General features: G+C 38.7%; 17 protein-coding genes and 1 pseudogene across 44 annotated transcripts in view; 11 read left to right on the top strand and 7 right to left on the bottom strand.

Moving 5' to 3' along the window:
• The window catches only part of zbtb9.L (zinc finger and BTB domain containing 9 L homeolog), a 5,315-nt gene extending 876 nt beyond the window's left edge, over nt 1-4,439 (top strand). For 4 of the 6 annotated variants that reach the window (XM_018229142.2, XM_018229143.2, XM_041572119.1 and 1 more), the window contains exon 2: nt 492-4,439. In XM_018229142.2, coding sequence (XP_018084631.1) covers nt 501-1,730 — 1,230 coding nt within the window. In that variant the 5' untranslated portion in view covers nt 492-500 and the 3' untranslated portion in view covers nt 1,731-4,439. Of the gene's footprint in view, nt 212-491 lie in introns of all 6 variants that reach the window. The other 2 variants (XM_018229141.2, NM_001095313.1) reach the window with 2 other exon arrangements.
• Nucleotides 4,440-20,058: 15,619 nt separating this feature from the next.
• On the bottom strand, nt 20,059-21,015 carry LOC108698932 (olfactory receptor 1L4). Its single transcript, XM_018230796.2, has one exon. It carries the CDS (start codon nt 21,013-21,015, stop codon nt 20,059-20,061), a length of 957 nt encoding a protein of 318 aa, XP_018086285.2.
• A 4,422-nt stretch (nt 21,016-25,437) lies between these two features.
• On the bottom strand, nt 25,438-26,364 carry LOC108698931 (olfactory receptor 1361). Its single transcript, XM_018230795.1, has one exon. The coding sequence runs from the start codon at nt 26,362-26,364 to the stop codon at nt 25,438-25,440; it is 927 nt and encodes a 308-aa protein (XP_018086284.1).
• Nucleotides 26,365-31,903: 5,539 nt separating this feature from the next.
• LOC121397299 lies at nt 31,904-45,590 on the top strand (annotated as a pseudogene).
• Nucleotides 45,591-48,667: 3,077 nt separating this feature from the next.
• On the top strand, nt 48,668-52,869 carry rps5.L (ribosomal protein S5 L homeolog). Its single transcript, XM_018230114.2, has 6 exons — nt 48,668-48,823; nt 50,854-50,959; nt 51,286-51,495; nt 52,281-52,409; nt 52,544-52,642; nt 52,747-52,869. Exons 2-6 carry the CDS (start codon nt 50,855-50,857, stop codon nt 52,813-52,815), a joined length of 612 nt encoding a protein of 203 aa, XP_018085603.1. The 5' UTR covers nt 48,668-48,823; nt 50,854; the 3' UTR covers nt 52,816-52,869.
• A 2,188-nt stretch (nt 52,870-55,057) lies between these two features.
• sh3bp5l.L (SH3-binding domain protein 5 like homeolog) lies at nt 55,058-64,203 on the top strand. 6 transcript variants are annotated; one of them, XM_018229118.2, is made up of 7 exons: nt 55,058-55,922; nt 57,812-58,033; nt 59,704-59,766; nt 59,847-59,975; nt 60,060-60,221; nt 60,547-60,720; nt 63,190-64,203. In XM_018229118.2, the coding sequence occupies exons 2-7, from the start codon at nt 57,848-57,850 to the stop codon at nt 63,595-63,597; spliced, it is 1,122 nt and encodes a 373-aa protein (XP_018084607.1). In that variant the 5' UTR covers nt 55,058-55,922; nt 57,812-57,847; the 3' UTR covers nt 63,598-64,203.
• Nucleotides 64,204-78,352: 14,149 nt separating this feature from the next.
• Nucleotides 78,353-147,122, top strand: gabbr1.L (gamma-aminobutyric acid (GABA) B receptor, 1 L homeolog). Of its 4 annotated transcripts, XM_041572832.1 has the most exons (25): nt 78,355-78,708; nt 90,190-90,305; nt 90,595-90,670; nt 91,509-91,712; nt 102,833-103,021; nt 113,547-113,567; nt 115,946-115,966; nt 118,564-118,724; nt 120,148-120,282; nt 121,093-121,263; nt 124,725-124,826; nt 125,839-125,904; nt 126,246-126,437; nt 126,560-126,802; nt 128,204-128,267; nt 129,876-129,953; nt 130,668-130,818; nt 131,164-131,296; nt 131,461-131,577; nt 140,344-140,460; nt 141,127-141,220; nt 141,471-141,598; nt 142,218-142,346; nt 145,998-146,141; nt 146,299-147,122. In XM_041572832.1, the coding sequence occupies exons 3-25, from the start codon at nt 90,595-90,597 to the stop codon at nt 146,524-146,526; spliced, it is 2,964 nt and encodes a 987-aa protein (XP_041428766.1). In that variant the 5' UTR covers nt 78,355-78,708; nt 90,190-90,305; the 3' UTR covers nt 146,527-147,122. The 4 variants fall into 4 exon arrangements, 3 of the variants coding, with proteins under 3 accessions (XP_041428766.1, XP_018085600.1, XP_018085601.1); XM_018230111.2 differs by lacking the exon at nt 113,547-113,567; XR_005963382.1 differs by lacking the exons at nt 141,471-141,598; nt 146,299-147,122 and having other exon boundaries at nt 78,353-78,708.
• Nucleotides 147,123-151,425: 4,303 nt separating this feature from the next.
• LOC108698541 (RING finger protein 225) lies at nt 151,426-161,225 on the bottom strand. Its single transcript, XM_018230110.2, has 2 exons — nt 160,891-161,225; nt 151,426-153,419 (listed from the first exon to the last, which is right to left on the bottom strand). Exon 2 carries the CDS (start codon nt 153,393-153,395, stop codon nt 152,748-152,750), a length of 648 nt encoding a protein of 215 aa, XP_018085599.1. The 5' UTR covers nt 153,396-153,419; nt 160,891-161,225; the 3' UTR covers nt 151,426-152,747.
• Nucleotides 161,226-163,600: 2,375 nt separating this feature from the next.
• LOC108698538 (butyrophilin subfamily 1 member A1) lies at nt 163,601-174,572 on the bottom strand. Its single transcript, XM_018230106.2, has 8 exons — nt 174,437-174,572; nt 168,771-169,121; nt 167,619-167,897; nt 167,114-167,230; nt 166,992-167,012; nt 166,881-166,901; nt 166,765-166,791; nt 163,601-165,290 (listed from the first exon to the last, which is right to left on the bottom strand). The coding sequence occupies exons 1-8, from the start codon at nt 174,489-174,491 to the stop codon at nt 164,695-164,697; spliced, it is 1,467 nt and encodes a 488-aa protein (XP_018085595.1). The 5' UTR covers nt 174,492-174,572; the 3' UTR covers nt 163,601-164,694.
• Nucleotides 174,573-174,779: 207 nt separating this feature from the next.
• XB5949738.L (uncharacterized XB5949738 L homeolog) lies at nt 174,780-187,822 on the top strand. 2 transcript variants are annotated; one of them, XM_018230108.2, is made up of 8 exons: nt 174,780-174,904; nt 180,525-180,878; nt 183,065-183,343; nt 184,377-184,493; nt 185,524-185,556; nt 186,401-186,421; nt 187,092-187,118; nt 187,232-187,822. In XM_018230108.2, the coding sequence occupies exons 1-8, from the start codon at nt 174,853-174,855 to the stop codon at nt 187,750-187,752; spliced, it is 1,404 nt and encodes a 467-aa protein (XP_018085597.1). In that variant the 5' UTR covers nt 174,780-174,852; the 3' UTR covers nt 187,753-187,822. The 2 variants fall into 2 exon arrangements, with proteins under 2 accessions (XP_018085597.1, XP_041428767.1); XM_041572833.1 differs by lacking the exon at nt 185,524-185,556.
• Nucleotides 187,823-191,026: 3,204 nt separating this feature from the next.
• On the top strand, nt 191,027-206,674 carry LOC108698539 (butyrophilin subfamily 1 member A1). Its single transcript, XM_018230109.2, has 7 exons — nt 191,027-191,354; nt 192,760-193,110; nt 195,236-195,514; nt 199,041-199,157; nt 202,296-202,316; nt 205,245-205,271; nt 205,395-206,674. Exons 1-7 carry the CDS (start codon nt 191,303-191,305, stop codon nt 205,877-205,879), a joined length of 1,332 nt encoding a protein of 443 aa, XP_018085598.1. The 5' UTR covers nt 191,027-191,302; the 3' UTR covers nt 205,880-206,674.
• Nucleotides 206,675-211,781: 5,107 nt separating this feature from the next.
• Nucleotides 211,782-216,202, top strand: rack1.L (receptor for activated C kinase 1 L homeolog). The gene is given in 8 exon segments (NM_001086664.1): nt 211,782-211,959; nt 212,629-212,800; nt 213,123-213,270; nt 213,459-213,554; nt 214,221-214,331; nt 214,700-214,840; nt 215,027-215,137; nt 216,036-216,202. Coding segments are annotated over 8 exon segments (954 nt in total). The 5' UTR covers nt 211,782-211,850; the 3' UTR covers nt 216,102-216,202.
• A 5,975-nt stretch (nt 216,203-222,177) lies between these two features.
• On the bottom strand, nt 222,178-234,829 carry mgat1.L (mannosyl (alpha-1,3-)-glycoprotein beta-1,2-N-acetylglucosaminyltransferase L homeolog). Of its 4 annotated transcripts, none has more exons than XM_018228586.2 (5): nt 234,519-234,829; nt 234,146-234,203; nt 233,538-233,737; nt 227,026-227,826; nt 222,178-223,878 (listed from the first exon to the last, which is right to left on the bottom strand). In XM_018228586.2, exons 4-5 carry the CDS (start codon nt 227,605-227,607, stop codon nt 223,126-223,128), a joined length of 1,335 nt encoding a protein of 444 aa, XP_018084075.1. In that variant the 5' UTR covers nt 227,608-227,826; nt 233,538-233,737; nt 234,146-234,203; nt 234,519-234,829; the 3' UTR covers nt 222,178-223,125.
• A 290-nt stretch (nt 234,830-235,119) lies between these two features.
• Nucleotides 235,120-239,775, top strand: ppp1r11.L (protein phosphatase 1 regulatory inhibitor subunit 11 L homeolog). Its single transcript, NM_001093409.1, is given in 3 exon segments — nt 235,120-235,264; nt 238,559-238,667; nt 238,911-239,775. Coding segments are annotated over 3 exon segments (360 nt in total). The 5' UTR covers nt 235,120-235,186; the 3' UTR covers nt 239,084-239,775.
• A 2,285-nt stretch (nt 239,776-242,060) lies between these two features.
• On the bottom strand, nt 242,061-249,630 carry trappc6a.L (trafficking protein particle complex subunit 6A L homeolog). The gene is given in 6 exon segments (NM_001086072.1): nt 242,061-243,749; nt 244,484-244,577; nt 244,664-244,747; nt 247,019-247,136; nt 247,868-247,935; nt 249,470-249,630. Coding segments are annotated over 6 exon segments (477 nt in total). The 5' UTR covers nt 249,551-249,630; the 3' UTR covers nt 242,061-243,717.
• Nucleotides 249,631-249,711: 81 nt separating this feature from the next.
• On the top strand, nt 249,712-263,277 carry LOC108698534 (zinc finger protein 578). Of its 5 annotated transcripts, XM_041572831.1 has the most exons (10): nt 249,897-250,041; nt 252,253-252,360; nt 252,450-252,489; nt 253,401-253,517; nt 254,644-254,703; nt 255,086-255,230; nt 257,186-257,305; nt 259,546-259,644; nt 261,068-261,175; nt 262,024-263,277. In XM_041572831.1, the coding sequence occupies exons 4-10, from the start codon at nt 253,446-253,448 to the stop codon at nt 262,791-262,793; spliced, it is 1,374 nt and encodes a 457-aa protein (XP_041428765.1). In that variant the 5' UTR covers nt 249,897-250,041; nt 252,253-252,360; nt 252,450-252,489; nt 253,401-253,445; the 3' UTR covers nt 262,794-263,277. The 5 variants fall into 5 exon arrangements, with proteins under 5 accessions (XP_018085581.1, XP_018085580.1, XP_018085578.1 ...); XM_018230092.2 differs by lacking the exons at nt 249,897-250,041; nt 252,450-252,489 and adding an exon at nt 249,712-249,848; XM_018230091.2 differs by lacking the exons at nt 249,897-250,041; nt 252,450-252,489 and adding an exon at nt 249,725-249,880 and having other exon boundaries at nt 257,189-257,305.
• Nucleotides 263,278-266,457: 3,180 nt separating this feature from the next.
• Nucleotides 266,458-273,535, top strand: LOC108698535 (zinc finger protein 84). 5 transcript variants are annotated; one of them, XM_018230095.2, is made up of 6 exons: nt 266,462-266,623; nt 267,633-267,674; nt 268,795-268,954; nt 270,745-270,865; nt 272,044-272,154; nt 272,290-273,535. In XM_018230095.2, the coding sequence occupies exons 3-6, from the start codon at nt 268,895-268,897 to the stop codon at nt 273,342-273,344; spliced, it is 1,347 nt and encodes a 448-aa protein (XP_018085584.1). In that variant the 5' UTR covers nt 266,462-266,623; nt 267,633-267,674; nt 268,795-268,894; the 3' UTR covers nt 273,345-273,535. The 5 variants fall into 5 exon arrangements, with proteins under 5 accessions (XP_018085588.1, XP_018085584.1, XP_018085583.1 ...); XM_018230099.2 differs by lacking the exon at nt 267,633-267,674 and having other exon boundaries at nt 266,458-266,623; nt 272,293-273,535; XM_018230094.2 differs by lacking the exon at nt 267,633-267,674 and having other exon boundaries at nt 266,463-266,623.
• Nucleotides 273,536-279,003: 5,468 nt separating this feature from the next.
• On the bottom strand, nt 279,004-284,407 carry LOC108698533. 3 transcript variants are annotated; one of them, XM_018230087.2, is made up of 3 exons: nt 284,253-284,346; nt 282,191-282,322; nt 279,004-281,845 (listed from the first exon to the last, which is right to left on the bottom strand). In XM_018230087.2, the coding sequence occupies exons 2-3, from the start codon at nt 282,260-282,262 to the stop codon at nt 279,545-279,547; spliced, it is 2,373 nt and encodes a 790-aa protein (XP_018085576.1). In that variant the 5' UTR covers nt 282,263-282,322; nt 284,253-284,346; the 3' UTR covers nt 279,004-279,544. The 3 variants fall into 3 exon arrangements, with proteins under 3 accessions (XP_018085576.1, XP_041428764.1, XP_018085577.1); XM_041572830.1 differs by having other exon boundaries at nt 282,221-282,322; XM_018230088.2 differs by lacking the exon at nt 282,191-282,322 and having other exon boundaries at nt 284,253-284,407.
• Nucleotides 284,408-288,358: the final 3,951 nt, after the last annotated feature.

Raw genomic sequence — 288,358 nt, 5'->3', positions numbered from 1 at the left:
TTATCTTTTTTCCCTATTAATAACATTGGAATCAACCATCATATTTACTGGCCAGATGGCAACCCTATCTGTGGGCAAATAATTCCTACCATAGGATATTGTGTTCAGTGGAGGTCCAGACGATGTATAGCCATGATATATAGTACTTAAACCAGTGATTTTAGGCCCTTCTTTTATTGGATAATGAGAAACAACTGATAAAAATATTATGGTGAGCAAAGTTGCTTATGAGAGCCTGAGAATTTGCCAGCAGTCACATTATTGGAGTAGCCAGCCTTATGTAGTGACGTTATACACATTACGAGAGTGCTGATGGCAAAGTAAAAATGGCTTGCCCGTGCCAACACAGGAGAATGTAGTGTGTTTCAACGCTCCTTGCACAGGAAATATAATTTCCATCCTCTGAATTGAGAGTATTTGATTTTAGCCATTATGAAGTAGATGTGCTTGTAATTTTCACTGTCTTCATTTAATTTTCTCTGTCTCACTAGGTATCCACAATGCCTGGAAGTGAGAGCGTCCAGCTAGATTTTCCCCATTACAGCTCTATACTATTAGATACCTTGAACAAGCAGCGTTTGGAGGGAAAGTTCTGTGATTTGTCGGTTCAGGTTCAAAGTCAAGTTTTTCGAGCTCATAAAACAGTTTTAGCAGCTTCATCTCCATATTTTCATGACAAGCTACTTCTAAATGACACCAGCTGCTTAGTGCTTCCAAATGTCATCCAACCAAGTGCCTTTGAGAACCTTTTGCAGCTTATTTACTCTGGCCGGCTGTGCTTGGAAATGGAGGCTTTGCCTTCCCATCTTCTGGTGGCCAGTGGCTTGCAAATGTGGCAGGTTGTAGATCGATGCTCTGAGCTTCTAAAAGAGAGAGAAATGCATCATCCACAGGCTTGGTCTAGCTGTGCAAGTGAAAGTCAGTCACCCAGTAGCAGTTTCCAGCCCCCACGTGATGATCCCCTACCTCCATCAGTCTCTTTACCAGTATCTCTCGGCTGCTCTGATGATGAAGAGGTGATAAAGGTTCGTGTGTCAGAAGAAGAAGAGGAGGAGGAAGAAGAAGATGACATTCAGAATGGAGCAAATATTCTAGAAGAGTCTACTTCAGGTAACTGCTCTTATGCCCTTCCTTCCTCCTCATCCCCAGCAAGTCCAAAAGTATATTACATTAAACAAGAGCGACCAGAGCAAGATAGTGGTTACTTAAAGACATTTGGCATGACAGAGATGCAGGCTGATTATTCCTCGGAACTGAGCTTTGTTCTTCCTCCTACGTCATCATCTTCTGATGTTTCTCTCTGCTTGCCTCGTAAAATACATGGTGTGTCCGATTCCGAGTCCTTTACTCTTTCAAAACCTGTGGACCTTCATGGTAATGAGATCATTTCCCATGCCCTTCAGGCCCAAACTGTTCATGCTCCACTTAAACTTGTTGCAGCCCCTGATGGAAAGAAATTTGGCTGCTTGTGTGGCAAACGCTTTGCGGTAAAGCCCAAACGGGACCGGCACATCATGCTGACCTTTAGTCTTAGGCCATTTGGTTGTTCTGTCTGCAATAAGAAGTTCAAACTCAAGCATCATCTTACTGAGCACATGAAGACTCATGGAGGAAACCTGTATTCATGTGAAGACTGTGGGCGTAAATTTAGGGTACAGAGCTGTTTCCAAAAACACAAGGAGGTGTGTAAAGGACAGAGGTGGGCAGGGGCATGTTGGACCTATAAATAAAATTGATTTCTAATGGACCCTTCTGAATTGTAGTCTGAGTCATCCAAAGCAGACAGTATGCTGGGTTTCACTGCATTGAAATGTATATCCAGGAGCATGCACTAGCTAGTCACTTGGCCACAAAAACGTAAACATTTTAACATTTACAACAAGGAAACTCTGACTCAACAACTTTTCTCCTTTTGCAACATTTTGAGCTGCTTCTTAAAACTCAATGGCTGTTGCATGAGAAGTGTTTAGTAGAGTCCGAGCAGTTCAGATCCAGCCAGAATTGGGTGATACATTCACCACTGCAAATATAAGATAGAAAAGTTTCTGTTATGTGTTGAAAAAGGAATCTTTTGGCAATCAGTGTCTGAAGCTGCATTTCAACTGACTTTGACTGTACTGTTGCATTGTTGCCTATGACTGGACTCCAGATCTGACCTGCAACATTCTCTATATTTTTTAAAGTACATGGACAATGCTAGAACCTCCTTGTAAAGGTTATTGCAGTTGCCGCAGGCATAGATTGGTTATATTTGCACGAAACATGTAGGCAGGAAAGCATGACCAGCTGAAGTTAGAATGTAAACAACTTTTACATATCTACAATCATGTATATTTGTGAGTATATATCTGTACATGTGTAAAGGCTTGTCATACAAAACATAGATAGCTAGAACCACTGAATGCCTACAACAGTACTAATGTTTGTTCCTGTGGGGGAGTAGTCATTTTTTGCTATAGGTACGGGAAAAGGCTTCTTGTTACTAGAGAGGTAGACCAATAACTGTGATGAGCAGTGTCTTTATGGGGACTTAATCCTGATACTTAGGAAATATTATTTACTTTAAGCTATCATAGTTTGTGTCAGGAACCTGAAGAGCTCCTTCAGCATATATGTCTGTAGTGCTAGTTATTGTCAGGTGAGGCCAACCCCCAATTGGGATGAATAGTAATACTGATTGCTATTGATGGGAAGATCAGTAGTTCCTTTTTTTTATTTGAAATGCAACATTTTACTGCTGGTAACCATAATGTTGGTACAGTAAATCGGTAAGACTGAATATTGCATACATAAATGATTAGGCATAACATTTTCTGTATTGGCAAATACGCTAGACTTTAGCAGCACCAGGAGGGATTTTTATTAATAGGGCACAATCATAATTTAGGATATTGTATGATACAGTTACTTGTAGCACTACATTAACCAGTGCAGTTCTGCATGCAGATTGCTGAGAGTGTGTCACAGGGAAATAAGTGCAGTATACCAGTATGTCAGTGCCTTCCGAATAGGCATAAGGAAGGTGCTCTTTATGTTGGCATGAACAGCACCACTGCTTGTACGACATTTAAAAAAGTATTCAACTGATTTTTAGCATAGAGCAAAGTCACAGAAAAATGCCAAGTCCCATTTTCCCAAAGGACTAACCAAAGTAAATAAATCTACAGTAGTTATTAAAAAATATATCTTTGCATTTAGCCAATTGAAATATTAATATATGAATGTAAATGTACATTTCTATTGAAGACTTCCTTAGCATGCATAGAAATGTTAATGACCCTATTGATAGAATATTGGCTATAACCACACAAGTGGTAAAATTGTAAGCTTAACATTCTATTACTTTCAAAATATGAGCAGCCGTAACCAACAGTCTTGGATGATTGCTTTCTGTGAGTATTTGGCCAAAAAGAAAAGCAAGTTTATGAAGTCTAGGTGCTCATCCACTTGTGTGTCCAGGCCTTCAGACATGTTTGCCTGGTGCGCTGGTTGATCTGTTTGTTTTCGTCAGGGCCGTCCCTATAACAAAACAGACATTTTTATCACTTCTACACTATGTCTGTCATTGCCCTTAATTCTAGGATATCATTCTGGACTTAGTTTCTTGTTGTAGCATCTGACTTTCAATCCGGTAACACCCAAGGCAGAAACTGTTGAGAAACATAGTTAGATGTTGTTTTGCACAATGTTGCATCAGTGGTAGAATCAGAGCACACAGCAACAGCTATGACATATTTTACTGGTGATGTGTAGCTGCTCTATAATGAATATAGAAATGTTGATGTGTTGGGAAAGTCTCCTTTTATCAGCTTGCCATATGAGATAAGGGTGTGGGGCTGCACTTGAGACCAGAAAGATTCACTGGCACACAAAGGCTGGTGCAAGCAGGGACAGGCCCGTGCTTGTTTATTTGCAGATAAACACTTAATACCCAGCTTCCATGGCTATATGTAGAAGGCACTATCCATATCATACTGAGAGCCATAATCCAGCCAGGAATCCAGGTAAGGGTAGGTATTCGTAGAAACCCACAACTAGGCAAATAAAGGAAAAAGCAGATATCACGGGAAGATAAAACAAGCTAAAGCTTTATGCATTCTGTGCGTTAGGGCACTAAATTATTCATATGCTTCTGCATGTGTTGCTCACTTAGTATTAGGACAAATTTGGGTTTTGAGAAGCTTGTCATTGTTTTACTTTCCCTTTAACCTCTATTGCAAGACCATCCGTCTGAAGGCCCATTGGCTGGATGTTCATGTAAGAGAGAAAAGCACTGGTCATACAATGATGATAATAAATTGTCAGCAATTGTCAAATGTCCTCCTGAGTGGTTAATAGCAGTATCAGTCAAAATGATGCCAATCATCCTGTTTTTCTTGTCTGATTTTGAGACATATACATCATCTAAAACTCTCTCTGGAATAAACAATAAAAAACTACTAATCATTGGTTGATGTTTTTTCAGCAGAGAGTGCATGCTCTGTATTAGAATGGACATCTTTTGCTTAAAGGAAAACTATACACCCCTGAACAATGTAGGTCTCAATGTTTTATGCAATATATTGCATAAAACAGCTCATGTGTAAAAGCCTGCTTCATGTAAATAAACCATTTTCATAATAATATATTTTTAGTAGTATATGCCATTGGGTAATTCTAATAGAAAATTGTCACTTTAAAAAATAAGGGCTGCCCCCTGGGATCCTAGAATTAATGGTGCACACATACAAACCATATATGTAAGGTCACATGAGCCAATTTACAGACAGAGTTCTGTCATTTGCTCCCACATTCTTCCTGTTACAGTTAAAGTTGTATTTCTGGTCAGGTGATCTCTGAGGCAGCACACAGATCATTAAAAAATGGTGGTTCAAGGACAATATGTACTTTAATACACAGTATATACCACTTTAAGCGTCTTTAATATGCCACTTAATTTGCTTATTTGCTATATTCATTTGGGCTTATAGTTTTCCTTTAAATTAAATAGATTTGTGTGTGGGTGGTTGTTAGGTCTGAATATTAAATGGCTGTCTTGTATATATGTATATTTTTTTAGGAAAGGTATGACTGTAGCTGGAATGGGGAATCCCTTTCTCTCTGTTCAGTTGTGGGATACATTGAATGTGTTGCTATACTTATGCTTAATAGTAATGTCAGGAAACGAAAGCTCAAAGTCTAGGTTGTAGGTTTGTGCTTATAAATGACTGCACTGAAATCATTTCTTACTTATGCAGAAACGGAAACTTTAAGTAAACTATATGCATGTTGATTCTACTGAAAATGTACAACATAGGTGCTTAGAGGACCAGTAACACCATTATTTTAAATACTTATTTCCCTCCAAAATAGCTATAATGATAGGTAAGGTTTACTTCCCCTTGGCTTGACTGAAATCTTCAGCTTGAATTTGACATGCAAAGTGCCCCATATGAGAAAGGTGAAAAGGTGAGGGCAGCTTGAATTCCTCTGTGTGTTGAACCAAAAGCCAGCTTTTGGAAGTAAAAAGAGGGACAAAAAATTTTTTCCCGCACGTAGCGCAGCAATTTTTTGACCACACCGCTTTCTGTGGCCACACCTCCTAATTACCATGTTTGTTTTACAAAATCTGGCAGGTTATGAAAGTTTGAAAATATTTCTCCTTATCTAAACTGTGTTTTTGTTCCTCAAAATTGTTACAAAGTATCTTATTTGCACCTGTTAGCTGTTCTGGGCTCTCTGCTAAAAGCCAATTAAGTGAGAAACTTTGTTTCTTTTTCTGGCTGTTCAGTGCAGAGAAAAGAGGGACTTTCCAGTACAAATGAGGGACTGCGGGTTGAGCTGTCAAAAGAGGGACTGTCCCTCCGAAAAAGGGACAGTTGGGAGGTATGGCTTTGTACCGATAACCTAAAGCACCTAAACTTTTTTTCAGTGTCTGCAATTTAAACTGCCTGTCCGCTGCACCTCCATTAGCATGTGGCTCCTGACTCCCAAAGCCTGCTAATAGTTTAAAAGAGCAGATGGCTACAAAACCATTGTCCCATCACCAAACTCTAATTACCCCCATCTATGCTCATTACAAGATTTTCACTATTGGCCAAAACTTAGGGCTGGATACCTATCAAACCTACTTATAGATGATAACTTTCCCTCCATGGCTCAACTCAGAGCAACTATAAATTAGGAAAATACTGAGTGTTCCGCTACTTCCAACTTGGTCATGCATTTGTGGCCCAATTTGGCTCAACAAGGGTCCAAACAAAAATTCTACCTTATGAATCTAGGCTATGGGGCCCAAATCCAAAGAAATGTGTCTCTGACATCTATAAAAGGCTGGTAACCACCCTAGGTAATCCCCCTTAAAAAAGCCAAAATTGGTGCAATTTCGGATAATTCACAGAATTGATATCATACCACTAAGACTGAGTCATGGGAAGGAACCCTACAGTGAACTGCACAAAGTGCCAAGCTCCAGACTCAAACTTTTTTCACATGCTGTGGGTGTGTCCAGCAATCCACAAATACCGGTCCACTCTAATTATATATATATATATATATATATATATATATATATATATATATATATATATATATATATATATATAACTAATCAGGCCCTGCTTCCAGGCAACTTAACCCCAGAGTTCTGTTTGCTGGGTCTAGTAGACAAACTTTTCCCCGCATCAAAACCAGAACACTGTTACAAACTATACTTTTCTGTGGGAAAAAGCTAATTGCAATCTAATGGATGAACCCTGCCCCCCCCCCTACAGCGAAGGAATTGATTACTTTAATAAACAACAGATGCCAGTGGTGAAAATGACATATGACATATGGCTAGACAATGCCCCCAAAAGTTTGGTGCAGTCTGGGTCCCCTGGCTGGAAATTAGCCCAGAGGCTGATCCCAATGTGAGAGCCCCGAATGAAGCCAAGATTTGCCTAGGAATCTGAAAAGGCATGCCCCTTTTACACCTGGTAGCCCACTCAAGAATCTGGTGTGCCTTAAACATGTGTATTTACCACAATGTGTTCTGCATAATCTTGTATCCTTAAAGCCTGTATATTACCTGCCACAAATATTGATATGTCCTATTATTTTTTTTTCCTTATTATTGTTTGTTTTGTGTTACAAAAATGGCAAAATAAAAAACTTATAGAAAAAAAAAAATAGAAAATTTCGATGTGCTCAGAGAAGCAAGGGTAAGTTTACATCAATAAAAGTTTTGGGTTTCAAGTGATAGCACTTTTTAACAGCTTTTTTTTCTGTCCATTCGTGATGTTTCTGTGTATTTGAGAACTGCCACTAGAGATCACAATACTTGTGTATGTTAGTATTTTGCAGTATAGTTTAGCTTAAAGGGATATTGTCACGCAAAAACATGTTTTTTTTTAACCACATCAGTTAATAGTGCTACCCCTGCAGTATTCTACACTGAAATCTGTTTATATTTAATTTTGAAATCTGACATGGGGCTAGACAGTTTCCCAGGTGCCCCCAGTCTTGTGATTTGTGCTCTGATAAACTTCAGTCACTCTTTAGGGCAGAGACACACAGTCAGATTCAGGGAGATTAGTCGCTTGGCCAAAAATCTCCTCTTCTTCTGGGCGACTAATCTCCCAAACTGCCTTCCCACCAGCTAGAATGTAAATCGTCGGCAGGATGGCAGTCGGAGTGCTTTGTTTTCCGAAGTTGCCTTATAAGGAAACTTCGGGCGACTTCGGAAAATGAAAACTGCAAGTTGGAGTGATATCCGCCTACCTTTACCCCCAGCAGCCCATCAGCAGAACAATGGGAAGGTAACCAGAAAACAGCTCCCTGACACAAGATAACAGCTGCCTGGTAGATCTAAGAATAGCACATAGTAAAAATCCAAGTCCCACTGCGAATCCTTCAATTACATTGAGTAGTAGAAACAACAGCTTAATCTGAATGCAGTTCCATCTTAAAGTGCTGGCTCTTTCTGAAAGCACAGGAACAGACAAAATGACCTAAAATGGCTGCCTACACACCAATATTACAACTAAAAAATACACTTGGTTCAGGAATAAAATGTTATATAGTAGAGGGATTATTTGTAATATAAACCGTGTAATTAAGAAATAAATTACAACATAAAAATCGTGACAGAATCTCTTTTTAAAAAAAAAAAAAAAGAGCCACACAAAGCTTGAAATGTTCCTGGCTCTGTGTTCCAATACGGCTTTCTCTGGCATTTATAATAGAAATGTTTTAGAAGTCTGTTAAAGAAACTCAAACTCTGCCCATGAAAATTTACCAGGCTTTCCTGAAGAACAGGGGCATTATTTATTAAACATGTTTAGAGTAATGGTGTCCCTTTAGCAGGTAGGGTGGAAGCTACACTAAGGGGCAGATTTATCAAAGGTCGAGGTGAATTTTCAAATTAAAAAAATGCGAATTTCGAGCTATTTTTGTGTACCATGACTAGGGAATCGTCCAAATTCTATTCGAATTTGAAAAAAATTCAAATATCAATGTACTGTCTTTTTAAAAATTTGACTTTGACAATTTGCCATCTAAAACCTGCCGAATTGCTGTTTTAGCTTATGAGGGACCTCCTAGAACCTAATTGGAGTCAATAAGTGGACAAATCAATGTTTTTTTTTTGGGAAAAACTTTGATTCGATCGAATGCGCTATTACTTCGATTCATACGGACCTATTCAATCGAAAACTGACCTATTCGGCCAAAAAAAAAACCTTTGACTTAATTTCAGTTGGTCTTTCTGAATTGGAACTTCGAAGTTTTTCAAATTCGAAATTTGACCCTTGATAAATATGCCCCTAACTGATGCCATTTTATAGGTATTACGCGTGAAGAACTCTAGTGAATGCCTTGAATGGTGAAATGCCCTGTAACCCATGTTTCCACATTCCTTGAAGCAGCTGTTATATGAATACCTTACCTTTGTTAGCTTTGCCATCTTGTGGCAACATTATACATTGCACTGGATCAATGGGGTACATTTATTAAAACAGAGTAAATGACTGTATATTCTAATGTGGAAGTAAAGACTTCCACTGAATATTTCACCCTTTGAAACATATGCCCAATATTTATATATATCAAGAAGAATTGCTACACAAATAATCCCTTAAATAGTGGAAAATTGCTTTAAGTTTTAAAAATATTTTAAATGTCTGAATTATTTATGCCCATTGCTGTGTTATTGATTTGGATTACTGAGTAAAAGGTGTGTGTATTGCTGAGACGTGTGTATCTGCATGTTCCATAATGAAGATTGCAGTGAATGTAAATGATAAAAAAAATAAACATGCTTAGAGTTCTCTACTGAACACATCTTAAAGGAGAACTAAATCCTTAAAACAATGGCTGGAAATGCTACATTTTATGCACTGAATATACAGTAGCAGCCTAAAGGGTGAGCATCTCTGTAACAGTGACTATCAAGGCATTCAATGTCGTGTACAGGAGCTCACCATCTTGGATTTTGTATGGAGTGTCAGTAACACTGCATATGCTCAGTGTGCTTTTGCTGTTATAAAGCTAAGCTTAGGGACCATCACAAATTATCAAGCAGAAAATGAGGTTTGATAAGCTGATGCTTTAGGGCTACTTATTCCATTTTCTACCATTAGTATTAGGTTTTTGGCTTATCCTTGCTTCTATGTTGGCAGCTCAAGGGTGACGCCGCTTTGCATATTTCTCTCTGTGCCCCTTCAAATTTTACCCCTGCACTAACAGCTGAGGCTTCATCCCACCATTCACTTGGGCCTATCAGCAATCCAATGCTCGATGTTCTCATTCATTTATCACAGCAATATGTACATATCATGGCATTACATATGCCATAGCAACAGTACAATATATCTGGTATCTATAAAATGGCTTAAAAAATACATTGCAGAAGTGCTGAGCAAGGTTTTTTTTTTTTAGCATGCAACGCCCTTTTTGTTTAGATTCGTATATGGTTATTAGGTGACCCACAATGAGATCAAACAAAGGCTTCAAAAGACAACAATTAGAACATGTTTAAAAAGTGCTATGGAAAATATACAACCTACTGATGCATCAGCCTAAAAACAAGTGGCATAGGTGGGTTCGGGCTGACATCTACACATACGCAAACAAAATGAGCAGGCACTTCCAAATATCACTCCTCCAGGCAAACTTGTCAAATAATGGGTAACTTTATTCCGGTATACAAGGTTTCAGCCTTACGCGTTTCATATCACACTGATACTTAAAACTTAAAACATGTAGATCATAGGACATCTACACATACTTTTGGGTCATTGGCAGGTTTGGGCCAAACATTTCCTTATGCAACCTTATCATGCCCCACTACCACCTTCAGGAGGCTTTAATTATAGGTGCGCGTCTGCTCCACAAGGGTTGGGATCAGATGGGTTAGGGTTGGGTGCGGGTCACCTACTTGAAGACCACTGCAGAATAATGTGATCCCTTTGTAACAAGCCTGACATGCAATCAAAAGTGCTCTTCAGATCTTGCTAAGATTTTATAAGAACTGGTGCTTGAAAGTTAATGAACCCTTTTGAATTTTCAATATTCCTGTACAAATATTGCCTAAAACATGATCTGTTTTTCATGCAGTGTCCTAAAACTACATAATGAGGACAAGATTAAACAAATAGGTCAAAAACAGTTCATTTATTCATTGAAGAAAATAACTGTTGATTATTTTATTTTAAGGGGAAAGTAAGTCAGGTGTTTCAGTCTATGGGATGAGAATCCATTGTGAGTGAGGGTGGCCCACTTTTAAAGAACAGAATAACATAGGTTTATGGAAATGTGCTTTAATAAAGGAGACTGAGAACCTCCAAAATACTCACCAGGCTGAAAAGATTCTATAAGATTCTAGACTATTTCTAAAGAGTCTGAACTCCACCAGTTCACTCTTAGGCAGACTGAGCACAAATGGAGGCAATAAAACACTATTGTTATCCTCCTCAGAAGCGGTCAACCAATAGTCCAGCAGATTTTAAAGAACCCCCTACCTTATGGCTAAAGAAGTAATGTCCTTTCTTGCATTAGTGAATGTCAAGGTTCATGAGTCCACCATTAGGAGAAAATAGAACAACAATGGTGTGTATAGTAGGGTTGCAAAGAGAAAGCTACTATCCAAAAAAACATTGCTGCCTGTCTACAGATTGCCAAAGACCATGTGGATAAGTCAGAATTCTATTGGAAGAATATTGTGTGGACAGATGAGTCTTTTTAGCTTGAATGAAAGGAATTATGTTTGGCAAAAGGCAAACACTGCGTTCCAGCAACTCCAGGAACTTTATTCCATCTGTGTTGTGCTTGCTTTCCTGCCTCTGCACCACGATTATTAATATTCTTATATTTTCTATTCATTTATTTAATTGAGTCATCATTATCTAGTTTTATAACCTAAGATCTAGGATCATATTTTAGGTTATATGTAGTGATGGACGAATCTGACCCATTTTGCTTCAAAAATTTGTGCAACGGTGAAAATTTGACAAAACGCATGGAAATCTATGGGCGACAAATTATTTTTGTCTTGCGAGGCGTGGCGACAAATGTTTGTCACAACAATTTTTTTACCCATTGAAGTCTATGTGGGGGCCCAACCTTATTTTTGCTGTGAAACTTGTCGAAAAATTTCGCTCATCGCTATTGTATACAAAAATATCAAAAATTGGTTCAGACACTTTTAAGTACCTCTTTATTTGCATCACAGCTCACAAAAGGACTGTGTTTGTCTCCTATAAAAGATTTTGCACCTGAAGGTCTGGGACAACTTAGATGCTCCCAGTCTGATTAAGACTAAATAAATTAACGTATTTATTACTTTGTCATAAAGTTGGTGTAACAAGACACCATACAATCAACTAATCAGGTCCAGACTGGCAACCTGTGGGTTCTGACAAATGCCCAGAAGGTCTGCTGTAAGTTTCCATAGACAGTCACTATTTAGTGGGGCTGTTTGGGACTCTGTGTACCTGAAATATCAGAGTCTATTTTGATTCTCAGTCCACACTTTCAACTAATACATTGTTGGACAGTTCAATTTTAATCAATTATTTTCCTGAACATGTCTAGGCTTTCTCCAAACTAGCTTTCTGACAGCAGTTTTTATTGCCTTATTTCTTAGGCCATAAATGAATGGGTTTAACATTGGGGTCAGCAGAGTGTGGCCTATAGTTGCCAACCTCCCGTTCATCAGTGAAGCACCTGTCGAAGGTAAGAAATACACAGAAGCAATGGTCCCATAGAAGAGGCAAACAGTAATTAGATGAGAAGAACAAGTTGAGAAGGCTTTGCTCCTTCCATCTGCAGAATGTATCTGGACTATGGCCCGAATTATCCAGAAATAGGACATAATAATGCAAATAAAAGGGGCACCCACAGACATAGCTCCTTCAGTGACAATAAGCAAGAAGTTAACAGATGTGTCTGAATCAGAGATTGCCAGCACTTGGGATATTTCACAGAAAAAGTGATTTACCTGCTTTACCCCTGTGTATTTCAGAGTGGCTACCATGAGGGTGTGCAGCAAGGAGTGTAAGCAGGCTGCCGCCCATGCAAGGAATACCAGGGCTATGCACAAACTGTATTTCATCTTCACATGGTACTGCAATGGGCTGCAGATTGCTGCATAACGGTCATATGCCATGACAGCCAAGAGGTTGTTTTCCAGGTTTCCAAAGGAGACAAAGCAAAACATTTGTGCTATGCAAGAGGGAAAGCTCACCGATAAATGGTCAAAGAACAGAGAAGACAGAAGAGTGGAAATGGTGCTGGAAGTAAAGCAGATGTCCACCAGTGACAGGTTACTTAGGAAGAAGTACATAGGCAAGTGGAGGTGTTGGTCATACACAAGACAGAATAAGATGGCCACATTGCCCAGAATGGTTATTAGGTACATGGTAAAGAAAATCATGATGAGGTATATGCGTAGGGACGGGACATCTGAGAATCCCAACAGAGAGAAATGGAGTATAGAGGTGTTTGTGATATACATCATGGAGACACTAGAGGAAATACAAACAGGTTGACCAAGAAAGAAAGTAACTTATCTTTTCTGCCACTCAGGCTTCTTTTCTTGTGAAGTATCCCCCACACCCCCAGCTAGTGCAAGCACCAGTAACCATGTCTTTTTCCATGTCTGGTACACAAAATGATACGATTTATTAAAAACAACAACACCCACTTTGACACAATTTGCAGCTATCAGTAGTAATAGATTAAAAAGAAATACTCTAGAGCCAATGACTTGTCCTACCTTTTTTAGGCCTGATAGAAACAGAATAGGAAATAAGAATAAGTAGTGTCTATTTTATAGTATGGACTTCACCCAGATTGCATTTAAGAAGGGAACACGTATTGTGTAGTATTTAATGTGCCCTCTCCCGGGCTGGTAGGGTTATTGAGCAAACACAAACTAAGTAGAAAAATGAACAGAACCAAAATGAGACAACATTGTATTCACAGACTAGAAATATTTTTTCTGTAGCTTTTGAAGGCAAACAGACCCTAAATGCATATACTTAATGTAAATTTTGCATGTTGTCCCAACACCTTTAGGGTAAGGTCACACTGAGCGTTTCGGGGAGATTTAGTTGCCTGGTGACTAATCGTCTCGTCTTTGCGGCGACCAATCTCCCCGAACGCCTTCCCTCACTCTGCGCTGGCTAAAATGAAAAATCGCCAGCGCTAATCACACGCAGTGATTTGTTTTCCGAAGTTGCCTCACGAGGAAACTTTGGGCGACTTCAGAAAACTATTGGTCGCCGCAAAGAAGAGGCAATTAGTCGCCAGGTGACTAAATCTCCGCGAAACGCTCAGTGTGACCTTACCCTTATAGTAAAGGGTTAGCACTGGATATCATGCAACAAAGCACTGCTAAAAACACTGTGTTCACAGTACTCACAGCCACTGAAAATACATTGCAGCTGAACGTGAATTATACAATCAATGTTGGTCTGATATACTGCCTTGCCTATTGTAATAAGATAACTTTTCTTTTAATTTAATTAAGGGGGAATGTTATTTTGGTCTTTACTGCAAAAATCGTTCTCCATTTGTAATGTGAATAAATATTTGCAAAGTGAGCAATTTTGACGTGTGCTCTAAAGGTTTACACCATCCTCAAGTAAATGTTAAAGGTTTGCAATGCGCAATTAAGATTCTCAATGCAATAAAAGCCTAATGAAGAATATTACATTTCGACATGCACATTTTTATTTGCTGTGTGTTCTCTTTCTGAATGTTATTACATTTTCCCCTTATAGTTTAAAATATTAGTGTCGTAACCATGTAGCTGTATTAATTTAATTTACTGCATGGAAGACATATTTTCCCTATGACAGATTTTGAATAATCCTCTTACCTAATGTAATTACTGGTTTCTTTGCAGAAAAGAATGAGAATCTGCTATGCAAATAATCCTGAAGCTGGAATATGAGAATGAGAGAGAGTAAACCTGCTGGTTCATCTATGGGTATAACCTAGGAGATACTACATGAAGTGGCAGGGAAGTGTTGGAGAAAAAAAAAAAGATACAAATGACTAAACTACTGAACATTTTAAGAAAATGTCTTTGAGCAGTCTGTGAGAATATTTATAGACAATGTTGTCCCTTGGGAGACTTTATCCCTTCAGAATAACATGAGATGATGAACAGGAAACATTGTCTTATAACCACTGATTTATGGTTGATAATCTCATGTGTGCCAATTACTGTAAATAATAGTGCTACTAATTATACACAACAGTTTACAAAAATACATCAGACACAAATGCCAGTATTATCAATTTTATGATCTAAATTCTAAATGGCATTTGGATGTTGAGTTTGAAGTCTTAAAGTACACACTTCTTCCTGGGACAGCATTTCTATAGGAATAAGAAAACAAATATAAAAGCTTTAGATTGTTCCCCAGAAATAAAGACTTTTTTCAATTACTTTCCATTATTTATTTTTTTTACTCTTTTTCCAAAATCTAAGTTTAAAGTTGAATGTTCGTGTCTCTGGTGTTTGAGTCTGGCAGCTCAGTAATTCAGGTGCAGACTTTTTGCAACATTTAGTTGATACATTTCTCAGGAGCATCTCTGGAGTATTAGCAACTATTGTATCAATTTTAACAACTGCCTGTAATGAAACCCAGAGATTCTGCTCAGCCAGGAAAAAGATAAGAAATGTATCAACTAAATGTATCCGTTTAGAACAGTTTACAGGGTCGGCGACCCCCCCTCCCAGGGCTGCTTCAGAAGGTGAAAAATGACACTTTACACTTCAATATTAGAAAAACGATCACACATAGAAAATAGAAAGTCATTGGAAAATGTCGTTATTTCTGGTGATCTATCTGAAAACAACTAGTTGTTTGAAGGTGAACCTCCCTTTTAAAGCACTGTTAAGGCCACCTAGATGTAGGGGCAGATTTATCAAGGGTTGAATTAAAATACTTTGAATTCGAATATCGAAGTTGAAGTAATTTTCACCAAATTTGGCCATTGAACGATCAAAGTAAAATCGTTCGATCGAACGATTAAATTAAACTATTTTACTTTGATGTGTAAAGACTTAGAAAATGGTTGTAGAAGGTCCCTATAGCCTAACATAGCACTTCGGCAGGTTTAATTTGGCAAAGTATTGAAGTCGAAGTTTTTTTAAAGAGACAGTACTTCGATTATCGAATAATCGAATATTCGAACTATTTTACTTCGAATCGAATTCGAAGTAACTTCAAAGTCGTAGTATCCTATTCGATGGTCGAAGTATCCAAAAATTTACTATGAATTTCGAATTGTTTTTATTTCTGGCAGGCAGGATATTTTTCCTATACAGGTATGGGATCTGTTATACGGAAACCTGCAGTCCACAGAGCTCAGAATCACGGAAAGGCTGTCTCTCATAGGGGCAAATTCACTAAGATTCGTAGTTGTGCCAGCGTCCGCTTCGCCGCACTTCGCCAGGTGAATTTTCGCCAGCGCTACGCAAATTCACTAAAATCTGAAGTTGCGCTCAGGGGAAATGAAAGGTTGCGAAGTTGCACTAGCGTTAATTCGCCAGGCAAATCGAAGTAACGCTAGCGATGCTTAATTTGCATACGGCGCAAAATTGAATTTACAATGGAAGTATACGTAGCAGCACTACACAAGCCTGGGAAACCTTCAAAACATCAAATAAATTTTTTATTTTGCCCTACACATGTGCCCACTGTATAGTTAAGGTGCCATGAGTTAGGAAATGTAGGGGGGAAGGAGGGTAGCCCCAAAAAAAATTTCGATCTTTTTCAGCCTATCACCCATAAAAAAAGAAAAAACTCCAGTGGTTTTTGGGACTTTGAAAAAATTTCAACTTTTTTTGAAGCAATCCCTATCTACTCTATTGCACTTCGCCTGGTCTGAGGTGGCGAAGGAAGTCTGGCGTAAAAGGTAGCGTTCAGAAAAATGTGCGCGTTAGTGAATTTGCGTAGTTATGTCCATTGCGCAAATTCGCCAGGCGTAAGGGTGCGAAGTAACACTAGCGAATTTACACCAGTGTCCGTTAGTGAATCGGCGAATTAACGAAAATGCGCTATGCTAGCAAATTAACGCTAGGCGCTTCGTCCTTTTCCACAAATCGCTTAAAATTCATGTTTTTCCTATTTTTTTTTTTTAAAAAAAAGCTCTAAAAATTCAAGATTTATTAATTGTTAAAACCATGAAAACCACTAATACAAAACGGTGAGAGCTGCGCTGATCCTATTGGACCATTTTAAATCAATTCAGATTTTTACAGATTTTTTTCTCTCTCTAGGAATTGTCCAAAAAGCTTGAATTTTTTGAGGTTTTAGAGGGATATGTAATTTTTAGTGCATTGTACAGCGTTATTTTCAGTTCATACTTTTTTTTATTGTGAACTTTTAATAAATGTCATGACATTAGTGGTTTTAGAGAAAGTGAGTTTAGTGGTGGTTTCAAAACCTCTAAAACCACTAAAATCTGACCATCGATAAATAGGCCTCCACATTGGGTATTCTTAAACAGCCATTGGCTCTATGGATCATCATTATCCTTTGATTAATTTGCAAAGGTTTGTCAAAGACTGAGCTAAATTTGTTTTGTACCCTGGGATGAATACCATCCGGTCCTGGACCTTTATTTATCTTTACAGTATTAGTCTCTTTTGAATTTCCCCTTGCCCGAACCATGCATCCTTTGTTGTGTTTATAGAACTGGGATTATTTAGAAGGACACCTTCATTACTTCCTCATTTTTGTAAACAGTTAAAAAAAATAACAGTTCAGAATTGCTGATTTATCTCTGTTCTCATCAATCAACTGACCCCCCACCCCGAAAACACGGGTCCCACACATTCTGTTTAATTTTTTAACAATTTACATATTTAAAAAATGGTTTTGGTGCATTTTACTCCTTGCTGCAATACCCTTTTCCACATCGATTTTAGCTTCTATTTAAAATATTTTATTTGAGTTTTCACGATAAACCATAAAGACAATATAACAACAAGTAGAATGCAGAAAAAGAAAATGTGCTGCAATTAGTATAATGACACAATATTCAAATTGATTTTAGCTTCAACACCAACAATTCTGTCAAACCACAAAGGTTTTGCTTTGCGACAATGTTCCTTGCTTACAAGGGGAATATACATGTATATTTATTAAGCAGCATTTTAAAGACATCCAATTTTTCTTCTGTGTTTAACCCTGTGAAAAGCATTTCCCACTTAATATGTTGCAGAGATGCCCTTATACTGTCAAAGTTTGCACGTCTGAAATTTAGTGTTTTAGTTACTCCCTTATAGAATTGCTTCTGTAACATATCCTTAAAGGAGACCATGTTATGATCACTTTTGCCCAAATGCTCACCCACACAAATGTTAGAGATGAGTTCAATATTATTAGTTATTACAAGATCCAAAAGAGAGTTATTCCTAGTAGGTTCTTGAATGAATTCAAAAAAAAACTTGTCATTCAGCATAATTACAAACCCCTTTGCTTTTTCCGACTTGCCAACCCCATTACCCCAGTCAATGTCTGGATAATTGAAATCACCCATAATAACAACATGACCTAGTTGTCAAGCAGCCTCCATTTGTAATAGTAGTTGGGCCTCAATCCCCTCACTTATTCAAAGTGGTTTGTAGCATACACAGATGATAATTATATTTGTAGCTTTTTGCCCAGTCAAAATCTCAACCCAAAAAGATTCCACTCCCTCCACAGTGCCAGCAATGGGTATTTCTTTAGCGCACGCCTTTAATTCAGGTTTTACATAAAGACAAACAGAGTCAGTGACACTGCACATGCTTAGTGTGCTGTGGACAACTGTTGAGAAGCTAACCTTCTCAACAAATCATCAAGCAGAAAATGAGTTTTGAATGTCATAGAAGCTGATGCTGCAGAGCTGATTATTCATTCTGATACAAAGTGCACTGGAATTAGAGTTGCCATGTAATGCAAATCTGAATTAATTACTAATCAACGTTGCATGTCTTTTACAGTCTATATTTAGAGTTTATTTTGCACATACTGTGCAGAGCATGTGCAGTGAATCGGCAGAAAAAAATATGAAGCTAATGGGTCATCTTTAGACAAGGGCACACGGAGTGTTGGCTCTGCTGCTCTCAGTCTGCAAGTTTTTTTTGCAGGCTGAGAGAAGCAGATCTGCTCTCTTCCATATCTACATGTATCTGCACCAAAAAGTACAACTTCCACTTGAGTGCAGGCACATAGAGATCAACCTGAAAATATAGTACTTCAAAATATATTTTTCCAATGCAAGCAAAAGTTAAAGTAAAACAACTTTTTGTAAAATGTATTTTCATAATACAACACATTGTTTTCACATACACGTAAATGCAATTGTTGTGAAGTCAGTATCATGAATGAATATCTTGTTCAGTTTTTGCCAGGTGAGAAAATGGATCCATACTCTGTAGACTTGTAGAACAGCTTCCAGTGAAGATTCATAACCCAGCACTGACTCTTAGAAGATACTTCCGAAGAGGATGCATTCCTTTTCTATTATAAAAGCTAGTATAATAGGAAAGGGCAATAAAGTACAGTATACATAGAAATGCTTGAATACTAAAACTTTTATTACTATATTTATGTTAACCACATATGCGCTTTATTTCAGGGGCATTGTACTTTGTGTTTTGAAAACTTTACTAAATTCACATATTAAGAACTAGAGACTCAGCATTTAATGATTCATTGAACTGAATCAGTTGTTTGTGTTTGTTAATTTAGACATGGCTTCTGCATGGGTCTTCCCTCTCGATCTTGAGCTCAATCTCATCATACTGTAAAGTTTATATTTTCATTTGAGCTCAGATTTCTGCAGATTGCTTTCCATTTTTGGGTTGGGATCTGTTCCTCAAATATACAGAAATGCCCTCCTCTTGTTTTATTTCTGTATGCGGGCTAAGCCAAAATCCCGGTTCTTCTCTGTCACTGGTACAACAAAAGAATGATTTAGATGCCTTGTACTTTTCAAAATATGGTGCCAGTAATGTAGACGAGTAGGGGCTACTCACATAGAATGGCTTCCACCATATACAATAAACATATAAATAATATAAGAACATTTAAAAAGCAATTTGCTATTCCAAGAACACGGATGCATGGAATATATTGTGTGAATCAAATACTCAACCGCTTTTTATAAACACTGACGGTCACCATCTTGGCTCAGTGTTGATGTAGTTAATGGGGCGTATTTATGAAAGAATAAAGAGTAATTTCACCTCCTTTCTCCAAAGAAGAATTCCTCAGCTCTCTATTCAACTTTATAGGAGTTTTAGATATTACTTTTTTTTCACTGTTTTATAAATATGCCCCCATGATCAAACCAAGAATGACACATGGTGAGCCTCATGAAAATATTGGTTTCCGAGCAATTGCACAGCTGACAGACAGATTAAACTATGGTATGGAATATTTTCTAGCCAGCCTACAGTGGCTCTTTTGGACGTACACTTACAGATGTTTCATGTTGATAACAAGCATAGAACATAGTTTTTTTCAATTATTTATGTAGCCATAAAGTATGATAAAATTTTTGAGTGAATGAAAGTGCTATTTTGCAATATTAGCTAAAGATGTCACTTACCCCGCTGCTCTTTATTAACTTGATCCCCCTTTTCTTTTCTCCACATTGTACAATCCCCTTTACAGCTGCTTTGACTTCTTTGTTTCTTAGGCTATATATGATAGGATTAAGCATTGGTGTAAGGACACTGTACACCACACTGACTCCTCTGTCGTACAGTGGTGAGTAAAGGCAACTGGGTCGAAAGTACATGAAAATGATAGAGCTATAGAAGATTACTACAACAGTAAGGTGAGAGGAACATGTGGAAAAGGTCCTTTTTCTTCCAGAAGAGGTTTGCAGCCTTAACACAGTTCTAATGATTAAAATGTAGGAGCCTAGAATAAACAACATGGGGCCCATAACAATAACTGAACCTTCAATAAAGACAACCATTTGTTGAGCAGATGTATCTCTGCAGGAAAGCATTAGAATGGCCGGCATATCACAAAAGAAGTGATGTACAACCCAAGCACATAACGAAAGACAAAATGTCATTAATGTGAACAAGGTAGAGTGGAGGCAGACAACAACCCAGGACAAGGTGATCAGGCAGACACATGTCCTTCTACTCATAATAGAGTAGTAATGAAGAGGTTGACATATTGCTGCATATCGGTCCAGGGCCATAATAGCTAGAAGAAAGCTATCCATGTTGCCTACTGCATGAAAAAGGAAGAGCTGCAGAAAGCAACCACTAAATGATATGGAGGTCTTACCAAAGAGTAGGCCACACATAGCCCTGGGGACTGTGACCGATGCCAAGCAAACATCAACCACTGATAGATTTCCAAGCAGAATGTACATAGGGGTGTGGAGCTTAGGCTTTGTTACAATAATCAATGAAATCAGACAGTTTCCAGCTATGCAAAGACAGTAGGAGCACAAAAAGAAAGAAAAGAGAGGAAGCCGGTGATAAGGGTTCTCAGAAAGCCCCAGAAGTGTAAAACTACCCATTGTCCAATTACTTAACTCCATATTGCTAAAATAAACTTTGTCTGACAAAACACATATTGTTCATTTATTAGTATTTTTATTAAATCCATGACTCATTCCTGATGCCCTTGGTTAAGTCCATCAGCAGAAAAGATAAAAGTTGAGTCTGTATCACCTTATCACACAACACAGAGATGAACCTCTTCATTGCATAAACCTTGGTCATTAGCTAAGGAGAACTCCACACAGTGCTATTTTAGCCATTGTGCCTCTAGTTAGGTAAATAGTTGAAGTTCAGGCAGTTACTGCAATGACATTCATTTTGTTACCTTAATTAGAAGTTCCAATTTTGATTTCAATGCAGTAAACACTCCTCTAAACGCACACTGTCAAAGACAGCTATTTGCATCTCACTATCTGTCATCATATTGGATTTATGCGGTGTTGAATGTAAAAATATGACAGAGTTATTTAGCAATAAAAGAGAGAACATTTACTTGATGACATGTTGCTTAGTTAATCAGTTAACAGAATCAAAACAAATGTATGAGACTTTAGAATTATTTGAGAGCACATAAAGTACATTGGAGAGGCACAAGTAAAGCACAGCTCAACTTCATTCTCTTGAATCTATCAGCCGGGGTAGAATTTATAAGCGATGAAGGACACAGGAGACTAGTCCAATTAAAATAAATGACAGTGATGTGTGTGATTAATAGGAAGTGCAATGATAATTCACAAAATCTTCAACTGTTCAACTGTTTCCTGATCAAAATTATGATCCTATTTATTCCCAGTATAGTGGGGGCCCTGAATAAGCTCAGTCTCAGTGGATTTATTGTGAATATATTTCTATACAAGGCAGTGGCAACAGCGCCACTTTGTTCTCTCTTCCTTTCTGCTGTCCAAGATAAAATCCATGCTAAACTGTCATGGGGTTATGGTAAGGTGGCAGCAGAAGAAGAGGCAGCAGTATAATTGAGCAGTAGCAGAGAAAATACCAATACCTTTTGTGTTTGCTGTAAATGACTTAAATGACATGTCACAGTTGTGTCACTTTTCATATGGGGTGGAGTTAGCAAGAAAACAACAGGAATTTCACTATTTCCTTCTTACGTTCAATGTCTTTTTAGCTCTTTATATAGTTTATTATATATGCTTAACACCATAAAGGTTGCCTCAAACATGAACTGAATTTTAAAGCAGTAATTAAACACGGATCAAATAAATATGCACTACCTTCTGTTCAATAAACCGGTAGTTAAAATTTACTTTTACACCACATGCAGGAAAAAAGGATGTATACATACATGTATAAGTTAAATTGTAGTTTGGTAGATTATATTGGAGATTCCTTTAAATTAACTAATTGTTTGACCTCTCTGGTTTCCAATGATAACTGTATTAAAGGAACAATAACACCCCAAAAATCGAAGTGTTTTAAAGTAATAAAAATATAATGCAGTGTTGCCCTGCACTGGTAAAACTGTTTGCTTCAGAAACACTACTATTGTTTATTTAAATTAGCTGAGGTGTAGCCATGAGGGCAACCATTCAAATGAGAAAAGGCTCAGTTTGAATAGCAGATAAGTTTTGTAGAATGTAGTGTATCTGTGCCATTTAGCCCTATATCGATTGCTACACCACAGCTTGTTTATATACACAGTAGTGGTATTGCTGAAGAAAACAGATCTGCTTTACCAGAGCAGGACAAAACTACATTACATTTTAATTAATTAATAAAATTAATTACTAATAATACATTAATAAAACACTTTCTTTTTTGGTGTTTGCAATGTATATAGGTAATTCTGTAAACTGGAGCTTGCACATGGGTATAACCCAATAACTTCCGCTGAATGCAGATAAGTAAGGTTAATATGCAAGATATAACATATGTAAAGGTATGAATGCATAAGGAAGGTGTTAAGTAAAGGGCTGTGTTCTGAATCTTGATGGTCTAAAACCCCCACAGTGTAGTGACAGATTGGGCCGTAACCTTCAGGGGTTACTTATTAAAGCTCAAATTTCTATGGGCAGGCTTTTAAAAGAGAAAGCTCAAATTTTTTGAGGAAAAAAAACCTACATTTTTTTATTATTTATTATACCCTGAAACTGCTAAAAGTCTAGTTTTTTCACTATTTTATAGAGACTTTTCCAGAACCAAATTTTTCGAGTTATTGTATTAATAAATAAGGTAAAATAGGGAATGGGTGTTTGGTCAAGTTTGTTTTATTGAAATTATGGAAAAAAATAAAGTTTTATAGTATATTTAATAAATAACCCTCTTAAAGTGCCGCTTCTTTGGTGAGGTCCTTAAATTTTATTAGATTGAGCCATAAATGTGCTGATCATACTGCAAGCCCACAGAGACCTGTTGGAAGAAGAACACATCACATGACAGGATTTTCATATTGGCAGCCTTTCAGGAAGGTCCTATACACACCTTCTCCAAATCATTTACCTTGTTTTGTTACTAGAATAAAAATTATTAAGATAGGGAGACTTCCATAACATACTAACACAAGATTGGAAATTAATGCTTCTTTTTGGCACCATAAATACAAATCTCCCATCTCCCAATAGCAGCATGTCCCCTGTAGGCCAGTCATTCATAACTTCTGGTTTGAGACCCAAAATTGGGTTTCCATCCAACTTGTTTACCCTGTTTCTCATATTGGGAACCTCTGCCTAAAGTACTGTAACAAAAACACTACTTTGTGCCTTACATAAGACCTTTGTTATTCCTTAATAAAACACAAAACAGTATTCAAGAAAAATCAGACCCTAGAAAATATCTAGAAAATATATTTTAAAAAATTACAAATCTTTAAAATATATTACAGTTGGTGAAACTTATAAATACAACATCTCCACTAAAAAAAACAGAAATTGTACCAAATTAAATTAGTTTTAAATAGGCAATTTAGCTGAAGTTCATGTATAATACAATTTATATTTTCACAAGAACCAGTTCATTTAATTTGCTATATTTTTAAACTATGTGAGCATGTGTATACTACATTCATAGCAAGTAATGATGGGCGAATTTATTTGTCAGGGGCGAATTTGCTTGAATTTCCGCTTTTCGCTGCTGGCGAATAAATTTGCAAATTTGCAATTGCAGACTGGGATTCAAAATAGGCCCTGGAATTTTAAGTACACAGAGACCCAAACAGCCCCCACCGGCCCAATAAATAGTGACTGTCTATGGCATCTTACAGTAACCCTCTGTCATTTGCCAGTATCCACAGATTGCCAGTCCAGCCTGGTTAGTCCTTTTCTATTCAAGACGAAAGCTCTATAGATTTCTGTTCTCTTTGATCTTTGCTCATTTACTTTGGCAGGTGAAGTGAGCAAAGTTCAATTTTGAGTGCAATCACCTATTTCCCCCAGAATTCCAGCATCATTGTGGTTGCAAGGTGGCAATGGGGAATTGTATTAAAAAGCAAATAATTAGTTGAATTTTAATACAACTATATTTAATAAGTTCAAATAACAGCAGTACTAAGCAGTGGATGGAACACAGATGGAAGCAATGTGGAAGGCCAGTGCCATTGAGAGACTCATGTGGAGCAAAGCTGAGAGAAGTGTATTAAGTAAAGACCGCTGGATAGTAAAAATTAAAACTACAAGAAGGTGCATCCCAACCTAACGTAAGAATAGTTTGCAAAAGGACACAGAAAAGACACTATATACATCTATAAAAGTACCACTAACTTTTTAACTGAATTGGTAACCCTAAAAGAGTTTTGAGAAATATAATAAGCTGGTTCTTGTAAAAGTATATATTGTATACTACAGGTATGGAACCTATTATCCAGAATGCTTGGGACCTGGGTCTTTCCAGATAACAGGTCTTTCCGTAATTTTGATCTTCACACCTTAAGACTACTAGAAAATCACATAAACACTAAATAAACCCAATAGGCTGGTTTTGCTTCCAATAAAAACTAATTATATCTTGGTTTGGTTTAAGTATAAGGTACTGTTTTATTACTATAGAGAAAAAGGAAATCATTTTTAAACATTTGGATTATTTGATTATAATGGGGTCTATGGGAGACGGCCTTTCAGTAATTCGGAACTTTCTGGATAACGGGTTTCCGGATAACGGATCCCATACCTGTATATAAACTGGTGTTATATGGACTGTTTCTCATTAATATACATTTAAAGATTTTTGTCACCACTATAAATTTGGTTTTATGTGGGTTTTAGTAGAGATGTTATTTTAGTTATCTGTTAAATTGCCTGGTTAGATTTAGGTATATATACATGTATGAACAGTTGTTTGTCAGTAGAATATACAAATTGTAGTAATGTAGCCATGAGAGTTATGCTTATTTTTAAACATGTGGGCATAGGAATATATATATATATACAGTATATATATGTATAGTATGAAGGTTTTTTTCCCTTCTGATGTCAGTTTGGCACATGTTACCATAGCTCTTTTTTGGCAAATACTTTTTGGAGAGCAGCTTTCACATCACTGTTCCTTAAACAGTATATGTATGGATTAAACATTGGTGTAATAGCAGTGTACATAAGGGTGACAGCTCTACCCCTATAGAGAGATGAGACAGATGAGGGATTGAAGTACATAGAAACAGCTGAGGCTGAGAAAAGTAGGAACACTGTAAGATGGGAAGCACAAGTGGAAAATGCCCTTTGCCTGCCGGTGTAAGAGTGGATTTGAAGAATGCACAACCCAATGCGCATGTAGGAAATGAGGACAAGCAAAGTAGGAATAAGTGCCACAAATGAACCTTCAGTGTAAATGAGCAACTGGTTAATGGATGTGTCAGAGGTGGAGATCTCTAGGAGAGGAGGGATGTCACAGAAATAGTGATGGAGATATGCAGGTCTGTGGAAATGTAAGAATGAGGTCATCACCTCATGGAGCAGAGCATGGAGTGAGGCACCGATACAACATCCACTGCACAAGGTTAGGCAAGTGCGACCTCCCATAAGTACTGGGTATCTTAAGGGATGGCAGATAGCAACATAACGATCATAAGCCATAGCAGAAAGCAACAAGTTCTCACCGTTCCCAAAGGCATGGAAGAAGAACACTTGAGTCATGCAAGAAGAGAATGAAATCCTGTTATTCTGGAATAAAATGGCTTTCAACATCCCAGGTACAGTGTTGGAAGAAAAGGAGAGGTCCATAAGGGAGAAGCTCCAAAGAAGGTTGTACATTGGGTAATGAAGCATTGGGTTGTGCATGATAATACTTAGTATCATTAGGTTGCCAAACACTGTGATCAGGTAAATGACCAGAAAGAGGAGGAAAAGGGGAATTCTCATGGCTGGAGATTCTGAGAGTCTTAAAAGTAGAAATTCGGATGCTGGAGTGGAATTCATAACGAACTACAGAGTTTGTCTGCAAAGTGAGACAGAATGAAGTGCTATTATTGTGTTCATATTTACTCTAGTCTGCCAGTCTTACAAACTATGGCAGGAATTCTCCTACATATAATAAAAGCCATGAATGCAAAACTAGGAGTTTAACCTTAAGAAAACTATGAAAGCACAAACTAGAAAACACAAACATATGCAAATACATAAAAAATTACATTACTTTAGTTTTACATATATTTGTCCACTGAGGTAACTGCATTGTCAGTGGTTCTGGATTTTGTGACGTATTTTTGCTTTAAATCAGGTACTTATTTTAATAATAAATGTGTCTGGGAATTCAATAGATGTGCATCTCAAAAAGAATGTATTTTTTTATCACCAGAACTGAATATAGAAAAACATTGTATAAAACAATGAGTTTCAGTTAGGGATCCATCTGAATCATAAAATATATGTCTGTGAAAGGAAATATATTACTAAACTACTTTTTATATACATTCATTACACATTTTGGGGGTTATTTATTAAAGGTCGGGTTTGTCAGATTGAGTTTTTTAGTGACAAAAACTTGAATTTTTAGAGGAAAAGAAATTGAGATTTATTAAGCAGCAAAAATTCCAAATCCGAAAATACTCCATCTCAAACCTGTTGAGGTTGTGTAGAAGTCAATGGTATATGTCCCTTTTCCAATTTGAAGATATTGTGGTATGTGCTGGGTTTCATACATTAACCAAAAAAAATTGGGGTTTTCAGGCGATAACGCAAAAAAAAACGAGTGATTCTGGAGTCAAATCAAAAGTTTCTAGTTATTTTATTAATAAAATTGTGATCTTTCCACCCTAGTTGTACATGTGCATATTCTGATTTTGTTGTGCAGTAGGTATTGCTCAGTAGGTGTTCCTGCTCCGTAGTAGAGATTTCTGGCAAAGGGAATAATGAATAGTCTGAGACAGTCCTGGACAAATCACCTGATCTTCCTGAAAAAAACCGTATAAATCCATTTGTTGTGCAGTGTTAGAAATATATTAATATAAATACTAGTACTATGTATACTTGCCTTTTATGAGAACTAGTGACCTTGTCCCTGCTACTCTGAAAATACTGTATGTGTGTGCCAGTAAGTTAAATATACTGTATTTATAAGAAGTGATTATGATCAGGGAGCCTTATGCAAATCTCTTTAGCATTAATGAACTCCCTATGAGGGACTTCATTTAGACTAAAACTTTAACCCAAAAACAAGTGTTTTCTTTATATATCAGAGCTGCGTATCTAAATCATTATACATTGCCTTCAGCAGTTGTGTTAAAAAGAATTTATTTCTCTTGGCAAACATATTAAAGGGTTGTTAACCTTTCAAACAAGTTTTCAGTTAGGATCAGATAGTACACCACAAATAAAGACTTTTTTCAATTGTTTTCTGCTTTGTTTTTATTTTTTGCCAATTTTTCTAAAATTGAAGTACAAGTTTATTGTTTCCCTTTCTGGTGTTTGTCTGGCAGCTCAGTAATCCAAGTGCAGTGTCTGAATTAGTGATGTGTGGGTCGAGAACATCTGTCTTCCCTAACCCCTTCCATAACTGCTGCCCCTCTATTTATAGAGCAAGTCTATAAATTTCGGAGCCAGAAGTGCTAGGTCATGGGCGGGGAGAGCAGGAGACCCAGACCCGCCCGCGACCCAAAGATTTTTTGCAGGAGTCGTCCCAAATTAAATATAAAGAGCTCAAATAAAGTGCTTTTTAATTTTTCATTATGTTGAAGCAAACATTTTATTTTTAGTAATACATAACTCTTTATGTATTTGCTTTTGTGAATAGGAGTATGAAACCAATACTGCCCAGCTGATAACTATTCATGTACTGCACTGTCAGTTTGCAGACTGTTATAATATCAGTTTAATGTAATTATTGGTTATATATTGGAAGGAATATAGCCGTGTGTGTAGTTGATTAACCAAGAGCCCCTGAAAGTAGCAGATGCCCTTGAAAGAAGTAGATCATTGAATGGATTCAAATAAGAGGCTTATGGGAAGTGTCCTAGAACCCCTAAATGGAGCAAAGCAGCAAACTGATACCAAAAAAGAGGCTGATAGATGCAGGAATATCTAGTTTGAAAGTTACATAGTTACATAGTTAAATTGGGTTGAAAAAAGACAAAGTCCATCAAGTTCAACCCCTCCAAATGAAAACCCAGCATCCATACACACACCCTCCCTACTTTTACTTAAATTCTATATACCCATACCTATACTAACTATAGAGCTTAGTATCACAATAGCCTTTGATATTTTGTCTGTCCAAAAAATCATCCAAGCCATTCTTAAAGGCATTAACTGAATCAGCCATCACAACATCACCCGGCAGTGCATTCCTCAACCTCACTGTCCTGACTGTGAAGAACCACCTACGTTGCTTCAAATGAAAGTTCTTTTCTTCTAGTCTAAAGGGGTGGCCTCTGGTACGGTGATCCACTTTATGGGTAAAAAGGTCCCCTGCTATTTGTCTATAATGTCCTCTAATGTACTTGTAAAGTGTAATCATGTCCCCTCGCAAGCGCCTTTTTTCCAGAGAAAACAACCCCAACCATGACAGTCTACCCTCATTATTTAAGTCTTCCATCCCCCTAACCAGTTTAGTTGCACGTCTCTGCACTCTCTCCAGCTCATTTATATCCCTCTTAAGGACTGGAGTCCAAAACTGAACTGCATACTCCAGATGAGGCCTTACCAGGGACATATAAAGAGGCATAATTATGTTTTCATCCCTTGAGTTAATGCCCTTTTTTATGCAAGACAGAACTTTATTTGCTTTAGTAGCCACAGAATGACACTGCCCAGAATTAGACAACGTGTTATCTACAAAAACCTCTAGATCCTTCTCATTTAAGGAAACTCCCAACACACTGCCATTTAGTGTATAACTTGCATTTATATTATTTTTGCCAAAGTGCATAACCTTGCATTTATCAACATTGAACCTCATTTTCCAGTTTGCTGCCCAGTTTTCCAACTTAGACAAATCATTCTGCAAAGTGGCAGCATCCTGCATGGAACCTATAGTTCTGCACAATTTAGTATCATCTGCAAAAATAGAAACAGTACTTTCAATGCCCACCTCCAGGTCATTAATAAACAAGTTGAAAAGCAAGGGACCGAGTACAGAGCCCTGCAGTACTCCACTAACAACACTGGTCCAATTTGAACATGTTCCATTTACCACCACTCTTTGTAGTCTATCTTTTAACCAGTTCTCTATCCAGGTACAAATAAAATGTTCCAGGCCAACATTCCTTAATTTAACCAGTAACCTTTTGTACCTTATAAATGATTCGGCTGTCCCAGTTAACTTGAAAGCTTTAAAAGCAGGTCTTTTCTTACCCACCTCAACACCAACGCTTCTATTGAACCAAAAAGGTTTTGCTTTGCAACGACGTTCCTTGCTTACAAGTGGAATATACTGACAAGTATATTTATTAAGCAGCATTTTAAAGACTTCCCATTTTTGTTCTGTGTTTAACCCTGTGAAAAGCATTTCCCACTTAATATGTGGCAGAGATCCCCTTATACTGTCAAAGTTTGCACGTCTGAAATTTAGTGTTTTAGTTACTCCCTTATAGAATTTCTTCTGCAACAGAATCTCAAAGGAGACCATGTTATGATCACTATTCCCTAAATGCTCACCCACACAAATGCTAGAGATGAGTTCAGTATTATTAGTTATTACAAGGTCCAAAAGAGAGTTATTCCTAGTAGGTTCTTGAACGAGCTGGAATAAAAAGTTGTCATTCAGCATATTTACAAACCTACTAGCTTTTTCTGTCTTAGCAACCCCATTACCCCAGTCAATGTCTGGATAATTGAATTCACCCATAGCAACAACTTGACCCAGCTGTGAAGCCGCTTGTATCTGCAAGAGTAGCTGGGCTTCATACTCGACACTTATACAAGGTGGTTTATAGCATACACCAATGATAATTCTTTTTGTTACCTTTTGCCCAGTCAAAATCTCTACCCAGAGGTATTCTACACCCTCACCAGTGCCAGCTATGGTTATTTCTTTAGTGCATGGCTTTACATGCACACTCCTCCACCCAAGTGTCCACATAAAACTGAAGGAATGGGGGTGGGAAGAGGAGATCTGTCATTAAGCAGCTTGAGCAGAGCATTGAGTGTGCATAAACAAGAGGTAGGGGCCCAGAAAGGAACAGACACATTAAAATGAGTAGAGCATCAAGAAAGGGGGGCTGCAGTGAAAGGAAGCCTTGAAAGATGCATGGGTATTTGGTTAACTCCAGAACAAGCCTGGGTGAATTTCCAAGTAGGTCTAGGGGTAGGGGTAAGAAAAGAATCAGAACTCGTGGGGGGGGTCAATTCAGAGAGAAGTTGGATGTTGAGTATTAGGTATTTGAATGCCATCATATTTTTTTGAACAGGCTTTAATATTTCTCTCTAACCATCCCACCTTTCCAAGTCGCTACCTCATTTCTAGCATCAATTTAGGATCCTCCCATTTCCCTAGTATCTTTCTATAACCCACCCCCAACTTCCTGGCACCACTTCAAGCTTATCTGCCTCTTTGCATTCACTTCACCTACCATAGTCCTGCAAGGACCTGGCACTTATTCCAGCCACACCTCTCATTCTTAGAATCTGTTTAGGCCCCTCCCATCACCCTAGTACTTCCAATCCTCTTTCTTCATTCTCTTAGTTTTGCTCTAACTTCAGTTGCCTCTTCCAGCCCCTCTCATTAGCTCTTCAATCCTCTCCCCAATTTTTCATCTCATACTTACCTCTCAAGATTCTGTACTATTGTACCTTGACAGGCTTCTAGTTACTGAAATATTTTTCAGTATGAGTTTTTAGCACACTCCAGTTAAAAAGAGAGGTAGGTATTAAACTACAGCCCTGTCTCATTATAGCTGAATTCCTAACTGTTCCATTTCTTTGGTACACCAACCGTCCAGTCCATGACAGTCAATAAGTACCAGAAGAAATCAGGTTTAATAAATGCTATAAAAATAGAACTCTATATAATGCTAAAACCTAGATCTGGTGGATTGACTTATACTTTCAAGAGGGACCATGGCTATTCATTGGTTTAATATACGACCCTACAGAGCTGGAAATGAGCTCCCATAAACAATACACTATTAAACACTATTCTTTGGTCACCAAATTACAGCCTAGAAGGTTCTTCATGATGGACCTAGGGCACTCTAATCAAACCATCCAATTGGATTGTCAAGCAAAGTGCCAGTTTGAACAACATGGGCACACTAGTAATATGCAAGTTAACTAAACCAAAAAGACAGAGAGGTTAAAATGGAATCCAGAACATTTGTTTTTAGAAATAAGCTCACATCAAATCAAACTTGTGCATGAAGTGGAGGAAGAGATAAGGGTCTGGTGAAATAAGCATGTAATAAAAGAGTACAGTAACTCTTATGAAAAGAGTACACTGCCAAGGCACTTCAAAAGTATCAAAGCAAGTTGGTACAAAGGACACAAGAGGGGCTGTTTACGGTTACATCATTTTTAATCCGGCATGAGGTACAAAGCACAGCAAAGTGACAAGTATGTTATCTGGTAGAAAAGGGGTTAAAGTTTTCTCCTAGTCTGATAATTAAATAGCAGATGTGTAAAGGTGTGTGTTAGCAGTTAAACCTACAAACAATTAGGCAGTCTGAGTGAAGAGTGTGAAGCTCTCTTGTCTCCCTATGTTTGGAGGAGAAATGTTGTGCCTGGAGAAAGAAACATTGTTGTGAAAAATTGCTGACTGTGAATATTATCTGGAACTTGGCTGTGTAGACTGTAAATCTGACTGGCTGACTAAGAAAGAAGAGAAGTTGATCTCTGTGATGTTGAACTGTGAGTAACAAGGTGCTAACCTTGAAGCGATTCAGTCTCTACGAGAGGTCCCTGGGGTAGTCAGGAGGACTATGATCTCAGATAAGAGTGTCGTGTTATATACGTGTGTGTGTGTGTATATATATATATATATATATATATATATATATATATATATATATATATATATATAAAATGTAGTGGATCAAGCACTCCCACACTTCAGTTTTTTTTTAACATTTAACTTGTAAGGTTAAGTCTGATAGAATGTTTAACAATTGTTATGTGTGAAATAATATAGTGAATAAAGTACCCCCTCTTGTAAAATATAAGGATATTATAAGTTACCGAGGAGTTTTATGACCATATAAAAGTACGAGGCCGAAGGCCGAGTGTTTTTATACAGGTCATGGAACTCCGAGGTAACTTCTAATATCCTCATATTTTACAACTGGGGGTACTTTATTTATTATAATACACAATTTTGTGTATTATAAGGTAATAATTACACTGAATCCTGTAAATAATAATCCAAATATAATCCAACTGGATGTAATAAACCCTCCCTAGAGGAAATTTTCAGATTTAACCTTACCAGAGGGACCAATTATTTTGGCAAGTATAAATTTTTGCAGTTTGTATACTATTATTCCTCATTATGAATGGAGTTTAACCGGTACTCTAGGCAGTACAAAATTCTGGGAAATATGATGGTCCACCTACCACTAAAGAGTAACAATTTTTGTTTTGAGAAACAATATTATTAACAAAGAGAAGGTATGTCAAATGGAGCTCTAATGGCTCCAGCATATGCAAACTGCTTTATGGCTCATTATGAACAGCATAACATTGTACCAATATTTAAAGACTCTCTCTTTTTATATTTACGTTATATTGATGATGTGCTCATTGTTTGGTGTGGCAATGAGGCAGATTTTTTAAAGGGATACTGTCATGGGAAAAACATTTTTTTTCAAAACGCATCAGTTAATAGTGCTGCTCCAGCAGAATTCTGCACTGAAATTAGCTTCTCAAAAGAACAAACAGATTTTTTAATATTTAACTTTGAAATCTGACATGGGGCTAGACATATTGTCAGTTTCCTAGCTGTCCCCAGTCATGTGACTTGTGCTCTGATAAACGTCAGTCATAGTTTACTGCTGTACTGCAAGTTGGAGTGATATCACCCACCTCCCTCCCCCCAGCAGCTTAACAACAGAACAATGGGAAGCAACCAGATATCAGCTCCCTTATACAAGATAAAAGCTACCTGGTAGATCTAAGAATAACAATCAATGGTAAAATCCAGGTCCCACTGCGACTCCTTCAGTTACATTGAGTAGGAGAAACAACAGCCTGCCAGAAAGCATTTCCACCATAAAGTGCTGGCTCTTTCTGAAAGCACATGACCAGGCAAATTGACCTGAGATGGCTGCCTACACACCAAAATTACAACTAAAAAAAAATACACTTGCTGGTTCAGGAATGAAATGTTATATTGTATAGTGAATTATTTGCAGTGTAAACAGTGTAATTTAGAAATAAAAACTACATCATCAAAATCAAAAAAGCCTACGACAGCTCTAGCTAAGATGTATGAGAACATATCTGACAAATGTTGGAGATGCAACCAGGAGAAGGGGAATTTAACGCATATACTCTGGCGCTGCCCCCAAATTACTGGCAAGAGATTCAACAAATTCTTTCTAAATTTACGGATATAGAGATAGAAGACTCAGCATCCTTCTTTTTGTTAAATAAAAATAAAATACCCATGTCCCAATATAAAAAGTCAGTGATCTCTAATATGATCAATGCAGCCAAGCTATTAATTCCAAAATATTGGAAATCCTCGGAAACACCAACAATTAAAGAATGGATATATAAAGTGCAAGAGATTTATACGTTCGAAAGGTTCAAGTGTAATAAGGAGGAACAGGACAACAACTTCAATTCTCTCAAAAATGGCAATTGTGGCTTCTTTTTGTAAAGTCTGATGATTATCAAAAATTAGTCTCCACTGATTAGAAGGGGCATGAGAGCCCAGGGAAAAATGGTCAGAAGGATACAGAGTTAGAAGAATAAGAGCATTGAGAGAGAACCAGAGAAGTCAACCCATGGTCTTATAAGGTACCCTTTCCCTTTTTTTTTTTCTCCTCTTCCTTTCGGTCCTTTACCTCTTTTTATAGGCATTTTTTGTATGATATAAACATGTTTTATAATACAAATGTAATCTTTAATCAAGCAACATTTAGGACATCTCTTTTTGTATACGTCCTACTTTCATGTGTTTTGTTACCTCACTAAAAAAAAAACATAAATAATTAAAAAAAAAAAAATCAAAAAAGCCAATGGTTTGGACTATAAGTTATACAGAAAATCCACAGATAGGAACACCTTGCTTTATTCTACTAGTTTTTATCCACCTAGCTCTAAGAAAGCAGTCCCTTTCTCACAGTTTTTACGCACTATACGTAACAACTCTGACAAATATATTTGTGAAACACAGATACAGGAAACATTTAACTGCTTTGTGCAAAGGGGTTACAATCAGTTAGTAAATTGTAGTTAAATTATTGTTTGTTTAGCAATTGTGATGTTTTTTTTTTAAACCCAATACAATTATTTTGCCTCCAGTATTAATAAAGATTAATTATATCTTAGTTTGGATCAAGTAGAAGGTACTGTATTCTTATTAAAGTGGTTGTTCACCTTTGAGATAACTTTTAGTATGATGTAGGGAGTGATATTCTGAGACAATTTGCAATTGGTTTTCTTTTTTTATTTGAGTTTTTTGAGTTAATTAGCTTTTTATTCAGCGGCTCTTCAGTTTGCATTTTAAGCAGTTTGGTAACTAAGGTCCAAATTACCTTAGCAACCATGCATTGATTTGAATAAGAGACTGAAATATGAATAGGAGAGGCCTGAATAGAAAGACGAGTAATAAAAATTAGCAATAACAATACATTTGTAGCCTTACAGAGCATTTGCTTTTTAGAGGGGTTCAGCAATGCCCTTTTCAAAGCTGCAAAGAGTCAGAAGAAAAAGGCAAATAAAACTATAAAAAATAAATAATGAAAACCAATTGAAAAGTTACTTAGAATTACCCATTCTATAACATACTGAAGGTTATGTTAAAGGTGAACCACCCCTTTAAAGGGAAAAGGAAATCATTTTTAAAATGTTTAATTAATTGATTAAAATGGAGTCTATGGGAGAAGGCCTTCCCATTATTCAGAGCTTTCTGAATAAGGGGTTTCCAGATAACAAATCTGATACCTGTATTACATTAACAGCCCTCACAGCAAAATCAATAGAATAGCTGTACACTGTGGTTTAAGTTTCTAGCTCTAAATCAGAAATAGTCTGTTCCTACAAGGAATACCCATCTGCTAGTTTGGAAGCCTCCAGGTAATTAATTAGTAGTATGAAAGTCATTTAGGGATAAATTTCACGGCATTAATTGCATCCCAATTAATGACATTGGTGTCAAGCTAATTAATGACTTGTTTACTGAACACATACTCCTGGGTTTTCAACTTTTTTATTTCTCACGTAGCAAAATACTGCTAATTATTCACACACTAAATTAAATCTCAACAACTTGTGATTGCTAATTATGTTACTTGAAATATTACCCATTTATGATATACATCCTTATAGTTTATACCTTAAAAGCATAAACCAGAGAAAAGGTTATGGGAAATGTATTAAATAGCCCAATTAGAGGACTGCTATAGCAAAATGGTGTTTTTCCATTTGTATTTGTAAAAATATATAATATTTACTGTAGGTTTTTTTCCCAACATACTGATTCGCAGTCTTTACAAACGAAGGTCACTATACCCTGGGCCGGAACTAGAGGTAGGCAGAGAAGGCACGTGCCTAGGGCGCAATAGCTGGGGGGGCGCCAGGCACGTACCTCTGTCACCTACACCATGTCCAGTCCCCTCTCTCTGACTGTTGGTTCTAGTTGGCTGTGAATTTCCACTACCGCACGTCAATTCGCGTATGCGTGCTGCGAGCGGCATTTAGTGAATGCTTGCCACAACTGCCCTCCCGTGTGTTGCCCACCCTCCCTCCTCCCCCCTGGCCTACCCGTCCCACTGGGCAAATGCCCCTAACTTGTTACTTACACAGTTAAGTTCACAGACGACATCTTCTTCCACGCGATCTTCTTCCTGCTTTGAACGGCGTTTTGGCGCATGCGCAGTAGGAGCATTTAGCTGGTACGGATCTACTGCGCATGCGCCAAAAGTCACGAAGTACTTTTGGTGCATGCGTAGTAGATCGTACCGGCGAAATGCTTCTACTGTGCATGCGCCGTTCAAAACAGGAAGAAGATCGCGTGGAAGAAGATGGCGTCGGTGAACTCCCTGGACTGGACCTGCGCAGAAGGGTAAGTAACAAGTTAGGGGCATTTGCCCAGTGGGACGGGTAGGCCAGGGGGGAGGAGGGAGGGTGGGCAACACACAGGAGGGGGGGGAGGGTTTTTGCGCCAATTAGGTTTCCTTCCCCTTTAACAGAGTTATACATTTTGGGCTAGCACCTTTACAGATAAAATCAGACATAAATTATTTTAAAAGTTTCAAGCAGTAATGTCCCAAGAATGTTCTCCTCATTTACAATTGTGTGGTTGTACACTCACTATTACATTTTGAGTGCACTTCCATGCCACTTTCAGTCTAAGGCAGGCAGTTTGGAGGTTCTCTTCCAGTGAACTATCTGCAACATGTGACATTAGCCTTAGGCATTATGATAGGCCAAATGCTTACAGAGGATTTAAAGGCAAAAAAATAAAATCCCATTTTTACTTTCTTAAATGAAAAACAAATCTATTTCCAATATACTTTAATTAAAAAATGTGTACCATTTTTATAATAAACCTGACTGTATGCAGTGAGGCTTCATTTTACTTGCTGTGACAGCTGCAGATAGGAATCTTCAGAGGGTCTCTAACTTCTCTGCAGGGAAACAACCATACTTTCAAAAGGCACCTTTCTTCCCAGAACTTGAGCAGCTTTGTTTGTTTCCCTGAAGAGCAGCCGGCGACTGTGTAGGGATTTGTATCCGCTGACCCAGTGCAGTCTGCATATTCTGATTATCGCAAACTCAGTGAAATAGGGATCTATGATAGGACACCGACAAACACTACAGATAGAAAAACATATGAATGCCTGATTGAAGTTTTCCTTCAAAGTTCACCCAAAGTCCTGTGGACAGATGAGATAAAAGTTTCCAATTTCAGCAGCTATTGGGTTGCCAGTCCAATTTACCGTAGAAACCAGGAAGTGGTTTAAATGGGAAATTAGTACATGAATGGGAGATGAAAATATAATAAGTAATAAACAGCAATATAGAAAGCTCATTCATTAAATATTTCAATGTAATATTAACTATTCAACTGGCAACTGAGAGAAACCCCCTCTATGCAAAATGAAGCTGGTAAATCCAGGCCATGGAGTGATGTGTACTTGGTGATGGATAAGGGCCTCAAGTCTAAGGACAAAACCCTGCAGGTATGTTTTCTTGATAATAAGGTTAAAAGGTGCTTCTTGGGAACTTCTGTCCAGGGAGACGCTTAATTATTACAGTTAAAACCAATACAACAGTATTGCTAGGCAAGGTCAGGAAATCCAGTTTATCATGTAGGTATATCAATTAAATCAGTAAAGGTATTTGTGTTGTCAGCCCAGATGATGTCCCAATGTTTATTAAATTTCTATGAAACCAAATAATTGTAGAAACAGAATTTTCACTTTGGTTCTTGCCCACATATAACGCAGGGCAGCCATCAGGGGGGGGACAGGGGGGACAGTTGTAGGGAGCCTGAGGGTAAGGGGGGCCTGGCCACGACGGACTTTCTTGATGAGCCGGGCCCCCCTGCTTTCTGAGAGCTGCTGACTTCGGGAAGGCAGGGCGGGAGCACAAGGGGAGGTATCTTCTGTCCATTCCTTTCCCTTATTGGTCACAGAGTTTAAATCCCGGTTGAGCTGCTCAGGGATTGGATAGCTGAGGTTTGAACTTCTCCTCCAGCTCATCCAATCACCATGCAGCTTTACCAGAACTTGAAATTCTGTGACCAATAAGTGAAAAAAATGCTGTCACTGGAAGAAGATTTTTTATTAACATGTGGGAACCATAGCCACCAATGTTTTGTTTTTTTTAGTGTGTGGTGGGGGGGTGGACCTGTGGGGTGGGGAGGGCGGACCTGTAGGTGGGGCTTGTGGTGGGCATAGCCCAGGGGGCCCAGGAATTTTTTTTGTATGGGGCCCTGCGATTTCTGATGGCGGCCCTGGACACACGCTTCAACATTTCATTGCTTTGAGTCAGTTATTTTAACCTTCCATCCATGGAATTATGGTGTAAAGGGGTTGCTGGGAGTTTTGTTAGAGATCCTTACCCTATAAAACATGCAGTGTGACAGAATGGCACACACAAAAGGTCACTGTCAAAGCAAGGTGCTACCATAGCAACAGTATCCCGAGAGACACAATCACAGGCCAGACAGTCTGGGAGAAAGAACTTGACTTGGTTTTCTTCAAATATTTTGCCCCTTTTATCCAAGTGAGCTCTTTCAGGGGTGATATGATAACTATGTAGAAATATATAAGGGAATCATATAATAATCTATCTAATGCTTTATTTACCAGTAGGTCCTTCCATTTCAATAAGAAGAAAGGAGGTTCCATTTAAATATTGGAGAGGCTTCAGAAGGGGGTTTTGTGCCTTTCTCTGGATCAACTGGCAGTTAGGTTTTATGTAGACATAAACGATTGACTCAATGGATATGTGTCTTTGACTAAGTGCTAGGTAAGCATGAAATGCGTTAGGCTCCATGTGGTTTTTTTTTGTAATTTTAATGTGATGTAATAATAAAAAAAATTTTTTACTCAAAAGCATGGATGTAGAGAAATTCTTTTGAATTTGTAGTCTTACACCATGTTACCATAACATTAGCATTAAGCATAATTTTTACAGGCCAAGCTGGCAAAATATTGGTCAGGTGGTAACCCTAAGCACAAGGAAACCTGACTTAATTGTGAATTGTGGGGCTAACGGACCACCTCCCTGGGAAAAAAACCTAGCAACTTAATATGTTTCGGAACATATTGGTACCCCCCTTCCATGCATTCAGTATACTTTTGCAAAATGTACAAATTGTTTTTTTTTTACTATTCACAGTCAGCCATGGTTCATGTACAGACGAAATTATATTGTGACCATCAGTAGGCCTTTAAAGCTTACTGCAAAGTTAACTCTATATGGAAATGCTATTGTTCTCTAATAAAAATTACTGCAGCATGCACAAACTACTTTGCCTTCTTATATCTATACAAGTGACATGTTTATTGCTCATCCCTGTTAAAATAAATATTCCGAAAAAGTGCAGTTAATCCCACTGCCAGTCAAATTTAGCATTTTCTAAGGAATCATTTCATGCTATCTGCCTTTTTTCATATTTTTTTTACAGTGTTTTCCCATGGCTGTTCCTAGGGTTGGTTCTGCCTCCTGGTAAGATGCCTCATATTGCACAATAAACTGGGCATATAACCTCAGACAATGGCCTTTAACTACTACATATTTAGTATAAAAAAGGGCATTAACTCAAGGGATGAAAACATAATTATGCCTCTTTATAGGTCCCTGGTAAGGCCTCATCTGGAGTATGCAGTTCAGTTTTGGACTCCAGTCCTTAAGAGGGATATAAATGAGCTGGAGAGAGTGCAGAGACTAAGTGCAACTAAATTGGTTAGAGGGACGGAAGACTTAAATTATGAGGGTAGACTGTCAAGGTTGGGGTTGTTTTCTCTGGAAAAAAGGCGCTTGCGTGGGGACATGATTACACTTTACAAGTACATTAGAGGACATTATAGACAAATGGCAGGGGACCTTTTTACCCATAAAGTGGATCACTGTACCAGAGGCCACCCCTTTAGACTAGAAGAAAAGAACTTTCATTTGAAGCAACGTAGAGGGTTCTTCACAGTCAGGACAGTGAGGTTGTGGAATGCACTGCCGGGTGATGTTGTGATGGCTGATTCAGTTAATGCCTTTAAGAATGGCTTGGATGATTTTTTGGACAGACATAATATCAAAGGCTATTGTGATACTAAACTCTATAGTTAATATAGGTATGGGTATATAGAATTTAATTAAAAGTAGAGAGGGGTGTTTATGGATGCTGGGTTTTCATTTGGAGGGGTTGAACTTGATGGACTTTGTCTTTTTTCAACCCAATTTAACTATGTAACTAACTATGTAACTATATTTAACAAGAAAGGGTCAGAATCCAAAGCCCCTAAAGAGACAATATGTACAAACACCCCCTTTCCATCGTGATCTTGACGCTGAGACAAGCAATATTCTTGCATGTGGATATATGAGCGACACAAAACACTTTATGATGCATCTAAGGCAAGTCTTGGGTGAGATTGGCCATAATATCCAGAGACTTCAGAGAACGAAACAGGTTGGAACATACTCATGCTACTATCAGAAAATATATCCTCACAAACAGGGAAACTATTCAGTTACGGACAATAAGACCTAAAAAGGAGCTGGTAAGATTGTAATGATTGAATTGCTCAATGTATCTAGGTATATGCAGCCTTGTAATGGATGGGGTTAGAAACAGATGATTAGTGTATTAGAATATGCACAGGGTAAACTAACAATCAGAGAAATAGAACATTAGCAATTCAGATCAAACAACATATATGTGTAACTTTAAATGTTTATAGGGTTCAGTATGGTGTTATAGTTACATTTAAAATGTTCTCCGTGTTCTCCCTTGTATTAATTTACACAATCTGCGTATTTCATCATACTGTGGGAGTCAATTGGTCTATGCACTACCCTCACTATGGCTTAATTGTGGTGTATCATGTGTCCTTCAACTTTTACACTGCACTGTAGAAACACACACACACACAGATATATACACTGTATAAGATTCATAGAACATAAAGGTAAAAAAAGTGTATTGCTTTTAAAAGCATTTATAATTAAAATTATTGAAATTTTTATCAGTATATACTGGAAAGTTGCTTAGAATTACATCTTGCAAACAACATAATTTGGATGAAGGATGCCTTCATTTACCATTACTGTCAATATCATGCATGTGATTTAGACCAAATTCAACATAATAAACCAAAAGGAATCCATATAGTTAAACACCCTTTGCTTTCTACCAGCAACCTGACAAGGTCGACACACTTCTGCAATTAGAATAAAATGGTCTCATGGATGTGAAGAAGGGTTCAGAGCAGCAGCTGCAGGAAATCTCAAGTCAATTACAGGTGTGAATTTTTTTCTTTAAATTGATGTGCTAAAACAGAACAAGTTGGTGTGTTCTGCCTTAATTATAATGATACATACAATGCCCTGCTTTTTTAAGTAACCCAAAAACACAGTGCTAAGGTTCCTGAAAATGCCTCCAATTATTTGCAAAGGAACTGGCACTTTGACTCTGCATTTTAGAGCCACTTATAAACATGGAGCACAAAGCACCCTAAGTGCCCTGTACAGGTCCAGGCTGAGAATAAAAATAGGCCCTGGCATTTCAGGTACACAGAGGCCCAATCAGTCCCCACAGCCCTCTAAATACTGACTTTCTATGGCACCCACAGATTGCCAGTCCGGACCAGACCTGTTTGCCATTACTTACTGGCTTTTCTTGGCTTCAGCTGCCCCAATCACACTCTTCACTTCTATTGTTTTACAGCTCTGGACATTGTTGTGTGTTACTTTGCTGCGTCTTGAGTGTATTCTACTATTTACCATTATCTGTGATCTTGCAGGTTCTATACCATCATCGCCAGATACGGTCAGAAAGAGCAGAATATTAGAAATTGTAAATGAGACTGTTAGTCCCTGCCCTTTAGGACAAGAGATCACTGGATTCAACAAGCTTCTAAGACAGCAGAATGCAGGAAACAGCAATTTATAAATAAAGTTCAGAATAATGTGAATTCCTATCCTCCTTTATTTCATATTGTTGCTCATCCTATTTTTTTCTGTCTAGATTGCCTCACTGAGATCAACAATGCCATGGCGATGTGTAAACTGCTACAGAAAACACTACCCCTAAAATGGAGTAAAGTCATTGAAATCCAGGATGTGAAAGAAAGCGTGACCAGAAGACTTCACATTAAGGCAGATGAAAGCCTCCAGATAAGGGTAATGCATAAGATTTTTAAGAAATATTTGTAGCAGTAACACATTTAGGCAAAATTAAAATACAAGTCTCAAAAGATTAATACAACAAACACAAATGAGAAATAAATATATAAAAATGAAGGCTCTCATAAACACAAATGTCTTCATCTTAATCTAAAGAAAGCATTTCTCCTACAGATCATGATAATGCCAGAGTATTCTTGTCTAAATATCCTGGGGCTCTGAAGTGCTGTGAACCATTCTATCCAGTGGCGATTATGACAGAATGAAATAATTTTAATGAGACCAATGCCAAAAAAATATTACTCTGGATTTTTTTTTACACAGGATTAATAAAGAAGAAAAGGGACATTTCTTGGATAAATCATATGCTGTGTCTCATGCTATTTAGGCATTAGACACAGTGGGGCACTATTTTTAGATAAATCGCCCCAACCCATTCTGTTTTTTTTCCAATGCTGTGATACATTGTTTCCAAGTCACTTAACTCCAATACTCCTTGTCCCAGTACCTCATGGTCCTCTGTAATGAAGTACAAAGCCCACTTCGCCACTCTAACTGCAGAATTAAAGAATGGTTAGCTTTATTTACTGGTTCTCTGGTTTTATATTTTAGTAACCTATACAACTATTTCAAAACAGAAAAAGTGACACCCATACATACACTACACTTTCCTTTTCCCTTATCCTTTCCTCATTTCAGTTATATGCTATTTACATTTTCTCATCTTTGCCATAGCAGTTATTCATAACCTTGATCTTCTCCATTAGTTTCTCCGGTTTATTCTGGCTATAGATTTGTTGTGTTATGTTGATAACCACACCCTATTCTACACATACAGAATAATAATTTTGCACCAGATTGATTACAACCCTGCTTTCTTTGTAAATTAGTGACGTAAACAGATATCTGTTTCAGCCTGGCTTGTACATGATAAAACTGTATTTTGCTTATCTGTATTCAATATGAAATCTGGCCTTCTTATGCCCACCATGGCCACTTTATAAATGTATTGTGTAGATTGTACAGAAAAGTGAACACTTACTAAGCTTTATCACATACCTTAGTCATTAAGGCACAGTGATGGATGTATTGTTCCTTTTGCCCAAGGCTTTCCCACCCCCACCCACTACAATCTGACTCTTTCCCAGCTCAGCCTCTGCTCTGCTCCGGCATTATCCCCCCAGATCTTCAACAATTTGTGATGATTTTTTCTACCTATACTTTTACTTGTTGACATGAGCAAATCAGGATATTTTCAAAAAATCTTTAAAAATCTGTAAAAACAAAACTCTGTAAATTTGCATACCTGTGATGTAGGGACATAGCAATGGCATCAATGGTGGATCAATGATATAAAGGGGCAGGGAAAAGGGTAAGATTGGGCCAAATGTGGGGCAGATCAGGGCTTAAGTTGGCTGGCCAGGGGCTGAATAAGATTGTATAGCAAATTTACTTTCAAGTACTTTGCAGGTACTCTTGTAGCGGGTGGTGTATTTTTGGCGAGGCTGGTGAAAGCACACAAAAACCCCCCCATAAAATCTAAAGTCGCACTGAATTGAAAATGTAATTTTAAGTTAAACATCTTTAAAATTTTCCAATAATATTTTTCATAGTTTATCCAAATAATGTTTCTCTGTCATTTTGGGAAGTTTTATTTCTCAGAGAGTAACAAGCATATTTATCAAACATGGATGATTTTCAATAGGTCACTACACTGGTATTTTTATCTTTGTTTGCGCATGACCTTTAAACAAACTTTTACTATCTTATAGTTAAAATCAACAATCAATGGTTTTGTGTATGTTTTTGGTCTATTACCCTTCCTTATACTTCTTTTCAGACTGTGTGTGAAAATGCTATATGGTTGTCAGACATTACCAAAACACATATTTACTGCAAAACTATTTAATTTTAATATTATATAATTGTTTATATTTTATTTTGTGCCCCATTCTGAATTCCACCATTGATATAAACATTAAGCACAGTTTTTTTTATACATTTGAACGCATACTTGCATTTGCATGTGAGTTCTGTAGAATTGTATAGAAACAAATATGAAAATGTGTTTCACACATTTCCACTTCGCCATGCCTCTCACAGACAACCAATAAGATGTTTAAACAGGTGACTAGAAAATTCTACCTGCTGATTGGTTGCTATGGGTTACTGTTCCTGAGCAAACTTAGTGTCATGTATTACATAACCCCCTAAGGCTTTCGTCCTTTTCTTTTTGAGACGTTTCCTGGAGGATAGAATGGGGTAAAATGAATGCAAGTGTAGTTTATAAGGGAAGGCATGTTTGGAGATGACAATTAGATAACCCCATCCTAAAGTTTGCACTGGAGTCCACTGGTCACATGCACCAGTTCAGTAAAACTTTTACCAAGCTTAATAATGAGAATAACAAATGGTGATAATGAAAAAGGCTAAAGATGAGAACAAGCAGTGGAAAAGTAGAAATGAGTGATATAGAGATACTTCCTCACACGAATGCCAATTCCAATATTCTCCCATAGGCTTGATTGAGATACAGTACACAGCAATATCAGCTTCATACTCATTAGGTAGGAAATAAAAGCCTTACTGTTGTTGCTGTATTTAGACACATATGTCCTATAATGTATTATTCTGTGTTCTACGTCCAAAGGCCCAGTGTCCACACTGGATCTTTCAGTATGAGAGGGCCTAGATCGTCCATTGATAAAAGTTCTACAAAGACATCCAGGAACCCAAGTCCCTGAGAGCACCCTCATCTTAAAGGTATAAGAAAGAATATTGGTCTGCAACAATTAATATGAGTATTTTAAAAATGGTACAGACTTCTTAATTCTTGATTTTACATAAGAGTATTGCTTAATTATATGAGATGAAGCGTATACTCATTTTAGGTGTAAATATAGCATGCATTGTGGGTAACTAAGAATTTGTTATTCTTATGCTTTGTGTGCTTACACATTCCATAGATATTACTTTCCTCTGTAGTATTACCAGGGATGTTTATCAATGATCAGTATCCTTGTTTTCCCTTCTTCTCATTTTCTGCCCATCATTAGGGAACTGCTCTCCTGGAGCAGGCTGTTGATAAATCCTGCAGAAAAATAGATTTTCAGGAACTTACCCGCTCAAAACTAGAGGAAGATGCTAAGAGCAAGCTGTGTCGAGAACAAATTTACAGAACGGCTGTAAAAATGTGAAAGAGAACGACCAGTGGAAAAAGAGAAAGTCTGTGCCTCTGAGTTAAAATGAATTGAGCAAGTGCTATTAAAAAATAGAGTGAGTGACATTTGCTTTTTTTTTGAGTTCAGGAAATTTTATGCTGCATTCATTTAGTGCCGAAGATGACTGTTTTCAGAATAAAAAGTGTTTACAATTGCCTCTAAAAAAAAATATTGATTGAATATAGTTGTGGAAAACGTTTTACCCTTCCCTTCACTTTGCCTTCCTTAGTAAGAAAAAAAGTTGCCCTGCTAATGTGGGGAGATGGCTAATAACTAACGCTGCACTATGGGGCTAATTTATTGATCATTGTAACTTGGCTTTTGGCAACATGTAGAAAGAAAATATGAGAGAGATTTTAACAGTTTCTTTTATCGATTCCACATTTTTTTTAAAACACAACAGGTTTTAGGTGGAGAGCTTTTATTAAAAAAAAAAAAACCACACACACTAGTGATGTAAAAAATTAAGCTCTTTCTCGCTTTATATAAAACCTCAGGATGGAGACAGACCTTGGAGTCCTTGTAGATATTGAACTTGGCTGTTGCAAGCAATGCCAGTCAGCAGCTTCAAGGGCAAACAAGGTATTGCACTGTATTAAAAGGGGCATAGATTCACGGGAGGAATGGGTTATTCTTCCACTCTACAAGGTGCTGGTAAGGCTCCATCTAGATCTAGAATATACAATGTAGTTTTGGTCTCCAGTGCTCAAATGGGACATTATTGAATTAGAGAGGGTCCTCCCTGCTTCCTCCCCGCATAGTGCATTAGTGCAAAAAGTGTCCCTGAATATCTATCTTACGTCTCCATGCAGAGTAGTGCAGCAGAGCTAAATGGTGCCATTTTTTGCATCTTTGGAAAGGGACCGCCAACACTAAGCTATTTTACGCATGCGCAGTTGGAGCCAGTCCAGTATTCGTGCCAACTGCGCATGCGCTGTAAATTGCCGAAGGGAAGGAAGAGGATCCAAAGAAAACTAAAGATGCGGAAAGGTGGCGCCCTTGAGCTCCTCTGGGCTTCTCTGCATGGAAATTGACATTCAGGGACACTTTATGCTCTAATGAACTATGCAGAGAGGAAGCAGCGAGGGGGCACTGTTGAGGCTATGGATGAGACTTTTCTCATGGGGGGGGTTTAATTCTCCTTTAAAAGGTTGAACTTGATGAACCAAACTTACTAAGTTAATTTTCTAGTAGAATGTGCCATTGGATGATCCAAAGTGAAAGTGAAGTTTATTGACACAAGCTGCAAGAGGCAGAATACAGAACAAAGAACAGGGTGGGAGGTTTATACCCTTTCACATAATACATTATTACAAAGATATGGAAAGACAGAATGGTGTGGGAGCCATACATAAGCATGGAAAAATCTTGTAGGGAGTCACACCTCCCACTAACTCCCTGCAACCATAAAACAATAAAACCAGGGACATACCTCCCAACTGCCTTGTTTTTCATGGGACAGTCATGATTTTGACAGCTCAACCAGCAGTCCCGGATTGTTTGACCTCCTGCACTGAACAGCCAGAAAAAAAATACAAAGTTTCTAAAACTTACTAAAATAAGATTAAGATAAGCAAAGATACAATAGGAACTATTTAATATAAGCAGGTCTCTTGGGGGGACTTTGACTGTAAGGGCAGATTTGGGGAGATTAGTCACCTGCCGACAAATCTCCTCATAATCGGGGCGACTAATCTCCCTGAATCTCTCCTCACGAACTTCGGGCGACTTCGGAAAACAAATCGCTGCGAGTGCCATTCTGCCGTCCTTCTAGGGGAAGGCAGTTTGGGAAGATTAGTCGCCCTGAAGAAGAGGAGATTTGTCGCCGAGAGGCTAATCTCCGCCAATTTGACCGTGTGTCTCTGCCCTAACTGTGACTGTGATATTTTGGGGGTGTGGAGATGTTACACCAATGGTACAGCAATGAAGAGGTAATCTGATACCGCTTCTCTCTGTCCTTGATGGCCAAAACAGCGCTGACCACTAAAGGGGAGCATGAATCTTTGGGTGGAATCTGTCTATAGCCAGTCAAGCCTGCTATACAAATGTAACCATTACTAGTACAAGTGGGGTATCATACTTGAAAACAAAATTATGGAGGATGTGAAGTGATGGGGGGATCAGGGGTAGAGTTGCCACTTGGCCGGTAAAAATGAGGAGTGATCCCAATGTTTTTAATAGGGAAAAAAGATAAATATATAGGAAGGGCAGAAATTTTTTTCAGAAAAGGTGGCAACCCTGATCAGGGGTGAATCCAGGGAGCCAAAGTTGTGTTGGGAGTGAGGATTGTGGTAGTCCAGGATAAGGTCAAGTTGGGGCAAAACTAAACAGGGAGGCCAGAAAGTTAGGGGAATTACAAGTTTACAGGTGACAACATTATCTTGGAATTTGTAATAACTGCAGAGGCCTTAGCTGTTCACTTACTGGCTGCCAGCAAGTTTCAACACTAAGTAGCACTTAGCACCCACCCAATGGCAGTAACCATGAACATGCAGCGCACAGCACCTGCAGGTTATATAAAGTAACATTTTAGCCCTAGAAAACACATGTAACTAACTGTATAAACAGATTGATAATTTATTTTTAATATTCTTTATGATTTACTTAGCACAAAAGGTAACCAGGTGTACCCTTTGATTTACAGTGTTTGTCAAAAATGTACAGGCTGTTTGCCAAAAATGTACCAATAAAGGCATTTTAAATGGATGGGTGCTGTACGGAAAATCTTCTTTCTTACCCTTTGATTTACTACCAATCACTGGAGCATGCCATTGCCGTTTAACAATTCTAAAAGCAAGCACTCGATGCAAACTTCATGAAGAGGTGCAAATTATGACATTTTATTAATAAAAGAAGGAAGATTTGTTTATAAAGTTTCTACCAGCAATAAATTAAGCGGTTTTACTCTTTATACTCCACGCCACTTTGCCAGGAACCAAAATGACAACCCGCGTTTATCTACGTTTCCAATGAGAGGGGGATGCCCACTTTTACAATGGCTTCACAGACGTGACGCTCACAGCGTACCATGATAAAAATGGCGCTTTTCACTTCAGTTCTATAACGGGCAATTATAAGACAGTAAGGGCAGAAGTTGGTTGTTGAAGGCTTAGCGGAAGTGTGGGCCCCTGTATAATTGGGTAGGAAACCCCGCCCCGGCCTCTTTCCGCTCCGAGCTCCGACCGGTCAAGACACAGCCGAGGAGACACGTGAGTGGAAAACATATATTTCTATAGAATTTCAGGGTAAATTGATAAGAGTGTCGATATCTATACGTTCCGTACAACTTATACAGACATAGGGAATTGAAGGTCTGAAAGGATATTTAATTTAGAGCGCTTGGCGTGCTTTATGATTAAAGCACGCCAAGAAGTTTTACCCACACGCAGCCCGCACGGATTCAAACTATTTGGAACCTGTAAAAAGATCGTATTTTAATGCTTCGTAACCTGTAGCCGTGTTTAAATCTGAATCCCGCGTGGCTGTCGTGAGATGTGGCATTAGTGAGTTGACTCCAGTGTATAAGGACTGCCTTCCCTGCACATGAGCGCACTTCACGTGGAATTCTACTCAAATGGATGTGTTCCTGCATGTAACTAACACTTGTGGATTTGCTGGTTTCTTTATGGCTCGTAAACACCGGGCTACTCCTCTAGGCTTGCGTTAGGTGATAACAATTTAACCTAAAAACCACAGTTCATCTGGTTTCACAGTTCACCAGAAATAAAGATTTTTTCCATGTACTTTCTATTTTCTATGTGTGATGATCTTTCTAATATTTAAGTGTAAAGTTTAATTTTTCACCTTTTAAAGTAGCTCTAGGAAGGGGGGGGGTTGCCAACCCTTTAAACTGTTCTGACCTGATACATTTAGTTGATGCATCTCTTATCTCTAAGTTTCATTAAAAGTTGTTGCATCTCTTATCTCTAAGTTTCATTAAAAGTTGTTAGAATTGATACAATTATTGCTAATACTCCAGAGATACTGCTGAAAAATGTATTGACTAAATGTTGCAAAATTGTAACCGTTTAGAGTCTGCACCTGAATTACTGAGCTGCCAGACTCATTCAACTTTAAACTTAGATTTTGGAAAAACTATAAAAAAAAGGCAATTAATTGTAAAGTCTTTCTGGTGAACTATCAGAAACTAACTGAACTGGAAAAAGTGTTGGAAGGTGAACAATCCCTTTAAGTAGTTTAAATTGAAAAAAATATTCAATGATAGCTGCTCCCTGCTTGTTTTTGGTGGTAAATGCTGGTGCTAGGTTGGCTCACTCCCTGGTGTTGGTGTTACATTGTAGAAGTGATCACACAGTGTTCTTGTGGGTTTGTAACATAGATAGCAGATGTTGGTAAAAGTGTTTATAAAAAATACTATTATGAATCTTTGGGCCATGGGAGCAGTGCAGCTACAGCATAACCTGTACTTCCACGCCTGCCTTCCCTTTATTTGGAAGGGAAATGCACTTGAAAAATGGGCACATTAGCTTCCCTAAACAATCACCACTGGTGAGCAGTATTGGTCTTTGGTATCACTTTCCCTTTGAAATGAATGGAAGGTAGAAATGGCCATTAAAGAATGACAGCAGACATTTTGTGGTTCAGTGTTCTCCTTGGGCCATTATTGCATGGTTTCTTTTTTTTTTTTTTAATCACTGCCTAGCTCAGTTCTGCCCCCCATGCATGCTGTTGTAGTACTGATCTGCTAAGTTTATGTATGAAGCACATGTTGGCTTTTGTAAAAACTGTTCTTTTAAGGTGGTAGAGGCACTTTATTTTATTCTTCCCCACCAGCTGATTTTTTTTTTCCTCCCACTACTTTTTCTGAGGAGAATTTTGCTTGTTTTGAAATTCTCTGACAGGCCTACTACACTGGAAATGCCTTCAATGTATTTGTACCTTGTGTCACAAGGTCATGCCCTGCTGGCTCCATGTAGCAGAAAAGTGAGGCAGTAGGGGGGCCATAAATATGATATGGAAGGTTGTGGGCAGCCTAAACAAGTGGACTCAGGCAAGGCTATATCTGCAAGCTGAGCCAATCACAATTTGCTAAACGTTTGGTAATTGGAATAACCACTAAGCATATCACATGTGCTCAATTGCTTTAGAATACAGTACAATATTCCCAGATAATTGCATGACTCCCTTAACACTTATGGGAACTAACTAAAATATGTTATCATTATGGAAGAGATTTATGTATTTTTATTCTAATACTTATTTATTGGTTTTCTTGCAGGATGTCAGATTGGGAGACCGTTCCTGTTGGGGCTGAGACCCCTGAAATTAAACTGTTTGGCAAATGGAGCACAGATGATGTACAAATAAATGATATTTCTCTACAGGTAAGCAGATTTCTACATACACGTTTGCTTTCATTTTAAAATTGACAAGCTCTGTTACATATACTTCTCATTTTCAATTATCTTTCTTTTTCAAATTTTTCCTAGTTCCACCTGTATAGTTTCTGTTTGCAATTTCCTGCTGGTACTTTCAAACCATTAAATAATCCATGAAGACTATATCGTATAAACAACTGAGAAGGGTTCATTTTAACAACGTTTAGATTTTAGTGATTTCCTAATTTCCAGATTGTAGATTCTCTTGAGTAGAGCTCCTCTCATATTTCTGTATAATAATAATAATGTACCATTTAAATTCCATCTTGCAGGATTACATTGCAGTGAAGGAAAAGTATGCTAAGTTCCTGCCACACAGTGGAGGACGTTATGCTGCTAAACGCTTCCGTAAAGCTCAGTGCCCCATTGTGGAACGTCTCACCAACTCCCTTATGATGCATGGAAGGAACAATGGCAAAAAACTCATGACAGTCAGAATCGTAAAGCATGCCTTTGAAATCATCCACCTGCTAACCGGAGAGGTAATAATTTATAACATGTCTGTTTGTAAAACGACTGCATTTGAACATTAGGAAAATGATTCACGTGCCTGTTTCATCGAGCCTGTAACACAAAAACCAATAGACATCTACTGGCTATATACAATGTGGGCAATTGTAGGGCAATCTGGTGTGGAGCCCATTAAAGTAAGACTACCTGATCAACTGAAATTTGAAGAACACGTTTAATAAATGCACTGATTTCATAGTGATTGTACTTTAAATAAAATTGCCAGACCATACTATTAGCTGTGCTTTTAGTGGCCTTGCTTTGTGTTAAATGATCTGGCAAGCTTACCCAAAAGTGCATTTAGAAATGAGAGTTGATTGTATTTTTCTTATTTGGGCTTCTATTGGCATAATCCATGGCTTTTAGTTGGAAAAAATGTGGAATGTGTGACAGCTGTAAGTGGTCATAGTGCTAATTATACCAGAGCACCAGAAAGGCTTATTAGTTAGGAAGTTGTCAGTTCACTGATACAGCATCCCTTCAGGAGAACAATGATAACATTGGAACGGGAACTCAGCTCAGTTTTCAATGACATTATTCTGTCATGATTGCAAGTTTACTGGTCTGAACAGGGTAGTGATTTTTTACATTTCACTTAGAAGTTTTCGTTGTGCCCTAGCTTATTTTTAAGCTGGACTAAACTGAAAAAGGGAATGCAGTAAAAACAATTTTACCCAGTATACATGCAGTAGACCTTACATTTAATTTTTAGTGCTGGGTCGATTTTGTTCCTTAAATACTTTGCCTTTTTTTCTAGAACCCCCTTCAAGTCTTGGTAAATGCCATCATCAACAGTGGCCCTAGAGAAGACTCTACACGTATTGGTAGAGCTGGAACTGTGAGGAGACAAGCTGTTGATGTTTCACCTCTCAGGAGAGTAAACCAGGTATGGGCATAAATAAGTCATGTGTAACAGTAGTGATGATGTATGAAAACATTTGTTGTGAGTACATTCATTTTATAAAATGGAAATTCCACTATGGTTAACCTAATATTTCTTATTTTCACTTCCCCTTATAGGCTATATGGCTGCTTTGCACTGGGGCCCGTGAAGCTGCTTTTAGGAACATTAAGACAATTGCAGAGTGCGTGGCTGATGAACTTATTAATGCAGCCAAGGTAAGGACAAACATTATAGCATCCTACTTTGTTGCTAGCTGTAGCCAAATGTGCCATGGTGATATGTGTAGCTCGTTCTCATATTCAAATTTTTTTTTCTTCAGGGTTCCTCTAACTCATATGCCATCAAGAAAAAGGATGAACTGGAGAGAGTTGCCAAATCCAACCGTTAAAGCATCAGCAGCTTAATGAGTATCCATTCTCATAATAAAGAAATCTGTTCTATACCTCTGTGTACTTGAGTATTGAAGTGTTGAGACTGTGTACGTTTCATGAGGTTGTTGGGTCGGGATATGCGAGTGCTTCAATTCTAGAGAATGAAAGTTCCTTTTTTTGTTTTAATGCAGACTTTATTAATGAATGATTATATGTAGGGATGCACCGAATCCAGGATTCGGCCTTTTTTAGCAGGATTCAGATTCGGCCGAATCCTTCTGCCCTGCCGAACCGAATCCTAATTTGCAAATGCAAATTAGGGGAGGGAAGGGAAATTGTGAGTTTTATGTCACAAAACAAGGAAGTAAAAAATGTTTTCCCCCTTCCCACTCCTAATTTGAATATGCAAATTAGGGTTTGGTAGTCGGCCAAATCTTTCGCGACGGATTCGGGGGTTCGGCTGAATCCAAAATAGTGGATTCGGTGCATCCCTAATTATATGTGATTGTGTGCCTTAATGTGTAAATTGGTGCTTTATATTTTGGGGAGGGGGGTCATAACCAAGAGCAGAGGAGATTCCCTCTCAAGGAGGTGGATTGGTGGAAATGTAAAGTAGTACTGAATCTAACTAAACATGCTACTGTAATCATACTCAACTAGATTTTCAGTTTGACTTCTAAAGTGGCTGATGGAAAGCTTGCCCTCCTTTCAGCACTTGTAACTGGTTGAAAAATCACACAATGGATAAATATTACACTGCTGAGGTAGAAAAAGTGAGAATTGGGGGGGGGGACGCAAGTGCTAAAGGAAACAATGGTGAAAGAGCTGAAGAAAGATGCACCGAAGAGAAACCTGCAGGTTTTTTTTTTTTTTTATTATATAAACCGACACGCTCTTATAAAAATCATAGGAACGTGTCAATATCAAGTAAGGTGCTGTACACCAAATATTTCTTAAAGTCCTCCAAAGCTGCTCCCAGCCCAGTGAACCTTCATTAAGCTGACACTGCTAATGGATCTTCTGCATTGTTTCAGTGACGCTGGGCTGGAGGCAGCACAATCCTTCCATAGGCTAATTACAAATGTAAACAGGACTTCAGCCTATGGAAGGATCGCTCCAGCCCAGCATTACGGAGCAATCATCTTCCTACTTCACTCTGCAAATTTCCCGGGACATGCGCAGTAGAATGAAATAAGACTACTTTTTTTGTTAAAAGATTGGATTTTCGCTCTACTGCGCATGCGCAGCCGTGAGAAGAGGATCCCTCTGTGGTGCTTGCTGGGAGAACACCCTGGGCCGGTGCTCCTATTAGCAGAAAACAGCACTGGGATATACCGATGAGCACCACGGAGCGTTTCTCTTCAGTCTTCTGCTTTTTTTGTGTGGCTGTGCATATGCAGTAGAATGACAACCTAAACTTTAACCAAAAAGTTGTCTATTTCGATCAACTGCACATGCGTTTGTCCTGAAAATTTGTAGCAAGAAGAAGCCGAAGGAGGATCGCTACATGGTGCTCACTGGTATAACCCCGGGCCAGTGCAGTTTTCTGCTAAGAGCACCGACCCAGGGTTTCAGGTAAGTTAATACAATCACTTGGTGCCTAACATTTACTGTTCAGCTGGAGAAATAACACATTTGTCTGGAGACAAGCAGGCGACTAAAGGCTGAATGAGGATTAAAATGAACGGATTCTAGGAGAAACAATGTAGAGAATAATAGTTATGAAGAAAATACATATGTACTGTATTTACCTAATGAGGGAAATGCAAGACAGGTAAGAATAAAAACATACCTTTGTAGACAACCACTTTTCTAGAAAAAACTATGGGTTGGAAAGGCGATGGATACAATTAAAACATGTGTTTGTATTGCATGCAAATAGAACCAAGTCAAAGAATGTCAGGAGTATGCCAAGAAGCCTGAGGCTGACCTACCTGCAATGTGAAAACATGGACTTGTGCTCTGAAAAGACCAAAACAATGGTTTCTGGCCAAAGTTCAAAGGAACATGGTGCAAATCTGCACCAAAGAAAACTTAGGAAAAACAAAGTATGATTTCCCACCTGCAAGTTGCATTATTGCTGTTGGGATAGCATCTTCTGGAGATTAGTTGCCTAATCTCATGGTGTACCAATGCCCTTAGGCACATGGCAGAGTGGGAAAACTCCCAAACCCTAATGTGACTAATATTAAAATCTAGATTTGCCTGGGAAATTTTTTTTTTTTGGCCCAAAATTCAGCCTGTACCAGAGGTTCACCATGTGTTTCACTATGTTCCCACCAGGGATCGGATGAGCTTGATTCAAGACAACATTCTGAAATAAGATTATCATATGTTTATTATAAATAAAAAATGTTGCCCCTCCATTTCATTACCTGGTGGCCACATTATCTAATGCAGTGGCCCCAGCCATCTCAGTCATTTAATGACCCAGTGGCCAAGCATTTCATGACCTAGAGGCCCCAGCAATTTGACAGTGTCTGAATTTTTCATGATGTGTTGGCCCCAACCATTCTCATCATTTCATCACATTTGGCCACCAGCCATCCTTGCATTTAATGACCCATTCACCCGAGAATTTCTTTAAACAATTGCCCATCCACCCCGGCATTTTATGAATATGGCACAATTAACCCAAGTGCTGTAGCATTTGATGACACTGTTGCCCCAGCAAAAAGACTCCCACTGCTTCTGCCATTGGAGAGAGCAGAGCATGTGATCAAAACTTGAATTTAGCACTCTGGTTGAAATGCATCAACGTTTTGGTATGTTCCAAATCAATAAACGCAAACAAAACATTTTACCATTTAAGCTCAGCTTTGTTGCTAGAGGACACACAGCAACCAGTATGTCAGCGCCTCAACATAGCTGGAAGGCAAAATCCTAGAGACCAGTTTTTTTTTGCCAAGTGGTGTATCCTGATACAATCAAGTTTGCCTGACCTACAGCTAAAGGGGTAAAGCTTAGAGTGCCACTGCTGATTATGCTGACAAGAGTAAGCTTATCGTGAGGAAGCTGGAAAAAGAATCAAGTACAATTTGAATATTGGAGCAAAAGGAACCATGCCTCGTCTGATGATTCTACCACCACAGCTCCTACTTTAATTAATGAATGGATATAAACGGTAGGAACCCTAATGGGTTAAATGCTGATTATCTTATTTATCGGGATTATACACACACCAGTTGTTTGTGGATAAAGGTAATCACTCCGCATACCACATAGTTACGCCACAGACAGCGCACCGCCATGTTGCTGTACAAAAAAAATATCAGGTCACTTCCTCGCCTTTTCACCTCTATGTGACTTCCGGTTCCGGTGCCGCCGGGCGCTGGCTAGTCCCAGGCAACGGGGCTCAAAACATTAGCAAGGTGGTATGCCGTAGTTTCTGCGTGGTACGTGTTAATTCGCTGTGACGTCACGCCTAATCCTACACAAATGACGCAATATCGCTGGTAGGGTTCTGTGATTGATTGGACAAGAATGTGCTTTTCTCCGTTGCGTGAAGTTGGATTTGTCATTTACTTTACATGGCGTGGCAGAAGATCGCGTTTATTTATCCACAGATTTGATGATCTATATACGCTGTGTGTTTGGATGCGGGCTGTAGTGCAGCGACAGTGACCGGCCCAGCCCTTGTTGCCTCACACTCCTAACTCCGAGTCTTTGTAAGGGAATTAGGGATGCACCAAGTCCAAACACATTTGAATGGAAGGTGAACCGAAATGAATTGTTACCTAAGGCTTTTAAACGCACATGAGTTTGGATTCATTTGGGCGAGAGCTGAATCAAAATCTGGCAAAAAGTGGTAAAATGCATGGATTTGGTACATTCTTATATCCACATGTAATAAAAGACACAAAGTTTGCCCAGCTGTAGTAACTCATAGTAACAAATGAGATGTAAGTGCTACCTGTTGAGTGGCGCTTGTAGGTGACTGAGCCTGCAGCCGACTTGCCTTATGCACATATTAGTCACCAGTAAATACAATACTCCTTTCCTATAAAGATGTTGGCTCCTGGAATTGTTTTGCCTTTAAAATGAATGGCACATGAGGAGATCTTGCGTTTAGTGGGAAGGGGGAAAGAAGAGACCTTACCTTGTTCGTTATTGCAATTAGGGTTGCCAACTGGCCGGTATTTTACCAGCCTGGCCTGTAAAAATTATGCTTGATGCCAATATTATTAATAGGAAAAAATGGCAAGAATATAGGAAGGCCGGTATTTTTTTCCAGAAAAGGTGGCAACCCTAACTGCAATGTAGTCCTGCGTTTTAGATAAGGTGTAGAACTGTAACTAGGGATGCACCGAAACCAGGTTTTGGTTCGAGATTCGGCCAGGATTCAGCCTTTTTCAGCAGGATTTGTATTTGGCCGAATCCTACTGCCCGGCCTGAACCGAATCCTAATTTGCATATGCAAATTAAGGACAGGGAAAGGAAATTGCGTGACTTTTTGTCACAAAACAAGGAAGTAAAAATGTTTTCCCCTTCCCACCCCTAATTTGCATATGCAAATTAGGGTTCGGTTCAGTATTCGGCTGAATATTTTGCGAAGGATTAGGGGGTTCGCCGAATCCAAAATAGTGGATTTGGTGCATCTCTACCCGTGACTCCTCTTCATTTGGAAAGGGTAGAAATCTGTAGTTTTGTCCCCATCCCGTGACGTGACTTAATGCTAGAAACCTCCACACATGTTGTTACCCTTACAGTCTAGATTAGATACCACTGAGAAAAAGTGGCCTCTAGCAATGATTTTTGTCTATCTTCACCTTTAACAAAGGCATAGGTATACGTTTTAAATTTCGCAATTGTATGCTATTTATCAGTATCATTTTATACCACACAAGTCTGCAAAGTTTTTTGTTTATTCATGTGTACTGCTGGGATTTGTACAGCACAAGCAATTTTAAGACAGATTGTGTTATATAACTAGTTGAACTTGTGCCTTTTCAAATTTGCAGTTACTAATAGCAGAGAAAGATTTGTGATTTATTTAATTCATATATATTACAGATATTTTAATACAATGCCCAACTGAGGTTTCTAGCTATGGAGGGGAAAGAGGGCCCCCCTTGTGAGGTGAGATTACCAACTCCTGGTGCCGAGAGAGAGGGGCCTGTCCACCCAGAACTGGGAGCTTTTGGGGAGTCCGCTTCAGATGCAATTAAACTGAGTGAGACCAGCAATGATGCAAAAAAGGAGGAGATCGAGGAAGAATTAGATCCTAGAATACAGGTATGAATTTCTTCCTGTCCTTGCTCAGACTATGTCTGTAGTTGGTCTCTTGATTTTGGACAAGCTCGTAAAATATAATATCCTTTATCTTATTCTAAGCTCAACAGTATCCTCTTATGCCTTTTAAACTCCTCAGCATTTCTTTACTCTGTATTTCTTACCTCTTCTTTTCCTCAGACTATATTTTTTACCTTTTTCTAAGCCCAACAGTATGCTCTTACACATTTTTAACTCCCATCTCATCTCATCTGCCTGCTACTTACTTCCTATGTTTTCTCCCTGTTCTCAGCCTCAATTTCTCTTTATACACTTCTATTTCGGCTTTATACACTTCTATTCCATTTAGTATTACCACTTTTCTCCATTTGATGGTGTTTTGCCTGTACTCGCTTTATTTTTTTTTCACCCCTTTCATATTTTTTTTCCTTTTCTCTAGGCAGCAAAGTATTTAGTGGAATATAGGTCCGGCCTAATTAAATAGGGCCAGTCAATAAGTCCTATTTCCTATGTTTTTTTACTTGATTTCGGTCTCAGATTTGTTCACTGTCAGTCGTTACCTAAATTGGTTGTAGTCCTCTTTACCTGTTGGCTAAAATTGCATAGCTTTTGATGCACTTTAAGCTTTGGTGCCTCTCTTGTGGTACTAACCTTGGCTGCTGCTCGCAGTTTCTGCCCCGTGTCAATCCTGGATGTGGTGTTTAGCTTCTTTCTCTTTATAATCTATGAAGTTACTCCAGTAGCATAACCAAACATTACTAAGAAACATCTGTTTAAGCCTCTCATCCACTTTTTTAACCACTATTGTATTAAATTAATTATCTGTCATGTTCCTATACTGAGGAATGTGCCTTCTTGCCCACCCTCACCAACATTTACTGTGATTTTGCAATAGACAAATATTTAAATAACTGATTTTTAGCCAATATACCCTACAGAGTTTATTTAAATGAAAACAATCCCTTTCTTTAAGTTTTCTAACATTCCTTTTTTTATATAAACAAAAAGTGCATGTATTTAAAAAATACTTTTTATTCTTGTTAATAGGCTGGATTTTTAGACAACCAAGTTGTCTATAAATTTAGAGGTACTCTACTTTTTTTTCTGCACTTGGTGGAGGTCTGCGGTGGTAATCTGGTTTAAAGTATGTTAGTTTATCTAGAGGTGGCTGAAGAAAATACTGAGAAGTGTGTTTTCATTTATATCTGGAGCATTAGCTGTAGTGTTGTTTATGAGGATGTAGCAGAACTTTTGCTTTGTTTAATGCAGGCTCCCCTTAGTTTCAGAAATAAGAATCCATTAATAAATGATAGTGCAGGTGTGGGATCTAGTATCCGGAACACTTGGAAATCCTTAGAAATTTGATTTTTTTTCTTTCTGTAATTTGAACCACCATAGTTTAAATCTAGTAACATTTAAACCATGAAATGCAACTACCCTCCAACAATGACCTAGGCTGTCATTAGACATTTGCTGAAAATGGACTCTCTAGAAAGTTCCCCTTCCATAGCTTTCTGGATATTGGGTTTTTAAGATAAGAGTTTCCATACCTTTATAAGTTGTAGGTTGATAACAAATATGTGAAGAAATGATTAAAAAGCACAAAAAAACCTTAAGTTTTAGTGTAACTTTTTTTTGTGTGGATTTTGACTTCTGATTATTTTATTACCCAGGAAGAGTTAGAACGCTTGAACCAGGCAAGTGAAGAGATCAACCTACTAGAATTACAGCTTGATGTAAGTTCTTGTCACAATGTGTCTGTATCCTATTCCTCCCAAAGCTTCCCACTAACTGCAAATCATTTCTCCATGTATAGGAAGCAAGAACTGCATACCGCCGTATACTCACAGAGTCTGCAAGACGCCTAAATGGACTTGCAACTCAACTGGGAGCTTGCATAGATAAGGCTAGACCATATTATGAAGCAAGAAGACTGGCAAAAGAGGTATAAAAATGCCATTCTTATCTTGCAGTTAGTCTACATTTTACATTTTTTTTCTAAGTGGATCATATAATGTTGTGTGTACAGGCACAGCAGGATACGCACAGTGCAGCACTTCGGTACGAACGGGCAGTCAGTATGCATGCAGCAGCCCGAGAAATGGTCTTTGTTGCTGAGCAGGGAGTTACCGCTGATAAGAACCGACTAGATCCAACATGGCAGGAGATGCTGAACCATGCTACATGCAAAGTAAGAAATGGGCATGGGAATGAACTAGCAAATCATGATCAGAATTTGCATAAAACATTACAAATGTAAATATTATTTCTGAAGTAATACATGTAATTATTGGTTAAGATAACTTAAGTCTAAGAAGTAGGACACAAAGTAGTTACAGATGAGTCGCAAGACTCAATCTCTCAATGCACAGAAAAATATATCATAATAACTTTCTCACCATGCCTCATGGCAGAAATTATCTTCTCCAATTTAAATATTTTGCTTTCCCTGTTTTAAATCCTTAAGTCTGTCTTTTTTGTACTGGTCTTCTCTTTATATCATTTTGCCTTGCCAGGTGAATGAAGCAGAAGAAGAGCGTCTGCGCAGTGAGTTTGAGCATCAACGTGTGACCCGTCTGTGCCATGAAGCGGAAGCCAAAGTGCAAACTTTACAGAAAAGCCTGAAACGATTAATAATCAAAAGTCGCCCTTATTTTGAACTAAAGGCTCAACTGAACACCATTTTAGAGGTGATAGCTTCAGTTTCTCGTTGTTGTTGAGTGGGAACTAGTCCTATTAATATTACATATCTTAGCTTCAATAAAAAATTCAAGTTATATACATAAATACTGTATCTGTAAGTGTTAAATCTGTTTTTTTTTCATGTACTACAAATATTTAATTGTGGCCAACTGAGCTAATTCATGAACACAATATTTGAAGGGGTTGTTCACCTTCCAAACACTTTTTTCAGTTCTGTTGTTTTCAGATTGTTCGCCAGAAATAAAGATTTTATTCAATTACTTTCCATTATTTATTTTTTACAGATTTCCAAAATCTAAGTTTAAAGTTGAATGTTTGTGTCTCTGGTGTTTGAGTCTGGCAGCTCAGTAATTCTGGTGCAGACTCTAAACTGTTACAATTTTGCAACATTTAGTTGATACATTTCTGAACAGCATTTCTGTAGTATTAATAACTATTGTATCAATTCTAACTGCTTCTTATAATGAAATTCAGGGATTCTGCTTAGCAGGGACAAGGATACGAAATGTATCAATTTAGAACAGTTTGCAGGGTTGACGACCCCCCCTCCCAGAGCTGCTTTAGAAGGTGAAAATGACACCTTACACTTCAATATTAGAAAAACGGTGTCACATAGAAAATAGAAAGTAATTGGGAAAAGTCATTATTTCTGGTGATCTATCTGAAAACAACTAGATGTTTGAAGGTGAACCACCCCTTTAAATGAATTTTAGCTTTTTTATGCTTTTTTACCTCTTAAAGGAACAGTTAGTGTAAAAATAAAAACTGGGTAAATAGACTGTGCAAAATGTTTATAATATAGTAAGTTAGCCAAAAATGTAATGTATAAGGCATGAGTGATCAGATATCTAACATAATGCAGACCCCAACTTCCTGCTTTTCAGCTCTCTAACTGAGTTAGTCTATGACTTGAAGGGGGGCCACATGGGACAAAACTGTTCAGTGAGTATGCAATTCATCCTCCGCATTTAGCTCAGATTCAAAAGTAACAGTTATGACCCATGTGCCCCTCCCTCAAGTCACTGATTGGTTACTGCCTGATAATCAATCCAGTCACTCCAGCCTCTATAGATTACATTTTTGGCTAACTTACTATATTAGAAACATGTCTTATTTTGCATAGCCTATTTATCTACCCAGTTTTTATTTTTATACTGAACAATTCCTTTAATGTTGTCTATGAATTATTCTGCATGACTAAGCTAGCTGCAAAGGGTAATTTGTGTACTGAAATACAATATGATATATATATATATGATATATTGTTTTAAAGGCTATGCACAAACTCAGGGCATCACTGCTGCTGTATTGGTGCCTCTCCTGCAAGGCCATACCATGTTTTAGTTACATGTAATAATACAAAAGGTGGGCTGTGGGTGTAGATAAGGAAGAGTGTGGTTAGACTGTGTAGACAGTGGAGACTTAGCTACTTCTAAAGCATTCAGAGTAAAAACAACAAAGCAATTTTGCAGTTCTCCAAAAGGGTTACATTAAAATACCACTGGATTTGTCCTGAGGATGATGGCCTCTGTGGTTACAATGGTTTACAGTTCTAGGAAACATCAGTTCCTTTTTGAATGTTCCAGTAAATCGTAACATTATATGGTATACTGAATTGCTCAAGCTAATAAATAATATAAATATATCATTCTATTTAATGTTGCCCAAATGAAAAATCATCAAAACATTTATATTTCAATATTTTTTATTGAAGGCGTTTTGTATTACAACATTGCATTTGTTTTCCGCCTTATTGCTGTTACATATTTAGTTATGACATCTTATTTTCAAATTTGACATTAGTTAATGAACACACAATGTATAATTTTATATCATTTTTCAATTCAATAATGCTTATATGATATCACTATGATTGGAGTGGTTGTATGGTGTACATATTTAAAAAATAGCAAATACAACTGGGGTATGGAAAATTAAAAGGGGAGGTAAATAACAAAGAAATAACCACTGATGCTTGCTCTGGGGAAAGTTACATTTGCTAAACATCATCTTAGCTGGTAATGTAGACCGGTCAAATTCGCTTGGGTAGCGATACTGGATCCACGGGTCCCAAACCTTTGTGAATTGTTTCTGTCTGTCCAATGTTATACTTGTTAACTTCTCGATAATGAATACCCTATTCATTCTAGAGAAACTACAATATTCTTAAGGAAGGACCAAGCCTAAGCAGCAATTTATTGCAAAGAGCTTTTATTCACATCCATTCTAGCTCATCAGATCTACATCACTTTTTATCAATAACCTTTTATCCTTTTTATGTGTGTCCATTGAGTCTATTGTAGTCTGTCTGTAATAAGACATGGTATGAGCATATGGTTAGCTTCATGTTGTTTATTAAGTATCAGTTTCCTCTCTTTGGAACTGAGGAAAATTATGGTAAAAGATTTTTTTTACTAGTTTGGATTTGTTTAACACCTTGCTCCTACTTTCTGCAGGAGCACAAGTCCCGTGTGACTTTGTTGGAAAACTCTGTGGCTCAGGCAAAGCTTCGATACTCTGGAACACTTCACAATTTGGAGAAGATCAGTGAAGAGATTCATGCTCGCCGAACTCAAAGCTCAGTGTTATCCCAACGGGCCCCTCCTCTTGGGGCTGAAGCCCCTCCTTCAGTAAAGGATGGAGAAACTGGGCCCCCTGCAGACACAGTATCACTCCTCAGTTTGCAGACCATTGCTTCTGACCTACAAAAGAGTGATTCTGTGGAACACTTGAGAGATTTAACTGATGTAACCAGTTTGGATGGGAGAGAAACTGGAGCTGTTGAGTCTGGGGGAAGTAGAGAGAGGGGGGAAGATAGAGGGACAGGAGGAGCATTTCGGCACCATAGGAGTGTGAGCCTATGAGTGGAAGGATGATGGGTAACTTTTAGGCATCTTACATGTGTGAATCTGTTTTGGAGGAATGGACAATTTGCAGTATTAAAACAAGAGCTTCTTGCATGCAGAAGAGGTGAATACGTGTGAAAAAATGGATAATAGTGGGCTGCATGAGGAGAACCTTAAAATGGATAAAATGAGCTCTAAACTGAAAGTAAACTGTAGCTGAGCATATGTCTGACTTTTTTTTTTTTTTAGTCTGTCAGTGTTACTTTAACCATATGATGCGTGTGTAGCAGATAGTTGCAACTGACCGCACACAATCATAACTGTACAATAGGTAAGGAAATACTTTATCTGTAAAAAGGGATAGATGACAGGCAGCAACTGACCTGCTGCTATGAGAACTGCTTCTGTTTGATGCAGCATGCAACTGTCTTTTCTTTTAAACAAATGATTCTTGATGTCGCTGTTTGAACGGTACTTAACTGTCTGTATGATTATTTACAGCAGTGTATGTGCATATATGAAGCAGCAAAGTAATCTGTATATAAAAGCAAAACAGTGTAAAGCAACAGGGGTATGTAAAATATATACTGACTATAACTGTAATTAAAGCGTGTTATAACATAACAATTTAGTATATTGAGTCTATTTGACTTTTGCAAAGGCTTCTGATAATGAAAGTTAAAACCCTAGCTACATATTTTGTTGCATTTATTGATAAGGAATGACAAAATCAGATTGGTCAAATCAATAGGTAAGTTACGCAGAAGACCAATGCTTTGTTAACAAAAATGAGTTGCTCACCTCCTCCTGGGATAGAGGATGATCCCTTTTATCTTTATGCATAGCGTAATGCATATATAAATAATATGACCACCTGTCTGAAGACTTTTTAAACATTGTGGATCTTTTGGGGGCCACACGTATTTATATCCCCCATGGGGTAGGGCAGTGTTCATGATTGGGGGATTACAGGGCACAGCAAGGTGCAATTGGATGTACCATGACAGAAAAAATCAATGCAATTTGCTCCTTATGCAAGTAAATTCAGTTACTTCCTTGACCTATTCTGTGTAGTAGAGGTGAGCAATGGAAGTGCAGGTAGCAGACACAGATGTGAGATAAACGACCACTCCAAAACTTACCCTAAATGGTCTGGCACAGAGGTCCAACACCATCATTTGGAAGACACTACTGACAGATTCAGAGTCTTGAGGAACCCCAGTGTGTTTTAAACAAAACTAATCATATACAATAGACATAGTTATGAAAAAGATATATTGTAATTGCCCTGCATGTTTTAGTATCATTTTATTCAGTCAAATACAATAGAAATAAACAGTGGAAATAAAAACTCTTCATGAAACTAAATCAGATTGTGTTCTGTATTAGTTACAGCTATAAATACTGTTACTGGCAAAAAAAAGATATTCAACCCATTTTAAAAACCAAAAATGAATCACTCTTTAAATCTTTGAGTGCCATACCTTTTGTTATCAGGAAACATACAATGTTTCGAAGACCAAAATGCAACAAATATGTAGAATATATTGTGCTGACATATTTGTACTTGTATGTTGGTGCCAAAGATTCTTATTGTCATTGAAAGGGTCATAACATTGCTCAGGGCAATATCAGGCATAGTGATTCTGGAGGATTTATTTCCAAAGTGTTAAGTAATCCTCTGGCAGGTGACAAAATTCCCATTTATTGGTAATTGCCTGGAACAGCACAATTTACTTGTGGGCCAAGGCAATGTTGCTCAACAATACTGACCACAGCAGTTACAAAAACAGTATTCATCAGAACATATACCATATCCTCATTCCTAAAAATATAATCCCCTGCTACCATTACCTGTTGTGGCACAGTGGCTTGGAAAACAAGTTATCACTTGGGAAGAGGGGCTTTCTGCCAAGGAAGCAGGAAGTCTATGATTGGCTATCTGAGGAAGTTTTGGAGTGTGTGTGTGTGTGGGGGAACCCCTAAGAAGAACCAAGGCAGAGCTGTGAACCCAGGTCTTTGCTGGGGAGGAGACCTGTTTTAAGTGCGCCTTTGTTTTTATATGGTGCTTTTACCAGAAGCTGCGGCACTGCAGTCGCTCGCGCCCGGAAGTTACATCAATGCACATTTGTTCACCTGAAGCCATTAATTATTCTCTACGCATACACTCTAATGACATCACTGAATGTATGCTGCACATGTGCACACTGTAATTCACAGAGAAACACCAAAATCCCAGGAGAATGCCACAGGGTTACAGGAGGCTGGGGGAGGCAGACGAAATCGGGGGGAGGGGATGACAGCTTTGTCAAGGCTGGTTGTAAAACATATACAGTATATGGGATAACTGCCCTAAGTGGGCTAGGTCACCGTCTTTGCTTCAGGAAGTAAGACCTGTGTGGTTAATCTGCCAGTGAACCGGCCTGTTTTGTTTAATGGACAAAAAAAGTTAGTTGCTGATACTTTTGTTATGTATTGTTACTATCTATTTCTCTCCTGAAAACAGGCGGATTTCTGTTTAAAGTTGCTCTGGATGTCACTGCCTTTTACTTTTAAAACTTATTATTAAGTCTGCCATTTGAGTGCATTCCCACATGGTCTATAGTGTTGCCACCCTTTCTGGAAAAGAATAACAGCCTTAGCATAGTTATACAGTATATGTATATCCTGTTCTATTCTATTAATAACATGGCAGCATATTTTTACTAGCTGCGCCAGTAAAACATAAGCCAGGTTGAAATAGCCTGTCTCTGTACACACAGGGCCAAATATTCATGTCAAGTTACACGTGGAAATAGGCAGCAGAGGGCCGAATTAGCAATTTTTTCACTGACTGAAAAATACCATGTCTGTATCATTAGTCTTAGGGGTCATTTACAAACGAAGGGGGCAAAGTGAAAAGAGTTGCACCAATGTATGTATGCAACACCTGTTATCTCTGTATACTACAGAGGTGGGATGCAGGCTTCTCTTCTTATGCTTTTAACTTGCATTCAACTTCATTCAGTAGTGTCTGAGGATGCCAGGTGTGTAATTGCCCTGTAATTAACAACTGATAAGGCATAGCTTGCACCTACTGCTGATGCAAGTTCTCTGCATATGAACCTAAAGGAAAGCACTTTTGCTGCTGATACCAGCATTTCCACCTGCATCTATTATAAATAAGCCCTCATGTCTCAATGCGGAAGACAAAAGATTTGACAACTCTCCCTTGTAACATCCCCCCTCCCCAAAAAAATTCACTGCAAAGCCATAGGGAATATAACCAAAGAATGCAGTCTTAGAGAATAAAACCTACACAGCTAGATAGATACGATACAAAGCATTAAATCGCTGTGATAAGCCTTTGTTGTAGCAGAAAGCAATATGCTGTCACTAAAAGCCACACTTTTTTGAGCATCCATATCACTTTTAAATCATTAAAGATTACTGTATATATTTAGAAACTATTCCTAGACAGATGGACTGGCTTTCTAAATGCAATTTCCTGTACCTTGTTCCATAAACAATATGAAGAGATCTAAAAATAATTTGCCAGAAAAGATAATGGACAACCATGTCTTGAAAGTCATGAATGTTCTAGATGGTTTAAAATAAGTTTTACATATAGTAATACTTTTATTAATAGTAAGCCATTTCCACAACTCGAGACATATTTATCAAAAGCTTGTTAGACATTCTGCCACTATTGAATTGGGATAAGGGGCTAGTCTATTCCATCAGCAGTGCATGCTATAAATCACTATAAAACATACAGTATTTGTTTTCTGAAAAAAGCTACACATGTGGATGGACACATTGTACACGGATTCTGGTTGCCATTAAAGTCCCATTTTCATGTATTTATAGAGGTAGATGGCCTTCAATGTTTGTTTAAAATGGCAGAAAGATATTTAGTAGTGGGAACAAAGAATAGTCTGGGGAGTTCAGGTGTATATTCAAAATCTCTTTATTTTTGGGAACATTGGCAGGTATAGGTATTGCTATATAAAACTTACATCACACGTGCAGTTTTATGCAATGTAATTATAAATTTCCAATGTGGTGTAAAACACCAAATAAGCATTACTATAGAAAACACTGATACACTTGTATAACAAAGAAACTAGCAAAAAAAAAAGCTAGAATGTGCATTTTTATGCACAGGAGTATAAAAGCAACATATTTGCAGAAGGTTGCTGCAATTAATTCTTCAGTTTTATGTTACACCATTGGCATAGCCTTACGTGACAGCATTTTGGAAATGACTGCAATACCAATATGCCATGTGTGACATAGCCCTAAACATTTTGCCTTCAGATCACCAATATTTTAGTGGACAGAAAATGAAACAAGAAGGGAACAGAAATCAAACAAGGCAAACGGATCGAATAACCCTGTCTATAGTCAAAAACGAATGAGGACTTTTTTTTATTAGATATCAAACTAGGGAATTCAGAGGGACTCCCTGCAGGTCAGTACTGAAGTTATTAACACTTTCTTGTCAAAGCTGTCAAATTCCATTCTGTACTTTGAAGGGGAAGAATGCTGCTAACCAAAGCATAAGCAATAATAGAAAGCATATTGCTTCCTTTTTCTGTGAGTTTGACCTTTCTTGTAAGGGGTTGGCATGGTCCTCTAGCCTGTCACGCGTCCCACATGCTAGCTGCATGCCATACCCACCCCAGCATTTAAATTCTCCAAACCAAACAAATCAAGTCGTACTCCAACCGACCAACCTTGCACTATATTTGCTTTGATCCATCTGCTGATGACCGCACAAGGGCCAATTACAAAACTGTGTAATTACATCTTAAGCCTGTTTTTGTGATAATTCCCATTTACATGCACTAAATATTTTTCTACATGGGGCAAATCTCCCCATTTTATATGTAGTGGTTTGGACTTGGTTAAAAGTGAAGGTATCTTTCTTTTGTTACATATCAATTGGAATTGATCCAGCAAGTGACATGTAGACTAGAGTGCAGTTACATAAGATTATGGGGGTTATTTGCTAAAATTAAATTTTATCTCATATTTTAAATGAAACAAACTCCCATCCATGAGTTTGTCATATTTACTAATAAAATAACTCAAATTAATCAGATCAGGAAAAACAGAAAATCTGGATATTTTTCAGACTTTTTTCCCAAATTGTACATTTTTTGGAACTTTTTTCCCAAAATGCTCAATTTTTTTGAGTTCTTGCCTGAAAACCCCGAATATATCAAAAGAAGAAGATTGCAAGAAAAACTTATCACAGCGCCCAGTGAAATAATTAAACTGAAGGAACAGGTGACCACAAGCAGAGGAGCTGTGTATGTGAAATTGATCAGCGAACAGAAGGAACCTTACAACGCTACTGAGAGAGTGTGACGGCCAGGAAGGCTGTAGAGATTGAAAGAGAGATGCAAGATTTCCAGCTGGAAAGAGTGTATAGCTGGCTCGAGTAAAGGAGACTGGCATGAGTAAAGAAGACTGGCGTGGACAGAAAGAATGCGGTCCAGTTACACAGTGTCGTCCAGAGCATTCCATTCAGTGGGAAGGCTGAACTGAGTGAGCTCCTCTGGCAGTTACTCACTAGACAAAATCTAGTAACAGAAGGGATGGGACAAGCAGCAGTTTTTAGAGTGTTTCTTCCTCTGCAAGCCAGCACCAGCCTCCTGCCTCAAGTCAGCATCAGGTGTCTACTTTTTTGATCAAAGCTAGCCAACACCAAGAAATTTTTTAGGACTTTTGATTTTCAAGCCTGCAGAAAATAAGACTGCAAAAAAGCGTATTCAAGAAAAAGAGTTTATTTTCCCCAGTAGTGCAAAATAATGCCCTTACAGCATTTGATAAAGTTGTTTCTACTGAGGTTAAAAGATTATATGCTAAATCCAGAAATTGTAGCAATGCATGTAATCTGACATGTAAAGAAAGAGAAGGTCTGTGAACTTCAAAATAATAAATCCATAAGCATAAGAAAAAACAGATACAGGCAGGAATATATTTAGGAAGCTATTTGTCAGCTCACAACCCTGGGTCATTACAAGCCTATTACACATGACCCTGTGTTTTAAATACAAAAGGAGAGCAGGGGGTTGGTAACAGAAGCATATAATAATATAATAATGGATTAATTACACAAGGTATTCAAATGCAAGGAGTCTGACTGGTAAAATGGGAGAGCTGGAGGTGCTGGTGCTGGAGGGAAATTATGAAGTGATTGGTGTTGCTGAAACATGGCTGAATGAGTCGCATGACTGGGCAGTTAATATCAGAGGCAATAGAAAAGAAAAGGGTTATGTCTGTTTATTAGACAGGATTTAAAAGCTAATATAAAGGAAGATGTGATGTTAGAAAATGAGGGGGCTGAAGCCTTATGAGTAGAGATTTTCACTGATTATAAAAAATTTAGCAAAATAATTGTAGGAGTATGTTATAGACCCCCTAATGTAAGTGAAGAGAAGGATGCTAAGTTCATGATGTAAAGGCTGCTAGTTTGGGGAAAGATAATGGGGGATAATACACAAAAGTTATGAATAAACTGTGAGTTCTGAAGTCATTTCGCTCACATGACTCACTGAAATTTGTGTATTATAATAAATAAAGTAACCCCAGTTGCAAAATATGAGGAGTTCCATGACCTTTATAAAAACACTCGGCCTTTGGCCTCGTGTTTTTATATGGTCATGAAACTCCTCGGTAACTTATAATATCCTTATATTTTCCCAGAGGGGTACTTTATTCACTATATCATTTACTGTCTGGTGCAAAAAACAAATATACACTGTGGCAACAAAAACCCAGGGCTGCCATTCAGAGCATAGATTGGGGCATTATATGTTCTGCTAAAAACACAGAACAGCATTGGTTGTCATTTAAAATGATATTAAATTGTTACATTTCTCAATTTATTTCCTTAACAAGTAAATGTAGAAGCATCCAGAAACACCTTAAGTGGCTTAAAGTAGAAGTATAGAGGTTAAATGGAAAGACGAGGAAGGCATTCAAAAACTACAAGTCTGTGGGGACAGAAGCTGCATTTAACGAAGATAAATGCTATAATAAAAGTTGTAAAACAGCAATCCAGAAGGCAAAGATTGAAAATAAAGAGCGCATTGTGGCAGAGGCGATAGCTGAACTGTTGGCTCATCTCAGTCTAGTCAGTGGCTGACTCAGGATATGGTTCATGAAGCTTTACTAAAAATTAATGTGAAGAAAGCACCAGGGCCAGATGGAATACACCCTCAGGTTCTTATAGAGCTTAGTTCAGTTTTAGACCAGCCTCTATTTCTGTTTTTTTTTTCAGATTCGCTTTTATCTGGTATGGTACCTATGGATTGGAGGAAAGCTGATGTCATTCCTATATTTTAAAAGGAATTTTGATCTCAGCCTGACATCCGTGGTGGGCAAATTATTTGAAGGCTTGTTAAGGGATCACATTCAAAATTTTATCCTTGTGAATGGCATTATCGCCTGTAATCAGCATGGCTTTATGAAGGATAGGTTATGTCAGACAAATTTTATTGCTTTTTATGATGAGTTAAGATGCTAGACAGTTGGGGAGCGGTAGACTTGATCTATTTGGATTTTGCTGTTTAATACAGTGCCCCACAAAAGACTGCTTTCTAAACTAAGATCTGTTAGGCAATGAAGTAGTTTGCACATGGATAGGAAATTGGCTACAGGATCGGCTACAGAGGGTGGTTGTTAATGGTACATTCTCTGCTTGGAGTAAGGTTCTTAGTGGTGTCCCTCAGGGCTCTGTATTGGACCCACTTTTATTAACTTGTTCATTAATGACTTATGGGAAGGTATTGTAAATAATGTATCAGTGTTTGCAGATGACACAAACTATGCAGCCCAATTAATACCATCCAGCATGTGGCATACTTGCAGCAGGATCTTGACAAACTGGCAATCTGGGCTGCTAAGTGGCAGATAAGATTGAATGGTGATAAATATAAAGTCATGCTCCTAGGATGTAAAAATATGCAAGCCACTCATACCTTCGATGGGATACACTAGGCAAATCCATAATGGAAAATGACCTTGGAGTCCTTGTAGATAATAAACTTGGCTATAGCAAGTAATGCCAGTCAGCAGCTTCAAGGGCAAATAAGGTATTGAACTGTATTAAAAGGGCATAGATTTGCAGGAGGAGTCAGTTATTCTTCCACTGTACAGAGCACTGGTAAGGACCCATCAAGAATATGCTGTACAGTTTTGGTCTCAAAAACGAGAAGGGCAACTAAGTTGGTAAAAGGTATGGAAAATCTCAGCTATGAGGAAAGATTGGCCAAGTTGGGGTTGTTCACGCTGGAGAAGAGAATTTTAAATGGGGATATGGTAACTATGTATAAATATATAGGGGATCCTGTTGACAAGAGGGCTCCCATTCCAATTAGAAGAAAGGAGGTTCTGGTTAATATTTGGAAGGGAATTTTTACAGTGAGAGCTGTGAAGATGTGGAATTCCCTCCTGGAATTAGTTGTACTGGGTGATACATTAGATAGTTTTAAGAAGTGGTTTGATTACTTTTTAGAAAATGAAAGAATACATGGTAATGAAAGATAGCTTGTAGTACAAGTTGATCCAGGGACTGGTCTGACTGTGATCTTAGAGTAAGGAAGGATTTTTTTCCCCCCTCTAAGCAAATGGAGAGGCTTCAGATTTTTTTTCAGGTTTTTTAGCCTGGATCAACTAGCAGTTAGGCAGGTTATATACAGACTTAAAAGTTTGAACTTTATGAACATGTGTATCTTTTCAACCTAACTTACATCACTATGTTAGATACAATGGAATATTTGTTGGTTGACCACCCCCCAGGTACCAATTTTTACTTGCTCCCAAATATCCACAAGTAATTGACCTACCCACCAGTTCACCCTATAGTCTCTGGGGTAGGCTCAGTACTTGAACCCCTGTCTAAAACTTTTTAAAGCCTTCAAGCAAACAAATTCTCTGTTGCCTAAAAGACACAAATTACCCTCTAAATAAGTTGTCTATGTTAAAAACGGAGGGCTCTGATTGTCATTTTTGCAGTATCGACTGCCTGTACACTTCTATACCTCAAGATGAAGGCATCAGATGAACTGAGTAATGTTTGCTTGAGACAGATCTCACACATAATATGGTCTATTTCTTGATTGATCTTCTAACATTGGTCTTGAAAATAAATTATTTTAGATTTGAAGGTAACTACTACTGGCAGTACCAAGGCACCTCAATGGGGACAGCTGTTGCCCCCTCTTTCACTAATTTGTTCATCCACAAACTTTTTCCTGAATGGTTTATGCAAAAGGGCATATTTTATTATATGGATGTGGATGACATCTTAGTAATTTGAATGGGGATGTGTCTTTATTCCATACCATGGTAAAAGAGGCACAGATATGTTTTGTAACTGTAAACAGACCATAACAGTCTATTACACCCTTCCAGTTTTCATAACCCAAAATGCATTTCGGCAATACCGAGAGGACAGTACTTAAGAGCAAGAAGAATTGCCTCCGACCTCTGATGACAGGTACTGGGAAGCAGTAAGTTTCCTTTCCACAAGGTTCAAAGAGAAGAGGTACAAAAACAAAGCTACTTTAAAGCCAAAAGTAAGTTAAAAAGAATTATAGCATATCCTTTGTTAGCAGGTATAATCACCTTAGCAGCCAACCAGTGAAAGTAGTAAAAAGGTTTTGGCCAATCCTACAACAGGACAAAACTTAAATATCATTGCACTGATGTCCCCTTATTCTGCTATACAAGAATGCAGACTCCGGCAGAAACCCCGAAAGAGAGGAGGGTACGAACACTGTTCCAAGGACCACCTAAAAATGGTACACTTCTCTCCCTTAATTGTATTTGTTGAACCTCTGTCATTAAAGTTTATGTGATATATCATGCCACAAATGCTAAAAAATTTTTGATTTATGATTTATGTTGGGCAAACAGTGCGCCCAGTGAAAGAACAAAGGAACATAAGTCTGATATTTCGTAATTTGAAATCAAATACACAGACAGATACATTTATTTTACGCATAGCAGGATTTATGAAGCGGGCACCGATAGGCCTGCTGCCGTTTGTTGCCCCTGTCCCCTCCCCTTTATTCATACTAATTTTCATCATTGGGACCGGAGCAATGGAGATTGTTGCCCAGAAAATTTAAAAAAACTATTGTATCTCCTGTGCATCTCCAGTGTTTCTGAACCAATGTGGGTGTTATTGGGCAGTTTGCTGCCCCCTCAAATCCTGCTGCCCTAGGCCTGGGCCTTGGTGGCCTTTCCACAAATGCCGGGCTGATTTCATGTCAACTTTCATAAGTTTAAAATAACCAGTCACAATTAAACTGGCAAGTACCAAATCCATACAGGTGCTGCCAACTTAATTAATTATTTTTTCAGCGTCTCTCTGAATCATTTGTATTTTGCAATTAAATGTTTGCAGTTCAGACACTCACCAGATTTTAGATGTGGTTCGGGAGCAACTGTCCCAAACCTGATGCTTGCTTCATCTTATAATTTTAAAAGCCAGGGTCACTCACTTCTCTCCGTTGTGGCCCAGGAATCATCATTCCATTTGGGACTTGCAGTCTGAAGAGCCTGAATACAAAGATGAGTAATAAAATGTAGCAATAACAATAAATTAGTTAGAAGAAGAAGGCAAATAATTTAAACTATAAAAAAAATAATGAAGACCAATTGAAAAGTTGCATAGAATTAGGCATTGTATAACATACTAAAAGTTAACTTAAAGGTGAACCACCCCTTTAAAGTAAGATAAGTTCAAAGAAAATAGTGCTGTGAAACCTAGAATAATGTAACTAGAGGAGCATTTTTGTGCATGCCTCCAGAAATAATTAGGTTTAACAGATGATCATAACAGATATGGCATTAAATTAGTATTGGGGATCAAGAAAGCAAGTGTCATCCTAAGTGCCGATGCTCTGATTAATTAGTTCAAAATATCACTGGCTCAATACTTTGGCTAGGATGGATATTAGTGATTAATAGCATTCAAGTGCTTAAAATATTTTTATTTCCCCCCTGTATGTTGCACGATCTGCTGTAAATTGTGCAAAAAGTTGTCTACCTCAGCCACCTCAAAGTGGAAATGTGGAGTATTAAAGCAGAATGACATATTAAATCACTCAAGGGGTGCCAATTTAAGCATTACCCAATACTGTAATCACTGACCTGTTACCTAGGGCAGGTGTGCCTGGGATTTTTTGCTGCAGAGTCCACTACTGCCATTCTTCTCCCTGCTCCCAGATATCCTCAATGCCGCCCTGTGAGTGCACATTTGCAGTACAGAACTTCTTCTGGAAATAACTGTATGGTGCACACAGACAGCCACCTTGAAGTGTTGCATGAAATAACAGGGAGCAGGCAATAATGTGGCGGCAGCAAACTCAATGGGAAATTTCCCCATCTGGTTAGTTTTTTAAAATGGGGCAAGGCAGCCTGGCTTAAGTCATCAATCATAGTCTCTGGGGAACAGTCTAACAAAATTGCCACCCCCAGTGATTCTACCTTTTATTCTCCTTTAAGCAGAAAAACAAGAGGGGTCATAGTTACTGCACCACAGTTTGCAAAGTGCTATATATTCTCCCCATAATTCCATTGTCATTGGAGTCACCAGGGGGAGTTGTGCCAGACGGGATGTTTCAAAATTGATGCAATTGCACTTGCATTTCTATTGGTTATGCATGGACATTTTTAAAGTCCAGTTTAGCATAATTTCCAGCATTCAGCATGAGAGTGACGTTTGTGTCCAATTTATTTGATGTGACTGCATTGTGACTATTGACTCAGGCTGCTGCAGGAGCCCAGGAGCTATAAGGCTGGCTCGTAGGTGGTGGTATTTCAAGGTCCCCACAGCAGCCTGCAATAATAGGCTTAACAGGGCTCAATACTGAACAAAAGATAGGCAATGGTACAAAGCACACATATGCCAGCATGTTGACACAAGTATCTTTAATTAATGGGATTTTCATGGAACTGACTGAAACCACTTTAATTATGACAGAAGTACTTAATGATATGCTTTATATGTTGGTCCCTGTAAAGGTTTTTTTCACTTATAATGTGATTTTTTTAAATTATTTGGGGCAATGGTACTCTTCAAGTCCTGGCCCCTGTGCAGTCAAATCGGATATACATCTCATCTCATACATTGGCGGCAATACCACCTGGCCCAGCTCTGATCCAGTCTGGGACTTGTTAAAAAAAAAAAAAAAAAAGTGTAGGGCCTGAATAGCATGGCAGTACTAGGCTATAGAATGCCTGATTCTCTTGATATTAATTGCTATAAACACCTATGTTTATTTGCAACTGAAATAGCTAGAGTTGAGGGCAGGGTATGTAAAGGGCAGCATATAATACACTGAGGAAGAGATGAGGAGATTGCAGGCAGGTTGTGTGTAGGAGATCAGACAGGCCCAGCTGGGGACAAGGTGACATGCTGTGCTGCCTCCTGTGTTCCTGCTGTGTTCATTCTTCATCTCAGCGAACCTCTTCCCTCCACTCTCTCGTTGACTTCTGTCATTATGTCTTAGCATTACCTCCCTTATACTGATATATCTCTGCATGTCCAACGTAAAAAAAATAAAAATAAATATATATATATATATATATATATATATTCATGTGTATTTGTGTAAAAATTAAAACATAATGGTAAATGATTTTCTTCTTCCTGGAAGTCCTACTTGTATCCTTCCAGGTGTCGAACTACAATTCCCAGAATCCCATCAACAGCATCCCCATACAACCTATATTAGTGGAGAATGTATTAAATCAGCAGTGTACTGTCTTTTTAGGGCTGTGACCCAGTTTTTCTCCACACTCCTTTCATTTCACTTGATCTCCATAGCATGATTCTAGCAGAGACATCAGCACCAGAGTATTATGTTAAGGCAAATACTAGGATGACAATTGCATCATTAAGGGCATATAGCTATGGAAAATCGAAAACACAAACCAGTTTTATAAAGGAAATCAAATTTTTGAAATGTGATATGTGGCCCTAGAAATTATGATTCCCTAAAGAAGGTAAGCAATGTTTAGGAAAAATATAATTGTTCATGGTTATGAAGCCAATGTTACTGTATCTTTCACTTACCCCCCCAAATCCCCAGGGTTTCTGTACATATAATGGGAACATATGGCTCACCCAGTGCCTCTGCATATTATGAAGATTTATACTAATCTCTCTAAATGCAACCCCCATTGAACGGCCTGGATGGGCTTTGCATCTAATGACATGTTTAGCCCCTCATTAAAAGATTCCCATGCATCTTTCAATTTTTTCTAAAAGATGGAGGGGGGGCGGTATAGAGTGCCTAACCCCATTGTATAGTTCCAGCAGTTTATGCTGATACGGAATGTATATCACCTTGGTTACTAAATTATGTACCTATTCACCTAAACTGCATGTGCAAACATTGGCGTTACTAGATATTACTGGGCCTCACAGAAAATTACTTTTCAGGCCCCCAAATTGAGGTTGACCTGTTTTACCAATATTTATTGAATCTGTATATGAATTAGCGCCTCATGGACCCCCTGCAGTCTGCTTCCTCTGTAGTTACGCCTCTGTGTGCAGATTAGATGCTTGCATTGGATCATGTGACCTAAAAAAGTGGGTATTATGTGGGTAGCATTTGCGGATGTTGTTTGACAGATTGGGGTGCAGGTCTCAGTCTAGACAGACTTTACTCCCTTGCTCCATTTTTTTTACTTTTTCACCTTCCCTGCCTTCGGATGATGTCATAAACTCAGTGATGCACTTTTTGGGGCAAGCAATAGATTTACCTGCCACCTGCCCTGTAATGCAAAAGTGACATCATCCAGGGATTGTGAGAAGCAGAGATGCTGATAAATAGAACATAAATCTGGCCATAGATGCAAAGATCTGATTGTACGAATCGAGGATTCGTACTATTTTTGGACCATGTGTGGAGAATTCCGAAATTTTTCGTCCCATGGAGATCGGTCGTTTGGTCAATCGGCCAAGTTAAAAGATTTCTTTCAGCTGCCGATAATATCTCTGCATGTATTGCCGATCGTACGATTTTCAGAGGGAGACTGTCACTAGCTTATGTCGGACATAACTTTTGTACTATTGCTGTCAGGGCCAGAACTTTGGCTGTTCCTTTACTACTTTATTTGATCGTAATGGTTAGTGGCAGGACGGGAGATGGGTGATCCTTGAATGATCGGATCTTTGCATCTATGGTCAGCTTGCTCTGCCAGCCATAGGCAACTATACGTCTCATTTGCGCCCCTCACTGCACTGGGTTTGCACAATGTGAATAAATGGTAAAAGGTAACCATTACTATTTTTTATTTGAAATTGGTCCAGGGATCTGCAAGAAGTGGCCCTTTCATATGAAGAGGTATCACTAACAGTGGGTCGCTGGGAGTTGTAGTCCAACAGCATTTGTGAGGCCACAAATTGAACAATAGATCACATTTCAGACTCATATCAATTTACAAGCTACAGCCTTGTTGACACTAATCTCATTCTTAATGATTTCTTTTCTAATATGTGTATTTTAGACCCACACACACACACCCTGGATTCATTTTCCCCCCTGTCACCTATAGCAACGCCCTTTCCTCTGTCCTGTGCACGTTGCACATCTGTCTCTCCCCATCTAGGGCTGTCTCTTTGCCCATCTCCTCTGCCCCTTTCTGTGCTCCCTCTCTCCATCCGGCCAGTGCCTTGGTCCCCGCCTGTCTCTCAGTGGGAGGCTGATGAAAAGAGACAGAGGGGGAGGGCGAGAGGGAGGAGACAAAGGAGGAGAGAGACAGATACTAGAGAGAAAGGGAGGGCGAGCGAGCTAAGGATGAGACAGCTTGAGACAACCTGTCTGCCTTGCTGTTGTATGGAGGCCCGAGGAGACTGAGTGCCAGGCAATGAGAGTGTGCTGAGGGCAGAGAAGGGCAAAGGGGAGAGACTGTCGCTGAGAGACTGACGACGCAAACCTTCACCTGCCATGAGAGAGACCGGCTGGATATTCGGATAAAGGCAAGAGAGAGACTGCGAGAGATGCAGGGAGTCGGGAACATCCTTAAGCGAACGTGAGAGCGTAACTTTCAGAGGCCATAGTGTCGGTGAGAGAGCATATACTTCATCCACACCCGGACGTGCGAAAGAAGAGGCAGGTATATACACATAATATGTATAATTATAGAGCTCAAGCCTTCTGTCCTCACGCCTCATGCACCCCGGGGTCACACGCAGCAGCGCCAGTAGCTGCGGGGCTGAATGAGAGTGAATTGAAATACTATCGCATTTCTCCTATAAGTGTCAGCCAATCATGAGAGGATGTGATACCCAGCGCTCACGTACACGGTGTGAGGTACATCTAACATTCTGTGTGGCTAGGCTGGTGTGTGCATGTTCTACTCATTATGTACCACTCGCCTGTCCTACCCGCCTCTGTTCTACCTCAGCGGCTGTTTCTAGCAACATTAAAAGCTGCTTCTGGATCTTGTAGCTCAGGGACAGCTAGTGGGCCCTATCGTCAACATTTCTGAGGTACACATTGGCTGCTTGGGCTTATCATAGTATTATGCACCTGCAGTGGTTATTATGCACCCACACAAGTCATGCACCCATCCTCCTGTCACTGGATACTGGCCTGTGGGGCAACTTGGGAATATAAAGAAACATTGGTTATTTAATATGGCTAGGCCCAAATCCTGATTAATACTTTCATACTGCTGCATAAATACATATTGAGCTGCACTTAATGTACATCCTTCTTCGTTTAGTCCATAAAAGCTCATGGAAGCTCTTTAGCCTGTGCGACCTGTGTGAGCTGATACATTACCACACCCAAATGGGATCCAGTAGGTGAATATTCACTAATACACCACATGCACTGCAAAATGTACATTATTCCCAATCTGAAACATCAATACACACACACCTAGCTATGTAATATGTATACCTTAATTAAGAAAAAAAAGAGAATCAGCCCAAATTACATTCAAACCAGCCCATTGCTAACTTTGGTATGCCCTGACAGCTAGGCTATGCACACATGGGTGTTATAACATTGCCTGTTTATTCTATATCGGGTAGCCCCGGGGCACATCTCAGACAGTGTGTGTGTAATAATGAATATTTTATAATTATGTTTAAAATCACATTTTTATAATTATTATACCCCATGTAGCCTATGGCTAGGTGGAGAAAAGCAATTTTTGTCTCTGTGAAAACAAATTACAAGTTCTAATGACATTGCAGAGGGATATTTTGAACAACTATTTGTTTTTATCTTGTGTCTTTTGCCATGATATTTGTACTAGGATACTGTGGCTAAATATCAAATAGTTTGGTAAAATTAGAGTTAGCCTGTTGAACACCAGCATGAAACTGTGCAGCAAATTGCACGGTAACAGAATGCTATATATACTCCTCGGCGCATTCGCAGTTGACGCGAAACAGAACATTGCTCCAACTGCGCATGCGCTGCTACGCCAGTCTCATTCCAAAGATAACTGAAGAGAAGAAGATGGCTGCCGTGAACTCCGCTGGACCAGTAGCGTCACTTGAGGGGGGCAGGCCCTGGTGCGTGACGCGCAGCCGGGCCCCGCCCTCCTCCGTTCGGCCGCATTTGGCCGTTTTTGTCAGTGGAGCGTGAGCTGCCAGGGGGCCCTAGCCCGCTCGCACCCCCTGCTCCCCCGGTAGTTCCGCCACTGCGCTGGACAGAATCGGCACAGAGTTGTGGGCATTTGCCCGGGGTAGCGGCTAGACTGGGGGGGGGAGGAGGGTAGGGGGTCTATGTAGGGTAGGGTTTTTTTAAATTTACAGTTAAATTCTCCTTTAACAATTAGAGAATACATTTATTTTCCCTTCTTTATGGTCATGTTTACTAAAGTAAGACGACACCTCAGTGTTCTCCCACAAATAATTTTTGGTAGCCAGGTGTGGAAAAAAGTCCTCAAAGCCTGCCCCTATCCCACCCGCTGTTCTAGAAAATGTCTTTATAGAATCCAATAGTACTGTGCACTTATCTTATTTGAGTACAATACACAGTTCTCCTTGTTTCTGTAAAAAATGCTGTACTACAGTGAGTAAAGTGGGGGTGAGAGCAGGGCCAGACAGCTTCCAAAAAATACCAGGATGTATGAACTGTAGTGATGTGTGGATTTGCCCAAAACCTGTGTGTCTGGTGTGTTGAGGCCAGTGAACACACATTGCGGGTGTGTGGCAGCTCGTGAGCAGGTGGACTGAACCCTGCCCTCATCACACCCCGTCCAGGAAGTCATTATGCCCCGTTTATGCCTCCAGTAGTTGGTATTTATATTGTTGTTCCTGCTTCATCCCTGCCCCTTCAGTGATGTCACAGATGGTGGGTTAAGGTTCAGGTATATGAATACTGATGGATCGCTGGGTGTTCATTGGGAGTTTGCAGGCTAGGGTTGGATAAAGGGTTAATTTTTTGTCTACCCGCACGTAACTATAACACATATCGTAGTATCCTTTATTCAAGGCTCACCATTCATAGTAGGTTTACGTAAGCACACAAAATCAGGTAAATATTCAAATGTTAATACCTATAGGAGTGTTTCCTTTTTGTGTAGCTTTTTCTGAATATGAACAGTGTAAGCTGCTATTTTAAGGAGCTACAAAGATGCCAAATAAGTGGTTTTGTATTTAACCAACTACACCCTTTTCAGTACCTGGTCACATCTCCAGTCATGCTCTGAGGTATACTGGAATATATTTTGGGGTGATTCAGAGCTTTTCAGTGGAGTGTGTGCACATATCTGTGGCTGGGTGAATGTAGAAATGTCAGCTCGTCTGCTTTTTTTGGGAATCACACTAATTTAATCCCCTCATACCTGGCCACCTACAGCTACAGGCCTATCACATGCTATCAGTAATTTTCACCCATAACCTTACTTACACATTCTAATGAAATTTATAGAGATGTCACCAGAATTCCCCAAATGCAGCCTAGCAGGGAAAACAATCAGGGAGCGGTGCTGAGGTGACCTGAGGGCATAGAAGGGGGAAAGCTAGGGTCTCCCATGCAGAGCCAAGATGTACCCAGATCAGTTTTGGTCCAAGTAGGCATCTCTGTAACTAGGCTTTTACTGCAGCGTCTGCATGTGATGTGGATATTTGGGTGACTCTTAATGAATCCATGTTGACATGTCTGCAGCTGGGGCATTGTTAATGTATATTGGTGTTCATAAATACCATATATACATATATGTATCAGTGGCCAGCACATCTGCCCTGCAGATCTGGAGTCCTGAGTTTATTTCTGACATGGGCAGTATCTGCTAAGAATTTGTATTTTCTTCAAGTGGATTCCTCCTATAAGTCAAAAACATGAAGCGAGGATTATTGGCTCCTGTCATCCTACTGTGTGTGACTGTGGTTAAGACCTTATATGTAAGTTACACTGGGGCAGGGACTGATGTAGATTATGTGAATTATTTTCATAACCAATTGTGTAGAGTATAAAATCAGGCAGATTTTGTTTTCAGTATTCATTGCATTTGCAAGTAACTTTAACCTTGTTTAACAATGTTTAAATATTGCAAGTTGTTAAATTGCGTAGAATTACTTTTTCTTTTATTAAGCTAGAAGTTATATTTTGGGTAGATTTCCCTTTTACCGCAGTATGCTGGGTTTGTCATATATTCACCTAGGGGCAGATTTGTCAAGGGTCGAAGTGATTTAGAGGGAATTTTCGAAGTAAAAAAATTTCTATTTGAAAAAATTTGAAATTCAAAGTAATTTTTTGGATACTTCGACCATCGAATAGGATACTACGACTATGACTTTGAAATCGTTCGAATATTCGGCTATTCGATAATCGAAGTACTGTCTCTTTAAAAAAAAACTTCGACTTCAATACTTCACCAAATTAAACCTGCCGAAGTGCTATGTTAGCCTATGGGGACCTTCTACAACCATTTTCTAAGTCTTTACACATCGAAGTAAAATCGTTCGAACTGATCGACTTGAACGATTTAATCGTTCTATCGAATGATTTTACTTCGATCGTTCAAGGCCAAATTCGGTGAAAAATACTTTGACTTCGATATTCGAATTTGAAGTATTTTAATTTCGAATTTCAAAGTATTTTACACTTCGAAATTCGACCCTTGATAAATCTGCCCCTTAGTGTATGTGTTCCACCATGTCGTTATATTCACACTCTTAAAGGAGCACTCCTATAACTGTGTGGAATATAGTGTCTAGGTAAAAAAGTTTTTAATGAGTTTAAAATGGTACTGCACAGCACAGAACTTTATGAAAAAGAAACAAAATATCATAAGGGCTTTATAGTAACTAATAATTTATTAAAACATTTTAGGAATATAAAGATACAAAGTAGGTTCTTAGGAAATCACACATGTGGGTACCAGGTAGTCTCTTCAAAAGATCTTTCTTTTTTATTTTATTTCCTAGTGTTCACCTCTCAGAGCAATATATTCATATTGACATATACCCATATTAACCTTATCGAACATAAGGCTTAGGTGCAGGTAATGAATTGAAATAGTTAGTGATGCTCTGAATCCATAGTTTTTGGAATTAATCAAATTCTGAATACTACACAAAACATTTGACCAAACTGTATCTGAACCATTATATTTATGTTTAAATTTGAGAAAATAGAATGCATTAAATGTGAACAAAACTTTGTTGAAAGCTTTTATCAACATGGCATGTTTGACTGAACACGTAGGGGGTGATTTACTTCGCTGGGATTCATGGATTAAAAAATTAATGTGGTTTGCAGAGGTCATAGCTTAACTTTGGATTTTTTTAAAGAAATTCGCCAAGTTTTAGGGGCAAAGAAACCCCCACAATAATGGCAAAAAAGAGAGTATGCAAATTTGGCAAAACTGTGTCAAAAGTTAATAAATCAGTCAAGTCACATGATTTTAAGGATTTGGATTTGGTTCCGGTGAATCCTGGCGAATTACCAAACGAATCCTGGATTCGGTGCATCCCTAGTTCTGACACGTACTAACACTTGCCATGTTCAGGTGTCCTCATCCAATGAAAGACCAGAACTTAAGGAGCACAGCGGTGCTGATTCTTCTGTTAAGAAGTGACTTTTGCTTTCACCGTTTAAAACATCCATATCATGGAGACCTTTTCTCACACCATATGCTTTACATAGTTAGTTAGTTAGTTAGTTACATAGCTAGTTAAATTGGGTTGAAAAAAGACAAAGTCCATCAAGTTCAACCCCTCCAAATGAAAACCCAGCATCCATACATACACCCCTCCCTACTTTTAATTAAATTCTATATACCCATACCTATACTAACTATAGAGCTTAGTATCACAATAGCCGTTTCATATCTTCAAGCCACTTCCCCAGAATCTAGTAACAGCTTCTGATATTATGTTTTTAATGGTGAAAAAAAAATTACTTTTAAACTGAAGAAGCAGTGCCTCCTGTTTCTCCGTAAATTCTGTGCTGGATATAAAGGTGACTTTGGGGTGTTTCTCTGTTAGCAGGAATATGCTATAGCAGATGAACAAACACAGGACATTGATTTGTGCACACACTGTGAATGTATATGCTGAATCATGATGTAATGAAATCTTATCAGGACATTCCTGTATCTGGTTAGATTTCTTCTCAGAAAAGTAATTGGAAGTCAGATGCCAGTGTTTCTGATCCTGCTGTTTCATTCTGTAACCCTTGTTTAATTGTCCCCATTTGATAGGATATTAAAATGTACAGAGTAACTTGATAATGTTGTATAAGTCATGACGATGAGGGTGATGATTGGCCATGAATGCTAAAGGAAAATAGTCCTAACAATATTCCCAAACAATGTTTAATATGTTTTAATGGGGTTAATTCACCTTCACTTTTTTCAGTTCAGTTGTTTTCAGATTATTTACCGGAAATATAGACTTTATGTCCGTTTATTTGACCATTTTTCCAAAATTTAAGTTTACAGTTTACAGGGGGGGGGGGGGTTCATCTTTACTTTAACTTTTATTATGGTATTCTATTTTAAGCACATTTTTAATTGGTCTTAATTTTTTTTTATAGTTTTTGAATTTTTTTGCCTATTGCTTCTGACTCTTTCCAGCTTTCAAATGGCGGTCACTGATCTCATCTATAAAACAGATGCTATGTAAGGCTATAAATGAATTGTTTCCGCTACTTTTTATTACTCATCTTTCTATTCAGACCCTCTTCTATTCCAGTTTCCTTTTCGAATCAAAGCATGTTTGCTACGTTAATTTGGACCCAGCAACCACATTACTCTAAACTGCAAACTGGAGAGCTTCTGAATAATTGGCCAAATAACTAAAAAAAAACAAGTAGTAAAAAATTAAATCCAATTGCAAAATGTCACAAAATATCACTCTCTACATCATACGAAAAGTTAAACTTGAAAGTGAACATCTTCTTTAATATTTCTCTTTTGTGTTTCAGTCTGGCAGCTCAATCATCCAGGTGCAGATTTTGATCTGTTACAATTTGCTATATTAGCTGATACATCTGAAAAATATTAGCAATTATTGTATCAATTTAGCTGTCTTTACTGAAACACGGATTCTGTTCAGCAGGGCCAAAGATAAGAAATGTATGAACTAATGTATCAATTTAGAATCGTTTATAGCAGGGGCCCCCAACCGCCAGGCCGTGCCCCAGAACCAGACACTCCTGAACTGGGTAACCGAGCCCAGCTAGGGTTGCCACCTTTTCTGAAAACTTTAGGCTGAAAACTTGACCATTAGGCTGAAAAAAAAGGTAAGTTCTGAGTGAAATGGGGGCAGGCCGAGGGCTTTTTTTAAGGGTATTACAAATTTACATTACAAACTACATTAAATTTGTAATACCGGCCCCAGCCTTGGCAGGTGTTTTACCGGCTAGGCTGGTAAAATACCGGGCAGGTGGCAACCCTAAGCCCAGCCCACAATAAACTAGGTGCGCCGAATTGGACGCGGCGCGTGCAAACTTACCACTGGACCCCCCCGACCCCACCTCCGACCCCACCCCTGGTCCTTGCAAAAAATGTTGCTTTTGCACCGGTTCCCCGTCCAAAAAAGGTTGGGGACCGCTTGTTTACAGAGTCAGTGACTCCGCCCCGAGCTGCTTTAGAAAGACATATGAAGGGAAAAAATAAACTTTAACTTTAAACTCCAATATTAGAAAAATGGTCACAAATAGAAAATAGAAAGTAATTTAATTGAAAAGTTTTTATTTCTGGTGAACTATCTGAAAAAAACTGAACTGAAAAAAAGTTCATAGATCTATGCATAGATCCTTATATAGCTATGTAGCATTACTGGCTATTTTAATGGGTCCAGGTTGTAACAAAAGTATCTGAATCTGAAGGGAGTTTGGTGAGTATGTGAGAGTGAGGAAGGGGTGGATTGGAGGAGGGATGGGGTGGTTTGGAGGAGGGATGGGGTGGTTTGGAGGCGGGCTGGGGTGGATTAACTGCTTATTCAAATTTACCAATAAATACATTTATTGTAAATTTGTAAAACTGGCCCCAGCCTTAGTTATTACAGTATGTTAGCAAAGAGGCCAGTAAAATACTGCATTCTAGATCATAGATCATATACTTGTATATATTATTTTTACACTTTTACATTGAATCTAGCTTTTTTTGTATTAAAATTTATTGTCTAATGTTTTTATTGCATATGTTGTTGTATTTTAGCTATTCTTATTGCATTTTCAGTTTCATATTGCTTTTGATTGCTTGGTTGTGCCCATAAATTATTCATCGCATAGCAAGAATTATTGATCTGGGTTTGAATTCATTGCATTCTGCTTGTTCTTGATTACTAGTTTTTTCCCAGTAACATGTTGTGTAATATTTTTTTTTTTTTGGGGCCTCTACATGCTGCATACTTTTGCATATTGGGTATCAAAATGTCTTTGCAAGTAAGGTTGTCTGGGAGATAAGATGCCGTAAAGTTATATAAGGTTCTTGGTTGAAAAATCAATAAATGTTCATCAAGTTTAAGGCTAATGTCAGAAGGGATGGAAATGTTTCCTGTTGAAAAACACAGGCAAAGACCTATCACAACCGGCCATACTTACCTATTTACGTCAGCCTCACCCTCCTAAAATGATCTCATATGTATACACTAACCTCCTGCTTATAATACCTCCCCCATTTGGGAGAGCATATGACACGTGGAAAATAGATTTGCCATCCCTTACTATCGACCAATGGGAGGAAGGGACAGGGCACTTATATATCTTTTTGATCTCAGCCAGAGATAGGTTAATCCAGCACAAGTTTCTATTACTTACCTACCTTACTCCTAACAGACTAGCTCGAATGGGTAGGTTGGCGGAGCCACGATGCCCAAGATGTCGTATAATGGATGGTTCTTTCTGGCACATGGTATGGACCTGTCCGACAATAGTAGCCTACTGGAAGGAAGTGTGTGTATATATTTCAGAAGTCCTAGAGGTGCCTAACGTATATAGCCCTGAAAGCTGCCTGTTAGGGATAGTAGAGGATCTACTGATAGCTGCCCATGTTAGACTAACTGTGAGGACATTACTATTCTATGCAAAAAAATGCTGGTGATGCACTGGGTCTCCCCAGACCCTCCTGTCAAGAAAGAGTGGATAAAATATGTTAATAACATGCTTCCGTTAATAAAACTCACTTATGAAGCTCGGGGGTGTCCGTGTAAATTTCAGAAGATGTGGGACTTGTGGTGTGATCTTCACTTAGGTGCTAAATGCATTGATGTACTGAAATTTACTGTACATTTGATTGTATGCTATTTATGATATGATGTTATTGTACCTTCTTTTCTTTGGCCTTCCCCTCCCTCCTTTTTGCTTTCTGTATCCCTAATTTTTTGAAATACAATAAAAAGGAAACCTGTTAAAAAAAACACAGGCTAAGAATCAGCCCCTTATCTTTTCTGCACCTGGATCCATTGCATCAGTCCATATGCAGGCACATTTGACAGATTTCTGCGCTGTAATGTAAACTCTATCATTTCAACACTGAAATCTGCTCTGTGTATGCCTGCACCAGGGCCAGCACAATAAAACCAGGTGCAGGCAAGGTAAGGGGCTGATTCTCAGCCTGTGTTTTTCAGCAGGCTATGTTTCAGCCCAGTGTGACATAAGCCTTACCCCTCAAAATAAACCCAAGTGCACATATGCAACACACATAAACAGAACTATATATAAACATATATATACTGTATATAGCGATACCTATACTAATCTAACTTTAGACCTATTTCTAAAATAAAATTTTTATATAATTTAATATAAGCTTTCATGCTGAAAGACAACATTTTCTAAAAATAATCAATTTTCCCCCTCTCATCCGTCTCTCCTCATTCACTCTTCATGTAAGAGTTTGGAGTCTGATTTTGAGGTAGGACTAATATATATTTTCAAGGTGGTGTCCCTAGCAGATGGGTTGGAGCTCTCTTACTGATTCCAGCACAAACACAATCTAACAAAATAACTGACTTTGGCACAAATCCTGCTTGCAGTATTTCTGGTGATTTTAAAAGTGAGCTCTAATACATCTTCTAGAAAAAAGGATGAAGTGTACATTTAATTTTCATCAGACTCCTAGGGGCAGATTTATCAAAGGTCGAGGTGAAGTTTCGAAGTGAAAAACGTCGAATTCCGAGCTATTTTTTGTGTACTTCGACTAGGGAATAGTCATACTTCGATTCGAATTTGAAAAAACCGAATTTTTTTTAAGTACTGTCTCTTTAAAACTTCAACTTCGACCATTCGCCACCTAAAAACTGCCGAAGTGCGATGTACGATCGTACGATTCGAAGAAGGCCGAATTTGGCCCACTTCGACCCCAAAAAACCTTTGACCTTCATTGGATTGGTCTTTTTGAATTCGAAGTTCGACGTTTTTTAACTTCGACCTTTGATAAATATGTCCCCTAGTGTCACAGATCCTTATATAGAAGTAGTATTTCGAAAAAACTAAAGGCATATTTAGAATGAAAGGAAAACTGTATATGGTGTTCCTAGGTGAACTAAAAAAGTTCCCCTTAGGAAATGCTCATTGAGCTGGCAAGAATTTATAATTGCACTTTTTTTATCCTTTATATTCAAAAATCTTTCCCTCCTTTTTTTTATTTTTTTTAAAAAAATACTGTTTTGTTCATAAAAGCAGGAAAAACAAACCGCTTGGTAATTTCTCCTCCACACCAGCATCTCGACCCCACGTCCCCTCAAGAGGCCAGACATCTAATTAAGAGATACAATACATCTAATAAAAATTAATGAATCTGGAGCACTAATATATACAGCTATGGGGTCAGTTATCTGGAAACCCATTATCCAGAAATACCCAAATTACGAAAAGGTCATCTTCCATAGACTCCATTTTATCCAAATAATCAATTTTTAAAATTGATTTCCTTTTTCCCTGTAATAACAAAACAGTACCTTGTACTTGATCTCAACTTAGATATGATTATTGTGTTTATTTAATGTTTACATGTAGTGGTGTAACAAGATGTGTTACTGGTCCCCACAGCAAATTATTTTTCAGACCCCCAAAATCTCTAGAGATTGATCTGTTTTACTAATATTTATTCAAATTGTTTATAAATTAGGGCCTCATGGGGCACCTTTATCTCCTGTGCCCCCCAGCAGCCACAGCTGCTTCCTCTGTAGCTACACCCATTTACATGATTTTCTACTAGACTTAAGGTATGAAAATCCAAACTACGGAAAGATCTGTTATCCGGAAAACCCTAGGCCTCGAGCATTCTGTTCCCATACCTGTAATTCTATTTATTACCAAGGCAACATCATACCTAGTCAGGCTACCATGAATATATAATTAAATAACATACAAATACTTCTCTCATTAAATAATAATTTTGTTCTATATTAGTCCATAAAAGAAACAATGGATGAATAAGTTCATGCATAGATTGTGAGTGAAGTTAAAATGGTTAAAAAATGCTAAGATGTTATGTAGTGCTGAGTCTACCATCCATTAGCAATTTCTGCACATCATATAAATTAATTATCTCTAACTATATACATATTCTTGTTGAAGCAGTAGACCATGAAATTCAGTCTTAAGTGGATAATTGATTATTTATTTGAGGTCTCCACATTTGTCAAGCACAGACTCCAAAGATATATGGTACTGAAGGGATTGTAAATCTATTAGAAGTGTCTCTAAAATGTTCCTGGTTAAAGCCACTAAAAAAAAATCTAAATGATCTTTGCTGCCGCCACTGTAACTCTGGCACACAAGGCAGCAATGGCAAAATATCTGTAGTTTTTTTTTTTATAAAGCCCACCATAGAGCAGGTTTCAGTTGAGCATATTTAAATGAAATGAAACAGGCATGCTATGAATACTTTGAACCACTTTACTTTCTAGGGGTGACTGAATCTTGCAAGGGTTCACTGGGAATTAGAAGTTGTGATGCTTCCAATAAATCAAAAAGCACAGGCCCCTGGAAAAAAACATTTTATTTATACATTTTATTTACTGGGGATGTCATTTGCCACCCCAATGAATGTGTGTATATTACAATATATATATATATATATATATATATATATATATATATATATATATATATATATTTATTCCAATTTGAGATTTTTATATGCAGATTCCTAATTCTGATATATTTTTAATAATAGGTAATGTGACCCTCCTTCATCCATACTTACTTTGGATACAGGACATCATGGGACATAAAGCACTGTAGAAAGTGAACAGGATTTGAAGTGTGGAAAATAAAGACAAAAAGTCAAAAGTGAGTTTATTTATAATTATTTATATTTATGGATGTTATAATTTGTACCCACATTAATCCTTGCATGCTAAGAGATCAATCAGATATGCAGTGGTTAGTACAGCCTTCTAGTAGTCAAAACTATCACTTGACAGAGCCTAGGTTTAAATTGTGCTGTATGCTTCTTTCTTTACAATATTGGTTTGTTCTGATCATTTCTCCATTCTTTCATTCTTCTTATGTGTTGTGAGTCCCCATTATCAAATATTTTTTATATTCCTTACATTTTTGCTCATGTTTGCATTTCCAGATGTGCAGCAGTATCACTCTTCTCTTTGCTTTATGGCTTACTCCAGTGTTTGGATCTAGCCAAAGTAACACAACAGGTATGTAAATAAAAGGGACAATGAAACACAGAGTTAACTTGCTGGAGAAAACAACACTGTAGCTTCAAGTATGGAGGTTAATGCTGTTCATATCATACTGTAGCTTCAGCCAACTAATGTCACTGAGAGCAAGTGATAACTTCCATCCATGGGTAGTTAAATATGATCGGCTCTTTGCAAACCAAGGATACAAAAATAACATTTGAGAGTGTGGCTGAGACGAACATAATGAATTGGATGAGAAATTAGCAAGAATGAAATTAAAAAAGTAAGGAGTATTAAGGGCCCATCCAAAAGGAAGTATAAGAGAAAACTTGTTAGCTAGTGGAAAGTAGAGTACAAGGAAAGAAGAGGGACAAAGTGAGAATAACAGGAGACTGGGGATGGTAGAGATGGCAGGGAATTTGAGAGGAGGCAAAAGTATGGAAATCTGAGAATAAGAATATGGAAGTAATAAAACAAAAATAGACATGAGGAAAAATAAGAACATGATACAGTAGGATGTAGGGTTAGAAGATAGCTGAGGCATTAGGATTGTAGGTCAAAAAAGAGGAGTCATTGAAAAAGATGTACTACATTTTTATATCTCTATAAGAGATAGTAAATGATTGAAGGCAGCTGAAGAGCAAGAAGCATGTGAGTAGCCTGCAATAAGGCAGAGAGGCCTAGGTTCGGGCAGATTTATTATTTATCAGCATTCATATTCTTTTTAATCAATGGAAGTGAGCATGAGAGAAGCTAATCCTGCCTGCTCATGAGTTGATCAGGATGCTTAAACAAACTGTGTTCCTTCTTTCGGGTAGCATCTAACTTTTTTTTTTTACTGTGACTGTTATAGGCTGCCATATCATACACCCACCTCGTGATGGAGGGATACGTTACCGAGGCCTGACTCTCTCTCAGGTTAAAGCAGTTGAGGTGCTTCCTGTGGATTATGAAATTGAATTTGTTTGCCGTGGGGAACTTGAGATTTCTGGTCCTAAAGTGAGAAAGTGTCAGCGGAATGGAACATGGACAGATATGGACAAGCCCAGTCGGTGTTGTAAGTATTTGACTTATAGTTATTTAAAGGAAAACTTTACCCCCAAAATGAATATTTGAGCAACAGATAGTTTTTATCATATTAAGTGGCATATTAAAGAATCTTACCAAACTGGTATATATATTTAAGTAAATATTGCCCTTTTACATCTCTTGCCTTGAACCACTATTTCGTGATGGTATGTGTGCTGCCTCAGAGATCACCTGACCAGAAATAATGCAATTCCAACTGTAACAGGAAGAAGTGTGGAAGCAAAAGACAGAATTCTGTCTGTTAATTGGCTCATGTGACCTAACGTTTGGTTTGTTTGTGTGCACCGTGAATCATACAATCCCAGGGGGCGGCCCTTATTTTTTAAAATGGCAATTGTCTATTAGGATTATCCAATGGCACATACTACTAATAAAGGATATTATTATGAAAATGTTTTATTTACACTGTCAGCTGTTTTATGCTCTATATATACATTTTATAGGGTCCTGCATTGTTTTGGGGATATAGTTTTTCTTTAAAGGTCATATACATCACTACAGTACATTCTACTTACTGTTCATATAATCACAGTCAAAACAGGCTATATCCAAGGGAAGGGAGGGCTTTATCATACTGAGGACTTCTTAATAAATGCTGGATGCTGGCTTTTAAACTGTGCACTAATAAGCCAGATGGCCCTTCTCCTCTTTAGCCCAGAGGACTTGGTGTCTGTGATTTCCAAAAAAAAATTACATTTTCATTCACGAGACCACAGGGAAGTTTCCCGCTTCATCTTAGTCCATTTTATTCTCTTGGGCCTAGAGAAGTGGCAGTGTTTCTTAATCATATTTATATGATTTCTTCTTTGCATGGTACAGCATGCACATTTGTGGATGCAGAGACAAACTGTATTCACAGAATCCATGCAGTGATTTCCACTACAGAATTTTTAATACAACGCCACCTGAGGGTCCAAAGATCATGGCCATCCAATACATAGTACTGTTTTCTGGTGCCACTCTAGGCATGCCCATCAGTACATGCGCAGGCCTGGATTTCCTGCAAGTGTGCCCCCTAGGCTGCTCAGTCCTAGTGCCGCCCACCTCACACACGCAAGCTGCATGCGCACATGTGCCAGAGCTCCTTAGAATGTGGCTGGGCAGAATGCCACCCTAAAATTTTGCCACCCTAGGCACAGGCCTTTGTGACCTCGCCAAAAATCTAGGCCTGCACATGCGTATGACATAAATGAAAGTAACATCACATTGTAACGCTTTTGTAACTTTTAGGATGTAGAGAGTTATATTCTGAGACAATTTGCAATTGGTTTTCATTTTTTATTATTTGTGGTTTTTGAGTTATTTAGCTCTTTATTCAGCAGTTCTCCAGTTTCTCCAATTTCCCTTTTAGAAAACGGAAATTCGGCTCCGCTAGTGCAGAGAGCCTCATTGCACTAGCGATGTGGCCCACTTTGACCCACTCTGACGCTGAAGTTTTAAGAGTGGAGAGGGAGGTGGCAATGGGGCTGCTGCCTAAGGTTGCAGTAGCCCCAGGTTCACTCCTCTAAATAGGCCCCTTCCCACACAGTGTGTCACTGAGTGGTGTAACCCTTTACACAACTTTTACAGTCTTTTGTTGCCCCTGACAATTTTTTGGAAACATGTTACTGGCATCACATTCAAATCAAGCATACAATATTTAGAATTAAATATAGGGTTTAAATGTTATGCAGATCATCTCATTCTCTTTTTATTTACATTTTATACAGTGTACCAAGTCTTTTTTGCCCAAAATGACATACTTCACTCTCAGCATTCAGCATCGCCGGGCCTGAACCCCCAGTAGTTCTGCTTTTGCACAACATTTTATGTGAATCAGCAACAAAGAAGATGGGATTTACTGTAGGCAAAGAGGCTGAATATATAGCTTTGCTAGCATACTTCTGTTAAGCTTTAGTTGTCCATTAAGAGATGAAGGAATAATGATATCCCTGTTTCAGGGCTTTCTACAGTATCTAGTAGAATTAAGTCAAAGGCAACTGGACATTTAGGGGCAGACTTATCAAGGGTCAAATTGAAAATTTGAATTCTATTTTTTTTCACTTTTTTTATGGTCAAAACTGTCTAATTCGACTAGGGAATTATTCGAATTTGATTCGAGTTTTCTTTAAAAATTCAAATGAGATTTTCCGAGATTTATCATACTCTGGCCCTTTAGGAATTCAAAATCGATTATTCGCCACCTAAAACCTGCTGAATTGCTGTTTAAGTCAATGAGAGAGGTTTGCAGCCTTCCTGACATTCAAGTTTTTTTCAGAGAAATAGCTTGAATCGAGTTTGGTCGAATTTGATTTAAATTCAATTCGAATTTTCGTGTTGTTTCAATGCATCCGAGTTTTATAAATTTGATTTTAATAACACATTTCAATTGGTCGAATTTCAAATTTATTGGAGTATAGGGGAGTTTTAAAAAACTCACATGAATCTGAAATTCGACCTTTGATAAATATGCCTCTTAAAGTTTTTTTAAGGTTTATTTTTTGTCCAGTTGCCTTTGACTTAATTCTACTAGATACTGTATATCATGACATGGATAAATGAGCAACTTCATAGACTTCAAGGCTTTCTATTTCTTCAACAAAATCATTTTTAACTTCCGATATTAGCTTGCTATGGAAAAAGCCATTTTTAACAATGCCAATATAGTATTCAATGTAGTATGCAATGTTGGTAGATGAAATCCCTTATCCACCAGCTCTGCTCTCCTCTTAATCCTGTTTTGACTATGCTTTTCTTGTGTTTGCACACAGTACCTTCCCTGCTGTCAGTGTGTTCATGTGTGAAAGTGATGCAGTACATAAACGTGACATCCCACACAGGGGCCTTGCACTGTACTTTCAGAAATGTTCATTTTTCTGCACTACATTTTTTCACGTGTGTCAGTTTTTGGTACATCTTTTAACTTGTGTCAGTTTCTGGTCATCTCCTCTGTTCCTCTTAGCGCTACTGCATTTCATCAAATGCTGTCTCTCATATTATACATTTCTCTTGCTGCTTCATACCTCTCACATTTAATCCCCGATTTCCTCTTTAACCACAGCATCTGAAATAATCTACTCACTTATGGACCAGTACCCTAACCATTATGAAACTGCATTTAATACTCTTGAGTCTGTGGCAGGGATCCCTTGCAGTTAAGCTTAATGTTTTATTGCTGGGTTTGTTTTAGCCTGTCTTTACTATAAAAAATGTACAGTCCTGTTTACAGGGGAGGAGGGTTAGATTTTTGTTTGGGTTGGCTACCACCAGATAGCTTTGCATTGGAGTAATTATAATTATATATAAACATATAGCAGTTTATGGACAGTCTAATCCTCCTTATCTTCTTATTCTCCACATATGACTACATATACAATTAGCACTATATTAAAGTACATACAGTACATATATAAACAGTTATACAGTTAAATGAGAAATAAGTCCACAAAACTAAGGGTCCAGTTTTAAGATGGCCATAAACATGCGGATACAGCCTTATATTGGACGAACGATCGTGCAGTGTAATCTCCTGACCTACCACTAACCATTCAGATAAAATAAAGTAGTAAAAAGAAACAATCGGACGACGTTCTGGCCATTAATTCACTGACAACAATCATACGAAAGTTATGTCCAACAAATAGAATTGACAATCACCCATTGATATAGTCAGATATTGTTAGCTGACAGAAATCTTCTAATCTGTCGACTAAACAGCCGATCACTATGGCACGAAATTTGACGGTCCAAAAATCTTACAAAATGAATATTATATATGCATCTATGACCAGCTTAAGACTGATCAAGCCTTTCAGGTGGAATATGCAAGCAGTTTATTATTTACCTGTATTTGTAAGGTAAGCACAGAAAAAATACAGGGAGTCTATTTGCTCTCTGTACTTCAATGGAACTTATCTTCGCAGCTAGAGCTGAGAGCTAGCAAGTTACCAGTGTTTCAAAAAGGGCCGGAACTGGGGGTATGGAAGAAGAGGCACCTGCCTAGGGGGGCCTCTTCTGCCAGGCACGTACCTGTAAAACCATCTTCTGTCTACCTCTAGTCCCTGTTCGCTGCCCTGTGTCCTGCTCTCCTCCCTCCCCTCTGTGGTTCTCTCCTCCTAGCAGATGCTCTTCCCTCCCGACACTCTCCTCTCTGTCCCCTTCCCTCCGACGCTCTCCCCTCCCATCCTACACTCTTACACCCCCTCCCCTGACTTCCCCTATGCTAATGAGTGTGCAGGTTGTGATCTGGCTCGCTTGTGATCTGACGCACTCACGTGAGATAAGACCGCAACTGAAAGTGAAACTAACTTGTTTAACCCCGTATAAGTCATTCTTTCAAGCAGAATTGTCTTCTTAGACAGTGTATATAATTGTATGGCAAATCTATTGGAGCAAAGTTGAAATATGGCTATAGGCAGAGGAGTCGAGAGTCAGTGGTGTATAACAGTGCTTTATTAGCAGAGTCATGCAGGCATTACACAACAGTAACTTTCACTTTTAAGCTATCAGAAAGTATGCACAGTATAAGTATGAGCACAGTGACATCTGCAGTCCATTTGCATAAACAACACAAGTGGTATCATAAATTTAGGAGTCAGATTTGAAGGCATTATGTATTGACTCCACAGACCTGCCGCTTGGGGAAAAATACCTCAACTAACAAGTTATTTTCCCCTGACTTCCTGAACTCATGCAGGTTTTACTTAATGGCTGTTCCAGCTAAAAAAGACAAATATAAGAAGTCCTCTGCACTCAACCCATTATCAATATATTTAAGACATTGAGACATATTGGGGGTAATGTAATAAAAGGTGCTAAGTTTGCCCAGGAGCAATCACTCATAGCAACCAATCAGCATGTAGAATTTACTGGTCACCTGTTTAAAAGCAAACATCTTATTGGTTGCTATGGGTTATTGCTCCTGGGCAAACTTAGTGCTTTTTATTTCATATGGAGGATAGTGCTTACAGCTACTAAAAATGCCTTATCCTTTAAACAAAACAAGGATTGTTTGTCCATATATTGTGTAAGCTGCAGGATTCACAACAGAAACTTTTCTTCTTTTTAAGGCAGTTTATTTACACACAGGGGTGACCATTTCAGGATACAAAACAAATCATAAAAATAAATCCTGCCCACTGAGCGCTACCTTCACACATGAAGAGTTCCCTTACTACACTGGGCCCCTTGTGGACTACCAGTAAGCAAACACACAAGTAGGGGTCAACCCTGTACTCACATTTCTTCTGGGGGATTGCTCAGCCTCCTGGCTTTTCTCAGTCAGACAGACTTGCTGTCACCTCTCTCTGCACCTTGCAGTGGCAAGTGGAACCCCAGCCCCTCTGGGAGTTCCTCACACATGCAGTATCCTTCCTGCTCTGTGCCCTCCTCTGAGAGAGACTCCCAACAGCCTCACTAGAACTAAATACCTTTCCACAGGACAGCCTTCTTGTGGAAGGTGAGCTCTAATTTGTGAGCTGGACTACTGGATCGGAGTACTTGGCTTGCCTGTTCTTTCCAGAATACTCCAGTCTCTGGCCACCAAAGCCTTTAAACAGAGAACCTATTCTCTGTTTATTAACACCATTCCTGGTGCCTACCTCTCCCACTATGGAGAACTTAAAGGGAAAACACATATTTTCCCACATTGTTTTGGTCACTCTACCACAATTGCAATATATTTAAGCTGTATCAGAGAAGGTGGGAAAACATACAGCAGGCAGAATAACTGCTAATAAGTTTTTATTTTATGTCCACACGACATGTTTCGGGCTGCAAAGGCCCTTTCTCAAGTGTGTACAGGTGAGTGAAAACAGAACATTTAACGGTCAACACCAGAATGCCACACCCCCCAATTCAAAAGTGAAAACATTTAACCCTTGCTGGTACTGTCTCTGCATGTCCATATGTGCAGTATATATGGAACCATATTGTGAGTCCAAAATAGAAATCCAAATTCCAAACAGGGCCCTCCGTGACAAGTGATCTAAAAAGAAATTCATATAATTGTACAAAACACAAAACAGAATCTGCTGAGGAACTGCTCCATTTTTGAGTCTACCTAAGCATTCAAATGTTGCACTTGATGCTATGCTGCCTATTCATATGAGATTAATATGTATATAATACACAAAAGCTATGAATATCTTGTAAATTATATCCTTATAAACGGTGAGTTCTGATGTCATCAGTTATAAACGGTGAGTTCTGATGTCATTTCTGTCACATGACTCACTGAAATTTGTGTATTATAATAAATAAAGTACCCCCAGTTGCAAAATATGAGGATATTAGAAGTAACCTCGGAGTTCCATGACCTGTATAAAAACACTCGGCCTTCGGCCTCGTGTTTTTATATGGTCATGAAGCCTTCGGCCTCGTGTTTTTATATGGTCATGCCTATAGGGGTCATAGTATTCATTCGTTTAATCCAATATGCTTCTCTCTGGGACAATATCGTTTTGGTATTTCCCCCTCTCCTAAGTTTATGTACCTTCTCCAGAACACACCATTTTAGTTGGTTCAGATTATGACATGAGTTAGAAAAATGTCTGGATACTGATGTATCCGTGGCCATACCTGGTTTAAAGTTTCTAATATTACCCCTGTGTTCCTTTATACGCTCTTTGACCGCTCTAGTGGTCTGTCCAATATACGCTTGTCCGCAAGGGCATTTCAACATTTATATTACGTAATTTGATTCACACGTGGCATAATCATTCAATTTGATTGGTGTTCCTTTTGTAGGATGTCCAACTGTATTCCCCTTAATAATGGAGGTGCAGCAAATACAATTTAGACACGGGAAGGTCCCTTTTTTTGGGTTACTTAGAAATAGACTTTGCTTTTTTTCAACTAAGCTGTCTGAGGGACATAGCTTATGCTTCAGGGACCGACCTCGAGTAGGGGGAATTGCAAATAAGTGTCCAAATTTTTTATCATGCTGTAGAATGGGCCAATATTGTTTAATGATGTGCGCTATGTTTCTGCTTTGTTTGCCAAATTTTGATACAAATGGAATTCTATTTGGCTTATCCTTACTGCAGTTTTTATTTTTTAGTAATTTAGTTCTGTCTAATCTGCTTACTTCCTGGATAATAAGTGTTAACTCACTCTTTTTGTACCCCCTATTTAGGAATTTCTTGGTTAAAGAGGCTTCGGCTGACTGGAACTGTTCTATGTTGGATGATATGCGTTTTGCCCTAATGTACTGACCCTTTGGTATGGCTTTTATAGTCCTTGGGTTATTGAAACTATCAGGCTTGAGTAGCGTGTTACGGTCTGTGGGCTTTGAAAACATTGTAGTCGTTATTGTTGTTAATACTTATTTTTACGTCCAGGAAATTAATCGATGTAGCAGAAATTTCACTGGTGAATTTGATGGTATGGTGTTTTTCATTTGCCATCTCCATCATTTTTGGAATTCGGATACTGATCCCTTCCATATGACGAGTATATCATCCACATATCTCCAATATCTCCAATAAATGGAGCAGTTCCTCAGCAGATTCTGTTTTGTGTTTTGTACAATTATATGAATTTCTTTTTAGATCATTTGTCACGGAGGGGCCCGTTTGGAATTTGGATTTCTATTTTGGACTCACAATATGGTTCCATATATACTGCACATATGGACATGCAGAGACAGTACCAGCAAGGGTTAAATGTTTTCACTTTTGAATTGGGGTGTGTGGCATCTGGTGTTGACCTTTAAATGTTCTGTTTTCACTCACCTGTACACACTTGAGAAAGGGCCTTTGCAGCCTGAAACATGTCGTGTGGACATAAAATAAAAACTTATTAGCAGTTATTCTGCCTGCTGTATGTTTTCCTACCTTCTCTGATATCAGGACGGAGTATGCAGGGGAATTACATACTAAGAGCCTTCTAATCAAAGATTAACAACTGACGGTGTGCACCTTCCATTGAATATATTTAAGATGGCCAACTACGTCAAAGTCATCCCATATCTGGCCAGTCCTACTCTCAATTTTCATCTGATTCATTAGGAATTCTATTGCTTCATTATACATTTTACGAAGGGACTAAGGTTTACCTGCAACTTACTTGCTGCTTTCAAAGTAAAACTCCCAAACTTGGTTGCCCTGTTATTAGCCACCAGTGGGACCTGACTATAGCTGGGAAGGGTGGGGCTACAACATGGAGCTGGCCACTGCTCCTGTATAAACTAAACCAAACAAAGGAAAGCTGTGCTCACCACTAATTTTTAATATTCCAGCCAAAAGACTTTAGCAGTCTTAAATAGGCCCCCCGGTCTAAAATATGAGTGTTTCTCTCCATATATGTGTAGTCCGTATAAAGTTACCAGTAGAGACGTTGGGTTTGGATGCCAGGCTCCAAATCTACAGCCAGAGGTAGTGGATTAAACTATAACAGCAAAATACAAAAAAAGAGAGGTCACTTAAATTCCAACGTAATGGTTCAATAAAGTAAAATCAAATATTACATGTCCATAAAACGCCTAATGCGTTTCGTTCTATAAGGCACTTAGTCATAAACTGTCTGTTTTTGCTGTTATGGGTTAATCCACAAAACTAAGTCCACAAAAAGTATAAGCTTTGTTTGTCCAATAATCTCCTTATATACTTCTAAAATCATTTTGTTATTGTTGAGCCAAAGGGTGTTGTTTCAAAGTGCTACATTAGCAGTCCTGCTGTGTCTAAGGCCAAATGCACATGGAGTGTTGGCTCCACTGCTCTCAGCCTGCATATTTTTTTCAGGCAGAGAGAAGTGGATCTGCTCTGTGGATCTGCTCTGTGTCCCAGCTTCATACAAATGAAGTGCTTCCACTTGCATGCAGTCTCATGCAGGGCCGCCATTAGAAATCACGGGGCCCCGTACCACAAAATGTTCAGGGCCCCCTGGGCCCCTCCCCCCAAGCCCCATCCCAGACCCCACTCCACACTACAGTTCAAAGACCATTTAGACATCAGTGCTAAAAAAGGTAACCCCCCCCACACACGTTATAAAATGCTATTGATGGTCAGGCCCCCTTATAAGTTAAAAAAAACTGTAGTGTCAGGGCCCCCATAAATTTTTTGATTGATCAGGGCCCCCCCTGCAAGTAAACAAAAATTGATGGCCTGCCCCCCCCCCACAAGTTATAAAAAGCCATTGATTGATCAGGGGCCCCCTGCAAATAAAAAAAAATTGGCCAGATCCCCCCAAATTTTAAAAAAAATTGCTTGCCAGGGTTTAGTGTCTAAGGGGGGGACCATCCCTTCCCGCCATGCTTCACTTACTTGATTAGCCGGGCCCCCCTGCTTTCAACGATTCGGCCGGGCAGAAGGATTCGGCCGAATCGAATCCTGCTGAAAAAGGCCGAATCCTGGATTCGGTGCATCCCTAATGGCCAGGTCCCCCTTAGACAAAAAATCCTGCGGGCCCGGGACAACTGTCCCCCCTGTGACCCCCTGATGGCGGCCCTGGTCTCACGCAACGGAGCGGAGCAGAGGTTGGCTTGAAAACACCTGCTTTTGTGTATTTGGACCGACCTCCGCTCTGCCTCATGTGACGAATCCACTGCTCTCAGCTTGAAAAAAGTATGCAGACTGAGAGGAGCGTGTGCCCTTTACCTAATACAAATCTGGAGGATGCTTGATCTTCACTGTGGCAGTGTAAAGCAACCCAACTGAATAATGCCCTCATTAGACAATTGAAGAATAAAATGTTGGGCTTTCTGAAGACCTTAAAGGAAACAATTACTACACTATTATTCGTTTGTGTATTATCTTTTTCCACTAGTAATTTCTTCTCTGCAATTGTTAATGTTTCTAAAATCTGAAAGGTGAAAAATAGTGTATGCCTCTCCATTACTTTGTTTATTTTTACAGAAACTGCAGATGTCCCTGTTCTTCTACCATGTATTCATACATTGCTAATTGTGGTGTTCATGCAAATGGCCTGTAGATGTCACTGTGCTCATACTTATACTGTGCATACTTCCTGGTAGCTTGAAAGTGAAATTGAAAGTTACTGTTGTATAATGTCTGCCTGAGTCTCTGCTAATAAAGCACTGTTATGAGTTTGAATCCTTTCTGAAAGAGAGGAATATTGTGCATAGGAAATCTTCAGTGTATTACCCACAAGCAAATGCAGAAATCGAGCGATTCAACAGAAGTCTGAAAGAAGCACTACAGACAGCAAATCTTACTGGGAAATCTTGGAAAGTATTTACAACTGAGTTCCTACATAACTACAGAGCAACGTGTCAAGCAACATCTCAAGCATCTCCAGCTGAATTACTACATGGCAGACAGATGTGCACTAAGTTACATGTTGCAGACATCAAACTTCCACAAAATACCGTGCCTACAAAATCATCATCTACTGCTGACATTGTGAAATGGCAACAAGCGAAATGCAAAGCTTATACTGATTGAAAACGTGGTGCAAGAGAAGTGCACTTTCAGCCTGGATCTTTAGTCAGAATTAAGAAACCAGGAATACTGAAACAAGGACAATCTAAATTTACTACACCACTTGAAGTGAGACGCCAGCGAGGACCATACACATATGAACTGTCTGATGGACGCAAATGGAATGCAAGTCATCTTGCTCCTGTTAGATATGACTTTGGAGAAGCTCCATTTGATGAAGGACATTTTCCTACTGATGTCAACTGCAATAGGCCTGAAGAATGCGAACCTATAAGGTGTACTGAGAGAATCAGAAAACTGCCTGCATGGACCAAGGACTATGTTATGTGAATAATGTATATTATTGCTTTAAGATGCATTGTTGTTGTGTATTACATTTGCCCAAATGCTTTCCTATTATAGGGGGAATATGTGGTGTTCATGCAAATGGCCTGTAGATGTCACTGTGCTCAGTGCTGTAGATGCTACTGTGCATACTGTCTGATAGCTTAAAAGTGAAAGTTACTGTTGTATAATGGCTGCAAGAGTCTGCTAATAAAGCACTGTTATACTCTACTCATCCTCGGCTACCTAAAACATAACACTAATACTAATTCGGTTTGTATTTTCTTAGTGGAAAAAGAATCAATGGATAGTGGCAAACTCTAATTATTACTTGCAGCTTGCTTCCCGTAATCCAGTTTTCTTATAATTTTCTCTCTTGTTTTAGTACATACTTGTTCTCGTATGCACTTGAAGCTGGAGAATGGGCGAGCCGATGTGAGAGAGATGGGCCGTGTGCCAATGGAGGGAACAAGTGTTCAGTTTGCGTGTGATCCAGGTTTCCTACTTGTTGGTTCCAGTCACAGTTTGTGCACCAAGTCTGGGAAATGGGACCATCCAAAACCAATATGCCAAGGTGAGAACTGGGTATAAGAAATAAAAATTAGATGGCATAGAACAGAGTGATATGTTTCTTTTTTTGTATTTGTGAGAAATAAATGCTAAGTTATTTAAACTGTGGGAAAGAGCAACCCATCAGAAGAGAAGCACTGTCCAAAACAATGGAGGGGTGGGACATCACACTAGAACAAGAAGCAGCAGATTTGTACTGCAGCTTCTGTGTGAGGGAGATAAGAAGGATGACATTGAAACAGGTATGGATTTTATGAAAAGGTTTAATTTTTTTTAAAATGGTTACTGAATGGGAGAGGGACAAAACAAGAGAAAAGCCAAAACATGAATTGATGTAAACCTAATTAGAGTGGTCCTCTAAAGACTTTTGCAGTTTACATGAATATTCTGTTTTGGCGGTTTCTAAAATATGAGCAGTTTTAGACAAATACCAGCTCAACAGCTCCTTGAAGGTCACAATGTCAGTGACCCTAGCTGTGCATTCACTTTCACGTAAGCATAATTTTACCTCCTTATAGTCCCCTGCTAAGGCCTCACCTTTAGTATGCAGTGCAATGTTGGGCTGGAAAAGTGCAGGGACTTGCAACTAAAGTAGTAAGTGGAATGGAAAAACTAAAGATGGTTAAGGTTGGGGTTGTTTTCACTGGCAAAAGGGTGCCTGCAAGGACCAAGATTCTTCTTTACAAGTTTTGTTAGCATAGCTGGTTCTTCACGGTAAGGACAGTGAAGTTGTGGAATACCCTGCCAAGCTTCAAACTATAGCAAATATTCCCTTCAGAATCTGTTTTGATTCACATAAGGTAATCGTGATCAGGACAAAGCAATAAATGTGACGGCAAAGTATCCTTCACCCTTTATCTCTACAAAATGACTCTGATATAAATATGCAATAAATTCCAACCAACACCCTAGAAGTGACATACATTTGCATCAGTGTAGAGAAATTAGTAATTTATTATTTTTTTACCAGTGGAGGGCACTCTTGTATATCTGTATAAATGAATAGATAGAACACAAGTAAATATCTCTGTATCACAGTTCTGTGTTCTTACCACCAGAGGTCAGAATTTTGTTTTAATAGCTACATTTGCTTTTATTTACCAGCAAATTTACTGCAATACCTAAGAATCATGGAAATTGGATTGTGACAACATATAAGAAAGGTGCAAATTACTTTTAAAAGGACTGTTCATCTTTAAATATAAATTAATTTAATTCCTCTTGGAACATACACAAATGCCAATAATTACATAGTTAAATCGTGTTGAAAAAAACACCAAAGTCCATAAAGTTCAACCTCTCCAAATGAAACCCAGCTTCCACACACACACACTCGCACTGACCTCCTCCACACACAAACACACACACACACACACACTGACATAAACTATAAACCATCCAAGCCATTAGCAGAATCAGCTATCACAACCTCACTGTCCTCATTGTGAAGAAAAACCTACGCTGCTTCAAATGAAAGTTATTTTCTTCTAGTCTGAAGGGGTGGCATCTGGTGTGGTGATCCTCTTTATGGGTAAAAAGGTCCCCTGCTATTTGTCTATAATGTCCTCTAATGTACTTAGAGTTGTCATGTCCCCTCGCAAGCATCTTTTTTTTCCATGTATGAGATACTTACACAATTACACCACACTTGATGATGGTGACATAGTTTGGATCCTAAGGGCCATTTGGGGCTGACTGTAACACAGAGACCATTGGCCCAGTCATTTTTAGTTGCCAATACACTCATTATGTTGGATCACTGTTTGGCAGCCTTATTTATATGCAGACCAGAAACTGACCAAATTGTGCATGAGGTAGATTAGTAATACTGTTCATACAAAGGCCAAAGAAGCCTGAAAGGGACACTTTAATGCTCCAGAATATATATTAACTTGCCTAGTCAATTAGGTTGTAATAAGAGAGTCATTGTAATGTAGGTAGAGATAAATCCTTTCACTGCCTCAGCCCTATAACCTATACATTATGACCTATACATTATTAATAAAGTGACACTGACACATATGCTTGTCATACATTATGGTTCTTTAGGACAAAGAAACAATAGATTATGGTTTTGTGTTATCTTTCAACTACTGCGAGTATTATCTGAACTGCTCATTAGTGCTACTTGTGTGTTCTAAACTATAAACTTGTGTTTACTACTCGACTGACTGAACAGAACAGAGTGTGAGTATTGTCAGAATGTGTGTTGATGAAGTATTTGAAGCTAAATTTTTATTTGAAGCTGCCTTTTTCTTAAGGGGATACTGATACAAAAACATTTTTGTACATCTATTATAAAATTCTCTTTCACTGCTATTTATAACATTGCCATAAAAGTATTTGTCTGGTGCTTTTACATTACCTATCTGACCCCATGTTGCTTTATGAGGGGCTGCCGTATTTGTGCAGCAGTAGTCCGTTAGCATTAGAAACTGTTACTGACAGGTTGAGAAGGGACAGTCAGGTTGGCAAAACAGTCAGTTACAAAAGCAGCCCAATCAGCAAAAAATTATAAACATGACTAATAGTTAACTTTTAGGGTGTTAATTATTAAACCTCAAATTTTTCTGGTCAGGCTTTTTGGGGCAAAATGCAAATTTTTCAAAGAAAAAACTAAATTTTTTTAGATTTATTATACCCCAATACTGCGAAACATCCACATCTGAAAATCCGCCATCTCAGACCTGTCAAGGTCCTGTATAAGTCAATGGGAGAGGCAACTATCCCAATTTGAAGTTATCATGGTCTACGCTGGGTTTAGCTCAAAAATCCAACCTTTTCAGGGTTTTTGGGCAAAAACTCGAAAAAATCAAGTGATTCGTTTTTTTTTCTTTACATTAACTTTTAGTATGTTATAGAATTACCAATTCTAAGCAGCTTTTCAATTGGTCTTCATTATTTATTTTTTATTCTTTCCAGCTTTAAAACGGGGGTCACAGACCCCACCTAAAACACAAATGCTCTGTAAGGCTACAAATGTCTTGTTATTGCTACTTTTTATTGCTCATCTTTCTATTTAGGCCCTCTCCTATTCATATTCCAGTCTTATTCAAATGCATCCATGGTTGCTATGGTAATTCGCACCCTAGCAACCAGATTGCTGAAATTGCAAACTGGAGAGCTGCTGAATAAAAAGCAAAATAACTCAAAAAACTGCAAATAATAAAAAATTCTTTAACAACCTGTGTAGCTGTATTGCCAAAGCATTTAACCCGCTGCAAAATTGAGGAGGAAACTGTAAGTTTCTTCAGGACCCGTAGTCTAAGTCTTGTTGGACCTCACTGTTCTTTTGATCATTTAAGAACAGTATCTTTTTCCCTGCTACTATCTTTCATTTGAGAAGAGATTCCCTACATAAGGCACTGGCACAAAAAGGAACTAAAAGGAATAGGAACTAAAGTATCTGTCCCTTGAGTCAGATTTCACAGTAGCTTGCAGCTGGCGAGTAATCACAACCTAATGAGATGACAGCCTGAATTCTCTCTGTACTGAAGTCTTTGTGTTAAAAAGCGTATCAAAATCACAAAGGCTTGAAACAATGAAGCTGATCCCCTGAAAAGAAAGGGCAACTAAGAGTTTTTGGCATGGTTACAGTTCTTGTTCCACAAAAGAGTTGGGTACCATCTGATAGGGTGCTGATGCCTAGTTCTGCAGCTATTTTAGTTTTCTTGGTCCTTAAAAGACAATTATACTCTCTGTTCTTTGTAGTTTTTTTTTAAGGAAGTGGGAAAATGTGCCCTTGTCCATGTGATTTTTTCCCTGCGTCATTTTGGGATTAAGATGATAGATACCGATTCTTTAATATTCCTTTATGTGCCTCAATTTGATGATTAATGTCCGATATATATACATATGTACATAATATCATCACTAAATCTTCTAAAATAAGAAATTAATGAATCACATTGGGACTGGGAATCACATTGGGACTGCTGAATTAAATTCCAATGATTTTTTTTTTAATATTAGTGTGAAGGATGAAAACCTCTTTCATATGAAATAAGATTGATGGAAATATATGTTTTATAAATATGGGTGTGCTGTAGATTATAAAATGGTATTCAAATCTCCGTAACGACCACTTTACAATGAAAAAAAGGTGACAGAGTGGCTGAATAACTCTGTAAGCCTGCATGGGGTTGGTAAAGGGTTCCTACAAGTCAAAGATAAACTATTATTCAAGTATCAAGTATATCTTTGTAAAACAAACAAAGTACATTTATATTTATTTTTGGAAGTTAGATTGTGTTGTATATCAGATCTCTGCCTGGTTTGGCTATCCACAAGCTAATGCAGTCCTTACCCAAATGCCCTATAAGCTCGGAATTCAGTCTTGAGGGGCTAAGTCAACAGGTTTTATTAGTCCTTGAATGGCTGCCTATAATGCCATTTTCTCCTCCACCCATATGTGTAAGCACTGCAGTGACAGAAATTGAATCCACCTGCCACACGGTGGATTGTAGCTAGAAAGCTCATTTCCTAAAAGATGAACATTTCTCTCATATGAAATGAAAATCTTGCTGCAAAATATATATTTTATTTGCAGTTACCAACAGATATAGCTTTGGGTAGTGACTATAACTCACAGAGATGCCTTACACAGAGTAATGTTCAGGCTATGCTAGCATTGTGGTACTGTTTTATTTTGCCATCCACATAAATAGGCAAATTTTGTTTATGTCAAAATAAAGTGACTGGGGCCATATTGTATGTATGTATGTATTATTTATTTATAGAGCATTAAAAATGTACACAGTTCTTTATACAGCATAAATACAAAACGGGTATAGTCATTATAAGTTATACAGTAAAAATACATACAGTATTCTTAAACTTGTCACAGGGGGTCATCATCATGGAAAGTGTCTGCAACACTCACATGCTCAGTGGGCTCTGAGCAGCTGTTGAGAAGATAAGCTTAGGGGTCATTGCAAATTATCAAGCAGAAAATGAGGTTGGCCTGTAATATAAGCAGATGCTACGGGGCTGATTATTAAATTCTGATGCTAGTTGCACTGGTTTCTGTGCTGCCATGTAGTAATTATCCATATTAATTACTAATTAGCCTTATACTGTGACTGTGATTTATTTTCTATGTGCACTGTATATTTTGATTCAGTCCCTAAGCTCAGTAACTGATAGCAGCACAGAGCATGTGCAGTGAATCAGCAGAAAAGAAGATGGGGAGCTACTGGGGCATCTTTGGAGACAAAGATCTTCACTGCTAAAGGACTGTGGTAACATGGGGTTGATAAAGAAGCCCAAAACATAACATACAACATTTCTGGCCTACTTCTTTAGTATAAAGGGCAACAATCATAACTAAAAGCATTCGCTAAGTAAATACACTATGTGAAAGTTCAAGAAATCCGATTTTTAAAACAATTAGAATTGTAAATAATCAGCATCCTATACCTTCTGCAAAATCTCCCATATCTCCACTGCAGTTCTCGCTGAGGCATACATCTTGGATTTCACTGGCTCCTCTTACCTATATCTTCACAGCCAACAACAGCTCTGAAATCTCCTTGGTTGCTTAGAAACCCTTCTAAGCTGTTTTAAAATCAGCCAAACCTCTGTGTTAGGTGCTATTCAGTAGTGCTGCCACCTTCTGGAAGTTAGTGTGTGCCCTTCATTTGCATAATAACATCACCAGCAGGGGACAAGATAGGGAAATCTCCTGATACTTCTAGTGGAGGAGTTTACTAAAACAAGGCATTCTGGGTAGAATACTCATGGCAGTGATACAATCTGAGCATGCTCCTGAAATTTGCATGTTATGGTCACCGTTATAGTCAATGTATGGACTCCCTCAGTGAAAGAACCAATTTGACAACGTAAGCGATTTTTTAAAACTTGCAGTTTTTTCAAAAAAACTATATATGTAGTTTGATTTCATCTGTTTAGGTTGTACTGGTCAGATTGTTAATATTTGTTTGTTTTTGGCTGTGATAGGTGCCCTTTAACTTTCGTTGTCCTTCAAAGCTGCCTCAATGGGAAGTGGGGGCATTTTGCAATGATATCATGCAGTATCAAACATTCTTTTGGCATATATTTATACATATGAGGGAGAACCATTATTTGTTGTTTCAAAGGAAGCATTCTAAATTGGCAGCCACAGCAGAAGAATAATCTATTTATAATCAGTAGGGGTGCTGATGGTTCTGCTGCTGCTGTATTGTCAATGAAGACTGCTGTTATCCTTATTTATACTTACAGATATACAAAGAAGACACCCTCTACTGATAAATAAGACTTTAATTCCTTGATTTTAAGTCCATGTCCCTTCTAACTGAATCATTTCGAAAATCTAATGTAGCAAATGTGCACCTAAATGAATCATGCCTTTTATATCTGTGCCTGTATGTTTTCTTCATTATTTATCAGTTTGAGCATGTGTTTAATTTCTCGTCATCTCATTTCCTGCTTTCTTTAAAAGGCATATATTAACAAACCATGCGTTTTCTGTCGGCTTCCTGCTGCTAATTTATGCCAGAATGCTCACCCAAAGGATCTCGCTGTCAGAGAAGTTCATTCCAAATGTTTTCTATAGCCAGATGAAAGCCTTTGGGGATTCATTTAGAAGGGGACGAAGAGATATGAGTAGCTTCCCTAGCTGTTGTCATGCACTGTGACCTTATCAGATGAAACTTACAGTAGGGCACACTGCATCTGTGTCACCGACTAGTTAGCGGTTAAAAGGAGACAAAATGGGGAAATGCATGTGGCTAAAGCAAAGCAAGTAAGGATACAAAGGATTACAGCTGTAATAAATACATTTTCTATATTAAAAAAAATGAGAAACAGCATTTCAGTATAGTTATCATGCCTTAAGCACTTTCATTCAAACATGCACAGGTGTATAACTACAGGAATCAGACCCTGAAACCGCTCGGTTCTATAATAATATATAATAAATGCAGAACTTAATGTACTTGCAGGGCTTTTATTAACCTTTTAATCACGTACTTGGTGCCGCCGTCACAGAAGGGTATGTGTGTAATGTATATAAATATATATATATATATATATATATATATATATATATATATATATATATATATATATATATATATATATGGGGGATATTGTTAATAATATACACATTTATGACTACATTCATAAACAAAATTTCATGCATGCACATAATCTTTCAAAGAGAGACAGATACCATAGAAAATATGTTATGATAATGTACTCATACAGGGCCAGTGTCACTTTTTTACAACCCAACACTGTAAGAATATAGTATTTTTTCAAAACAGACTTCGAGATTCCAGATATGATTGTGTACTAAGCATTTCCCTATGCAGGAATACAGGCTCTGTGTGAACCTGAGTCAACCTGAGTATAAATTTTCTAAAAATCACAGCTAATGCATTATGTGTGCTCCACATCTCTGTGATATGATTCTCATCCCTCATAGAATTGTATCTGCAGTGTCACACATTAACCAGTAACATAATAAAAGCACTTTTACAGTAGTAACCAAGGAGAAAGAATAAAACAGTGGTTGCAGTGGTAAACATTGCTGGAAAAACATAAAGGCTATTGCTTGTTTTGTTAACTTCTGTTTGTAGTAGCCCTACTAACCAATAAGATGTTTGCTTTTAAACAGATGGAGAGTAAATTATACCTGCTAATAGATTGCTATAGGTAACTAAATCTGTAGCAAAGCAGGCAACTTTTTTAAGTAACACCTTATTATCTACTGTTTTACTGTTATTGGCCATTTGCAGTTATTACCTTTAACATGCACCATTCTAGCTGCATTTGTGTGTCTATAAAACTTATAGGGGCAGATTTACTAAAGGGTGAAGTGGGTGTCACTAGCGAAAATTCACCAGAAATCCCATTTGCAGGGACATTGCCAATTTAGTAATAGGTCTAGAGAATAATTCACTATCGCAGTTTCGCGCCCTACCGCCAGGCAAATTTTACAGAACGTTACCTCTTTCGCCAGAGTTTCCTTCTCCACCTTAGACCTGGTGAACTGATAAAATGAAGCTTTATCCTCCTCAATCTTATGTCAGTGACATCATATCCTGTATGCTGAAAAGTCATAAAAGTTCTAAAAAAACGCTGGTGGTTCTTCATATTTTAAAGCGGGATTGCCTTCAAAAGTTGTAACTATTGAAAATTTTTGTTTTAACATTTTTTGCCAACCATTTGGGGGACATGCCACATTTGTTTTAGGATGGGCTTGTGTCTAGGGCATTGGAGGATCTCTTTACTCTTATTTTGCTTCCTTTGACATTACACCAACATCTCTAATTAAGACGTCCATACGAATTATATGTACCTGCCCTATTCAAATGAACCTAAGCGTAAGTACTAACAAAGTTTCGCTAGGCAGAAATGAACACTAGCGAAAGTTCACTATGAAACGCTCGAGCTGAGGAACTAACACTAGTGAAACTTCGCCCAGTGTTTGGCTGCTGAGAGGCAACTTCTCATTTTAGTGAATTAGCGTAGTGGTAACGAAATTGCGCCTGGCGCAGTGGCATTGAGTGTGGAGAACAAACAAGGGAAAGTTGCGCTCACCACTAATTTTTAAAACCAATTGAGTGTGGAGAAGCCTTCACAGGCGACAATTTGCCCCTTGGCCCAATTTGGCCCACAGTATCAATCTAGCACTATAGGAAAACAGTGGGCTGTGTTAACTCAGGCATTAACTTGTGGTAGAACGCATAAAAAAACACCACAAAGAAACAGCTGCTGATATATGAACGTGTTATACAAGAATAATATAAGTATAATGCAAATAGATTTATTTTATACAAAAATAAGTGCACTTTGCTTGTGATTTTAAACCCACTTAAACTTTCTCCACCAACTTTTTTTGATCTTGTTGGAGTGTGTGTTGCCAACAACATATGGTTTAGCATAAGGTTGGTAGCAAGGTCCTTCATAGCCAGTCATGTCTGACAGGATAATGAAATAAAAGGTGTAAAGTTTAACCAGGTCTGCTCACCCACAGCAACCAAGCTGTTTGTTTTTTTAACCTGCTAATGAATTGTTTGCCATGCCTGAAGCAAACGTCACACTTTTTATTACATTTCCCCATTTAGATTTTACAATATGTGGCAGGTAGGGGTTTCTACTGCCTTTTTTATTAACATATTGTCTATTTTTAAAAGGAACCATTTCATCTTTATGAATCTGAGTGAAAGTCAATTTGTCTGCATGCTTATTCACAAGTTATTGCAGGTAAAAGAATGTCATCTTCAGAACACATCAGCTTTTGGCTCTGTTCTGTAGCAGCTCTATTAAAAACAGCAGTCGTTGCTTGAACTCACACTAATGGCAGACATTCAATTCCATCATCTGAAAGAGGTCTACAGCATATCCACCAGGAGGAGGAGAACTAGGGATGCACTGAATAAACTATTTAAGGATTCGGGCAAATTCCAAATCCTTTGTGAAAGATTCAGCTGAATTCAAACCATTTGCATATGCAAATTAGGGAAAGAATGAGGAAAGTGAACTTTGTGTGTGGTTAAAAAATTTTTGGACTTCCATGCTTGTGTGACGAATAGTCATGTGATTTTTTGGATTCTGATTCAGTTCTGCCAGGCACTTGGATTTGGCCGAAGCTTGCTAAAAAAGGCAGAATCTTGGCCGAATCACAAACTGAATACTGGATTAAGTGCATCCCTAAGGAAAACAAAATAGGGAGAGAAAATCCCTGAATATTTTGAACTGAAAAAGTACAGGATTTTTTTTTAGCTGGCCCACTTTACCTCAGAAAGGTATTGTCTGCAATGGGACCCATTGCTGCATCAACATTTTATTTTATTATTATTACTAACAGAAATCATGCACTCCTGATTTCTGTTAGTAATATATATAATAAAATGTTGATGCAGCAATGGGTCCCATTGCAGACAATACCTTTCTGAGGTAAAGTGGGCCAGCTAAAAAAAAATCTTAAAGGGGTGGTTCACCTTTAAGTTAACTTTTATTGTGTTATAGAATGAATTTTAAGCAACTTTTTGACTGGCCATTGTTTTTTCTTTTTTATAATTTTTATAATTATTTGTATTATTCTTCTGACTCTTTCCAGCTTTGAAATGGGGGTCACTGACCCCATCTACAAATAAATGCTCTGTAAGGCTACACATTTATAGTTGTTGCTACTTTTTATTGCCAATCTTTCTATTCAGGCCTTCTCCTGTTCATATTGCATTCTCTCATTCAAATCAGTGCATGGTTGCTAGGGTAATTTGGACCCTAGCGACTACATTGCTGAAACTGCAAACTGGAGAGCTGCTAAATAACAAGCTACAAAAACCACAAATAATAAAAAATAAAAACCCAATTACATATTGTCTCTGTATATCAATCTCTGCATCATACTAAAAAGTTCATTTAAGGTGAACAACCCCTTTAATAAAAATATCTTTGAAAAGGAATGATAGAAAGGAATAGAAATTTGATGAGCTAAGAATAGAACTTGATGGGCATGAGACATATAGCCAACCCCAATAAATAAGTTGCAATGTTGTTTTGCACTCTCTATGCAGTCAGACGCCCAGATACTTCAAGTAAGTTTAACTTCGCTGTGCATGAGTTCTGTGTTGTCTCCACGCATGGCTGTCTGTGCAGGGCTGTGGAGTAGATACATAAATCCTTCAACTCGACTTTCTCTGACTCTACCTCTGTTTTTAAAGGAAGGGTAACACCAAAAATTTAAAGTGAATCAAAGTAATTCAAATATAATGTACTGTTGCTCTGCAGTGGTAAAACTGGTGTGTTTGCTTACTACTATAGTTAATATAAATAAGCTGCTGGGTAGCCATGGTGGCAGCTATTGAAAAAAAGGCACAGGTTACATTGCAGATAACAGAGAAAACACTATTGTATTGGGCAGGGCTCATCTGCTATGTGCTATGTAACCTGTGCCTTTTCTCCTTTTTTCAAGCTTGAAGTTTGCTTGTGAGGCAACTTCGGGCACTTTTGGAAAACCGAAGCAATGCTTATGCCATCCCTCTGGCGATTCACATTCTTGCCGGTGGGAAGGCATTTTGGGGAGATTAGTCACCCGCAGAAGCGAAAATTTATCACAGGCAACTAAATATGTTAGTTACTTTAAATCCTTTTTAATTTTTGTGTCATTGTTCGTTTAATGTATTTTCCATGTTGATTGAAAGAAATTAAAGGGGTTGTTCACCGTAAAACGCTTTTTTCAGTTCAGTTTGCTTCAGACTGTTAACCAGAAATAAAGACTTTTTCCAATTCCTTTCTGTTTTCTATTTGTGATCGTTTTTCTAATACTATAAGTATAAATTTTCATTTTTTACCTTCTAAAGCAGCTCAGGGGGGGGGGGGTTCCAACTCTTTAACTGTTCTAAACTGATACATCAATTGATACATTTTTATCTTTGTCTCTTCTGAGCAGAATCCCTGAGTTACATTTAGGGCTATTCCACACGGGGAGATAGCGACGCGTTTGCGGTCGCGGCGACAAAGCGCCGCGACAGTCGCCGCGACCGGCGCAGGCGACAGTTTTGTATGGGCGCCTATGTAAAAACGCCTGTGCTAACCACACGAGGCGATGCGCTTTTCAACAGTCGCCTGAAAATGCCTCGCCAGGCTTTTTCAGGCGACTGTTGAAAAGCGCATCGCCTCGTGTGGTTAGCACAGGCGTTTTTACATAGGCGCCCATACAAAACTGTCGCCTGCGCCGGTCGCGGCGACTGTCGCGGCGCTTTGTCGCCGCGACCGCAAACGCGTCGCTATCTCCCCGTGTGGACTAGCCCTTAAGGTAGTTTTTATAATTGATAATATAGTTGTTAATATTCCAAAGATACTGCTGATAAATATATCAACATATGTAGCCACTTAATGTATCCAATTATAACAGTACAGAATGCTCCAGGATCACTTAGCTGCCAGGCTGAAACACCAGAAACATGAACATTAATCTTTAAACTTCAGTTTTGGAAAAACAATAAGAAATGGAAAGCAACTGAAAAAAGTCTTCATTTCTGGTTAACAATCTGAAAACAATTAAACTGAAAAAAGTGTTCTTAGAAACAGAACTGCTTCTGCGATATCCTTTTTTCATAGAAGTTCTTAAATCTGATTTGACCATTTTCAGTGCTTGTATTTAAAGTTATTAGGATTCGGAGTCTGTACTTTTCTGGCAACTCAGACTCCAGATATCCAAAATTGCTTCCAACTCCACATCTCTGTGTCTGAATCTACCTTTCTCACACTAATGCAAATATACAGTCTCATAGTTATTCTTTGCTTACAATGATGATGTGATCATTTATTAGAGGTGCTTCATTTTAATCATTGTGATTTGTTAACTTTACCCAGCATGCATAATTAGTCTGAAATCAGAGCTACCATCAGTAATCACAGGGCTCCAAATTATTACGGGGCCCCAAATTATTACTGGTCCACTTGTCAATTGGGCTCCCTTGTGTAGCCAGTCCATGTAGCTCAAACACTGAACCTTCTAAGATTTCTTACAGATTGCTGGACCCCAGACAAGTTGCTAATTTTAAATACTTTCCCAGTGTGTTAAGCAGTTGATAAAAAATGCACTGGGTGCCATTTATATCTTAGTGTCGCAGTATATACGTGTGTGCATTAGTACAAGGACCAGAACTATATGCTGTCAGTTCACTCCTTATAGTGTGTGCACTGACAGTGTGCAACTTGGAGATAACAAATAGATTTTGCATCCCTGTGGACTTTGGCTATTGACAAATAGTGCATTTTCAGTGCTTTCGCCATTGTCAACGCTGATGGGCTGATCCGTACAAAAAAAAAACAGATAGCGTTTTCTTAGCTGCTATAAAAATGTGCCAGTATCCTAAATGCCATTTCAGAATTAATTGGAATAAATGGCTTAATGTAATATATAAAAGTATTTTTAGTGCATGTTTTTATGGTCTTACACTCTTTGCAGTCAGGCACCCTGAATCTTCACGTAAGTCTTTCTCTGTATATTCTGCATGGTATTGCTGGCATGCGTATCGTTTCTGTGTCTGCTTTGTATGTGCAAAAGTTGATAGTACCATTTCCTTCAATATATATAGAGCTGCATCAAATCCATAATTTTTGGATTTAACCTAAAAGGTTATATAAATTCCAATAAAATGTAAGCAAAAGAATCGGCTATGAATCCCAACAAAATTATGGATTCCATTCATATTATATCCTATGATTTTTTCGAACGCTAACATTTCTTTTTAGTGTTTCCCATGGTTTTCACTTTGTTTCTCTTATTTTATCTGTTTGCCCTCACACTTATTACTTCTATTCTATTTTCACCTTAAACCTTTCCTCTTTTCTCTCAGAATGATTTTTGTGCCAGATTTCGAGCCAGCTGTGACCGCCAGTGGTCATGGTCACCTAATGGTGTTGTCACTGACAGGCTGACTCATATCACTGCAAGATCACTGCACCAACAGTGGGCTCTTTTTCACAAATTACTTGCAGCATTTAAGTGCTAAATCTTGCAGTAAATTGCTCTTCTCGCTGGCAATAATGCTCCCCAAAATATTCTCCCATCTACATGAATTGAAATTACTGCTTGTTTTTTTTTTTTTAAACCGTGGTTTATCTTCAGGCACAATTCCTATTGACATCTATAGACACTTGACAGTTTTCACTTGCCAAGTTTTTTCATGCAACTTTTTGGGTGCTTTTTTTTTCTAAAATACAATCATTTGAGCAATCAAAACATACATTTGTGTTTGCATTTTCTCAACATATTTTATTGAATTGAACAATAACTTTAGAATTTTGCTAAATCTGCCTCTATGACAAAAAAATCCTAATCCTGATATAATTTTAGGATTTTTTAAAATGGAGAGCCAGGGGAAATATTTTTGTTTTCCTTTTTAAATTCTGTTTGTTTGGACAAAATCAGAACCCTAATCAGGAAGAAGGGAAAAGCAGCAAAAGAAGTTTATTATATCTGAGGGATTTATATTGCTATTGTTATCAATAGTGCTTGTAGTTTTCTCATTATCCCCCATCTCAGTGTGCATTTGCCTATTACTATTTACCTCCTATTGCTTGTTCCTTGTACCTACTCTTCACCCTCTCTCTGTAGTGCTTCCTCTTACTTCCTCTCATTACCTCTCAAATGATGGAGGTTTTTGAAGGGTCTGTAAAAAAATCTCTTTGACCTAAATACAGATTGAATGAAGGGGAAGTAAGGGAGAGAGTGCAGGGTAGGGTAAGGTAACAGGGAGGGTAGGTACAATCCTTCCCAAACTTTCCCAACATAGCTACACCATTTTTCTTCATTTTGCACATGCATTTGGGACATTCATCTACTTTCCACCCAAATTCTTTTCTTTTTTCTCAGTCCTGTTTTCTCCCAATTTACTTTCCTCCTGTTTCACCTAAATGCACCCTCTCCCTTCCTCTGTGTTCTATCTTTTCTTACTGTCCACCTCCATTTATTCGCTATACCTGTCTAGCCCAATTCATCCCCTTCCCTAACCTGATTACTCATGTTCTTCTCTGCCACTTGTTGTTTACCAAATTTCTTTCATGCTGTCCGTCTGTTTACACAGTCAATTTTTATATGTCCATGATCATTTCACACCTCTCCTTTTAATGTGTCTATGTCGCCTTCACTTTATTCTCTTTATCATTTTTACTCAACCCATTCCCCTTATTTTCTTAGTTATCACCTGCTTCCTCTTTCTCTACCTGGAGCATTGTTTGCATTACCCCATCCTTTCTTCCCTTTCTCTGTCTCTCATTTATGCCCCCTTCAATCTATCCCCCTCCTCTCTTCCTCTCTCATTTTTCATTCTCTTTGTAATCCCTCTCTCCCTTCGGCGTGGGTGACATCAATGTGTCTCCTCCCCCCTGCTCTCTTTCTCGCACATACTCTCTCTCTCCATCTCTCTGTTGCTCTGTAGACTGCAGAATCAAATCAAGAATCATGCAGATGCTGCGGCTCTCTTGCACCTCATCCTGGGGCTGTCACGCTCAGTTATCCCTTCTTGTCTGACTGCATCCTTTTCTATCTTTCTGGGGCTGCTTTCCTCCCATTTTCCAATTAAGATTGTTTCTTTCTTTTCTGCAGTGCAGCTATTCTATCCTCTTTCCTCATTTTGCTCCTCATCTCTATTCCTTGTCTTTCCTGCAGTTTTCCTTTTTTTTTCTCATTTAACCCATTTAACCCTTTTACTTGCATTCTCCTGTTGATCTCTGCTGCTGCCTTTTTGTGTCTATCCTTTTACCTATCATCTGCCATTATCTCATATTTTTCTTTCCTTCTGCACTTGGTGATACTCCTCAAACCCCCATTTTCTGTTCTCTGCACTCTCTCTGGCTTATTAATGCCCCATTTTCTATTTTCCACCACTTTCGCTGCCTTCTGAAAACCTTATGTTCTGTTCCCTTCACTTTTGCTGGCTTATCATGTCTCTCCCAGCTTCCAGTCTTCCAGGCCGCTTTCTACTCTTTAGTTCTACCACCCAGTGATGCATCCTCATTTGGTCATGTCTGTCTCTCTGTGTGTGCCTCTACTGATGCTCTTGCTGTGTGCTGCTGTCTCAGGTAAGAGAGCACTACACGTGGGTGCTCTATTCCCAATGAGTGGGGGATGGCCCGGTGGACAGGCCTGCCAGCCTGCTGCACAGATGGCTCTGGAGGATGTCAATAATAGACGGGACATCTTGCCGGAGTATGAACTGAGGCTTATTCACCATGACAGCCAGGTGAGGATGTGATCTTGGGCAGATAACAACTGCTATCTGAATTTAAAGATTGTCACTATGATGGGTACATGTAACTATAGCTATAGCTACATATAAGGGAATGATTTAGGCTTGTTAGGAAAGGAATGGCGAGTGGGTGGGGTGTAACACTTATGAGAGACTGGTTTGTGTAGCACCACTTGAGAGTGGTTTAATATTAAATGCGGTATAGATTGACTTGTAGTGAACTTGAGACAATAATATGTTTGATGTAAAAGAAAAAAATATTAGCAGCAAGATGAGGCTCACTGGGAGTATGGAACATAGATGGATTAGAAAGTGACGAAAACTGTTGTGACTTGTGAGTGCAATGAAAATGTCTCTCACTGCTGTCACATCTTACTGTGGTACTATTGACAGTGGAATTTTGGTTCCAAAAGAGATGTGGCATTAGTTACACAAACAGATGATAATTTAGGGTTGATTTCAGATGAAAGGAACAGTGGCAGAAAGTGGCAGGAGTGAACATAGGGAAAGGATGTCAGGTCAGACTGCTGAGGACATGGAGGTGTGAGCAGTCATGCATAATGTGTTCAAACAATATAGAACATAAAAAGAACTGAAAACCAAGACTTGAAAGCTAGCACTAGGGACATAAAAGACTAGGCAGGTCTTGTCCAAATAAGCCAGGCTGAAGGGAGTGGATCAGATGGATAAATATTTGTTGCTAATTTGTTACAGGGAGTTATAGCATCAAGTAAAGAGTGTCATTGCAGATGGGATTGTAAAAGAGTAGGCTGATTTATAAAAAAGCAAGCATTGAATAATCAAGGTAAAACTGAGAAGTGGACAAAGATTAATAAAAAAAGAAGGTAACTGAAACTGAGGGGGAGGTAATGTAAGATGATGTGAAAGTGACAGACTGAGAGACAGCAGGGGAGTAGTGAGAGAGTCAGTTGTTGCAGGTAGGGGGAATAGACACTGCAGGGGGCAGAGATGCAGTGAAAGTGACCTTTAGTAAGAGTGGCTCCAAGGAGGAAGAGAGCAGAGGGGGTGCAGTCAGGCCTTCTCACAGGATTACCCCCTGCGCTCTCATTATTCCTCTCAGCTCTCTCACTGTTACCACGGCAACGGAGGAAAGGGTAAAATATTCCAGAGAAGTGCGGGGGGCGAGAGAGGGAGATGGGCAGTGGGGGGGGGGGAGAGAATGAAAGAGACAGATGGGAAAAGACAAACAGGAAAGACAAAGAAATAGGAAGTAAAAATTACAGTGCGCTCTAATATATAACCTGTTTCAAAACAATTTGCTATTTGGAGAAAATAAATATACCTGCTTGATTTCATCTTTTCCAACTTATTCTGCTCTTATTCCCACACCTTATGTTTGTATCCTGTCTCTAACCCCATCTAACTACCTTCTTGACACTTCTATTTTTATTTATAGTGTGACCCTGGCCAGGCAACACGATACCTATATGAGTTACTGTATAATGACCCCATAAAGATCATGCTAATGCCAGGATGCAGCAGTGTCTCTACCCTAGTGGCAGAAGCAGCAAGAATGTGGCATCTTATTGTGGTGAGCACGTCTCTTCTTACCTTCGCTGTCTCCAAATCCTTTCTTCTTTCCCCTCAGACTTTTCTATCACTCTCTCTTTACTTTCTGCCCCCACCAATGGCTTTCCTTCCCAAGCCTTATGGATATCACTGCAACATTTGAATGTGTGTCATTTACCACTTTCATGGACTAATAAAACATTTTCACGATGCCCTTTACACCAGTAGTAATGCATGTTTGCCCCTCTCCCATGCTATTCTCAGTCTCCGTCCACTTCCCTGTTTATAACTGCACACATGCTTATGCATGTCAGGTGAAGCTGTCTAGCTAACTTCCATTAAATAGAAATCCCTCTACTGCGCACCTTCTCATCTCTCTGTTTTCACGCCTGCTTCCACCCCATCTGAATTTGCTGATCCGTGAAAAGAATGAAATTATTCAATTTCATTTCTAAATAGAATGTCTAATTAATGTATCCTCTCTGTGAGATGCCTATGAACAAGTCTGAATATCCATTTGTATAAAAAACACTGGTACAAACATAACATAAAATGTCGAAAGAATGTTCTTGTCTGTCTTCTTTTCCTCTGTCTTATATGTTATTCTCATTTGATTTGCTGCATGTGCCATTCTTCCACCCACATTTCTGTTTTCGTCTTGTTTTCTTTCTCTTCTTGTTTTTCTTATTCTGTTTCTTTCCCTCGTTAATCTGTGTGGACCCTTTTCCCCTCCATCTTGTTAACATCAGTCATTCATTTCATTTGTACCTCAATATATACATTTACTTCTCCAGTGTTTACAATCCTTTACTACACTCTATATCCTCTGTAGCTCTCTTATGGGTCCAGCTCTCCAGCACTTTCAAACCGACAGAGATTCCCCACTTTCTTCCGCACTCATCCGTCAGCCACCTTACACAATCCTACCAGAGTACAGCTCTTCAAAAAGTGGGGATGGACTAAAATTGCCACCATACAGCAGACCACTGAGGTCTTCACTTCCGTGAGTGTGTTTAATGATATTTGTTCTTATACTGCACTGCACAGAGTTGTTGTGGCATAGTGAGAAAAGCTTGAAAACCTAGGTGAAAGAATATTACACCAACTTTCTCAAAGTCACACACACCTGATAGAGGAGTTATCACTAGAAAATGAACACAATTACCACTGAGTCCAGTAAATTTCAGTGAGATGGCCCAATCATATGACTGGCCAAAAGGTCTGTCACTGCAGCATGGCTAAACATGATTGTGAATGACTAAACTACCCTACTTGAGCAAATGTGCTAATCTCTGTGCAAATGTAGTCTGGACACTAAAACCTACAAAATAGTGTATGCGGTTGCGGTTGCAGGAATGAATGAGGTTTCCTTTGCTTTGGTTGAACAAAGCCAGATAAGAGGAATCTGTTTAAAAAATGAACATTCACTTAAATAACATAGAGTTCTACCTCTAATAACAACTGCACAGTCTATTAGAGCTTTTTTTTTTTTGGAGCAAATAGAAATGAAGGACTAGGCAACACTCAAGAAGACTTTCCATTACCCTTATTTCTTGGATATGAGAAATTATCTGGTGTTGGATACAGAGATATGTATTATCATCTGTTCTGTTGTTGATTTGGTTTCTTTTTTTTTTTTTTGCTTCCACTGCTTAATGTGTAAATGTCAAAAATTGCAGAATAAGTCAATTTTTATTATGTTGGGGGGAAAACAGATTAGCTGTGTCTACCTGCAATTGGTCCATGTGAAAATGCAGCTGTCAGCAACTTACCCTTTTTTGCATTGCCAACTGTTTAAACTGCTATACGTTTACTTTGTTAAAACTACATGAAGAAAAATGCACAGATTTAACCAGGGTTTCACAAAGGTTTCTGGAGGGAGATAACACCCTACATACAAAGCAGGAGGGGTGGGCTACTGCAGGCCATCCAGATATTGTTGCAATATAACATTGGCGGGATGCTGGAAGTTAAACAACACTTGGATGCTATCACTGATATTAAATCATGGATGACTTGCTGTAAAATCTGATAGTGGGAGCCAGATCAGAGTTATTTCATGCAGTTGTGCCTGGACACATATTTTTACAAGGCTATCCATATAACCTTTCTTAAATGCTGTATATATACTGTATAAATATATATATATATATATATATATATATATATATATATATATATAGATAGATAGATAGATAGATAGATAGATAGATAGATAGATAGATAGATAGATAGATAGATATAGATATAGTATAAAACAATGCTTACAGAGATTATACTAATCCCTCCTTACCTCAGGTTTTAGAATCTGAGGTCAGTTTTACTAGGAACCAGTTAACCTACCAGTAAATTTTTCTACAGTTAAAGAAAACCAAATGGTTCTAAGCACCGTGCTACTATGCTGCCTAATGACCTGGGTAGTTGTAATAAAAAACTGTCCCTGTATATGAGTGTGACAGTGGTACTTCAAGTAATATTTAATGAAAGGGTTGTTGTGGGATTTTACACATATGGAAATGTTCAACAAAAATGTTGTTCATTCATTTTGAAGCATTTTGAAATTAAGTTGTAATATAATACACAAACTATTTAAATTTTCATTGTCATGTATGCATCGTATAGACACAGAGGCGTTAAATGACCATATAAAGGCATGAGGTCTTAGATCATTAAAATAAAAGCTGACTTCTGATATCCTCACATTTTATAATAAGGGGTAAATTGTTCTTTTTTTTCTCAATACATTTTTGACTCAACATTAATGACTCAACATCACTAAGTTTCAGAAAATTCAAAGCTCTTGTATGTTATAATGGTATTAGAAATAACAGAAGAGTAAGTGCTTTTATACAGGTCAGTACATTATTTTCCATACAAAACATACATTTTCCTGACACTTATGACCCCACTAAACATGTAATTCATGTTTCATGTGTATTTCTATAGGCATTTGAATATTTGTATCAGAAGTATATTTATAATTTGAACACTGAGTGCCTTCATATAAAATAATGATATAAAATAATAAATCATATAATTTAAGACTTCTTTCCTCAGCTGTACTGTGGAATTTGTAGATCAGCATCTGCTAATTGTAGCTGGCTAAAATAGCATTTTTTTGTTTTCTTGTTGAAAGGAGTGACATAAAATACAGCCACTAAATTGTCTATTATTGTTAAGTACTGGCATATTTCTCAGTCCTATACAAGAAGATTAGGGTGTATACACACATTAGATGAGTGATATAAAATCTGTAGAGGGCTCTGTCATTTAGAAAATTGTTTTCAGAATACTATAAACAAAAGTGTGGCTTTGTGAATTCTCTCTGAAATGGAATTTGTATTCTGGCTATGTTTTTAAGCTTATCATATTGTCAATATGGTTTTAGCAGCTATGAATGGCTGTGTGATCAGAGAGTGCTGTAAACATGCTGTCGCAACCCAAAGAGCTATTGGAAGTGTTAGTGCAGGTGAAGAATGATGGAAAGCAATGATCATCATGTAAAAGATGTGACATGTTTTCACAGTAATGTTTATAAAAGGTTTTTTTTTTGCTACTAGCTTCAAATTTTACTTGGTGAGGGGAAGTGGAGGTCCATTTAATACAAATGTTTGTAAACTAAAAACATGTAAGCGCCCAGGAAATCTCACAATGCCTGTCTGTTAGAGTCAGTTAGCTGCACATCATTCTTGTCTTCATGGTTTCAGTTAAAGAGGTGGCTCACCTTTCAGTTAAATTTAAGTATGTTATAGAATAGCTAATTCTAAACAACTTTACAACTCTACAATTTTATTTTTTATAATATTTTAATTATTTGCCTTTTCCTTCTGATTATTTTCATATTTCAAGTGGGAGTCACTGACCCAGTCTAAAAACAAATGCTTTGTAAGGCTACAGATGTGTTGTTATTTCTACTCATCTTTCTATTTAGTCCTCTCCTATTCATATTCCAGTCTCTTTTTCAAATCAATGCATGGTTGCTAGGGTAATTTGGACCCTAGCAACCAGATGGCTAAAATTGCAAAATGAGGAGCTGCTGAATAAAAAGCTAAGTAACCCAATTAAGCATTTTAAGCAATCTGGTAGCTAGGGTCCAACCCTAGCAACCATACACTGATTTGAATAAGAGACTGGCATATGAATACGAGAGGCCTGAATAGAAAGATGAGTAATAAAAAGTAGCAATAACAATACATGTGTAGCCTTACAGAGCATTTGTTTTTTAGAAGTGGTCAGTGACGCAAATTTGAAACCTGCAAAAAGTCTGAAGAAAAAGGCAAATAACTATAACTATAAAAAATAAATAATGAAAACTAATTGAAAAGTTGCTTAGAATTAGCCATTTTATAACATAATAAAAGTTACCTTAAAGGTGAACCACCCTTTTAAACGTGAACCACCCATTTAAGTTAAGGGGCCTGTGTATCCAATGATGTAATTTATTAATCTCTCTCATTTTCACAGACCCTGGATGATTTGGAAGAGCGAGTGAAGGAAGCTGGCATTGAGATAACTTTTCGACAGAGCTTTTTCTCTGACCCAGTTATCCCAGTGAAAAACCTGAAGGTATTAATTCAACTCTTTACCGGAGCTCTCTTCTAGATAGGAGATTAGCATTAGTGCTATCTAATAGATGGGAACTCCATGGCTGTAATTTTTTAGCTGTTGTTGAACTACAGCTCCATCAATACCTGACACCTCACCTGCAATGTAAACATTTTGACAGAATTTGGGATTTGCTAATAACAGCCCGCTAGCTGATTCTAGGAGATAAAGGAGTTAACACACGAATAGTCGGCCTCTCCAGCTGTACGGTGGACTGACTAAACCTGATGAAGCTTTTTAGGACATAGTTTCTAACATTCCCCCCCTCCAAATCAATCCATTTCTACTTCAGATGTTTCTTGTGGGAGATCACGGAAGATGTTGAATTGGGTAGGAAATTGATCATTATATGCAGTATGCCTAATTGGTAGGGCTTCTTTTTTGTTTCATTTCCAATGTGGCTAAAGACAAGGACAAATAGAAAATAGTCATTGGAAGGGTACTAAAATTATGTTTCTATGGCTTCAAGACTTGTTGGCAGACATTGAGAAAAATATAGAAACAGTCGCATTTATCGCGGCAATAAACAGATTTTAGGAGCCAGCACTTTTCAGAAAAGCAAGATGGCTAGAGGAAGGAACATGATATTAAAGGTAGTCAACTGAATGGGATGGATTCTGATTTAAAGTTCATGGGATATAATGGAGACTTATCCAAACTACAGATGCAATTTCCTTGATATCCTTCAAAAGTTCATTAGATGGTTGCAGATGGTACATTCTTAAATTAAATATAAATAGTTGGGCAGACTGGACTTTTGTCAGTTGTTTTATTTTTAAGTCCTGTTTTTTTATTTTTGATGTTGATTCTGCATTAATCTACTTGTTATCACTTCACCTAACTTACTGTGATTATGTCTTCTTTCTGTTACGCTCTCTCTCTCTCTGTTTGTGCTCTTTACCTCTTTGCTGGATAAATTGTTCTCTCTCTCTCTCTCTCTCTCTCTCTCTCTCTCTCTCTCTTTCTCACATAGAGGCAAGATGCAAGAATAATAGTTGGACTATTCTATGAAACTGAAGCACGAAAAGTCTTCTGTGAGGTAAGGGTTATAGCTCACCTAAAACTTGTTGCATACCATATTTAGAATTAAGATTTCTTTTTTTTATCATTAAAAATACATGTAGAAATTAAATCATCATAAATGTAATTGGATAAAAGAACATTTTTAAAGTTGGGAGCCACCATAGACAGCAATAATAATAATCTATTTATGACCGCTGCAGCAGCTCCTGTTCACATGCTTAAATGAAAGTCTCATAGCCCCCTGTGATTTGTACCATTATGTTTTTTAAAAATTCTTTTTACAGTAGCTAACCTATACAAAATATTATTTGCATTGTTTCATTAATCCATTAAACTTTTTTCAACCCTACTGCTTAGGTTTATAAAGAACGTTTATTTGGTAAGAAATATGTGTGGTTTTTGATTGGCTGGTATGCAGACAACTGGTTTAAGATCCCTGACCCAGCCATTAACTGCACCGTGGAGGAAATGACACAGGCGGTGGAAGGTCATGTGACCACAGAAATTGTCATGCTTAACCCCGAAAACACACGAGGAATCTCAAACATGGTATATGCTTACATTTTTGTATTCGCCTCTCTTACATTCTTTCTTCAACTTTGCGTCTTCCCTTTTCGTGACTCTTCTTTTACAAGAATAGAAATTATTTGTGACACCTCTTTTCATTCCAGACATCTCAGGAGTTCATGGAAAAGTTGGAAAAACGTCTTGGAGAAAACCCAGAAATGACAGGGGGGTTACAAGAAGCTCCCCTCGCATATGATGCTATTTGGGCCCTTGCTCTTGCACTTAATAAAACTGCCTATGAATTATCAAAGAAGGGTAAACGGTTGGAAGATTTCAATTATAACAATAAAATGATTAGTGAAGAAATCTACAGGGCAATGAACTCCTCTTCATTTGATGGTGTTTCAGTAAGCATAATCTTTTTTTTTGTCCTGACTTGTTCTTATGATGTTCTATACTATCAGCTTCCATCTTTCTTTATCACTGACCCACATGTTTCATCATCCCTTTCATTGCAGCATCTCCGAGCTCCATTATTTCATAACCATATATCTGTCACTGGGTCTACAGAGTCATAATTCTTTTATGTTTTTCATTGTCCTGCTTGTCACACAATGCCTCCAAAACCAAATTTCTGTGTGATAGCATCACTGTTTCCTTTCATGATAGCGTGCTTCTTCTGCTAACATTTTGCTACCTCATTACTCTTACTTTAGTATCATTGTTTTCAAGTCTCATAGATCATCGTTTTGACTTTACCCATCCATCTGCCTATGGGACTCATTTCGGTTCTGTGTTCTTATTGTGATATATATATATATACACTTTAAATCAACTGTCCAATCTATGCAAGTTAGACGACAAAAATTCCCAACAGTCTGAAGAACAGTAGGGTGTGGAACTGAAACAATCGTGCTCAACTAAAGGTGGCCATACACCAGCCGATAAAAGCAGCCGACAGACCGAGTCGGCGGCTTATTGGCCCATGTATGGGGCCCTCCCCGATCGATATCTGGCCGAAAGTCGGGCAGATGTCGATCGGACGGGACTAAAAATCCTGTCGGATCGCGGCCGCATCTGTTCGTTGATGCGGTCCCGAGATTCCGCGAACCCTAGGGCCCACGATTGGATCAGCCCGATATTGCCCACCTCAAGGTGGGCATGTCGGGGAGAGATCCGCTCGTTTGGCGACATTGCCAAATGAGCAGATCTCTCCGTGGATGGCCACCTTAACTTCAGGTGTCAGGAAAGCTTTACATAGAAAGATCAAGATAACAAGTCCTGAAAATGCATCACACAATCATTCCAAAGATTATAGAAAGTCTTGTATACATTTAAAAAAGACAAAGGAGTTCTTTCATTAAATAAATACATACATACAGTACATACATGCATATATAAATAATAAATGGTCTGAATGGAGTCCCTGTGACTGGTTAATTCTGGGGGGTCAGCCATTTTTGCCAACTAGGACAGCTCTATTTTTGGGGAAAAAATATGTTTGCATAAGAGGAAATACATCCACATTTTATCCTGCATTGTGTTCTCTTAGAAACATTCCCAAGAAACAAATACCTAAAGAGCCCCACACAATATAAAGCGCCGTATAAGGTCCATGGCAGCTCACAGCAACCCCTCTAAAATTTGTCAGGGTCTGCTCAAAGGCAACCATCATCCAGTAATTTCTGCCTTATGCAGTTATTGATTTTTCAATTGGGCACATGCCCACTTAAGTCTTCAAATTCTGATTTTCTTGTGGAATTTTCTGTGCGGGCAAATTCCTCACAGTCGCTTTTTATTTTCTCCAGGGTCATGTGGTCTTTGATGCCAGTGGTTCCAGAATGGCCTGGACTCTTATTGAACAGCTACAAGGTTTGTGATTCTACATTACATTCTACATGAAAACAAAAGAAAATGAAAAATGCTTGCTTATTATTTAAATTTATTTGATTCAAACGGGCTAATGAAATCAAATTGTTTATTAAAAATTTGTGATTCAGTGGTTTTCACAAATGAGAAATTATAAGCCATTTAACCAAGAGTTCGAAGAATATCTAGGATAGAAAATATGTTACCTGTGCCTCAACTTTCACCACAACTTACCTCCAGACAAGGCTTTTAAGAAGCATTTAAAGTGCATAGGTATTTTCTGCAAATCTTAACTTAATCAACTTTTAGGCTGGACACCCCAGCCTCCATGCCTTGTTTGACTTATTTTTAATCAGGGTTCTGCAAATAATGGAGTCCACTTTGTAGGTTCTGTATATACACAGTGTATTGTAAAAATGTTCAGATTCTATAAAATTTCTACATTTTGATGGCTTAGAAATCTCATTATGTATTCAATATTTCATTGCAGACTCACAGTCTAAACCAGAAACTATTTAAAAGTAAAATAAGTTTCCTACCAAAACTATGCAGCTTGTCCACTGAGGAGAAGCTAAACGGTTGTACTATTAGCCACTTCCTGAGCACCATTCATGTGAACATCACATATACTGAATTAACATTGTTACAGCACGGCTGAAGCATATATATAAAAATAATGATTTGACAAATAACAATAATACAATAGGAATAGAGTGCAAACATCACTGTGAGCACTACTGGCTCACTTATTAAGTGGAAGCTTCTGCCAGATATCTGCCTAGAATGTATTGTTCCAGCATTTGAATGAAGAGACTTGCAAAGTTTATAGAGTTCAATGGCAAGGAGTTGTGTAAGGGTGCACCAGTCAGCTCTCTATAATAGTGGCCTGTATGGGTTGCTGGCAAAAAGAAGCCAAAAGGTATGTCAAACCCCTGTGGGTGTCTTAGACCTATACTGCCTATGCCCAAGAATCCTAATCTCTGCATGTCAGTCTGATGCATTAGTATCATAACCTGGCCAGTCCTGGACTGGGAGTCAAAATAGGCCCTGCCATTCCAAGTACACAGAGGTCCAAACAGCCCCCTTCCAGCCCAAACAGTCCCCTACCAGCCCATGATATGGTAACTTTCTATGGAACCCCCTGGCATTTGCCAGAACCCACAGATTGCCAGTCCGGGCCTGAACCTGGCTATAGACCACATCAAAACTGAAGGAATAAGTCAGTGGGTTAAAGTACAAGGATATGCCAAGAGGAAATTAATTTGTGTCTTTCTGATTAGAGTTATATAATACATATATTATTATAATTACAATTCAGTGGATAGTATAAAGAGAGATTCCTGTTCTATAAATCCTACATTAAATTAGGTAAGAAAGGCAGCAGCAGGGAGTTTAGTGTTGTGCTCAGTAAGCAGTACAGTTGCTGATGATCTATCTGCTCTAATTCAAAATGTTTGGGTAAGCAGAGATGGAATTCAATGGCCTTGATTATGTTGAAGTTCTAGTCTCCTCATGCAGATATTTATACCAATAATTTTTTGGTATTACATTCTCTGTAAATTTTCCTATGCGTCCTCTTTTTGTTGCTGTACACTTGTACTTTGCTTTCAGGTGGTGTTTACAAGAAAATTGGGTATTATGACAGCACCAAGGACAACCTCTCGTGGTATAACAATGACAAGTGGATTGGTAAGTATGAGAGGTGTCAGCAATTGATTCATGAACAGTGCAAATGTGCTTAGTGAAGTAAAATCAGAAAATCAGCATTTTCCTAGGGAAATTATATAGCAGCACCCATTTCTATTTATATATACAAATCTGTGGAGAAGGAGGATGCTTCTTTTAACCAATTAAACTCTTTTTCATACAGTTTAAGTTTTTTTGGGGAAATCTAGAACCTGAGATTTCCTCCTTATAATATGGGTTTGGAGGAAAAAGCAAGTAGTAAAACAATCCATATGTTAACTGAATGTAGCTGTTAAGCAGATGATTGTTACTTTTAATAGATGCATAAAAACAACTCCAGCTGATAAAATGATAGCTCTATGCTATGTTATTGGTTAACAGTTAGATAGTTACAAGTTAGACATCACTATCATAAAAGGGTGGAAATAGTTGAAAGGGTATGTAGTGAATTTTTTATCCGTATGAGATTAATAATATTGTCATTTTATCCCATACTGTCTCTTACTAATGAGCCTTTTATCTTTATCCTGGATAATAGCATAGCTTTTATTTAAAACCCACTCCCCTTCCCCTTCAGTTATGTTCCCTTTTTTATACCACAGTATTTGCTTTTCCTATTCTCTTTCCTTCCACGTTGTGGTGTTCTGTCATTCACTTTTCTATAGCCCTTGATTCATCTTTGCTTCTCTGACTTTACACAATACTTTCTCACCCCAGGAGGATCCCCTCCAGCTGACCACACCAAAGTGATCATTACATTCCGCTATGTCTCTCAGAAGCTTTTCATCTCTATCTCTGTGCTTGCTGGTCTTGGAATACTTCTGGGATTTGTGTGTCTGTCATTTAACATCTACAACAGTCATGTGAGGTAAGTGTGATCACAACTTCTTTTCAGAACATGTCTCACTCTAGGAAGGTGAAAGTCAGATGCTGCTGAATCATCGTGCTGGGACATCATCAGTTAAGAGACTGCCACTGTTTGCTGAGTGACTGTAGAGAATTTTCTGAGCTTTGGAGACTATCAACATTCTGTCTTAGAATCTCACATTGACCCCATTTAATTTGAATGTGCGGTGGCACTTATTTCTTTCCAAGGTCCCAAGAATAGCGGGGCTCATTGCCCCTCTATTTACCACAGCGAGAGGGAAGTAGATGGTGTTTTTCCATATCACTGTATGCAGTTTTACAGAGCTGGATTTTGTCATTTCTGAAGGTATATCCAGAACTCTCAGCCCCATCTGAATGATATGACTGCAGCAGGATGTATTTTGTCTCTCGCTGCTGTGTTTCCACTTGGTCTTGACGGACGCCACATTGAGACATGGCACTTTCCACTTGTGTGTCAGGTATGGTATTGAGAGATAGAGATTGGAAAAGAGGTGATAACATGAAGCTATGTGAAGAAAAAAAAAATAACAGAGGCTATGTTGTATTTTATCTGCATTGTCTATTGTCGCTGTTTTATTCATTCTTGAGCACATCTGATGCACACGCTTTCAATTCTATTTAGGCACGTCTTTGGCTTCTAGGTCTGGGATTCAGTCTGGCATATGGCAGCATGTTTACCAAAATCTGGTGGATACATACAGCATTTACCAAGAAGGAAGATAAGAAGGAAAGGAGAAAGGTTAGTAAATTACAGTAAAGGGGAGCTATGTTTAAAAGTGTTTTGCTCCCCAGATTATATATAAGCAGCCTAAAACAATTTGCCTGTGGTGCTGCGTTTGAAAGCCCCCAGAATTGCTTTATCATATGTTGTGCCAATGAATATGTGACTATGGTATAAATACTGATAAAGATGTATACATTTATACTTTTCTTAATGGAATTAAGGATATAAATAATAAATATGTGAGAAGCAAGATGATTTTTGCTTATACTGATATAAATAAAGATCAGATTAGTGAGGTTCAGGCCCGGACTGGCAATCTGTGGGTTCTGGCAAATGCCAGAGGGGCTGCTGTATGGTTCCATAGAAAGTTACCATAGAGTGGGCTGGTTGGGGGCTGTTTGGGCTGGTAGGGGGCTGTTTGGGCCTCTGCGTACTTGGAATGGGAGGGCCTATTTTGACTCCCAGTCCAGGCCTGGTGAGGTTGTACTTACCATGGCTGGAGTATATCTCTCAAGCTTGAGGAAAGGCTGTAGCTGACCTGAAACGTCACAGTTGTTAAAGTTCAAGGTTTTTTGTCTAATAAAGGCTTTTTAATGCTGCATATTAAATAGTGCTGTTTGCTTCAATACTTCTGTTAGCCCTGGCAGAGAGTGACCAACATGTAACATGGACATGTAACATGTAAAATAATTATTGGTGAATGCTGACTTTAATCTTTATCACCTACATGCCCATATATTGCAAGGAAAAAAATGAGTGCAAGAGAGTGTATATCTAGAGTGGTCAAAGATGCAAAGAACTTCAGAGCCCTGTTTATAGCAGGCATTTAGTACCAAGCTCCCTTGTGCTTGTCAACTCTGCACAATATATCAGAATTTTAATTTGGTGCATTTTTTTGTCCTGCAGTGCTTTTCCCTAGCCCTTATTTTATGTTATTATTATTTTTGGCAATGTCACTTAATGTTGCTAAACCACAAAAAATAATAGATTGCATCATTGTTGGTCAGTGTACCACACTGCTTGCAATTAGCAATGTGATACAACAATAAGCATATATTCAGGGTAAAACAACAATAAACATATCCTCAGGATAACTTAGTATACTGTCTAAAGCTTTACAGAGCAAGAGAAGCACATTATTTGCTTTCCTTTTAGGAATGAGTCACCATTGCAGGGAAGCAGATGAGTAAATGCAGTAGTGTTGCACACCCTCCTTATAGTAATCATAGCACTGCAATATTATTTGAATTACATAAGGCCACAAGGCATCAACATAGGTGTGGCCTTGAGTAACTGAATCAAGGGGTTGTATGGGTCACTAGATCTAGAGCAGTGATCCCCAACCAGTAGCTCGCGAGCAACATGTTGCTATCCAACCCCTTGGATGTTGCTCCCAGTGGCCTCAAAGCAGGTGCTTATTTTTGAATACCTGGTTTTTAGGTGAGTTTTGGTTGCAAAAAGACCAGGTGTACTGCCAAACAGAACCTCTTGTAGGCTGCCAGTCCACATAGGCATACCAAATAGCCAATCACAGCCCTTTCTGTCATCTACGGGAACTTTTTCATGCTTGTGTTGCTCCCCAACTTTTTTTGCATTTGAATGTGGCTGACAGGTAAAAAAGGTTGGGGACCCCTGATCTAGAGTAAGGAAGGGAGATCAAGGGAAAGAGGGGAAAAGGACAATAGTTTAAAAATACTTAGTAGGAAGAGAAGTGAAATGATATAAAAAAAAAGCAACCAAGCAGGAAATTGTAATGTAGGTGAAAATGATGTGTGAAAAGATGGAAAGATTATTCTAATTAACAGGTTTATATTGCACAAAACACATTAAGGCCAATTTTTAACCTAAGCACAATGTCACATTTATGTGCCAAATATACTCCCTTTCAAGCGCTAGGAACATTGGAGGCATATACCTTCCTCCACAACCTTTTCTGCTGTTACATTCCATATGATATTCAGGAAAAATCTTTATACTGATCAGTCACAGTTAATATATGAACTCCACTCCACACATTTTTTGGCGTGTCACAGCCAGCTGCATTGTTAGCTCTTTACTTCTGCCAAACAAATGTGGCACTTCGGGTTGTGCAATTAAATTTTCATTTTGTTCTTAAAGGGAAAATAGTCATTTCCCAAATGGGTTTCTGCTGTATTTTGATGCTTGTTTTCATGCTGAAACATTCTTGCCGTTTCCAAAACTATGAATCTATCAGTGTAGTATGCATGATTAAATGTGATCTGATAGCAGATTCACTGTTAATGAGGGACACAGAGAGCTTTTCTGCAAATGCTGCCATACTACTTCAATAGACTATTTTTTGGCATATTAACCACTGTGTATTTGTAAGCACAGTAAAATGTATGAAATCACCCCTGCTGTCTCCTATAGCGTCATTGCCCTTAAAGGATATGTAAACCTGAATATAATATAAAAATGTAATGAATTAATGTAAAATTGCTCAGGGTGCTCTTCTAAGCACATTTAACATTTGCAATAAATATTTTTGTTCCATTTCAAAGCTATTAAGTTAATTAATTGCTAATACAATGAATTTAGTGACCGCAGCACCATCTGTGGTCAGTTCCTCTGTAGGGTCAAAGAGATATACTGTATGTTCAGAAGGAAAACTGAGAGCTGTTTTGATGTTGCTCTGCTCAGGAAATGAAATAGTTCATCTGAGGTTTCTGATCATTTGAAGTATAATTTTACTATTTAGAAGACTAGTGTTGTGGACTGGAAGAGACTTTCATTTTGTACTGTACATTGGTATGTTGTGCAATTTTTCAACATTTCAAAGAAAAGGCCAAGCATACATTTTGAATCTCAGAAATCTTTTTTTATAATAGCTAAACAGGAAAACAGGTAAATCTAATACTCCATGTTTGGTGTTGCAAGGTAGATAATTAGATTACTTCTGTACAGCTCAATCCACTTTGTAAATTACAACAAAGGGAGAAGGAAGGGGGTTGTACACTAGTAATCTTATTGTCTACCCAAACATGAAGTTCGCCTCAATCACCCTGTTTAGCTCAAGAAATAACATAGATTTTTCATTATTAAAACAATAGGCAAAAAGTGTGCTAAGCAGAAGCCCTATTTAAAGGACAATGAACATTAAAATCACTTGGGGGGGGAGGTGCCAAAAGCTTACCTGACAACCCTGGGTTGCTTCTGCTGTTTGCTGAAAACAGCATTACATTGCAAATCTTCATTCTTTAGCAGCCCTGGTCCAATGCATGCACAGGAGAATGAAAAGCCCAGCTTTTTGCTTTAAGTTCTTCTTGCTCTACTGAGCATGCACATTTCAAGCAAATAAGGAAAAAGCTGAAATTTTGTCGATGCATTGCTCTACAGAAGTACTCTGGGCTTTTGCAATTTTCAGCTAACAGTACTGGCCTGCGGTATCAGGTAAGCAATTATTACCACAGGGGGTGCCTAACATTTTGTCCCTTTAATCAGTCATTATTCACTGCATGAAATAGGCACAGTCATTTTTAAATTTTCAGTTAGGTTCTGCACATTTTACAATTCTGTTCACATTTTCAAATACTATATACTTGGATCCTTCGTAAACAAAAATGTGTGTATATCTATCGTCTGTCTGTCTGTGTGTGTCACACACATGTTTCAAGCCTCATCGTATGTGCTCAGTGGAATCAGCTTTCCGGAAAAGCCTTTGGTTTATTTATATCAAGTAAGTACATCATGGTGACTAGTCTAGGATTTGAATAATAGCAATATGTTGTTTGCTAAGAGACAAAAAAGCACATTTTTAACTGAAGCTTATTACTGTTTGGCACTTAAAACAGCTAGGTGGCAAATGTAGGCATTTGCTTCCTTTGCTGCAAAGGCATTTCCTCTGTTTAATTTCTAGTTAATTAAAATCACCCAAGATTAGGGCTTGACCAAGTTGTTTACATCTACAAAGCCATCGTTTAGCAACTGAGATTTCTCACTGCGGAGGGTAATGTTCATGACATTGCAGCTGTGTGAGAGATACATGCCACTAGGTGTGTCTGATGAGCATCTCTGGGAAGCACATTTCTAGTACATTTCTAGGCTCATTTGCTGCTAACAAGGATGTAAATGCCACCGCTACAAGGGTTTGTGCCCTAAGTGCAGCACTTACAGGCACGGGAGATTCCTGTACTTAATGTCTGACCTGAACACTTCTAATCAATTTCTGAATAATGTCATTTCTAAAGCTATGTGTTACTGTAAATAAAATCCCAGCTCCTGATGTATTGCATGATAGTTTACACTGATGGGAGGTGTTAGTAACATTTCACTTCATTTCTCGAAATCCAAATGTAACTAAAGGGCTGATACTTGGTAGAATCATACTCCTCATCCCTAATATGACCAGAGGCAAGATGCCTATAAAAAATTCATTGAGCAGAACTGGGAAAGGCTTAGTGCATTAACACATCATTCCACTGATCGGCTTATTTTGCATATGTTCCTTGAACCCAGAACAGGGAACCTTACCTGCACTTTGTGTTATTTTAAGGGAGTGTGGCTCATTTTGTTTTGGTTTTGTACCACATTAATAACAGATGAATAATTAACATGCTACCAAATTCTGTGGTTGGGTGTTAGCTTTAGTAACACTGCTGTAGCACAGGACAGAGACAGCTGGGTGTATGCGTTACAGACCTGATGCTTTTGCATCATGTTACCATGGCAACACTGGAATTGCAGAAGACGAGCCTGCTTCATTTTCTCTTCTGTTCTCTCAGTTCCCTGTTGTGTATTGAGCAGTATAGATTTTCAGCCTTGTATTATTTGGGCTCTTTTCATTTGAACCCAATAGCTCTGCCTGAGATATTACAGAGGAGAAAATGGGATTTAATTTTTACAAGTGCCGTTTTCTGTGGCATAAAGGCACCTTCACCAATTTTAACTAGCCCACCTTAGATCTATGAATGTTTCAAAACAAAATAGCATGACAGCACTTGAATTGCAGACGATAAGCCTGCTTCATGTTCAAATCTATATTCTCAATTCTCTGTTTTATATTGGACAGTACAGGCTTGTATCATTATTATTAGGGCTCTTTTAATTTAAATAGGCATCTATGCAATATCAAAAGCCAGGTTTTCTTTTGTTATAATGCATAGAATACACAAGAGCCATGAATAACCTGAAGATATAAACTTATATATGGTGCTTAGTCATGTCTGGTATAATTACTGTTTAAAGATGTCCCTTGTGCAAAGTAAACATGTATTATAAAAATGAAGCTCCATGATACGTATAAAAGCACTCAGCCTGCGGCTTTTGCTTTACATGGTCACCGAAAGCCTTAGCTACCTAAATATTGGTGGCTTCATTTCAGTACAATATACATTTCACTCCAAATCACTTCCTCTAGTCATGGCAGTCAAATTTATTGGGCAGCTGGGCCCACTGAACATTTTTATAAATGATAATGAAAGTAAATTGAATCATGCCCCTCCATTATCATCAATGACTCCCATGCCAAATAATACAATGGGACTATGGGAGCCCCCCAGCAATTACAAACCAGTAAATATAATGTGTGAGGTATAAAGCTGTGGGACGATTAGCTTTTTAAATGGTAGGCAAGTGGTTTCTTATTCAGAGAAGACACGAAATTCAGAAAAATAGGACTATATCACCTAAACTTTATTTAGTCATATAAAAAAAACACATGGACAGGGTACTTGTCTTCACACAGCATCCAAATTATATAGTAGTTGCCACAGTTGAATGTAGTCTTCCTGACTACCCAAGGGCCTCTCCCAGACTTTGGTCCACCACAAGGTTAGCACCCTGTTACTCACAGTTCGGAGATCTATTTTAATCAGCCAGTCCACACAGCCTACTTTCAAGCCATCTTCACTGCTACATTTTCCAAAAAGACTGCCTCTCTCCAGACACAGGCCCCTTGGCATTCTCTCTCTAGCTGTCTCAAACGTAGGCATCACAGGCCCCTGGTTCTCTGTCAGGCTTCCATTCTTATACTGGGAACAGCCAAAACACCAGGTATTGCAGCACAAACCTCTACAGGCAAGTCCTTATCAGCTGACACCTAATTACCTGAGTGAGAGAGAATATTAACCCTTCCTCCACTAGGCACATCCCTGCAGCCCATATTATGCACTTTAAATACACACTTCCCTGCACATTTTTAATTTATGCCATGGCAGATGTGTATCCTAAACACACTGTCACAATGCATACTTAAAAAAAGGGGGGATATGTCCCAGAACTGAACATGTAGGTGCAACATAAATATAGTCAATACCAGTATATTAGGGGAAATGCACCCCGGAGCTCACCCCAAGTAAAGTTAGAACACTGTGAGAGAGAAAAATCCATATAGCCGGGAAATACTTATATCCATATCGTAAAAAAAACATAATCATTCTAGCAACAACCTCTATGTAAGTATCAGGTCAAACCTGAACCTTTCTTTTGGCACTGATCATTATCACCTTAGCTGTAAAACATTTCTTTGGGCACTGGTTATTATCGCCCTAGCTGTACAACTTCCCTTTGGCACTTGTCATTATCGCCTTTGGTGTAGAACTTGGGACTGGTCCTTATTACCTTATCCGTAGGCAATTATTTGTCAGCGTAACTGCCTGTGTTGTCTGTTGATTAATAGACCTGTGAAGAAGAATGCAATGCAACATGGTAATTGGAAGAGAGCTGACTTCTGTTACATTGCTTTAATAGTTAGAATTAGAAAATGCACATTTACACAAATTGCTCAGAAATACATATTCTTTTGTTACGCTAAAAACTAAAAACAAAATTTGATTGCTGTTCCCATTTAAGCATTAAAGCTAGCTTTTCAGAACACTATTTGTGGTAGAATGGTTGATTTTCATTATTTTTTATTTGCTTTCTTGATTATTCATTGTAGAATCCAAAAAGAGTATAAGTCTTAATTTTAAAGATGTGCCCAGCAGCATATGCGACTGGTGGCTGCATTAGGTTAAAAGGGATTTAGCTTTATTCTGGCAATAAGACAATATATTAAAAGTATGTTTGGTAAAGGGGGGATTAGATTCCTTTTATATATATTGTAATACTATTCCTGCTGATTAAAATGTTACTTCATCTGAAACAAGTTATTTTCTAAAAATGCGATGAAAGCTTTTTTATCTGCATATAATGTTATATACAACAGTACAAAGCCAGCACTCTCAGGTCTTGATAAAAATAAGGATTTATTGTTCAGAGTTTCAGCTCACATTAGAGCCTTCTTCCTGAAGAGGTTTTTGCAGGTTTTTTTTGTTTGTTTTTTTAACTTCGGGTAGCCCTTTTATTTGTTTCAGTTAACGTTTAGATGAAAAATGTTTTGTAATGAGAACATTTGTGGAGCACTTGGGAAATTGGCTTTTCAACAAGCAGTATATCCATTGTTGCAAGAATTAATTTACATATGGGAAGAATATTGATCTGTGAAGAAATCCAAATGCCATGTTCGAGTCCGGAACAAAACTTCCTCTCTTGAGGGAACAGTGTTAAGAGCGTTGACTATTTCATGTTTTTTTTTTTTTCATTGTAGATCAATAGCAACAAAAAAGCAATCTGTGAAAGGTTGAACTTGATGGGGTTTTGTCCTTTTTCAACATCAATAACTATTGTACTGTGTTATATGTGTACAATAAAGCAAAGATCGCTTTATACTGAAACCAAACCCCAATCAATGTTTGGAGGGGAGTTGGCTCAATTAATGTTCTTCTAAAAAGCCATAAGCTACACAACATTGAACAGAAGCCGCAGGTCTCTCTAGTAATCTATAAAGTGTATTAATAGCTTTTTTCTTTGTGCTAATCATCCAAGTGTGCTTCTAATATGATTAAAGAATGGGCAGAGCTGTCTTATGCAGTGGAACTTACGGCATAGCAGTTAAAGTTGGTGATATGGTACCTTTACCAGTAAGGACAATATCTGAGACTTTACAAGTATACTAGAGAGATGGTGTCTATCAGGCCTGGATTGGAATGAAAAATGCCCTGGCACTTCGACTATACAGAGGCCCAAACAGTTCCCTCCAGCCCACTAAAAAGGAATGGTCTTTGCCATCTTACAGCAACCCCTCTGGAATTTGCTAAAATTCACATATTGCCAGTCCAGGACTAGTGGCTATAGTAGCAGTAGAAATAATATCCTTTGGAAAGGGACTATAACTGTGGTATACTAAGTATGGTAGGGCAAGAAGGTGCCTATAGTAGCAGTGGTTGTAGTGATGAGTGGATTTTCATTTAAGGCTTGGGGAGGCCAAACCTCTCCAAACCACCTTGTTATAGTAAAAAAAAACAATTATAAATAATAAGTTGATTTGTATTGCCTTTATGACCGTAACCCACAGTTTACATCTTAATTAGCTGCAAGTCATGTAACCCTACAGTTTTGAACCTGTGTTCTAGTGTAATATTAGAATAGCAGGTAGTGAAGCAAACTTCTAGAAGTGGTCATAAAATAAAAGGTTGTAAACAAGCTTAGCAAGAACCTGTTCAATATCAGGTAGGAACTGGAGACAGCAATAAACTAGATGGTCTTGTTTGATTATAACCATACATTTCTGTGTTTGTATACCTACCTAAAATATGTCATATATCCCGTATATCCTTACATTGTCCTGAGCCATCTTTGAAAACCTGTCCTTAATTGTGTTTCTCCAGTTGTTCTAATTTAGAAATGGCCTTCACAGTTGTTTTGTCTCTACTACTTGTAAAGTAGTCTATAGTATATTTGGGGTTTGAAGATATTAACAGTATGATGTGCTTTGCCCTGCAGCTGTCCCAAACTCTAGAGCCATGGAAGCTCTACACTACAGTCTCACTTTTGCTGGGCCTGGATGTCATAACACTAGGGATCTGGCAGATAGTGGACCCCCTACAGCGTTCTATTGAGGTAAGCTATGGGAATAGATAGCAGTTAATGGTCATTGAAAAAAGTCCAGCACATGCTAATCTACTGTCTATATATTCTTATATTATGTGATATTGACATTGAAATTGGAGTAATACCTTAATAGAATTAAAAATATGGTTTCAGCAAATAACTGGAATAAGCAATATACAACTGCACCCCCAAAATAATATGTTACGTCATAAACTTAAGTATGATTAGTTCAGAAGACTTCTGAAAAGCAGATTTTTTTTGTGTCAATACATTATTGATCAGCATTTTCTCACAAACACTTTAATATGTAACCGTTTATTTTCAAATTGTCCAGAACAGAAACAAATTGTCCAAAGCTGCCTTCCTATATTATATATAGGTTTGCCAGCAATGGGGGGGGGGTGTTACTTGATAGAAAGAATGTTTTTTTTTAACTACTTAAATGCAAGATGCCAGCATCATGAAACAATTATTCCCCTCTTCTAATACAACCTAGGCTCTTGACACTTTTCATCGATAGGCCTGTGGTCCTTCAAGTATGCACATCACTATTCTTTCTCTCACACACCTAAAATTATTTTCTTCTTGGTTTTTGATATAAAACTTTGTCACTTCCCGTTTATATCCCTTATATATAATTATAATTGCTCATACTCCTATTTCTGTGCTCTGTAGGAATTCACCAAAGAAGAACCTCGTGGTGACCTGGATGTTCTCATACTCCCACAGCTGGAACACTGCAGTTCTCTCAAGATGAACACATGGCTTGGTGTGTTGATAAGTTTTTTCCCATCTGTCAAACACATAGCTAAAAGTGACTGTCCTATTGCCTCATGTCTGTATCTCCTTTCATTTTATATCCTCTTTCTTGCTGAATGCAGTGAAGTAAAGTAATATCTGACATAATCTCTTAGTGATTCCATCTATTTCTACTAATTACACTTTTTTTACTTACTATGCCCTTTTCTAATTTGTTTCTTCTTGCACCTCCTCCTCTATTTCTGTCTCTCAATATTTAGGTATAGTATATGGCTCTAAAGGGCTACTCCTTTTGCTTGGTATATTCTTGGCCTATGAGACCAAGAGTGTTTCAACTGAGAAGATCAATGACCACCGTGCTGTGGGGATGGCTATATACAATGTGGCTGTGAGTACTGAGAAGATATTTGCCTAAGTAGCAAGTAGTGTCTTAGGGCAATGGCGACTTATCTCCTCAAAATGCATCCCCAGCTGTGATTATGTAAACCACCAGTGGCAAACCATATGCAGCACTTGTTGCAACAAAGCTCTGCATATCCTCTGCCACCAGAGATTTAAACTATCTCTAGTGGGGAAGCATTTGGAGATTAGTCAGCAGCAGAAAAGATTTAGCACGGGTGACTAATCTCCTCATGTGCCATTGCCCTTATAAAGACAATTCTTTAGACTTCATTCTATTTGTTAGAAACTACTTTGGAACAGTAAAATCCAGATATATTTCCTCCTCTACTGAAAGGAGGCCAACTAAAGCTCATTATTTTCAACACTAAAAAAAAGTCGAGTAGCAAAAACTCAGGAGGGTAAATGATAAGAGACAATATGAAATTTGAAATGGCTCATTGAGAAGATTACCCTTAATTAGCCACAGGGCATTAATTAGGTGCAGTGTTTTTATCAACTACAAAAATAATTATGCAGAGAGTCCAGTTGCTTTATTGTCAGCTAAATGTCTCACTGTATGCGGTCTTCCATACAGTTTGTATTTACCTTCTTTTCTCTATTTCCAGGTCCTTTGCCTCATCACCGCTCCAGTGACAATGATCCTCAGTAGCCAGCAGGACGCTTCCTTTGCATTCTCCTCTCTTGCCATTGTATTCTCAGCCTACATCACTCTTGTTGTGCTCTTTGTGCCCAAGGTGAGCAGACTGTCTTAAAAGAGGAGTACCTGACTTAGTATGTAATTATGTTTAGAGTGCTGCTGGGTATTATAAAGCATTTCAAAGGGTGTGTTAGGAGCAGGGATGGAGTGGGGGTCCAGCCCCCCTCCCCCAAAGCAAACCTTTAGCTTCTGTCTGTAGCAGCCACGATCGAGGGACCATGGCGTGCACACACAGTCTTCAGGTGGAGTGTGGGTCTGGGTCAGCGGAGTCCACCTGTTTTTTTTACTGGTGTCCCACTGGCCCAGTGTGATCCCTGTTTAGGAGAATTTCTTCACAGTAGTGCATTACGTGCCATGCCTATTTGTGCTCACCAAGTATTTAGAAGAATAAAGGGCAAATGACTTAAAATAGATTATATTTCATATATTTTCAACAAATAAGAACTTGTAAGGAATAATTTATTGTGCAAGTATAAATTAGAGTTTTACTGCATTTTTGCTATGACAATATAAATTGGAGCTGAAATATTGCTTGACATGGCAGGTGCCTTTTATCTTTGGAAATTACTGCTCAACAGTGTATATAGAGAAACTTTTATTCACTGTAAGCACGTATGAGCAAGCCTCACATTCTGGTCGGTTTATTTGTGTGATCCGTATGTATGTTTTTTTGTTTTTTTTTAAATGTTTTTATTCAATTTTTTATAACAAACCAAAAAACAAAACAAAAGAAAATACAAAGGAATTTGGAAGTACAAAAGAGAGTGACAATCAAGTCCAATAATAGCAGTGACAAGTATATACCTTCAACAGCTGGATTACAGGGCTCCTTGCAATGAATTGGTACAAGACAAAGTAGATTATTAAGAAAAACACAACATCAATTCCCTCTTCTAGAACTTAAGCAGATGAACAGAATTATTATATTAGTAAGAGCTGGTTTATGCAGTGACTCCTGGGGGCATTCGTGAATCCTGTTCCCCTGAACGTGGGATACTTTGAATATAACGGTCGGTGTCATGTATGTTTTTTTTTAATATTTGTTTTAAAGATTTTATTTTTGAGTTTTCATGATAAACACAACCCAACAGTTACAGGTTATACAAACTTAGAGAGGAAAAAAAAAGAGAGATAAAGGAAGGGAGAGAGAGAGAGAGAGAGAGAGAGGTTTTTAAGGGCCATAAGAGGTGGGGTCGAGTGGCTTACTCATCTACTGTATATGTTTGAGTTTCTATATACCACATTGTTATCTTTGCGCTGCTACCCAGGTACCCCACACTGCATAAAACTTTTTAGGGCAGCCTCTGGCTACATATGTTAGTTTCTGTTTAGGAAGAGAATCATTGCTTTTTTCCAAAAATTGAGGGAGGGGGCTGTCATAGATTTCCAGTGGAGTAATATTGATTTTTTTTGGCATAATACAACAATTGCACATAGCATAGTCTTGTGTACGAGTCCATGGTGGAGTCTTTCAGGACACCCAGAAGGCAGATCAGGGGGGAGTATATACCATGCAAGTAAAGTTCTGCTGCCATGTGCTGTATAACCTCATTCCAGAACTGCTGTATTGTTGTGCATTCCCAGAACAAGTGAAAGAATGTCCCTACTGAGGTTTTGCATTTTGGGCAGACATCAGATGGTGTGGAGTACAGTTTGGCCAGCCTGTATGGAGTATAGTATACTCCATACAGGCTGTAACTTGTATATACCGGTCTTGCATAGACATAGTCAGTTCAGTTACTTTCCACATATCCTCTATTTCGGGGATGTCCATTAACCATTTTTGTTTGGGCTTGTCCAGTGGATCGGGGGCCTGCCTGCAAAAGAATTGTATAATAGAATGATAGTGTTTTCCTCAGGCCTGGTTTGAGTAGATATTTTGCTAACGTTGTTTCTTTGGTTAGTATTGGACAGGAAATTGTGATTGGAAAGCTTGTTTAAGTTGGAGGTAGCGAAATAACATACTAGAAGGGAGGTTATACTCTTTCTGTAGGATTGGAAACTTTTTAATATAACCTGTAATATCTATTATGGTTTTGATGCCATAATTGGCCCAGCAGCTAACTTCCGATATGAGTTGAAAGTGGGGTAAGTGGCTGTTGCCCCACAAAGGGGTCCAAATGGACCATCACTGGGAGGTACCCATAGCCATTTTTAGGGCTTTTTGATATGCTTGAACCACTGTGAGCATAGGTATTGTAGTGTATAGTATTGGAATGGACCTCTATACAATGATCTGGCTAGAGCTTAAAAGGATCCCACTGCTGCTGCTTCAAGGATGACAGCTTGGTTGTCCAGTGTTGAATTAATCCACCGGTGCGCAAATACAAACTGACTAGCCAGATAGTATAGTTTAAGATCAGGGAGGGCTTATCCTCCTCCCGTTGTGGCGCACACTGTCTTAAATGCTAACCGAGGGTGTCCACCTGCCCACAGTAAATTTCTTATCAAACTTTCGACACGCTTTGAACCAGCAGGCTGATAGAGTAATGGGACAGTTATGGAGGGCGTATAGAAATTTTGGTAGAAATACCATCTTAAAGATGTTCACCTTGCTTGCCAAGTCTCTAGCTTTGCATCGAAGGACCTAACTATGGGATCTAGGTTAAGGTTAGAATATTGCTGTAAATCCCGCTGTATTACTATTGCCAGATACTTGAAGTTATCTACTACCAGTAGATTACCTATTTTAAGAGGCCCGTTCTCTGGAAGGGTGTCAATGTGAAAAAATTACGATTTATTTTCATTGACTTTAAGACCTGAAAATTCCCCAAATCTGGCTACTGTACGCAGAAGTGCTGATAATGAACTTTTGGGATTTGCCAGGTGACAATTTTTTGGTGATAGTTCCTAACAGGAGCCATTCAACTTGTGGGTTTGCTCTGATCAATTTTGCTTATGTTTCAATTGCCAAAGCAAATAATATGGCTGAGAGGGGACAGCCCTGCCGTGTTCCCTTTCCAGCAAGAAGGTGTTAGAAAATACTCACTATGACTTTTGCCTGCAGGTGCGCATATAGTGCCCTGATCCAGGTTCTGAATCTGGGTCCTATGTTATATCGGGATAATACCTCCCATAAATATGGCCAGCTAACCGTGTCAAATGTCTTGGCAGTATCTAGAGATACTGCTACTCTCTGACCTGTATTATCATGCTTGAGTTCCGTATGTATGTTTAATATGGACACCTTTGTAAATAGAGTGAGAGTCCCATAAATTACTGTCACACACAGAGAAGTGTCTGTTTTATCAGAGGCAAATCAACCTAATATTTTTGAAATGTGTGAGAAAACTATAGATACATTTAAAAAAAAACAATGTGGTAACACATATAAACTGCAGATTGTGCCCTATTTAGAACTGAATCCCATACCCCAGTGCAAAGCTCACAGTTGTTTTATTCTTGTTATATTGCAGTTTTAGAGGAATCACTCAGTAGTAGTGTGCAATACAGCAGCTTTAACTTAAATATAAAAGCAAATTACAGTATAACCTTATATTTAGTGAAAACAAATATATTGTCACCCATTATTTCCTGAGTCTAATGTTACCATACAGTGTTATAGTGGCAACTGGTTACACTTAGTTCGATCAGATATTTCTGAACAGTGTAACAAACGTGTTACTGTATTTGCAATGGAATTCAATTCTCACAGCTGTCTGAAATGTTGTGTTTTGGCTTTTTGCAGATGAGGCGCCTTATTACAAGAGGAGAGTGGCAGTCTGAACAACAGGACACCCTTAAGACTGGATCATCTACAAATAACAATGAGGAGGAGAAGTCTCGTCTATTGGAGAGAGAGAATCAGGAATTAGGAAGGATCATTGCTGAGGTGAGACCTAACTGCTTTTATACCTATTTAGGATTATTTTTCTGTCATGGTCTTTATTAGGAATCAGACTCTGGTATATCTGTCATTCTTTGTTCTTGTATCATCTTGAATTTGCATCTCTCTTTTTTTTTTTTTTCCTCTATTTATTTCTCTACAGAAAGAAGAAAGGGTCATGGAGCTTCGTCAGCAGCTGCGCTCCCGTAGGAGACCTTCTGTACCGGCCCGGGAAAACTGTTCTGACAATCACTTCCCTAACTCTTCAGGGGCAGTTTCTTCTCTCTACCAGCCTGGCCTACCTCTTGCCAGGTGTCTTGTAGCAGAGGGAGGAGACAAACTGGGTAGGAATAGTTGTGATGGGAGCAGAGTGCACCTTTTGTACAAGTAGACCCTGAGAGTAGTGAGGCAATATAGTCATGTACATAACTGTAAAAATACTGAGTCTCCTCTCTGTGTCTCTCTGCTGGCCAGTCTTTTCTTTCCTCTTGTTTGGCTTTTCCATTGCTGACAAGTCCCCCTTGCAGGTATAATTATTTTTCTGCCATTTAGCTTTAATTTCTATCCATTGATAGATGCCTTATTATTGCTTCCTATCAATGCCATCCCTACCTTCTGGCTCTGCTGTTATAGTTCATGTATTCTTTCTTTATGTGCATCCAACTTTCTTGGCTTTTTGTTTTCCAATCCTGGATATCTTTATCAGTAAGGCACCTTATATTTCATTCAAGCCAATTGCAAAAGCACCCACATAATACACTGACTCCCCACACACACAGTCATATGATGCACTATTATTCTCCCCTTCTGCTGGAAGAAGTCACTTCACCTCATCATTGATATCCCTTTTATAAGGAAAGCCAAACATCAACTTCTTAGTACAAAGGGACATCACTACATTAGCACTTGTCACCCTCACAATGTTTTCTAAACTGTGATTGGCTGTTGCAATAAATACATTTTAAAAAAACTTACATTGTTACTTAACATGCTGCTGAAATGTTTCTTTTGATTGGTGCTATTTATTAAGTGATGGATGCTGATTGCAATGATGGATGAGTGTAGAGCACAATCATTCTCAGATGACAGTGTGTTTAGGGGAACTGTTGCCCCCTGCTGTTAGCTTGCAGCCATTACTATCTTGATGTGCTTTCCATTATGAAACACCCCTATGTGTGATAGATACATAAACGTTGATGTCAGCAGAGGTCCAGTCGAACATTTAAGTTCTCTAGTATATGTAATTCTAGTTTTATTTATATATATATATATATATATATATATATATATATATATATATTTAAAAACTGCTTTATATATATTTTATTCACCATGTCACCTTCCCTCTTATCTTCTGAAGTTACAAAACATCACAGTAAATAGCCACAATTACACAAATGACAGATGTATCTCCATCATTGTATGAAACCATATAAGCATATGTTAAATTTTGTAGCTTCAGGTGGACACTGCTTTCAATGCTGTACTAAGTAAATAATATACCAGTATGTTGACACCTAGTGGTCATTCACACTGGAGATATATATATAATGCAAGCTTTCTGGACAACCTAGGTCCCTACTTCAGGCAATGGCTGTAACAAACCCTCCGCACTGAACTCTCAAATCCCGGATCCCAAGCTACGTCGCTCATACGTGACCGAAACTTCAGTCTACTTCTTCAAACAAGGAAATCTTTCAAACCAATGACCACTTGTTCAAAGTGCAAATATAATAAGAATCACTTTACTTGCAGCTAAAAGGACATTGCCTCTCCTGCAGGAGCCCAAAAATAAATTTTCCTTGGTATGAATTAAAATTGGCAGTTTGGCAAATGTATCAAACTTAACATGTGGAGATTTGAATTCATACTGAGTAGAAGATGTGTTTGGATGCTTTGTCACTCACAGGGTGTATTATTGGTTTAACAGTTATAAGTAGGGAAATATTGTGTATATAGTAGCACTAAGGACAGATTCTGGGAAGGTACTGTGGCTATGGGACAGCTGGTATAGTAGGGAAGATGGTGCCAATAGTAGCTTTAGGGGTAAAAAACTTCTGGAATGGAACTGTGGCTGTGGGATAGCAGGTATAATAATGTTAGATGGTGCCTATAGTCGCATAGGGGATAATAGCTTCTGGAAATGGACTGTGGCTCTGGGATAACATGAAGAGTAGTAGCAAATGAGTTAATAGTGTCTTGGAAGGGACTATATCAATAGGATTCAGACAATCCAGTGATTAACAGTAATACTGTAGAACCAATTGACAAACCACTTTATTGTAAGAGGTGTAGTGTAGCCCACAGCCTGCTAAAACAATATACCATATACTGTATGGTATATTGGAGTCGTTTACAGGTCTTAGGTAGAAGCCTCCACTGTTAGCACTATGCTTAATTTAATAAAATGTTTACAGGCTGATAAAAACATGAGACAAGGTGAGAATCTTGCCTCAGGCAGCGCGGATCGGGCAGTTACCAGGGGCAGCAAAAAGGCGATTTCCATTTTTTAAAACAGAAATTTGGCTCTTCTTGTGCAGCAAGCGCAAATAGCAATGCGGACCTTCCTCGACCTCCTCGGATGATACAAGTTAGGGTGTTGGCAGCTTATTGGCCCGTGTATGGGGCCCTCCGACAGGCTTCCCCGATCGATATCTGTCCGAAAGTCAGCCAGATATCGATCGGACGGGACTAAAAATTCCGTTGGATCGCCACCGTATCTGTTTGTTGATGGGCCTATGGCCCACGATCGGATCAGCCCAAATCTCAAAGTGGGCATATCGAGGAGAGATCTGCTCGTTTGGTGACATCGCCAAATGAGCGGATCTCTCCGTGTATGGCCACCTTTAGAAGCGTGGCCCCTGAAATGCGCCTGGGTGCCCAAAAGGTAGATTGGTATCTACCAGTAGACCTTTAGCATGTAAACAGTACATCTCAAGACACTGTTTACAAACAGCTTGTCTAAATTAAAGTGGACCTGTCACACAGGCACAAAAATATGTATAATAAAAGTCCTTTTCAAATTAAACATGAAATCAAATTTATGTTTTTTATGAAATCATTCATAGCTGTTGTAAGCTCATTTAAAAATCTCAGCTGTCAATCAAATATTGTCTGCATAGAGGCGGGCAGACAATTACTTTCACTTTCCATTCAGCACTTCCTAGATGTCACTGCTCTCCCCACATTCCCCCTGTTCTCTTCACCATTTAATTGTGTAACCAGGGCTTTGGGATGGACATTGGGTCCCCCATTCTGTTGCCCAAACAAGATTGTGAGATGATGCAAGGCTTGTCTTAATAACAGTGTCCACAAAATGGCTCCTGCCTGCTTGCTATAATTATGAATTCCCAGACTGAAGGAAACAATATTAAAATAATTAATATTGTGTAATCAAAGTTCATTTTGCTTGACTAATGTGATAAAATAGGATTTTGAATAATTTTTTTGGGTGACAGGTCCCCTTTAACCTCCTATTTCAAACTTATTCATATATTGATGTTAATGTTACATAAGAAATTGTTTGTTAAATATAGCAATATGCATTTTCTCATAAATCAATATAATATTTATGTAATATTTTCCATGGAATAGAGTGCTAAATATGATTTTATGGATGTAGATCATAATGGGACAACATCACTAAAAGCTGACCTCGCATTAGTAGAGTATGGGCACTCCTGGTGTAAGCAGTAGTAATATGTACAGTATTTAATTCGTATTATTATTATGGACATGTCACGATTATGAGTAGCCAGCATATCCCACAGTGATGTAAAAGAGCAGAAATGTTTGTGTGCACAAGGGCAAAGCTCACAGGGAACACTTCACAAATCTTATTTCTAGCCAGTGCCAGTTAGTAGCTACCAATCTAACTGTGTATTAATAGTCCACATGAAGATATTTTATAAATGGCATGTATACCTGCCTAACCAGATTAAAATTACTACAAGCTGAAACTTGCAGTGTGTGTAGTGTTTAGCTGTATGTACTATTGTTATCACCCTGGCCACACCCAGCATTTACCCGCTCTCTGCTTTGTTTCATAACAGTTGTACAATTTAATAATGAAAAAGCTGAATCATTTTGCAGTGTTTAGACACTGCCCCATGTGTCCAGGTTCCAGGAAAGCCACATTCTGGCATTCCCCAAATCCATTAGTGCTCAACCTGATGTCACACCTCTTACGGTTCTGACTGCCATTTTTCATGTGTACAAACACCAGCTGACAGCGTAAGTGCTAACAATAGGCCTGGACAGCCTTAATAAGGCCATTGTCTAAAAATACATTCAGCTCAGTTAGACCAGATTTTCTACATTTCTTTGGTGATAGATCAGAATGCAACCCCACCTTTGCTAATTCGAAGAGATTCGATTTAGAGGAACAAGTGCACAATTATATAAGTGGCATTTCCTTATCATTGCAGTGTGTTACAGTTTCTGTGAGACTGGTTAAAAGCACTTTTTGCAGGGTTTGAATTTGTGCCCTTCTCTGTATCCATGAACCATAGTTCAGATACCTGACCTGTACATAGTACTCTCGGACTTAAGGCAAAATATATGATTTGTAGGTGTTAATATGAGTGTCTCCGTTACTAATCCAGGTCAAGTTATTACTGTTGTCTTTGCAATGCTAAAGAATGCATGCCAAACCTTAAGCTTTGCCCAAATACCAGAAAGATTACGCCCTATCCTATATTTGGTTGTAGCTCATGTGCACGCAGAGCAATCATACCCTTGTTCCTTGCTGTAATAAAACTCTGTTTTAATGCTTGTTTTAATATTTTATGGTTGCATTTTCCTAAGCATTGCATAGCATTCTTGTACATAAGTGCTTCCCTTGGTTCCCTAATGCAGATGGGCAGATCTGTCCCTGAAGTAGGTGGAGGAGGGGAATGGATGAAGATACTCTTAGGAGAGTATAAGCAAAGAAATACCTTCTTGCTGAATGTGAGTTCAGTGAATAGGGCTTTTGCTGGACATACGTTTTGCTTGTTGTTTTAATCATAAAAAAAGATATGGTATTTGTTATTGCTTGAACTAAACAGGGCAAACAGGAAACTGAAGCTGCTCCATGCTTGATCCTTTAGAGGCAGACAATTATATATTACCATTATACAATCCCCTCCTCACAAAGACCAAATATGGACTAGCATCAATTTACCCTGTTTAGTTCAAGAAATAACATAACCATCGAGTTTTCATGGCAAAAAGTATGTTCAGCACAAGCCCTGTTCATAAGGAGGCATACTGTTTCTTTGTAGACTTGTAAGAACAAAACACTGTTAAAAAAAATTAAAACATTGTTTTATTTATCATTTCAAATCAAGAGGTATACAGCAATACTGTGGACAAACAATGACCTTCCTTTATTAATTGAAATAAATGTCCCATCATGATTAGATAGTTAGAAGCCAGCTTCTTCCAAAATGTTTGTGCAGTGCATTTGGATTGTCATAGTTTTCCCCTTCATGATCAGCCATACTACAGGTTCATGTGTGGTTGTCCTGGGCTGTACCTTCTCTGTGAGATTTCTGATTTGTACAATTAGACAGTTCTTTTATGCACAAGTTGTCCTGAAGGTCTGTTGGGCAAATAGTAAGTAGAAACATAGTGGACCAGCTGCTTATGATTAACCAGATTAATGACCAAACAGCAATTCAGGTTCAGGGATGCTGGAAACAATAATTCATTGTCAGACAAAAAATATTAACCTAGACACATTAAGGCCCTATTTAAAAAATAATTTACTGCTCAAAGGGCAAGCATTTATTACAGTTCAATCTCCAAAAATAGGATGTTAGGCCTAATAATGTAAAATCTAGATATTCTTTCTCTCTCTCTCCTCAGCAATAAACTGTAGTTATGAGCAAGGAAGCATCAAGCTATTTCACTGCTGCATAGTACTGGACTGATCAGTTAAAAATGTGCAAATGCCAAAACAAATGATATCTCTAGTACAACACTTAAATAACGAATGAATGTTAGCTTCTCCAGGTCGGATACTTTGTAGTGCAGTAGTCTGATATATGCATGAACCTTTAAATCATTCTACACTACAAAGTATCAGGCAGGACCTGCAGAAGCCCAGGGTTCTTTTCTGTGAGTGGAGAAATTCTCTGCCATATCAGACTGGCATTGTATGGTTCCTTAATACTTTACTTATCTTTTGTTAGCAAGTACTTGTAGTTACACCAAGTTACATTAGACAGTATCCTGATTCATGGAAGATTTGTGAATTCCGGTTCATTCATGTTTTTCCTTCCTCTGTAAAATTCATTCAGTGCAACAATAGAATGCAAGAGAAGTCACAGGAATATCAATTTCAATTGCAAATTTTGCTTGATTTGAAATAAATCATAAAACATAAATCTGTGACTTATTTAACGAACTGGTGTTTGCTGCCACAGAGCAAAGTGCTAGGCTTAAAGAAATAATTTCCATTAGAATGATTGATTTAAACCCCACTTGGGTGATGAATCCTATCCAAAAGAAACAGAAGCTAAGAAGAAACACCTGGTCTGCTTAAACATTAGTTTGTTTCCTTAGGTTTCCATATTGCACACAGTACACCCATTAAAAGAATTCATGTCAGGGGATAGGTTATCCAGTTCACTTATCTCCCTCGTTGTGTATAGGAATTGTGGCAATAGTTGTAATGTTGCTTGCTCCTGTTGTCATATTGTTATTTCCGGGCCCTGTAATACCACCATTTGCAATTTTCCAGGGAATCAGATAAAATATATAAACCCCAGCCAAAACTAAAGCAACTGTCAGTAAAATGGCAGCACCAATGGAACTATAAAAAATGCAGCCACCATTACTTAAGATGGCCCGTACATTTCGAACTGAGCTGGGGCGAGGAGGTGGTTGCCCAAGATCTACACTGAGGCTGACTGTGCTGAGGTGGAGAGGATTTGAGTTCTGTACATATAAAAGACCGCGTTTACGGCTGAATCTTACACTTGGGGTAGGACTACTTGGTGGCTTGCTAATTTTGTTCAACAAATTCTGGTCAGTAGAGAGTGCTGGAGGGCCCTTCTTTGATGGTAGAGTTGTGGGAAGGCGGCAGATAGGGCAGGGCAGGGTCTCTGGTTCGGTTGAACACACAGTAATGCGGGACAGACACTCCAGGCAGAATACATGCTTGCATGAGAGTATCTTTGGAAGGTGGAAGAGAGAGTCAAATGGAGTAAAACAAATGATGCACTCGGAAGAAACATCTTCTTCAAGCTGCTGAGTGGAAGTATTGTCCGACATCGCAGAAAATGGCGCATGAGAAATCTGTGAGTAAAGAATTAGAATGTCATAACAAAGGAATTCAATAAACTAAAATTTAATTGATGTTACTAGACAGCAAGTTCTCACGCAGGGTACTATTAATGCCAAACGAACACAGAATGCAGGCCAACTGCCAACAGGTTTTGTGAAGTTCATGTTGGGGATCTATTAGCTTGGTGCTCTTGACTATTCCTGTGCTACCATTGCCATTATTAAAGGCATAACTGTTACTTAGTCAAGAACAAACAAGCAATTTCCCAACAGATTCTAATAAGGAGTTTGTAATTAAACATCTCTGTTAAGTTTTGGTATGTTATAGAGTGCCCTAGCAACTTTTTTTTAGTTGGTCTGCATTCCTTATTATAGTTTTGGAATTAGTCTGCCTCTTTCCTGCTTTCAGAAGGCTCATTGACCCTGGCAAAAAAAAACATAAAACAACAACTGCTCTTTGGGACTACAATTTAAATACAAACAGGTGGACTGCTAAATAATCTAAATAATTCAAAAAATACAGAACAATTGTTTAAGAATATCACTGGCTACAGCATACCAAAAGTTAATATAAATAGAAAAAGTTAATAGAAAATTGATATATATATAAAATAGTCCAAAGGGTGCACACCATATATAGCAACAAAATCTGGGTGCTTAATATATAAAGCAAACAAGGGAAAGTTGTGCTCACCACTAATTTTTTAAAACCATTAGGCGGTGGTGCAATGAGGCTGTGACCACAAAATACATATAGACAAATACAAGAGTCCTCTGCACTCAACCCATTATCAATATATTTAATATCTTAAATATATTGATAATGGGTTGAGTGCAGAGGACCTCTTGTATTTGTCTATATATACTGTGTATATATATATAACAAACAGGGGAAACTAGTGGTGAGCACAACTTTCCCCTGTTTGTTATAGTTATACATGAGCAGTGACCAGCTCTATGTTGTAGCTCCCACCCCCTCCAACTATAGTCAGGTGATCCCACTGGTGTCTAATAAAAGGGCAGCCAAGTTTGGGAGTTTTACTTTGAAAGCAGCTAGTAAGTTGCAGGTAAAACGTATTCGTCCCTTTTATAAAATGTATAATGAAGCAATAGAATTCTTAATGAATCAGATGAAAATTGAGCATAGGACTGGCCAGATATGGGATGACTTTGACGTAGTTGGCCAGCTTAAATATATTGCAATATATGGACAAACAATCCCTGTTTTGTTTAAAGGGTAAGGCATTTTTAAGTAGCAGTATGCACAAAATGTCGCTGTCTTAAATATATTGATAATGGGTTGAGTGCAGAGGAATCTTGTATTTGTCTATATATATATATATATATATATATATATATATATATATATATATATATATATATATATAGTGAATAAAGTACCCCCTCTTGTAAAATATAAGGATATTATTAGTTACCGAGGAGTTTCATGACCATATAAAAACACGAGGCCGAAGGCGAGTGTTTTTATACAGGTCATGGAACTCCGAGGTAACTTCTAATATCCTCATATTTTACAACGGGGGTACTTTATTTATTATAATACACAATTTTAGTAAGTCATGTGACAGAAATGATATCACTACTCACCGTTTATAACTGATGACATCACTACTCACCGTTTATAAGGATATAATTTACAGGATATTCATGGCTTTTGTGTATTATATATATATATATATATATATATATATATATATATATATATATATATATATATATATATACCCCTTTTAAATAATCTGAAAGAGAAATGTGCATACAGTACACAGCACGATCCAGTCATTTAATGATGTTGCCAAACAACAGGATCATTGCTAAAATTTTGTGACACTGTGCAGACTTTTCTACCATGGCCCACATTAGTTGTAACTGGCAAACATGATTTTCGAACCTCTCAATCAATAAGCAATAATCAGATATTTATTGTAGAGGCAATTATTTTGGACCCATACAAGAACAGGAAAAGGCTGCCAATACTTAGTTAAGTTATTTATATGATCCCCTAGTACCCACCTGTCTCTGATATCACCCACATATATAAATACATAAATATAAAATAAGCAGATAATGCTACTTGTGCACTTAGTAAAAAGCCAGTCATGAGATGCTGATTTTTGTTTTTCTAGAACATCAAAGCTGAAACTGCTGCACTGACAAGCAAAATCCACTGATGTGAGTAACATATTGCCTTTTTCAACAGCACAACTTCTTGGTATCACCGCACCAGTGCTGGGAAGAAATGAGTCTTCTGCCTATTGATGTTCCTCATAATGTTCTATACGTCTCAATTTACTGATCCACTATGAAGTTAACATCACGACATTGTTTAAAGAATTCCTAATGTATAAACATTGCAATACTTTCTATTACAACATAGTTTGTGCCTCAATAAACTGATGAGTGCTACTTAACTTAATAAGGTATGGGTGTCATTGGTACCAAACATTTGCATGGGTGCAAGGGGTGCTAGGCTGCAGCTGGTATTGATTCTTCTCTGTATATTACCATTTATATTAGAGTGAGCTTTCTCAATGGCCTAGAAGAGGCATTTCCTTAGACTGCAACAAAACCAAGAATGACATCTCTAACCTTGCAACTCTATCTACATAGTGATGGAAGGTCCTGGGTGTACAATAATTCACTCCCTTGGATTTAACAGAAATCAATATATTATGTTCTTCAGAGTTTTACAGGCATTATACATCATTCACACCAGACACTCCCCTGGAGTTTACAATCTGAGGTCCAAGGTTAAATCCAACTTAAAAACAGATACATTTCTGCTCCCTAGTGCATTGCCATATGGCACCAGACCCAGTGGTTGACGTGGGCTCTAGGAGTTCAGAGAACCAGTAGGGCTGTGATGGAAATGAATGCGGGTAATATCAGTATGATCTGATTACTTTCCATTGAAACTAGCTGCTTACCTAATAACCACAATTGGATATAATTGGCCAGTTCAGCTACATACTACTAACCAAACTGGCCACTACAGGCCCTGATCTGATCATTCAAGAGTCTTCAATGATCAGATCAGGCAGATGCCTCAGCAGCCCCTTCAGTCAAAAAGTATATGTGTATATAATACACACATGCCATGAATATCCTGTAAATTATATCCTTATAAATGGTGAGTTCTGATGTCATCAGTTTTAAACGGCGAGTTCTGATGTAATTTCTGTCACATGACTCACTAAAACGTGTGTATTATAAAAAATAAAGTACCCCCTGTTGCAAATTATGAGGATATTAGAAGTTATCTCGAAGTTCCATGACATGTATAAAAACACTCGGCCTTCATGAAACTCTTCAGTAACTTATAATATCCTTATAATTTACAAGAAGGGGTACTTAATTCACTATATAATCAGTGTTTGGTGATGTCATGGTAGTGAGCAGGGAGTTTTCTACTCCCTATGAATGCATTGGGTTGGTAGGAGCGGGGGTAGGGTTCAGGTGGCAGAGTGGGATTGATTGCCCTGCCATGTCACCGCTGTTCAGGTGAGTTCATTGGTAGTTCAGCGGTGGCAGCCGAGAAGTTAAAGGACCAGTAAAATTTAAAAAATGTATTTCTACTTAACAAAAACAAACCACCAAGACAGTTTTAACTTTATTAAGAAATGACTTACCAATTCTCTGCTTGCGCTCCTCTTCAGAAAAGGCAACAGGGTGACGATCCATCGTATGACGCTTGATTTCTCCTATCTGGCTATCTCCTATAGAAGGGGGGGAGAAATTGAGCGCCTCACAATGGATCACCCTGTCGCCTTTTCTGAAGAGGAGCGCAAGCAGAGAAACAGTAAGTAATTTCTTAATAAAAATTTTACTAATTTAAAGTTAAAACTGTCTTGGTGGGTTTTTTTGTTAAGTAAAAAACATTTTTTTTAAAAAAAAAAATTATGTTACTGGTCTTTTAAATAGACTGGCACAGGCCGCTCTTACCCCCTTTTTTATTACCTTGGGTAACAGGGTCATCCCAAACTATCAGCCCCATTAGTGATTTGTTTCACATGACTCACTGAAACTTGTGCATTATAATAAAAAATGTACCCTCTGTTGTACAATATAAGAAATCCCCTCAATATAATAGCTGTATATTTTACAATATGGGGTACATTATTCACTATATACTAACCATCAGGTGAAAGAATTTCACATCTTATTGGAATCATGATTATGCCAATTTGGGTGGATACACACGGGCCAGCAATATAAGCCTGTAGTTTTATTTTGTGGGTAGGGCAACATTTAAGAGCAGTAAATTCTAGTGGCACCTGAACTTCATTTTAGTGGATATAAATAGCAAGTGAGGAGATAAGATAAGGATTTTAGAGAGAAGGAAGAGAAAGTACCCTGTATATCTCTCACTTGGGCAAGATTGATTGTAAAAACTCTAATTACCAATTAATTAAATAGATCAAATTAAACACTTTAAAATCAATTCTCCAAAATTCATTAATTATTCCTAATCAATGTAATTTATTAACCAATAAATATATAATCACTTGTGTTGTGCTGTTATTTCATTCATGAATCTTTTCAAAGAAAGTGCTCAGTGCTTATAAATCATTTTAACCCCAATAAACAATCAATGTATTGGTATTGATAACCCAATTAAATCTCTTAACTGATATAAACTTAGTATTTCTAGTCACACTTAGAGATTATAAGCGCTTCTTATTGATATAAAAATAAGTGCTTATAAAAAGAGCTGATTCATTTAATTCATTAAATGAATCACAAGCATCAAATGCTTGTGATTCATTTAATTCTAAAAAGTTGATAATTAACGAATGGTTACAAAATAACAAAATATTGCCAAGAGATGAATTAATACCGAACAAATTAATTAATTAAAACTCCTGCTTACCCATTTCCCATTTCTCTCTATGAGTAACCCTCTAGTGTTTACTGAATGGTCAAGTAATACTTGTATTGTTTATTTTTTGTTTCCCAATGAAAGAATTACTTTGATGTAGTCATAGTAGTTCAAATGTTGACACATAGATTGTTAATAATGTTTAGATACTATATGTTACAGATTGTGTCCCTTGTTTTCATTATTACTGCTGTAAAAGCAACATTGATACTGGAATCACTTGCGATTTTATGGAAATAATTTTCTGTACACAGATATTGATAAAAACAATTCAAATTTATTAAAGAAAAACTCCTGCTTGAATTCATTGGAATACAGTTAGAAAAGGAAAGTAATAGAAGATGGAGCTGTTCCGAAGAAAACTAACCCCAAAGAAGAGGAGATTTGTCGCTGGGCGACTAATCTCCCCGAATCGGAGTGTGTCTCTGCCCTAAGGGAGCTAGCACACGGGCAAATTCGGGGAGATTTAGTTGCCTGGCGACTAATCGGCTCTTCTGCTGGGCGAACTGCCTTTCCCCTGCCTTCCGTCTGCTATAATGAGAAAAAGCCAGCGCCAATGCACTTGCGGAGCTTCAATTTCCGAAGTTTCCTCGTGAGGCAACTTCAGACGACTTCGGAAATCTAAGCGACGCGAGTGCATTGACGCTTCTATTATCAGTGTACAACCCCCACTTCTGCTCTGTTGTAGCATTTGACCAATATGCAGAAGGATTATCTGTGCACTGGTTATCTAATTGTCTACCTCACCAGGATCATACAAGGAGTAGCTTCAGTCTCTTTGTAGAACAAAGAAACAATTTGTTTATTTTCTTAATCATGAAAAATATATGTTGAGTAGAAGACATATTTAGCTCATGTTAAGCTAAGGGGTAAACTGCCTCCTTAATCTAAGGCCAAATGTTTAACAAATAAACTAAGGATGCTTTTCTTCTAATACTTGTCCCTCTATAAAAAAAACTAAAAAACTGTTAGAGGAATAAATTGGAGCTGACTAATCTGAATTGATATGGATTGGTATCAGAGTCAGTCTAGCCCCAGCCTTCCCTCACACAGTCCCTTAATCATTAAAGTCTCCACTCCCTCCCAATCAATATACTGCGTTTGCATACTCCCTGCTTATCATTGTGGTACTGCCTGCTTTGCACACTGCCTTATCTTTCTCTTCTTCTTTAACTTCCCTATCATATTCTGCCCTACTTTCCCTCCCCTAAAATTTCCTTCCTGTTCTGTCTGTATCTGTTTCTCTCTGGGTAACTGTTAAACTACAACTCCCCAAATCCTCTGCCAGAGAAGTGCTGAGTGGAATATGAGTTTGACTATCGCCCTTCAAAAAAATATATTCATAAGGCAAAACATGAGAATCTTTTAATCTGGGGCAGGCTAACAGAAAGGGCATTTAACCAGCGTGGTGCCACTTTTAGAAAAAAGCTAAATGTGTGTGGCCCTCTAACTAATGTGAAATAATTCTTAGCTGAAAATGCTGGAAGCTGTTATAACTATTATTATTATAATTAAGTACCAGCATTTTCTTTTACATTATTTTTATTTAGATTTACACGTATTTTCAACTTTGACAGTCTTCTCTCTCTCTTTTAAGAGACAGAAGACTTTGAAATAACAACAGATATAGAACAATAAATAAAACTGAACCGGAATTAATATGATGCATACAGTAATTTTGCTACATGTCCTGAAGTATAATATTTATGGCATCTGTAGTGACCATTTGTGTTAATTGTCGTGTTCCCCTGGTGTATGTTTTCAAAACATTCTAAGGAGGGCAAAGAAAGGGCACCAACACCACCAAGTAAATGTCTATAGAGGAACCATGGGTCCAATACTGCGTCCCATACATAGAAAACAACACTAAGTTTTTTCTTTCAATTGTCAGTAGTTTGTTCAACATGCAGTCATTGAGACTGTAGGTGTATGCCAAGAAGCCCTATCATTTTGTACCCATATTCAAAGCAAAGGAGTGCGCAGATCACACAATGTAACAAACAGAAATAACAGGAAACAATATGGGAAAGCACCTGACATCAGAGATTACTAACTAGAGGAGTGGTTCTGAAACTGTGAGATAGTGGAAGGAACCCCCCCACCTAAAGGCCACGAAGGGTAAAATCCTAGAGTGAATGCTTATACGGTATGGGATCCATAATCTGGAAACCTGTTATCCATAAAGCTCCGAATTACAGAAAGGCCATCTTCCACAAACTCCATTATAATAAAATAATTAAAATTTTTAAAAATTATTTTGTTTTTCTCTGTAATATTTTTTTTGTTATCTGGAAAACCCCAAGTTCTGATTATACAGTTCTGGATATCGCTGAAACTATAGGGGATTGACTATTATGACCATATTAAAACATATCTGGGCATACATGAGGCTGATAGCAGCTAAAGCAGCACAAGGTACCCACAGTATTGTATGGCAGGGGTACAGCCAAGTACCAGAGGCCGCTTAAAGGGATAGTGCCTGATTACCAGCCCACAAGGGAACCCAAACTGTAACATGAGCAATAGTTTCCATTTACTCTGCCCATTTGCAGCAATCCCATCATTCTCTGTGAGCTTCCTTACCTTTTGTAACACACAGCCGTGTCTGTCTCACAGGTAAATCAAGTCCCATTTGCCATGTTTCTCTTACTTGCACAGGTTGGCAGAGATGTGTCGCACTTGGAACCTGCTTCCCTTCTGCCTCTGTCACCTTTTCCCTGCTTAGGGTCAGTTTCTTCAGCTGCTAGGCAGTTCACGGAATCTTGCCCGACCTGTATTTCTGGAAGTCTCACATACTGCTGGTTCCGTGTTCACTCCCTCTCTGCAGGTGCATTGATAAGGGACTGGTACCTATAGCAATTGTTCCACTGACGCAAGCAGAAGGGATTTATTTACTGAGCTCTCAGAGTACAAAACCGATTGAAAACTCATGCGAAGGAATGAAACCAAACTTAAAAAAGCCAATCATTCTGAGAGATGTCTTTTCTTTCAACACATAGCCTGACATTTTCTTGTTAAAGAATTGTAATGCGGGAAAGCTTTTGTATTGCTCTTGGTGGTCCTATTGTTGGAACATGCAGAATATGCAGAGTGGTGTTTGGCTCTATAATGCCACAGGTGCGGGAGGGATCCTTTGTCGTTCCTAGTGGGTTTCACTATTTGAAAGGACTTGTTTGCTGGAAAAAGAGCCAGATTCAGCTCAACACTTTTAATTTATGGCCTCAAATTCAAAGGGGTAAATTTACTAAGCGGTGAAAATTCACCAGCAACAGCTTAGCACCCATCGCAACACTTCGCAAGGCGAAAATTCACTGGGACAACGCTAATTTACTAAAATGTGAAGTTTTGTCCTGGCCGACGGAGGCTGGCGAATTTCCAATATCATTACTTTGGCAATGTGAGCAAATCAAAGCGAAGATGCACCAGCATTCATTTCTGCCTAGCGCAAATTCGCTAGAGGTCTTGTGCTAAGGCTAATTTGCATACGGCTGTAAATTTAAAGCTGAATGGACGTCTTTATGTTATATGTTGCAGCAAATACATTACATTTCCACTGTTAATTATACATGTCCAGGGAACTTTAATAAAGACAATAGAGTTGTTATAATGCCCTACACACAAGGCCACTGTATAGGTTATGTAATGAAAATGTGTGGGGGAAACTGGCTTTTGCAGGCTATCACCCTGAAAAAAGGAAAAGACACCAGCATTTTTTGAACTTAGATGCTTTTTCCACTCAGAATATGATTTAAGTGAGAGGAATATCCTTGTACTCCATTGCACTTCGTCTGGCCTGAGCTGTCGAAGGCAAGTCTGTCGAAAGAGGTAACGTTAAGTAAAATCCAAACTTTAGTGAATTTGTGGAGTAATGTCCATTCGCCAGAGTGAAAAGTTGCCTGGCGATAAGAGTGTGAATCTCAAATAACGTTGATCTCCTTCGCTAGTGAAGTGACGCCTGCACCCGTTAGTAAATCGACGAAGTCCCTGTGGTGCAAATTAGAAGTTACAGTAGCTCATAACAAACTCTTATAGAGACTTCCTTTCCTCACACCGTATGGAAGAGTCTCACACTCATATATTTCTCACACTGTACTCCTGCGTCTTATTAACCCCTGCTTCTGCTGTCTGTGCTGTTATGCCCCTGAAATCAGATATTAAAATGTCATCAAATAACAGATTACTTAAAATCAGATGTTTGCTCAAAAAAGCCAACTCTTAGAGAACTGTCATTATCCACCGACAAAAGGCAATGTTCACAGTTCTGGCTTTATACCTGCAATGTCATCTCAAGACACTAACACCTGTAGATTTTTACCCTCATTGCAACGTTACACATGTAAATGAAAGAATTTGGCTCCTCCCTTACAGTTCTTGTAGCTACAGAAGAATGGGGCAGTCTTTCTCCAGTCTGCACAGGTCACTAGAGGGAACTTCTGACACTCTCTATATGGGATTTCATCTGTTATATAAATAAACCCCAAAAAATCCAAGTGAATAGAAAGTGATATTCCCTCTGGTGTGTATCATGCACAATGCCAAACAGTTTATCATGATGTCATATGCTTTGTCATTGGTGCTTCATTGCTTTGCCTCATATGACAGTTTTACAAGGTGTCCATCCAGTATTGTACCTCTGTGTATGATTTCAGGTCCAGTTGCCTGAAACAAGTGAAATAATCCTGCCTAGAGTTCCCCATTGGTATTGTGTACTCCTCAAATAGTCCTGTGAATTTACATATCCGAATTAGCCTTTTACATATGGTTCAATTGTTGCTACTGTGAATATATTTGTAAAACAATTAATGGGTGGACAGATTAAAGGACAGGTTTTGGAACAACTCTTCCATAGGGTAGATCGCACAGAAAGGGATGCATTTCCCTCCCACAGTTTGTTTCTGTCTCTGTGTGTGTGTGTGTGTGTGTGTTTGCATGCGTGCGACTTGGACTAGGGTGAGGCACTTGCAGAAAGACTCTAGTTTATATCTAGGGTTGTAAATCATCTCTCTCTATGCTCATAGGATAATGCACAAGTAAGAGCTCTGTAAATGTTGGTACTGTTACCCATTCCCATGTTGCTAGATTTTATATCCTGAAGATCCTTATGACTTAGTCTAATAATTCCAAGTCAGCAAGGTGAATTGTAGTTTCAACGCCCTCAGGGGCAGGTAGTGGAGGGCCAAGCCAGGCGGGTGCCCTAGGTAATAAATCTGCCAGATAAAGTCCATAGGCTTTGCATGCCATATGTTGTACTGCACTGTTTTTTTCTGTTCACACACAGACATACAGAGTGGCATATCACAAAAACACTTTATTATAATACAATACAATTAGAAATTGACCTATAAAATCACACATTATGTTTTTGGTTTTTTTTATTATGAGAAGGAAAAAGAGAAAACACTGGGGAGTGCCAAATGTCAGATACAGTGATTATAATCTCTTACTTGATACCCCAGGCTGGTAAGTAAATATAATCACTGAGGGGTGTCTAACATTTGGCACCCCCCAGTGGTTTAACCTTTTCTTCTCCTTTAAAGAATAACTATATATGCTTAAGAAAACTTAACTAACTGATCATTTACTGTATATCCTTAAAATACACAAGAGCTTCCTCATATAATTTCTGTCACGTGACTCCCTTAAACGTGTCTATTACAATAAATGATGTATTTCCAAAGTCACCTTGGAGTTCCATGACCTATATATTCTACAGTAGGAGGGTGGATTATTCCCTCTATATTCTACAATTTGGCCATTTCCCTATGGCCAAACTGCAAACTATATCCTTGTAAATGGAGCTTCTAACATCACAATTTAAGACTTCAAGAGACAAGAAGACTATTCTGCATGTGCCTCATCTCCCCAACAAGTGGGTGACCGGTAGTGGGCAGCAGTGTTGGACTGGCCCACAGGGATACCAGGACAACTTCCGGTGGGCCCAGGTGTCAGTGGGTTCTCATGCTGCTAAACATTTGGCCTATTTCATGGCCATTCCCTATTTCTATGGGAACAAAGAGGCTAAATAGTATTATAACTATAGTATGTAAAGAAAAGAGACGTGGAGAATAGAGACTGAGCAAGGAGAGGAAGAATAATAGTACTGAGAGTGGCCCCTGGTCTAAAACCCTCTGTTTTTTTTGGTGGGCCACTGATGTAAGGTTTTTGGGTGGGCCCCTGGTGTCCCAGTCCAACACTGGTGGGCAGGAGAGGTCCACCTACATGTCCTACCCCACCCTCACCAAAACATTGCTGATGAAGGCAGTTAGAGTTGTATTCGTGGTTGTACATACAAAGTTTTTTTTTCTGCCATCATGTTTTTTTTTTAAGTGTCTTATTAATAAATCTGACCTTTGTTTTGTGCAATGATGAATTGTGGTATATTTGTGATTATAAAGATACATTTTCTAATAGACCAGTATGTTCTGCCATTTCTTCCATGTTATTTTCGGTTTTCATCCTTTCACTGAGCCTCTTTTTCAGTCTAACTTCACCCCCCCTTGTGCCCAGCCAGAAAAATGGCTGTACTATTTGGGGCACACCTCCAAAAGTATACAGTTCTATCCAGGTAGTGGGATCATAAAAAGAAACTGTCCGTTTGGTAAGATTCAGATAGACTCCCACTCTCTTAAAACTGTCCGCTGTCACATCAAGATCGAACTCTGTATTGTCCAAAGCCTTAAAAGTTTCAACAAAGCGACAGACACACCAGATTTTTTCTTGGGGGCCAAACATATAAGCTGCTCCTTTCCTTTTTACGTCTGGAGAGGACACTCCCACTGCCCACTCTTCTCCATGAATCAGTTCTACCTCCCAGTAATGATCACCAGACGAGAAGGTACGGTCTCCTAGACAGCATCGCTCTGTCTCAAACCGCAATTTATTCATTACTGGTGGACTGACTGGCGGTTTGTTATAGAATGATAGGCGGTCAGTAGAGACTGACAGTTCTGGGTGAGTAATATCTGGGTTGAATGTAAAATACACTGAAAGAAATAAAGAGATTGACAGTAATACTGACCTTTGTTTTAATTGTACATAACTAATAAATAAGGCAGGTCACTTGCTATCCACAGGGCACCAACCCAAAAATAGTAAAGTTTAGGTGCTATGTGATCAATTGTGTATAGAGTTAAGGCAAACAGAAGGCACTAGTTCTATTCATGTTATTCCTCACTGGGTCAACCAATAACTGATCATTATTAAATCTGTAGATTTATTAAACTGTTGCAGAACATGTCTATTAGCTTTTGTCTACAAAAACAACCATTAACAGTGCACATGTGCCCATTAGCCCATACCTCCCAAAAGTCTTCGTTTTGTGAAGTTGCCCAAATTTGCCTCACAAGGAAACTTCGGGCGACTTCAGAAAGCCAAAGCGATCCGAGTGCCATACTGAGGGCAATTTACATTCTAGCCGGCAAAAAAGCATTTAGGGAAGATTAGTCGCCCGAAGAAGAGGCAATTTGTTGCAGGACAACTAATCTCCCCCAGTAGCCACGTCTGCCACCACCCTTAAGCAGTTTAACCCATTCTGACAAATTAACACAGGTATCAGGTTTGATAAGCATGCCAATTTGTTAAATAATTTCCTGACAGTCAGAATATCAGATGTGTGGCATACAAGCCCCTGTGTGTGCTTAGCTAATCAAGCGCATCTACATCCGGAGAAACCCCTTATCCTGGGGAATGGATTTGGCTGAATACCAAACCCAATCTGAGCCCTCAGCAGCACCAGAAGTTCCGGATGTGGAGGCGAATAATGCAGAATGCTTGAAGCCAATGCACAAACTGAAGCATGCACGCAGCAAATTTTTATCATTGTATAGGGTTGGGATTCAGTTCAGCCAAGCTCTTGGATCCATCAGAATCCTGCTAAAAAGGGCTCTGATTCACAATCTAATCTGGGATTTGGTGCATCCTTAATATTTATATGTATTTATTTATTTTTGTGTGTATGTATATCCTTGTCATGGAAAGCAGCCCCATGGATCTTAATATCAACTTTTAGTATTTTATAGATGTATCTATTCTATGTAACAACTGATCTCTATTATTCACAGTATTACTGTATGTTTTTTTTTTATTTAGCTTTCCTATTCTGCCTGTGACAAGTAGCTAGCTACAGCTCCATGTGTCGTTGCCCTACAGTAGACTCAAGTAACAGTGTCTGATTTAGATGCTTGGTACAATTAATATACACCTGTATGACGTTTTACCAAAAGGCCAAGCTACAAGTTATCATACAGACAGAGAGACAAATGATGGAGGTGATGATGTAGGCAAAAGTATGCTTCGATTTTGTTGAAGCACACAAGTTTTAATATGTGGGTGAAAGATGCATTGTGGGTGAGAAGATGAGTGGTTATGATACAAGAGTAACCTGAGCAGCCGATTGGGTAATTCTGGTGCCTTTGTTATTGGAACGAGGGGGAGGAAAAGCTGAATTAATACACATACCTGGTTGCATAACCGCCTTTCTCCAGTCTAAAGGAAGAAAAAATGGTTACTTTTGTCAAAGACTACTAATTTGAAGCTAAACAGAGACTTTTAAAAAGACACAGGAAAAGTCTTACCCACTTCAGAGGATAGACGAGCTGAAAACATAGTTGCAGAGGGAAATAGTTAGAGAAACAATGCAATTTAACAATTAAATTGCAGGAGGAGATTACAGGAAAATCACTTACCAACTGTTCTAGTAAGCTTCTCTAAAAGAAGAACGAGAGTGCATATTAATGTACATTTCACAAAAGCAGCCTCCCTATAATTCCATGCTTGGCACCCTCTCTTTTTCCTTACGCCTCCTTACCTTTCTCATGCCATAGCCTCCGGACACGAAGAATTGTAACAACTACTCCTATTAGCATAAGTATGAAAATGGTGACAAAAGCATAGACCCAACGAGAGACACGAGGAAACAGGTCCCCTGAGGAAAGAAACATTCTGTTAAATGCCGTATATCCAAAAATAGTCGCTGAGAATATTAATGGGTGGTTACAATCAATAAAATGTGTTACTCATATAAGGGGAGTTGCACTCATGGCCTTTTAGGAAATGTTCTAAAAAAAACTAGTATAAATGATATCACTGTGCCTACCCTCTGTATGCCTCAGGTTAGCATGGCTGAAACCACAGGGCCCATTCATGTCTCACTAACTAGACCCCAACATGCCTAACCATTGTGTGATGATGTTCATATTAGGCAAATAAACAACATATAAGGTAGGTGGAAATCAGAGACATTTTGAGGTGAGAGAGAGGAACTCATTTTACATATTTACCCAACATAATACATTTATTTTACAGAAACAAACCTGAGATTCTTAAGAAGATGCCTGTATCTCTTCCCATAAAGGGATGACTGGCTCCACAGTATAGAGGATCTGTATTGGGACTTTTGAGGAGAATGCTGCTTTCTACTTTAAAAAGGCCATTACTTTGCTCAAGATAAGTCTCTGACTCCAGACCAATGGGAACTCCCTTATTCTTCTCCCACCGCATCTGGGGTTTAGGGTACCAATCCGAGGAAGAAAATGAGAGCAAAACTGAGCTGTCCTGCAGGGAGATATCCAGGGTAGGGAGGGAGCCTGCAACTAAAAGATGTAAGAAATCAGTAGGGTGCATTTATCAGATCAAGCTCGAGCCACTGTTGAATAAAATTGTTAGGTGGGCAGAAAAACATGAAAAAATAGTAACAAAAATAGTAACGAAATTGAAAAACAGAAAAGAAAGCCACAGTAGGGTGTTATTACACAGCTTGTCCTAAATTATTGTTATATTTGTTTTTAAAAAGCTTATTTAATGTTGGTGTTTTCTTTCTATATTATACGTCAAAACTGCATTATAATTAATGATGATATTTATTTGATTTTGAAAATATATTATGATAAAACTAAAGAACAGCAGCTTATAGCTCACCCCTGTCCATTTTGTCTGCACACTCCCTGGTGTGGATGAAGATACTGGGGCTCATTTATAAAGACTTTTTTATCCAGCTGCAGGTTGAACAGTGCAAGCAATCATCTGATTAGTTGCCATGGGTTACTGCCCAGATGCAAATTCTCCCAGTCTTTATAGATAACCCCCATTGTGTTACCAAAAATTGAGTTGGAAAGCAGCTCTGTTCTTTATTAAAAACACATTTATGTACTCTGTATTTTCTAATGCAGAGTAAATAAATGTGTTTTAGTAGATAACAGAGCTACTGACCAACACATTTTTATATCACTTTAATGTCTATTTAAATGTCTGATAAAATGTTAGCATCTCATACAATATTATCATAGGTAATAGACTGGGTCTGACACATTTTTATTTACATGGACAACTAGTATTATCCCTTACTTTCTAACACTTTCCTCCAGAATAAATTCAGGTTCAAAATGGCTTATGAGAAAGGGCACATTAAACTGTTTACATGGAAAAAATAGAGGTAAGTGAATGCAAGTAAAAGTGCTATGACAGACCAACAACAACAAGCGGTATGAATGCCTCTTCATAGACACGACTGGTTCTGTTCTCCACAAAACAAACATAATTGCCGGCATCAGAGAGCTGCACTTTCTGCAAAGTAAGTGTAAGATCTCCAGTATCAGGTCCATTAAGTAAGGATACTCTCCCACGGTATTCAGCACGCTGTTGCTCTTTATCCTCCTTTCCATCTTTTAGTAAATAAACATGTGGGCTGTAGATAGTGTGGAACCAGCGCACCTCCAAACCATCAGCACTGAGAGGGGGTGATAAGGTACAGGGCAAGGAAACGCTGGAGCCTAGTTCTGCTACCAGCTGTTCATTTGGTGAAGTCACGTGAAATTGACCTAAAAGAGAGCAAAAAAAATATATATACAGTATAGCTTACAGATGTTACATTACAGGAAGATAATTTCTCGGTAGCAAATCACACTGCAAGATACAGCCAATGTATTGGGCCTCTTGCACATTAAAAGCTTTGTGCTACTGCACTGTAGTTTGCCCATGTGATTTGTCAGTTTGGACAGACTGACTTGGCTTCTCTGAAATTGATCACACAAGTCACTAGTGTTCATGGGAGTCCTAAAAGTAAACTGAAACAAATCGTCAAAGAGAATTTGCTAACTTCAAAACGTATTTAAAAAAAGCTTGGGGCCTGGCTTGCCTTAGCTTCAGACATTTTTGGTTCAAGTTCCACTTTGAGATCCAGCAATTGGTAAAGGGCTAATAACAAGTTTATTCATTCAGCCACAGCAGAGTGTTTACCCTTAAAGGAGAAGGAAACTCCCAGGGCGCTAAACCCCTCCCCCCTCCCCTGTGCTGCCCCCTCCCTCCTCCCCCCTGGCCTACCTGTCCCCCTGGGCAAATGCCTATAACTTTTTACTCACCCCTCTGCGCAGGTCCTGTCCACGGAGTTCGCAGTCGCCATCTTCTCCCACGCGCGTCTTCTTCCTGCTCTGACCGGCGTCTTCTGGCGCATGTGCAGTAGGAACAGGTACCGGTACGGCTCTACTGCGCATGCGCCGAATGTCACGAAGTTTTCCGATTCGGCGCATGCGCAGTAGAGCCGTACCGGTACCTGTTCCTACTGCGCATGCGCCAGAAGACGCCGGTCAGAGCAGGAAGAAGACGCGTGTGGGAGAAGATGGCGACTGCGAACTCCGTGGACAGGACCTGCGCAGAGGGGTGAATAAAAAGTTAGGGGCATTTGCCCAGGGGGACAGGTAGGCCAGGGGGGAGGAGGGAGGGGGGCAGCACAGGGGAGGGGGGAGGGGTTTAGCGCCCTGGGAGTTTCCTTCTCCTTTAATCACAAATTACCCTAGAGGGATCAGACCAATAGTTTAGGACTGGTCAGATTGCCATCTCGGACTCAGGCAGGAACTTTTTCCCCCTCTGCGGCTAATTGGAGAGGCTTCAGATGGTTTTTTTTGCCTTCCTCTGGATAAACTAGCAGTTAGACAGGTTATATATAGACTTAAAAGGTTGAACTTGACAGACTTGTGTTTTTTTCAACCTAACTTACTTTGTTATTATGTAAAAAAAAGGTGTTTGAAAATATCCAACATGGAGTTTTATTATTTTTATAACATAAATGTATGTGCACAATGTACCTGTTCTTTTCAGTAAAAACTGGATAGAAACAAAAACAATGCTATTTAAAATGCTGTTAGACTGGATATAATTGAAATATGTTAAGCTTTATTGAAGTGCAGGCTGGGACAGATATTTTTTCATGACATATACTACATAAGCTTTATAGTATAATTATGGCAAGTCAGGGTTCCTTATCAAGAAACACTAGTGTTCTATAGTTATGACATGACCTTCAGTAGAACAATTTCTCGAAAGCTTATTGTGCTTTATGCCATAATAACAAAAAATACAGCTGTACAATGTTGCACCAGCCTTGCCTTGACTTGTACTATATTACAGGCCAGTCTTAGTAAGTGCTCCAGTCACCAGCAGTAGACTAAAAGCCTGTCTTTATGTGTTTAGTTCAACTTTGTGCCACATCCAGTTAACAGAAAAATAAATAGAAGTATTTAAAAAAGCATTGTAGGTGAAAGTGAAAGTACTAAAATGGCATTTCCTTGCACTGTGTTTCCTAATACATTCATTTGGTCAAATGTATCATACGTATATATTGCTGTAAGAATGATTTATTTTAGTTTTACTGTGTCATCCAGTTAAATATCACTTAATAAATCTTGTATGTAACGTTTATGCTTTGTATAAAATTTTATAAGATGCCATTAACACATGTATACTACATTATAATTGTTTTTATTTTACAAAAGTTTTTTTTTTTTTTATAAGAATCATTTTTATTCAATACGAAATGTCATGTTCCGTATATGCTACTATTTTTCTGGAAATTTCCATAAATAAAGATATTTAAAAAAAAAAGGCAAAAAAAAAAAAGATTCATTTTTATTAGATTTCATTACCAAATCTTTAAGACTTGGCAGAGCTCATAATAATATGCTTTACACCAGTTGCAATCCCAAACTGGATTGTCCACCCTGTTCAATTAGTATCCAGCCAAGCCCCAACCTGATATACAATGGCAGCTGGTGAACAATGATCCAAGTAGGGTTGCCACCTGGCTGGTTTTTTACTGGCCTGCCCGTAATAATGATGATTGATGTCAATATTATTAAAAGGGAAAAAATAGAAGGATGGTATTTTTTTCCAGAAATGGCGGCAACCTTACCAGCAAGCAATGAAAATGGGTACAGATAAATATTGCTACCTTCAGCCAGAGGAGATTGTATAAAATAGAAGGAACTTAAAGGACAATCATCTGATAATCAAAACAGATGGCCATGAGGTTAGGTCCTGTGGGCACTATAAATTGTATATAAGTTAGGGATGCACCAAATCCAGGATTAGGCTAATTTATAACACTTTTTCAGGTGCGTTAACACCAAAGTCATGTGGCTTTAAAGCCCTGGACAACTAAAAGTGCCATTTTTTGTAGTGCCAAGTGTAAGCTTATGGGCGCCTTAGGTAAGCGTTGTGTTCCAACATGTCTCCTCTCCCCATGGCTTGCATGTGCATTCAACTCGCGCATCACGACCCTCGGCTTCAGAAGGCAAAATTAGGGCAAGGCAGGTAGACGATCTACTTGCCCAATGCAGCCACCTCCCGCCATTGTGCCCTAGGCACATTCCTCTTCTGCCTACCCCTAGTTCAAGGCCCTGATTTTATTTTAAACTATTGATTGGATTTTTTTCAAAATGTAATATGCAAATAAGGTTTTGTTCAGTTTTTTTGTCAGAATGTGAAGTAGATAACACTGACATTCAAAATCTGGCAAAATATGTGAAATCAACATCAGACAAGATTGTACTATGAACATCAAGGATAATGCAACTGCAGGTACAACCTACAGTATTCAATAAAATATTTTGATTCTAATGGCAGTCCAGTAAATACTACTTTCTGATTGGCTGTTACAGTTTACACAAACCAGAACAAATTTTGAATTGTCCTTAAAAACTAAGTTTTTGTTTAAATTTTTGTTTGATTTTGTTGCCATGACCTGTTAAAGGAGACACAGGGCCACCATCAGAAATCACAGGGCCCCATACGAAAAAAATTCCTGGGCTACGCCCACCACAAGCCCCACCTACAGGTCTGCTCTCCCCACCCACAGGTCCACCCTCCACCACACACTAAAAAACAAAACATTGGTGGCTATGGTTCCCACATATTAATAAAAAAATATTGGTGGTCAGGGCCCCCCCATTGAAAAAAACATTTGTGGTCAGGGGCCCCCATTAAAAAATATTGGTGCCTAGGACCCCACATGGGAAAAAAAATTGGTGGCCAGGGTCCCCCCCCCCCACACGTTATAAGAAAATTGGTGGCCAGGGCCCCCCTTGACAGCATTTTCTTCCCTTATTGGTCACAGAATTTCAAGTCCTGGTAAAGCTGCATGGTGATTGGATGAGCTGGAGGAGAAGTTCAAACCTCAGCTATCCAATCCCTGAGCAGCTCAACCGGGACATAAACTCTGTGACCAATAAGGGAAAGGAATGGACAGAAGATACCTCCCCCTGTGCTCCCACCCTGCCTTACCGAAGGCAGCAGCTCTCAGAAAGCAGAGGGGCTCAGCTAATCAAGAAAGTGCGGCGTGGCCGGGCCCTCCTTTCCCTCGGGCCCCCTACAGCTGTCTCCCCTGATGGCTGCCCTAAGGAGACATATAGGATAAATGAAAAAAAAAACTAATTTTGTAGGTAATTATAAGTAATATATGGTGTTGCTTTTACATGGTGCTAAAAATTAATATTATCGTTAAAAATAGCCCCTTTATTGGAGCTCCCTGTAGATGTTCTCTGGTCCCTGTTTCAAATGAGGGGTGGGTGTATCCTAACAGTCCCTGCCAGAAGCACAGTAAGAGGGGGACAGCCAAACACAGCCCTGCAGTCACACAAGAAAAGACAGGCTTTAGTTCCCTATCAGGTCCTGCTAGCTGCTGATTGGTTCCTGTCCTACAGTACAGTGAGCTGAGTGCCACAGCTCCCCTGCGCAGCCTAGGAATTCAGGGAGCAGGAAGTGGAAGAGAAGGGAGGGATCATTAGGCTTTTTGCAGAAATATTCAATAAATCAGCCTGAAACTACTTTTTTAAGCACATTTTTCTGTATCTAAATGAGTATAATGCACTGGTACGTTCTTATTTTTTACACAAAAATGCAGTGATTAGTGTATGCTGATTTTCAGGCTTTACTTTGTTGTAAAGACTTATTAGTGATGTGTGGGTCGAGCCTAACCTGCTCCCATCCTGCTCCTGTGATAAAATAGCAACAGTATCTTCTCATACTCTACAGAAAGAGCAGTGTGTGGTTTAACTTACTATACAGGAGCTCTGGGGGTTATGTACCGTAAGAAATAATGGATGTCATTGCCTCTGTACATAGATGAAAGTCAAAACCCCACGAATAAAGAGGAAAGGGGGGGGCAGCTCACAGAATGTTTGGTCAAATGTGTACTCGGAGGAGAACGAGTTTTTTTGGAGACGGCAAAGAAAGGGGAACTCCAGCAATCTTTGGGTAAATTGTTTTACTTTCAAATCCTTAATATGACTTACACTTGGAAAACTCCTTTCACACTTGATTTACAGTTTACAGGCACCCACCTGTTTTTTTTTTTACTCCAAAAAGACACCAAAGCCCCCCCCCCCCAGATTTGTGGAAAGGCCACCAAGGCCCGGGCCTAGGGCAGCAGGATTTTAGGGGGGCACATGCAGCCCAACCACACCTACATTGGTTCAAAAACACTGGGGATGCGCTGGAGATACAATCATTTTTTAAATTTTCCCCATTGCTCCGGTCCAGATGATGAAAATTTGCACGAATAAAGGGGAGGGGGACAGGGGCGACCAACGTCAGTGGGCCTAGGGGCGCCCACTATGTAAATCCGGCCCTGCCCCCCCCTAAAACGAGTCCTGCCCCAGGCACAGGGGCTTATATGCTAAATTATTCAGCCCTGACTGTGGTCACTTTGTACTGAAGAAGGTCATAGTCATTCTTCCTTCATAACAGCGACTCATTTCTAGTGATAAGAGGAACATCAGTAGCACATTAACTTTTATCAAATTAAAGATGGAATATTTATTTTAAAGCAAACAACTATTGGCAAAAGCGTAGGGCGATGTACCTGACAGTGTCGGAAGCAGGAATATGAGGCAGAGAAACAGCGGCGGGCCGGCCATTGGCAGCGCTTTATATGACAGTCGGCCAGCTGCCGCTTACTGGGAGTCTCTGCGCACCGTATCTCTGTTTTTCGTCTCTTCTGTTGCTTTTAATTCGCCGTTCTCGTTTATCTTTCCGTACGTCTGTTGTAATTTGTCGGCGCCATTCCATCAGTCTCTTTCCACCACTTCTTTTTTACTTTCAGTTTGTGTTGTGCAACACAAGGAAACAGAAGCAAAAAGGGTGTGTGTTCAGCGAGGATCAAACACACTGGGGGGCAGACGGGCGGCTGAGGGAAAGATTCTCCTGTAGAAGGGGTAGAGGGGCAAAAGCTGTTGTAGTAAATAGAGAGAGTAAGCCGGTAAGGGAGCGGAGAAAATCATGGAGCCGAAATTCTTCTTTCTGATATGTCTTATGCCAGCAGCAGTCACAGGTACTGTATGTCTGTCCCAGGCCCCCAGCCCAACCTGTCTCTCTAACTGTGTTCTATGAATCAACTGTCCGACTTGTAAGTCAATGGTCTGTCTAACCTTTGTTTCTGAATGATTGTTAAGGGTTCAGGCACCTCTTAAAAGAGAACTAAAGCTTAACAAAGAAGGTGGGTAGAAATGCTGCACGTTATGTTTTAGGGTTCTATACCAGCCCAAGGCATTTTTGGAGATCGGTGCAGGCCCGGACTGGCAAATGCCAGAGGGGCTGCTGTGAGGTGCCATAGAAAGTCACACCTTCTTGGGCTGGTGGGGGGCTGTTGGGCCTCTGTGTATCTGAAATGGCAGGGCCTATTTTGATTCTCAGTCCAGACCTGGATCTGTGTCTCCAAAATAGAAGCATGCATATATAAAGGTGGCCATACGAGGTTGTCAAACGAGGGGATCTTAACCCAATCTTCCCACCAAATGCAGAGCCATATTATCCGATCGTTCGGCCCTAGGGCAATGAAATGGGGGGTTGTGTAGGTAGGGTTGCTTTTTTAGGAAAACCGAATAGGACAGTGAATGACAATCGCTGATCACCACGTCATCAGTCCCGCCCCTGACCACTCACCTCCCCACGTTACCTGCCCCGTCCACCGACATTAACACCCCGGTGTCACTGACCTGCCCCCCTACGTCACCGACCCACCTCCTGCCTGTTTTTGTCCATAAAATAAGGTGGCAACCCTAGTCGTAGGACCGCATCAACTAGCTGACACAATCCTCAATCTCAGGAAAAATTAAACCTACCCGATCGATAGGCCAATTTTTGGCCTGATATTGATCAGGGAGACCCTTCAGAAGCCCCCACACATGGGCAGATAAGCTGCCGAATCGGTCTAAAGGACTAATATCGGCAGCTTTAATCTGCCTGTGCATGGCCACTTTAAGCTTCTCCCAAACTCTCTTAATCCTTGGGTATCCTGCGGGTGGGGGTATACCCACGGGTCTGTCGAGTTGCTGGCCAGGTTCTGGGTCTCATCTAAATTTCTTATCTTATGTAATATTGTCTATATTTTACTAACTTTTAAAGTTTTACAAAATGTGTTTCTGTCCGCCCACTTTTGATGATGTCACTTCCGGTTTGCAGCACCATCACTTCCAGTTTGATGGTGGTTGGCGGTTTGGGTTGTGGATAAGGCAGTTAGTTGCGGGTCCGGATATCGGATCAAAGTTGGTAAATATGTGGATTGCGGTTTGGGTCACGGGCTGCGGGTTTGGGTCTTAGGATTGGTTCCTCGCAGGACTCTAGCTGCAGGCTGTACAATTTCATCTGGCCCCTCTGAAATAAAGAAAGCCCCATAAGCACCAATGAATTTACATTTCACAAAACAATACAAAACAGGGGTGTTGTTAAGAAATTATTGATAATTTGAAGTTATAAGTATTTGGGATCAAGAGTGAGGTTTCACTAGGGGGCAGGCCCGGACTGGCTATATGTGGATTTTGGCAAATGGGGGGCTGTTTGGGCCTCTGAGTACCTGAAATGCCTATTTTGACTCTCAGTCCAGACCTGTCTGGTGCCAGGAGAAAGAAGACAGGTGCAGTTTTTGCTAACAGGAGCTTGGACATTAGTTTGCACTTGCAAGTGAGCAATCTCCTTCCTTCACTCTTTCTTCACATCCTTCCTTTTATTGTGCGGGTACAAGCAGTAGAGGTAAAAATCGGCTGCTGGATTTTCAAGAAAGAATAACTCGGTTTCAAGTCCCCTTGGCCGGTACATCTTTTGCTTACAGGAGCACTGGTCTGGGGTATTGGGTAAGTCATTACAATCCTTGGGGGAATGCCTGGGCCTGTGCTCCTATCAGCAGAAAACTGCACTGGCCCGGAGTTCTTCCAGTAAGCACCACGGAGCGATCCTCTTCCGGCTTGTTCTTTCTTCTAATTTCCTGTGGCAGACACATGCGCAGTAGAACAAAAAAGCCTATTTTTAAGTTCGTCTTTTCGCTCTACTGCGCATGAGCAGCCGCACAAAGGACGACGGAAGAGGATCGCTCCGTGGTGCTCACTGGTGTAACCCTGGGCCAGTGCAGTTTTCTGCTGATTGGAGCACCGGCCCAGGGTTTCAGGTAAGTAAATACAATCACTTGGGTGTGCCTAACATTTGGCACCCCAAATGCAAGAAGACTTTCCTTCTCCTTTAAGGACACCTGTCATCCAAAAATTGGTGATACTTTTTTTTCTTTTAATTGAACCCCTGCCAGTGCTAGGCCGCATGTTTACTATCAAACATGCGCATAATGAACGAGAGCTTCTCCCGGGTTATGTGCATGGGTGTGACATCATACAAATACGCATAAAGAGTGAAAGTTGTAGCACTTTTCTTAGTATCACAACTGGTGCAGGTTGTCTAGCACTCTGAGGGGGGGGCTTCAAAAAAAAAAAAAGTTTCCCCCCCCAAACAAATGCAGACTCTATTAGCTCACACCTCTGGTGGGGGAGACAATTTTGGGATGACAAGTGTCCTTTAAGTTTACCCTATGTTTGAAGTCCCTCTTATAATAGGTTTATCTTATCTCTAAGATTTGTATCTATCTCATGTCTTAGATTTGTATCAATCCATAAGTTGTCTTTTGTAATTTTGATTCACAGACACTTAATTTAGCCTTTTGCTCTTCATAATGGGAAGTTTGTGGCCAGTTCTTATTTGTGTGGCAGAAAAACAATGCCTTTGGTTTCTCTAGATTTATGTGGAATCTTGCTATGGTTCCAAATCTAACAATTGTTTGTAATAAAGAGGTGGTGTCTCTCATGGGGTCATGGATAAACAGCATGATATCATCTGCGAATGCTAAAAGTTTCAGAGAGAACAGATTAATCTGAATACCGTAGAACATTGTGTTATGTATTGTGTGTATCATAAGGTGTCCTTGCCATGTTCTTCTTCTGATAAAAAATTGTAACCCTATAATACGGTAATAGATAATATCTAAATGTGGTCTTCACCCAATGGATCCCAGTAGATCAGCAGTCGGAAAATTTTTTGCTCCTGCCCAAAAGGGATTACAAACTAATTGAAGGCATAAATATTATTGTATTAAGTAGGCAATGGGGGCCCACTCTAAACAGCATGGAAACCCAGTTTTGGGTACTCACCTAGAGGGTTAGAATCACTACTGTTAAATCTCCCTTACTACTAGTTTATTATTTCTGAAACCCATACCTGCATACACACTGTTGCTTTAAAGGTGTATTTGTATTGTTTTTAACAAATAAACAACACAACAAACCATACATCAGCACATTTGGTGTTTTTTTACAATGCTCATGAGTATACAAATGGTATATTGTAGTCTTAATCCAGTTCACCAGAGTTGGGGCTTATAGTAATTGAGGTTGAGTTAGTAGGACTCTGTATAGTTACTCTGTAACAGATCTGTGGAGTTTTGGTCACACCAAGCTCCCCACACTTTTAAATTTATTGGCCGCTCCCCTAGTTTCATAGGTGAGTTTGATCAGTGGGAGGGCACTATCTACCAATCTTCTTAGCATACAACATGAGGGTACAGAGTCAGGTTCTAGTTTCACTGGTAGGAATTAAGTCCTCAATTACCCCTAATAGGCAAACCTCTGGGTTTGTTACTTGTGGTGTCCCTAGGTCAACAGCTAAGATGTCTCTCCAAAATTTCAGTATTGGGGGGCAATCTCACACCTTATGGATAAAATTGGCTCCTGGTGATTTACAGCAAGAACATAAATTGTCCTGTCTCTTGACCATCCTTTTGAGTTTAATTGGGGGCCATGTGAGAAATTTTATTGGATAAGCCTGTCTCTTATTGAGATCAGGAACTTGTAAGCTGAGTCTATGGGGTAGATTTATCAAAGAGTGAAGTTAGAGATCTCCACAGTCCGCAAAGTGAAATACCGCCACACTCCATTCATTTCTATGGGATTTTTAAAGGCTTATTTATCAAAGGGTCATAGTGAAAGTTCACCATTTGATAAATACGCCTTTAAAAATCCCATAGAAATGAATGGAGAGAGGCAGTATTTCACTCTGCGAACTTCACTCTTTAATAAATCTACCCCTATGACTTCCTCCCATTGTTCCTGGTTGAGGCCAGGATGGTTCCTACCCATAGATTATAAGCCCAGGTTTAACTGTACTCAGGAGGTCTTTGTAGATTGTAGACAGGAGTTTGGGAGGAGTGGAGCGTTATCTCTATCCAAACCTATGCAAGTGTGGGGGATAGTAACCCAAATTGTGCCTCAAAGGCGTGCCTAAGTTGGTATCTAAAGAGCTGTATCTGCTGGTTTGGAGACCTTTCTTGCATCTCCTGGTAGGTGGGAAATTGCCCATTGAGAACTAGGTCAGACAGTGTTTTAATGCCCAGTTTTGGTCAGTAAAGTCAGGTAGGTTGCGGAGTTGGGGAAGAAGTGTGTTGCCCCACAGTGGGAGATGTGGTGATGGGTGTGGCAACTGGTGTTTTAGGAGTTTCAATGCCGTGGTCCAGGCTTTGAGTGAGGTCAGCATTGTGTCGGCCATATCAGAGGTATCCCACCCATTACTATTTAAAACCAATCAATGAGGTTGACCCAACCTCCTTGCATCATTTAGTTTGGGATACTAGTACTATTACCTATAACCTGTAATATAAATAATTCTGATTAGTGTATAGTACTTGAATTGAATAATTATAAAGGTGAATAAGATATACAGGATATTTGGGATACACCCATAAGAATGTTAATATCTATATTGGAGATGTGATATCTATTGGTTTTAAAAGTATATGCGTATGTAGTTTTAAAGTGGACCTGTCACCCAGACACAAAAAGCTGTATAATAAAAGTCCTTTTCAACTTAAAAATGAAATCCAATTTCTATTTTTTTATTAAAGCATTGATAGCTTTTGTATTGATAGCTTTTGTAATATTGTCTGCCCCTCATCTATGCCCTGGGCATAGAGGTGGGGCAGACAATTACTTTCCCTTTCCATTCAGCTCTTCCTAGAAATCACTGCTCTCCCCACATTCCCCTGTTCTCTTCACCATTTAATTGTGTAGCCAGTGCATGCGGATCGACATTCTGGTGCACAAACAGGATTCAAGATGACGCAAGACTTGCCTTAATAAGTGTCCACAAAATGGCTTCTACCTGCTTGCTATAATTATGAATTCCCAGACTGGAGTAAACAAGATTCAAATAATTTATATAGTGTAATTAAAGTTCATTTTGCTTGACTGATGTGATAAAATAGGATTATGAATATTTTTTTTGAGTGATGGGTCCCCTTCAACACATCAATTTTGACTGAACTCGTATATTCTGCTGTTTATTGGACTGATTATAATCTATAGAAACTGAAACATATTCTACTATGAATGCCATTTTTGTTATTCAAATACTGTTACTGGTCAATTCAATGTATCACTAATACCCTAAACTTAATTCAATTATACATGTAGCTTGCAGTCATGGCTAGGCCTGCAGCCTCTGTATCCCTGGTTTAGATGGTTTTATAACTTTCACTTTTTCTACCATTGCACACATTCTTCTTTGACTTTCTGGAAAAGTAAATGTTTATTTTATCTGTTCATCAGTCTAATTGTTTCATATTCTCTTATTGTCTATTTCAGCAAAGTTTCAGGTTCAGACTAAAGACAAAGAGCTGGTTGTATCAGTAGGATCAGATGTTGAATTGCCCTGTACAATTTCTCCACCATCACCCAATGCTGTTGGACTGGAGGTGCGCTGGTTTCACACGCTGTTCCACACAGTTGTGTATCTACTGAAAGATGGACGGGAAGACAGACAACAACAAAGAAATGAGTATCGTGAAAGAGCATTTCTAAAATCTGGGCCCCAGACAGGCAACTTGTCACTTTCGCTTCTTCAAGTGCGTCTTTCTGATGCTGGCACCTATCACTGCTTTGTAGAGAATGGAACAGCTGCATATGATGATGAAGATGTTGTTAAACTAGTTGTAATTGGTAAGTAATATTTTTCCAGTACTCATGTTGGTTTGTCTGAGTTTTTTTGTTTTTGTTCTTATTAAGGGGAATGCCCTTAGCAATGACTAGCATCATATGAATTTCATAATGTTAAGACATAAAATATATTTTGCATTTGTATATGCATTTGTTCATATCATTCCCTTTTATACTTGTCAACCAACACACACACAATAGGGAAAAAACAGTTTGCTAATTTATGTTTCTAGCCTTTGGGACTACACCAATTCAGACACAGGGAAACAAACAAACAAACTGAAAGCAATTAGTGCCCCAGCTGAAATCAAGACGTTTCTGCCCTTGTTAGAATCATCAAATCCAGAGCAATCCGCCTAGTGATGCCAACCTATGTGCTGCCATAAATATGATTTGTGAACTTATTCTTCAGCCAAATGGTTTTAATACTGTGGTTGGAATAATGTTAAACTTACAAATTCTTGTAATGTTCGCGCAGCTAAAGTATTCCAAGTAGATGGCCCATTACTATCCTATTCAATGGGGGAAAACCAACACATTATCAACGGACCTGCATTTCATTTCATGTGTAAACTAAATATTTTGACTTTCATAGTGTTCTCAGGCATAACTGCAGCACCTTAATTACCTGTCACACTTCCCATAGAAAAGTATGGGAAATCCTCTGCCTCTAGCATTCATGGGGCTGACAGGTTGGGGTTGATGCCCTGGGGGCCCTGCCACTGTGGCTTGGTACTGTGGTCAGGGCCCTCAATCAAAGGGGCCCGTTACTAAAACTGTTATCGCTTTTGAAAGAAGCATCCCCCAGAGATATTAATCATTTAGAAGAGCTTTATAACAATAATTTTCATTTCTTTTCTCTTTTTTCACTTTGCCTTTTTGTTGAAAAATATTTTTTCAACCCCTTGATACACATACAATGGATGAAGGGCAGCTTGAATACCTGAATTGGGTGCAGTCTATGGCACAGGTACCATCTTGGTTAAAATTTCAGAATAGCACCTTCAACATTTATATAACTTTTTCCCCTCATGATACATTTCTCTCATGCTTATTTAATGTGTTTCTTGGAGATCTTCCTGATAAAAAGCTGGTATATTTAATGGATTCAGTGTACATTTTCTAATTATGGCTGTTGGTCCAGGGCAAGACACCTAGGCATCAGTAAGCACAGACCATTTCTTCATTCCCTGCCTTTCAATATTGAGCCAAATTTCTTGGGACGGTGAGGCCAGCAACTAGCCTTGCAGTAAACATTGGCATAAAACTGCCAGACACAGAGGGGTATACTTATCAAAGAGTGAAGTTAATAGTGAAGTTCCGCCACTAGAGTGAAATTCCGCCACTCTCCATTCATTTCTATGGGATTTTTATAGGCGTATTTATCAAAGGGTGAACTTTCACTTCACCCATTGATAAATACGCCTTTCAAAATCCCATAGAAATGAATGGAGAGCTGCGGAATTTCACTCTAGTGGCGGAACTTCACTCTTTGATAAATTTACCCCAGAGAGAGAGGGAAAATTGAACTTAGTTCAATTGTAAAAAATGTTTGTAAATGAATCCCCACAGGAGTAGGTGAAAGTTATAAGAACACTTTAAAGGGATTCTGTCTTGATTTTTATGATGTAGTTTTTATTTCTAAGTTACACTGCAAATCATTCACTCTACAATATAAAATTTTATTTCTGAACCAACAAGTGTATTTTTTTTTTTAAGTTGTAATATTGGTGTGTAGGCAGCCACCTCAGATAATTTTGCCTGGTCATGTGCTTTCAGAAAGAGCCAGGCACTTAAGGATGGAACTGCTTTCTGGCAGGTTGAAGTTTATCAGAGAACAAGTCACATGACTGGGGGCAGCTGGGAAACTGACAATATGTCTAGCCTCATGTCAGATTTCAAAATAATAATAAAAAATCTGTTTAATCTTTTGAGAAACAGATTGCAGTGCAGAATTCTGCTGGAGCAGCATTATTAACTAATGCGTTTAGAATTTTTTTTACATGACAGTATCCCTTTAATAATAAATAAGAATATAGGCATTTATTCAACTGCTTGCCTTTTCCCCCTGTAGGTCAATCCACCTTGTTTGTCCGTTCTGTTTAAACTTAGTTGTCTTTCTGTTACATTCTTAACTGACTCTGCCATCCTCCACAAATCACCTGCTGAAATGTCTATATCTCTCTTAGGACCAGGCTCTCCACCACTCGTTAAAGTGTCTCTGCAAGACAGCTCAGTTCAGATCTCCTGCTCATCTTCCAACTGGTTTCCTGAGCCTACGGTGAACTGGAAGAGAGATGATGAAACTTTGGTTAATGAAGAAATGATGACATCCAATCAAGACACCAATGGTCTCTTTAGTGTAACAAATAATATTCTTCTGAAAGACTCATCTGAAGAAAAGCTGTTCTGTGCATTGAAACATCCTGTGACAGGGAAAGAATCTGGTGTTTACGTCATTGTCTCAGGTCTCTCTTAACGTTTTCAGTCATTGCAGCGGGAAACAATATTTATAAGACTACCAGCATTATATTCCTTAACCTAAAAAAGACATTTTACATATAGTTTATTTACATATAGACTATTGTGGAATCCATATTTTCAACAGAAATATTATTTGCTTTATATTTGGTTGCATATAAACAACTATCATTAACATGATCAAATATCAAGAATCGTTAACATGATTTCACACCTAGGGTTAGATTTATTGAATCTCAAATTGAAAATTCTAAATTTTGAATTTCTTTTAGGGTAATTTGACTAGGGAATAGTCCAAAATTCAAAATTTATCATGTACTGTCCCTTTAAGAATTCAAATTCTACTATTTGCCATCTAAAACCTGCCAAATTGGTGTTTTAGCCTATGGGGGACTGCCTACAATCAATTTTTTGGAAAAAAAAATGTTTGTTTTTTTTTAAAGAAAATTGTATTGTTGAAAAAAACTTGAATTTTGAATTTGATTCAAGTTTGCAGGTCGATCTTATTCACCTGAATTTTAAAAAATTTAATTTTTTTAAATAAATTTCAAATAGTTTGGTTTTTTTCGAATTTCGAGTTTATGGGAATTTTTATATACTCCCATAAACTCTGAATTTGACAATAAAAATGATAAATATGCCTCCTACTGTCTCCCTGCTAACATAAATTGAAAGTGAATTCCATACATATAGTTATAGTGGTAAATGGGGCAGGAGATACACATGGAATGTGTAGCTTGGAATAAATATTATATTGTATAGGTAAGTCACAACACAGGCAAAGTACATATTTCATTGTTACACCCTTATTTAAGTACATTGGTGACTTAGCCCTTTTGGTAGCTCAAATAGGGTGACTTAGGAACTTTCTCCTAAGTTGCTGCAATTTGCATTAAATGCTGTTACTTTTTGGATAAAATTATAACACAACAGTTCATAAAGTGGTTTATAAATGCCTTTTTACCATGCTCTCTGGATCAGTCACTACAATTATGTTTTTTGTTTCTTTTGTCTACACAGATTCCATGTTTCCACAACTTTCAAACTGGTTAATTCTGTTCTTTGTGTTGCTGTTTCTGTCCCTTGGTGCCTTTGCATTCGTTGGTTGGAAATTTTACGTATATAGCATTCAAAAAGGTAAAATTTTGCACGACCACTGATGTAAGCATAATACTTATGAGTGGTGACAGTGTGTGTGAGTGTGTAGCCCTGAACTAAAGGATAGTGAAGGCAATCTATGGAAAAGATGTGACTTTGACTCCAAATGTGCTTATGTTCAAAAGTCTGCCACCTCATCTCTTACTAGTTGGCAAACTCTAACACTTTCCTTGCATCAGCGTATAGGAATCAGACAATCACAAATTGAATTATTAGGTACGTGTACATATGGACAACATTTATAGATTGATACCTTACATGATGTAGGTATGTATATGCACTGCTGTACATTTTACAAAATAATTCACCTGTAGTATAAATGGGGACAAATACTGTACAAACCATAACAAAGATTGTGACATATCAAGAGACACTGAGGATGGCGGTCCCTACTCGTTAGAATCTAACTATATAAATTAGTAATAAATATACAAATCACACTTTCAGTATATAATATTTACAGCTTTGTCCATTTTCCTCATTACATGCCTAACCTAAAATTATTTTGGGCCTTTTGATTAGTCTGTTTTTTCATGTAATCTCCCTTGAGAGCTACTTTAGTTTTACTGTGTCCCCATTATCTGTTATTAAATCTCATTCACACACATTTATTTACAAATCATCTACTCCCCCCCCCCTTGTCTCCAGTCACAATGCCTCATTCCCATAGTTTTCTAACTTCTCTGCCCAAAATCCAATGTGCACATGCGCAAAAGAATTTAGAGACGTCAGTTAAGCGATGTGTGCATATGCAATGGTCAGACAACAGCTGAGTGTAATGAGTCTCTGTGCATGCATGGTGATGTCACTTCCAGTTTGCAAAAATTTCCCTTATCGTAGTCACTGAGAAGTTGACAGCTCTGCTCTGTGTAGCCAAGTTTAGGAGCTAAATAAATATGTCAATTGCCAGGAAGAGACAGAAGGTCAGTAGGGTTTGACTGGTAGAGGACGTGACAGACATTTCCAATGGGCACCAAGTCACCTATTATTATTCTTTTTGTTATTACAGAAAAGCAACTGAGTTTAAAAGAGAATATGTTAAGTAAGTGATTCTTCATACTCCCTTCGGTTAGAATTTTTAAACTGTCCATTCCTATCATTTTTTTAATAGCACTTGGTTAACTTTTCCATTATGTCTAAATTAATGCATATTATATTTGAGTTTAGTCAGGTGAGCACAACTTACACAAGCAAGAAATGTTATATTTTTTATGTTTAAGTTCTCACCTTGCCTCATGGCAACAAACAGCATTGTCTGTATATTCTTCCTATTACATGTTTACTAGCTCCTGTATTCAGAAAACTGCTGTAGCAGATTTTCTCTGTGACTGACCTCATATTGGTCTACTGCTGCTTTCCCACTACTCTCTCAAGCTTCATGTATTATTAAGCCTGAAAAAGGAGACATTGAGAGTCCATATTTAGGGACCTATTTGTCAAACTAAGTAAAATGCTTTACATATGTAAAAGGTAGTGTAGACATGTTTATAAAGCTGTGAGTTTCTTATTACACTTGATTTTCGGTCATTCATTGCAATCACTGCCATCATCCATTAAAAGCAACTAAACGCAGTACAGTATTTAAAACAGTGTATTTTTCCTTTTTATGCCACCCAGTTGCCATAATTTACACCACCTCAGCTGTTGTGTAACCTAAAGCCAATGGAAACAATTAAGGCAAGAAGTAAAAAAGCAAAAACAACGTAAACAGAGACAAGCTTAGACTACCAGTAGTTCTAGGAGCTGAAAAAAATCTAAACACTTATTTTTAAGATAGAAATCAACATTTAACACAAACAAGTGTTTTGCATTTGAAATTTGATGGGTTGTGTATTATATGCCCAAGATTTTTGTGTGTGTGTAATTGTTTGTATTTTTTTTTCCAGATCGGCATAAGCAAGAAATTGGTGAGTCTATATTTCAAAGACAAATACTAGTTGTATATACATAAAAAGGGAAAAGCGGAGAAGAGTGGGAAGAACAGAGAAGGGATACATCCCACGCATCCCCTGCCTTTGCGGAGGTTAAGGTGTAAGCATTCCGAGGAATCTATATACTGTATTCATACTAAGGGGCCGATTCACAAAGCGTCGAATATCGAGGGTTAATTAACCCTCGATATTCGACTGGGAATTAAAATCCTTCGACTTCGAGTATCGAAGTCGAAGGATTTTAGCGCAAATAGTGCGATCGAACGATCGAAGGATTATTCCTTCGATCGAACGATAAAATCCTTCGAATCGAACGATTCAAATGATTTTAATCCAATGATCGAAGGAATATCCTTCGATCAAAAAAAGTTAGCCAAGCCTATGGGGACCTTCCATTTTTATTTTTGTCAATTATAGGTGGCACGGGCAGGTTTGGGAAACACCTTTTATTACATAACCACCTAAATCTTAGTTTCATTGCTTTGAAATAAAAATATCACAGGGAATGCAATTTTGGTGTGGGATTTGTATTCAAGTAGAAAACTAGATAAAATGAATACATTTGCAAGGCACTGTATTCATGCAATATAAACATAACTTTTTTTTAATGTTGTCCTCTCCTTTCCAACCCATACTCTATTTCTAGAATACAGAAAAGCTGTTGTCTACAAAGGTATGTTTTTTTTTTAATCTAACCTGTCTCACATTTTCCTAATGTCTTTAGTACAGAACCTATTTATTTCCTTCATAACTTTATTATTCTCTATTTCACATTTTTTCTCCTAGAATCCGTTCATTTTGATCCTGATTCAGCCTTTAGTCGCCTGGTTGTCTCTCCAGACAAATGCGTTATTTCTCCAGCTGAACAGGAACAAGATGTAATTCCCAGTGCAGAAAGGTTTGACACCGAGCCATGTGTTCTTGCTGAATCTTCTTTTAATTCAGGGAAGCACTACTGGGAAACTGAAATCCAGGAACGAAGTGGGAAGTTCTGGTCAATTGGCATTGCAAAACAAACTGTGAGACGTTCAGGGGGTCAGAGAGAGTGCCCAGAAGCTGGCATTTGGGCCATTAGAGCGTCATCAGACTGTTTCCTTGCGCTGTCCACCCCTCCTACTGAATTTTTTCCATCCCAGAGACCTGTGGTAGTGGGGATATTTTTGGACTATGATGAGGGAATGCTGGCATTTTATGATAAAAATACATTTCAGCAACTTTTTCGGTTTCAGGATGAAACTATTGCTGAAGAGCCAGTCTTTCCCTTTTATTATGTGGGAAATGGAATTACTTTTGTGTTAAAACATTGAAGATGACAGGCTTAAACCTTATATTTATTTATTAATTAAAGGAAAAATAAAATCTCTATATTTTTGGAAATCAGTGAATTCTTTGTATTGTTTTGTGTAGAAAAACCAGTGAATCCTTAAAGGGGAAATCCACAAAAACATAACTTGAGCTTTTTGAAAAGTAAACATAACAACTTTGCAATATACATCATTTAAATAATATGCAGACTTTTCATGATTTTAATGGTTTCTGACAGTTGCCTAAGCCTAGCCCCCTGCTCTCCTGCTGATCTCTCTGACTACTTTGCTGAGCTGCCCGACTACTGTTACTTTGTATCAACAGCCATCTGTCCTCAGCCTGCATCCTCCAAACCCCACAATTCCCTGCACATGTGATTTCAATAAGGTACAGAACATCATAGTGCAATGCATTGTGGGTTATGTAGTTCCTGCATGCTGTCTGTAAACTGTGGAGAAGTTGTTACAATTTGTAACATCAGTGTTTAGTCCCTCCTTCCCTGCCAGGATTTCAAATGATAGAAGAGAAGAACAGCTGGATTTCAGCATAAAATGGAATGTATTCATACTTTTAGAACTGTGATGGGTATATTAGAGGTTTCTGTGTTATGTGGGTCTCTTTATCAAATTTTGGTTTGGAAGCCGGAGTTCCCATTTAAAGGACAAGGAAATCCCTATTCACTGGGGGGGGGAGTGCCAAAATATTAGACCCCCCGGTGAATAGAATTACATGGTTTGTTTCAAAAGCTCTGAAAAACTTCACCAGCCTAAAGGAAATAACTTTGCCCAGGACGATAGTAACCAATCAGCAAGACGTATTTACTACCTATACAAAAGCAAGCATCTTATTAGAAGCTATGGGTTACTGTTCCTGCCTTTTATTACATATGGGGATGAGTACTATACAAACATTATTTATATTCCCATGATCGATACTTGGGCTTGGGCCGGCCAATGCACAATAGAGGAAATTTTTACATTTTGCTCAACTGCATGTACATGAGTGACAATTGCCACTAGTGATGCCTGGAAAAGGTAATCAAAATGCCAATGCAGTGTTTAGAGATTTATTTCACTATGGGGTGCCTAACATTGGTATTTAACACCCTACCCACCCCCCAGAGTTTACATTTCCTTTAACTCAAAAATTAGAACACATAAATGCAAGTAAAGTAAGAAAAACTGCACCGGATCCTCAGCCAGAGAAGCAGAAATCTGTAGAAAAACGTGTTGGTGGATTTCCTGAGTCCCAATCACCTTTTTTTATGGATTTACATAAATAAACCTGACACAGAGTCATCAACATAACCACACGTTTCTGTTTGTCTCTGTCTAATTGTGCATTTCTCTTTTAACTGTCTTTTGCTCTGCCATAATAATAACTTCCTATGATAAAAAGTTGACTGTATGACAAAACAATGTTTATCTGCTTTTAGGGTAAAGAAAGTCATTACTTACTATGGATTACTAGACTTGAACAAACGTTGTGTATTCAGTTACATTAGTCCAGAATAGGTCAAGTCAACCTTTATTCTGCTCCTTACAAAATTATTGCATGGAGAAAGGGGACTCAGTGTCCCAAGGTCCTAATGTGAAGAATATATTCACCATTTCTAAAGTACCTTGTGAGTAGGTGTTTAAAGTTTTATTTCTTCTGGAGTTCATCTTATAACACTAATCTAATGAGGGTCTGGTAAGCACAGTGACAGGTGTTTTATGACTACATGTCTACCACTTATCTGAACAAAAAGCAAAGCACCTTTATAATAAGGAATTAATGGACATTTATCAAAATATCTTGTGCTAGGGAGCTACTATCTGGTGACCTTCCCATTGTTCTGTTGTTAGGCTGCTGGGGGGAAAGGGGGGGGTGATATCACTCCAACTTGCAGTACAGCAGTAAAGAGTGACTGAAGTTTATCAGAGCACAAGTCACGTGACTGGGGCAGCTGGGAAACTGACAATATATCTAGCCCCAGGTCAAGTTTCAAAACTAAATATAAAAAAAAAAATCTGTTTTCTATTTTGAGAAACAGGTTTCAATGCAGAATACTGATGGAACTGCACTATTAACTTATGCGTTTTAATTTATTTTTTTTAATTTGAAATTTAAAAAAAAAAACCATGACGGTATCCCTTTAAACAAAGCTTGAGTATTTAACTCAATTATACAGCTGCGTATTTTTTGTCTGACAAGCCTTATGAGTATCTGGTTGCCCAGCCTAATATTTTTTATTTCTAACGAAGAGACAGTCCAATCATTTTGTAATATCTAATTTCTGAGACACTATTAGAGGGGCACATGTTGTGAGATTTTATTAATCAGTTGTAGGTAGACAATACAATTATTAGTGCACATCTATATTTCCTGTGATGGTAATGTCACAGATTACACCAATTGGTTACCCAGGTCTGGGCTGCCAAAGCAAGGAGAAAACTAAGGACAACGCGTTACAATTATAAGGGGATGATGAGTTTACCACTTCTTGTTAAGGAAAGTTCTGCTTGGAAGGTCAAGTCCATCAATTACGACAGCCAGGATTCGGCCTTTTTCAGCAGGATTTGGATTCGGACAGATCCTTCTGCCCGGCGTATGAAATTTGGGGCAGGGAGGGAAAATCTCGTGATTTTTTGCCAGAAAACAAGGAAGTAAAAAATATTTTCCCCTTCCCACCACTAATTTGCATATGTAAATTAGGATTCGGATTGGGTTTGGTATTCTGCCGAATCTTTAGCGAAGGATACAGGGGTTCGGCCGAATCTGGTGCATCCCTACTTACAATAAAAATATAGTGGATAAAAGAAAGACTTCCAAAGATCTCATGAGGACTAACAAATCAAATGCAGCAGAACGCAGGTCCGGACTGAGAATTAAAATAGGCCCTGGCATTTCAGGTACACAGACGCCCAATCAGCCCCCACCAGCCCACTAAATACTGACTTTCTATGGCAATTTACAGCTGCCCCTCTGGCATTTGCCAGAACTCACAGATTGCCAGTCCGGGCCTAAAAGAGTTCAGTGTTTTACAGGCAGTTGACTGTCCCCATGTAGGTGTATTGTGGGACAGAGTCGTTTATTATAGTACTACTACTGACATCACATTCCAGCCAACACCGCCATTAGAGGGAAACAGCAGCGCGAGGACCTGCCCCTGAGATGGAAAAAGACATAATTGCCCCTGAGATGGTGGAAAGACACAATTTGTGGCGTGTGATATTTACCTGGTTTACGTCGTATACGTATTCCAGCGCTGACTGGCTGATAGGCGCAGGTACTTTCGCTTTCAGTACAGTTGTGAATCAGCGGCCCGATGTAAAGACAAGCGGACAAGTCAAGTGCACAGGTTTGGGGGACCCTAAAAGAAAGGGAACCTGACCAAGGGATCCCAATATAAAGAGTAGGAAAACAGAATGTGCAGGGAGCAGTGGAGTGAGTGGAGGTGCTTCGTGTAAGACTGAGCGGATAAGGTGCCCAACAAGAGACGGGGGCTTCTGCACTAAAGAGGGGAAACTCATTAGAAAACAAACATAAGTGCACGTGACGGAGCCCCCAATGGATCTCGTTTTGTTTTACCTGATGACATCTATGATCCTAGGAATTTCAGGTACCGATCACTCTTTGCGGCTACCATAAAACGTATTTTGCATGGAGCTGGCACCAAGCCTGTTTGACCCCCTCTTTTTTGTTAATGGTATCATCCTTGTCTTTAGAAAAATATGTATCTAAACAGTGTATCGTGTGCTGAAATCCCTGCTGTCAAACACAATCACTTGTGTATAATTATACTTACCTGCACACTATTCAGTGCAGTATTGCTACTCATATGCATGCAGGGCCCGCACTACACCCAAGCCCCACCCCAGACCCCGCCCACCCCACCAAGCCCCACCTCAGACCCCACCTACTCCACCCAGACCCCGCCCACTCCACCAAGCCCCACCCCAGATACCACCCACTCCATCCAAGCCCCACCCACCCCCAGATCCTGCCCACTCCATCCCGCCCAAAGACCGCACAGACATCAGTGCTAAAAAAGTAACCCCCCCCATACACAAGTTATTAAAAGCTATTGATGGTCAGGGCCCCCTTATAAGTTAAAAAAAAAAACATTGGTGCCAGGGCCCCCCTTACAAGTTAAAAAAAGTTGGGGCCCCAAAATTTAAAAAACAAAACAAAAAAAAAACATTGGTGGCAGGGGCCTATAGAATATTAAAATAATACATTGGTGGCCAGGGGATTAAAAAAAAAAACTCACATTGGTGTTCAGTAGAATTGAACTCGTGGCTTTGTGAGTTTGGCTTCGTCTGTTTTTGTGGCTTCGGGTCCTTCCGCTGTTCTTCGGCACTTCTGCATTGCGGCTAGCCGCAGGCTTCGGCGCTCTCAAGGGGGGCCCGGATCTATTCAAAACTGCAGCACTGCCGGGCCCCCCTTCATGCCCGGGACCCTTGTCCCCCCTGTCCCCCCCCTCCTGATGGCAGCCCTGTATGCATGACATTGCCATACCTTTTAGAGCCCTAAATGTACCTCCACCATACAAGTTACATTGGGCTTGGTGGAAAAAGGAAAAGGCCCAATAGGCTGGGGCACTGTTTACTCTTGTCCTCCAGCCCATAAGAACTTTGCCCCCAGGGTCGGATTTACATAGGGGGCGTCCCTAGGCCCGCTACCTTTTATTAGTAGAAATTTTCTTCATCGGGACTGGAGCAAGGTGGACTGGCGCATATGGAATTTAAAAAACAATCGGATCCCAGTGTTTCTGAACCAATGTGGGTGTGGTTGGGCAGCATGCCGTCCCCTAAAATCTTGCTGCCCTAGGCCCGGGCCTTGTTGGGCTCTCCACAAATCCGGGCCTGTTTGCCCCTGGGCCGACACACACCCTCACACATATTCATTCATATTCATTCTCTCTCTCTCTCGCTCTCTCTCCTACAGTGCCGTAGAAGAAAGGATTTCTTTTTATCCTGTCTCATAGTCATTATCTGTCTTGATTTTTTCTCATTCACGACCAGATCAGTTTCATGTTCAGACTCAAGACAAGGTGCTGACAGCAGCAGTAGGATCAGATGTTGTGCTGCCCTGTACTCTCTCCCCACCTTCCAGTGCTGTTGGATTGGAGGTGCGCTGGTTTCACACAGTGTTTCACTCAGTTGTCTACCTGCTAAAAGATGGACGGGAGGACAGAGAACAACAAAAATCAGAGTATCATGATAGGGCCTTTCTGAAATCTGGGCCCCTGACAGGCAACCTGGCACTTTCACTGCTCAATGTTCGTCTTTCTGATGCTGGCACCTACCACTGCTTTGTAGAGAACAGAACTATTGGAATTTCTGAAGAAGCTGTAATTGAACTCAGTGTCAATGGTAAGTGTCATGCTATTTAAGAGTATTCTCTCTCTCACATTCTATTGGAAGCCTATGGAAGGTAATGAGGAAGGCAGTAACTAGTCTACTTCAGATAGTATTCTGTATTGTCGCAAAGTTTATTTCCTCCTAGAGCTATTGTGCCTAAGGATTATTACAACACAGACATGGAATGTTCATAAGTCTTTTATCCTGATGCACATGTTAAAGTTTAGGTAAAATTGTCATGGTATTATAATAAACCAATATTGCTGGTATCAGAACACTTCTTAGAACTTCTGCAATATATGAGAATGCCTTATGGTTGCTTGCTGGACAAATGTATACTCATTAGGAGTATAAGTAAGATTCAGATTGGACAGCGAATTATTCCTCTAAACAAAGCGGGATTGGAAGCCAGCAAAGCATATAGAGGCTCAAGAGCTCCGGATTCATAGGACAGAGTTCTTACAGACTGAGCTTTTAACGGACTTTGCGTTATAATTATTGATCTGAGAATGGCATACATCATTTATGTAACCATTTTTAAACGCAATTTTTTCTTAATAATAAAACAGGACTACACTATGTACTGTACTTTTATTTTTATATTCAATCATATTTGAGATATATTGGTACAACAGAATAAGTCCTGACTCTTAAGTGCTGTCTTTATGCCTGCATTAGTTTAAGTACCCAACTGACAGGGAGAACACAATCACTGTGGTGTTGTTGTACTATAACAGTCCTATACATATAACCAGTACTGGGTCATGTGGTTCCGTACAGTTCCCCTGGTAATTCAAATCCTACCTACAGTTTTGGGTATTGATTTGTGCTAACCTTAAAGGGGATGTAAAGTCAAAAAATAAAATCCCTTTATGAGGTGAAAGAGAAACTTATATTCAGTATACTTTAATTACAAAATTTGGACAGTTTTTATAAAAACACGATCTTCTGCACCTCTGTTCCCCCCTTCTCTACACAAGAACCTGTATTTGATTCCACGTGGGTCTCTGTGAAGACCTGACTAACTTATTGGAGCCTCTGGGCACACATCTGTTTTTTACTTTTTGCAGTTTCTGATAGTGTTAGATTAGGCAAGGCATAGTTGTTCAAACATAGACAAACAGATGTATGACCAGCTGAAAACTGCAAGTACCGTATATACTCGTGTATAAGCCGACCCGTGTATAAGCCGAGGTACCTAATTTACCTAAGAAAACTGGAAAAATGTATTGACTCGTGTATAAGCCTAGGGGCCCCATGTCAGATTTCAAAATGTGAATGTGTAAATGTGTAATCATGTTTTATGGCATAGAAATCTATCTAAAACTATTTAAAAGAGCCTCCCCATAATTCCATCAGCAGGAACATGACACTGCAAAAATATGCTTACCCTGAGAAGGATCAGTGTGGGCCAGGTTATAAATAGGACACAGTTCTCTAGCACAGACGCATAGTGATGCCACTGCTGATCCGACGGGGTGAAAACATCAAAATCCCTCATAAAATGGCTGGAGAAATGTTCCCCTTTACACCCAGCACCCTGCGAGCCCTGCAGAGACAGAGGGAGCTCTGTCTTGTCCCGCAGAGCTTTGACTTCCAGGCGCCGCTACCCATGTGGCGGCCATGGGCGCCGCCATTTTGGGAGCGAACGCCGGCAGGGAAGGACGCGCCGCCCGGAGCTCCTGGACCTGCTCCGGGCGGCGATCGTGACAGTCAGTCACAGACAGTCCTGCTGGGGCCGCGGAAGGAGCGTATCTACGTATGACCCGCGTATAAGCCGAGGTTGAGTTTTTCAGCACATTTTGGGTGCTGAAAAACTCGGCTTATACGCGAGTATATACGGTAAACCATTAGCAATTTAGAAGTAATAAAACAATAGAAAATCTTAGGGGCAGGTTTTATCAAAATGTGAGATTAGAGCTCACCACAGAAAAATTCACCCACTTTCTGTTCATTTCTATGGGATTTTTAGAAGTGTATTTATCAAATAGTTTACTCTAACTTTTCCTATTGATAAATACACTTCTAAAAATCCCATAGGAATGACTAGAAAGTAGGTGCATTTTTAGTTGGCTCTCTCGCCTACTATCTCAACTTGCTCTGTGATTTACCTCTTTGCTTTTTCTCTCTTATCCAGGTCTTGGCTCTCCACCACTTGTTAAAGTCTCTCTTCAAGGTAGCTCAGTTCAGCTCTCCTGCGTCTCCTCTAGTTGGTATCCGGCTCCTGAAATCACCTGGAAAAGAGATGATGGAAACATTGTTCGTTCGGAAATCAAAACAGAGAAGAATCCAAATGATGGATTAATCAGTATAACAAGTGATATTATTCTAAAAAACTTCACTACAGAAAACTTCTTCTGCGAAGTGATGCATCCTGCCACAGGAAAAGAGCAACGGTCTCACATTATGGTCTCAGGTCTGTTTTTTTTGTTTATATTTTTGTATAAGGGGTTTACTTGAAGATACAATCAATACCTTGTGATGTTATTTGTACCTATATAATCATGGAACTTGTGGTGACTTGTAATGACCTTATATTTAGCAGTAGCAAATATTTTATATACAAATATAAGCCTATATTAGAAAAATGGGAATTAGGGAACTCTAAACTGAGTTTAAAGAATTATCTCAAATGACCGTAGTGATTTTTTGACCACATGTAAAAAGCTGGAACGACTCTTAGTTTTATGAATCAGGAACTGGGAAAAATGCCTATTCAATTTACATTAAGGATCATTAAAGAAGAAGGAAAGTTATAATTACTGGGGAGTGCCAAATGTTCGGCAACCCCCAGTGATTAATTGTTTAACTGATACCCTGGTCCAATGCTCATGTTAGCTGAAAACTGCACTAGTCCTGGCTATCTTTTGTAGCAGCACCACGTCACAATCTTCTTCCTCTCTACCCTGCAGGCTGGGTTAGTTCGCATGTGCAGTGAAAAGCCAGCTTTTTCCTTCTAAGTTTGACTTTACAAGCTACTGCACATGTGCACCCGGACTGGAACAGCGGAAAAGATCCAGAAGAAGATGGTGGTGGTGTGACGCTCCTGCAGTAGCAATTTTCAGAGAACAAGACCACAACAATGGTCCATTTCCTTCTCCTTTAAAAGAGAACTAAAACACCCTTTTAGTTTATCATTTTTGCCAATATTAAATATAAACTATGTAGCCCTTTCTTGGCACACTCCTGTATAATAGGCTCACATTAGCTTTTACTTGGCATGTTGGTAATCTAACACCCTTGCTTCTTTGCTTTTGGAAGATACTGGGAAACTGGCATTTACAGCGCAGTGCCTCCACCTAGCGGGCACTGAGGAATACACCTCCAGGGACTTCCAGTGGGGGCCTATCTAACTTAGTAGCAGATAACACTCTGATTGACAAAGTTCTTGTAATATAACAGTCCCACAACTACAGCTGGGATTAAATAATACACAGTACAGGGTGCTGGCCCACCCTGTAGTTTTGGCTACAAACCCAGGCTCTCTCTTTTTAAATTTTTTTCCCATTTTACATCCCATATATCAGTTCAGAGGGTTTTTTATCTCTTTAAATGCCATCTATGCATATGTTTAACTAAACATTGCTTTGGCTCCTTAAACAATAAAGTTTGTTTTATGCATTATAACAATTTAAGTAATTTATATTGAATTTAGATATTCTTGAGAATTCCTAATTCATATTGTCTAGGAAGGACTAGTGAAAAAAGATCCATTGCTAAACATAATGTATTTTACAAAACTTTTTTTTTTTAATTCACAATTGCCCATTTCCATCACATTTATTGTGGTACAAAACTACCATCATCCGGTAAAATAATATCTGATTTGCCTGGGTACAGTACTGTAACATACACACACATAAGTTAAAAGACACATTTTATTTTCTCAATTTTAGTTACAAAAATGATGTTTTGTGCATAATTGTTCACAATGCAGTGCAAATAATTGCATATAATTGCAATAATTCTTGAATGTGATTTCCCTCTCCTCTGTAATAATAAATCAGTACAGGTATGGGATACCTTATCTCGAAACCCATTATCCAGAAAGCTCCAAATTACGGGAAGGCCATCTCCCATAGATTCCATTTTAATAAAATCAAATTTGTGAAACTGTTTACAGAAATCCTCCTGCTCCCTCTGACAATTTTGCCATTCATCTTCAGTTGCACCTGCCATGTTCCCTAGTGTGGCGTCATCAATATGCCCGTTAGTACCGATGTACGCATGCGTCTAAACTAAAACGCCCCTGACCCAAGCTCCTTTTCTAAGCACACTCACGAATAATTCTTAATGCGCATGTGCTGACAGCCGAAATCAAAATACTGCGCATGCACCAGGGTCTTTGTCATGGAGCAGTGGCTGATAGGTATTTCCATGTATCAACTCAGCGGGGGTTTTTTTGCAATCACTTTTATGATCTGGAAAAGGACTTGAGTTAGACAGGACTTAAATGAACGGATACCTGAATGATGATTAATTCTTTATAAGTCCTTCCTTGTCCTTTAAAGGGCTGTTCACCTTCCAAACACTTTTTTTTCAGTTCAGTTATTTTCAGATTGTTCACCATAAACAAAGACTTTTTTCAATTACTTTCCATCTTTTATTTTTTACCGTTTTCCCAAAATTAAAGTTTAATGTTCCTGTCTCTGGTTTTATCAGTCTGGCAGCTCAGCGATCCGGGAGCATCTGAACTGTTACAATTTGCTACATTTAGTTGATACAATTAGTTGATGCATTTCTCTGCAGCATCTCTGGAGTATTAGCAACAACTGAGTCTAACAGCTGCATTTAATGAAATTCAGGGATTCTGCTCAGCAGGGACAAAAGTAACAACTAAATGTATCGATTTAGAACAGTTACAGAGTCGGCAGCCCCCCTCCCAGAGCTGCTTTAGAAGATGGAAAATAAAACTTTACACTTCAATATTAGAGAACCAGTCACATGTTCCCTTATTTTCCTTACAATGCTAACAGTTAATGGTAAATATCGGGGATATTTTATGTAGTTTGGCAGGGGTAAGGTGCTATCTGGTAACCAGTTTGTAAGAAGCCTCCCTAGCCATATATGTCTGACCTGTCCTAATTTAACTACATACTGGGAAGATATTATTAAAGTGATAAATATTGTCACCAAAAGTGATTTTAGATTAAATAACTACACATTAATTCTGCTGAACATTCTCCCTGGTTCGGAAAAGGTAGTAACTGATCCTCTCACCATTCATCTACTTCACTCAGCTAAGGCATTAAAGTGGAAATCTACCAGCCCCCCAACATTCTCCGAATGGCTAATTAAAGTAGAAGAAATTAGGCGTTCAGAAGAATTAACACATATCATACAGAATAGTAGTAGTATTTACTAAAGTATTTGGTACCCCTGGATAGATTATTTGGAGAATCGTTAAACCCATAGGGTAGCATAAGAAATAATACGACAGACCCTATGATTATCTGGGTATTACTGTTTGTACCAAATGAAATGATAATTAATGTGGTATTTACCCCCCCCCCCCTTCCTCCCTCCCCTCTCACTTTCTTCCTTCTGTACCCTCCCCCCCTGAATCCCCTTGTATTGAAAAATTTAAATAAAGATAATACAAAAAAAAAGAAAAGAAAACCAGTCACAAATAGAAAATAGAAGTAATTGGAAAAAATCTTTATTTCTGGTAAACTATCTGAAACCTACTGAACTGAAAAAAGTGTTTGAAGGTGAACAACCCCTTTAAGGTATGAAGATCCAAATTATGGAAAGATACCTTATCCGGAAAACCCCAGGTCCCAAGCATTCTGGATAATAGATCCTATACAGTAATGATTAATATAACAGTGCTAGTCCATTGTTGCATGAAAAACATATGATATGTCTGACAATAGCATTTGATTGTTGTCCTTCCTGGATATGGTTATTTATTTATGTATATTTATCTATTGTTCATATAGAATCCGTGTTTCCACATGTTTCCAAATGGGTTACTGCCTTCATCTTGCTCCTGGTGTGTTTCCTTGCTATAATAGCCGTGGCTGCTTGGAAGTTCTATATTTACCGCAAAAAAAAAGGTAATGTCAGAAGTCAAACTAACTACATGTTAACAGTATGTTCATTCTGTACCTATATTTCAGAATTCCCTTCTTTATTCTGTCCTTTAACCTCAAAAATACAACTCTAACGGGAAGCTAACCTTCTCATCACCCCCTGGCCATTCCATCTCTGACTGCTAAACCTGAACCACAGAATGTGTGAGGTGAATTTCAAAGACTTATCCATCTTTAATTTAGAGCAGTGTCTTATTTTCAGGTATTTGAGTTCATATAAAAATGTGGATCCTTGCATATTTATAATGTATTAATGTTAAATATCTGCCCTTCAGAACTATGAATTCCCTTGCACCTGAACCTGTGGGTCCCACCCCAATGTTGACATACACATTCAATGTGAAAAATAGATATAATAAAGGTATCAAAATCTGCAAACATCAGAACATACCACCAGCATGAAAAATAAGTGAATGATTTGAGTTATGTAATTTCATTTTTAGTACCACTTATGGCCTAAGTATTTACTGAAAAATGGTAAGCATAAAAGTCAGTCTCTACATATATACCTGCAGTAGAATTCTGGGGATAATGAGGCCAACAATATGTAACTCAGTTTGCATTTCATAATTTACAGTATATTTATCTCACTCAATGTCAATTTGTGATTTCAACCCCATGATATATTTTATAAATAAATATGTGCGCATTCCTCCCTTTAGTCTACAGCTAAATAGCTTGGAATTGGGCAAACAGTATTTTTTTTGTTGGCGAGCAAAATATATTTAACATCAATGTGCGGTGGTATAACTTGGTTAAGGAGGTAGAAAGAGGAAACAAAAACCTTGAAACCTTGAACTAGAAGAAAGTGAAAAACTATTTCAGGATTAGTATTTTAATTTAGCAATCATGACTTTTTAAGGGGGGTTATTTACTAAAATTCAAATTTATCTCATGCCCGATTTTAGCTAATTTATTTATAAAAAAAAACTTGATTTAATCGAATCGGAAAAACTCTATAGAATCAAGTGAATACTCGAATTGCTCAAATTTTTGTGCTTTTTCCCAAATTGCTTGCATTTTTCATGCCTTTTTTCCGTAATTGCTCAATATTTTATTTATTTTTTTCGATTTTTTTGCCCGAAAACCGAAAAAGTTGGATTTTCTGCCAAAACCCCCCAAAGACCCCTATAACTTCAATTTGAGATAGGTGCCTCTCCCATTGACTTATACAGGACCTCTACAGGTCTGAGATGGCAGCTTTTGGGAATCTGGCTTTTTGCAGCATCGGGGTATACTAAATCTCAAAAAATCTGAGGGGTTTTTTTTCCACAAAAAATTTGAGTTTTCTAGTGAAAAAAATACTAAATAACCCCTTAAATATCCTGCTAGAAATGCTCATTTCAAACAAAACTCATCCTCACTCCTCACTGTTACCTCTGTTAGTGAGGAATTCCATTACCTGCCTGCTCTTATACCACATAATCCTATCCAGTACAGGTATGGGATACGTTATTTGGAAACCAGTTATCCAGAAAGTTTGGAATTACAGGAAGGCTGTCTACCACAGACTCCATTTTACCCAAATAATTCACCATTTTAAAAATGATTTCCTTTTTCTCTGTAATAATAAAACAGTACCTTGTACTTGATCCAAACTAAGATACAATTAATCCTTGTTGGAGGGAAAACAATTATATTGTATTTATTTAATGTTTAAATAATTTTCTAGCAGACTTAAGGTATGATGATTTCATTATCTGGAAAACCCCAGACCCTGAGCATTTTGGATAACGGTGCCGTAACTGTACTGATTGGGAACACCCATTTTTACATGTCTTGCTCTATATCGTTTGCACAGTTTATGAAGAAAATATTATTTGTCAAATCTTTGTACACACTTGTATACATTTGTATGATTTGAACATACATCTGGGCCACTTAGACCTTTTATAAGAATGAGTACAGTTCTAGTATATACTTTTACACAGTGGTACCGTGATGTAGGGTGGCAGAACAGATTGGCTGAGAATATACGGTTTAACCTTTTTATAAGGAAAAGCTTAATACATACTCAAGGAACTGATATTCATCAGCTTTTAAAAATGTATTTTGTCTAAGGATGCACCAAATCCAGGATTTGGTTCGTGATTTGGCCAGGATTCTGCCTTTTTCAGCAGGATTCAGATTTGACTGAATCGCATCCAAATAATTATGTGACTTTTCGTCACACAAACAAGGAAGTCAACATTTTTTTTTTACTCTTGTTTCCCTGCTGTACATATGCAAATTAGAGTTCGGATTCAGTTCGGTATTCTGCCGAATCTTTCACATAGGATTCGGGTTTCAGCCTAATCCTTAATTTTGTCCATGCTGACCTAAATGTCCCAATCCTGAGACTGATAGTAAAATAGTACTAACATTTTGAATGTCATCTGTGCCTGAACTACCTACCCATAAACTAAATGGTTTGCGTTCAGGGAGTTAGAGACTTTCTGTCCAAAATTTGAATCATTTGTGGGTATTGAGTGAATACCCAGTTCAATGCAGGACTTTAGCCAGAATGGATTTTGCTGTCCAGTTCAACAATGTATTATGTTTTAGTAAATGGAAATTAGTAGTTTTTGCTCCTCAGCAGTTTCTATACATGTAGCTCCAGGAAGCACAAGGAATCCCTGGTTTTTGGAGGGTGGCCCCAGTGAATAGAATCTCTTAAAGGAAAACTATACTCCCAGACAATTACACTTTGGTAATATTCTTTAATAGGCTACATAATATTATTTATTATAGGGGTTTATTTTTCCTTTAAGTTTTTTATTTCTAGTAGAAAATGTGTCCATGGCTAGGGCTTGTGCATATGTGGTACAGTAAAATTTAACAATTTTATTCTACTGCACATGTGTAATTTTCACTGGGGACACCTGGGAAAGGTAAGTGCTTTGACATTTTTTTTTTCCTAAAAAGATAACTGGCCCAGGGAAAAAAATTGGGACAGGATTAACTAACTTTTCCCCCCCCCCCCCCCACACACACAGGGAATGCACTTTCCTTGTCATGTAAGTCTCAAACAGGTAATCTGTGGCCTGTAAAATTGATACTTATAATTTGAATTCTTTTCTGTTCTATCTCCTTGAGAATATAATATGTACTTTTTCTTTTCAGCGCCTCAGAAAGATGAAATTGGTGAGTATATACAAGGATGTCAAGTGCACAAAGATATAATTATATATGTAATAGTGCAGCATTAGGGTTGCCTTAACTTTATCTTTTTTCCTCATTGGTGCTTAGAATTAGTGGTGAGCACAATTTTTTCCCTTGTTTGTTATAGTTTATACAGGTGCAGTGGCCAGCTCCATGTTGTAGCTCCCACTCTTTCCAGCTATAGTCAGGTGATCCCACTGGTGGCCATTAAAGGGCAGCCATGTTTGGGAGTTTTAACCTTGAAAGCGGCAAGTAAGTTGCAGGTAAAACTCAGTCCCTGTGTAAAATGTATAATGAAGCAATATAATTCTTAATGAATCAGATGAAATTGAGCATAGGACTGGCCAGATATGGGATGACTTTGACGTAGTTGGTCAGCTTAAATATATTGCAATATATGGACAAACAATTCCTGTTTTTTTTAAAGGGTAAGGCATTTTTAGTAGCTCAAGGCACAAAATGTCTCAATGTCCTAAATATATTGATAATGAGTTGATTGCAGAGGACTCTTGTATTTGTCTATATGTATTTTGTGGTCTGAGCCTCATTGCACCCCCGCCTAATGGTTTTAAAAATTAGTGGTGAGCACAACTTTCCCTTGTTTGTTATAGATTTTTAAATTGACCTAACTGGCTTTTTTTGAGCTCTAAGCCAGGACACATTTTTTCTAGACATGTGATCACAGCCATTACATCCTCTCTTTGGGGCAAATTTACTAAAGGGCGAAGTGGCTGTCGCTAGCAAAAATTAGCCAAAAAGAGGGACATCGCCAATTTACTAACAGGTGTAAAAGATAATTCGCTACCGAAAGAGCTCAGCACTAACAAAGTTTTGTGCCTGGTCAGTCGAACGATCGCTACTCTATAAATTCATTAAAGTTTGTATTTTCCAGTACGTTAACCCTTTCACCAGAGTCTGCTTCACTGGATATGCCTGGTGAACCGATAAAATGAAGCTGCATCCTCCACAATCTTATGTCAGTGACATCATATCCTGTATGCCAAAAAAGTCATAAAAAATTACAAAACACTGGAGTTTTTCATATTTTAAAGTGGGATTATGTTTAAAAGTTGTAACTGTTAAATATATTTCTAAAAACATTTTTGTTGCCACATTTGTTTTAGAGTGGGCTTGTGTCTAGGACAATAGAGGATCTCTTTTTTTTTATTTTGCTTCCTTGGACATTTTTAATACTAAGTGGCCACTTCCAGCAATTTCACCAACATCTTTATTAAACACATATATTTGATCTATATGTACCTGCCCTATTCAAATTGACTTAAAGAGATACTGACACCAGAAATTAAACTCTTTTTTACATCTATCATAATATTGCCTTTGAAAGAAACTTATAACTTTGCCATAAAGTATGTGCACAATGCTTTTACATTACCTGTCTGGTGCCCAATGTTCCTGTATGAGGGGGCTGCCATATTTGTGCAGCAGGAGTCCGTTAGCATTGGAAACTTTAACTGACAGGCTGAGATAGGACAGTCAGGTTGGCAAAACTTCAACTAACAATAACTTACAAAAACAAACCTCTCAGCAAAAAAAATCAACATGACCTATAGGTAACTTCATATTTTAAAAAGTAGTTTTTTTAGTGTTTTCAAGTGTGTTATAGAAGTTCTGCTAGGCAGAAATGAATGCTAGTGAAAGTTCGCTATGAAATGCTTGTGCTGGCGAAACTTCGTCTGCCGAGACGCAACTTTGCATTTTGATGAATAAGCGTATGCACTGACGAAGATGCGCAAAGTGTGGTGGAGCCTTCCGAGGTGAAAATTCGCCCTTTAGTAAATTTCCCCCTTTGAATCACTATAACAATGGCTTCATAGTATTGTCTCATGTGAAGCACCTGTTTTTTCGGGCTTCTTCACAATTCTTGCATATACATAGAAACGACCTACCAGTCTACATTACAAATATTTGGATTTCCAAGTAAACAGATTCACAGAGCATTTCTATGTGATGTTGTATAGTTTATATGCAAGAACCGCTGACTATTGACAACCCGTATGCCCAGGGGGCAGCAGTAGTGAATGGGGCCAACATGATTTAACTGTAGTGCGTCACAAGAGGATGTTTTGGCCTAAGAAGAGAGCATTAACTGTTAAAGAAGTTCTTCTCTCTTAGTGAAGCTTTGCTGTCAACATTTGTCAACTTGCAGTGCTTACCACTTATTTAATAAATGTACACTGCTTAGAGCAGATCCTGCAGCTGTCAGGCAAGAATAATTATGCCAATGGGAGTGTTCTTGGATGACTCCTGCCTGTGCCAGGGTCAGCTATCGACAGCACATAATGAGTCCCATGGTGGTCGAAGCACTACATGTATTATGAGCCTTAGAAACTGCTTTGTATACAGAGGATGGTGATCATTAAGAGGGTTATAGAATGTTCTATTCTTCCTTTTTATTTTTGTAATAGTTTGCCTTCCTTTTCTACCTCTTTGCAGCTAGCAGTTTAAAACAAGATCTGGTTGGTGGAGGTCACTGACCCCAGCAACCAAAAACTATTGAGGCTACAGCATCTTTATTGCTAATGTTATTTTTATTACTTATCTTTCTATTCAGCCATTTTTCAACCTGTCATTGAAACCACAGTCTGGTTGCTAGGGTACATTAGACTGTTAATAATGCCCCTGATTTGACTCAATCCCCTGCAGCCATCAAAGCTAACTTGCCACATTCTGCCCAGACCCACCTGATCTGCCACAAACCCTGACCTCTTAATATGACCCACTAATATCTTGTTTTTGTAAAAGTGCTATTCTCAGCCAACATGGAGCAAAACATGAAGGTATAGACAAAACGACACAAGTAGGTTACTGGAGGTTTCAAATAATTGTGAATAAATTAAGTAAAAACACAAATGTAATATTCTTTCTTCTCTCACCTTATGTTCTCTGTAGAATGGAGAAAAGTTTCTGCTCATAAAGGTATGTATCTGTATATCTCTTTTTATTTCATTCTTTCAATAACCATTTAACATTGAGTACAATGTTTTTCCTGTTCATTGATTCCTGATTCTATGTTTTCTTTTCCCTATCCCTGATATGCAGAATCCGTTCTTTTTGACCCGTTTATGGCTTCTTCTCATCTGACCTTCTCTCCGGATTACTGTCTTACTGAAGCAAAGGAAAGTCCGTCAAATGACAAAGATGGCCTTGTGCTTGCTCAGCCGTGCTTTGATGGTGGCAGGCATTACTGGGAGACAGTAGTGCACAAAGGAAGTGATGGAGCAGAGTGGTTACTGGGAGTGGCAAAACATGCCAGAGATTCCAAGGACATACAGATACTGTCCGCTGTTGGATTTGGTCATAAAAAATCAGATTTCAGTATCCAGTGTCCGAGAGTTATACTAGTGGGTACTTTCATAAACATTGAGGAGGCCACTGTATCATATTATGATGCAAACACATTTAAGCTGCTGCATGAAGCCAAAAATATGGACATCAAAGGTGTCTCTCCGTTTTACTATGTAGGAAAGGGGATTAAATTTATATTGAATCCTGATCCTTGTAAAATATATACAGATACCCCATAAACCACAGTGATCACTTGATCTTGTGATTCAAATATCATACAATATCATGAAAATTTTGCCTCAAGACGTTATCAGTTTAAATGAATGCTAACCATTCTTTAATATTCATATTGCCGGGCTTTATCTGTCACTTTCTATCAGACAATTTTTGTTTCCTGGCTCTTCCTATAATATTCCTTATTTGCTGTAAATCATAGATAATCTTCATTAGGGGTCATATATTGTTCTCTGGGACACAAGTGCTAGATCGCAAAGGGGTGCAAGAGTGCACCCTGTCTCTTTGAAAACATCCAAAACTGTCCAGCCATCTCATTCTAATCTGAGGTGCATGCGTTTGAAAATGTCTACCTTCTCTTTGCAGGTATAGCCGTGATTTACAGACCTTCCTCTGCTTTCTTTATTTTTCTCTCTGACTTTCAATCCTGACACTTTGCGCACTGACAACCCTGCATTTATCTGAGGCAATTTAAATGGCCCCAAAGGCTTTGTTTTTGTGCACTGGTAGTGCATAGGACTTATGGGGCTATGTCTCAATCACTGTAAATTGAAGCACTTATTACCCTCCTAATATTGTAATTTGTACAGGGCTGTACATATTTCTAAAAATTTAGAACTTTATCTTTAATGCAACTGCATAATTTGCATACAGTTATTTGTGGTTTTAATGCATTTTTACTGCTATATTTATGTATGTAATGATTGAATATACCGTCTTGCATATACATAGTGCTGTATAAATAAAAATCTACATACATACTACATACAAATGTGGCTCTCTTTTTATTTTTTTTTATTTTTTTAAGAAAGGATGTGCACCACTACAGAAAAGCAGAGGTGATACTTTCTTACTTTCCTGCAGCAAAACACCCTATTGGGGTGGGGGGTATTGCTATAAAGATAGTAAATGTACAACAAAATTTTTGTTAGCAGCCAATATTACATCCCCCCTATATACATCATCGTTAGAGGAAAGCACCACACAATGCAATTGCACCAGTATTTTGTAGCAAAATCAAATACAGAACATTTTTCAAGTGCGGTTGGCATCGAAATGACACTAAATGAAATGGCTCACCATTTTCAACATTCCCATGCATTGCCATTGCCTGAAAGTATTTCTTAGATCTTTGATTTGGGTTCAATAAAGAAAATCAAGTTTAAACATCAGAACAGTCACATATATAAAAATATATAGTCTGATACCTGTACTAACTGCAGATCTTCAAATCACAATAGCATTGGATATCATACTTGTTGAAGAAATCATCCAAGCCACATTTAAAATATTACCGGTAATAGAATCTGCCATCACAACATCACCCGGCAGGGCATTCCACAAACTATTCGTTTTTTTTCTTCTATAAAATCCGAATTTTTAGTGGAAAAAAAATTCCTCCATCTCAGACCTGCTGAGGTTGTATATAAGTCAATAAGAGAGGTCCTTATATTGTTTGGAAGATTTTCTGGTATGTGCTGGATTTAGCCGAAAATAACATTTATGCATGGTGCTAGTGGGGGGGGGGGCTACTTCTTTTACTTGAATGACTACAAACATCTCCTTTAATTTGCATGTATGGAAAAAGTTCTTTGACATATAGTCAGACCTTGATTTCTTTTTTCTCTTTCCTCTGTTATTGTCTTAATTTAACAATTTTCAATTGTTTTTCCTTTTTATAGACATACAGTTTACCATATTGCTTAGGTATTTATGTTATATATGCCATATTTTTTACCACAAGTTTCACCTTATTTGAATGTGGCCCATAAGTGCTAATAAAGTTAACCCTTATTTCTTCAGTAGAATCAGAACAGCATTCAATCATTTTTTAACTCAACAAATTTGATCCAGTTAGGCTACCTCATCCCATTCTTTTCTCTTATATCCTTTTTTGTGCACTCTGTCAAATCAGCACCTTGTCTTGGGAATTATCTTTGACTCTTCCCTCTGCTGCTCTGACCATATTGACACCACTATCAAGACCTGTCATTTTTTCTTATGCAATGTTGCCAAAATCTGTCCCACTTTTTTTTTTTTACAAGAAACAAGTAAGATGCCCATGCATGTTCTCATCCTATCCTGTCTATCCTCTGCTGTAGCCTTCTACTAACTGGCCTCCCCACTATAGTCTGTATTAAATTCTGCTGCCAGAATTCTCCTCCTCTCATTAAGATAATAGAGGCCTGTCCTCTGCTGAAGTCCTTATCATGAGTTCCCATAAAGCAAAGAACAATTGTTATTCTCAAAGCCCTTCATTACTCTGCACCTCTTCTCTCCATACATTGCTGGCTGACTCCTCTGCTACCCTCAGAGCAACCACTCTGTTGCACCACCTACTACCACTTTTATTTCCCACCTTAAACCTTTGCAATATATATATATATATATATATATATATATATATATATATATAGATATAGATATATATATATATATATATACACACACACATCAATTTAATACCCATCCTAATTGTATCCATAAATTGCCCTCCCATTTAATCTGTAAACCCCAGGGGGTAAAATCCTTCATCCTTTTGTCTCCTTGACACTGAGCACATAATCTGTATTGTAATTGCATTTTATATTTATGTGTATTGTATTTCTAAAAATGCACTTATTGTTACTTATTATTGCAGTGGCCCCTTGTTTGTTACTACTAATTTATTGTTTTGCTGTACAGTGCTTTGCCCTTAAAGGGGAAGGAAACCTCGTCGGTGCTAACCCCCCTCCCCCTCCCGTGTATTGCCCCCCTCCCTCCTCCCCCCTGGCCTACCCCTCCCGCTGGGCAAATGCCCCTAACTTGTTACTTACCCTTCTGCGCAGGTCCAGTCCAGGGAGTTCACAGGCGACATCTTCTTCCACGCGATCTTCTTCCTCCTTTGACCGGCGTTTTGGCGCATGCGCAGTAGGATCGTTTCGCCGGTACGGATCTACTGCGCATGCGCGTGACTTTTGGCGCATGCGCAGTAGATCCGTACCGGCGAAACGATCCTACTGCGCATGCGCCAAAACGCCGGTCAAAGGAGGAAGAAGATCGCGTGGAAGAAGATGTCGCCTGTGAACTCCCTGGACTGGACCTGCGCAGAAGGGTAAGTAACAAGTTAGGGGCATTTGCCCAGCGGGAGGGGTAGGCCAGGGGGGAGGAGGGGCAATACACGGGAGGGGGAGGGGGGTTAGCGCCGACGAGGTTTCCTTCCCCTTTAAGGAGTGCTATACAAATAAAAAAATACAATCATGCATACATACATACATACAATTCTAATACATTGAGTTTTAGGAAGCCCTCTGGTGACCTCTAGTGGATGAAAACTGGAAGATAGATTATTTCTCTCTTGTAGGGAAGAACTTTTGATATGAAGCATAACACAAGTGGTGTAAAGGTGCAGTTCCTTCTTCAAAGCTTTGAAGGAACTGCAATGTTCTGAAAGCTTGCTGTGATTATCATCTTAGTTAGCCAATAAAGGTATCACCTTTACACCACTTTTGTTATGCTTCATATCAAAAGTTCTTCCCTATAACTTTCTCAATGGGCTAACACGGTGCAAAAAATGTTTCTCTCTTGTATTAAATATCTCCAGTATTTTGCTCTCCAACTAAACTTGAACATCCAAATTATAATTTTTTTATCAGATTCCCATGTAAAATGTATAGTATTGTGGACCGTGTTGATATACTCACAAAATCCCAAGTTCATTATGATGTCTTTTCCATATTAGTATACTTACAGTACATACAGCACCAGCCAAAGGATTCTTTGCTTTAAAACACATTTATTGGAACATGGGCTCTGACCTAAATATTTAGGTCTAAAAAGGCATTTTAAACCAAAGACTCCTGTGGCTGGTGCTGTATGTGAGTATACTGGTTCAAGAGAACAGTGTGAAGTGGACATTGTATGACTTGCACCAGATTGAAGCTAAAGTTGAATTCATGGAGCATGCTGACTAAACTACTTGCTGTCCTTTCCATATAAGAAATATATTGTTTACAAAACCTCTTCATGCAGCAGTTGGGTGTCATTGACAGTTAGATACAATATATCTTATGGGGGGCTTTCTTTCCGAGCAGATGTATTAGAGCTCACTCTATTAAAATCTCTAGAAAACCTGTTTCTACGTGCAGAATTTGCGCAGAAGACAGTTATTTTGTTAGATTTTGTTTGTATTGAATCAGTTTTGAGTGAGCTAGGTGGGCCCGATGGTCCAGACTCGCTCCCTGCACAAAGCCAGCTGCTGACCTTCTTCCCTACTTGTTTAGGGGGATCCTAAAGTGCAGTGGCTTAAAGGGGTTGTTCACCTTCCAAACACTTTATTCAGTTCAGTTGTTTTCAGATTGTTCCCCAGAAATAAATACTTTTTTCAATTACTTTCCATTATTTATTTTTTACTGTTTTTCCAAAATCTAAGTTTAAAGTTGAATGTTCGTGTCTCTGGTGTTTGAGTCTGGCAGCTCAGTGATTCAGGTGCAGACTCTGAACTGTTACAATTTTGCAACATTTAGTTAATACATTTCTCAGCAGCAGAAACCCAGAGATTCTGCTCAGCAGGGACATAAGATAAGAAATGTATCAACTAAATGTATCCATTTAAAACCGGTTTGGCGACCCCCCCCCTCCTAGAGCTGCTTTAGGAGGTGACAAATTACACTTTACGCTTCAATATTAGAAAAACAGTGACACTTAGAAAATAATTGGAAAACTGGTGAATTATCTGAAATCAGCTAGTTTTTTTTAAAGGTGAACAAAACCCCTTTAACTACACCTAACAAGCAAAATCTGCACACAGCTTTATGCATTAGATAAAGGTGTCCACTGTAATTAGGGTTGCCACCTTTTCTGGAAAAAAATACTGGCCTTCCTATATTCTTGCCTTTTTCTCCTATTAATAACATTGGCATCAAGCATCATTTTTACCGGCCAGCCCGGTAAAATAAAGGCCATGTGGCAACCTTAACTGTAATACTTGGGACAGTCCTGATTTTGACAGCTAAACCTGCAGTTCCAGTCTGTTACTGAAATGTTCCTACTTTATGTTTGATATCCTGCACGGAACAGCTAGAAAAAAATGACAACGCTTCTAATTTAATTGGCTCTTGGCAGAAAGCCCAGAATACATACTTAGATACTTTTGTAACTATAAGATATAAACAGGTCTCTTGGGAGAATTAAGACTCACATCTTAAAGGGCAACTCACCTTCATTAGCAAAACTGTAATAAAACATAAAAACCACAGAAATGTGTTCAAACTTTTATAACCTGCCAAATTTTGTAAAATGGACCTGGTAATCAGGGGTGTGGCCACAAAAATGGGCGTGGTAAAAATTGCAGCGATCCATGCCGCAAATCTTTTTGTCCCTCTTTCTATTTCCAAAATGTTGGGAGAAATGTAATCTCAGAAACAAGATCTATAAAATACAGGATGCTTGTTTTTCTATTGTGTGCATGAACCCACAAAACCTACTTACAGCTGCAGCCCGCCAGAATTTTCAAGTTCCAGCAGACGTTTGCTGTGTGCGTGAACTCAGTGTATCTGACATTCCACGACCAACACGGCATCGGAATACTGTCACGCAAACGTGGAAACTCTGTCACGTACAGTCAGACCGTAAATCAACTGGCACGATATTAGCCAGTTTCCGCGATTTCTCTATTTGACAGGGAATAGTAATAACAACCGGTGTAACATCTGATGCCGCTCTAGCGCGCAAATTTTTGCTTGTAATTCCCTCTAAAGTATTGTTTTTGTAACGTATAGCGCTGCACCTTATAACATTTTGCTTTGATCCGCCATGTTGTGACTGGCACGTATCGACGAGTTCTTCCGGCTGAAGGCGTCAAGACGCAAGGCGCGCCCTCTCGGTATAAAAGGCGAGGCAAGGCCTACTTCAGCCTTTCTTCGGTCACTTCAGGCCTTGTGTCAGCCATCTGCCTCCATCCTTAGTCGGTGGAGCGGTTTCAGGCTCATCACAGCCATGACTGAGCAAATGACACTTCGGGGGACCCTAAAAGGCCATAATGGCTGGGTCACACAAATAGCAACTACCCCACAGTTCCCGGACATGATTCTCAGCTCCTCCAGAGGTATGATGCGTGATACGCCTACTTACCGATTAACAAAAATGTCTGCTTATTGAAGTACCCGGGCTCCATGTATGGAATCATAGTAGAAATGAATACACGTCGCTGTTTCCAGTCTGCCGTGGTCTACACACGTCCAGCTGCGTTAATTCTAGAGTGACGCCGTGCTCGTGTGCGGTCATAATGTGTTGTGGCTAAAATGGCTACTCGCCTCTCTGCGTTATTAGAAATCATGAAAGTTTCTGCTTATGCTGTAAGGTGGCTTTAACTTTTGACTACCGACCTTCATTAATGAGGGTGTGAAGGATAATGTATAGTGGATAGTGTTGCTCTTCAACTCCTATTTCTTAAGGCCTTGATACTAAAACGTTAGTATTTGTATGAGCAGTGGTGTTTTTTCTTTGCACATCTTATGTCTTTGCTTCTCTTGCAGTTTGGGTTGTGCAAAGGAAAAACACCTTCACGTGCTTACAGAAATATTGGGACTCCTCTGGCAAGGTATGGCTTCACTGTGGTGGTGGCATGACTTATAGTTTATGGGGATGGAGTTCTTGCAATGATTTGTTGGAAATGTAGATTCAGGAAGAGCAGACGTGTGTTATGTCTGAGATTGGTAATAATTTATTACAATATGAGGTGTGGTTTACTCTAAGCTTGTCTCTTCCTACACAGATAAGTCGGTGATCATGTGGAAGCTGACACGTGACGAAACAAACTATGGCGTCCCTCAGCGAGCTCTTCGTGGTCACTCTCACTTTGTCAGCGATGTGGTTATCTCTTCAGATGGACAGTTTGCTCTTTCTGGGTCCTGGGATGGAACACTGAGGCTGTGGGATCTTACGACGTAAGCACATTTTATTTCTTTTAAAATGGCAGTTACATGGTCGCTAGTCAGAATGTATTTACTGTACAGAAGGGATGACTGGAGCTCAGCTTTAGTAACTCCTCTGTAGGACTGTGTAGCTTTAAAGTTAATCGGGGGTTCACCAACTTTAGGACAGAATATCCCTGCAGGGGAAGCATTTGACAAGTCACTGTCTCTTTAATTTTGTAATGTAGTTAGAGGGAGGCTATGAATCTGATCCTCCCCCCTGCAGGGTGACACAGAAAGCAGTGTTCTGAGGGGATACTGTCATTATGTCATCGTGTCAAATATCCCTCCGCAGTGGCACCACCACACGCCGGTTTGTAGGTCACACCAAAGATGTCCTGAGCGTTGCTTTCTCTGCTGACAACCGTCAAATTGTATCCGGATCCCGTGACAAAACAATCAAACTGTGGAACACATTGGGTGTCTGTAAATACACTGTACAGGTATGTACGAATGGTATAACTGCGTATTTAAATGCTGTTGGTCCATGTGATTAGAACAACTATTCTGAATGTCTTCTTATAGACATTCTCATTTCAGGATGACACTCCTGCAATTATGAAAGGACCAAATAAGCAGCCATTCTAGCTCTTTTTGGCAGGCACGTTACTAATGGAACTGTCTTTCACAGGAGGAATCTCATAGTGAGTGGGTGTCCTGTGTCAGGTTCTCCCCTAACAGCAGTAATCCTATCATTGTATCCTGCGGCTGGGACAAGATGGTGAAGGTGAGGATTTTGGATTCTTTGAATGATTTTAAAAAAAAAAAAAGAAGCTTTGTAAATTAAGATGTCTGGATGCTTATGCTTAGTAGGTATACAGTGTTTATTGTCCATTTTAAGAGCAGTTCACTGCTGACTCCTTTCTTATATAAATACCTGAGACGTAAGGTGGCCATCCGTGAGCCAACCTTTGCATGGTACAGTTATGGATGAGTAATATACAAGGGGCAATACATGTCTGTAGCAATTTTTGTATTGTTGGTACTTCCTGTCTGAACAGTCAGGAGCCGCAGAGTTGCTACTTCACCACTGGCTGACTACACATTTGCTATGTGGACCACTAATCCTTGATTCACTAGTAATATATATGATTTTTGATCTGAACCCACCACCCTTGGACTGGTTTTAAATGCACATAGTGGAGCTGTATTGTCTAAATTGGCCAAACTTGTTCTACCAAATCATGGCAAGCTTTATAGCCTTTTGTTCCTCTTCCGAATACTTTATGGAAGTACAGATTCTTCACTATCTTTATTTTTTTTTTTTTTTTTTTTTTCCTCCACTTTCGTTTTACATGTATTTAGTGACTATAGTTTCTTCTGTTACCATGTGTTAAGTATTATGTTCACAGCATTGGATAACGCTTACTGTGTCACTTTTTGAATGTTTTAGGTCTGGAATCTGGCCAATTGCAAACTGAAGACAAACCACATTGGTCACAGTGGCTACTTGAACACGGTCACAGTGTCACCCGATGGGTCTCTGTGTGCCTCAGGAGGCAAGGTAAGAAATCTCTTGCTTGTCTTTAGTTGATGGAATATTAGGAGTGCATACAAGCTTGGATGTTTTGGTTAAAATCTTCACTGAAACTGGGAAAAAGTTAATAGACAAATTCCCTATCCTAAAGTGTCTATAGAATGGTAACATGTTACAGCTTTCGGAAATTCTTGAAGTGAAATCAATCTATGTAACCATAAACCTACTAAATTGTCAATGCCTGACTTTTTTTTTTTTAATTTTTTTTTTTTTAGTTCAATAGTCTGTTAGTGGCTTGCTTAACTAGAATGCCCTATATCTGTGTGGTGGCAGTCTGACCAAAGGCATAGCCTATACAGAGATATAGATATATATATTTTTTTTTTTCCCTCCAGGATGGACAAGCAATGTTGTGGGACCTGAATGAGGGGAAACATCTGTATACTCTTGACAGTGGTGATGTTATCAATGCGCTCTGCTTCAGCCCCAATCGTTACTGGCTGTGTGCTGCCACTGGACCCAGCATCAAAATCTGGGTATGTACTTGTTTTGTAATGGACTGGAATTGTTGGAAACCTTGCAGTGACGATTTCTATTAATGCTAGCTGATGTATGCTGCTGAAACTCAGAGGCTGTTACTGAGCAAGATATAAATGAGGCTTAACTTGTAAAAATTTGACTTTTTAAAACATCCTAACTTGTGCAACTTTTATTTTAATCAGGATCTGGAAGGCAAGATCATTGTGGATGAGCTTAAGCAGGAAGTGATCAGTTCCAGCAGTAAAGCTGAACCTCCTCAATGTACTTCTTTGGCTTGGTCAGCTGATGGACAGGTAACTTAAATTCAGTTTCCCTCGAGTCATGTGATGTGTATTCTAATTGTCAGGCACTTATAACTGCTGCACTGTAAATTGGAGTGATGTTATCCACCCCCCAGCAGCAACAATATTACTCAATAGCACCCAAGCCCCACTGGACTCCAGCTCCAATACAGAGTTGGAGAAACAATAGCTTATCTGAAACTAGTTCTATTGTGAACTGCTGGCTTTCTGAAAGCACAGGGTATGACAGTTAGTGACTCGGCATGGCTGCATTCACAAATATTACAGCTTTGAAGAAAAATATGTAGGGAGTCTCTTTAAAAGCATATGACTGTAGATCTATGTACACTATTTGGCTAGATAAATGGTGTGTTGCTTGCCCAAAACATAGCTTTTTTTTTTTTTTTTAAATTTGCTTTATTTTTATTTTTTGTGTGTATGTACACTCACTTCCTCTTGTGTCGAATTTTTTTTTTTTTATGGCCCAGTGAATTTTGTGATGTAAACGGTAATTTAGAAATTAAAGTGTGCCCTAAAAATCATGACTGTCCCTTTAACATAGTGTTAAGGCTGCTGTTTTTAACCTTTCCTGAGCATTGTCTTGCTATTCGTTCTCTTATTTTTATTTTTACTGCTTCTGGCCTCTTAATTTAAACCACTCTTGGTTACTGATAACCAGAATGATGCTTACATACCAAACTGGAGAGCTGCTAAATAACCGTAACCATCAATTTAAAAAACTGAAAACCAATTTTAAATGGCCAGATTGTCTACCTCAAAAAAAAAAAAAAAGTTTAGCCTGAAGAAAACTACCTCTTTAAACTAATCTAAGGGTCCCTTAGTTTCACTTAATGTATATTTCAGATGATGCTCTTTAACACTCCTAAACTCTTTATTTTGTTTACTACAGACTCTATTTGCTGGATACACGGACAACCTGATCAGAGTGTGGCAGGTCACTATTGGCACTCGTTAAAACGTATCCAGGATCTTTGGTTGTATGGCAGACTGTAGAATTTAAGTTGTCTAATCTGTGCAACATCAAACACCTGTTAATAAAGAGTTGCTATAAATGTATTCCGCCTTCTTTCTGTCTTAACCAGGTATGCTTGCATTGACTCGGCTCTTGCTGCCAGTGTGATAAGCCAGGCAAATTTAGTCTTCATGAGAAGGGAATCTCTTCAAATAATTTCCTTCAATCTAAATTCAAAAGTCAAGGAAACTTTGGGCAACTTTGGAATACAAAGCACTGCGTGTGCCATGCCACAGGTGGTTTTTCATTAGACTGGGGGGGGGATTAGTTGCCCCAAAGAAGAGCGATTAGTCGCCAGATGACAATCTCCCCGAATTACGGGAAGTGATAGGGTTCATAAAGTGTGTGAAATGCATGCAAAATGATAAGTAATAACCATATGTGGGTTTTACCCTTTAAGTGCTAGCAGAATTTCGCATTTCATTTTCACTTGGTGCCAGACGTTTTTATGCTCTCATTTTAGGGGCTTTTCCAGGGGGGGATTTTTAGTTTACCTAGGAATCCAAAAGTGTAACCATTTCTTTCCCCTCCTACTTACCAAACACTAAAGCTTTTCTAAACTTTGTGGTTTCGATAAAAATACATGAAATTCTGAAATCATAACTTTCAATCTGCAAGTTTGTATCTTCCACACAGCATTATGCTGAGGTGACAGAGTTTTTATGTACTGAATTCATTTTGGGGTCTCTAAATGCCAGCTATTTTAGTAATTCTATGCACAGTGGGCATCAAACGGTTAGGTGGACCCCTGGTGTTCATATTTAGAATGTTTATTCTAAATATGAACACCAGGGGTCCACCTAACCGTTTGATGCCCACTGTGCATAGAATTACTAAAATAGCTGGCATTTAGAGACCCCAAAATGAATTCAGTACATAAAAATTCTCAGTCACCTCAGCAACTGAATAATTAACATTTTTTTTTTTGGCAGGGTAGAAACACAAATATGTTGAGACACCAAATCATATTTTTGGAAGATACACATTCGGGCAAATCTAAAATGTATAACCATTTATTTCTACTCCAAACTACGGAGTTGCAATGCTTTGTTAAAATTGTTGGTTTTGATGGAAAAACCTAAAATTCACTTCAAAGCTTCCACTTTATCTCCCACATAGCATAAAGTACCAAGAAAACATCCTAAAGATGAATACCAGGAGTCCACTGAACAATTTGATGCCCATTGTGCATAGCTTTACCAAAGTATCTGGTGTTTAGAGACCCCAAAAATAAGTCTGCGAGACCAACTAGTCCTGGAATTCACTTAAACTAGTGAAAAATCAGCACAATTACTACATTTTTGCAGGGTAAAAACACAAAAGAAAGCTATCTGGTGCTGAATGAAGAAGAGAAATCCCTCTCTAAGGCAGGATGTTTTGTTTTCATTTTGTATGTGAAGGTGTTGGCTACTTGGTGGGTGAAATTTGGGAACTTTTGAACTGATTTTCTTTATTTAAAATCAAACTTTACTTTGATCTAGAAGGTGAATGATTGCTAGTCCAATGCCCTTCATTTCTTCTGGGCTTCGTACATTCCCTCCCCTGTACTTGGGTGTCAGTTTCATTTGCATTTTTCATCTGTTTGCTGTAGCTCTGCAGTAAAACACCAATCAGCCCAAGTCAAAAAGCCCCACTGCGTCAACCTCTGTAGGCGGTAGCTACCAGCAGTCACACAAGCAAAGTCTCTGCTGGGACAGCAGTTACAAGGAAGCATGAATCAGATTTCTAATGTTGGAGGCTCATGGCATTTAGGCTCTGCAATAGAGGCAGCTAGCAAAATGTACGGGAAAGTCATAATCTTTGCTCGTACACTTACTGCACTGCATACGCTTTTGCAGAGGTGTATCACAGTGGGGGGGGGGGGGGGTATGTCCTGGTAGAACCCCTAGAAGGTTTGGGCACAGGAATAGTTTACCACCCCCCCCCCATGACATCTGCACCTGCAAGTCATTGGAGAAGTAAAATCAAATATATCTAAAATTCCCTTGGAATGTAAGCAGAGCAGACTTGACCTTTAAATGGTAGGTACATCTACTCTTACTTCAGGGTCAAGATGGTATTGAGGGGGTCCTTCAAGGTTCTGTATAAAAAAAATTTACAGCACAGAGGAAGTGAGATGCTTCCTTTGGAAGAACCTGGGGTACACTTGCCCAAATTAGGACAACAGCCCCTGCCCAAAGTACCTCAAAAACAACATCATGCTCTGTTAATACTATTGTAGCACTCCCCTCCAGTGGAGAACCTCAAGGTGGTTGTAACAGAACCCACCTCACAACTTCCTCCTTCATCACTGAAGTTATCCAACACTGCAGTCTGCTTTTCAACTGTAGCAAAGGAGAAGGGGGGACAAGAATTTCAATGGATACCCTAGTTTCACAGTTGATCCTACATCTAGCTCTGTTATGAGCGACCCTGAGGAGGTGAGGTAACACCTGTTGGAATGGGAGCAGAGAGTAGCCCTTCCTCTTCAGATGACAAGAAAAAGAACTGATTGGTACCTGAGGAATGGGTATCAGTGGTCATTGACGGAACACCCCCAATCCAAGGGCAAAAACAGCAGCAAAACAACTGCTCCCCATGTGGTTACATTGTTTGGTCCAAGTGTTGGACAACTGGTGCACTCTCACCTCCAAACCCAGCAGGTAATAGTGGTCTGGAGAGCCTCGAACAGGAAAATATGGGTCTCCCTACAGAGTCTGAGGTGCATCATCTGCATCCAACACATTTGGAGGATCTTCCCCTGGTGTCACCCAATGAGACCCCTGCACAGCCAGCCAAAGTTTTTAGTGCCTCAGAATATTTTGCTCCAGGAAGGGGAGACTATTGAGATAACCCCCATACCAGATCCTGCAGATGAGACCGCAGGAAAAAAACAGCCCTTTGAGGAAGGGTTTGAAATAAATAAAGTTAAAGAATTACTACCCTTAGACAAGTCTCCCGGCTGTTGTGCTTTATATCTTTTTTAGAGAATTATTGTGTGGAGGAGGAGTACTCCAGTGAAAAAGCAGCAGAGCGGGGAGAGAAGGGATTCTAAGCAAAGTGCTAGGATTAAATAACCTCTGATTCCTGGAGCGCCAGGGGAGTCCTTGTTTCGTACTAAATCTGCCAGATACAACCTCTTTTGGGTCTTTTAAGGAAACTTTACCTGCATTTCTGGTTATACTTTTTCCCTCATGTTTTTATTTTTTGGATACCCAGTATCCTGGGGCACTCGAGAGATAGACCTTCTTTTGAACTTGCTCCTGGCTTTTGCCAAACTAGCCATTCCTAAGTCTAGGAAGCAATGTTTGGAAGGTGGGAATTTTCTGCCAGCGGAGGGCTTGTTCCAGGTGCTGGTGCATTCCTGCATCCAAGCAGAGTACACCCCGGCAGTGTTTACAACTGAACAATGAGAAGGTAACGAGATAGTAGCTCCCTTACACAAGATAACAGCTCCCTGGTAGATCTAAGAACAACACTCAATAGAAAAAGCCAAGTCTCACTGCGACACATTCAGTTACATTGAGTAGGAGAAACAACAACCTGCCAGAAAGCAGTTCCAGCCTAAAGTTTCTGAAAGCACATGACCAGGCAAAATGACCTGAGATGGCTGCCTACACACCAATATTACAACTTAAAAAAAAAATACACTTGCTGGTTCAGGAATTAAACTTTATATTATAGAGTGAATTATTTGCAGTGTAAACAGTGTAATTTAGAAATAAAAAAATACATCATAAAAATCATGGCATAAAAGCAATACTTTTACTGGCTTATTAAGATGATAATCACAGCAAGCTTTCAGAACATTTCAGTTCCTACTTCAAATCTGATTAAAATTGAAATCTTTCTGAAAGCTTGCTGTGATTATCATCTTAGTTAGCTAGTGAAGGTATCACTTTTACACCACACTTGTTCTGCTTCCGATCAAAAGTCTTACCATACACCTATCCTCATGACTATAATGAGCCGCAGAGGTGACCTACAGCAATGCACCCACTATAATATATTGAGTTGCAACCCATAATAGGAAATGATGAATATACCAAATAACTCCCACACAGTAGCATTAAAGAAAACTGTAGCATATGCTACAATATTAATATATGGAGTAGCAACATGGGTGCCTGTACCATTTATATACTAAGTGGCTGCAACTTATTAACAATAAACAGCCAAGAAAGTGCATATACTGTAGTATTAACAATGAGTAGTCATAACACAGATACAAATAAACTGTATAAGTGCACCTAGTAGAAACATAGACTTAATAGTTGCAACAAAGTAACAAATCATGAGCTGTAGCAATGCCACATTATTACTATGTGCACCTCTGCAACTCATCATTGCTACTATGTTGTCACAATATAGAACAACGATAAACAGTATGGATGAACGGCACACTGTGGATTACACAGTATTCACAGATTAGCAGTAACGGCATAAAGTAAATCTTCAGTTTTAAAGTACATACATATTAAAGAAAACCAGTAGGCATGTCAATGTCAGACCCAGCTCTGTATACCAATAATCACATGGCATTGAGAATGACAGTCATGACTTTATAACCTCCCACACAGCAATCCAACAAGTGTTAACAGGTTCAAATAATCACATGGCATTGAGAATGTCTACATTATCTTGCATACAGCAAAGTGTGTGTGGCCACTAATTAGGCTGCTTATTGGGCTACATGTCAATAACAGCCAAAACACCTGTGCAAATGTAGCAAGCAGTGGGTTATCTGCAAGGCACTCAGAAAATAGCAGTCTTGCATACAGCAAAGTCTTCTCGAGTCACAGGCGAATCTACAGGCTGAAACAAATCCTTTCCTCTTCTATAAAGGGATGTATAGATATATACCTGAACTCACACTTTTAAAGGGGACCTGTCATCCGAAAAAAACATTCCAAATTCTAATTTAAGCAAAAATAAACTTTAATTACACTATATGAATTATTTTAATCTTGTTTCCTTAGGTATGGGAATTCATAATTATAGCAAGCAGGCAGGAGCCATTTTGTGGACACTGTTATTAAAGGGATACTGTCATGGGAAAAAAAATTTCAAAATGAATCAGTTAATAATGCTGCTCCAGCAGAATTCTGCACTGCAATCCATTTTTTAAAAGAGCAAACAGATTTTTTTTATATTCAATTTTGAAATCTTACATGGGCCTAGACATTTTGTCAATTTCCCAGCTGCCCCTGGTCATGTGACTTGTGCCTGCACTTTAGGAGAGAAATGCTTTCTGGCAGGCTGCTGTTTTTCCTTCTCAATGTAACTGAATGTGTCTCAGTGGGACATGGGTTTTTACTATTGAGTGTTGTTCTTAGATCTACCAGGCAGCTGTTATCTTGTGTTAGGGAGCTGCTATCTGGTTACCTTCCGATTGTTCTTTTGTTTGGCTGCTGGGGGGAAAAGGAAGGGGGGTGATATCACTCCAACTTGCAGTACAGCAGTAAAGAGTGATTGAAGTTTATCAGAGCACAAGTCACATGACCAGGGGCAGCTGGGAAATTGACAATATGTCTAGCCCCATGTCAGATTTCAAAAGAGAAATGGATTCAGTGCATAATTCTGCTGGAGCAGCACTAATAACTGATTCATTTTGAAAAAAATGTATTTTCCCATGACAGTATCCCTTTAAGACAAGCCTTGCATTATCTCAGAGTCTTGTTTGTGCACCAGAATGGGGAACCCGAGGTCCATCCCCACACATTTAAATGGTAAAGAGAGAGGGAGAATGTGGGGAGTGCAGATTGGAAAGTTTAAGTAATTGCCTGCTCCGCCTTGATGCCTAAGAGTAAGGCCACACTGAGCGTTTTGGGGCGACCAATCTCCCCAAACGCCTTCCCTCACTCTGTGCCGGCTAAAATGAAAAAACGCTGGTACTAATCATGCGCATCGATTTGTTTTCCGAAGTCGCCCCTAAGGCATAGAGATGGGGCAGACAACATTTGATTGACAGCAGAGATTTTTAAATGCATTTACAACAGCTATTAATACTTTAATTAAAAAAAAGAATTTGGATTTCATGTTTAATTTGAAAAGGACTTTTATTATACAGCTTTTTATGTCTAAGTGATGGGTCCACTTTAAGGCAGTTTCCAGGGTAACCAGCCAAAAAGAAGTATAGTATATAGTAAAGTAAGTATATTTGTCGAACGGACATCACCATCTTTTTGGCACATATGTTTTCCACACTGCACATGTAAGCGGGCTTTACATTAAAAGATACATAAAAATGAACAGTCCTTATGTGAACCAAATATTCTGTATTCAGGGAGGCACTCTGTAGCCTCTGGAGTGATATATGACCTGCAATTCAGATCACTAAACAGGACTGCAGAAACTGCACCTGGAGAACTAACCACAGAAATTCAGGATAGGATTGCACACTCAGGCAGACAGTACCCATGGCCAGTTCTTCATGATTACATTTATTCCATAGCAGAATGTGCAAATACAAGATGTGAACTTACAAATTGCATAGGATGAACTATAAATGCTACCCCAGGGAGCACAATCATATAGCGTGGCATGTAAACAGATACATGGTCAGCACATACATTATATAACTTTTCAACACATCATAAACAACAAGACAGCCATTCCGTATAAAGACCTTTTAGCTGGAGGAGAAGACACAAACTCAGTGTGGCAATAAAGGTCACTTTATTTAGGCAATACCATTAAAACGGGGAAAAGCCTTCTGCTGCAAAAAAAATTTTGGCTGAAATCATTCAATGTTGCTAGCACATATTTTGGTGTCCTAAGATCTCTTACAAAGAAAAGCTCTATTACTTTATCATTTTTGTTTTGAGTGCTTATCTCTGTTTTTAGACAATACTTAATACAGCACCATTGGAACAAAATTTCTTTTGTATAAAAGCCATAATTACTCCTTATTTCTCCATATAATTACCCTTGCTTTGCTTATTAAAATAAAGTCTCGTCCCCACTATTTGGAAAAAAAGAGATCCATTTAGGTCCACGATGGGTCATAGCCTGCCCAGTCTTTGGGAGGAGCCAAGAACACCCTTCTCCCTCTGTGAGTAAAGGACACAACTCCTTTGTAAGCCGCTCTCGCCACCCCAGACTTTAAGTCCTCCATCACGCCAAAGGCCCTGGCCATAGCCTTAAAAGTGTCTTTAGTTGTATACTCCACTCTTACCGTCCTGCCCCCGGGCACTTGCCCGTGTAGCACCTCCTCTGCCCGGGCTTTGGGTGCCCCATAAACCTGCTTACGGAACCAAGGATCATAAGTATCTTTCAAAAGGTAGGAGAGGTCCATCTTAGTGAAGGCCACTGGGTCCTGATTAAGTTTGATGAATCGTAGGTGCTGATCAAAAAATTGTCCTTGGCTAACACCTTTTCTCCCAAAGGTCCGTGTGCGAGACAGCTCTGGTCTTACACAAGCTCTACCCAACCTTTGTTCAGGACGCCTAACCCAGTCATCCCAGAATGCTGAGGGCCATTTAGGTTCAAGCTCCTCCCACAGCTCCTGGAGTAGCAACCAGCCAAGTCCAGGAAAGAAGTCTGAGCGGTAAAGAAGGGAACTACCCCCAGGATCAATCAAAGCTTCCTTGCCATTGTCATTCCAGGCTGAGACACACCATAGCATACGGTCCTTTTGCAGAAGGGAGATAGTTGTCTGAAAATACTCATAAAAATCTGGAGCCACCTCCAGGTCATCTTCGACCACAATGGCTGCTTTGTAACCCATGGTTTTGAAAATCTAAAAAGAAATAACAAATAGAAAAAATGTGCAATTTAAAAAAAATACACAATCAAAAAAAAAAACAACAACTGCTAGAAGGCTTATTTAACAATGGGCTTTGTTGTTCTCCTTAGGGTGCTATACAATTGGCACTTGTACCTATCCCTCGGACAAAGTGCAAGAGAGCTCTGCCATAAACACCTGCCTTAGGGAACTGTTCAGTGTAAAAATAAAACTGGGTATTTAGATAAGTTTCAGTGAATGGATGTCAAACGTAATATTCAGAACACAGCTTCCTCCTTTACCGCTCTCAAAGTCTATTAGATTACACTATAGCAGGAAATCTTTTTTCCCCATAAAAAGGATCAATGCACCAGAGGCCTCCTCTTTAGACGAGATACAGAATTTTAATTTGAGGCAGTGTAGGTGGTTCTTCATGGTAAGGGCAGTGAGTTTGTGAAATGCACTGCCAGGTGATGTTGTAATGGCAGATTCTAATAACAATTTTAAGCGTGGCTTAGATGAGTGCTTGAAAAAGCATAATATCCAAGGCTATTTTGAAACATTAATCCACAATAAGTAGAGATATTGATATACATAGTTTTATATGTGTGAGTGTATAGACAGCTCTGTATAAGTGTATGTGCGTGTATACATGCACTGGGGTTTCATTTGGAGAGGTTTAACTTGATGGCCATTGGTCTTTTTTCAAACTAGCGTAACTATGTAACCTGTTATGAGTCAGTAACTAGATCGGGGGCACAAGGGAAATAACTGTTCAGTTGGTTTGCTTTTGACTTGCATGCTCAGGATGAAAAACAAACTAATTTAACAGTTCTATCCCATATTGCCCCCCCCCCAAATCACTAACTAAAAGGAAAGAGAGTTGCAAAGAAGGAAGTTGTGTTCTGGCTATTGTGTTACACATTAATTTGCTGAAGACTTTATAAATTGCATTTTTGGCTAAATTATATTGAAAACATTTTTATTTTGCACAGCCTTTTTACCTGGTTTTATTTTTACACTGCACTATCCCTTTAAGCACAAGGCTCCCAATGTACCTAGCACCCAGAGAAGCTCCTTGTACCTCAAGACAGTATGCAGCAGGCATGTGATCAGGTGCACTCCAGAAATATAAAGATTGGAGCCGGACAATAGCAGTTACAGATACAGGGCATCAAAGGTATTAAAAAGATGGTGCTTAGAGTCTGTTTTCTTAAAGAGACCCAATATGTTGGCTGCAAAAGTATCAGGCATTCGCGCTTCATGATTATGACTTAACAACCTTTCAGGGAGAAAGCTACTTTTCATTCATCTGAATGCTGTATATTACTTCTGCAACAATGTAAACCTAAGCCACATATATGTATATATATATTTAATGATAGTTGTGTGTTCCTCAGCCTAATTTATCTCCTGCTGCAACAAATACACGTATGTTGGGAGTAGCTAGTTGATATCACATACTCTAATCAGATTCCGGCACGTCAGCATTCTGCAATACGCTATTGAGAAATAGCATGGTTGTCTTGTTTGCAGTACTGCTGTGTACTTTAGTCTACCCCATGTTTGTTGATGCAAAACACCGTTATCAAAGGACTTCCCTAAAGTTTTTCAGCAGTTAAGACAAGCACCTCAAAACATGTAGAAGAACTGACACCCAATACATTGTTTTTAGTGTCAGACCCAGAGAACAGAAATAGATGTAAAAACAGTGGCTTCAATTGCAGTTAGATTTACAAACAACTTTAAAACCATTGAAGATTTGTAAACCGTGGTTCTCCAACAGTGCTAAAACTGACCACTTAAAATGGTGCAAGTAATGCATTCATTTGGGGCACATAGGGCCACCATCAGGGGGCACAGGAGATATTATACCGGGCGCGGGCCTAAAGGGGGGCCCGGCTGTGCTCCACTGTGCTCCACTTTTTGAAATAGCTGAGACTTCCTTGACAACGTGTAGTCGTGCCAAACCACAAAAGTCCCAAATAACTGAATTCCCGAAGCCTTGAACGGAGCAGAGGCCTCAAAAAGACCCTAAGTCACAAAAGAATCCGAAGTTGAAGTCCTGAAGCGTGATTAGACCCGAAGTTGAAGTCCCGAAGCCATGAAAGGAGCCAAAAACCCGACGCCACGAGTTCAGTTCTACTGAACACCAATGTGGTTTTTTTTTTATCTTATTAAACCAGTGGCCACCAATGTATTATTTTAATACTCTATAGACACCTGCCACCAATGTTTTCTAAAAAATATTCTCTGGGGCCTCAATGTTTTCTTTTTAACTTGTAAGGGGAGGGCAATGGCCACCACAAAAAACTTTTATCGGGGGCCTTGGCGCCAGTGTTTTTTTTTTGTTTAAACTTATAGGGGTGCCCTGGTCAACAATTATTTATTTATTTTTTTTAACTTGTAGCGGGGCCCTGGTGCCAATGTTTTTTTTATTTTTTTTTTTTAAACTTAGAGAAGGGGGCCCTGACCATCAATGGCTTTTTATAACTTGTGTGTGTGTGGGGGGGGGGGGTTACCATTTTTAGAGCGGATGTCTGTGTGGCATTTTTACTGTGGTGTGGGAGGGATCTGGGATGGGGCTGGGGCCCAGAAAATTGTTGTACAGGGCCTCGTGATTTCTAATGGCACCCCTGGGGTCACTGATGAAATGATAGCACACTGTATAAATTCAGTAATATAAGATCTCCAAAGTTGTATGCAAAAAAAGAAAACCTAAAACTATCCTACCTCGGTATGTGCAAGCTACTAAGATGACAATGGGAGCCTGATTTACTAGTGCATTGCAATTGCCCGTAGCAACTAACCATCTCTGTTAATTTTCTACTTTGAACTCTGATCAAATTGCTGATATGTGCTATGAATATCTCCTGAAGTTAGCTCATAATACAAACACATTACAAACGTGTATGTTTCACTATTAGCAATATAACTCTTGTAATTTTATGACAGCGTTATTCAAGCTGAAATGTATACACATATTTTTGCCCATGGTAACAACTGCCTTTAATATGTGTAAATCTGTTGTTTTAGTCAAGCCTTTAAAATATCTTTCTTACTGTACAGTGGTTAAATGGATTTTGGAAATGTATTTACAGAGCTTCAGTACATTAGAAGACTCAGATGATACCATGCCCCCTAACACAAAAACCTCCTTACCTGGTTGAGTGCCCACCTGTAATGGCGGGAAATTTTATAATAGCCTTGAAACTTCCGGTGTTCTGGTGGGACAGCCACCTCCGAGAGATCAGGTTGTTTGATATGAGTTACGGCATCTCCATAGGAGTCTATGATCTTTGAAGTCTCCTCATGACCACAGTCTTGGCTCACTATAATGGGAAAATTTTCTGCCGAGGGTCGGTATTTTAACAATGAATCCAGGCATCTCCTCACAGAGGGGCGGTCACATGCCACCACTAGTATTGGAATAACCAAAGGGAGAGGACCAGATCCCACAGGAGATGGAGAAGGGAATGACATATTAGGTGTTATAGGTTCAGGCCTTACATGTGAAGGAGGCTGCTGATGGTTAAGTAGGCCACTATAATAGTGTATTTGTTGAAGTAATCCCTTCTGTTTTTCAAGTTCAGCTTCTGCTTCTTCAGCCAACTGGATAACATGAGCAGTAAGATCAGAATGATCAGTGCCACGAGACCTGCTCATGAGGTAGAGGAGTAGAATAGCATTCCATGAGATAAAGAGGGCTGCCCCCCAGGCCGCCACGCTGACCTTGCGCGGCATTCCCCTGGGGGGTCCCTGATCCAGTATGGAAAGTGATTGGGGGTTTAGAGACTTAAGTATTGCACTTCTGAAGCTGAAAAGAAAACAGGTCAAGGTTCTTGTTTTTTTCAATTAAAGAGATGCAGGCCAAAGCAAGAGACCACCGCGGCCATTAAATGGATCATCCAGCAGGATTAGCAGATAAATATGATACCTGGAATAAAAGTTACATCTAGGCACCTACACAAAAGAAAAAATAAATAAATAAATAAACTCAACAGCTACAAACCCCTAATATGTAATAAAAGGCTAAGTTTGCCCAGGAGCAGCAACCAATAACAACTAATAAGATGTTTGCTTTTAAACAGGTGACCAGTAAATGCTTCCTGTTGATTGGATGCTATGGGTTACTGCGCCTGGGCAAATTTAGTGACTTTGTTTGCATAATCCCCAAAGTTTGCTTCCTTCAATAACACATAGCCACAATGATTCAACAATACTGAGGAGTTCCATGAAGGTCATGCAACTCCTCTTCACCTCTTGTATTGGTTAATGGTTGCTTTGTAAGTATTGTGTATGTGTCAAAGAATAAACCCTGCTATTGTATAGTACTGCAGAATATGTTGGTGCTTTATAAATACATGTTAATTTCTCTGGAAATGTAGTTGTAAGTGGGAATTTTTTTACAGTTAGAAGGATGGTCTATAGATAGTTTGCTAGTCTGAAAAGGGATTGGATGCTTAAGAAAGATCACAGCCCAGCAATAAAAAAAAAAAAAAGACTGTGCATAACTTTACATACTAGTAAATGCACTGCAAATGTGGCCAAAGGTATCTGGACACCGAGTCCAAAAAGAGCATATCTTCAATTGAAAACAATCTCCAGAATCAGTCAACAAGAATTATTTGTAGATGTGGAGTATAAGGGGAGATCATAGACAAACAATTCTCAGCATCACAATGTGCAATGCCTAGCTTCAGCTGAAATTATGTAAAGGTCATCAACATTGGACGAATGTCACTTTAACATCTGGTCAGTCAAGAAAGTCTGTATTAGGCACTAACTGCCTAAATGTACAATGCTGATGGTAAAGCTTGACAGAGGAGGACTAATGGCTAACCTTATGGCTACAGTGCGCAATGAAATTCCTGGAAATTGTGTACTTCCTATATTATATCAACGGTCTGGGAAAGCCTCTTTCCTGTTTCAGACAATAATGATTTCACACACAGAGTGAGCTCTGCACCGAATTCATATTCTGTGGGGAGGAACTTTAAAGGAAAACTATACCCCCCAAACAATGTAGGTCTCTATAGAAATATTGCATAAAGCAGCTCATATGTAAAATCCTGCTTCATGTAAATAAACCATTTTCATAATAATACACTTTTCTAGTAGTATGTGCCATTGGGTAATCATAAATAGAAAATTGCCATTTTAAAAAATAAGGGCCGCTCCCTGGGACCGTAGTATTCACTGTACTCACATACATACCAACAAACCATACATGTTACGTCACATGAGCCAATTAACAGACAGAGTTGTGTCTTTTGCTTCCACACTTCTTCCTGTTACAGTTAGAGTTGAAGTATTTCTGGTCAGGTGATCTCTGAGGCAGCACAGAGACCATCACGAAATGGTGGCTCAAGGCAAGAGATGTAAAAGGGCAATATTTACTTAAATATATATTCCAGTTTGGTAAGATTCTTTAATATGCCACTTAATATGAACTATCTGTTGCTTAAGTGTTCATTTTGGGGGTATAGTTTTCCTTCAACAAAGATGATTTTGTTATAACAGTTGCAACATCATAAAGACAAACATATAACAATAGTATGTAAGAAGGACAGCGTTAGGACAATGCTATATGGCGTTTTGATGTCCGTTCATATTCCCCTGCTGTGCAGGTGTCAAAACACCAGAAATATCTTTGTATAGAAGACAATGTGCCATACACTGCTCCATGCCACACTCGTTAAATGTCTGGACATGGAGCAATTCACACGGTCTGCCATACAAAGATAGTATCGGCCATTTTGCTGCCCGCGCAAGAAGCAATTTCATGAAGACACTGAATGCTCCAAGTGCAATTGCCCTTGGGGTAACACGCACTGAGTTACCCCTGGTATTTCTCACTGTAATTAATAGGACTGAGTCACAAATCCTCATGTACCATTTCCTTTTCTAACAGAGTGCCCTAAAAGCACAAAATATGTTAATCAGATGAAGCCAACAGCACCATCCTATTTAATTTTCAGCAGCACTTAGGACCACAGGAAATCTCACATGTGGCTGCCAGCATTTAGATGAAAATGTTCTTGTACAAGCTGTTAGCGTATCTGTTTAAAAGCACACCAATTTGTACTTTCCAATAAAATAAAATAACTTAGATGCAGACAAACATTTTTCTCCAGTCTTTCAAGAAACCCCCCCCCCATCAATTTGCTACTTTACATTGCAAAAGTTGTAAAGTGACATTTAAAACATGTAGGGGCAGATTTACTAACGGTCAAAGTGAATTTTCGCAGTTAAAAACTTTGAATTTTAAACTATTTTTTGGGTACTTCGACCATCGAATAGGCCTAAATTGGCTTTGACTCGAATTGAAAATACTTCGAATATTCGACCATTCGATAATCGAAGTACTGTCTCTTTAAAAAACGGTGACTTCGTCACTTCTCCATCTTATACCTGCCGAATTGCTATGTTAGCCTATGGGGACCTCCTAGAACCTACAGCCAACATTTGGCTAAGTTTTTAGAAGTCAAAGTAAAATCGGTCGATCTATGAAATCGTTCAATTCAAAGGATTTCATCATATGATTGAACGACTTGACTTTGACCGAAAACAGCCAAATTCGATAAAAAAAAAAAACAACTTTGACTTCGACATTCAAAGTAATCCAATTCGATGTCGAATTTCGAAGTATTTTCCACTTCGAAATTCGACCCTTGATAAATCTGCCCTGTAATGCATGAACAGGTTTGGCAGGGTAAGGTACAGGAACAACACACACATTTACTATGGTCTGTTTGTCCCTTGAGCTTTAAAATAACACAATTTGCATTCTGCTTACCACCTTTTTTAGTGTCTAAACAAAACGGTAAAAGACTGCAGTGCAGGGATATTACGGTCCTACCTTTTCTTTACACCATATTATTTAAATCCCCAAATAAAGCAAGAATTTGCTATGCTTTTTTTTTTTATTAGCGCAACAAGTCATTCTAGGACCAATGTGTTAAACCAAAACTTGCGCGAACAATGTAGGTCTCCATAAAAAGATATTGCATAAATCAGCTAATGTGTAAAACAGCAGCACAGAGACCATGACAAAACAGTTGTTTAAGGCAAGAGATATAAAAGGGTAATATTTACTTAAATATAGATACCAGTTTGGGAAGATTCCCAAGATTCAAAAGAGCAAACAGATATTTTTATATTCAATTTTGAAATCTGACATGGGGCTAGACATTTTGTCAATTTCCCAGCTGCCCATGGTCATGTGACTTGTACCTGCACTTTAGGAGAGAAATGCTTTCTGGCAGGCTGCTGTTTTTCCTTCTCAATGTAACTGAATGTGTCTCAGTGAGACATGTGTTTTTACTATTGAGTGCTGTTCTCAGATCTACCAGGCAGCTGTTATCTTGTGTTAGGGAGCTGCTATCTGGTTACCTTCCCATTGTTCTTTTGTTTGGCTGCTGGGGGGGGGGGGAGGGAGGGGGGTGATATCACTCTAACTTGCAGTACAGCAGTAAAGAGAGATTGAAGTTTATCAGAGCACAAGTCACATGACTTGGGGCAGCTGGGAAATTGACAATATGTCTAGCCCCATGTCAGATTTCAAAACTAAATATAAAAAAATCTGTTTGCTCTTTTGAGAAATGGATTTCAGTGCAGAATTCTGCTGGAGCATCACTATTAACTGATTCATTTTGAAAAAAAATGTTTTTTCCCATGACAATATCCCTTTAAGTATTCATTTTGGGGGTAAAGTTTTCCTTTAATAATAACTTAATAACTAGTAGAAGTAAATCTAGTGCAACTGGAATTTCTGATTAATCATTGAAGGTGTTTCACAACAGCTTCTTCAGGGCAACTTACTTTTAATAACTTTTGCAGTCAGATTCTATATCCCTTCCTTTCATTTTGGACAGTAATTTTAATCTGGTTGTATTTTGTACAACACAATCCAAACTGCAATATTATCTATACTAGGTTCTCTGTCACAAACCACAAAACACCCGACTCTTCTACTTACTATATAGCTACTCATTCCCTCTCAGTACTGTGTGTTACCCTTGCACTCCTGGAACTCTAAGGGGCCCATTCACTAAGTTCGAGTGAAGGAATAGAAGAAAAAAAACTTCGAATTTCGAAGTGTTTTTTTTTTTGGCTACTTCGACCTTCGACTACGACTTTGAATTGAACGATTTGAACAAAAAATCGTTCGACTATTCGTCCATTCGACTCTTCTACTTACTATATAGCTACTCATTCCCTCTCAGTACTGTGTGTTACCCTTGCACTCCTGGAACTCTAAGGGGCCCATTCACTAAGTTCGAGTGAAGGAATAGAAGAAAAAAAACTTCGAATTTCGAAGTGTTTTTTTTTTTGGCTACTTCGACCTTCGACTACGACTTTGAATTGAACGATTTGAACAAAAAATCGTTCGACTATTCGTCCATTCGACTCTTCTACTTACTATATAGCTACTCATTCCCTCTCAGTACTGTGTGTTACCCTTGCACTCCTGGAACTCTAAGGGGCCCATTCACTAAGTTCGAGTGAAGGAATAGAAGAAAAAAAACTTCGAATTTCGAAGTGTTTTTTTTTTTGGCTACTTCGACCTTCGACTACGACTTTGAATTGAACGATTTGAACAAAAAATCGTTCGACTATTCGTCCATTCGATAGTCGAAGTACTGTCTCTTTAAAAAAAACTTCGACCCCCTAGTTCGCCACCTAAAAGCTACCAAAGTCCATGTTAGCCTGTGGGGAAGGTCCCCATAGGCTTTCCAAGTTTTTTCTGATTAAAGGATAATCCTTCTATCGATGGATTAAAATCCTTCGATTCGAAGGATTTAATATTGCGTAGAATCCTTCGACTTCGATATTCGAAGTCGAAGGATTTTAATTCGCCAGTCGAATATCGAGGGTTAATTAACCCTCGATATTCGACCCTTAATACATCTGCCCCTAAACTTTAAGGCCAGATCACAGTCTTTAAATAGCAACCAAATAAGATTAGAACTAGAGCAAAGGTCAGATCTGAGCTAGAATGCACTTGTAATAAAAAAAAGGAAACCTTTGGAGGATCAATATAACAATTAACCAATTCAACAAAATAACAAAACAACATAATAATAATCAGCAATTATTATTAACAACATGTATTTATAAATGGCCAACATATTCTGCAGCATTGTACAATAAATGGGTGTATAAATTCAACATGCAGCAAAGCCAACTGGGACCTACTAAGTACAACCATGTGATATTATTAACTCTTATGTCTAAATAACAAATAGAAATTGCATTTTGTCTTATTTTCCATAATCCCTAACAGCCAAAGCACCTACTATTTTTTTGTTTAGCTTGTGTACACACTTAAAAAAAAAAAAAAAATTCTTATGTTTATGTGCGCTTGTGCACACAACACAGAGGGTACATTGCTAACAGGATAGATATGCTTGAGGGTTTTGAGTATAGTTTTCTTAATGTGCTCTAATATTTTTTAATATATATTCATCTATTAAAACAAATTTCCTGACAGCTGTACCTGACAAGAACTCATGATGGGACAGTTTTATTTTTTACGTCATTGGTAATGGTAATGAGCCTATGCATTTATTAGACAAAAACAAATACATAATAATTATAAATAGCAGAATAAGTTGATATAGTGCTAGCAAAAGACTAATATTGCATCAACAGAATAAATATTATCTGACCTGTTGCTCTCCAAGTGACTTCTAGTCTTCTTTTGCCGATCTCACAGCTAGCACATTTCAAACTATGATTCTTCTCTGCACTTTTTTTGTCTCTTTCCTTTCCTAGAAATGTGTTATTATACTTCCTCTGTAATCAGTGCTTCCTTCACAAATGAGTTGAACTACCCCTCTCCTTCCTGCTTTGCTTCTCGGGAAGTCAGCTGAAATGGTATTAGGTTACAAGAGTGAGAGACAAAATAGCCAGCCCCAAGAGGTGGAGCTTTTACTTAACAACTAACATAGAGACACATACAAAGAACAATAACTATGGGTCTGATTTTTCAAAATGTGAGGGAGTTTACCACAGATAAACTTACTCACTTTCTATTCATTGCTATGGGATTTTTATAGGGTATTTAACAAATGGTGAACTCTAACTTTCACCCTTTGATCAATACGCTTTTAAAAAACCCATAACATTGAATAGAAAATTGCGGTTGTTTTTCTGTGGTAAACCCTTATCTCACATTTTGATAAATATGGACCTAGATGTATAAATATCTGTTTCTAGAGATGTGACACACACTATTTAAACTCAGAAACACACAATGGGAAAGCTGATTTCTTACTTAATTCTGTTCTCCACCTTCCCAGTTTTCTGTATGACCTCATTCTTACTTCACATGCCTGTATGGAAAGAGGTACATGTGAGCATTAATATGAGCTGGTCATAGAAAATGAGCCCATTTCTGCACACCTGCTGAAGTTGCAAATATCCCAACGCTACACGCTACACATGTGCAGAGGTGTGCAGGACCACATCAGATACACAAGTGTTTTAATTACAATGTTCACCGTACAGGTGTAAATACAACCACACAAGGGTCTTGTGACGTCACGACACAGGCTGTACGGTTACAGGTGGGTGTATGTATACACCTTCAAAATACAAGTGCTTTTGCAAACAACACAAATGTGACGTCAAACTGCCACATACCAGACCCCGAGGTCACGTGTTAATCGATGGATTTCTGCAATTTCTTCGCTCTTCCTCCCTCCGTCCACACCATATCCTTTCTTCCGCCGGAAACGGCTTTCAGGACGCCGATACCATGGTGACTGCAGGTTTCTCGTGTTTTAAATGTGTCAGATGCTCATTGGATAGTTGCTAATAGTAGCAACCTCCAGTTCCATACGATCCCGCATTGGACACGTGACATCGATCTATGTGCTTATTGGCTGAGTTGAAACGCAGTCTTTTTTTTTCTATACTCTCCTATTGGCTGCAGATTAAATAATTTAACATGGGAACCTTATGACGTCTGTGAGGCACTGGTGAACGGCTACAAATAAAACGGAAGTGATGCTATGGGAGCCTGGTGCTGAAACGCATGCTATATCCTGTTTTATATTTGCCGTATCCGTGATCGTTTTTGGAGGAATTAAAAAAGAACACATTAAGCTTTGTAAACGTGTAAATCATGCTTTGGTATAGGTTGTATAACGTAATACTTTTTCAATATATTAAAGATTTAAAGCACACAAGATATGTAGCTTGACCGGAAGTTGGCATCCTAGACAGGAAGCTTCAAGCAGTGATTGGAAGCGCATCAATTCCACCTTGTTTATTTGTAGACGCATTTATTAGCGCCGTGAGTTTTTTTTTTATCATGGCAGAAACCTCCGGGCCGACGGCAGCGGGAGGCTCCACCTCTAGCACAGTGACCACCGAGAGCGAAACTCAACCGGTCAGTGACGTCATGAGAGGTGGCACAAATTGTTTTAGTGGTACCTGCGGCTGCTGGCACAATGCGTTTACGGCCCCAGATATTGGTGCTGTGAAATGATTGTCTTTCACGGTAGCGGCATAGGCCGCATTTAGCCGAGGCTCCTACTGAATGGGCAGTAAACACCATTTTGGATATTATTTCAACGAGGAGGGCTTGTAATGAACGTGCTTTCTATGCCATGCAATTAGCAGGGTGACCATTGAAAACTGAAGTCGTGTTCCTCTTCCTGATCCCAACGAGCAAAACAGATGGGCAGCCCCCTAATATAGAAGCCTCTATAGAAATAAACCCCTTCCCCCAGATGTTGTCTGTGAGGCTTTCGTAAGAGCAGCGCATTATACAGAGGCACAATAAGTGGTCAGTGTGATCATCCTGTTCATTGGAATAATGTCGAACAAGTTGCTTTACTTTTACTGCCTCAAGTAAGATAAAAGCCAAGCTACATATAGTACAGCACATGTTGGTAGTATATAAATGTGTAAAATATATATACAGGTAGGGTGCCACCTTTTCTGGAAAAAAATACCACCTTCCTATATATTAGGGGCAGATTTAAAAAGGGTCGAAGTGAATTCAAGGGACTTTTCGAAGTAAAAAAATTCGAAGTAATTTTTTGGAAACTTTGACCATCAAATAGGATACCACGACTTCGAATTTACTTCGGATTAGATTTGAAGTAAAAATAGTTTGAATATTCGACCATCCGTTAATAGAAGTACTGTCTCTTTAAAAAAACCTTCGACTTCAATACTTCGCCGAAGTGCTATGTTAGCCTATAGGGACCTTCTACTGCATTTTTCTAAGTTTTTGAAGTCGCAGTAAAAATCGTTAGATCGTACGATTAAATCGTTTGATTCGAAGGATTTAATCGTTCCATTTTACTTTGACCGCAGAATAGCCAAATTCAATGAAAAAAAGTTCAAATACGAAGTATTTTAATTCGATGGTCGAATTTCGAAATATTTTTAACTTCGAAATTAGACCCTTGATAAATCTGCCCCTTAATATTTTTTCCTCTTTTAATAACATTGGGATCGACCATATTTTTTACCGACCAGGTGGCAACCCTATATACAGGCAAACCTTGCTTTGTTCATATATGTCACACCGTTGCTGGAGAAAATCGTTTTTTCTTACTAGGGCAACATTTCTTTCTTGCTAATAACATTATTCAGTGTATTAGAACGATGAATATCCAGTAAATGATATCCTTCTGAATGTTGCATAGTGATGTCATCAGTTATAATTGGTGTTTAGGGTTGTGTTTTGTGCAACATGACTGAAATCTGTGTATTCTCATAAATGAAATACCCCCTGTTGTAAAATTATAGGATATTAATTCACCTCAGAGTTCCATGACTTGTATAAGAGCAGCTTTAGACCTTGTGCGTTAATATGATCATAAAACTCCTTGGTCACCTTTAATACCCTTACAATAGGGGATATGTTATTCACTATATATTGGCAGGTGGATAGTAACTCTATTCAAGCTTAGGACACATATAAAACAAGCTAATAATGGACTGCACATATTTCATATATAAATATTTTTCTTGTTACTGGTGAACTATCATAAAAACAAAAAGTACTAGGAAAGTGAAATTCACTGGACAGGTTTCCAGTATATTATGCCCTAGTCTAGTGAATTAAATAGTTCAGTTTATTCTCTGTGCCAGTGCTCCTCTGCAGAAAAAAAATGAACCAGCCATAGGGTTTTTTTAAAGAAACCTTCCCGATCATCTGTACTGTACTTCCCGTACTTCCCACACATCCCTTGCTCAGGTGTAAAAATTCTGATCTGCACATACTCTAGTCTTAAGAGAAATAAGAATTGGTTGGAAATTAATGTAAGATGGCAGTGCATCTTTAGAAATTTCCTTGGCTGGGGCCAGTCCAAGAAATAAACGGTTGAATTCACTAGAGGGGTGCCTAGATGCGGTGAAGTTCACTTTCCTTTAATGTAAGAAACAATGTATAATCAATTACAAAGTCAGTACTCTTTCTAAAATAACCGAGTTCTCTTTACTATCCCCCATTTAGCAATCTGTCTCTCTACATGGTGGATTTTCTTTAGAGTTGTGTATTTGATTGACAGGTCAAATACATTGGTTTGTGCTCCCTTAGCCTAGACAACATATTAGAGCTAACTTTGATAAATAGCTGCATGTAGAAAGACTGGTTGCTGAGATGGGGATAGTGATGAGTAACTTGGTTAATTCATGAAACATTGCAGATTGCTTCATTAACGTTATTGAGAAAGAGATGAAGCTTATTTTACAGTTTTCTTTTCATGGTACTGCCCTTAAAAGGCCATTCTTGTTTACCCAACTTTACATTGTGTTCCATAAGCAGCTAAGCTGGCTTTTTTGTCCATCCTGTAAAAATGCCAATTTTATTAAAAAGAAAATGCTGCTGGGAACACTTTTCACACCAAAATTTAAAAGAAAGAAATACTTTGAATATGTACCAGTACATATATGAGGTCTCTTATCTTAATTGCTTGTGTCTGGATAAGGGGTGTCTCCATAATATGGCAATAAAGTAACTTTAAAAAGGTTATTCTAGCTTGCTGTTCTAGTACAAGGTGTTGGCTTGTTAGTTTTTTATAAAAAGCAATTTGTTGTTTATTTGTAGGCGCTGGATGACCAGGTGTGTAGATGTAGACAATTAGTTTCACAAATTTCACAGTCAGCACCCTCGCCTCCAAATTGCTTTAATCCGATGCACGTCCAACGGTTTCCAACTTCAATCCGTTCAATCAAACCACATATAGTAATTGACGGCACCAGTCAGCGATTTATTATCTTAAAATGCCTTTATTGGGACATAGGCTCTGACCCCGGGTGTTTGGGGTCAGAGCCTATGTCCCAATAAAGGCATTTTAAGATAATAAATCGCTGGCTGGTGCCGTCAATTACTACATGTGATGTAGACAATTATACAAAAAATGATGTTGAAAGGATGAAGAAAATTTTTTTTACATTTTGGGTTCCTGGTACTTTAAATTATGAAACTAAAACCCAAAAAACCGATTAAAACTATTAAAATTTCATAATGGCATAGTAATATTTGTTATTGGTTCAAATGCCAGACAAACGTAACTAGTGCAGATGCTCTGTGTATAGATAACAGTGGAACTGAAGTACAGGTAAGGGCTCTTATCACCTGAGAATGTGGAGAGCCATGTCTAATTGTAGCACTAACTCTTCAGATGAGGTTTTTGTCAATTGATTTGTGGTTTCACTGTAACAGGAGCACCGCTCTCTGACGCTGAAGCTGCGAAAGAGAAAACCAGATAAGAAGGTGGAGTGGACTTGTGACACAGTAGACAATGAAAACCTTGGGAGACGATCATCCAAATGTAAGATTTCTATTGTTCAATTCAAACATTCAACGGATTAGTTCCAATGCAATTGGAATCATGAGTGCACGTGGTTGGTGATGTTCTGCGCTTGAAATGCATGTTCAGGGTGTACTCTTAAACACCTGCCCAGTGCAGGATAAATATTTTGTGCAGAGGATGCATGCCAAATGGGCATCACACAGGTCTGAGTTTTTTACCATTATTCATCCTTTCTTATTCCTTGGCTTGTTGTTGTCCTAGGCTGCTGTATCTATGAGAAACCGAGACCATTCGGAGAGAGTTCATCTGAAAGTGAAGATGACGATGATTGCTGTGAAAGTGCTCACTGTATCCGTGGCCATAAAAAGGCAACATCTGGATCCAAAGAGACACCCTCTTCACATCATGACAAAACTGGCAGCATGCAACACTGAGGCAGCAAAGAGAATGAGAGACAAGGTTTCTTTGCAGTTAATGATGCCATAGAAGGGTGATGTCTCTCGCACCATGTAACAAGCTTTTTTTGGTTATGGAGAGAACAACAAACATTATAGTACTATCTCTTTATTGGGCCAGCATGAACTGAGAGTGGCTGCTGCCCCTATACTAAAATGACTATAAATTAGTAAAAGGGGCAAGTTCGAGTCTAGAAAGAGTTCTTAAGCTTTCTCTAGATTATCATAGAGACTGCTGTAGAAAGAAGAGAAGACTTTGGCTTGCTTACATAACTTTAGACAATATATATTAGCAATGCCCATTCTTCAACCTTCCTTCTGTTAAACTACGACTAACAGTAAGCCTGTGCAGCTGTTAAGCCTGTAGTTCAGCAACAGCGGGAACACTGAGAGTTTTCCATCCCTGCTCTATATATCTTTTGTGCAAGTCCTCTTCCTGGCTGTCCCTGTGCCATTTCTCTTTCGCTCATTGACTCACTGAATGTATGGGCTTTTTTTATTTTGTCAGTTTAGTTTAAATTAATGTGCCCTCCAAATTTATATTATGACGGCTTGTTTAAACATAACCTATAATTGATTATAAAACAGTCTGCCTGGAAAGCCTGTTGTTCTGACCATTGTCTGATTATGTATTGCAACACGCTACACTATAAAGTTATCCTATTATGCTAGTAAACAACTTTGTGGTTCTTACTCTGCCCACCGAAAGCTATTATTATTATTATGCTCCTTTTATAAAAACAGTTTATTTTCATTAATTTCACCTCCTGCATGCTCTTTCTACACACCAGATTCAGAGGGTTATTGATATCCACGTTAAATATACAAACTCCCAGTGCACTTTTTATTGCGTTTTTCAATAGAGCTGTTTTATTTTTATTCGCTTTATTTGGAATTAAATAATTTTTGTTTTTTGATATACTTGAATTGATCTGCCTGTGTATGCATGCCACATTGCGTTTCTTGTAAAATGCCATAGAAGAGCATGCACAAACTAGGGAGCCCTTCTACATTAATACATCTAAGGGGCTTTACTGGTTGCTTTTATATTTAATGCAACCAGCCTACAATCCATTCAACCCAACACTTTTAAACATATCCCTGCTATTTTAGTAATCTGCTAACTTTACTAGAAGCTTAAAATAGTTGTTCACCTTTAAATTAACTATTAGTGTGTTATAGATTGCCTGATTCTAAGCAACTTTTCATTTTGTCTTTATTTATTTTTTATAGATTTTAAATGATTTACCTTTTTCTTCTGACACTTTCTAGCTTTTAAATGGGGGTCGCTGACCCCATCTAAAAACAAATGCTTTGTTAGGCTCCAATTGTATTGTTGTTGCTTCTTTTTCTTACTCTTCTTTCTATTCAGGCCTTCTCATATTCCAGTCTCTTATTTAAATCAATGCATGGTTGTTGGGGTAATTTCAACCATAGCAACCAGATTGCTGAAACTGCAAACTGGAGAGCTGCTGAATTAAAAGCTAAATAAATCAAAAGCCACAAATAATAACAAATGAAAACCAAATTAAAATTGTCTCAGAATATCCATCTCTACATCACACTAAAAGTAAATTTAAAGGTGAACAACCCCATTAAAAGGAAGGTTCATAGTTTTATCATAATGTTTTGTGAGTGTTTAGTCCACTGCCCTATCCCAACTCTATAATAGCTTATTTCCATTAGGCAATATGGTCCATATGCAGGTTAGGGCTTGTCACCTTGATCCTTGAATACAGTAAAATTAACTCCTACAGTTAAAACCAACAATTATGACTTTCAAATTTAATTTGGGGCCCATGAGAAAGTAAATTACTTTTGGCCCTCAGTACCCTGACAGCATAATTCATTAGAAACAGTTAGTTATTTTGCTTCATTACTGGCCATTACTATTTGCCCTTAGTGCCATGACATCATGCATCATTAGTTAAGGGCTTGCCACTTTCTGTCATGTGCTCTGGTTTGTAGTATTTAGTTTCCTGTTCACTACTTTTTGGGAGTGTCTTAAGCAATATTACACATCAGTAGATTATGGAGATAAATGTGTAACTATTTCAGGTGAAGTTTTATATTGTACTACTTGATTTCTCCGCTGCATTTGACACTGTGGACCATCTTCTTCTTCTCCAGTCCCTCCATTCACTTGGCCTTCATGACACAGCCCTGGTTCTCTTCTTACCTCACTAATCATTTCTTCAGTGTCTCCTACAATGGAGTAGCATTTTCTGCCCTTCCTGTTTCTGTTGGGGGTTCCTCAAGGATCTGTTCTGGGCCCCTTATTCTCCCTCTATACTTCCTCCCTTGGCAAACTAAGCAACTCGTATGGTTTCCACTACCACCTTTATGTTGACGATACTCCGATCTATCCTCTCCTGATCTGCCTTGTGAGGCAATTTCGAGCGACTTTGAAAAACGTATTGCCACGTGTGAATAGGCGCAGGCGACTTTAGCGCTAGCGGGTGCAAGATACCAGCAAGCCATTCAGGGAGATAAGTCACCTCAAAGACGCGGCTTTTAGTCGCCAGGCGACCAATCTCCCTGAATCTTCCCGTGTGGCCCTAGCCTAAAATGGAAATGGTTCTCTTCCCTCCAATTAACACCCCAGAAGTATCCATCACAGATAATTCCACTATCACCCCATCTCCCCAGGCCTAGATTCTGCCCTGTCTTTCACTCCTCATATCCAGTCACTTATTAAATCATGTCACTTCCACCTAAGGAACATATGCAAAATACGATCATTTATCACCCAAGATACTGCCAAAATTCTTATTCACTCTGTCGTCATAGCTTGTATAGAAAATCAAATAGAATAATGGCATAATAATCATAAAACGGGACAATTATGTGATGACAAGATGTGGTGCCTTGTGTTAGTGTTTTACTAATGTATTTCCCATTGTCCATGACCTCCGCATCAGTTTAATATTTCATAATAAAATAAAGTACAGAAGACTATAGAAAAGTCAATCTTTACTGCCAATCTTTTATGCCAACTTTTTCACATTAAATAACAATACACAAGAACAGTGGTTTTCTTTTACAGATTTTTCATTAGTTCTGAAGGCAGAAGCATGTAGGTAACTATAAAGGTAAATCAGGTATTAGCTTTATGACAGGGTCACTTGCATAATACATTTGTACTCATTCTATATTACCAAGTATAGAAGCTTTTTTTTCCCCTCAAGTAGGGATGCACCGAATCCACTATTTTGGATTCGGCCGAACCCCTGAATCCTTCACGAAAAATTCGGCCGAATACCAAACCGAATCTTAATTTGCATATGCAAATTAGGGTTGGGAAGGAGAAAACATTTACTTCCTTGTTTTCTGACAAAAAGTCACGCAATTTCCCTCCATGCCCCTAATTTGCATATGCAAATTAAGATTCGGTTCGAATCCCAAACCGAATCCTGGATTTGGTGCATCCCTACCCTCAAGCAATGTTAATGTACCCTAGTATTTTTAAATAAACTGATTTTGCTATTTTCACACTTGTTTCTCGTTGCAAGGTGAAAATTCCTGAGGTTTATCCCCAAATGGGGTAATAGTTAATAAAATTAACACATTTTAAAGGGGGGATTCCCCATCATTTTAAGACTCCTCCAGTTCCAGGAACCCCACCTCCACAAACTGTTCACTGGTTATACAAATTCACAGCAGGGTTGTTGGCAACTAGGTTTGGTAACGTCAATATTTCCTGTCTGGACTGTGCAGATTGCTGACTCTGGACCAAGATAACAGACTTTAGTGCACATGCACCAGCCTGCTTTTTGGTGGAGTCCAGGCAGAAACCACATGGCAGCTGTCAACTTCCTTACACTGCATTCAGGTAGCAAACTGGACAATTAGATTTGGGGAGATGGGGGTAAATTACATTTGGGAGTGGGCTGGGGGGGTCGCAAAAAACTTAGAAACCAAGGATGCATTAAGTCCCCTTTAAAGGAGAACTAAACTACAATTGAATGGCTAAAAATGCCATATTTTATATATAGACCTTATTGCATCAGCCTAAAATTTCTGCTTCTCAACAGCAGCAATGATCCAGGACTTCAAACTTGTCACAGGGGGTCACCATCTTGGAAAGTGTATGTGAAACTAACATGCTCAGTGGGCTCTGAAAATGAGGTGGGTCTGTAATATAAGCTGATGCTACAAGGTTGGTTATTCAATTCACATGCTAGTTGCACTGGTTTCTGTGCTGCCATGTAGCAATTATCTGTATTAATTACTAATCAGCCTTATATTGTGACATTTATATTCTATGTGTACTGTAAATTGTGAGTTGGTCCCTAAACTGAGTAACAACAGAACAACACCACAGAGCATGTGCAGTATATCAGCAGAAAAGAAGATGGGGAGCTCCTGGGCCATCTTTGGAGACACAGATCTTTACAGCAAAAGGGCCGTGGTTGCCTTGGGCTGGTACAGAAGCCAAAAACCATAATGTACAACACTACTACTACTTCTTTATTTGAGCTTTAGTTCTCCTTTAAAAACAACTGTCCTTAAATCTAAAATATTGCATAGCCCATATTATTGCTTTCCATCCCAGTCTTTTAAATTTTAAACTCACTCGCAGAAAAAGCAAAAAGTCTTCATCTTCAGTACAACTATGTCCGTGAAATAACAACTTGGAATTTACCTATGAAAAAGTGGGAAAAAAACATTAAATGTGATCTCTATTGTGAAACCGTAATCTGCGCAAATCTTTTAGTAAGTTAGACAAGGAGGTTCACATATCTAGTCAAAACAAGGGTAAAATTACAGTTAGGGTAATATATTATTCACATATTAATACTATATAAATTAACATTGTCTTTACAGAAAACAATAACTGTAATAAAATGTTAGAAATACTAGAGAATATGTTTAAATCTCATTCTAGAATACAAAGAGCATATACTGGTAAAGAACAAGAATTGTGCTAAAACTTCATTTTATTAGTAATGTCTTTTCTGATCCATTTTCGAATAAAAACTTTTAAAGCAGTTTTACCAGATTAGAAAAATAAGTTCAAGGGCAATTAAGTTCTATCCGTAACCCTTGTATTTGCTGTGGGTAGTGCAATCTATATATACATAGATTCTGTGAAGAGGTATTGCTTTAGATCTGATTTTGAGAATGCCCTGCTAGGAAGTCATTAGATGCTGATCTGTGAATAAGCAGAACTGCTGACATAGGAATCATGGCAAGCCTTATTTAAAAAGGGAGGATGAGAGATGCTTGCACGTGTAAGAGCATACAGCAGATCAGTGCACTGATAAATAGTTTTCTGTAGGGCACTAGATTTCTTTTAACAAACTTAATCTGACATAAAAAAAAAAGAATCTGAAAGATATAAAAGTACTCAATAATAAAAAGACAAAAAATACTCACATGCTGGCATTACAGCAACCTCTGCTGAAACTGTACAATTAATGCCTAAATTTGAGAGTGCTCCTTTAACAAGACCACAGGTGTAGGGTAAGAACTGAAAAAGAGAAGACAAACAATGCTAAGGAATAAACATGATATTCATACAATATAATGCATTTTCCCTTTTACAATAGTATTTACCTTTGGCGCTTCCTCCAAATATTGCTTACTTGAGGAAAGTTGTGTCAGTAGCATAAACCTGTTGTCTTGTAGAACATACGTACCCTTTGCAGTGAAATGAATAAGTTTAGTAAGTGGATTTGTATGATTCCATGAATTATCAAAAATATAGAATGCAACAGCAAGGTACAGAATTAGTCAGAGCCCTAGTTTGTAAGTGGTATGAATTTTTTGATGACTCCCAAAGAGTAAAAAGTTACATAGGTAAAGGGATTCTGTCATGATTTTTATGGTGTAGTTTTTATTTCTCAATTTGTTTATACTGTAAATAATTCACTCTACAATATAAAATATTATTTTTGAACGTGAACTATTATTTTTGGTATGTAGGTAGCCATCTTAGGTTATTGAATGTAGTGGATCCTGTGCTTTCAGAAACAGCCAGCACTTCATGATAGAACTGCTTTCAGATAAACTATTGTATCTCATACTCATTGTAACTGAAGGAGTTGCAGTGGGACTATGGAGTGCTGTTCTTATATGTACCAGGGAGCTGTTATCTGATCATCATGGTTCTGCTGATGGGCTACTGGGGATGAAAGGGAGGGGGTGACATCACTCCAACTTGCAGGGCAGCAGTAAAGAGTGACTGAAGTTTATCACAGCACTGAGGGCACCTGGGAAACTGACATGCCTAGCCCCATGCCAGATTTCTAAATTAAATATAAAAAAATCTGTTTGCTCTTTTGAAAAACTGCTTTCAGTGCAGAATTATGCTGGAGCAGCACTAATAACTGATGTGTTTTGAAAAAATGTTTCCCCTGACAGAATCTCTTTAAGTTGGGTTGAAAAAAATACCAAAGTCCATCAAGTCCGACCCCTCCAAATGAATCCCAGTACACATATATACAAAAACTTTTAAAGACCTATTTATACACTCACATATAAAAACTATATATACCGATATTTATACTAATTGATGATTTTAATATCACAATAGCCTATGATATTATGCTTTCTCAAAAATTCATCCAAGCCACTCTTAAAGGCATTAATAGAATCTGCCATCACAACATCTCCTGACATGGCATTCCACAAGCTCTCTGTCCGCACTGAGAAGAACCACCTATGCTGCTTGAAATTAAGGTCTGTTTCTCCAATCTAAAGGGGTGGCATCTGGTGCGATGATCCTTTTTAATTTGGAAAATAGATCCCCCGCTATCTGTCTATAATGCTATCTAATGAACTTGTAAAGAGCCATCTGTCCCCTCACAAGCATCTTTTCTTCCCCAGAGAAAACAACCCCAACCATGATACCCTTATAATTTAAATCCTCTAACCAGTTTAGTGCATGTCTTTGCAGCTCATTTATATCCTTCTTAAGGACTGGAACCCAAAGCTGCACCAATAAAAGTGAGGCCTTACCAGGGACCTATAAAAAGAGGCAAAATTATATTTTATCCTTTAAAGTGGACCTGTCACCTACACATAAAAAAACTGCATAATGAAAGTCCTTTCCAAATTAAATATGGAACCCCAAATTTTTTTTCATTAAAACATCCATACCTGTTATAAAGGTGTTTAAATATCTAAACATTCAATCAAATATTACCTGCCCCGCCTCTATGCCCGTGGCATAGAGGCGGGGCAGTCAATTACTTTCACTTTCTATTCAGCACTTCCTAGATGTCACTGCTCACCTCACATTCCCCCTTTCCTCCTTAGACTCTATATTTGTGTAGGGCACTGCACATGGACATTAGGTCCCTCATTCTGGTTCATACACAAGATTTTGGGGTGATACACAATTTCCCTTAATAACCATGTCCACAAAATGGCAGCTGCCTGCTTGCTGTAATTGTATAATTCCAAAACAGAAGGAAACAAAATTTAAATAATGAATACAGTGTAAGTAAAGTTTATTTTGCTCAACTAACATGATAGAAAAGAATTTCAAATTATTTCTTAGGGTGACAGGTCCCCTTTAAGTCAATGACCAAAGGCGAAACAAGACTATGCTGAACCCCCCCCCCCCAGCTCACATAACTCTTAAACTCAACCTTTGATAAATAACCCCCTTAGTGCTACAGCATTGACTGCCTCTATGAACAGCCAGCAGGATGACCAGTGGATGCTAAGTAGAAAGTAGATTGCACTAGATACAGACAATACACTACAGAATGTCCCAATACAGAACATAACACTATTCACTTGTATAGTACACTGGAGGAATTGTGTGGTTAGATCACTGCACACCATTTACTAGATATATGTCCAAGGTAGAATAAAGAAGCATTAAGTAATAATTAGTATTTCAAGTATTAACATTAATAAACATTTACAGCATGCATTATTCAATTGGTTCTTGTTCTCTACCTGATGGTTTGTTCTTAGATTATCAATTTGTTTGTTAAAGAGAATTGTCCACAAATCCTTGCAAACAAACTTCATAACCTCTAGATCATCTTTGAATGATGGGCTATCCTTGGTCAACCTTTGTAGACAAGAGATAGATGTTATTATTGCAATAATGCCATTTAGAAAAAAATAAGTGGTGTTGGCACTCAGACATCCAAACAACTACTACAAAACCTAGTATTACTAGTAAAATTCACAGAGGTTCTCTACCCCCTTTGTGAAGGCCCATGTCCCAACACCATCTGAAAAGAATGCATATTTAACTATGCTGAGGAAGAATAAAACAGAAATGGCAAATACTTTGCTGAAGTAATAGTGGCATATAGCAGTCATTTTGCAGCTAAATTAAAACCTACAGCCTAACCATTGAGGATAGAAAGCTTCTACATTTAACACTTAGCATTTTTGTAGGTCAGTGATCACCAACCAGTGGCTCATGAGCAACATGTTGCTCACCAAGCCCTTGGCTTTTGCTCCCAGTGGCAAATTATTTTTGAATTCCTGGCTTGGAGGCAAGTTTTGATTGCATAAAACCAGATATATGACCAAACAGGTCCTCCTTTAGACTGCCTGCCACATAGGAGGTACCAAATAACCAATCACAGACTTTATTTGGCACCCCCAGGAATTGTTTTCATGCTTGTGTTGCTCCCCAACTCTTTTTACAGTTGAATGTCGCTCAAGGGTAAAAAGGTTGGGGGTCACTGCTGTAGATGGTTGATAAAGCAGAAACCTGATTTCTGATACATAGCACAACCAGGCACCCATGTTTATTAATTTTTAGGGAAAGTGGCAGTGCACATTTACCTTTCGATAAGTCCTTGGCCCACACGGAAACCCATACCTTCTAAGACACGTGTGTGTTTCCCATGATCCTGCAGGGAATTAAAAAATGAAAAAACATAACCTTTTCAGTTAATAATTTGCCAATTGTGTTTGCATTTTTACAGCAAACTTGTGCACACTCATTTGTATAAAAATTATATTGTATTCCTCTTCATATTAAAGCATTACAACGTAGGAAGGGGGTACAAGAGATGCATAGCTACCATGACTGTCTAGTAATGTCTCAACATACATGGCAGCACAGACTAGTGTGTGATAATCCAGTGATGAGGCATGGTTGCCCCTCCAACGCCATTTTTAATGAGCAATGGGCTGAAAACGTTGTTATTGGTGACCTGTGCTGTTAAACACTAAGCACTGGAGGGAGACAATGGCAGGCATTCATTTGAGATTGTATCTCCAAGTCTCCAAAAAAAAAACCATCTATAATAAATTTCCCAAATTATACCATTTAAATATCCAAATGAAGAAATATTCATAGGTTCAAGAAACAAAATACAAAAACATATCGAACACCCTGCTCAAAGGGGTGGTTCACCTTTAAATTAACTTGTTGTATGTTATTGAATGGCTTATTCTTAGCAAATTTCCAATTGGTCTTTTTTCTTTTTCTTTTAGTTTTTGAATAATTTCCCTTTTCTTTCTGACTCTTCCCAGCTTTCAAATGTGGGTCACTGACCCCATCTAAAAAACAAATGCTCTGTAAGGCTACACGTGTATTGTTATTGCTACTTTTTATTACTCGTGTTTCTATTCAGGCCTCTCCTATTCATATTCTAGTTTCTTATTCATACCATGGCATGGTTGCTAGGGTAATTTGGACCCTAGCAACCAGATTGCTGAAATGGCGAACTGGAGAGCTGCTGAATTAATAACTAAAAAAAAACCACATATTATAGAAAATGAAAAGCAATTGCAGCTTGTCTCAGACTCAGAATATCACTCTCTTGATCGTTCCAAAAGTTAATTCAAATGTGAACAGCTCCTTTAATAGTTTTTTTTAGTTTATGTATGCATTTTTTTAAGATGAAAATGTCACAATCTGTGATGTAGATGTGAGTATATGTGTGCGAGGGCAACTAGATGTAACATCAGATCCCAAAGCTTGCTCCACAGTCAGAGGATGCACCACAACAAATTCAATGAAGGTGCTACAGGTGGACGGTGGGTGCAACTTACAAATGGACACTGTCAAAGGATTTGCTCCATGCTGCAGAACCTCCCACTCTCTTCCACAGACAAATGCTTCCAGTGATGTATAGTGATGTATTTAATGCATTATATTGTGGCAAAAAGTCAGTTTGTGACTGGGATGAACTGTGGTATTTATTGTCATTATTAAAAGTATCAACATAAAACATGTGATTAGTGCCCTGTAGACCACAGCAGCCCGTGCACACATCGTTGTGGTCTGTCAGGGTAAAGCAATAATATTTGCATGGCTGTGTCAGGCATTAATGCCATAACTGCACTAAAAGAACCCCACCCTGGTTAAGTCTAGACGCCACTAAATAAAACTATAAACAACGGCTCCATTATCATTCTAGGACAGGGTTCTCTCACCTCTTCATCCTCCTCCACATGATCGAATACATGAGAAACCATCTCCATGTGCAAGAGCTCAAACAGGGTCTCGTCTGCCATGTCGGGAACTGTCTCGGTTCTCTACTAATTCAATATCACTTCCTCAAAAACAGGTCTTCTCTGCAGGCCATTCCATTCTAGTCACTGTCTATGAGCCAGATACTTCCCATGTGACAGGAGACGCTCCGCCTACCTCTCGGTCACGTGCCTATGACATCACGACTTCCTCCAAGCCAATCTATGGAGCTGCTGCGGCCCATCCTGGGAAGAGAGCAGGAGCTGTGAATGTAGACTTGAAGTGGAGCAGAGTATAAATGCCACAAAGGTGCTGCACTACACAAGGAAGGGTTTGTTAGAGGTGAGGGCTCGTGTGAGTGGGAAATGATGGAGGTGAGAGCTGCAAGGGGGTCGCTGGGAGGGGCGGTGTTGTGTACTAGTGGAAGTGCTTTTCCGTACAGTTAAAAGGTTGGCACTGGCAAAGAACCTGACTGCTGGAGGAGCAATAAGAATGAGACAACACCTGGCACTGCACGGCTTGACGTGTACACACAGTAAGGCAACCGGGGAATGGCAACATTAAGGGATGCTTTTAATAAATGCATTTATATCAATTGCAATCAATGCAGCCCCGCTGGCTAGATTTATTAGTGGTGTCCCTGGATTTTAAAGTGATTCTAGTAATTAACCGAAGGTCAGAGAGCTGGGGATACACAGTGTGATTGGCACTGAGGGAACATCATTTGGCCTTTCTAGCCAGCCCTATATAAAGTGGCCAGTTTTAGGCAATTTGCATAGGGCTCTGTCATCAGTCAGCCTACTGTATAGCATAGATCCAAGAGAGCCTCAGAATGATAATATCCACAGCACTGGTGTAATGATACTCTTGTGGTAGCACCCTCAACTTGATATTTGCCAGCAAGTAAAGAGTTATACGCTGCTTGTACATAACATGGAACGTCATAAGATGGTCATTTTGAAGTGTTTTATTATTTCCTGTTTGTTACCTTGTCTATATTTAGACATATCATAATCTAAATGTATAATAACACCTAAATGGATACATGTTACAGTGATGTAGACATTTTAATCAGGCCTTTATGGAACTGTTCTGATCATGGCATTCATGTGGGAAATCCCTTTGATTAATATAAAAACAGCACAAAACATTTATTAGGGACTGGAGTGAAGATGTGGGAGTCCACAATGTGCACAGGGTTTTATAATGATTTTATTTGCACAGGACCAGGTACCTTGCTGTTTCTTAGCAAGGTTGCAGATCTATGAGAATATTGTCTGCTGTCCTGTAGTTCTAGAATTATCTAGGATTATTTTAATTGAGGCTCGGATTCAGGTCCAGACTGGCAATCTGTGGGTTCTGGCTAATGCCAGAGGGGCTGCTGTAATATGCCATAGACCATGACTATTTAGTGGGCTGGTGGGGACTATTTGGGCCCCTTTGTACTTGAAATAGCAGGGCCTATTTTAAATCCCTGTCCAGACCTGCTGTGCTTGCAAAAGTATCTTGGAAAGTATCCCGTTCTAACTAGTCCTCAAGCTACGTCTCACCATTTACCATTGTGCCCATGTAGATAAGCCAGCCTCACAGTTTGTGAATTTTGTCTTTAAGATTTAATTACATTTCCTGTCACAAGCTGATGTACATTTGTTTAGTTTCCTGTCCGTATTGTGTTTTCATAGTAAATGTTGTAGCAAGATGGCAAGACTGGTTCCCCTCTTCATGTGACATCCTGTGCCACACAAGTTGAAAATGCCTATATGAGCTGAGAAATAGCAATATAGTCTGCATAAATGTACATTTGGGGGTAACCCTAAAGTAAAAGAAACCAAAAGCATTCACTCTGCTCTTATACAATTAGACCAAGGTTCCCGAATTGTGGGCCTGAAGCAGTGGCTGGGGGACACAGAGTGAAGGCCAGTTACAATGAGATTAGATACTCTTAAAAACCCAGCCTAAATGTTGATTCTGGTGAAATTCTAGATGTCTTATATATTCTTGAAACTATGGCAGATAGGCTAGTACTTTCATTGAAACCATGTTGTCAGATAAGAAGGACCTTAAACAAAGGTTGGATATTAATGAGGCAGTATAACACCCCCCCCCCTTGTCTAACAGGAGTTAATTGAATAATGTTTGTTCTGAACATGCTTTTTGGTATTTTAAACATGAAAATATATCTTATATTTTTTAAATTAAATAGGGCAACCAGAGAAATTAAAGTTTTGTGGATAATCCCCTGCATAATGGTCCCCTGCTAGCAAAGCAGTCATAACAAAGGGTAAAGAGAGGTAGTTGTATACTGGTAATCTCATCTTCCTTGCAATGACCAAACATGTACTAGCTCTATTTAGCTCTAGATTTATCAAAAACCCATAGATTTTTTTCTGATTAAAACAATAGGCAAAAGTATGTCCAACATTAGCCATATTCATTGAACTCATGTTGAATGGGGTATATATTGCTTCTTTCAAATGAGGAATAGTATCACAATGTTTTTGTTCCGATTCAAGTTCTATTAACTTGTTGTTAAATTGTGCCCTATAATAGTGGAATTTACATGTGAGCATGGCATACTGGATTTATCACTTGATGAGTTCCATGTTCACAGGTATGTCCAACTGATTATAATGGTAAGTGATACTTCACTTTTGTCTGTTTTGTAAAGAATGTATGTATCTTTTGCACTTGACGCACCAGTGATAGATTTGCTCACTCTAAGATGTTTTATTTATTATTTCCATAGGTGTCATTCATGCAATATCTAACTAATTCACTAGAAATGGAGAAGAAGCAACTAACAGAACATATCTTGAATCATGCTTTGGGTATTATATACTTGCTGACTGAAGAGGTATAATGCTTTTACCACCTTTATTTGTGTAATATGTGCGCTACTTTAGTAAATACAATGTTGTATACATGTATAACACTATTTTACAGCTAGGTCTGTACAGTCCATGGGATTTGTCCTAGGCAAAATGTAAGTAATTCTTTTAATCTGGTTTTTTTTTTTTTTTTTTTTTTGGACAGTTGGTAGACCCATTGAAAATGATGAGTAGAAAACAAATTTGCTGCATTAGAGTTTTTTTCAAGTTTTATTCTATCAAGTATTTTATACTTGAGTTTTGGTAAGCTTTTAAGTTTATTTAAATTCTTAAAAGACTATAATTCACAAATTGAACTTTGATAATTGTCTCCCCGTATAATAAATAGTTGTCCCACTCTAGAGTCAGAACAAGGAGAGAGCGCAGAGACTAGAAAGGGATAAACAAATACTGCATTTAGTAAAATGCTGCAAACAGTATGTCATTTGTGAATCATGGGCTCTAACCCTCTAACTCCATGCTTTTGTTCTTGCTGTGCTAACAAAACACACACACACACACACACACACACACACACATCATAAATTCTAGGGTGGGTAAACCGATACTACTTCGAGAAGTATATTTACATTTATTGAAAATTTGTATCTAATGTATGTTACAAAGTTGCTTAGGGTTTACATACCATTAAAAATGTTGGTGGTTTTAATGTTATTTGTACATACAACTTCTATGCAAAGCAACATGTCTGTCCCTTTTTATTCTTTGACCTAGTCATTATGTTTAGTGAAACAATGTAGCTGAAGCCAGTTGATTAACAGATTTTTGAAGAAGCATGCAAGTTTGAGTTCTAGTACATAGTGTCAAAACACAGAACCTGCAGTGCAGAAAGGAACAGAAAATATTGCTTTCCATTGCAGATAATCCAACAAATAGCTTTAAATAATTTTTTTCACTTACTTTTGTGTTTACTTACTGTTTAAATAGATGTTTAAGCACTCGAATATTGACCAACATCAAATTTACTTACTAACACTTGCTGTCTTTATTTTTGTTTCTCCCTTAGGCTTCACTCTTGCGGCACATAATTGACTCACTGTTGATAAAGGAGATGAACAATAAACAGTTAAGTGTGAGAATCTTGAACCATGCACTTGGAATCATCTACTTTCTCAGTGGTGAGGTGAGGTTCTAATGGCTGTGCTTCCTTTATCACTGTGGTGCAGTAGTGAAGTAATCAGTTGGAACAACTGCAATGGTTAGCACTGCTGCATTGGAGTGCAGGGTACTATATGTAAGTAGTATGTATTCCTCTCTGTGGGTTTCCACTGGGTACTACAGTTTCTGCCTAAGTGTAAAAATACTTCAGAATATGTCAACACTGTATACATAAAGTATAATTGTGTTAATATCACACAAGTTGACTTTAATTGTTCAGGGTGATATTACCTCCACTGATTCTCTGGTTTGAAAGAAAAAAGATAAGGAGGAAGGCCTTTATTGTGTGGTTTTTTTGTTTTTTTTTTACACTGTTTGCTCACAAAGAAAAGTAAGCAGCTTATTAATTGACCGTACAATGCTCAAAGCTGATCTAATTAGACTTTACAATTACAAGCTATACATTAAATCTAACCTGCTGTGTTCACAACTGAGTATCATGGCAGCTGGTTCTTTGCTAAAGTAGCTTGCAAAGTAGAGTGGAGATTGCCATACTTAGGGTATCTTTGATACTTTGTGTTCTTGAAAAATTTCCCATGAGGCCTTAGCCTAACATGATAATGTTGAACAAAGATGGTTTACCCGAATCAGAGGAAATAAACTGATGCTGGTAATGGTTGGAAAAGTGGGGCCGAATTTCCTGTAGCAGAACGATTAAGGCTTTGTTTCACTGGTTTCCATAAATCCCTTAGTGTAGGCCTGTTCTAGGTTTTGTGCATACCAATCTATATTTCTACAAGGATGAATATTTGGATATTTGCACATTTAGAATAATAAATAAATAAAAGTAAGTCTGGTGCACTACTGGGTTATATTTTGTAGGTTTGTTTTTAAGGGGCAAGCTATAGATCTTGCTCCAGATAAATTAAATCTTTATTAGCTACAAGTCAAAATACTTTATATATTTCCTATAAGATTGCAGAAGGTGTAGCATTCATCATTTTGAACAATAAAAGTGGACTGACACTAAAGAAATATGTTTATATACAAGGCTTCTAAAATATACAAATCAATTATCCTTACCTTAGCACAGCAGTGTTACATAAAAGACTGAATATGGTTGTCTGACTATTGAGTTTCCTATTCTGTAGGAATATGCCATTGTGAAAAGGAATTCACCACACAGCGGCATTCATCAATTGACTGGAGAGGTAAGTACTGCTGGTTAAAGCCTCTTCATCTATTAAGACTTCTTTCATAAATGTTTTTCTAGGTATACCAGAAATCTGGCCTATCGCCTATTGATGTTATGGATTAATTGGCAAATACAGTAATCCATACCAGCCAGGCAGGAATGTACATACAACAGATAACACATTTGCAAGACAGTATTTGTATTCTTTAGTACAATATATTTGAAATGTAAGCATCTCAGAGTTTCATTACTTTACAGATCAGGTGTAAAGTATAATATAAATTGAAGTCTTTAGTGGCTTTATCTGTTTGCAAAATGTTTCCTTTTCCTGCATATCGACGTAAGTCTTCCACAATCATTAGCTGCCTGCATTTAATTAGGGTGTTTGTCTGTTTCAGGTACCTATAACATGTGGTGATGTCTCTGTCTATTTCTCTATGGATGAGTGGGATTATATTGAAGGACACAAGGAACTGTATGAAGATTTGGTGGAGAAATACCAGAACAATAGCGACGTGAAAGTCACAGATATCGGGAAATCTGGTAACACTGTTACTTGTTTGGGGTATCTTGCATAGTTAAATCGGGTTGAAAAAAACATCAAGTTCAACCCCTCCAAATGAAACCCAGCATCCATACCTTTACATAAATTATATATACCCATATCTATACTAACTATAGAGTTTAGTATCACAATAGCCTTTGATATTATGTCTGTCCAAGAAATCCACCAAGCCACTCTTAAAGGGGGTGTAAAGGTAACAAAATAAAATCCCATTTTTACTTTCTACTTTCTTTAATGAAAAAGAAATCTATCTCCAGTAAACTTTGATTAAAAAATGTGTACCGTTTTTATAAGAAACTTGACTGTATGCAGTGAAATTCCCCTTTAGTTTTACTTGCCGGTCCCTAACTGCTCTGCGGGGAAACAATCATACTTTCAAACAGCAGGGGGGAGCCCCCCCCAAATTACTTCCCATTACTCGAGCAGCTTTGTTTGTTTCCCTGTAGAGCAGCCGGCGACTGGGAGATTTGTATATTCTGTTTATTAATCAGTCTTGCTGTATCGGCTTCTATGGTAGATATTATTTGACTTGTGCTGTTTTGATAATTTATGACGATCCCTAAGCTTAACCTCCCAACTGAAGCCCAGACCACACTGAGCATGTGCATAGTCTTGGTCTTGCAAAGATATTTAACAAAATTACAAGATGACAGCCCCCTGCACCAACTTTGAAAGCATAAATCATTTGTTTAATTAGGCTTTAATTAGCATTTCTAGCATTATTCTATTTGAGACTTTTGTTCCCCTTTAAAAGCATTAACAGAATCAGCCATCACAACCTTGCTGTCCTCACTGTGAAGAACCACCTATGTTGCTTCAAATGAAAGTTATTTTCTTCTAGTCTGAAGGGGTGTCCTCTGGTACGGTGATTTTCTTTATGGGTAAAAAGGTCCCCTGCTATTTGTCTATAATGTCCTAAAGTCTTAGAAAGACTTGAAATTCAAAAATCAGTGGTAATTTACTAAATTGGTTATTGTATACTTTATTTTTACAGCTAAAGAATGTAAATACAATGTCCCAGTCATTCTGGGATATTCATTCTTTGTCTAATTATTCTCGTGTGCATGCTTTCTCCATTGCAAGCTGCATCACTCGCAAACATTACAGCACACGCGCAGTTCGTCTATCTAGTCGCTCTTTATGAAGTAGGCTCAGTAAAGATGGCAGCCACGACTGATGACCACATAGAAGATATAAAGACTGGTGGTATTTCGGCATTTAAAATTAGTGATCGGGGAGAGGAAGGGCTGGCTTATTGAACAATGCATTGCTGAAAGTAAGACTTTTTCCTTGTCCTTTAATAAGTTGTCCAACAATATATAACACAAACCAAATTATCCCTAAAATCTCCCCACAATAACAAACTATAAATAGATAAATACATAACCGGTCAGAAAAATGTCCTTATGTGAAAACTATTAAAGTCCTCCAAATGTAGAGAAAATTTATTTAAAGATGAGAAGCAGAACAGTCTGTAAACCGTTCAAAATTAATTACTGGCCTCCCAGTCAGGGCAGCCATCAGGGGGGGGTAGGGGGAGAGTTGTAGGGGGCCCCAAGGGTAAGGGGGGGCCCCGGCCACGCCACACTTACTTGATTAGTCGGGCCCCCATTAGACTTTGGGAAGGCATGGACGTTTAAGGGGCCCTGACCACCAATTTTCTTATAATGTGGGGGGGGGGGCCTTGTATAAAAAGGTACCATGTGAAGTAAACAATTTTTGTAATTATTACTTGCCTACTATGGCAACATTTACAAAAAACCCTGGGCCTGTTAGCGCTTAAGACATATAGCATTATAACAAGTTGTACTGTTTTATGCTGTTATAGTGTTACCTTTTTAATTTTGGTACATTTTTCTTTCAAATTGTTATACAGGTGTACGTTTATTTATAAAGAAAAAAATGCATGTTACCTTATTTCTTTTTCCATTAGAAGTAAACTTATATGAAGAAAACAGCACTGCTCCTGTTCTATGCAGAGAACGAGATGAGTATGGCATACATGAAAATCGCAAAATAATAGAAACTAGAATCCACTCTAACTCCTGTGCAGGTGAGTTATGTGCCTGTTTGTGTTTGGTTAAGAAGAAGATAGTTTTGTTTTGTTTTTTTTCTTTGTTTAAGAAGCACTTTATAAAATATGTACAATAGTAATTACCATATTTTTGTTTTCTTTTTTTAATCCAATCATCAAGCTGCTGTGTAGCTACAAAGGATCAATAGGGCTCATTTATAAACACTTTATAACACTGGGCAAATTTGCACCTGGGCAGTAATCCATGGCAACCAATCTTTAACTTTCACTGTTCATCCTGCAGCTGGCTGAAGAAAGCCAGTTACTAATTTGCTGCTGTGTGTAATTGCCCAGGTGCAAATTTGCCCAGGGGTTATAAATAAGTCCCACTGGGGGTCATTTATAAACAGCGGGCACATTTGCTCCTGGGCTGTAACCCATAGCAACAAATCAGATGATTTATTTGAGTGCTCGGCCTGCAGCTTGCTGAAAAAAACGAATCACTGGTTGCTATGGGTTACTGCCCAGGTGCAAATTGGGGCATAAATTGTGTTTTCTCTGCTTGCTTAGCTGAATCAGGTAACTAAAGGCTGATCTGGTCCTGCCCACCCCTTGTGTGTGCAATGACATATATGGCATCTGGCCACCAGGTCTGGACTGGGAGCCAAAATAGGCCCTGACAATCCATTACAGAGAGGCCCAATCAGCTCCTAACCAGCCCACTAAATAGTGACTTTCTATGGCATCTTATGGCAGCCCCTCTGGCATTTGCCAGAACCCACAGATTGCCAGTCTGGGCCTGCTGGCCACCACCATGCACATAGGGGGATTTCAGTTTAAAATGCATAAAGTGTTTCTGCGCCAGATTTGCCCTATGTCTGCCCAGATGGGCATATACCATGCAGTACACACACACACACACACGCGGCAGTCCGGATCAGATCTGCTGTTTTTTGCTGGCATGGATATGCTAGCGCAGAAAACACAATGTGTTCCAGTAGCCTAAAATCTACCTAATCTCTTCAATCCATGTTTCAGCCCCTGACAATTGTGATTTCTGCCAATCCAATGGATGTATCTGTGAGCCCCAAACAAGGCTCATGAAGTCTGCCTGCATAGTGGATAGGCTTATGTGCATCAGGAAAAGGGACTATAAAAAAACGCTAAACCATGTAAATTATGTTCATGCAGTAACATGCTCTGGGTTATTTATAAAGTTTGCACATCTTATATTTATTCGCAAATGGTTGTATTGCCGTGTTTTTTCCTGAATGCTGATATATTGCACTGATGTGCACTGTCTGTGAATTCGCATTGAGCAGAAATATTTGCAAATGGCTCGCAAATGAGATGGGTGTTTGCAACTGTGCATTGTCATTGTGTGCGAAAATCGTGTTGACAGTAATTTAAATTTGAAAGAGAAAATATTTGCAAAACCGTTTTCTAGCAAATTGCAAAGTTCTGGTGAAAAGAAAGCGCTGAGTGTGTGTGAATAAATATTCGCAAGATATGATTATACCATATTTAATAAGCTCCTATGGACATTCACAGTGCGAATAAAAATTCTGTTTGTGCATTAAATATACCACTCTTCTCCAGGTTTATAAATATAAACATGCACAGGACAAATATTTTCACTGCGCGAATCATTCTGTGCTGCACATAGTTTAAAAACGAGTGTTTTCTCTGCTAGCGTTTTTCAGCCTGTGAAGTGGTACCCAAAACTGCAACTGCATGCTCCCAGTAACTGTAATGGGAAACACCCAACAGTCATTATTGTATCTACCATACAGCAGACCTTTCGTCCATGGGGGGGGCTGTAATACCACCTTGTACCACTTGCTGTTTGGTGCAAATTAGTTAGCACACCCTCGCACATGGGAGGGGGTTGCTAATGAAGGCAAAGCTGATCTCACATAGTGGGGGACCAGAAATGTTTTTGATTGGGTGTGACACGTTGACGTTACACTACTGATTTGTAGTTCTTTACTCCATGCTCACTAAACTATTTTCAAGCTGAGGACTGCCAGTACCAATGCTTTCAGGGGGTTTGCATTGCAGTCATAGGGAGGAGGAAAAGACAATTACATATTTCTGGCTGTGGAGAAAACACCGAAATGTCTTCTTCCTTAAGCTAAATGAATTCACAGGTAAAACCGAGAGCATTTACATTTGGACCAATTCTAAAAATGCTTATGAGCCAAAATGTCATGGATCTGTATATTCTAAATTGGTAACTGATTCTCTAACTTTTTGCAAAACTATATATTTTGCCTTAGAAATCCAAGATGAAAATATCAACAATGTGTGCCTTACCTATAGTGAAGAAACAGAAGTGGAGAATGATATGGTTGAAATTGAATCCAACATCTGTGCAGGTTAGTGACACATATGCTAACCTTCAATGATGAAAGTATGTATGCTTCACCTCCAGAAAGACATTGGAGCCAACTCAGTGCAATCTGATTAATAGAAAAGAATAGTCTAATCTAGTCAATCTAAAATCATCTTAATCATCTCCTTAAATTAATATGATTTGCATCAGATATTTCAAAACAGGTGATTAATAGTTGGAGGGAAGCTTGCAAGTCGCAGCTTTACAGGAAGAGGTGAAACTTGGTCCATACATACATTTTAATAGACCTAGTGACTAATGCCAAGATAAGTGACCTTTAAAAATATAGCTGATGCTCCTGTTTATGGGAACAGTGAAAAGGCAATGTCAGAGGAAACATTTCCCTCTCAGTCAGAGCCTGAGGACTGAGAGGATGTATGTGTTTATTTATAAAGCACTACATGGATATGCAGTGATGTATAATCTTTCAATGTATAAAAGTACACAGGAAGGACAAGCATCATAATAAGTAAGTAGGTGGATAACATACAGACACAAATTGGAAAGAAAAGGGTTTGCGCATTGATCATTAAGCGCAGGACTGAACTAGAACAGATAATGTTTTTGTGTTACAAAAGGTATGATCTGAGTTTTTTTTGAAGAGTTTAAAAGAGTGTTGGAATGGAATTCCAGAGGTAAGAAACCATGAGATAGAAAGGTTTTGGATGAGAGGTATCAGTGGTTGTAGATGGTGTAAAAAGATTGTAGAACTGACTGGAGTGAAAGAGATAAAAAGAAACTTACAAGGAGACAATTGAGGAGTAGAAGAGCGAAGGGCTTTAAATGTTGGCAGAAGGATTTTTAATGCTAGCCTTTGCTTGACAGGCAGCCATGCTAAAGATTTAACCAGGAGACTAGGAGAACTAAACCTTTGCCCCTCCACTTCCCTATCATCCCAGCTCCCTCCCTGCAGCATGTATTCTTTTCATAAGTCTCACTGTATTCTGAACTGCTATAAGTTTGCAGAGTTGCACAGTGGTGACCATTGTCTGTCTTCTAATTCTCTTCTTGCGCTGCTGATATGGATCTTGTAGAAGCTTATTCAGGACATATATTGAACTGTGCATGCTCCTCCAAGATCTGTGTTGCCACTGTTGCCTTTGAACTCGGCTGTGCAACTCAGATTTATAGCAGGTCAGCAGACAGGGAGACTTCTGAGAAGAATACATTCTGTGAGGAGGGATCAGTGGAGGGGGGCAAGGGTTTAGTTCTCCTTTAAGACTGTTTGCAAGGTATATTGTATGCTAGATATTTATAGTCTAGGAGCCCTCTGATAAACATGTTCGCAGTGTAGGGGTTTGTGTAAAAACACAAAAAAAATATAATTTAAAGTTTTGCATCCCTGTTTATTTAGTAATATAAATCCAAATGAATACAATTTTAACCTTAATACATTTTGTATGCAGATGAATTTACTGCTGGGCTCGTATCAGATGCAGAAGAAACCGAAGAGCCACGTGTAACAAAAGAGGAGGAATCTCCAAAGCTCAAGTCTTGTGAAACTACAACTATCTGTAAGTATATGATATATCTGAAGTGTAACACATTCATTAATAACATTTCAGTGTGGGGCAAGAAATACTGACATTCACATGCTGAATTTAGTTCATTATACAACAAGCAATGTATACCCTGTGGCTCTTAGGTTGACACAAAGTACTACTCTCCAATTTTTCTGCTAAAGGGCCATATTTCCTAAATTTGTTCACATGAGACACTTTTTTTCTGCTTTCCACTGTTTGATGAGCAATTCTTACAATACAATGCATAGTTAAAGATGCGAGCTGTTGTATTTCTGTTGTCATTTGGAAGGAAAATTTCAGTCCATCTAAAATGTTATTGATATTTCAATTTACTTTTTAACTACAAATGCAAATAAACGTATGACATATATATTTATAACTTGTATATACTTTCTAAATATGAATGTAATAAGCTCAAATTTGCAAAAATGTACAATGTGTACTCCAGTGGCGCTGAAGAAAAAGATTAAAGTTGCAGATCTCATGGAGGGAGGCCAGTCCAACATCACTAACTATAAATATTAAAGGGATTCTATCATGATTTTTATGGTGTCGTTTTTATTTCTAAATTACACTGTTTACACTGCAAACAATTCACTCTACCATGTAAAAGTTAATTCCTGAACCAACAAGTATATATTTTTTTTTTTTTGAAAAACATGTTTTCCCATGACCGTATCCCTTATAGACTTGCTCAGTAATTGCATTACAGTTGTGTAATTTGAGAAAAGCTTTTTACTATTTATACTTAAATCTTTATTTTGCCTTCTTTCTAATTCTAATCTTTGCTAATTTCTATATAATGCTTCCCTGTTTAATGTATTTGTTTTTGCATATAGTGCATTCCATACTGGCAGATGAATCCATTAGCAGAAATATTCTGAGTCTGCACTCACCACCCAAACAATCGGATAAGAAAATGGAAAATATTGGCAATATATCGCATGTGTTTCAAAGTAAACATGGGGAACAAAATCTACCTGCTGATTCAACCACTTGGAGTACAGAAAACTTCACCTCTTCTAATATTTCTTATCAGTATAGCAAAACAAACTCTCAGGACACCGGTAATGTTGAATGGAACAGTATAGAAGTAAAGCTAGAAATGAGCAGCGATGGTGAACATTCTAGTCGAGAGCAAAGTTGCAGAGACTTTCAGTCACTGCACGAAGGGGATACTGAAGGAGAGAAGATCCATAAGTGTAATGTGTGTGGAAAACAATTTGGATACAAGTGTTATCTGACTGTACACCTGAGAACACACACAGGCGAGAAGCCCCATAAGTGTGATGAATGTGGAAAATACATTGCCTCAAAAGCAAAACTTATTATTCACCAAAGAACGCACACAGGGGAGAAACCATATAGCTGTAAGGAATGTGGAAAGCAATTTCGTTCAAAGCCTTATCTTGTAGAACATATGAGGACACACACAGGGGAAAAGCCACATAGATGTGATGATTGTGGGAAGCAGTTTGCTTATAAATCTAGATTAATTGTACATCAAAGAACACATACAGGAGAAAAACCTCATAGATGTTATCAATGCGGAAAGCACTTTGATTATGTATGTTATCTTATAAGACATTTGAAGACACACAAATGGTAGAAGTATAGATTTCAAAAATAAATTGCTAATTTCAAGGGAAAAAAGGCTAAAATCTTTTGAGAAATTAAGAGAGACTTCATCGTGTTAACAGAGGGAAACACTTCTGGCAGGAATTTTATTGTCTGCAAAACAGAATGTGCAGAAAGAGTTATTTCACTGCAACATGTTGAGAAGCAGTATTAAGTAACAACTTGCTCTGTTTGAATGATCTGTAGTCGGCTGCAGTAATGTCCTTAAAGATGTCATTTTATAGGGAACATCACCTACTTCTGTGATAGTAAGGGATTAATAAATGCTTGGTTTTGGAGGTTGTCCTTACTGGCATCCATGCCATTATCCTGAGAGGTGCTGGAAAAAATGGTTGTTTTAGTGTATTACCATTACAGACTAAAAGAATGGGTCATAAAAAGTTACAATGCAAGGTAAAAATTCTTTTTAGAATGCTCATTGGTTAAAACAAAATTAAAGCACTTTTGCAAATTATGATTTTTAGCCATAATGTGTTTTCTACTTCCAGTATTATGATTTCAGTAGGGTGAAGGTTAATTACAGGTGGCACCTTCACTGAGTTGGAATGCTTATTGCTTTATGCCCTATTTGTATTTTAGCACTGTGTACTTTTTCCCAATTTGAATAAATGAGAGCATTGTATCCATAGCAGGACCTGCTAAATCAGTAGTGGGGCTGTTTTGGAGGGAAGGCTAAAATCTGAAGGGGGCACAGAGCATTATGCAGAGGGGTGTCTTATTGTCAAGAGCTGCCTGTGCTTTCATCCACCCTTAGGGTGGTGGCACACGTTAAGATTCGGGGGAGATTAGTCACCCATTGACAAATCTCCTCTTCTTCGGGCGACTAATCTCCCCGAAATGCCTTCCCGCCAGCATGAATTTGAATCTCCGGCAGGATGGCATACGGATTTCCGAAGTTGCCCGAAGTTTCCTCATGAGGCAACTTTGGGCGACTTCGGAAAACGTAGCGATCTGGGGAGGCATTTTGGGGAGAATGGTTAACCGATAAAGAGGAGATTTGTCGCTGGGCGACTAATCTCCCCTGAATCTTAATGTGTGCCACCACCCTTAAGACAGAGTTGCTGAGCCAGTGAATATTGTCCTTAAAATATGACAGTTTGCTTGAAACACTAGTAGCCACATTATATACAGGGCAGCCATCAGGGGGGGACAGGGGGGAAGAGTTGTAGGGGGCCCCGAGGGTAAGGGGGGCCCGGCCATACCACACTTACTTGATTAGCCAGGCACCCATCTTTCTGAGAACTGCTGACTTCGGGAAGACATGGACGTTTAAGGGGCCCTGGCCACCAATAATGTGGGGGGAGGGGGGCCTGGCCACCAATTTTTTTTTCTCCTATGGGGTCCTAGCCACCAATATTTTTAATGGGGGGGGCCCTGGCCAGAAATGTTTTTTATGGGGGGCCCTGACCACCAATATCTTTTTATTTTTTATTAACATGTGGGAACCCTAGCCACCAATATTTTTTTTTGTTTATATACTATGTGGTGGGGAGGGCGGACCTGTAGGTGGGGCTTGCGGTGGGTGCAGCCCAGGGGGCCCAGGAAATTTTGTCATACGGGGCCCTGCGATATAAAATATTACAACATTTGCAGAGTAAGAATATAACATGTCTATGTAATGCAATATTTGCTTATTACTGGCCCTTTAAATATCTGTTTTGTTTTGTTTTTTTCCATAGTAATCTCTCCTCAGGGCATATGTAAAACACCTCCCATGATTGGAAGTTCTAAACTGCTTTTATTATTTTTGATTACTGTATATACAGAAATCTGATACCTTTATTGCTAAAGGTGTGTATACACCACATGGTTTCTGAAATATACAATCGTGAATTTAAACTAGCTTCCTTGTCATGTTTGGAGTTGCAAAAATGTGTTTGACTTATTTTAATGTTTTCTTTTTTTCTGAACTTTAACAGTTCATACATAAGCAAAACAGACAATCGACTATCCAACACTTTTGCAGTTTTTTTTATCAGTGATATGTAAATAGCAAGATTTTCTTGTGCCATCGGAGTTGTGACTTTTGAGATGAAAGCAGACGTTATCTGATCTGAAAGAGGAAATTGAAAATGTTATTAACTTCATCTAACTTTAAATTAATCAGTTACAGATCTTGTATTGTTTCTGAAATAATTAAGGAAGTTACTCTTAATTATCCCCCTCTCAGCAATCTTTTTTATTCTCTCTTCATGTTATTGAATGACAGTTAGGACTAATACAGCCTGGGGGGGGGGTGGCAGGCAGGACAGCATTTTTTAATTGATTTTGATTAATTTGATTTTAATTCAATGATCTGAAGTTTATACTAAATTTTTATTTAAGCTGGTACCTCCTTCATTTAAACCCGTATTAGAGGCTGACAGACAACCACCTATACCTTTCTCAAATACAGAGCATGCACGTATTTTTGATCAAAGCTCATCAATTCGAATATTTCGATTTTTTTGAATGCTGTTCTAATATCTACCAGGGAGCAGTTATCCTGTTACATTCCCATTGTTCTGGCTGCTGGGGGAAGAAGAGAGGGGGGTTATAACTCTCCAACTTGCAGTGCAGCAGTAAAGAGTGACTAAAGTTTATCAGAGCACAAGTCACATGATTGGGGCACCTGAGAAACTGACAATATGTCTAGCCTCATGTCAGATTTCAAAATTAAATATAAAAAAAAAAAAAAAAAATCAGTTTTCTCTTTTGAAAAAAAAAAAACAACGATTTCAGCGCAGGAGCAGCACTGTTAACATATGCATTTTGAAAAACAAAAAGCATGTTTTCCCATGACAGTATCCCTTTAAAAACTACACCAGCACAGGTTTGTTTACAGTAAAGCTCTACCATTTTCACCCCTGCTCCCAGATACATGGGACTACTATATGTAGGCACATGCACAGTATAGTCATATCTCAGACTTTACTGCACAGCATTTGTGCTGGGTGAGAGCAGGGAAGATGAAAGATACCCAGGCCTGATGCATTTTTTAAAAGAAGGGGTGAGTTAGTCTGGGGTAAAAAGTAACAAAGATACAAACTGCAGGACAAGAACACAGAAAATTTGTATGTTTGCAACCATAGTCCTTTGTGAACTGTCTTGACTACTTTTCTGTCCAGTTTGCACCACAGCACCTTGGGCAAACAAGCTATATTCAGACTCTTCTCTACTCATATTGCGCCTGTCAGTACAGCCCCCTTCAGGCTTGGGCGGCCTGCAGTGTACATGTATAGGATCTGTTGTCCAGAAAGTCCTGAATTACGGGATGGCCCATAGACTCCATTATGATCAAATAATTCTGATTTTTAAAAAATGATTTCTTTTTTCTCTGTAGCAATTAAAAAGTACCTTGTATTCACTTCCCAACTAAAATAAAATCAGATCCTTATTGAAGGCAAAACAATTCTGTTGGGTTTATTAAACGTTGAAATGTTTCAAATTACAGAATTATCTCTTATCAGCCAAGCATTCTGGATAGTAGGTCCAATAGTTGTACCTTAATATCACTACATGTGCCACTCATTTACTGCATAATGGGGTCATTTTGAGGTTAACTGCTGAAAGTTTTCACAACCCTAATGAGGTAAATGATAGTGTGTTAATCAGGTAGAGAAAACTAGCAACCCCATCTGAGCTAATAAGTGATGCTCCAGCGTCTAGCGCTCTCTACTCATTTATAATCAAGGGGCTCCGCCCATGTTCCAGGTACTGCTGGGAGATAAGAGCTGTTTATCCTAATCTAACTAGCAGTGATACTGTGTGACCCGTGTATAGCCAGAGACAGCGGCGCTGCCGAAATTTTGCTCTGAACAGGTGAGGGCGGTGTGCGATATGTGTGGAGACGTTTGTGGACGCGGTGGTAGAATGTGAATGAGTAGAGTCATTGCAATAGTCCGCAGAACACAATGAGGTATTTCATATCCAGGGAGCGTGAGTGGAGAGTATCCTGCAGCGTTTTCCGATGGACCTACACGATTTAATGAGATTATATAGTAAAACCGCTATTGGATGAGTCACATGTTGCGCTGCTAAAATAGCGTTGTGCGAGATCACTTCCAAATCACCCCTTCTAACAAACAAGCCGAGTTATAGTCAATATCGAGTCCATTAAGGTATGTTATTTTATTCTAATAATCGATTAGACTTCAATTAACCCCTCCATTGGGTCTTGGTACTTTTGTAGTTTTTCTGCCCGTTCTGAACATTGTGTTGCATTGGGCATAGCACTACATGTCCCAGGAGGCTGTGCGTCTAAGGGAGGGGTGGTTCTGTTGCTGGTAGAAGCTGCTGATGGTGTCTGTATCAGATGCAAGAAGGAACTGGAAATTGACTGCTTGTATTCCCTGCACTTATGCAGGTCAGGACTGGCATTCAAGATAGGCCCTGCCACTTAAGGTACACAGAGGCCCAAACAGCCCACCAGCATCTATGGCATTTTATAAACTGAACGGTTGCTTAGAATTATCTTTCATTGTGCAAACATATTTGGGTGGAAACCAAGCTGCACATTTGGTTATAGACCTTTCTCCTGGCTTCCCCTGCTACTGTAGGGTTTGTCCCCCATAGTTACACCACAGTTTATCAGCAATTTTGCAGTCATGTATATAATGTATGTGTGTGTATATAGCACAACACCGTACACTTAAAATTCAGACTAGTACAGGTATACAATAGGCCTACAATCTATATAATGATGATCTCTGTCAATACACAGTCCAATACTGACTATGGGGTCAAAACTATACACTGACAGAACCAGTGTCTGCAGTGGTCTAATCTTTAGGCAAATCTTTTTTAAAAGTGCACTTCTGTGTCTTTGTAGGCTTTGTGGAAGAATGCTGATGTGAGTAGGAAAAGAGACTCGGTAATGAAAATAATGAAAGCCTTATTTCAGATGTATTTATTTACTTTTGTTGGTGATACCCTCTGTTTGTCATGTGTTTCAACATCCAGTGCAATAAGTTGCCCTGCATGATCTATCCTCACACACAAAAAAAGGTGCTTCTACATCCATTATGTGTTTGGGAGCACACGATCTGGAATACACCAAGTACTGTATGTCACAGAAAGACTGGCTGCCAGTCAGGGCCAGATTTATATAGTGGGGCCCACTGCCATTCATCGCCTCTGTCCCCTCTCTTTTATTCCTGCAAATTTTCATCATCTGGATGATGGGGATTGGTGCACAGGAAATTTAAAAAATGATTGTATCTCCAGCGCATCCCCAGTTTTTTGAACGAACGTGGGTGTGGTTGGGCAGCATGCCACCCCCCTAAAATCCTGGCGGCCTAGGTAGCCTTTCCACAAATCTATTGCCAGTGGCTTAACTGTAGAGGAAGGAGACCCTGTGGTCACCGTGGAGCCCAGTTCACTAGGAGTGGTCAGGGTAGTGCAAGATGGTGGGCGGGATGGGAAGTGCAGTGTGCCGGGCCCTCCTCACATTTATTTGCATGGGAGCCCAGCTCTGTAGTTTGGCTGCTGCTGTCTGCAAGGATTTCTGTTTAGCCAAGTTACTGTCTCGTATGTGCAACACTGGCCATGGCTGTATATAATATTAGGAAACATATTGGAAGATAATTTTAAAAAACATTTGTACACTAGAACAGGGTACAGAGTACTGCAGCAAGTAGCTCAGCCTTGGGCGGTACGACCATACAACTATGCTCCTTGCAAGTGATTTTCAATTTGGCCACATGATGCAGAATGCACCCTATTGTCCAGGGAAAAAGTGCTTAGTGGATAGGCCTCAGTTCTGAACCTCTCTGTACTTTTGCATTTGGCTTGGGGCAATGTTCTCTGGGTTGTTCTTGGTTTTTTTTGGGGTGACAAACAACATAGCTGAAAATGAAAAGCTAGTCTGTTTCTGTTTGTAGGTCAGTAAACAAAAAAAGTGACAGTTGCATCCTAGCCTTACATTATAATCCCATAATACCTATAAATTTGTTTTTTGTCTAATTACCAATTATCTTGTGATCTTATTATAGAGTGATATTTCTTCAGCTACCTCTACCATACTGATGTGCCATTGTTTTGATCACAAAACTTCCAAAAGGACCAGGAATTAGAGAACAGTTACTCTTCATAATGAGGAAGAAAAAAAAAGTGGAGATGCCTAGGAAGAATCGCAGTGCAACATTCTACCAGGTGAAGAGAGCAGTGAAAGAGATGTGTGAGGTGCCATGCTGGAAAATGCACCAATCCATGGGATTTTAAAGGGAAACTATTAATTGTGACAGACAGCAATGTGTAATATTATTTGAAGTGTCAGTATTAAAATTGGTAGGTTTCCCCCACAGGGGTTGCACTTGAACAAGGGCTTGGTATTTTATTAGGTGCCGGTAATCAAAAAATATATATATTATATGGTTGTGAACCTGAAGCACTGAGTTAAAGCAAAAATGTTGATAAAAGCTTGTATGTTCATTGCAATCAATAATAATCAAATGTCCCCAATTACCATTCTTAATGATAAATCTCTTCAAAATTTTGTGGTAAATTTGGTGGCATACTGCATGGGGACTTAAGAATTAGCCACTCGTGTTCCTCGGTTTAACAGATAATTTCCTTAATTCATATACAATCTTTAAGCCCAGTGAGTAAAACAGCACTAGTTGTTCAGCCACCATCTGAGCACAGTCTGCTATTTACTTCTTCTAATGTCATTTCATTAGAATTTGCACAGCATTTAATTATCTCCCTGAGGATTCAACTCCTCCTTGCCCTTTCCATTTTATCCTTAAAAAAATAAATTAATATAGCCCCCTCTGGATTTTTCAGCTGGCCCCTTTACTGGTACTGGAAGTTGGCTGAAGTATCAGACACAGAAATTAGATGATTAGTATTTGACAAAAAATTCTAATTGTATATTTAAATTGCCAAGGCACACAAAGTTGATGGCTTAGAAAATGAAGAATGGGTACCATTTCCATTTATTAATTGAAGGAAAAATACATTTATTGCCCAACCCCAGATAACATTTTCAGTGCCAAAATCAATTGCTTTGACCTATCAAAAACTCCTAGCTATAACCTTAGTGATACATTCAAATAAGTTGCAGACTTAAAGTCAGACTTAATCTTGTGACAGAGGGACCTACATTCAGCTGGCCTCAGCAATGCTGTTACAAGACAAATAGTAAATTTAAACTGCAAAAGTGCTCAGAAGAGTCCTTTGAGCAATATTTGCATTATTTTGGGGGCTTTACTTCCACTTTAACCAAACCTCATTCATAGCAGCATAACGTTTTCAATTTGAATAAAATATATTCTTATGTACAAGTATTTCACCACCAAAATAATTAACAGGAGGGCAGAGGATACTGTAAATTGAGAAAACAGCCTGAGACTGGTGTCCCTTAAGGGGGATGTAAAGGCAAACAAACAAAATAAAAATATCCCATTTTTAATTTCTATATTGAAAAAGAAAACTATCTCCAATATAGTTTAATTTATTTAATTTTAAAATCTGTACCGTTTCTATAAGAAAGCTGATTGTATGCAGTGAAAATCCTCCTTTGTTTTACTTGCTCTGACTGCTGCTGACGGGATGGTCCCTAGCTGCTCTGCAGGGAAAGATCATACTTTCGAATGGCAGGGAAACAATATGCAGTTATTTTATGTTTTCATAACCTGGCTGGTCTTATCTACCCGCACCTTCCTTCCCAGCCATTCTGAACTCAAGCAGCTTTGTTTATTCCCTGTACAGCAGCCAGGGGCAGTGTTGAGATTCCTGTCCACAGCAGAACAAGAGATTTTTTTAATCCAAGTAGATTGGGGATAGATTTATTTTTCCGTAAGTAAAAATTGGATTTTATTTTTGCCTTTACACCCCCCTTAATTAAGACACAGCAAGTTAGTGACATCTTCCTAGAGCTATGGGAGAAAGCTAAAGGAAATCCATATACATTTACATTTTTAATGTATTATTTGTTCTAGGAACTATTTGATGAAGTTGCAGTTTACTTTTGTAAAGAAGAGTGGGACTACCTAAAAGAAGAGGAGAAAGAACTTTACAAAGATGTAATGCTTGAGAATTACATGGCCCTCAGGTCACTAGGTAAGAAAATAATGGGGATGGGGTAGAATTTGCCAGATAATGGGAGAGCAAGTAAAATGTAACTTAATTACATGTAAGTGTGATAAAAATTGGTTAAGGTAAAACTAAACTTTTAAAAATGCTTGGAAATTGACATTGGTAATAAACAATGTATTATATATGGTTGTTTTTCTCCATTCTGTAGCTGAGCTTCATAAGGCCTTTCTTAATGGGTTGGAGGGTGTCTAGATATTGCTGTAGGATATTACTAATTTTTCTCCAATTTCTCATTGGATGGGTGCAAAAAACATCATTTTAGGGCCAATTAAAAAATAGACAGTTTTTGCTGAACTCTTGGTCCCACCAAGTTCATTGTAATTACTGTGTGTGGACAGAGCAAATTTTCTGGGCACTCAACAATTTGGTGTATAGAGCTGCAAAGGCAGCTTAGTTCAAGAAAATACCTATGCTGGTATATCTGTATTGTATCTACTGCTGCTATAATGACCCCAGTGATGTTCGATCATAATTCAATCACCACTTAATATTTCATTTAGCGAAATAATAAGACTTACAACTGAAGCTTTATTGGCCGTAGCCATATTAGTTAAATTGTTGCCAATTGATTGGATCTTTCCCCGATATGCACACTTAATAGCAGGGCAATATGGGGTTAATCCGAACAGATCGGATTACAACAAAGCAAATGGGCGCCAAATGGGTTGTAGGGCGTCGGAAGCCCCCACACACAGGCAGATAAGCAGCCAAATTGGTATCAGCAGCTTTAATCTGCCCGTGTATGGCCACCTTAAATTTCCCAGCAAAGACAGGTCTGTTAAATCAGTTGCCTAAGCCTTTTCTTAATTGTATCAACAGCCTGACCCACAGGGGGCAGAGAATAGAAAGGGACAGACAAACCCTGCTTTCAATAGCAATACATATACAAATAATTTAAAAACCATAGAAACTTTGTAATGAATGTATATTGCAAAGTTGCTTAGAATTATGTTTTCTCTTATTAGACAATTTTTTATTTTGAGGTTGACTTGCCCATTAAACCCATTATAAATAACTTGACTGTTGAACATTTTCAGTGGGTAAGGTATCAAACTGCAGGAAACCCAAGTTTGATATTTAATAACTGTTTGTACACCCTTTATCTAACAGCAACATTTACTAACACTTTTATACTTATACAGGTTATGCTGTTGTCAAACCTATAATCATATCAAAAATTAATCAAGGAGAAGAACCTTTCATAAGAGTTCCACCAAGGTCAAAGGGGAAAGTAGGTGCCGACCTCCTCTTAGGTAAATAAAAATACAAATATGAATTTTGGGTCCTATGCATATTTATCTTGAATGAATCAAATATAATGCCTGTTACCAAAAAGTGCATTTTAAAAATTAAAGCTTAATAGATTAATATCTGGCTATTTTTTTTAGCAGATGGGATGATGGACGTTGATACTTATCTAGATCATCGCGTTACCAATCACTCTGCGACTTCTACCATGCATAGAAATACTGGGCACAGTAAGGAAAAAAACCCAAGAAGAAGCCTAAAGAAGTCATTGAGAACTAAGAAAATAAATGTGGCAAAAGAAGAAAAGAATTCAGGATATATATCTGAAAATAAACATGTTAAAAAGCCAAACTTTTCAGTTGATTCTGTTAAGAAACACGAAAGTCTACAACCCTTGAACAACCATGAAGAACATAATAAGAACTTATCCGTGAAGGAGTATGATTGCCACAAATGTGGGAAAACCTTTAGACAGAAATCTGCTTATACATGTCACCAAAGAAACCACACCATAGCATCACCATGTAACTGCTGTGATAGTAAGGCATGTTTAATATGCACTAAGGATCCTAATAAGAAAGGGTCAAGAGAGACTAATTTCTTTTCATGTTCTGAGTGTGGGAAACTGTTCTTTTATAAGTCACATTTTCGCATTCATCAGAGAATCCATACAGGAGAAAAGCCATTTAGATGCTCCGAATGTGGAAGAAAATTTAACAAGAAATCCCTTGTTGTAAGACATATGAGAATTCATACAGGAGAGAGGCCATTTTCTTGCCCTGACTGTGGAAAGTCCTTTAGCCGGGCTTCACATTTGGTTATTCATCAAAGAAGCCATAAAAGAGACCAGTTACTTTCATGTTCAGAATGCGGGAAATGCCTTAGTCAGTATTCTGTTCTTCTTATACATCAGAGGATTCACACAGGAGAAAAACCTTACGCCTGCCCTGAATGTGGGAAAAGTTTTAGAGAGAAAGCAAAACTATCAATACATTTGAGAAGTCACACAGGAGAACGGCCTTACGTGTGTTCTGAATGTGGGAGGGGCTTTACCTGTGGTGGGAATCTTTTTAAGCATCGGAAAACACACACTGGTGAAAAACCGCATGAGTGCCCTGAATGTGGGAAGTGCTTTGGCCGACGCTCACATCTTGTTAATCATCAGAGGATTCATGCAAGAAAGTCCAGAAAGTAGCTTTATGGCATTGGTTTTCATTAAATATGAATCCAAATACAGAAAAGCCCCTTGGTAGAGGAAATAAATGTATCTTATATCAGAATTCATTTGAGTGCTAATATTAATGCATCTTCAAGATCTACCTCAGCAATCTGTATGTATATATTTGACATTGTAAAGTGGATAAGTAAAGCAAACTAATGAGCAAACGGGTCCCTTATTGTTGTAAATCTAATTTATTCCATGTGTAGTTGCTGTAGATTTTAATTGCATTTTCTTTTAGAATGCAAAGCTCTTAGGTCTGCTAAATATCACTATGAAATAACTACTGTCAAGATGTAGCATGTAACTAGTGATGTGCGGGCTATACTGAAACCTATGGGTGGGTTCGGGCCAACTTCTACACGCTGTTTGCGGGTCATAGGAAGGTGTGGGTTGTGCTTTTTCAGTTCGCCCTGCCTTTGACTTAACTGTGCCGGCTGTTGCCTTCAGCAGCTTGTCCTGCCCCATTTTGTGACATTAGAGATGGGTGGATCGGGCGTGGGTCTATAAATAGAAGTGCTGGTAGGGTTTGTTGACCTGCACATCTCTACATTGGATGGCATTTATAGACAGAACATCTCATTTACAAACAGAGCAATGTGCAAAATGCTGACACCTTGTTTTCTTACTTAAGATGCAACATTGCTAAATTGAAGCAAAACTGAGGCAGAGGAATCATAACTGCTGATCAGTAGCAACTTGACCCTCCAGTGTGAAAATAACACAAGATTAGTCAGTGGCAACATTCTGTTTTATATATGAAAACATTTTTGTATCAGCCATTCAGTCATAGTTCTAAGAAGTTTCAAGCAATACGTTTCAAACCCCCTGCCAAAATACCCAAATGTTCTTTTGTGCAACTTAATAGAAAGTCTGTAACATGGAAACTACTGAATGACACATATTGTAGTATACAAGACAACCCAACTGTACTACACACATTACTGGATGTTTCTATAAAGTTACACATTTGTTTTGTTTTATAAATTAAAGTACATCACCACCAGTGGTGTAAAATTTGAGGCCTGACAATTGTGGGTTACCTTTAATCTCCTGTGTGTGGTAGGTCATCCTTGGGCCCCCTAAACAGAAGAAGCAGTCTTACCCCCCCCCCCAGAACCACGGGGTCTGCTTCCTCTATAGTTTTACCACCGGTCACCACCATCAAGAACTAATATATGGAATATATAGGAAAGCTACATTTGAGACCCCTGAAATTGTAAACACTGACTATTGCTGTACTCATCTAGAACACCATATGTGGGGGGGGGGGGGAGTCATTTATAAACTGGGCAAATTTGCACCTGAGCAGTAACCAATGACAACCAATAAGATTGTTTATACTGCTCAACTTGCAGCTGGCTGAAAAGTAATCACTTATTAGTTACTATGGATTACCGCCCAGGTGCAAAAGTTGCTCAGTAGTTATAAATGAGCTTTAGTTTTCCTCTCCCTTGGACGATATTCTCCTCATACATCATATATTTGGCCCTGACAGAACAGTCTGACAAATCAATTGTGTTTTGATAATTTCTGTATCCAGGTAACCTCCATACCACCTCTTTAAATTACTTACTTCTGTAGGACAGAACCCAGCCCGCATGTTGCTCCTTTGCAGTCATCTGAAATGTTGCATGTATTCATGGCATTGGGAAATTGGGAAGTGGACTGGTGCTAGCTCATTCTGAGTGGCCAAAGCAGTGGCTAAAGAGGTCCTGTTGAATGGCATTCTAGAAATGAGACTATGGTGTACATTTTAGGACTTTTCTGTATAAGCATTACAAACTCTCCCCTAATTCTCCATTTCTTCTGTCTATAAACACCCTCAGCCCTTATCTTCTTTATACTATCTTATCAAGCTTTAATTTGGTTTTAGCCCACCACCATGCTCCACCCTCAATCCTGCTCCAACAGTCATAATTTCTTTTATATATTACAAAGCAGACAATTGGTGTGGTACATAGCAATGAAATGTGCCAAAGTCACTTAGAAAGATGGGAATTGTTCATGGAAAAAAAAAGGATAGTAGAATCCTGATGGCTGTTAATCAGATGGTCTCTGGTACTTTGTTTCAGGAGCAGAGACTACCAGCAGCCAGACTCTCTCAATAGCAAACACATTTCCAAATAACATTACAACGGGCAACAGTTTCAGCTGCAAGCTGGAAAGACGCAGAGTAGGAGGGCCAAAAAAATAAATTTAAAAAAATTCTGTAGACCTTTTGAAGTACTGTGGTGGCTTTTTGAAATTTTCACAAGGGAATGTAGTAGTTCACTGACCCCAGTCTTCTTGATGGGGGCTTTACTGATAGGAGTGCATCTAAGATGAAACAGTTTAATGTCATTTATAAAATAATCCAAGTCCAATAGTATGGCTATAAGATACCTCAGCAAGTCAAGTTTCTTAATATGTCTGGCATGAGCAAACGTAAAAAAATCTCTTCTATTCTGAAATAGAAATTGCAGGGAAAGGTATAATACATGGCCTTATGACTACTGTTAAAGCATACAATCATCCACAATCTCCATGCAGTCAGGACTGTATTTAGTCCAGTGCTGCCCCTTCTGAGGTTGTCACATGCGCAACCAGTCTGTCCTGCACAAATCCCTGAGGTACCAAACCTCAGCACTGCCATCCGATTTGGCCACAAAATAACCAGCGGCTGGTCAGGGGAATTTTTCAGTATTTGGCAATATTTTTATTTAACATACAGGTACCCATGAGCCACCCTTCAGGAAAAAAAATACACACACAAACACACAAGTGATTTAATCACAAAAACCACTGGCAACCTGTTATATTTTATCACAAAATAGTATCAACAGCCTGCCAGAATGAAAAAAACTTACATTTATATTATAATGATGTATGGTTGTTTAATATTGCTACATAACCCTCCCCTTTTATGTATTGATGATTTCCAAATTTCCTTGGGCTTAAAACGGCACCAAGATTATATGCAACCAGAGGCTACAGCTTGAAGGGCAATGGCTATGATGTAAAAAGGTCTGAAGCCCATTTATGTTATCTTGCAGTTAATCACCAGTGAGGCAGTTTTTGTCACTAATCACTTCACTTAAGCTGGCCATAGACGCAACGATCCGATCGTACGAATCGTGGATTTGTACAATTTTCAGAACGTGTGTGGAGAGTCCCGACATTTTTCATCCGGCGGAGATTGGTCGTTTGGTCGATCGGACAGGTTAGAAAATTTCTGTCGGCTGCCGATAATATCTCTGCATGTATTGCCGATCGTACGATTTTCAGTGGGAGACTGTCACTAGCTTTGCAGACAAAACTATCGTACGATTGCTGTCAGGGGCAGAACATTGGCTGATCTGTTCTTTTACTACTTTATTTGATCGGAATGGTAAGACTTTGATCTGAATGGTTAGTGGAGGGTCGGGAGATGGAAAAGTGATTTTTGCGTCTATGGCCAGCTTAAGGCTGTTTAAACCCATGTTCCAAGTGTTTACCTTCTGTACATACATTCCATACATTGTTTCTAATAACAATTTGCCACACAGATTTAATTTTATGTATTTATTTGCATCTTTGTTCAATACGACATGGCTATCTGGAAACAATCTAGAAAAGAGTCCCCCATCATTGGGGAACTCCTTATAAACAAGAACATTTCAGAGACAAATCTGGTATATAAGCAATGTTGAAGTGTTAATCATCACAGCATCATATAATAGGTAGTGGGTCTCAATAAAAATATGAACCACGGCAAAAGTATTTTATATGGAATGTTTGTTATAAAATAGTAGCATTAGTATTGATATTGCAACACTCATTTTGTGATAACTTCTCTTAAAATGAAAAGCTATAAGAGCAATGGCACAGTACATCATTTTCCTTTTATTTACACAGAAAATATGGCATGAGTTACAAAGGAAGCTTGGCATAAACAAATCAAAATTTACAATCTATATATATTTATACATCCATAAATGAAATGGGACAAGTCCTCTCCTCAAAGTCCTACTAATGATAAACAGACAGACATTCTGACTTAAAGGGATACTGTTATGGGAAAAAAAAAATTTTTCAAAATGAATCAGTTAATAGTGCTGCTCCAGCAGAACTTTGCGCTAAAATCCATTTCTCAAAAGAGCAAACAGATTTTTTTATATTCAATTTTGAAATCTGACAGGGGGCTAGACATTTTGTCAATTTCCCAGCTGCCCCAAGTCATGTGACTTGTGCTCTGATAAACTTCAATCACTCTTTACTGCTGTACTGCAAGTTGGAGTGATATCACCCCCTCCCTTTTCCCCCCCAGCAGCCAAACAAAAGAACAATGGGAAGGTAACCAGATAGCAGCTCCCTAAAGGTGGCCATACACGGATAGATCCGCTCGTTTGGCGATGTCGCCAAACGAGCGGATCTCCCTCCCATATGCCCACCTTGAGGTGGGCAATATCGGGCTGATCCGATCGTGGGCCCTAGGGCCCAACGATCAGATCCTTCACATTCGCAAACGGGCGGTCGGATCGCGGGACCGCATCAATGAACAGATGCGGCCGCGATCCGACGGGATTTTCAACCCCATACGATCGAGATCTGGCCGACTTTCGGCCAGATCTCGATCGGGGAAGCCAGTCGGGGGCCCCCATACACGGGCCAATAAGCTGCCGACTCGGTCTGTCGGCAGCTTTTATCGGCCCGTGTATGGCCACCTTAACACAAGATAACAGCTGCCTGGTAGATCTAAGAACAACACTCAATAGTAAAAACCCATGTCCCACTGAGACACATTCAGTTACATTGAGAAGGAAAAACAGCAACCTGCCAGAAAGCATTTCTCTCCTAAAGTGCAGGCACAAGTCACATGACCTGGGGCAGCTGGGAAATTTACAAAATGTCTAGCCCCATGTCAGATTTCAAAATTAAATATAAAAAAATCTGTTTGCTCTTTTAAGAAATGGATTTCAGTGCAGAATTCTGCTGGAGTAGCACTATTAACTGATGCGTTTTGATAAAAACATGTTTTCCCATGACAGTATCCCTTTAAGATGCTCTATTAATACAGTTCCAATTTTAAGAAAACGGTCTTTTAATACAGCAGAGTAACAATACAATTGGCATATTAAACTAGCAACACACTGTTGGTTTGTTGTTAAGCTTTTTCCTGCCCAAGATATAGTCAGAAGAAAAAGTGCATACTGGCAATGTAGTACCTGTATTCCTGGTTCAAAGGAGAAGGAAACCCTAAAAATGAATAGGACTAAAAATGCCATATTTTATATACTGAACTTATTGCACCAGCCAAAAGTTTCAGCTTCTCAATAGCAGCAATGATCCAGGACTTCAAACTTGTCACAAGGGGTCACCATCTTGTCTGACACTCACATGCTCAGTGGGCTCTGAGCAGCTGTTGAGAAGCTAGGCTTAGGGGTCGTCACAAATGATCAAGCGGCAAATAAGCTTGGCCTGTCATACAAGCCGATGCTACAGGGTTGATTATTAAATTCTGATGCTAGTTGCACTGATTTCTGTGCTGCCATGTAGTCATCCATATTAATTACTAATCAGCCTTATACTGTGACATTTATTTTGAGTTGGTCCCTAAGCTTAGTAAGTGACAGCAGCACAGAGCATGTGCAGTGAATCAGCAGAAAAGAAGATGGGGAGCTACTGGGGCATCTTTGGAGACACATCTTTACTGCTTAAGGACTGTGGTTGCCTGGGGTTGGTACAGAAGCCCAAAATTTCTAGCTGCTACTTTAGTTTAACTTTCCTTGTCCTTTAAGGTTACTATGAGAATAATGTGCTACCTAGCAACGATTTCCCAAAGAGCAGATAATCTAGCCAGATCACTGGCAGGAATATTGTTAAAGTCCTATAATTTAAGGGGGCATATAAAACGACTTTACTAAACTTAATGAAAATCCTGCTGTGATTAAAAATAATTTTCATGTACCAGCAGCATGTGGGCTTTATTGATATTGACTTACTAGTTCCTTTTATCAAAATGCATTTCACATTAGTAAATGGTCCTTAACTCATATGGGTTTAAGGATCTCTCTTTTTTGGATAGAAGTAAACAGGTGTTTTTCTACACTTTATTACAAAAAGACTAGTTTATGATTAATACATTTTAAGCGGCAGCTCATGGCTTTGCACATGTCCAAGTCCAATGTCCTTCATCAGCCACTGCACTATGTGGGTTAAGGTGAAAGGGCAGTGGTAACCCGAGAAAACCAGCTGTGCTGTAGCTTACCTGTAGATATTTTAATTACATCAGTCATCATAGGTATAACATGTTCGCTGGAGGCGTCGTGGTACACGGGTTTGGCAAGTCTGCATTTGCGGACATGTGTCACTGTGCCAAAGACTCCTTTTCCTTTTATTGCTGAAAAACACCTTAATTTCTGGTTGTGTATATTTGCATTGTAAGCCAAAGCTGCCAGCTTTGTCATTGCTTCTATGGCATCCATTTTCAAATGCATATACTTTGGGCGATATTTAAAAACAAATCTGTGATACATCTCAATTTCCTCAGCATGTGAACACTGTGATAAATGAACCAAATCATTAGTCACGCGAGGATTCATTATCACTTGCCTTAATGAGTACAGTGCTGAAGTTCCTTTTTTCAGCCAAGGGCAGGACGTTTGTTCCCTGGCTGCTAGTGGCCGATGGGTGCAAGCTGAGCAGAATATCGAGCCCTTCCATGTATGTTGATTTACAATGTGTAGGAGTAAAGACTGCCACCTCTCACGCAGCAAATCTGTATTTCCATGGCTGGTTTTGGCGGCCCACCATAAATGGCTTGTAATGGCAGGAATCCACTTTTCAAGTTCAGGACATGCTCTTCTCTTGCTTAGATATTTCAGGTGTTGTTTCAGAATACGAGCATACAGCCATACATCATATTCATGCTTAAGGTAGCCATATTTTTTTCTCATAATTTTTTTTATCCTAGGGTCACAGTCAGTAGCAACAGCTTTGACATCAAACTGTTCTTCTAATATTCTGTTTAAACAGGTCTTGAAAGCCAACTTCTCTGCAGCAACGGAAGGAGTTCTCTCAGATGTCTGTTCAATTTGAAAATCCAGAATTCTTTTAGTGGCAACGTCAATAAGAGTGTAGTTGCAGTACTCTGTGGAGTGACCTGGAATATTTTTCTGGCAGTCCCCAGCAAGGGACAAAGGGCTGCTAATATAAGCATCCTTAAGACGTTGTCTTTCTTGCTGCCAGTGTACATCAACTGTTGGAAACAAATAGCTTTGCTGGTAGTCATAGTAGGTCTCTGCACTTATCTGTTGAAGGCCTAACAATTTATTCATCTCTTTTACCTTAGGAAAGTTAGAGCCACTAAAGAGCAAAGCAGCTGCCATTAGAAGATTTCCAACAGCAACTTGTCCATTTACAGGTTGGCTATGCCATAGGTGGAATCGGTGTCCATTATGGCAGTGCCCAAAGACTGACAAAAAAGTGCCATCAACATATTTCTCAAGTTCAGTTATATGTGCGCGACAGCCATTTCCAGAACCACAGCTTAGTTTTAGGAAAAGATCATCTAAGCAAGATTCAAAAACAATAAACTTTCTTTCATGTGCCATCGCAGCCTCTGAAACATCTCTCTTAATGAAGCTCTTTGTTTTAGTTATAGGTGAACTTTCTGAATCAGACTCAAGCTTTATTACTTTTGGTGCAGTTAATGTTATATTTGTCGTGGAAGATGTGCATTGTGACTTTGCACAATTCAAACAATCATCTACTTGATGGTGAACCTTATTCAGTGGCAGAAAGACAGTGCCATCAATGTTAGTAGGTCCCTCCTTGTATGCTGGATCCCATCTTGGTTCTTCTTTAGGTAATATTGGAATACAGACATTAGTGGTAAAAGAGCTTTGCATTATCTTCTGTGGTTGTCTAGCACAACTAAATTCATCTTCAGAACACTGTACACCTTGATTTGTAGTGAAGTATTCAGGATCTGTGGAAGTAGAGGCATCCACCATTTTTTTAGATGTCAGCTTCCATGTATTCTTCAACATATAATCACGGATGGCATACGTTATAGCTTCTTCTTCTTCTTCATTAGTTTGATTTGTTCCAGACTGGTTCATATTTTTATGAGATGTTTGTACAGTATCAGCCTTACGTTTAAATTTCTTGGAAAGTGGGAAAACAATGTTACCTTTACTGACTGCCCTGCAGTTGCTCGCCGGGAAAATAGTTGGAATTGCATCTGCTCTAAGAACCAATTTCATACCTTGACAGATATAACTTTCAGGTTCAAAATGAGCAGAACAGATTCGAAAAATATTCCTCTTTCTTGTATCAAGAATTTTCTGCGCATAGGAATCAAGGTTACCACAATCTTGTCCAATTTGCTGAAGCCATAACTTTATCCTCTTAATAGAACAAGGAAACCCATGCAAAGTGACTCCAAGGTCACGTTTGTTTTTCCGACTTGAGTTCCGACAACCCTTTACTATGCATTTTGTCATGGTTGGTACCTGCAAATAATCAAAAACAATGAGATTTAAATTAATATATCCTTGATAAAATATTGTGTACATCGTGAGCAGGTTAAAATATATGCTTAGCAATACAGGAGTTAATCGTTTGAAGTCTCCCTTGTGAGTCTTTATCCACGGGCATGCACTTGAACAATGCAAACAAAACCAACAGTTAATGTATATTATAATAAGTGACCCGTTAAAGAGTTTTATCAAATGGGCATAAACATATCAGTAAATATTTCAAATATACATCTTTTCCCTTGAGCAGCCATTTTGTTATGTTCGGGTCCCTGACTAACTGATCACCTGAAAGGAAAAAAATGCAGTTTCTAACTGTACCTGCAAGGGTAATGGAGGTAAAAGACATACTTCTGTCCATCCATTGGCTGATGTGTCACAGCATGTATCCATGCCGAGGGGGCTTGTGTGAATGCCGAACCCCAGGGGTGGACTTTAGTACTTAAAGGGATACTGTCATGGGAAAAAAAAATCAGTTAATAGTGCTGCTTCAGCAGAATTCTGCACTGAAATCCATTTCTCAAAAGAGCAAACAGATTTTTTTTATATTCAATTTTGAAATCTGACATGGGGCTAGACATTTTGTCAATTTCCCAGCTGCCCCAAGTCATGTGACTTGTGCTCTGATAAACTTCACTAACTCTTTACTGCAAGTTGGAGTGATATCACCCCCTCCCTTTTCCCCCCAGCAGCCAAATAAAAGAACAATGGGAAGGTAACCAAATAGCAGCTCCCTTACACAAGATAACAGCTGCCTGGTAGATCTAAGAACAACACTCAATAGTAAAAACCCATGTCTCACTGAGACACATTCAGTTACATTGAGAAGGAAAAACAGCAGCCTGCCAGAAAGCATTTCTCTCCTAAAGTGCAGGCACAAGTCACGTGACCAGGGGCAGCTGGGAAATTGACAAAATGTCAAAATTGAATATAAAAAAATCTGTTTGCTCTTTTGAGAAATGGATTTCAGTGCAGAATTCTGCTGGAGTAGCACTATTAACTGATGCGTTTTGAAAAAAACATGTTTTCCGATGACAGGATCCCTTAAAGATGGCAGTGATTCATTATGGTTACCCAATGGCACATATTATTAGAAAAATATTTTATGAAAAAGTTTTAATTTATATAAAAGTGTATTACCTATGGTCTGTTTTATGTCATTGTTATAAAGGCCTGCAAAGTTTCCCTTTAATCGCTGCACATTAAAATGATGGCAGGTAAACCAGCAGGCAGAATTCTCTACTTAATAATCAAATCTCAAGGGCAGAATTGTACCGTTTCAATCAATCAAACAGATGTATCACGCACTTCACTATTTATAGCTTCATTATTTGACAGCATTGTTGTAATCCAGGGTTGCCAGGTTGGTGGTTTTCCAGTCAAATTGGGCTACTAATTTAAAGGTCAGGCGGGTTTTGGAAGTACAAAGTAGCCAAGGTACAGATTTGGGCTACTTTTTGGTCCTGGTTGTTTTGTTTTTTCTTGCTCTAATGTGCCAAGCCTGCGTCTCCCAGTACATTATGGGTAATGTAGTTTTTGTTTAAAAATTTGCCAACTGCCAAGTTTAATGTAAGACTACAAACCCAGCATGCAATGGGACTGACTTGTGTAGACGTCGGGAGTTAGCAGATTTTGGGCTCTGTATGCCAGTCTCCCATCTCTCTTAAGCATTCTCACATTTTCCCGTGACTTTGCTCAATTTCAGACAATTTTGCGGCAACCAAAATGTCTAGAGGTTGACTTGTTTTAACCATATTGATTGAAATTGTATATGCATTAGGGCCTTATGGGGCCCCTATAACTCCTGGGCCCTCCTCTGTAATTACGCCCCTGGGTGAATATGTCCCATTGTACGTAATGAAAAAATCCATGAAACAGCAAAAATTTGAAAAAGGCGTATTTTCACATATTCATTTATTAGACTTTGTTTTTCACTGCACATATTGTGCTATTTTTGGGCTACTTTTGAAGTGCCTCTTGGCTAGTTTTGGGCTGGTTTTGTAGCTGACTGGCTGTTTAGTTTTTAAAATTAGACCGGACAACCCTGTGTCAGTCATATAGGAGACCAATGGAGCCAACAACCTGAGGCAGAACTCCATGCAGATCCCAACAAATATACACAGGTTTCTAAAATAACCATAAGCCTGGGGACGAATAACAACAAGCAATATATAACAGGCTTGATGCTGACAATACTAAAATAACTATAATAAAGGAGGCAGCGTGAGCGTTTACTTCTCATTCCATGCTGCACTGCTGTTCGTAGGGGCCTCGGTACCGTATAACCTCTAGAAATGCGCAGCACAATACAGCTATAAAATCATTGCGGTATGGCGAGGTAGAATTTAACAACGCAAAAATACCAGTTCCAAAGTGAACGTACCGTGCAATAATCTTTCAAGTCTTTCACCCTGGCCACCATCACTTGGTTGTAAGAGGAAATGAGGTAGAGACAAATACGAGCACACGTTTATGCACGGCATTCTGGGTCTTGTAGTTTCTTGAGGCAGCGGGAATTTATACAACTGAAGAAGTGAAGATCGTGTCAAAGTTGGGAGGGCTCGGGCTTTTATTTTGTTCACAAAAGGTGTCAGCCATACTGTTGCTGCTCTCTAGACCTAAACAAAGCTAGAATAACTAGTGGAATAATAACTACAATATTAAGTGATAAGTGCAGGCCGCTTGTGCTCAGTGCTGTACACCAGGAAGCAGAACCTCACATCCAGCACATGGGACATCAACAGCAAAAAATGATTCTACTGATGCCATTTCATAAGATGCATCCCTCGGGAACATGTGTTCTAATAAACAAAAGCCGAGTTTCTTTCTGCCTATTACAATGATTTTGCTGATAATTTAGTTAAACGCAATATCCCCTTGTGTTTGATGTTTTCCATGACAGATTTAGGTATGAAATTCAGTATTCTATAAATTGCTTTTCAGTAGATAGCTTGAAAACCTGGGGATCTATGCAGGGCCGGATTACATAGTGGGCGCCCCTAGGCCTGCTACCGTTCGTCGCCCCTCCAAGTAGGGTTGCCTCCTGGTTGGTATTTTACTGGCCTGGCCGGTAAAAATGATGGTTGATCCTAATGTTATTAATAGAGAAAAAAGATAAATATATAGGAAGGCCGGTATTTTTTTCCAGAAAAGGAGGCAACCCTACCTCCAGGGTGACAGGAGCAATGGGGATTGGCGCATGGGAAATTTAAAACATTATTGTATCTCCAGCTCATCCATAGTCGGACTGGCCTGCCAGGGCACCGGAGGAAAACCCGGTGGGCCCCCGCATTGGTGGGCCTTAGGCCCTCTAATTAAATTGGTGGACGGTGGTGCAGTGCATCAGGTGCAGCTCCATGAGTACCAGTGGGCCCAATGGCTCCTGGCCAACCCGCCCTTTACTCTGCACTCACAGCCTGGCAAGTGCCACGCACACGGAACGGCATGTCCTGCAATAGTGGAGGTCCTGGTGTGATGCAATGTCATATGTGCGCACAGTGCGCATGTGCCTGCAACAGAAAGTAACACCCCACTGGCCCAGGCCCGTTTTACACACACTTGCGCTCCAAAACCGCAACCCCCTGCCTGACACATAGGGGCAGAGCGGGATTTCTGGGAGGGGGACAAGGGCTTTGATCCTTCAGCCCTTATGGGGCCACTGGCCCAGACCCGCCTGCGCTCCTAACCTCCACCCCCATCGAAGAAATGACAAGCACAGGAAGGAGCCAGGTGCAGAGCGATTTGGGGCTCAAGAGGGGGCCCTGATGCGACAGCCCTGGAGGGCCCAGACCCCCCCCCAAGTCTGACACTGAGCTCATCCCCAGTGTTTTTGAACCAATGTGTTTGTGGTTGGGCAGAATACCAAAGAGAAGAAGATGGTGCCCGTGAACTCCGATGCACTAAATCTGCAACGAGGGGTAAGTAAAGAGTTAGGGGCATTTACCAAGGGTAACACCTAGGCTGGGGGGAGCAGGGAGGGGGTCTATGTAGGGTAAGGGATTTTAATATAAAGGGTTTGGTTCTCCTTTAAACCCCCTAGACATTCACCGCTAGGGTTGCCACCTTTTCTGGAAAAAAATACCAGCCTTCCTATATTTCTATCTTTTTTTCCCTATTAATAACATTGGGATCAACCATCATTTTTACCGGCCAGGTGGCAACCCTATTCACCACCTTTCCTCCACACTCCCCAGTCTTTTCTGTGCTCCTTCTCCCCTGTGACTGATGAGGAAGTCTCAAAACTTTTGGCTTCTTCTCTACTTGCCCATTTGATCCTATTCCTTCCAAACTTCTCTGCAACGTCAATCCCTGTTTAATCAAAGTCTTAACTCATCTATTTAATCTCTCGCTCTCCACTGGAATCTTTCCTTCTCAACTAAAACATGCTCTTGTCACCCCCATTCTGAAAAACCCCTCTCTTGATTCCTCCAATCTTAATAACCTCTGACCTATCTCTCTGCTACCTTTCATCTCTAAACTACTTGAGCACCTAGATTACAATCGACTAATGCCATTCCTCTCTAACAGTAACTTGCTGGACCCCCTTCAATCTGGTTTTAGGCAACAACACTCCACTGAAACTTCCCTAACCCGACTAACTAATGATCTTTTAACAGCAAAAGCCAACAACCACTTCTCACTACTAATAATTGAACTCTTGGCTGCATTTGACACTGCGGATCATCCTCTTCTTCTCCAATCCCTCCGTTCACTTTGACTTCAATACCACCTCTATGTTGACGATATTCAGATCTATCTCTCCTGTCCGCTATCTCTACTTGGATGTAACAATGCTACCTTAAATGAAACCTCTCCAAAACGGAAATGGTTCTCTTTCCCACAGCTAACACATGTAACATCCCAGAACTATCTATCATAGCTAACAATTCCACTATCACCCAATCTCCCCACGCCAGGTGCTTTGGGGTTATCCCAGATTCTGCCCTGTCCTTCACTCTTCATATCCAATAACTTATTAAATCATGTCACTTCCACCTAAGGAACATATCCAAAATACTGTACTATCTTTATCACCGAAGATGCTGCCAAAATTCTTTTTTCACTCTCTCATCATATCACGTCTAGACTACTGTAACTCTCTATTAATTGGCCTTCCCTGCCAGAGACTGTCACTTCTCCAGTCTATAATGAACACTGCCGACAGTCTTATACACCTCAGCAACCGCTCCTGCTCTGCCATGCCACTCTGCCAATACCTGCACTGGCTTCCACTAACTTTTTAGAATAAAATTTAAACTAATGACCTGACATTCAAAGTGTTCTAGAATCCTGCCCCACCCTACATCTCTAAACTCAGCTCTAGATACTCACCCAACCGCTCTTCTCTCATTACCACCTCACATGCTCTCATTCAAGACTTTGTAAAGGCTGCACCCCTCCTCTGGAATTCTCTCCACAGTCTGTCTGACTTTCTCCCAACCTTTCTGCTTTCAAAAGATCTCTTAAAACACACTTATTTACAGAAGCCTACCCTCACTCTGTTTAGCTTCTAAATGCAATACCATGTGCTACATCTCTCACATCTTATTTCTGATCTTGCCCACTCCCACGCCTTGTGCCTCATTCCCTTCCCCTTTAGATTGTAAGCTCTTTTGCACAGGGCTTCCTCACCTTTGTACCAGTATGTTCGTTATGTACAGTATGTAACTCTGTATGTTCTATGTATGTAATTCATGTGATTTCTTTGTGTAAACACAATTGTTTTACAGCACTGCTCAATATGTTGGCACTCTAAACATACATGATGATAATAATAATAATAATACATTATGACTTTCAAAGCCCTTCATTCCTCTGCAACTAACTGATCTTTTCTCTTGAGTCTCCATACATTAATGGCTGACTCCTCTGTTCCACCACCTGGTCACACCACCCATGTTTACCACTGTTTCCTGCCTTAAACTATGCTCTTTTGTTGCTCTTTAAATGTAGAATACCATCCCTAAATTCATCCAGAAAGGATTTTCCAAAGTCTCTTCAAAATCACTACCTCTTGGAGCACTCCCATCATTCGACCTAGTTCTGGCACTCATACTGTAGTGACTGCAGCACTTAATATCCTACTTTTTGTGTTTGTATGTTACCTACCCACGTGTAAGTACACTTAGTACTTAATAATGGATTTAACTGTATATTGCATTTATTTTTATTTTATTATTTTATTACTTATTTATTGTATTTTAATATATATGTATATTATGAAAATCTTCAGTTGTACACTACCTAAACCTTGTTCCTAAACAAAACAGCACCAAACCTGCATATCTAAAGCCTTAGCACACAGCAGACAAAGTTTGTTAACCAAATGTGAGAACAGGACAAATGAACGGGCTATTCAAACTAGAACACAGCAGCTAATAAGATACCGTAAATTGCAGTCTGGTATTTAGTATATTACAGCACATATTCTCAGACCACCGAGCAATGACTTTCTCTGATTAAAAAGGTAAATTAACATAGCCATCTGAT

Source organism: Xenopus laevis, chromosome 8L (assembly GCF_017654675.1).
Source record: "Xenopus laevis strain J_2021 chromosome 8L, Xenopus_laevis_v10.1, whole genome shotgun sequence".
In the NCBI taxonomy this organism is placed as follows: domain Eukaryota; kingdom Metazoa; phylum Chordata; class Amphibia; order Anura; family Pipidae; genus Xenopus; species Xenopus laevis.
This window is presented reverse-complemented; position numbering and strand designations above follow the sequence as displayed.

What these genes read in the sequence shown, in the direction of transcription:
- LOC108698535 (XM_018230095.2), top strand. Translation starts at nt 268,895, where the DNA reads ATGAGGAAGAAAAAAAAAGTGGAGATGCCTAGGAAGAATCGCAGTGCA. An exon ending in CATGGCCCTCAGGTCACTAG is followed by an intron (nt 270,866 to 272,043) that starts GTAAGAAAATAA and finishes ATACTTATACAG; the next exon opens with GTTATGCTGTTGTCAAACCT. An exon ending in AGGTGCCGACCTCCTCTTAG is followed by an intron (nt 272,155 to 272,289) that starts GTAAATAAAAAT and finishes TATTTTTTTTAG; the next exon opens with CAGATGGGATGATGGACGTT.
- LOC108698541 (XM_018230110.2), bottom strand. Translation starts at nt 153,395, where the DNA reads ATGTCGGACAATACTTCCACTCAGCAGCTTGAAGAAGATGTTTCTTCC.
- XB5949738.L (XM_018230108.2), top strand. Translation starts at nt 174,853, where the DNA reads ATGGAGCCGAAATTCTTCTTTCTGATATGTCTTATGCCAGCAGCAGTC. An exon ending in TGTTAAACTAGTTGTAATTG is followed by an intron (nt 180,879 to 183,064) that starts GTAAGTAATATT and finishes TATCTCTCTTAG; the next exon opens with GACCAGGCTCTCCACCACTC. An exon ending in AAAAGCTGTTGTCTACAAAG is followed by an intron (nt 187,119 to 187,231) that starts GTATGTTTTTTT and finishes TTTTTCTCCTAG; the next exon opens with AATCCGTTCATTTTGATCCT.
- rps5.L (XM_018230114.2), top strand. Translation starts at nt 50,855, where the DNA reads ATGTCAGATTGGGAGACCGTTCCTGTTGGGGCTGAGACCCCTGAAATT. An exon ending in TCCACCTGCTAACCGGAGAG is followed by an intron (nt 51,496 to 52,280) that starts GTAATAATTTAT and finishes CTTTTTTTCTAG; the next exon opens with AACCCCCTTCAAGTCTTGGT. An exon ending in AACTTATTAATGCAGCCAAG is followed by an intron (nt 52,643 to 52,746) that starts GTAAGGACAAAC and finishes TTTTTTCTTCAG; the next exon opens with GGTTCCTCTAACTCATATGC.
- sh3bp5l.L (XM_018229118.2), top strand. Translation starts at nt 57,848, where the DNA reads ATGGAGGGGAAAGAGGGCCCCCCTTGTGAGGTGAGATTACCAACTCCT. An exon ending in AATTAGATCCTAGAATACAG is followed by an intron (nt 58,034 to 59,703) that starts GTATGAATTTCT and finishes TTTATTACCCAG; the next exon opens with GAAGAGTTAGAACGCTTGAA. An exon ending in TGAACCATGCTACATGCAAA is followed by an intron (nt 60,222 to 60,546) that starts GTAAGAAATGGG and finishes TTGCCTTGCCAG; the next exon opens with GTGAATGAAGCAGAAGAAGA.
- LOC108698932 (XM_018230796.2), bottom strand. Translation starts at nt 21,015, where the DNA reads ATGGGTAGTTTTACACTTCTGGGGCTTTCTGAGAACCCTTATCACCGG.
- mgat1.L (XM_018228587.2), bottom strand. Translation starts at nt 227,607, where the DNA reads ATGCCGCGCAAGGTCAGCGTGGCGGCCTGGGGGGCAGCCCTCTTTATC. An exon ending in ACAGGTGGGCACTCAACCAG is followed by an intron (nt 223,879 to 227,025) that starts GTAAGGAGGTTT and finishes ATTTCTTTTTAG; the next exon opens with ATTTTCAAAACCATGGGTTA.
- LOC108698534 (XM_018230089.2), top strand. An exon ending in TCTACTTTCTCAGTGGTGAG is followed by an intron (nt 253,518 to 254,643) that starts GTGAGGTTCTAA and finishes CCTATTCTGTAG; the next exon opens with GAATATGCCATTGTGAAAAG. An exon ending in TTGTGAAACTACAACTATCT is followed by an intron (nt 261,176 to 262,023) that starts GTAAGTATATGA and finishes TTTTGCATATAG; the next exon opens with TGCATTCCATACTGGCAGAT.
- gabbr1.L (XM_041572832.1), top strand. Translation starts at nt 90,595, where the DNA reads ATGTGCAGCAGTATCACTCTTCTCTTTGCTTTATGGCTTACTCCAGTG. An exon ending in GGACAAGCCCAGTCGGTGTT is followed by an intron (nt 91,713 to 102,832) that starts GTAAGTATTTGA and finishes CTCTTGTTTTAG; the next exon opens with TACATACTTGTTCTCGTATG. An exon ending in CCCTACAGCGTTCTATTGAG is followed by an intron (nt 140,461 to 141,126) that starts GTAAGCTATGGG and finishes TGTGCTCTGTAG; the next exon opens with GAATTCACCAAAGAAGAACC.
- LOC108698931 (XM_018230795.1), bottom strand. Translation starts at nt 26,364, where the DNA reads ATGAATTCCACTCCAGCATCCGAATTTCTACTTTTAAGACTCTCAGAA.
- LOC108698533 (XM_018230087.2), bottom strand. Translation starts at nt 282,262, where the DNA reads ATGGATACATGCTGTGACACATCAGCCAATGGATGGACAGAAGTATGT. An exon ending in TACCTCCATTACCCTTGCAG is followed by an intron (nt 281,846 to 282,190) that starts GTACAGTTAGAA and finishes GATTATTTGCAG; the next exon opens with GTACCAACCATGACAAAATG.
- LOC108698539 (XM_018230109.2), top strand. Translation starts at nt 191,303, where the DNA reads ATGGATCTCGTTTTGTTTTACCTGATGACATCTATGATCCTAGGAATT. An exon ending in GTCTCACATTATGGTCTCAG is followed by an intron (nt 195,515 to 199,040) that starts GTCTGTTTTTTT and finishes TTGTTCATATAG; the next exon opens with AATCCGTGTTTCCACATGTT. An exon ending in TATTTACCGCAAAAAAAAAG is followed by an intron (nt 199,158 to 202,295) that starts GTAATGTCAGAA and finishes TTTTCTTTTCAG; the next exon opens with CGCCTCAGAAAGATGAAATT.
- LOC108698538 (XM_018230106.2), bottom strand. Translation starts at nt 174,491, where the DNA reads ATGGCCGGCCCGCCGCTGTTTCTCTGCCTCATATTCCTGCTTCCGACA. An exon ending in CATACCGCTTGTTGTTGTTG is followed by an intron (nt 167,898 to 168,770) that starts GTCTGTCATAGC and finishes TACATCTTTTAG; the next exon opens with TTGCAGGCTCCCTCCCTACC. An exon ending in TCGTCTATCCTCTGAAGTGG is followed by an intron (nt 166,792 to 166,880) that starts GTAAGACTTTTC and finishes TTCTTCCTTTAG; the next exon opens with ACTGGAGAAAGGCGGTTATG.